Source organism: Scyliorhinus canicula, chromosome 3 (genome assembly GCF_902713615.1).
Source record: "Scyliorhinus canicula chromosome 3, sScyCan1.1, whole genome shotgun sequence".
In the NCBI taxonomy this organism is placed as follows: domain Eukaryota; kingdom Metazoa; phylum Chordata; class Chondrichthyes; order Carcharhiniformes; family Scyliorhinidae; genus Scyliorhinus; species Scyliorhinus canicula.
This window is the reverse complement of record NC_052148.1, coordinates 21,143,935-21,432,292: the sequence shown is the minus strand read 5'-3', so window position 1 is coordinate 21,432,292 and position 288,358 is coordinate 21,143,935. Positions and strand designations below refer to the sequence as shown.

At 49.4% G+C, this 288,358-nt stretch overlaps 2 protein-coding genes across 2 annotated transcripts; one reads left to right on the top strand and one right to left on the bottom strand.

The window, feature by feature from the left end:
• Positions 1 to 74,117: 74,117 nt before the first annotated feature.
• LOC119963851 (disintegrin and metalloproteinase domain-containing protein 12-like) lies at positions 74,118 to 121,321 on the bottom strand. The gene is made up of 14 exons (XM_038793205.1): positions 121,251 to 121,321; positions 116,863 to 116,978; positions 104,295 to 104,383; positions 100,771 to 100,849; positions 99,443 to 99,519; positions 98,738 to 98,870; positions 96,490 to 96,543; positions 93,853 to 93,924; positions 90,650 to 90,822; positions 89,072 to 89,153; positions 86,252 to 86,388; positions 83,884 to 83,989; positions 74,957 to 75,008; positions 74,118 to 74,434 (listed from the first exon to the last, which is right to left on the bottom strand). Exons 1-14 carry the CDS (start codon positions 121,303 to 121,305, stop codon positions 74,187 to 74,189), a joined length of 1,473 nt encoding a protein of 490 aa, XP_038649133.1. The 5' UTR covers positions 121,306 to 121,321; the 3' UTR covers positions 74,118 to 74,186.
• An 11,450-nt stretch (positions 121,322 to 132,771) lies between these two features.
• On the top strand, positions 132,772 to 256,940 carry LOC119963850 (sperm flagellar protein 1-like). Its single transcript, XM_038793204.1, has 7 exons — positions 132,772 to 133,041; positions 137,658 to 137,769; positions 196,521 to 196,680; positions 238,087 to 238,126; positions 240,256 to 240,343; positions 252,363 to 252,474; positions 255,775 to 256,940. The coding sequence occupies exons 1-7, from the start codon at positions 132,933 to 132,935 to the stop codon at positions 255,874 to 255,876; spliced, it is 723 nt and encodes a 240-aa protein (XP_038649132.1). The 5' UTR covers positions 132,772 to 132,932; the 3' UTR covers positions 255,877 to 256,940.
• Positions 256,941 to 288,358: the final 31,418 nt, after the last annotated feature.

Sequence of the window (288,358 nt, the reverse complement as noted above, 5' to 3'; positions counted from 1 at the left end):
CAGCGGGGAGAGAGGAGCGGCAGCGGGGAGAGAGGAGCAGCAGCGGGGGGAGAGGAGCAGCAGCGGGGAGAGAGGAGACGCAGGGGGAGAGAGGAGCAGCAGCGGGGAGAGAGGAGCAGCAGCGGGGGAGAGGAGCAGCAGCGGGGGGAGAGGAGCAGCAGGGGGGGAGATGAGCAGCAGCGGGGAGAGGGAGCAGCAGCGGGGGGAGAGGAGCAGCAGCGGGGGGGAGAGGAGCAGCAGCGAGGGGAGAGAGGAGCAGCAGCGGGGGGAGAGGAGCAGCAGCGGGGTGAGAGGAACAGCAGACGGGGAGAGAGTAGCACAGCAGCGGAGGGAGAGGAGCAGCAGCGGGGTGAGAGGAACAGCAGCGGGGAGAGAGGGAGCAGCAGTTGGGGTGAGAGGAACAGCACGCGGGAGAGAGGAGGCAGCAGCGAGGGAGAGAGCAGCAGCGGAGAGAGGAGCAGCAGTGGGGTGAGAGGAACAGCAGCGGGGAGAGAGGAGCAGCAGCGGAGGGAGAGGAGCAGCAGGGGTGAGAGGAGCAGCAGCGGGGTGAGAGGAACAGCAGCGGGGAGAGAGGAGCAGCAGCGGAGGGAGAGGAGCAGCAGCGGGGAGAGGAGCAGCAGCGGGGAGAGAGGAGCAGCAGCGGGGAGGAGAGCCGCAGGGGGAGAGGAGCAGCAGCGGGGGAGGAGAGAGGAAGCAGCAGCGGGGAGAGAGGAGCAGCAGGGGGGGAGAGGAGCAGCAGCGGGGAGAGAGGGGCAGCATCGGGTGGAGAGGAGCAGCAGCAGAGGGAGAGGATCAGCAGCGGGGAGAGAGGAGCAGCAGCGGGGAGAGAGGAGCAGGCGCGGGGAGAGAGGAGCAGCAGCTGGGAGAGAGGAGCAGCAGCGGGGAGAGAGGAGCAGTAGCCGAGGGAGAGGAGCAACAGTGGGGAGAGAGGAGCAGGAGCGGGGCGAGCGGAGCAGCAGCGGGGAGAGAGGAGCAGCAGCGGGGGAGGGGAGCAGCAGCGGGGGGAGAGGAGCAGCGGGGGGAGAGGAGCAGCTGCGGGGAGAGAGGAGCAGTAGCCGAGGGAGAGGAGCAACAGTGGGGAGAGAGGAGCAGTAGCGGGGCGAGTGGAGCAGCAGCGGGGAGAGAGGAGCAGCAGTGGGGAGAGAGGAGCAGAAGCGGGGGGAGAGGAGCAGCGGGGAGAGAGGAGCAGCAGTGGGGGGAGAGGAGCAGCAGCGGAGGGAGAGGAGCAGCAGCGGAGGGAGAGGAGCAGCAGTGGGGAGAGAGGAGCAGTAGCGGGGCGAGCGGAGCAGCAGTGGGGGGAGAGGAGCAGCAGCGGAGGGAGAGGAGCAGTAGCGGGGAGAGAGGAGCAGCAGCGGAGGGAGAGGAGCAGCAGCAGGAGGAGAGGAGCAGCAGCGGGGAGAGAGGAGCAGCAGCGGGGGGAGAGGAGCAGCAGCGGGGGGAGAGGAGCAGCAGCGGCGGGAGAGGAGCAGCAGCGGGGTGAGAGGAGCAGCAGCGGGGAGAGAGGAGCAGCAGTGGGGGAGAGGAGCAGCAGCGGGGGGAGAGGAGCAGCAGCGGGGGGAGAGGAGCAGCAGCGGGGGAGAGAGGAGCAGCAGCGGGGGGAGAGGAGCAGCAGCGGGGTGAGTGGAGCAGCAGCGGGGAGAGAGGAGCAGCAGCGGGGGGAGAGGAGCAGCGGGGGGAGAGGAGCAGCAGCGAGGGGAGAGGAGCAGCAGCGGGGGGAGAAGAGCAGCAGCGGGGGGAGTGGAGCCGCAGGGGGAGAGAGGAGCAGCAGCGTGGAGAGAGGAGCAGCAGCAGGGGGAGAGGAGCAGCGGGGGGAGAGGAGTAGCAGCGGGGGGAGAGGAGCAGCGGGGGGAGATGGGCAGCAGCGGGGTTAGAGGAGCAGCGGGTGGAGAGGAGCAGCAGCGGGGGGAGAGGAGAAGCAGCGGGGGAGAGGAGCAGCAGGGGGAGAGAAGAGCAGCAGCGGGGGAGAGGAGCCGCAGGGGGAGAGAGGAGCAGCAGCGGGGGGAGGGGAGCAGCAGCTTGGCGAGCGGAGCAGCAGTGGGGGGAGAGGAGCAGCAGCGGAGGGAGAGGAGCAGCAGCGGGGAGAGAGGAGCAGCAGCGGGGAGAGAGGGGCAGCAGCGGGTGGAGAGGAGCAGCAGCAGAGGGAGAGGAGCAGCAGCGGGGAGAGAGGAGCAGCAGCGGGGAGAGAGGAGCAGGCGCGGGGAGAGAGGAGCAGCAGCGGGGAGAGAGGAGCAGCAGCGGGGAGAGAGGAGCAGCAGCGGGGGGAGAGGAGCTGCAGCGGGGGGAGGGGAGCAGCAGCGGGGGAGAGGAGCAGCGGGGGGAGAGGAGCAGCAGCGGGGAGAGAGGAGCAGTAGCGGAGGGAGAGGAGCAGCAGTGGGGGGAGAGGAGCAGCAGCGGAGGGAGAGGAGCAGTAGCGGGGAGAGAGGAGCAGCAGCGGAGGGAGAGGAGCAGCAGCAGGAGGAGAGGAGCAGCAGCGGGGAGAGAGGAGCAGCAGCGGGGGGAGAGGAGCAGCAGCGGGGGGAGAGGAGCAGCAGCGGGGAGAGAGGAGCAGCAGCGAGGGGAGAGGAGCAGCAGCGGAGGGAGAGGAGCAGCAGCGGGGGGAGAGGAGCAGCAGCGGAGGGAGAGGAGCAGCAGCGGGGGGAGAGGAGCAGCAGCGGGGGGAGAGGAGCAGCAGCGGAGGGAGAGGAGCAGCAGCGGGGGGGAGAGGAGCAGCAGCGGGGGAAGAGGAGCAGCAGCGGAGGGAGAGGGGCAGCAGGAAGAGGAGCAGCAGCGGAGGGAGAGGAGCAGCAGCGAGGGGAGAGGAGCAGCAGCGGGGATAGAGGAGCAGCAGCGGGGGGGAGAGGAGCAGCAGCGGAGGGAGAGGAGCAGCAGCGGGGGGGAGAGGAGCAGCAGCGGGGGGGAGAGGAGCAGCAGCGGGGAGAGAGGAGCAGCAGCGGGGGGAGAGGAGCTGCAGCGGGGGGAGGGGAGCAGCAGCGGGGGAGAGGAGCAGCGGGGGGAGAGGAGCAGCAGCGGGGCGAGCGGAGCAGCAGCGGGGAGAGAGGAGCAGCAGCGGAGGGAGAGGAGCAGCAGTGGGGAGAGAGGAGCAGTAGCGGGGCGAGCGGAGCAGCAGCGGGGAGAGAGGAGCAGCAGCGGGGGAGAGGAGCAGCGGGGAGAGAGGAGCAGCAGTGGGGGGAGAGGAGCAGCAGCGGAGGGAGAGGAGCAGTAGCGGGGAGAGAGGAGCAGTAGCGGGGCGAGCGGAGCAGCAGTGGGGGGAGAGGAGCAGCAGCGGAGGGAGAGGAGCAGTAGCGGGGAGAGAGGAGCAGCAGCGGCGGGAGAGGAGCAGCAGCAGGAGGAGAGGAGCAGCACCGGGGAGAGAGGAGCAGCAGCGGGGGGAGAGGAGCAGCAGCGGGGGGAGAGGAGCAGTAGCGGGGGGAGAGGAACAGCAGCGGGGAGAGAGGAGCAGCAGCGAGGGGAGAGGAGCAGCAGCGGAGGGAGAGGAGCAGCAGCGGGGGGAGAGGAGCAGCAGCGGAGGGAGAGGAGCAGCAGCGGGGGGAGAGGAGCAGCAGCGGGGGAGAGGAGCAGCAGCGGGGAGAGAGGAGCAGCAGCGGGGGGAGAGGGGCAGCAGGAAGAGGAGCAGCAGCGGAGGGAGAGGAGCAGCAGCGAGGGGAGAGGAGCAGCAGCGGGGAGAGAGGAGCAGCAGCGGGGGGAGAGGAGCAGCAGCGGAGGGAGAGGAGCAGCAGCGGGGGGGAGAGGAGCTGCAGCGGGGGGGAGAGGAGCAGCAGCGGGGGAAGAGGAGCAGCAGCGGAGGGAGAGGGGCAGCAGGAAGAGGAGCAGCAGCGGAGGGAGAGGAGCAGCAGCGAGGGGAGAGGAGCAGCAGCGGGGAGAGAGGAGCAGCAGCGGGGGGGAGAGGAGCAGCAGCGGAGGGAGAGGAGCAGCAGCGGGGGGGAGAGCAGCAGCAGCGGGGGGGAGAGGAGCAGCAGCGGGGGAAGAGGAGCAGCAGCGGAGGGAGAGGAGCAGCAGCGGGGTGAGGAGCAGCAGCGGGGGAGAGGAGCAGCAGCGGGGGTAGAGGAGCAGCAGTGGGGGGAGAGGAGCAGCAGCGGGGAGAGAGGAGCAGCAGCGGGGGGAGAGGAGCAGTAGCGGGGAGAGAGGAGCAGCAGCGGGGTGAGAGGAGCAGCAGCGGAGGGAGAGGAGCAGCAGCGGGGGAAGAGGAGCAGCAGCGGGGGGAGAGGAGCAGCAGCGGGGAGAGAGGAGCAGCAGCGGGGGGAGTGGAGCAGCAGCGGGGGGAGAGGAGCAGCAGCGGGGAGAGAGGAGCAGCAGCGGGGGGAGAGGAGCAGCAGCTTTAACTTATATTTAACTTATGGTAGCATAATGTAAGTTAAAGTAAGAAAGTAGCACTTCTAAATTTATTTAAAAATCTATGCATGCGCTTCCCATTGTGAGTCTACGGGGGACGAAGGGAGAGATCAGACCCCCGTAGACTCACAATGGGAAGCGCATGCATAGATTTTTAAATAAATTTAGAAGTGCTACTTTCTTACTTTAACTTATATTTAACTTATGGTAGCATAATGTAATAATTCTGCAGTCAACTAAAGTAAGTTAGAACATAGAACATAGAACAGTACAGCACAGAACAGGCCCTTCGGCCCTCAATGTTGTGCCGAGCCATGATCACCCCACTTAAACCCACGTAACCCCGTAACCCAACAATCCCCCCATTAACCTTACACTACGGGCAATTTAGCATGGCCAATCCACCTAACCCGCACATCTTTGGACTGTGGGAGGAAACCGGAGCACCCGGAGGAAACCCACGCACACACGGGGAGGACGTGCAGACTCCACACAGACAGTGACCCAGCCGGGAATCGAACCTGGGACCCTGGAGCTGTGAAGCATTGATGCTAACCACCACTTATCAGAACTCTGATCGAAGGTTTTATCCAATGCTTCCGGTCCAAAAAAGAATTTGCAGAGCCAATATGCAGCAGTGGCTGCAGGTTTGATTGCTATAATAAACTGACAGCATCAATTTCTCCTGGTCCTTGAAACTATATGAATAGAATCTGCATAACCCACCACCTAGTTCCCTTAGTTCATATTAGGAAACCCACAGAAACTTACCAGGAACGCTGCTCCTCTCTCACTGAATCTCCCTCCAATCAGCCGGCAGTGTCAATTTCAGCAGCCGGCTCACTTTGATCCGGAGAGGGAAGCTGACAGTTGGGGTCCATAAGCCCCCCCGCTGTATATCGCGAACCGCGGTATTGCGGAGCGCGGTATAATGGGGGACTACTGTCTATACATAGACAAACAGGAAGTGGACTCTTCACAGCAATGGCAGCTGGTGAGCAGGATACAGACAGGCAGCTCAGATGTAACATAGTATAAGAACTGGAGAGAGAACAAACTCACAATAAAGCATCTACTTCAACTGTAAGACTACGAGCTTTATTCAGACACAAGGAATAATACAGCGAGGAGCTGCTCGAGCTCGTGACCAGGAAGCTCCAAGACTGGTTCGACGAGAACAATCAGGAGATCCAGGATCTACTTGATCACAAGCGCATGGCGTTCCTGATCTGCCAGCTCCATCAAAGCCCGAGTGAGAGGAAACAAGCCAACAGGCAATTGAAGGCCGAGGTGCAAAAACAAACTCGTAACCTGAAGAACAGATGGTGGGTGGAAAGAGTGTAGGAGACTCAGTAACTCGCCGACACCCACAATGTCACCCACAATTAAAACCATCTACGGCCTGAGCACCCAGGGACCTCCCGACTGACAACCAGAAATGGAGAGATGCTCATCACAGACAGAGAGGCAGTCAACACCCGCTGGAGAAAATACTTCAGAGTTAGATTTATTGTCACATGGACCGAGGTGCAGTGAAAGGTATTGTTCTATGTACAGTCCAGGCAGATTGTACCATAAATGAAAACAAAATGAGACCTATGATAAATACGCAATGTAAATATATAGACATCGGGTGAAGCATACAGAGTATGGTGGCATACTCGAGGACCTCCTCAGCAAAGACACAGCCTTCTCGTACCATCCCGTAACACGCTACCCGCCATCATCTCAGCGCCACCTAGCTCGCTGTGAGGTCGAAAAAAAACATCCAACAGCTGAAGAACAACAAGACCTCCAGCACAGATGGAATCCCTGCAGAGGTATTAAAATGCAGCGGAGGGACACTTATACAAGAATCCACAACCTCATCATTCGTCTGGAAGGAAGAGATTATGCTGGATAATCTCAGTGATGCCTTAATTGTGATCATCTTGAAGAAAGGAGACAGGTCCTGTGGCATTATGCACGTGCACACCAATGTATATAGTAATCTATCAGCGTATATAGTTAGCTATCAATGTATATAGTTATCAGTACGACTTCCGATCAGCAGGTGGCGATAGAGATCCACCATGTGACTTGAGAGATTCGGCAGTTGGTGGTAAGTCATACAAGAGGCCGAGCTACAAACCATCGTCTCGCATTCACTGAGATATATGAGAGAATGGGCCTCAGAATAAACATTCGATAAACAAAGATTCTCTACCAGTCCGCTCCACCACACAACCCCCCCCCCCCCCCCCCCCCCCCCCATCAGATTATCAAGATCATGTTGAGCCATTGGCTCATGTGGACCATTTTCCATATCTCGGGAGCCTCCTCTCAGTGGGAGCAGACATTGACAATGAAATACATCACCGACTCCAATGCACCAGTGCAGTCTTCGGATGTCTGAGGGACAGAGTATTCGAAGACCAAGATCAAATCCAGCACCAAGCTCATGGTCTATAGAGCAGCCATGGTCCCCCTCCCTCCTGTATGCATCAGAAACATGGACAATGTACAGCAGACACCTCAAATCCTTAGAGAGATATCACCAATGATACCTCTGAAAAATCCTGATATTCACTGACAGGATAGGTGTACCAATGTGAGTGTCCTGTCCCAGGTCAATATCCCCAGTATCGAGGCACTGGTCACGCTCGACTAGCTGCGATGGACGGCCCGTGTTATCCACTTGCCCGACACAAGACCCCCGAAACAAGTCCTCTACTCCGAGTTCCACAGTGGCAAGCGATCGCTAGGAGGGCAGAGGAAAGGCTACACGGACACTCTGAAAGCCTCCCTAAATAAATAATAACAATCTTTACTGAATCATAGAATTTACAGTGCAGAAGGAGGCCATTCGGCCCATCGAGTCTGCACCGGCTCTTGGAAAGAGCACCCTACCCAAGCCCACACCTCCACCCTATCCCCATAACCCAGTAACCCCACCCAACACTAAGGGTAATTTTGGACACTAAGGGCAATTTAGCAATCCACCTAACCTGCACATCTTTGGACTGTGGGAGGAAACCGGAGCACCCGGAGGAAACCCACTCACACACACAGGGAGAACGTGCAGTGACCCAAGCCGGGAATCGAACCTGGGACCCTGGAACTGTGAAGCAATTGTGCTAACCACTATGCTACCGTGCAGCCTATTGGTGCCACAACTAGCCTTACATTAACACTGCAATGAAGTTACTGTGAAAATCCCCGAGTCGCCACACTCCCCCGCCTGTAAATGCAACATCCCCATCAACACGTGGGAATCTCTTGCCTTCGAACGCACAAACTGAGAAAAACCATCTGCAAAGGCCCCAATCACCTCAGGTGTTGTAGGGTGGAGCATGCGGAGGCCAAGCATAAACAGCGGAAAGAGAATGGAGTACCCAGAACGCCCACCCACCTCATTAAAGAGCTCCTGTCAAACCCGTGGCAGAGTCTGCAGATCCAGGATCGGACTATTCAGCCACTACAGACCCCACCTCCCCGGAGTGGAAGCAAATCGTCCTCGACCCTGAGGGACTTCCCCAGGGGAAGCTCGGAGAGAAATATCACAGTGAATGACCCCAGAGTCGTTCAAATGGCACAAGTAACAAACCTCCCGGAAGCAATGCAGCCCTCGCAACACCACAAAGATCTTGAATTCAATAGATGCAAACTAGGCCCGTTTGTGCTGAATCTGTGCTTTGACAGGAATGTCCAGTTCCAATTTGGTTACTCTGCACCTTCCAATGATGAAAACTTGACGCTTCCTAATCAGATCAGCTTTAGAAACTAATCTTAATTGGATCTAAATTCTGTTGTTTCGATGTAACCATGCCACTCCAATGAGCCAGCGTAAAGAGGGATAGAAAATTATCCCCACAGGAACAGAGTTCTTAGCTCAGACGTCCGTGTTTAAATCAAGTGTTGTTGCAGCTGCAGCTTAACACCCTCTGACACACTCTGGAGAGGATATCAATTCATGATGGCCTGTGGTGTTAACGGGAGTCTGGCAACATGGGGAGGAAGTCGGCTAAGTATATATATCAGATTTAAATTTAATGTGAAGAAGTGTGAAGTGATACACTTTGGGACGATGAAAGGATGACACATACAGAAGAATCATGGAATGGTTACAACACAGAGGGAGGCCCTTCAGCCTGTTGAATCCATGCCCGCTCTTTGCAAGAATAATTCTGTTTGCCCCCACTTGCCCATAGCTAGCCCTTGACAAGGGCTCGAAGACAGAGATTCAATGGGTTCTGACTAATAATCTGAAGAGAAGATTTTAAGTATGAAGGAAGAAATAAGAAAGAGAGAAAGAGCGAGAGAGAAAAAGAGAAAGAGGAGAGAGAGAAAGAGAGAAAGAGAACGATCGAGAGAGAGAAAACAAGAGAGAGGAGAGAGAGAGCGAGAGGAGAGGGGAAGGGGAGAGGAGAGAGAGGAGAGAGAGAGCGAGAGAGAGAAAAGGAGAGGAGAGAGAAAGAGAAAGAACGAGAGAGAGAATGAGAAAGAGAGAGAGAAAAAAAGAGAGAGAGAAAGAGAGAAAAAGAGAAAGAGAAAAAGAGAAAGAAAGAGAAAAAAAGAGAGAGAAAAAGAAAAATAGGAGAGAGAGAAAGGAGAGGAGAAGAGGAGAGAGAAAGAGGGGAAGAGACGAAGAGAGAGAGAGAATAGAGAAAGAGAGAGAAAAAAAAAAAAGAAGGAGAAGGAGAGAGAGAGAGAGAGAGAAAGAGAGAGAGAGAAAGAGAGAGGAGAGAGAAAGAGAGAAGAAGGAGAGAGAGAAAGAGAGAGAGAAAAAGAGAGAGGAGAGAGAAAGAGAAAGAGAGAGAGAAAAAAAGAGAGAAAAAGAGAAAGGAAGGAAAGAGGGAAGGAAGGGAGGGAGAGAGGGAGGAAGGAAGGAAGGAAGGGCAGTGGGCCTATTGTGTGCAAGCGCGGAAACACTGACCGATGAGGGATCAGCGCCGGTCCCGAAGTACTGGTGTTTGAGAGTCCAATAGCGAAAAGGGAAACGTTGGAAGTTGAAATCTTTGGCAGGATATTGGCAGCCAAGGGCAGCACGGTAGCACAGTGGTTAGCACTGTAGCTTCACAGCGCCAGGGTATCCAGTTCGATTCCCGGCTGGGTCACTGTCTGTGCGGAGTCTGCACGTTCTCCCCGTGTATCTCCCCTTTCTATAATTAGGGGGACAGATAGCATCCTATGCAAGCCGGATCGGGAGTCTCGCATGGTGTGTTGCCTGCCCGGTGCCAGGGTGCGGGACATCTCTGACTGGCTTGAAAGGATATTGGAGCGGGAGGGGGAGGATCCAGTGGTTGTGGTCCACGTTGGGACTAACAACATAGGTAAAGCTAGGGTGGAGGACCTGTTCGGGGACTATCAAGCACTAGGAAGAAAATTGAAATACAGGTTCTCAAGGGTCATAATCTCCGGATTACTGCCCGAGCCACGTGCCAATTGGCATAGGGACAAGAAAATTAGGGAAGTAAACACGTGGCTAAGGGATTGGTGTGGGAAAGAGGGATTCCACTTCATGGGACATTGGCATCAGTTTTGGAACCAGGGGGATCTGTACCGTTGGGACGGTCTCCACCTGAACCGATCTGGAACCAGTGTTCTAGCGAAGAGGATAAATAGGGTGGTCAGTAGGACTTTAAACTTCTGAGTTGGGGGGAACGGAAAGTGAAAGCGACAGGGAGCATGGAGTTAAATGGCAAGATACGCAGGAGGATAACATGTAGGCAGGTGGATTTAAACTTGAGGCAGACTAGGAATTCAACAAAAAGGAAGGATAACTTTGGACATCTTAGGACTTCCAATATCTGTAATGATAAGAAAGTTAGCATTAAGGCACTTTACCTGAATGCTCGTAGCATTTGTAACAAAGTAGACGAACTAATGGCACAGATCATCGTGAATGATTATGATGTGGTAGGCATCACAGAGACATGGCTGCAGGGGGTTCAGGACTGGCAGTTAAACATCCAAGGATATACAACCTATCGAAAAGACAGGGAGGTGGGCCGAGGGGGTGGGGTTGCCTTGTTAGCTAAGAACAAAATTAAATCTATGGCACTAAACGACATAGGGTCGGATGATGTGGAGTCTGTGTGGGTAGAATTGAGGAACCACAAAGGCAAAAAAACCATAATGGCAGTTATGTACAGACCTCCTAACAGTGGTCAGGACCAGGGGCGCAACATGTACCGGGAAATAGAAAAGGCATGTCAGAAAGGCAAGGTCACGGTGATCATGGGGGACTTCAATATGCAGGTGGATTGGGTAAATAACGTAGCCAGTGGATCCAAAGAAAAGGAATTCATGGAATGCTTACAAGATGGCTTTTTGGAACAGCTTGTCATGGAGCCCACAAGGGAGCAGGCTATTCTGGACCTAGTGCTATGTAATGAACCAGACTTTATAAAAGATCTTAAAGTAAGGGAACACTTAGGAAGCAGCGATCATAATATGGTTGAGTTCAGTCTGCAGTTTGAAAGAGAGAAGGCAAAATCGGATGTAATGGTGTTACAGTTAAATAAAGGTAAAGGGCATGAGAGAGGAACTGGCGAAAATCGACTGGAAGCAGACCCTAGTGGGGAAGACAGCAGAGCAAAAATGGCAGGAGTTTGTATGCATAATTGAGGACACTGTACAGAGGTTCATCCCCAAGAAAAGAAAGATTATCCGGGGGGGGATTAGACAGCCATGGCTGACAAAGGAGGTCAGGAAATGTATCAAAGAAAAAGAGAGATCCTATAAAGTGGCCAAAAGCACTGGGAAATCAGAAGATTGGGAAGGCTACAAAAACAAACAGAGGTTAACAAAGAGACAAATAAGGAAGGAGAGGATCAAATATGAAGGCAGGCTAGCCAGTAATATAAGAAATGATAGTAAAAGTTTCTTTCAATACATAAGAAACAAACGACAGGCCAAAGTAGACATTGGGCCAATTCAAACTGATTCCGGAAGGCTAGTGATGGGAGATGAGGAAATGTCTGGAGAACTTATTAAGTACTTTGCGTCTGTCTTCACAGTGGAAGACATGAGTAATATCCCACAAATTATAGAGGGTCAGGGGTCTGAGTTGAGTATGGTTGCCATTACAAAAGAGATGGTGCTAAAAAAGCTAAAAGGTCTTAAAATTGACAAATCTCCTGGCCCCGATGGGCTACACCCTAGAGTTCTGAGGGAGGTGGCTGAAGAAATAGCGGAAGCGTTGGTTGAGATCTTTCAAAAATCACTGGAGTCAGGGAAAGTCCCGGACGATTGGAAGATTGCTGTTGTAACCCCCTTGTTCAAGAAAGGATCAAGACAAAAGATGGAAAATTATAGGCCAATTAGCCTAACCTCGGTTGTTGGTAAAATTCTAGAATCGATCGTTAAGGATGAGATTTCTAAATTCTTGGAAGAGCAGGGTCGGATTAGAACAAGTCAACATGGATTTAGTAAGGGGAGGTCGTGCCTGACGAACCTGTTAGAATTCTTTGAGGAGGTGACAAGTAGGTTAGACCAGGGAAACCCAGTGGATGTGGTCTATCTGGATTTCCAAAAGGCCTTTGATAAGGTGCCACACAGGAGGCTGCTGAGTAAGGTGAGGGCCCATGGTGTTCGAGGTGAGCTACTGGCATGGGTTGAGGATTGGCTGTCTGACAGAAGGCAGAGAGTTGGGATAAAAGGTTCTTTTTCGGAATGGCAGCCGGTGACCAGCGGTGTCCCACAGGGTTCAGTGTTGGAGCCGCAGCTGTTCACCATATATATTAATGATCTGGATGATGTGACTGGGGGCATTCTAGCAAAGTTTGCCGATGATACGAAGTTAGGTGGTCAGGCAGGTAGTGCTGAGGAAGTGGGGAGGCTGCAGAAGGATCTAGACAGTTTGGGAGAGTGGTGCAGGAAATGGCTGATGCAATTCAACGTGAGAAAATGTGAGGTCTTGCACTTTGGAAAAAAGAATCCAAGCATAGACTACTTTCTAAACGGTGAGAAAATTCATAATGCCAAAGTGCAAAGGGATCTGGGAGTGCTAGTCGAGGATTCCCTAAAGGTAAACATGCAGGTTGAATCTGTAATTAAGAAAGCGAATGCAATGTTGTCATTTATCTCAAGAGGGTTGGAATATAAAAGCAGCGATGTGCTACTGAGCCTTTATAAGGCTCTGGTTAGGCCCCATTTGGAGTACTGTGTCCAGTTTTGGGCCCCACATCTCAGGAAGGACATATTGGCACTGGAGCGTGTCCAGCGGAGATTCACACGGATGATCCCTGGAATGGCGGGTCTAACATATGATGAACGGCTGAGGATCCTGGGATTGTATTCATTGGAGTTTAGAAGGTTAAGGGGAGATCTAATAGAAACTTACAAGATAATACATGGCTTAGAAAGGGTGGACGCAAAGAAACTGTTTCCGTTAGGCGAGGAGACGAGGACCCGTGGGCACAGCCTTAGAATTAGAGGGGGTAAATTCAGAACAGAAATGCAGAGACATTTCTTCAGCCAGAGAGTGGTGGGCCTGTGGAATTCATTGCCGCAGAGTGCAGTGGAGGCCGGGACGCTAAATGGCTTCAAGGCAGAGATAGATAAATTCTTGATGTCGCGAGGAATTAAGGGCTACGGGGAGAATGCTGGTAGGTGGAGTTGAAATGCCCATCAGCCATGATTGAATGGCGGAGTGGACTCGATAGGCCGAATGGCCTTACTTCCACTCCTATGTCTTATGGTCTTATGGTGTCTGTATGGTTTTCCTTCGGGTGCTCCGGTTTCCTCCCACCAGCACTGAAAAACATGCTGTTAGGTAATTTGGACATTCTGAATTCTGCCTCTGTGTACCTAAACAGGAGCGGTTCACACTGCTCCAGCTGCTGATCCTAGCGCCAAATGGGTGCCGCAGGATCCGCGCATGTGCAGTGGCACCGGCAGCAACGCACACATGACGAGTAGAGCAGAGCCCGATCGGCACCGCGCCAACCACACCGACGCCAATGGCGCCAATTTTGCACTCTGCGGAGAATCGCGTGCCGGCGTCGGGCGGCGTGGCGCGATTTGCGCCGGTCACGGGGATTCTCCGGCCCAGGGCTGAGAGAATCCCGCCCTGGGTTCTATAGACTATAAATGTCCCATCTCAACCAAAACCATTCTTATGTTGCTGCGTAACCCAGCAAGCGTGGGAATGCAGGGAACTAAACAATGGGATCATCCATAAGGCCGTAAGACATAGGAGCAGAATTAAGCCACTCAGCCCATCGAGTCTGCTCCGCCATTCAATCATGGCTGATATTTTCTCATCCACATTCTCCTGCCTTCTCCCCATAACCCCTGATCCCCTTATTAATCAAGAACCTATCTATCACTGTCTTAAATACACTTAATGATTTGGCCTCCACAGCCTTCTGCGCAAAGTGTTCCACAGATGCACCACCCTCGGCTGAGGAAATTCCTCCTCACCTCTGTTTTAAAGGATTGTTTCTTTAATCTGAGATGGTGACCTCTGGTTCTAGTTTTTCCGACAAAGGGAAACATCCTCTCCACGTCCACTCTATCCAGGCATCGCAGTATCTTGTAAGTTTCAATAAGATCCCCCCTCATCCTTCTAAACTCCAACGAGTACAGAACAAGATTACTCAATCGTTCCTCAGATGACAAGTTCTTCATTCCAGGGATCATTCTTGTGAACCTCCTCTGGACCCTTTCCAAGGCCAGCACATCCTTCCTTAGATACCGGGCCCAAAACTGCTCACAATACTCCAAATAGGGTCTGATCAGAGAGTTATACAGCCTCAGAAGTACACCCCTGGTCTTGTATTCTAGCCCTCTTGGCATGAATGCTAACATTGCTAACTGCCGACTGAACCTGTACATTAAAGTTAAGAGAATCATGAACAAGGACTCCCAAGTCCTTTTGTGTTTCTGATTTCCTGAGCATTTCCCCATTTCGGAAATAATCTATGCCTAAATTCCTCCTTCCAAAGTGCATAATCTCATACTTTTCCACATTGTATTTCATTTGCCACTTCATTGCCCACTCTCCTAGCTTGTCCAAATCCTTCTGCAGCCCCCTTGCTTCAATACTACCTGTCCCTCTACAGATCTTTGTATCATCTGCAAACTTAGCAACAGTGCCTTCAGTTCCTTCTTCCAGATCATTAATGTATATTGTGAAAAGTTGTCGTCCCAGCACAGACCCCTGAGGCACAGACCACTAGTCAGTGGCTGCCATCTTGAAAAAGACCCCTTCATCCCCACTCTCTTTATTCTGCCAGTAAGCCAATCCTCTATCCATGCCAGGATCTTACCCTTAACACCATGGGCTCTTAACTTATTTCACAGTCTCCGATGCGGCACCTTGTCAAAGGCCTTCTGGAAATCTAAATAAATCACGTCCACTGCTTCTCCTTTGTCTAACTTCCTTGTTATCTCCTCAAAGATCTCTAACAGATTTGTCAGACATGACCTCCTTTTGACAAAGCCGTGCTGGTTCAGTCCTATTTTACCATGCACTTCCAAGCACTTCGCGATCTTATCGTTAATAACAGACTCTAAAATCTTACCAATGACCGAAGTCAGGCTAACCGGCCTATAATTTCCCATCTTCTGCCTTCCTCCCTTCTTAAACTGTGTTGTTACATTAGCCACTTTCCAGGCCTCTGGGAACGTTCCTGCCTCCAGTGATTCCTGAAAGATCACCACCAATGTCTCCATAATTTCCTCAGCTATCTCTTTTAGGACCCTGGAGTGTAGTCCATCCGGTCCAGGTGACTTATTCACCTTCAGACCTTTCAGTTTCCACAGAACCTTCTCCTTTGTGATGGCCACTGCACTCACCTCTGTCCCCTGGTTCTCCTGGAGCTCTGGCATCCCACTGGTGTGTTCCACCGTGAAGACTGATGCAAAGTAACTATTCAGCTCTTCTGCCATTTCTTTGTTTCCTATTATTACTTCTTCAGCCAAGTTTTCCAATGCTCCAATGTTTATTTTTGCCTCTCGCTTACCTTTTATATATTGAAATAAACTCTTCCTATCTTCTTTTATATTACAAGCTAACTTGCATTCCTATTTCATCTTCTCTCCCCTTATTGATTTTTTAGTTGTCCTCTGCTCGCTTTTGAATTATTCCCAATTCTCTAGCTTCCCACTAATCCTTCCCACTTTGTATGTTTTATCTTCTGCATTTATGCTGTCCTTGACTTCCCTCATCAACCATGGATACCTTGTCCTGCCCTTAGCATGTTTCATCCTCCTTGGGATGAATTTCTGTTGTGCCTCTTGAATAACTCCCCAAACCTCCTGCCATTGCTGCTCCACTGTCTTCCCTGCTCGGCTCCTTTTCCAATCAACTCTGGCCAGCTCCTCCCTCATGTCTTTGTAGTTACCCTTATTTAATTGTAATACCGTTACATCTGACTCCATCTTCTCCCTCTCAAACTGCAGAGTAAATTCTATCCTATTGTGGTCACTGCTCCCTAAGGGTTCCTTCACCTTAAGATCCCTAATCAAGTCTGCCTCATTACACATCACCAAATCCAGAATTTCCTGATCCCTAGTGGGCTCTACCACAAGCTGCTCCAAAAATACATCTCTTAAACATTCCATAAATGCTCTGGTTCCCACCCCGCTGCCATATTAGTTTAAATCCTCCCAAGTGACTCTAGTAAACCTCCCAGCCAGGATATTGGTGCCCCTCCAGTTTAGACGCAACCCTTCCTTCTTGTACAGTCCCACCTGCCCCAGAAGAGATCCCAATGGTCCAGAAATTTGAAACCCTCCCTCCTACACCACTGATTTAGCTACGTGGTTAGCCGGACTATCCTCCTATTTCTAGCCTCACTGGCACGTGGCACAGGGAGTAATCCTGTGATTACTAAACTTTTTCAAAAGTGACATGGGCATCGCTGGCAAGGACAGCGTTTTTTCACCAGGAATTTAGTGGCTTGCTAGGAAATTTCAGCGGGCAGTTCCAAGTCAACCACATTACCAGGAGTCTGGAGTCACGTGTAGGCCCAGACAAGATAAAGATGGCAGATTTCCTGCTCGGAAGTATAGTAGTGAACCAGTAGTGAATGGTGGCGATGATTGCTTCATCGCCACCATTACTGGGCCTACCTTAATCGGATTTAAATTCCACCAGCTACCACGGTGGCATTTGAACCCATGTCCCCAGCACATTCGTTCGGCTCTGTGGATTACTAGCCGAGTGACAAAACCGCCATCACCACACACACACATACACAACCCCCCCCCACCCACCCCGCCCTGTTTTTAACTTTCGAAACATTTATTTTGAGATATGACGATGACTTAAAAAAGCCACATTTATTGGGCATCTTTAAGAATCATATGGTGTTGTGTTTGGTCCTTTATACCTTCTGAAGGAATCCACCAAACAGTGCGACTTGTCCAAACCAGAATCTTTTAGTGAGTCTTGTGTGGTGAGATAGCAATCTGATACAGAGCATGTTGCCCTAAAGTCTGCTAACTACTCCTCTGGAACTTGCACCTAGCCCTGACCATTCACATGTATGTCTTATTACCCGCTCAATCTTCTTCTGAAGATGGCTGGATGTGTCTCCCCTTACATCAGAGTCACAGGTCACATGACCTTGGTCTAGAGCCCGCATGGTGTGTCTGTACCACCACCTGCTGGTTGGAGGTCACACACCATCCATCTACGATATAGCCCGCAGGCATCTCACCACATGTGGGTGCCACATAATGTGGGCCTGCAGTCACACGCAAGGCTGGTGCAGTTGGGCTTTCAACAAAAATCCAGTAGCTTTCCATTCTCATTTTATGATGCTTTCATAAGTCTGATCAGAAAACTCAGGGGAAGCCTCTTAACAAGCGAGTGATGAGAAGATCAAATTCAGTACCACAAGGATTAGGGAAGCAGCAGAGATGCACTGAAGGGGACTCCATATAAACAGACACGGGAGAAAGGAATGAGGGGTTATGATGATCGAGTTAGATAAAGAAGGGCAGCACGGTGGCGCAGTGGATTAGCCCTGCTGCCTCATGGCGCCGAGGTCCCAGGTTCGATCCCGGCTCTGGGTCACTGTCTGTGTGGAGTTTGCACATTTTCCCCGTGTTTGCGTGGGTTTCGCCCCCACAACCCAAAGATGTGCAGGTTAGGTGGATTGGCCACGCTAAATTTCCCCTTAATTGGAAAGAATGAATTGGGCACACTAAATTTTAAAAAGAGTTAGATAAAGAGGTGCAGGTAGAGCTGGTTGGTGTGGAGTAAAAAACATTGTAATTGATGCGACCATCAATTCACTCAAAGACACGAGTAGAAGTAAACCGAGGTTTTAATCAGCTTAGAACAGTGCCTGCCTGCGACTGGTACAATACTGTGACCCGCCTACAGGTCAACTGCTCTTTATACTTCCTTTCAAGGGGAGGAGCCATGGGCGGAGCCCGTACATGCCCCAACATATCCGCCTGTGGGTGAAGCCACACAATGGCCCATAGGTGGAGCCCACAAGGTCAACAACATAACACAATGGCAGAACATGATACTGTTGAATTACTAGTACTATACATTCACCACAGTCTTGGCTGTACATCTCAGGTAAAAGTGTGAGCGCTTGTCTCAATTTATACGGATTCACTGAATTGGGTTTCGCAACGATTTCTAAACTCCAGGTTACCAGCCTGGCAGTAGCTCAGCTACTGTACTTTGGGAGTCCTGACCTATTGACCGAGCTGGGGAGCCTGAGCTGAAACAAGCTGAGCTCCAGTTTCTTCTGAATCCTGATACACACAGGCTTCCGTGCATTAACTGAGCAATTAGACTCAAGCCACAGCTCGAAAGGTTTAAAGTCACTCAATAGATCCAGTCAGAGGGCACGGCAGCCATTCAGCACAAAATTAAAAAATCAGCCGTTATCACTGCTAATGAGGGGGTGGAATTTTCTTGTCACCCTGACGACTGAATCTCTTAGTGAGCCGTACAGAGCTTCAGGACACGAAGGAAAAAACAAAACTGTGTCTCATTAATTGTTACTGACAGCGAATTAATCTCCGGTAGTTGCATTTGCACAGTATACTTTAATTCAAATTCAACCTTCGAGCTGTTATTAACCTTTACTGAACTTCTCAGTCATTATCCACTCCAGCAGAATTACTGCACCAGCTTGCCTGGAAGGATTCTGTCGAGACAGCGGAGTGGAAGGGGGAGTGTATGGAAGTGGCCCCGTGCTCTGGCCCTCCAAGTGGGGACATGAGGGTGAACGCACTGGCGGTTATGATGTTGCAGTTCATATACTGACCCACAATTGTGGTTACCGAAAGCATCCATGTGGGGCAGAATTATATAAACTGTGCTAATCTTTTATTCTTTCATGCAATGTGGTTGTCACAGGCAAGGCCAGGATTTGTTACCCAGCCCTAACAACTCTTGAACTAGTGAGTGGCTTGCTCAGCAAACTTGAAGGGCAGTTAAGTGCTGCAGAGGGCGGCACGGTGGCACAGTGGTTAGCACTGCTGCTTCACAGCGCCTGGGCCCCGGGTCAGGTGTCTGTCTATGTGAGGCTTGCACTTTCTCCCCGTGTCCGCGTGGGTTTCCTCCGGGTGCTCCGGTTTCCTCCCACAGTCCAAAGATGTGCAGGTTGGGCGGATTGGCCCTGATCAATTGCCATCGGTGTCCAATGGTTAGGTGGGGCTACGGGGATTGGGTGTGGGATTGGTTCTGGGGAAGGGGCTCTTTCGAAGGGCCGGTACAAACTCGATGGGCCAATTGGCCTCCTTCTGCACAGTAGGGATGCTATGATTCTACGACTACTGTAAGGATGGCAGATTTCCTTCGCTAAAGGACATTAGCAAAGCAGACGGGGTTTGACAAAATATAATGATAATTTTATGGCCCTCATTAAAATAGTTTTGTATTCCAGATTTATTAACTGAATTTTAAATTCCACCAGCTGTCATAATGGGATTCAACCCAATATCCCCAAGGTATAGCCTAGCTTCTAATCTATAGATTAGTGACATTGCCACTGCATCACCATTTACCTCTAATGCAGCCCATCTCAGTCAGGACAGAAGGTTGGGGATTCAGAGTTTTCCTCAGTACTTCTTTTTTTGGAACTAAAAAGAATCAGCCAGGCCTCCCTTTGATTGTCCTGTCCTGTACATCAGAAACTGAACTGGATTAACCATATAAATACCCTGACTACAAGAGCAGGTCAGAAGCGAGGAATCCATTGGCAAGTAACTCACCTGCTGACTCTGCTACGCCTGTCCACCATCTACAAGGCACAAGTCAGGAGTGTGATAGAATACTCTCCACTTGCCTGGATGAGTGCAGTTCCAGCAACACTCAAGAAGCTCCACACCATCCAGGACAAAGCAGCCTGTTTGATTGCTCCCCCTTCCACAAACATTCGCTCCCTCCACCAGCGACATTCAGTGGCAGCCAGGTGCACCAGCGACAAGATGGACTGCAGGAACTCACCAAACGTCCTCAGAAAGCATCTTGTGAACCCATGACCGCTGCCATCGAGAAGGAAAAGAGCAGCCGATACCTGGAAACACCACCACCTGGAAGTTCCCCTCCAAGTCACTCACCACCCTGATTTGGCAAGATATTGCTGTTCCTTCACTGTCACTGGGGCAACCTGGAACTCCCTCCCTAACAGTGGGTCTACCTACACCACATGGACTGCAGCAGTTCAAGAAGAAAGCTCACTGCCACCTTCTAAATGGGCAACTAGAAATGGGCAATAAATGCTGGTCCCACCAGAGATGTCCCCATCCCAAGAGTGCTTTTTAAAAATACGAGCAGAGGAACTGCTGGACCTCTTCATCGAACCCAATTTACTGGAAGACTAAGGTCAATCTATTTAAGCTGCTATCACCTGAGCTGTCAAGTAACAATGGAGTTGTTCGCTCATCGTAGCAATCAAATTCTATTACTTAGTCCAAATAGAACCAGATATGACTTGAAGAAAACCACCAGAAGTGGAGGGAGCTTTGGGACTCAAGGAATATGGGGATAAGGTTGAAATGAAAAATGAAAATCGCTTATTGTCACGAGTAGGCTTCAATGAAGTTACTGTGAAAAGCCCCTAGTTGCCACATTCCGGCGCCTGTTCAGGGAGGCTGTTACGGGAATTGAACCGTGCTGCTGGCCTGCCTTGGTCTGCTTTAAAAGCCAGCGATTTAGCCCAGTGTGCTAAAGAAGAAGTTGAGGCACAAGATCAACCAGGGAGGCACGGTGGCACAGCGGTGAGCACTGCTGCCTTACCGTCCCATTTCTGGTCTCAGGTCTGTGTGGAGTTTGGGCTTTCTCCCCCGTTTCTGCGTGGCTTTCCTCCGGGTTCTCCGGTTTCCTCCCACAGTCCAAAGATGTGTAGGTTAGGTAGATTGGCTATGATGAATTGCCCCTTAGTGTCCAGGGGTGTGCAAGTGAGGCTATGTGGTTACGGGCACAGGGTGGAATGGGTCAGTGCAGCCTCGATGGGCCGAATGGTCTCCTGCAATTTAGGGATTCTATGATTTTATAAAAATAAAACACAGAAATAATACGTGAAGAGATTCGCTGTCTGTATTCCAAAAATCATATTTTATATAAGTCACTTTACAATTGAGTCAGTGACTGGTTTGGTGGTGTAGGTGTAGTGGACAGTTTCTATTGTAGACAGCACATTACTGTTATATTAAATATACATCACCATTCAATCTGGCGAAACCTCCCCCAGTCTTTAAGCATTGCACTACCCAGTACATTTAACAGCGGAGCAATGTTAAATGTCTGAATGGCCTATTTGGCCCCTATTTCTTCTGTTCTTAGCTGCTGATCCAAAGTTACCTGCTCCTTCCAATCATGTTACACTTACCACATGCCATGTCTCTAATAACTCACACACTGTATCGCAAAATGTCACACCATCTGGAATTCCCCAGCCGTTTGCTGCCGGCGGGAATCTCTGGTCATGACGGCCGCGCATCCCCGCATGGGGTTTCCCAGCGACATGCGGTGACTTCAATAGGAATTCCCATTGACAAGTGGCAGGAGCAGGAAATTCTGTCACCAGCCAACAGCGCGCCGCCTCCTGGGGGAGGAATGTTGGTATCTACTCACTCATGCTGCCCGGTGTGGGTCATTGACCTTCTTCTTGCACTGGAGGCCAATCCTCCTGGTCACACTCCCCGCGTTCAGACCTGCCGCCAACTCGCCCCAGGCAGTAATGGCTGCCCTATGGCTAACCCCCCTGGGACCCCCAGGGGAATGGGACATCCTTCCTGGCCTCCAGGACGTCGAGCAGCCTTCCTAGGTCAGCATCCCCAAATCCTGGGGCCGGTCTCCTCAGCGCCATTGTTGCGAGCTGGCTGGGATTGGCTGAGAAAGTGCAGCTGAAGTGCTGCCCGACCATGTTAGCGAGGGGCGGGCGAGCGCGGTCCCGGCGAATCAGCTGGTGAGCCTTCATTGGCGACGAGAAGCCCGTGAGGCCTCGTTAAGTGGACCAATTAACGTTGACTAACGTTGCCGGCCCCGCCGGGCCGAGCGCCAGGAAAAGCGCAGCAATTTCCACTCGCTACAACATTTAGTAATCTTTCCGGAGAGTCGTGCCCAAAGAATTCCCAGTTGAGCGTTTGCCACTTTGATCGAGAACAATGCCGGCATGAACAAGAGGTTCATAAAGAAAGAGAGGCGATGAACAAACAGCAGCGACTCTAATTTCCGGCTGAGAGAGTTGTGTGATGGGCTATCACATCCTCGGGGTGTCTCAGCACACTCACAGCCAATTAATTGCTTTTAAAATGTAGTCACTGTTATTGTGAAGGCAAAGAAAGTAGGCAGCATGTTCCCTCAAAGAACAGCAAGCATTGAGAAATATTCTGCCTCCTGGATTTGGTTAAGGCTAGCCTGTTGGACAAAAGACACCAGGAGAGTTCCCTGCACTTCAGAAAGTGCTGCGGGATCTTTTACACCCAACAAAACGACCAGGCAGATCGTTGGTTCACTGCCTCAAGGCACATCCAACAAAGCAGCACTCTCTGAGAACTACCCAGCTTGGATTATTTGCTCAAGCTCTGAAGTGGAATTTTAAAAAATGAAGAGAGACTTGCATGTAACGCCTTTCAGAACTTCCCAACTTCCCGAAGCACCTTCTAGCCAGTGAAGTATTTCTTGAAGTGTGGTCGCTGCTGTATGAAATGTGGCTTCCAATTATCTAACTGCCACCAACAGCAATGTAATAATGACCAGATAATCTGCTTTAGTGATGCAAGTTGAGGGCTGAATTTTGGGCAGGAGAACAGGAAAATTTCCTGTGCACTTTTTCGAAATGGTGCCGTGGGATTTTCTGTGCACCCGCCTGAGAAGGCAGATGGGGTCTTGGTTTAATGCCTCATCTCAAAGAAACCATCTCAGAACCTCACTTGGAAAACACATTCTCGATGGCGAACCCCTGCCGTGGGTTCCCCGGCGGTGAGGGTTGCATACAACAGGAAACCATTTCGACATTGAGAGGATCAGAAGATCCCACTGCCAGCCAATAGCGGGCCACCACCACCGCATATGGAACACGCCTGAGGTCGAGGGGGGGGGATGCGGGGAAAATCCCACCCTATGTTCTGAAGGGACATGCTGCTAATAAAGCTAAACTGATTGTAGTTTCCTGACAACTGCACTTGTCAGCAAATGTGCCATGCCGATCTAACACCATTTCTAAAACACTCACACCACGGGGACTGAAGCAGTTTAAGGAGAAGGCCCACCAGCACCATTTTCTGGCCAAATACAAAGTCTTGGGTACATGTGGAATTCCTCAGCTTCATTCTCCTCTTGGAGATTCAAGGGTTATGGGAAGAGGACGGGAGTTGAAGACCAAGATCAGCCGTGATCATATTGAATGGTGGAGCAGGTTTAATGGTTTACACATAGAATCCCTACAGTGCAGAGGGAGGTCATTTGGCCCATTGGGACTGCACCAACCCTCTGAAAGAGCACCTCAGTTTGGCCCAACTCCCCCGCCCTATTCCCATAACCCCACCTAACCTGTACATCCTTGGGCTGTCGGAGGAAACCGGAGCACCCGGAGGAAACCCACGCAAACACAGGGAGGAGGCACAAACTCCATACAGACAGTCACTCAAGGCCAAAATTGAACCCGGGTCCCTGGAGCTGTGAGGCAGCAGTGCCTCACAGTGCTGCCCTGTTCTACTTCTTATGTTTTTATTCCTCTTCTTCCTCCAAAGCCAGGCCCTCCATTGCAACTTCCCAAAGCAATTTGTAGCCTGCGGGTGATCTCCAGTTTGTTCAGTTCTGAGAGAATCCCCAGCTGTGTGCAGAAGGAAAGTCACCATTGTCTCCAGATGTGGGCGGCACGGTAGCACAGTGGCTAGCACCGTTGCTTCACAGCTCTAGGGTCCCAGGTTCAATTCCCGGCTCAGGTCACAGTCTGTGTGGAGACTGCATGTTCTCCTCCGGGTGTTGCAGTTTCCTCCCACAAGTCCCAAAAGACGTGCCGTTAGATGAATTGGACATTCTGAATTCTCCCTCTGACTACCCGAACGGGCGCCAGAATGTGGTGATTTTCACAGTAACTTCATTGCAGTGTTAATGTAAGCCTACTTGTGACAATAATAAAGATTATCATTAAGATGACCAGAGGCTGCTTTTCCTCATGCCCCTGCTCTATATCTCTTTAAAGCCTTGCAGAGCAAAAATCTCTCAATCTCAGGTTTAAAATGATTCAACCTCTTTTTGTTGGAGAGAGAGCCACACTTTACAAGCCTTTGTGTGAGGAAGTGTTTCCTAACTGTGTGTTGGGGCCTCACGGTAGCATGGTGGTTAGCATCAATGCTTCACATGCTCCAGGGTCCCAGGTTCGATTCCCGGCTGGGTCACTGTCTGTGTGGAGTCTGCACATCCTCCCCGTGTGTGCGTGGGTTTCCTCCGGGTGCTCCGGTTTCCTCCCACAGTCCAAAGATGTGCGGGTTAGGTGGATTGGCCATGCTAAATTGCCCGTAGTGTAAGGTTAATGGGGGGATTGTTGGGTTACGGGTATACGGGTTACGTGGGTTTAAGTAGGGTGATCATTGCTCGGCACAATATCAAGGGCCTGTTCTGTGCTGTACTGTTCTATGTTCTAACTCCTCTCCTGAATAGCCAGGTCTAACATTAAGGTTATGTTCCCTTATCCTTGGCTCACCACCAGTGTAGATCGTTTTATTCTCTATCTGCTCTATCAATTCCTTTCAAAAGTCAAAGAACCTCAACCAAAGTGCATGACTTCACATATCCTTGTTAATGAATTCCAGGACCCCATATCTCCTTTCTAAGCTGCCCAAAATTACAGTTGTTCTTTGAAGTTGCCAAACATCCCGGCATAAATATTGCTGGTAGAGTCCCCCATTTGGAAAGTGGGAATTCCACGTCCAAATTCCCAATACCTGATCCCAAGGGTGCAAAACTCTCGGCCGACAATGAGAAAAGGCAAAAAGCTTCTCCCAAAGAAGGTCCTCATCGAGGTATTAAAACGCTGAAGAGTTCTGAGAAGCTAGACCGACAAAAGATTACTGAAAAAATAAGTCAGAAAGTGAGGACGGAGGACATCGAGGTAATGGGTGGAACAGAAGGTGGTGACCTAGATCTGTAAAAGAAGCGATCGCAAATCCTGGAACTTTAGATGAAGAAAAGTAATAGGAAACACTGGAACGTTTGAATAGATCTTGCAGCTTGTGCAGAGAGCAGAACGGTAAATGTTTTAATCAGTGTCAGTCCTGATAAACCAAGGGTGAAAGATGAACAAGCATTTTAATGGAGTTGGGAGGAAGATACGGAGATAAAAAAAATACAGCTCTGCAGTCACAGGGGATGATTATTGCCTTGTTCGGGGATTTTTGATTTTATTTCCTTCTAATCTGTTGTAAAAAGCAACTCACTGAATTTGAAATGCGTTCGAATTCACCAATGGAAGGGTAGCAAATAAGGAAAATCTTACATTTCCTGACAGAGGAATTCTCAAAGTGTCTGATAGCAAATGAAGCACCTTCGAAGAGAGGTCACTGGTGTAGAATGGGAAGCATGGTAGGGCTCCCACAATTGGTGATGTGACAATGACGGGATAATCGGAGGGGCGGGGGGGGGGGGGGGGGATTGATTCTTGAAGTTGCCGCTGGTTGAGTTCAGTCTTGTTTCAGTCTGGTAGCTGTCCCTTTAAATCAGACAGACTACCAAAGCTTTTAAAAAGACACCTGTGCGTTGTTAGAGATGTTGTGATGTGTTTCTTTTTGTTAAATCTCCCCTGGCAACAGTCTTGAGAGTCAGCACAACACATCATTTGCATGATTAACTAGGCTGATTTAGTGAATTGATCAGATTGTGCATGACTGGCAGTTACATTTTTTCGAAGTTTGGTCGGTTGATTAGCATGACATGCAAAAGGTCGTTTTTTCTCTGTGTTGCAAATGACTATCCTGGAAAAAAATCCAGAAGACAGCTGACATATTCCATAGGCAACGCAGAATCGCCGGGCGGAAACTTATAGCCAAGTTCCGCACACATGACTACGGTCTCAACCAGGACCTGGGATTCTTGTCGCATTACATTCACCCCCCACCATCTGGCCTCGGCTGGCGAAGTCCCACCAACTGTCATGGCTTGAGCCAATTAACATCTCTTTAACCTGGGGTTACCCCTCTCTCTGGCTCATGGTGGTGATGCGGGCGCCGACTTGGTCATCTGTGACTGCGGGAGCGTGTTGTCCTCGCCTTCATCGCTCCCGAGTGGAACCAGTTGGAGGACGGATCCTCCTGGGGCGGGGGCTGTGGTGAGGTGCGCTGGGGGGGGCGGGTGAGTGGAGCCGGGGCAAACGGAGGGTGGGCTGTCGGGTGGTGCGCCCCGTGGGTGGGGATCCAGCTGGTGCAGGTTCTGGGGGGAGACTGTGTCTTGGCATCCGTCGGGGTGCACCACGTCGGCGTTCTGCGGGTTCGTGTGCAGTAGTTGTACTCTTTCGACCAACAGGTCCGCCTTGTGGGTTCACACGTGTTTGTGGAGGAGGACGGGTCCAGGAGCTGCCAGCCATGTTGGGAGCGAAACCCCGGAGGTGGACTTCCTGGGGAAGGCAAGGAGACGTTCATGGGGGGTTTCGTTAGTTGCAGTGCAGAGTAGTGACTGGATGGAGTGGAGCGCATCGGGGAGGACATCCTGCCAGCGGGAGACCGGGAGATTTTTAGACCGGAGGGCAGCAGGACGGCCTTCCAGATCATCCCATTCTCCCTCTCCACCTGCCCGTTTCCCCGGGGGTTGTAGCTGGTCGTCCTACTTGAGGCAATGCCCTTGCTGAGCAGGAACTGACGCAACTCATCGCTCAAAAAGGAGGATCCCCAGTCGCTGTGGACGTAAGCGGGGAAACCGAACAGGGCGAAGATGCTGTTGCGCGCATTAATGACCGTGGCCGAAGTCACATCAGGGAATGGGATGGCGAAGGGAAATCAGGAGTACTCATCGACCACGTTCAGGAAGTGCGTGTTTTGGTCAGTGGAAGGGAGGGGCCCTTTGAAGTCCATGCTGAGGCGTTTAAAGGAGCGGGAGGCCTTCACCAGGTGTACTCGATCTGGCCGGTAGAAGTGCGGTTTGCATTCCGCGCAGACCTGGCAGTCTCTGGTCACAGCCTTGACCTCGTCAATGGAGTCGGGCAGGTTGCAGGCCTTTAAGAAGTGGAAGAACTGGATGACCCCCGGGTGACAGAGACCATTGTGTAGGGCCCGGAGTCGGTCCACTTGTGCACTTGTGTGGAATAGGGCACTGGGGAGCTCATTGAGCTTCCTGGGGCAATACAAAATCTCGTAATTGTAGGTGGAGAGCTCGATCCTCCACCTCAAGATTTTAGCGTTTTTGATCTTGCCCCGCTGTGTATTATTGAACATGAAGGCAATCAACCATTGGTCAGTGAGGACAGTGAATCTCCTACCGGCCAGGTAATGACTCCAATGCCGCACAGCTTCAACAATTGCTTGGGCCTCCTTTACGACAGAGGAGTACTGAATTCCGGAGGCATGGAGGGTGAGGGAAAAGAATGCCACGGGCCTGCCTGCCTGGTTAAGGGTGGCGGCCAGAGCTACGTCCGATGCATCGCTCCCTACCTGGAAAGGAGGGACCCGTCGACCGCGTGCATCGTGGCCTTGGCGATGTCTGCCTTGATGCAGTTGAAGGCCTGGCGGGCCTCAGCCGTCAGGGGAAAAACTGTGGAGTGAATGAGTGGGCGGGCCTTGTCCGCATAATTAGGGACCTGCTGGGCATAATAGGAGAAAAACCTCAGGCATCGTTTCAGGGCCTTGGGGCAGTGGGGGAGAGGGAGTTCCATGAGGGGGCGTATGCAGTCGGGGTCGGGCCCCAGAACTCCGTTTTCCACAACATAGCCAAGGATTGCTAAGCGGTTGGTGCGAAACACGCACTTCTCCTTATTGTACGTGAGATTAAGGAGTTTGGCGGTGTGGAGAAATTTGCGAAGGTTAGCGTCGTGGTCCTGCTGATCGTGGCCGCAGATGGTGACGGTATCTAGGTACGGGAAGGTGGCCCGCAGTCCGTACCAGTCAACCATTCAGTCCATCTCACGCTGGAAGACCGAGAACCCGTTAGAACCGAGAAGACTTACCTATGTACCTCCACTACAGGAGCCTTACCGTACTACATCTAATATACAGTTAGTGGTGACTACCACACTCTCCGTTTTAAATGGTTGGGGTAGAGTTTCTGCTTTGATCACAATTGGAAATTCCAAAGATGTACAGGTGAGGTGGATTGGCCATGTTAAAAATTGCCCCTTACTGTCCAAAGGTTAGGTGGGGTTACAGGGATAAGGCTGTTGATTGGGCCTTGGTAGTGTACCCTGTTGGAGGGCCAGTGCAGACTCGATGGGCCAAATGGCCTCTTTCTGCAGGGATTCTATGGTGGGAATCCAGCCAGGTCCTGGAATTGGACTCAAAGGTTACACCCCCCCCCCCCCACCTCCCCCCCCCCCCACCCCATTTATTCCCCAAAAGGGTGCGAAGATGCGCTTTTTTAAAAAAACTTTCTCCGAGTTCTGCTCAACTCGCATATCACCGTGTGATTGCAACTTATCGAATTTCATGGAATGCGAAATGTGCCATGCATCTTAAAGTGCAATCTTACCACTAAATCTGGTTTAAAAGGTATTTGATAAATGTGGTAATTACCTGCAGTTTTATCTGCTAAAAATGGGTTCATCACAAAAAGAAATCACAGGTTCAACCCAACACCTATGAGTCACCCGATTTTAACTTGCTGAAAATGGCATTTGAAAATTGCAGAGACTCGCTCATTAGCTATATTGGGCTCATATCTATCACTGTCCTTGCACCCAGAAAAACAGGTTTAAATTCCTTAGCCTCATCCAAGGCCCAAAAATGCAAGCAATTAGTAGAAATTCACCGTTGCCATGGCAATCAAGTCATTCGGTCAATTAGGGCGGCATGGTAGCACAGTGGTTAGCCCTGTTGCTTCACGGCTCCAGGGTCCCGGGTTAGATTCCCGGCTTGGGTCACTGTCTGTGCGGAGTCTGCACGTTCTCCCCGTGTCTGTGTGGGTTTCCTCCGGGTGCTCCGGTTTCCTCACACAGTCGAAAGATGTTCAGTTTAGGTGGATTGGCCATGATTTACATAGATTTACATAGAATTTATAGTGCAGAAGGAGGCCATTCGGCCCATCGAGTCTGCACCAGCTCTTGGAAAGAGCACCCTACCCCCTACCCAAGGTCAACACCTCCACCCTATCCCCATAACTCAGTAACCCCACCCAACACTAAGGGCAATTTTGGACACTAAGGGCCATTTATCATGGCCAATCCACCTAACCCGCACATCATTGGACTGTGGGAGGAAACCGGAGCACCCGGAGGAAACCCATGCACACACGGGAGGATGTGAAGACTCCGCACAGACAGTGACCCAAGCTGGAATCGAACCTGGGACCCTGGAGCTGTGAAGCGATTGTGCTATCCACAATGCTACCGTGCTGCCCTTAGTGTACAAAAAGGTTAGGTGGGATTACTTGGTTACGGGGATAGGGTGGAGGTGTGGGCTTAAGTAGAGTACTCTTTACAAGGGCCGGTGCAGGCTCGATGGGCCGAATGGCCTCCTTCTGCGCCGTAAATTCTATAATTCTATGATTCTATGATCATTGCTATTTCTTCTAAATTACAGCAAAATGTTCTGAACTCAATTTTTTTTCCATAGTTTAGGTCAATTTCAGGTGAACTGCTGTGAAAAAATTCAGCACGCCAACTGAAACTCTACTCCATTAGCAGGGTTTCTAAAAATGTATAAATTCAGAGGATGTGGGTTGTCATAACTTAGGCCCTGCCGAAACCCGTGGCATTGGGGACCTGGTCTTCCCAGAATCCCGTGGGGAATATGCGCTAAAGGGGCATAGCTAAGAGTGGGGGGGGGGGGGGGGGGGGGGGGGATGGGTGTCTCCTCCTGGATTGTGTGTTCCCATTCCGTGGTCAATCCCAGCCCCTGCCTATCTGCGCTACGACCAGTGACCTCTGGCTGAGCGGTGGAAGGTGATTACATAATACATACAGTGCAGAAGGAGGCCATTCGGCCCATCGAGTCTGCACCGACCCACTTAAGCCCGCACTTCCACCCTGTCCCCATAACCCAATAACCCCTCCTAGCCTTTTTGGACACTAAGGGCAATTCAGCATGGCCAATCCATCTAACCGGCACGTCTTTGGACTGTGGGAGGAAACCGGAGCACCCGGAAGAAACCCACGCAGCCACGGGGAGAACGTGCAGACTCCGCACAGACAGTGACCCAGCCGGGAATCGAACCTGAGACCCTGGCACTGTGAAGCCACAGTGCTAGCCACGTGTGCTACCGTTCGGCTAATAGGCAATTGATAATCGTAGTTAAGTGAGCAGTTCACTGCTCCCAAGTGGGTTATTGCCTAGCATCCCAATCAGACTGTGATGCCTAGACGCTGTGCCTGAACATTGCGGGAGGCAACACCATGGATGCAGCAACCAACATCTGAACACCCTGGGGCTGGGCCCCTGCACCGGGGCCATCTCGAGGACCAGAGAGTGGGTATGTGCACTGGGGAGAGTAACCTTGCATGCGGGTGGCTGGGGTACAGGGTCTGAGGCCCGGTGACCAAGGACCCCTGCTGCGGCCAGGTCAAATGGCAGGGGATGGGGAATTGGGGTAATGGAGGGTCCCGGGGTGGGAGACCCCGCTGGTTGTCAGTCTCACACCCTCTCCTAATCCTTACAGGTCTAACATGGAATGGCTGATATCTTTGACCCTGCAGAGGCTGCTCTCGCGATGCTGCTAGCAGAGCAGGCGGCCAGATGCTGGAGAAGGAGGTAACTGCAGCGTTGACAAAGGTGCACAGCAGCAGCCCATATGCAGGGCCCCACCCAACACTGAGGGCTCGGCCGCCCCTCAGGCCAGGGAGGGAACCAGAGAGAAGGCCGGTGACAGCTCAAGGTGTTCAGGCATTGTGGTCTTTCAAACAGATGATACATACATATTCACAGAAGGTGGGAGCAGGAGGAGGCCTTTCAGCCCTTCGAACCTGCTCTGCCATTCATCACGATCATGGCTGATCATCCAACTCAATAGCCTAATCCTGCTTTCTCCCTTTGATCCCATTCTCCCCAAGTGCTATATCCAGCCGCCTCTTGAATATATTCAAAGTTTTAGCATCAACTGCTTCCTGTGGTAATGAATTCCACTCTTTGTGTGAAGAAATGTCTCCTTATCTCTGTCCGAAATGGTTTACCCTGAATCCTCAGGCTGTGACCCCTGGTTCTGGACACACTCATCATTGGTAACAACTTTCCTGCATCTACCCTGTCTCGTCCTGTTAGAATTTTATAAGTCTCGATGAGATCCCCCCTCATTCTTCTGAACTCCAGCGAGAACAATCCCAACCTAGTCAATCGCTCCTCATATGACAGTTCCGCCATCCCTGGAATCAGTCTGGTAAATCGTCGCTGGACTCCCTCGAGAGCAAGAACATCCTCCCTCAGAGAAGGAGACCAAAACTGGACACAATACTCCAAGTGTGGCCTCACCAAGGCCCTGGACAATTGCAACAAGACATCACTGCTTCTGTACTCGAAACCTCTCGCAATGAAGGCCAACATTAGCCTTCATTACCGCCTGCTTCAATGAATGGCGCGCAAGGACACCGAGGTCCCGCTGCACACTCCCCTCTCCCAATTTACAACCAGTGGCAAGATCGGACTCCAAGGAGGTGATCGCTATGGTCAGACAATGCAGTCTCCATGTCCTTGATTGCGGTTCCTTGTGCTTCGACAGTCTGGCTGGTGATCTGAAGAACTGGATGAATATGTGTGAAGACTCCTCGATTAATCTTTTAAAGTCTGAAGTCAAGCTTTGCCGATATTTTTCGAGTTCAACCAGCAAAACGTCTCTGAGCACTTCGGCCATTAGTGGAGTGGCTGGAGAAAAAGCTGATGTCGCCATCTTACCTCCAGATGAACCTTGAGAGGCTTCAGAGTTTGAGATTTTCCTCGCAATTTGGGCTGATTTTTTTCTGGCTTTGCCTCTCCTGGGCACCACTAAGCTGAGGGAACTCTATCCAGATAATTCCAAGGTTTTGTCGCTAAGTGAACAACCCCTGGCACTGGAAAATGGAGAGAAAGGTCAGATTTCCAGCGGGAGCTTCCTCGTGCGCGTTTTCCCATGCCACCGGAAGACCATTATTGGGAAACTTTAATATACCCTAATGGTGAATTATCAAATGAAGGGCATTGGATAAATTAGCTGAAACATTTGTGAATGCAATAAATTACTTTTTATAACTCGGCTTGTTTGTGGTTTGACTTGCAGCTGTCACATTGTTGACCTAGTTTTTAAATGTGTCTCAAATAAACAAAGCTACTCTGGGAGCCAAGTGCAGAATTCCACATTGTCACAAGTAGGCTTCAAATGAAGTTACTGTGAAAAGCCCCTAGTTGCCACATTCCGGCGCCTGTTCAGGGAGGCTGGTACGGGAATTGAACCTTGCTGCTGGCCTGCCTGAGTCAGCTTTCAAAGTCAGCGATTTAGCCCGGTGCTAAACGAGCCCCATTACCCCCAACTCCTAAATAACTTACTTATAAATAAATCTGTCTATTAATTTAGCCTGAATGCATTGGCCTGTGTAATGTTGGCCATCTTCTTCGGAGTGGACCAGAGATTGTGATGGTCACCAGGGTGTAGTGCTCTGTTGCATCAAAGACCCTTCCCACCTGGCTTATTCACTCTTCCAACTTCTTCCATCAGGCAGGAGATACAAAAGTCTGAGAACACGCACGAACAGATTCAAAAACATTTTGTTCCCCGCTGTTACCAGACTCCTAAATTACCCTCTTATGGACTGACCTGACTCTTCACGTATCTTCTCTACTGAGTAGTTCTGCACTCCTGTATTCTTCACCCGATGCCTGTGTCTATGTATTTACATTGTGTATTTTATGTTTGCCCTATTATGTATTTTCTTTTCATGTACGGATTGATCACTCTGGACTGTACACAGAACAATACTTTGCACTGTACCCCGGTACACGTCACAATAAAACAGTCCAATCCAATGTGTAAATGCAGTTCAGCGACCCACCCTTCCAGGTTTCACTTGGTGAGGGGCTTGTTCAACTTTTGGAAACTTTCCTTTTTGCTTTGGGTGCAAATTAAGAATGCAGAGAGACATCATGTCAATGTTTTCACAGTTAAGGTGGTGTAAGTACTGCTCTGAGAAAAATCAGGCACTCTAAAGGTTAAATTTGAATAAAGCACTGAAGCAAACAACAAAGGCATTGAGGATCAGAGCTAAGAATAAATAAACATTAACAACTGCCAATCTGGCAGCAGTCCAGGATCATCCCATCCATATGCAACAAGGACACATACACACAGCATATTCACCTTTTACACTGACCCACCTCACCTGTTACACACATCTCCTTCAGTGTGATTTGATCGAGTGGGCAAATGAATGGCTGATGCAGTATAATTTGGATAAATGCGAGGTTATCTACTTTGGTAGCAAAAACAAGAAGGCAGACTATTATCTGAATGGCCATAAATTAGGAGAGGGGAATGTGCAATGAGACCTGGGTGCCCTCTTACACCAGTCACTGAAGGTAAGCAGGCAGGTACAGCAGGCGGTAACGAAGGCAAATGGTATGTTGGCCTCCATAACGAGAGGATACAACTACAGTAGTAGGGATGTCTTGCTGCAATTGTAGGGCCTTGGTGAGGCCGCACCTGGAATATTGAGTACAGTTTTGGTCTCCTTATCGTAGGCAGGATGTTCTTGCTCCAGAGGGAGTGCAGTGAAAGTTGACCAGACTGATTCCTGGGATGGCAGGATGGATGTATGACGAGCGATTGAGTCGGTTCAGATTGTATTTGCTGGAGTTCAGAAGAATGAGGGGGGGATCTCATAGAAACCTATAAAACCCTAACAGGACTGGAGAGGGTAGATGCAGGAAGGATGTTCCCGATGGCGAGTGCATCCAGAACCAGGAGTCACATGTTTACACTGACCCACCTCACCTTTTACACACACCATATTCACCTTTTATACTAACCCATCTCACCTCTTACACGCACCATCTCAGGTACAGCTTTGCATTCTCGGAAGATAATTGGGAATTAATGCCTTACTTCTCCTTGACGCAGAGAACATTTTATATAACATTAATGTGAGTTGACACATCCTCGGTCCTGGTGGGTAGAAGTGATTAGCAAATTGTTTGTAACATTATATAAATTAAAGTAAATTGGGTATGCTGCTGGATAGCTAATGTGTAATTCATTGATACTTAAACTTTATAGGTTGATGGATCCCTTTTCAAACCAATTAGGAATCACAGACAACCCATTTAATTATAACTTATAATAGACACAGGTCGTAATTTCTGTAGAATGGTAATCAGAGTCGGATTGCCACTCACTCTTAATAACTTACACATCAATGAAGCTGACCCTTTCTCCCCCCAAACCATCTGACTTAGACTGGGCGAGAACAGCATTGTGCAGTGGCTTCCCAAGGCTGTTATGTATCCATGTTTTTCCTAATTGAAACAGGGTCACTTTAAGAGTTCAGTCACATGATGTTCTGGTGACATTGTGGCAGTTTGGACGGGCTAGCAATTCGGCTACACTAGCAGCCTGTGTGAAAACACCTTCCCATTAAAGCTCTTGTTTATTATGCAAATTCATGGTCTGCAAGCATCTCTTTTAAAAATACAGCAAAGAAAACAGGCGACGGTTGGAATCCATGCTGCAAACACCTGAAAAAGAGTTACTGAAATCCAGTGAGTAAAAAAAATATAATCGAGCCACGTTGCAGTCCAAAGACAATAAAAACATTGTTACAGCAAAGCTGTCAACAGAGGGGTGCCGAATAATAGCAGAAACTGATGTGTTATCTGTGTTGGTCTAACATCGACTGCAACTGGATGCAGTAAAACGAGAAATAGGCTTCCGACACAGGAGATGGTCCAACACTGTTTTATTGAACCTGTTGATTGCTGTACATAATCTGCTGTGGGTTGACACTCTATTAACCTAACTGATAACCTCCTACTGGCTTGACCAGACTAGCTCTCTATCACATGGTGATGATGTTCATTGGCCTGTACACTGCGACTATCTCCCTAGCCGTGTCCTGTGAGAGAGGGAGAGCCTTAATGCCCTGTGGGCTTTACAGTGGTGGTGTCCTGTCTGGTGATTGGTTGTTCTGTGCCGTGTGTGTTCATTGGTTATCCTGTGTGTCAATCACTGCCTGTCTGCATCGCATTATATACATGAGTGGATATTATGACAGAAACCATCGAAGAAACCGAAGTTTAAACAAAGATTTCAGAAGAAACAGCATCAAAAAAAGGATCTGCCACGTGCTCTGCTCAGAACACTCTGGAGTGCTGCTCAAGTGCTCCTCCTACTGTGAATAACAAGTAAAGTAACAAATTAATTGAGAGCTGGAGGAAAGAAACAGGCTGCGCGCAGGGTTACCTTGTTTGAAAAAAAAGTGAGGTAGTGCTAAAAGCAGTGTGACACATTTGTGTCGACGTAAGCCTTCCCATAGTAAAATGGTGGGAGTTTTTGGCACCATGGGACCGAACAATGAAAGCACGAATGCTTGAGCTCATACACTGAAAGATTTGAATACTTAGTCCAGCCAACAAAATTGAGGCAGATCGTGTACTCCCAACATTCCTGAGTACAATTGGGGAAAATCTTCAACCTTCTGCCAAGTCTGGTGCAGCCAGAAAAACCAGGCTCGAAAACCTATGATGAAATTGTGGAGATATTGCTGGGCCACTTCTCACCTTAACCTTTGGTCATTGGTGGGCGGCACGGCAGCACAGTGGTTAGCACGGCTGCTTCGCAGCTCCAGGGTCCCAGGTTCGATTCCCGACTTGGGTCACTGTCTGTGCGGAGTTCTCCATGTGTCTGCGTGGGTTTCTTCCGGGGGCTCAGGTTTCCTACCTCAGTCCAAAGATGTGCAGGTTAGGTGGATCGGTCATGCTAAATTGTCCAAAAGGGTTGGGGAGGGGGTTACTGGATTACGGAGTTAGGGTAGAAATGTGGGCTTGGGTGGGGTGCTCTTGCCGGGGGCTTGAGCAAACTCGATAGGCCGGCTGGCCTCCTTCTGCACTGGAAGTTCTATGATTCTATTCGATGATTCTATCACTGAGAGGTTCAGATTCTATATGCATAACCAACAATTAAGCGCGCGCATTAAAATCCATAAGGGGCTGTTTAGCTCACTGGGCTAAATCGCTGGCTTTGAAAGCAGACCAAGCAGGCCAGCAGCACGGTTCGATTCCCGTAACAGCCTCCCCGAACAGGCGCCGGAATGTGGCGACTAGGGGCTTTTCACAGTAACTTCATTGAAGCCTACTCGTGACAATAAGTGATTTTCATTTCATTTCATTTCATTTCATTTTCATAAGGCATCGGCTGAAACCCGAACACTGATACAGGTTTGAAATTGCCATCAATGTGCAAAACCTGGGCACACAGCGACTGATTGCAGGAGTAAAGATGGAAAATGCAGGAATTGTGGTGAAAAAGGGCACATCAAACATGCGTGTTGGGGAAAGAAACAACAAGCTTCCAACAAGAATTATAATAAGCCAAGAATCAAATGCATCAAGCGAAAAATCAAATAGAGGGATTAGCATCCACGTGATACAAAAAGGGCGCAGAAAAGGACCAGAGTCACAGCCAGGTGACGAACTGCCATTGAATGTACTGGCCGCCGGCGGTTCAACCAAACGTTACTGGGTCACTCCTGGGTCACTGGATGGACAACTGGTGAACTAGAGGTGGACGCTGGTGCAGCTGTTTCCTTGGTCCCAGCAAGTGTTTACCAAGAGAAACAATGGCATATCACCTTGAAGCCCTCAAAGATAACACTCAAAACCTACACCAGAGAAATGGTTTTGTTAAGCGGCCGTATCGATGTAGATGTACAGCTAAACGGACAGACCGCAGACTTGTCCCTGCACATTGTTAAAGGTAACTATCCAGCCTGAATGAGGAGAACCTGGCTGGACCCAGCTAAACTCGGCTGAGGTAAATCTCATATCAGATGACAAAGTAGGCCCAACCAAAAGCCTCAAAGAACAGAAAGTAGCAGCTGCTGAAAAAGCTCTAAAAGCCTAGACTTAGGCCAGCAGTGCTGGGAGTGAGACGACAAAGGCTCAGCGCACTGTAACAAATGTGGTTCAGGAACGAGAAACAAAGGGTGAAATACCTACGCAGATTTATATGAATGCTTTGACGAAAATAAAGGTCAAAAGTAGACTGAAAAATCTGGCGAGGATGGCTGGAATGCATTTACATCCTCCCTTTGTAATGTCTGAACCGAGGAGGAACAGCAAATTGAGTCACATCTCAAAACAGGGGCAACAGGGTACCACAGTGGGTAGCACTGTTGCTTCACAGCTCCCATGTCTCAAGTTCGTTTCCCGGCTTGGGTCACTGTCTGTGTGGAGTCTGTAAGTTATCCCCGTGTCTGCGAGGGTTTCCTCCGGGTGCTCCGGTTTCCTCCCACAAGTCCCGAAAGAAGTGCTATTAGGTCATTTGGACATTCTGAATTCTCCCTCTGTGTACCTGAACAGGCGGCAAAATGTGGGGCGCAATTCTCCAAAAGCGAGACAAACAGACGATGCCGGAGTGAAACCCAGAGTGAGGCCGCTCCTCGCTCCCTATTCTCCCCCCCAGGGGGGGGGGGGGGGTTGGGGGGGGGGCTAGGAGCGGCGGCACATGAATTTCACGCACGCCGTGTCGTAGTCAATATTTTCCCCGCTTCTGGACTGTGATAGAAAGATTCAAACAACGTTCATTAGGTAAGCAAAACTAAACTTTATTTACGAATTACAACTGCTAGCAGTACGGCTGAGACTTGAAGTCGGAAGGCAGTCAAGTACAAACTGCTGGTTCCCTTCCAAGTCTGCAATATCACAAAAGAATAAGACGATTTTTATACATTATAGGATCAAGATAACATGAATACAGCTTGGTCAGGAATTTGATCAAAAGTAAAACATAAGTAATAATCATTACAATGGCATCACCTTGCTGACCTTTAGAGGACTCTGGGTCTCATATCATTATCTTGTCTTTCGGTACATGTTTTAAGAGATGGAGCAAATTTGTTTAAGTACGGAAAGAGACAATTTTTTAGCTTATCGTATGTATTTAGACTGCTCTGGTCTTATGACGAACGCGCTTTATCCGAGTTTAGAGTCAGCCAGTTCTCAGGTCAAGTTGACCTTGGCTGCTTGTATTTGTGCCTTAGGTTATGCGAAGTCAGTTTAAATTTAATTGTACCAAGAAAACTTGACTAGTTTTCCCATCATGCCATTATTTGCTTCGCACAATACCACAGCCGGGCCTTGACACTTGCGTTAAAGCGGTGCGCCCGGAATAACGCGGCCGGCGGCGCCTAAGTGACGTCACCCGCGCATGTGCGGTTGCTGTCTTCCCCTCCACTGCCCCGCAAGACATGGCGGCTTAATCTTGCGGGGCGGCGGAGGGAAAAGAGTGCGTCTTTTAGAGACGCCGGCCCGACGATCAGTGGGCACCGATCGCGGGCCAGACACCTCCTGAGCATGCCCGTGGTGCTTGATCCTCCCTCCGCCCCCACAGGCCCCACATGCAGCGGTCGCGCGATGTTCACGCCGGCAGCGACCAGGTGTGGTTGGTGCTGGAGTGAACCGGTCAGGTTCGGCAGGCCGCTTGGCCCATCCGGGCCAGAGAATCGCTGGTCGGCGTTAGAAACGGCGAGCGGCGATTCTCCGAGCGGCCTGTCACAAAACACGACATGCCATTTTGCTGGGAGAATCACGTGGGGGTGCCAGGGTGGCGTGGCGTGATTCGCCGGGCACTCCCGCGATTCTCCCACCCAGCGTGGGGGTCGGAGAATCGCGCCCGTGGTGTCTGGGGGCTTTTCACAGTAACTTCATTGCCGTGTTAATAACATAAGAACATAAGAACTAGGAGCAGGAGTAGGCCATCTGGCCCCTCGAGCCTGCTCCGCCATTCAATGAGATCATGGCTGATCTTTTGTAGACTCAGCTCCACTTTCCAGCCCGAACACCATTACCCTTAATCCCTTTATTCTTCAAAAAACTATCTATCTTTACCTTAAAAACATGTAATGAAGGAACCTCAACTGCTTCACTGGGCAAGGAATTCCATAGATTCACAACCCTTTGGGTGAAGAAGTTCCTCCTAAACTCAGTCCTAAATCTACTTCCCCTTATTTTGAGGCTATGCCCCCTAGTTCTGCTGTCACCCGCCAGTGGAAACAACCTGCCGCATCTATCCTATCTATTCCGTTCATAATTTTAAATGTTTCTATAAGATCCCCCCTCATCCTTCTAAATTCCAACGAGTACAGTCCCAGTCTACTCAACCTCTCCTCATAATCCAACCCCTTCAGCTCTGGGATTAACCTAGTGAATCTCCTCTGCACACCCTCCAGCGCCAGTACAATGTAAGTCTACTTGTGACAATAAAGATTATAAAATGATTAAATTAAACATCCGATCATGAGGAATCTCACGGGTTCATTGGAAAGAACATTCAGTTTGAGATAAGAGCTGCTGACTCCCTTCCTGCATCTCTGGTCTCCAAGAATAAAAGATTGCCGATCGTAAACAACGGCAACAAGAGGAGCAAAAGGAACCAGCAGGGGCTGGTTTAGCACAGGGCTAAATCGCTGGCTTTGAAAGCAGACCAGGGCAGACCAGCAGCACGGTTCGATTCCCGTACCAGCCTCCCCGAACAGGCGGCGGAATGTGGCGACTAGGGGCTTTTCACAGTAACTTCATTTGAAGCCTACTTGTGACAATAAGCGATTTTCATTTCATTTCATTTCAGAGAAACTCAAGAAGAATGTTTGGACGGGAGTTTCTTCAGATTACCAAATTAAAAGAGTTAGAGGTGCTCAGAGTGCAGTCTGCAACACCAATGTTCCTTTCCTAATTCACTCTGCACAGCAGCGTCTGACGGTTCAATGAACACACCAACAGTAAGAAGAAATACCATAACATGGCTCTGTTAAACAAACCAACCCTAGAGGCTAAATCTGATATGTTCTCAGAGGTTGAGAACCGTTTTGCGAATCTTCAGGACCAACAGCTTCAGATGGGAAAGTTAGAAGTTGCATTCCGGAAACGAGACCTAAAACGTGAGAGTGAACACAGCAAGAATGAAACCTTGAGGAGAAAGATGTGGGATGTGTCGGAGGCATGCCACAATCTGGAGAAGGCACAGAGGCTGTGCCATGAGATTCAGGTAAAGGAGGCCTTACTATACAGCCTGGAGGGGCAGCAGTTGGCAACTAAAAGACAGATTGACATCTCGGGGCAAGAACTAAATAATTAGCCTCTGAAGTGAATGCTCTCAAAAAGTAGCAAAGTCAGGTTTTGCGATGTGAAAACAGGGCTAAACGCCATGTTTTTCAAAAGGTCTGGAAGTATTGGCAAGGAACCACACAACCGGTGAGAAGTGGATACCTGTCTTCGTCCTGGCCCAGGCCGGACCGATCTCCTACACCGTTCAAACTGAGGACGATGTAGTGAGGAGAAGACACACTGATCAACTTTTAGCAACTGGAGCTAGTTTGACAGAGACAATCGAGATTCCGCAACAAACTGGCAAGTGAAAACTTAGACAGTCCCGAGAACCTGACAATACTTGAAACAACTGGGAACGACAGTACCTCTGTTGAGGAGATCACAACACTCAGTCACCCTGCAAACATGAGACAACAACGGATGACTTACAAATGTAACCAAAAATACCAGAGCTCACAGTCGATACAAAAAAGCAAATGCCTGAGGTTCGCCAACAAACACACAGGAATTGATGTCCTCCGAAAGGTCAATGTCTTGACTATTGTGTTTGTTAATTGTACATATTGGAAATTTGATTGTTAATGTTATGCTGTGTTTCATTGCAGGAACCTCTGATGTAAAGGATGAGGAAGGTGTTGTGTATTCATGTTTGTCCCTAGTTGGAACAAGGACACTTGAAGAGTTCGGTCACACGATGTACCAATGGCATCACATGCAGTTTGGGTGGCCTAACAGTCAGTCTACAATAGCAGCCTCTGTGACAACACCTTCCCAATAAAGCTCTTATTTGTTTTGTACCTTCATGGTACAATGAAAATTCCCTTTTAAAATACCACCGAGGCTTGTGTGGGGGCATTTGAATCGGTGGTAAGAAATCCACACCCATTTTTTATTGCACTATCTGTGGTCAAGCAGTTAAGATTAAAGTTCCAGTGACTTTGAGAAACCAGGGAGAAGGTACGTTTGTCAGGCAAATGGGTAGGATTGTGGAGTTCTGGGGAATTGGGCTGGTGGGGGAGGTTGGGCGGTCAGTTCAGGAATCTGGTAGTTATGGGATGGGGTCAGGTAGTCTGAGGCGGAGTTGGGTCATTGAGCGGAGAGTAGTCAGCAAGCAGGCCAGGTAGTCAGCGAGGTGGTCAGAGTGGAGGAGTGTGGTGGGCAGTTGTGGGGGCCCATAGGGAGTGGGGGACGTACGGGAAGCTCCATGGGGGTTTGGGGTGGTAGGTGGAAGATTGGGAGAAGGAGGTAGAAGTATTGGAGAGACCCAGAAGCTAGGAATGGTTTTAATTCTTCTAAACTTTTCTGGGTAACTATTATTGTAAGATAGTTGGAACCCCTGAAGTTAGCTATTTATATTATAGTTTTGGATAGTTCCCAGTGCAGGAAAATTGCCCGATAAAGTTTGAACTTCTGGGCAATTGCTGGGTAATTCTTACATGTGGAATTTGCTCGGGGCACCTTTGGGTACCCAGCACTTCCGCCGCCCCAGAACTCAGAAGCCATGTGCCAATATAATATAATAATAATAATAATCTTTATTGTCACAAGGAGGCTTACATTAACACTGCAATGAGGTTACTGTGAAAAGCCCTTAGTCGCCACATTCCGGCGTCTGTTCAGGTACACAGAGGGAGAGTTCAGAATGTCCAAATTATCTAACAGCACGTCTTACGAAACCAGAGCGCCCAGAGTAAACCCACCCAGACACAGGGAGAACCTGCAAACCACACAGACAGTGACCCAAGCTGCGAATCGAACCTGGGACCCTGGCGCTGTGAAGCGACAGTGCTAACCACTGTGCTACCGTGCCGCCCAATAACTGGGCGAATTTGTAGTATGGTGCTATTTCTCTGAGATTAAGTAGTACACGTTTCCCATTGGATCACGTGACAGGTCAGGTCTGACAACAGGCATAATGCCATAAGACCAGAGGATGCGGGAGAAGAATTAGGCCATTCAGCCCATCACGTCCACTCTGCCATTCAATGAGATCATGACTGATCTGAAATGGTAATTCTCAACTCCATTTTCCTGCCTTATCCCCATAATCCTTGATTCCCTTACTGATTAAACATCTAGCTATCTCAGTCTTGTACATATGTAACGACCCAGCCACGACAGCCATCTGCAGTGGAGAATTACACAGATTCACTGCTCTCTGAAAGAAGAAATTCCTCCTTCGGCAGGATTTCTGGATCAATACATTGATGAACCAACGAGAGAATAGCTCACCCTAGACTGGGTACTGTGTAATGAGAATGGAATCATTGGCAATCTAGTTGTGTGAGACCCCTTGGGGATGAGCGACCATAATATGTTGGAAATTTTCATCAAGATGGGGAGTGAAGTTGTTGGCTCTGAGACTAGGGTCCTGAATCTAAGTAAAGGAAATTCTGATGGTGTGAGGCGCGAGTTGACTATGATGGATGGAGAACATTTCTAAAAGAGATGACAGGGGATAGGCAATGGCAAACATTCAAAGAGTGCCTGGGGGAACTGCAACAATTGTTTATTCCTGTCGGTCACAAAACTAAAACAGGAAAGGTGGCCAAACCATGGCTTAAAGGGAAATTGGAGGTGGTGTTAGATCCAAGGAAGAGAAATTCAAATTGGTCAGAAAAAACAGCAAATCTGAAGATTGGGAGCCATTTAGAATTCAGCAAAGGAGGTTAAAGGGATTGATAGAGTACAAGGGTAAGCTTGCGGGGAACATAAAAACTGATTTTAAAATTTCTTTTCGGTATATATATAAAGACATTGATGAAGACAAGCATAGGCCCCATACAGTTAGAAACAGGGGAAATTATAATGAGGAACAAAGAAATGGCTAAGCACCTAATTACATACTTTGGTTCTGTCTTCACAAACGAAGACAGAAATAAGATACCAGAAATGTTGGGGAAAGTAGGGTTTAGTGAGAGGGAGGAACTGAAGGAGATCAATATTAGTAGGGAAATGGTGTATGGGGAATTGGTGGGACTGGAGGCTGGTAAATCTAGCTGGTAAATCTCCAGGGCCTGATAATCTACATCCTAGAGTACTTAAAGAAGTGACTCTAGAAATAGTGGAAACATGGTTCAGCTTCCAAGATTCTACAGACCCTGGATCAGTTCCTATTGTTTGGTGGTTTTTTTGTGGGTGGCACAGTGGGTGGCACGTTGGCACAGTGGGATGCACGGTGGCACAGTTGGCGGCACAGTGGCACAATGGATGGCACGGTGGGACGCACGGTGGGACAGTGGGTGGCACGGTGGCACTGTGGTTCGCACTGCTGCCTCACAGCTCCAGAGACGCGGGTTCAATTCCGGCCTGGGGTGACTATCTTTGTGGAGTTTGCACTTTGTCCCCGTGTTTGCGTGGGTTTCCTCCGGGTGCTCCGGTTTCCTCCCACAATCCAAAGATGTGCAGTTTAGGTGGATTGGCCATGCTAAATTGCCCCTTAGTGTCCAAAAGGCTAGGTGGGGTTATTGAGTTATGGGGATAGGTTGGAGGCTGTAAGCTTAAGTAGGGTGCTCTTTCCAAGGCCTGATGCAGACTCGATGGGCCGAATGGCCTCCTTCTGTACTGTAAAGTCTATGATTGTAATGTAACCCCACTATTTAAAAAGGGATGCAGCGAGAAACAGAGAGTGACACACATTCTTTCAAACCAAACCCTTTCGCCACGGTTTCATGGAGACATCCAAGATCATGCCAGTGGCACCAGCTCGACCTCATTATCACCAGGAGAGCCTTTATAATCAATGTTCTAAACACACACAGCTTCCACAGCACGGACTGTGACACCGACCATTCTCTGGTGTGCAACAAAGTTAGACTCCAGCCAATTCATTTCATTTCATTTCAAGAAGATGCATCATTCCAAACAAAATGGCCGCCCGCACATCAATACTCCCAGAATTTCTCACCCACAGCTGTTACAGGAGTTTCTCAATTCCCTTGAACAAACCCTTCAAAACACTCCTGTCGGGAATGGAGAAACCAGGTAGGTCCACATTAGAGACGTCATCTCTAACTCAGCAATGACCACCTTTGGCAAATGCGAGAAGCAGAATGTAGATTGGTTTGTTGCTCACTTTGAAGGATGGACCCAGTCACAGTCACCAAAGTTGCTGCACTGCCGAGTTACAAGCAATCCCCCAGCGAGAAAACACCTTAAAGCTGCTGAAACACCCTGTGAAGATCAGCTGGGGCACTGTGCAAATGACCACTGGCAATGTCGATGCAGTCCTATTCAGCTGACCTCTGGCACCAGAAACACCAGAGAAATGTCTGACGATATCAAGAAAGCTTTTGGTCCAACCATCATAGATCTTACCAAAGCCTTTGACCTCATCAGCAGGCATGGCCCCTTCAATTTATTAGCAAAGGTTGATGTTTACCAAAGCTATTAAGCATCATCACTTCATTCCATGACAATATGAACAGCACAGTCCAGGACAATGGTGCCTCATCAACCCCCTCACCATCTTGAGCGGCGTGAAACAGGACTGTGTCCTCGCACCCATACTATTTGGGATTTTCTTCTCACTGATGCTCTCTCATGCATTTCAGTCTCTAGAAGAAGGAATTTTCCTTCACACAAGATCAGATAGCAGCCTGTTCAACCTCGCCCGTCTTAGAGCAAAGACAAATTACAGAAAGTTCTCATCAGGAAACTCCATTATGCTGACAGCGCTGCACTGGCAGCTCGCACAAAAGAGTATTTGCAGAGACAGGCTTGCAGCTGCTTGTAACAAATTCGGCTCAACGAAGAAACGCATATCATGGGACAGGACTTTAGAAATGCTCCATCCATCCACATTGATGACCAGACCATTGGACCAGTGGTCCAAGAGTTTAACTACTTGGGCTCAACCATTACCTGGAACCTGTCTATTGATGCAGAAGTCAACAGCTACATTGGAAAGATGTCTGCTGCCTTGTGCAGACTGATCAAGATTCAGGCCTGCGTCCTCAGTATCCTGCTTTACGGCGGTGAAGCCTGGACAATGTGTACCAACCAAGAATGACGCCTCAACGTATTCCATCTTCACTGTCTCTGATGGATCTCCAGCATCAGGTGGCAGGACCACATCTCCAACATAGAAGTCCTCGAGGTAGCTAACATCTCCAGCAGAGATGCCACACTGAGTCAGCAGTGCTCGAGATGTCTTGGGTATGTAAGCCACATGGAGGATGGCAGGATCCTGAAAAATGAAAACCCAGCACCAGACCCACTCGCTGCCCATCCCTTCGCTTCAAAGACATCTCTAAATGTGACATGAAGTCCTGTGACATGAATCTCAAGCGTTGGGAGCAAGCTGCCAGCGTTTGCCCAAAGCTGGTGGACAGCAGTGAAGAAGGCAGTGAAAAGAGGCAAAGAGAACAGACACAGTAGCTGGCAAAACATGAGACAACACCACAAAGAGAGGGCCAGATGCTGCCAAACCTATCAGTGACCATCAGCAGGCACTCATTGTCTCACAAGACAGAGAGGCCAAGAAGAAGAAGATAGACCAGTCACCCTGACATCGGTCATGGGCAAATGCTAGAGTCCATTATGAAAGATTTTATAGCAGAGCACTTGGAAAGCAGTGGCAGGATGAGACAGAATCAGCTTTGATTTATGACAGAGAAATCATGCTTGACAAATTCACAATTGAGATTAATGTATACAATTACAGAGCGTGGGATTAGGTGTATTGAGATGGAGAGAAAACTGGTTGGGAGACAGGAAACAAATAGTAGGAATAAACGGGTCTTTTTGAAATGGCAGGCAGTGATTAGTGGGAACCGGAGTGATCAATGCTTGGACCTCAGGTATTCACAATTTATATTAATGATTTTAGATGTGGGAACTGTGACACTATGTGAAATGTTCAGAATACAATGGGTTAATGTCATATCATAATTAACCACCAGATGGAGCTAGATGCAGAACTAGATAAAGCACTGACTCACGCTTCTGGGTTAAGGCTGGAGAAGAGCAGTGAGAGAGTGTAGAGTACAGTTATAGATAGAGTGTAGAGCCTAGTGTTAGTAGAGTGTGGATTGTAGATTACTAGATTATTGTTTACTATAGGAGTAAGTGGTCGAGTTTTAATAAGTAGTATAAATAAAAGTTAATTTTGTTAATGAACTTAGCTTTTTTGTGGTCTTTGTGAACACTACAGCATCCATCCTGATAACAGAACCACAAAGAACACCACAGGAACTAAATGTAATATCTCCAAATTTGCAGATGACACAAAGTTGTGTGGGAGGGTAAGCTGTAAAGAGAGTTCAGAGATGCTTCAGTGTGATTTGAACAAGTTGAGTGAGTGGGCAAATACATGACAGATGCAGTATAAGGTAGACAAATGTGAGCTTTTCCAATTTGGTAGAAAAAAGAGGAAGGCAGGTTATTACTGAATGGCCACAGATTGAGAAAAGGGAATGTGCAATGAGACCTGGGTGTCCTCGTACACCAGTCGCTGAAAGTAAGCATGTAGGTGCAGCAGGTGGTAAAGAAGGCAAATGGTATGCTGGCCTTCAAAGCTCGAGGATTCAAGCACAGGAGCAGGGATGTCTTGCTGCAATTATACAGGGCCTTGGTGAGGTCACACCTGGAATATTGTGTGCAGTTTTTCTCTCCTTATCTGAGGAAGGCTGTTCTTGCGAGAGGGATTTCAGAGAAGGTGCACCAGACTATTTCCTGGGATGGCGGGACTGACGTGTGAGGTGAGATTGAGTCAGTAAGGATTATATTCACTGGAGTTTAGAAGAATGAGGGGAATAAGGTAGAATCTTGCACAAATAGACTGGGAACAGCTACTTCTGCGTAAATCTACAGCAGAAAATGGGGTGTGTTCAAAATAGAATTAACGAGAGTCTGTAGCCACCTGGGTTGGCCACTTCCCCACACAAAATGGAAGAACGCAAAGATTTCAGGGTAAAATGGACCAGCAGTCTGCAGAATCCCCTGTATTCTAGCTGCCACAGAAACCCGACAGAATTGTAACTAACAAGCTGCGCATATTAATGAAGCGATTTACGGTGATCCCCAGGCACAATGGACACAACAGTTAAACATTCTATGGAAGGCCAGACATTCCGGCGCCAGTAGAGTCTAAGATAAAGGGCACCAATAAGGTGTAAGGAACCGCCCGGTCATCGAGGAACGGCCCCGTTATTGGGGAAATTCAAATCAATTGATTGGGAAGAGACCCAATCGATTGCAAGTTTATAGAGGGTCCGCCCAGAAGGATGCGAAGCCCCTGGGACCTATAAAAGTCAGGTCCCAGGACTGATTCGCCCTCTTGACCAGCTCCTCTTAGCCGGCCCTCCCAGCAGAACATCTTAGCAGCTCTCGAAGAACCTTGAGAAGGAGAGGCCTGGCCAACAGCAGCCGCCATCAAGTAAGTGTCATACAACGCACGCTACGAGAGTAGACACTCCTGACCCTTTAGTCCACACCGACTGGAAGCCTGCGGATCCAGGACAAAGCAAGAGGCCATTGTTCCCTGATCCGGCAGTTCCCTTATTCCAGATAAGTATTGGCCTGTTAGTGGTAGGATTAGCCTAGTCTTGTAGTTGTATATGCATAAGTAGTAGATAACTGTATTATAATAAATGTGTCGTGTTTGAACTTACTAACTGCTGTGTCGAGTTATTGGTCTGAACTTGAACTTGAAACTTGTGGCGGTATCTTAACGATACCTGGCGACTCTAGAGCAAAGCAATAAAACAGAGCCAAATTGAGTGTAAAGCACACCCACCCAGAACGAGCAACAAGTCCAGGTACAAAATGTTCCCTTTCGGGTGAAATGTAGGAGCAACAAGTCCAGCGAACCCTGGAAATCTAGGAATATTCAGGACTGGATAGGAAGTCAAAGTAAGGCTTTTAACAGGTGCAAAGGGAGCAAATCTACAGAGGTCCCAGTGCAGTATAGAAACTGCAGGAGGAACTCAAATAAGCAATTAGGAGGGCAAAGAGAGCCCCTGAAAAAGCACTGGCAGGTATGACTAGGGAAAATCCCAAGATATTCCATAAGTATATCAAGAGGAAGAGGATAACCAAGGGAAGAATGCGACCCATTAGGGATCAATGGGGTAATCAGTGTGTCGAGCTGGATGACATTGGTAAGGTGTGAAATAAATACTTCACATCTAACTTCACTTTGGAGAAGGAGGATGTAGGCGCAGAATTCAGAAAGAGGGACTGTGAGGTTCTTGAGCAGTTTGACAGAGGGAGATACTGGAGGTTTTGGCAGGCTAAAAAGTGGACTAATCCTCAGGTCTGGATGAGTTGTATCCCAGGATGCTGTCCGGAGGCAAGAGAGGAAATGACAGGGAATGTGATCCAATTCTTAATTCCTCTATGGTCACGTCGGGGGGGGGGGGGGGGAGAACAGCTAATGTGGTTCCACTTTTCAAGAAGGGTGGTAGAGATTAACTACGTAATTACAGACCAGTGAATCTCACATCAGAGATAGGGATACTATTGGAGAAAAGTCTGAAGGACGGGATCAATCTACACTTGGAGAGGCAAGGTTTGGTTAGGGACAGTCAGTGTGGCTTTGTGAGGGGGAGGTCATGCCAAACCAACATGACTGAATTTTTTGAGCAAGTGACCAGGTGTGTAGATCATAGAACCTAGAACATACAGTGCAGAAGGAGGCCATTCGGCCTATCGAGTCTGCACTGACCCACTTAAGCCCTCACTTCCACACTATCCCCGTAACCCATAACCCCTCCTGTCCTTTTTGATCACAAAGAGCAATTTTTCATGGCCAATCCACCTAACCTGCACATCTTTGGACTGTGGGAGGAAACCAGAGCACCCGGAGGAAACCCATGCAGACACAGGGAGAACGTGCAGACTCCACACAGTGACCCAGCGGGGAATTGAACCTGGGATCCTGGCGCTGTGAAGCCACAGTGCTATTCACTTGTGCTGCCATGCTGCCAATACGGGGTGGGCAGTGTAGTTTATATGGATTTCAGCAAAGCCTTTGACAAGGTCCCACATGGGAGATTGATAAAGAGGGTAAAAGCACATGGGATTCAGAGTAATGTGGCAAATTGGACCCAAAATTGGCATAGCTATAGGAGACAGGGTGGTGGTTGATGGCGGTTTGTGTGACTGACGGCCGGTATCCAGTGGCATGCCACAGGGCTCAGTGCTGGGTCCCTTATTGTTTGTGATATATATAAACAATAAGTACAAAATGTGGGGGAGATGATAAGTAAGTTTGCAGGTGACGCTCGCCAGGTGGTTGATAGTGAAGTCCAAGGTGTTAGGTTACAGGAGGATGTAGACGGATTGGTCAGACGTGTAGATCAGTAGCAGATGGAATTTAACCCTGAACAGTGTGCGGTGATGCACTATGGAAGGAGCAACACGACTCAATCAATGGCAGGACATTAGGAAGGCAGAGGAACAGAGGGACTTTGGAGTGGTTGTCCACCAATCCCTGAAGGCTACAAATCGAAGGCAAAAGAACCAGAATTGGGATAAAGATTTTGACGTTGTGAGTTGCTGAAGTCTGTAATGCGCTGTTTGAAAGGGTAATTCAACAGTAGCTTTGAAAAGTGGATTGTGCAATTGCTTGAGGGGGATGAATTTGCAGATCGAGGAGGAACGTCTGATTCCCAGGAACCCTAAAGTGGGCCTTTTCGTGCTTTGTGGTTCGATTATTTCATTTGAAAGGCACTACAGTTGAGATCTTTCAGGGTAGCTTGACCAGTTTTATTTCTAAAGCCCCCAGATGTTTAAGTTGGGACTTATATGCTGGCAAAGCGTGAGCATCAGACATTATAGCAACTTTATTTTCTGTGCGTGTTTCTATCTCTTTAGCTGCTGTGATATCAAGCCTGATAGTTTGGTTCATTGAAGGAACTGAGGACAAGTGTTATTACTGAGTCGCATTGGCTCTGCTGCATGGAAATGTCACAAGGGAGGATAAACAATGCCAGCAGGCTGAACACAAGGACAGGTGGCTGCTCAATGTGACGCACAGAGACTGCATAACCCGACTACGCTCCTCAAAACAGCTGAATGCGTCACAAAGCGCTTTAATTTCTACAGCATCTGGTTATCGAGAAATGGGTGGAATAGGCATCCATGTGTTTGACCCACATTCTAACACGGTACCTTATCAGCCATCCAACAGGCCAGAGTTAGGATATGGAGTCCGGATGCATAAGTTATTGAAAGCAGCAGCACAGGTCATTAAAATAACAGACACTGGGGTTCATTTAGCAAGGCATAAAATTAAAAAGCAGCGGGGTTGCTGTGCAGAACTTGTGTTTGATCGCCCTTCGAGCACTGTGAATAGTTCTGGTCTCCATATTATAAAAGGGATATAGAGAGGCGGGAGGAGGTGCAAAAATATGTGAACAAGGATGACAGGGGAACTGAAAGGTTATACCTGTCAGTAAATATTGAACAGGAACAGTATCATCACAACTCTCTGATCTAGAAAAAAGACTGAAGGAATTCTTTATCGCTGTACCTGGAATATGGTTCGAAGGTGGAAATGACGACCACAAGGAATGGTTGCGGTGAACAACACAGATACATTCAAGGCAAGGGTGGGCAATCACATGACTGGGTTGGATGAAGAAGAATGGGAGGAGGCTCATGTGAAGCAGAGACACCAGCAAGGAACTGTTTCTGCATTGCACATTTTGCAAATTTGCGTGCCCCATTATGGAAAAGATATTGACATCATGGTGTTACCGGACTGGTAATCCAGAGAATTGTAGGTGAAATCCCACAGTTTGAAACATCTAGCCTTGAAAAGCTTTCAGACAATTTACAGTAAAGGAGGCTATTCGGCCCATCGGGTCTGCACCAGCCCTTGGAAAGAGCACCCCACCCAGGCCCACATCGCCACCCTATCCCCATAACCCAGTAACACCACCCAACACTAAGGGCAATTTTGGACACTAAGGGCAATTTAGCATGGCCAATCCACCTAACCTGCACATCTTTGGGCTGTGGGAGGAAACCGGAGCACCCGGAGGAAACCCACACACACACAGGGAGAACGTGCAGAATCCGCACAGACAGTGACCCAAGCCGGGAATCGAACCTGGGACCCTGGAGCTGTGAAGCAATTTCAGACAATCAATAAAAAGACAATGAGTTCAAAAGCTGCCATTCTCATCAGACTGACCGAAGTGAAGTCGGAGTAAGGGAGAAAGTAATGACGTCTAACTGAGAGTTACTGAGTACATATGTGAATGCACAGAGTGTAGCAAATAAGATCGGGGTGTTACAGGCGCAGATTGCACTGAGGAAATATGATGTTGTGGTGATAACAGAGACCTGGCTCAAGGAAGGGCAGGACTGGCTGTTAAATATTCCTGGGTGTTCAGAAATGATAGGAAAGGAAGGAAATGGGGAGAGGCGGTGGTATTGGTGAAGGAGAGCATAGCAGTACTGGAAATAGAGGATGGATTAAGGATTCAAGGACAGGATCAATTTGGCTAGAACTAAGGAACAAAAAGGGAGCAACTGCATTGCTCAGTATATTCTATAGACCGCCAATTAGTGAGAAGGATGTAGAATAACAAATCTGCAGGCAAATTATAGAGAGTAATGTTAATGGGGGACTTTAATTTCCCGAATGTAGATGGGGACAGTGGAAAGTGTAAAGGGTCAAGCTGGGCAACAGTTCCTAGACTGTGTTCAGGAGAATTTCATACAGCCGTCTGTCCAGTTCAACAAGAAAGGATGCACTGTTGGACCTGGTTCGTGGAAATGAGGTGAGCCAAGTCGATCAAATGTCAGTGGGGGAACATTTAAGAGACGATGATCATTGTATCATAAGATTTAGAATAATGATTAATAAAGCAAGATAGGCAATCTGTCATGGGAATGTCCCTTTAAGAAATGTTTTTGGCTTATCACATGGCTTCAGTGATGTCATTGTGTGGGTGGAGCTGGGCTGTGGCTCTGGGGTTTTACTTTCGCTTTGAGTTTGAACTGGTTTGTGCAGCACAGTTGAAAAAAGAAGTGCCTCTCTATTTTTATTTTAAAAGCTGTTTCCAGGCTGTTTGATAACTTGAAAAGGAATAACTGTTTTCTGGAAGGAGTTCAAACCTGCTGTTTTGGAAAGGACACAAGATCATCCATACCAGGTCTTGAGTGCTGTGTGCTGGGCCACACCTTTGAAAAGGGGGTACAGGTTTATGGGATCTTGTTATTAAATTGGAACAGTTAAAGGGGGGAATGTATTAAGGGTTATACATAGATTACTGTAGCTGTGTGGGGTATTTATGTTTGTAGTTAATAAAAATACTTACTGTGTGTGTTTATAAAAATGTTAACTAAATTCGTAGAATAAACTTTGTTTTTGATTAACAGTGCTTAAGGCCTCTGTTGAATAACACCTGAAAGTCATCGTAACCAAAATCAATAAACAGTTGTAGATCAGATGAATTCCAGTATATACTTTGGAGTTTCTAAACCCTGGTCCATAACAAATCCAAAGTAAAATTTATTAATTGGAGAATGCCAAATTCAATGGAGTAAGAACAGAGCTGGGCTGGTTAAAATAGAATGAAAGGTTCATGGGGGAAACTTAAAGTGAACAATGGGCTACCTCCAAAACACAAATGACACAGGCAAGGCATATTCTCCCGACATACAAGCAGAACCTTAAGCAGAAGAATCCGAAGAATTCCAGCATCGAAAGTGACGGGTCCTGACGGGCTCCCTGGTCATGCATTCAGACCTGCGCAGACCAGCTGGCAGATGTGTTTGCGGATATTTTCAACCTCTCCCTACTCCGTTCCGAGGTTCCCACCTGCTTCAAGAAGACCACTATCATACGAGTGCCAAAGAAGATCCAGGCCATGTGCCTCAATGACTATCATCTGATGGCCTTGACATCGATCACAATGAAGTGCTTCGAGAGATTGGTCATGAGGCACATCAATTCCAATTTCCCAGAATGCCTAGATCCACTGCAATTCGCATACCGGCACAACCGGTCACTGCAGACACCATCTTCTTGGTCCTACACTCATCCCTGGGGCATCTCAACAACAAGGACTCCTACTTCAAGTTCCTATTCATTGACTACAGCTCGGCCTTCAACACCATAATCCCAGCCAAGTTCATATCAAAACTCTAAACCCAGGATTGGCTCCCCCCTCTCTAACTGGATCCTCGACTTTCTGACCCATTACCACAATCAGTAAGGCTAAACAATAAACCTTCTCCAGGATAGACCTCAATACCAGGATCCTACAATGCATATTCCCTATACACACACGAATGCGTGGCAAAATTTGGCTCCAACCTCATGAACAAGTTTCCTGATGACACAACCGTAGTGGGTCGGATCTCACAATGATGAGTCAGAATACAGGAGGGAGATAGAAAACCTAGTGGAGTGGTATCATGACAACAATCTCTCCCACAATATCAGCAAAACTAAAGAGCTGATCATTGACTTCAGTAAGCCAAGTATCGTACACACCCCTGTCTGCATCAATGGGACCGAGGTGGAGATGGTTGACAGCTTCAAATTCCGAAGTATGCACATCACCAACAATATGTCCTGGTCCACCCACGTTGATGCTACAACCAAGAGAGCAAAACAGCGCCTATACTTCCTCAGGAAACTAAGGAAATTTGGCATGTCAACATTGACCCTTACCACTTGTACAGATGCATCATAGAAAGCATTCTTTATGGGTGCATCACATCCTGGTATGGTAACTGCTCGGCCCAAGACTCTAAGAAACTATAGAGAGTCGTGAACATAGCTCAGTCCATTACGCAAACCCACCTCCCATCCATTGACTCTATCTAAGCCTGGGGAAAGCTGACAGCTTAACCAAAGACCCCTCCCATCCGGCTTACTCACTGTTCCAACATCTTCCATCAGGCAGGAGATACAAAATCTGAGAACACGCACAAACGGATTCACAAGCAGCTTCTTCCTCGCTGTTATCAGACTGATCTGATCTCTTCGCACATCTTCACTACTGAGTAGTATTGCACTCCTCTCTGCTTCACCTGCTGTCTGTGTCTCTGCATTTACATTGTGTATTTATGTATGTCCTATATTCTTTTTGTATGGGATGATCTGTCTACTGTAAACAGGAAAATACTTTTCACTGTACCTCTGTACACATGACTTGGACAGGCTAGGAGAGTGGACAAAGAAGTGGCAGATGAACTACAATGTGAAAAAGTGTGAGGTTAGGCATTTTGGAAGGAGGAATTTAGGCGTAGATTATTTTCTAGATGGGGAGATGCTTCGGAAATCAGAAGCACAAAGGGACTTGGGAGTCTTAGACTTAGAACAGTACAGCACAGAACAGGCCCTTCGGCCCTCAATGTTGTGCCGAGCAATGATCACCCTACTCAAACCCACGTATCCACCCTATACCCGTAACCCAACAACCCCTCCCCCTTAACCTTACTTTTTAGGACACTACGGTCAATTTAGCATGGCCAATCCACCTAACCCGCACATCTTTGGACTGTGGGAGGAAACCGGAGCACCCGGAGGAAACCCACGCACACATGGGGAGGACGTGCAGACTCCACACAGTCAGTGACCCAGCCGGGAATCGAACCTGGGACCCTGGAGCTGTGAAGCATTTATGCTAACCACCATGTTCACAAGTCCTTGTTCACAATTCTCTTAAGGTTAACGTGCAGGTTCAGTCGGCAGTTACGGCTTGAATACAAGACCAGGGATGTTTCTGAGGCTATATAAGGCTCTGTTCAGACCCCACTTGGAGTATTATGATCAGTTTTGGGCCCCCTATGTAAGGAAGCACGTGCTTGCTGTTATGGGCCAGGGTTTTGCGAACCCCAAAATGTATCATGGAGTTCACCTAACCCACAACTTGTAATAGATTGTGGTATAGGGAGAACACGGCCCACACTACAGGTGTGGTACAGCAGAAATGGAAAAGTATTTTTTAAAGCAAAACAATGTTTATTCTATGAACTCAAGTTAACCTTTTTGAAACATACAGTGAACATCTTAGCAACCATCAATTCAAATATAATCCCCAAAAGATATAACACTAAGTAATGTTTATGCTGTGCTTTTAACATCCAGAAGACTTACAAAAGAAACACCTTTTAACAGAAGCACATCAGGTTAAAGTCACTACGGAAAACATTTATAATTCTGAATTCACCAAATGATTGAGAGATAGTCTTTTCATGCCAGAGAGATCAACAGTACACCTGCTCTGTCTGGCTTCAGCTCCAACACTGAAAATGAAACTAAAACACACCCTGCAGCAAACAGACCAAAACAAAAGTAAAAAGCGAACAGACAGCCCAGCTCCACCCACTCTCTGACATCACTGCAGTAGTAAACACCCATTTCTTAAAGGTACTCTCACTACAGATATTTATATACATACCCATTTATAAGCAGTAATTTCTTAAAGGTACTCTCACATGGCATTGCTTTGAAGGGGTCCAGAGGAGGTTCACAAGAATGATCACTGTAATGAAGGGCTTGTCATATGAGGAACTGTTGAGGACTCTGGGTCTGTACTCGTTGGAGTTTAAGATGAGGGGGGTTATTGAAACTTACAGGATACTGCGAGGCCTGGATAGAGTGGACGTGGAGAGGATGTTTCCACATGTAGGAAAAACTAGAAGTAGAGGACTCAATCTCAGCCTAATGGGACGATCCTTTAAAACAGAGATGAGGAGGAATTTCTTTAGCCAGAGGGTGGTGAATCTGTGGAACTCTTTGCCGCAGAAGGCTGTGGAGGCCAAATCACTGAGTGTCTTTAAGACAGATAGATAGGTTCTCGATTAATAAGGGGATCAGAGGTTATAGGGAGAAGGCAGGAGAATGGGCTTGAGAAAAATATCAGCCATGATTGAATGGCGGAGCAGACTCGATGGGCCGAGTGGCCTAATTCTGTTCCTATGTCTTATGGCCTTATGACAATAAATCAAATCCAAAAGGTAGTGCAAAAAAATCCAGCAATTACTGGAAAGCCAGCTTAACATTAAAAATTCCCTGGATGGAAATGAATAGAAATTAAAATAAGGTGTCAGGTAGAAAATACAGCTGAGAAACAAGAGGAATGCAGAAGGTTGAGAGGGAAGGTGAAAAAGCACATCGGAAAAGCGGAGAGGGATTATGAGAAAAGACGAGCAGCCAACATGAAGGGGAATCCCAAAGTCCAGCATTTACAGAAGGAATAAGGCCGATTAGGGACCTGGGAGGGAATTTAGACATGGAGGCTGAGTGATGGCTGAGGTATCAAATGAATACTTTGTATCTGACTTCATCAAGGAGATAAATTCTACCCAGGATATGATTACAGGCCGGGGAGCTCTCTCATCAGAAAGCTTCAAAATTGAGAAGGATGAAGTTTTGAATACACCGTGGGGACTGAAAGTTTTTATTTATTTAGAGTATCTAATTATTTTGTTTTCCAATTAAGGGGCAATTTTAGCGTGGCCAATCCACCTACCTTGCACATCTTTGGGTTGTGGGGGTGAAACCCACGCAGACATGGGAAAAATGTGCAAACTCCATGGAAAGTGACCCAGGGCGGGATTCGAACCAGGGTCCTCAGCGGCGGTGGGTACTGAAAGTTGACAAGTCACCGGGACCGGATGAGATGCATCCAAGGATAGAAAGTCCAGTCTTCTCCCGACTCAGGAAAGGTGTCAGGTGAATGGAGAATTTCAAATGTTCCGCCCATTTTCAGAAATGGTTGTACGGATAGTCCCAGCTATTCCAGGCTAGTCAGTTTAACATCAGGAATGGGGAAGCCTAGGGTGGCACAGCGGCGCAGTGGCTGGCACTGCTGCCTCATGACGCTGAGGACCTGGGTTCGATCAGGCCCTGAGTCGCTGTCCGTGTGGAGTTCACACGTTCTCCCTGTGTTGTGTGGGTCTCGTCACAACAGGTCGGAATTAGGAGTCACGTGGAAAAATGTGGGTTTATTAGAAAGAGCGAGCATGGATTTCCCAAGGGGAAATCGTGTTTACCGAACTTGCTAGAAATTTTTTGAGGCGGAACAGAAAGGGGTGATGAGGGTAATGCAGTTGATGTGGTGCACATGGACTTTCAGAAGGCAGAAAAGTTATAGCTCATGGAATAAAAAGGACGGTAGCAATACGCATACAAAATTGGCTGAATAATAGGAAGCAGAGCATAATTACATAATTACAGCAGGAGGAAAGTTTATAGTGGAGTTCCCCAAGGGTTGGTATTGGGCCCTTCCTTTTCCTGATATATATATATATAATAATGATTTAGATTTCTGCCGTCTTTCTGCATTTAAATAATATTCAGCTACTTTATTCTTCCCACCAAAGTGCATAACTTCACATTTTCCTACATTATATTGCCATCTGCCAAGAGACTTCGGCCAGTAACTTCAGATCATCGGCAGAAAGCCATGGCTTGCCGATACTGGAAGAGAAAACTGTACACATACCTGCGTTCTGAAATCCCGGTGAACCTTTCTGTTCCAGCTGCAGCCTCGGGCCTCTAGTGCGACAGTTGCGCAAGGTCCAGCATGGAGCAGTCTCGATGTAACCTCGCCCCCTTGTGACGCAGCAGCTACGGGAACATCCATTGAGGGCAGGCATTCAAACTGCAGATTTATATTGAAGACAACAAACAACAAGTTTAACACGTGTTTGCACAGAAATTTTTTCACAGGTTTCCTTTGCTGTTTCTTTTGCCTGTCTGTTCACTCATAGGGTGGGTAATTGATCCACCTCTTCACCAGGTAGTTGACTCTTCTACACCCACATCGAGGCCAAAAAAGAACTTCAAGGATTTTAAGAAGCCAAGCTATAAGTTTGATGCTCTATCAGACGTGAAGCATGACTAAGATTTTGAATCTGCACTGGACTCTGTAATACCTGTCAGAGAGATAGTTCACATTAGCTTACTGGAGGCTTGCATAAATCAACTAGGGCATGAAGCTTTGAAGTCATCACTGAGGCTTGTAAGGATGAATATTACATTAGGGAGACTCTTAAACAACACATCTTAAAATACATTGCAAAGTTAGGTGGCATTGTAGACAGCCTATATGATAGCATAAAATTGCAGGGAGTTAGTGACAGATTAAGTGAATGGGCAAAATTGGGGCAGATAGAATTCAATATAAGCAAGTGTGAGGTTATCCATTTTGGACCAAAAAAAGATAGATCAGAGTACTGGAAAGAGGTTAGGTACAGTAGATGTCCAAAGAGACTTGGGGTTTCAGGTGTAAAGATCCTTAAAATGCTGAAAAACACTTGCAGAGAGTAATCAAAAAGGCTAATGGAATGCTAGCCTTGATATCTGGAGGATTGGAGTATAAAGACACAGGGATTCTGCTGCAGCTATACAAAACCCTGGGTAGACCTCACTTGGAGTACTGTGAGCAGTTCTGGGCACCACACCTTACAAAAATGATACAGGGGGTTAAGTTACGAGGAGAGATGACACAGATTAAGCCTGTTTTTGTTAGAATTTAGAAGGTTAAGGTGTAATCTAATCTAAGTATTAAAGATATTAACAGGAAAAGGTAGATGAAGATAAACTATTCCCACTAGTTGGAAATTCTAAAACTAGGGGACTAGACCATTCAGGAGAGATGTTGGGGAGAGCTTCTTCATTCATAGGATGATAGAGGTTTGGAATTCTCTCCCACAAACAGCAGTTGAAGCTGGATCAGTTGTTGATTTTAAATCTGTTATATAGATAGATTTTTGTTAAACAAAGATATTAACGGATATGGGCCAATGGCTAGTATGTTGAGTTAGGTCACAGATTAGCCATAATCTCATTAAGCGGGACAGGCTTGAGGGGCCTATGTTCCTTATCCAATTCATTAATATATATATTGTAAATAATTGTGTCCTCAGCACTGATCCCTGTGCCACACCACTAGTTACAGGTTGCTATCCCAACTCTCTGTCTTCGATCAGTTAGCCAATCCTTTATCCATGCTAATACACTGCCCCCAACACCATGGGCTCTTATCAAGTGGCCTTTCGTGTGGTACCTTATCGAACACTTTTTGGAAACCCAAGTATATTACATCCACTGGTTCCCCTTCATCTATCTTCATCGTTATCACCTCAAAGAAGGTATTAAGGATAGAGAAAGACCTACATACCAAATAGTCCACAGACTCAGCAGAGGCCTATCCACACCCAACACAGCAGGGCTGGAAGAAACTGCTTGGCTTATGGACTTTGAATTCACTAAATATATAAGTAACCAAACAGTGAACAGAAAGGAAGCCAGCCTGACAAGGGAGATGATAAAGAAATGGGGGGAAGTCAAAAAGTAAATGAGAAAGGCAAAGAAGAATTAAGGAAACCATATTATCAAGGAACAGAATAGTAAAATATCTGACAGGCATGTAAATGAAAATAAGAGAAATGTGGGATGAAAGTGGGGCCATTTAGTGCTGGACTCATTAGAACTCACAGACAGTCATAGTGAAACGACAGAAATATTAAATAATTAACTTCTTTCACTTTTTACCAGAGAGACAAATCAGATGGATTCACTCATAGAAGATGTGATTACAAACGGCATTTGAAATTCAGAGAGGAGAAGTATTAAATAAAATAATCAAACTCAAAAAGAATAAAACCTTTGATCCAGACGGATTACATCCCAGCATTTTAAAAGTGCTGAGGGAAAAGATGGCAGAGGCAGTTATAATTCTTTAGAAAAAGTGCAGTGTCAAAGGAATGACGCATCGCTAAAATAATGTCAGTAATCAAGGAGGGAGATAGATCATATCCAGGGGACTATAGAGAGACAGCTGACCATCGGTGATAGGAGAAATATAAGGTACCCCTACAAAAGAAGAAAATAGAAACACATTCAGGAACCAAGACTGTAATAATTTATATTCAGCATGGGTTTCAGAAGGAAATCGCTTGCGTGGTCGAACTCATTGTATCCTTTGAAGAGATGGCTGAGGGAGTCAAATGGAAGATTTCCAAAGCATCTTCGATAAAGTACCACATAATAGCTCACTGAATAAAGTCAAAGCAGGCTGAGCCAAGGGGAAAGGAGTAGGATGATTAACTGTCCGACATCCAGAAAGAAAACTGCAAGTAAAGGTAAATGATACCTCTGGGCAGCACGGTAGCATTGTGGATCGCACAATTGCTTCACAGCTCCAGGGTCCCAGGTTCGATTCATACTTGGGTCACTGTCGGTGCGGATCTGCACATCCTCCCCATGTGAACGTGGGTTTCCTCCGGGTGCTCCGGTTTCCTCCCACAGTCCAAAGATGTGCAGGTTAGGTGGATTGGCCATGATAAATTGCACTTAGTGTACAAAATTGCCCTTAGTGTTGGGTGGGGCTACTGGGTTATGGGATAGGGTGGAGGTGTTGACCTTGGGTAGGGTGCTCTTTCCAAGAGCCTGTGCAGACTCGATGGGCCGAATGGCCTCCTTCTGCACTGTAATTTCTATGATAATCTATGATACCGACTCACCATGGCTGAAGGTGGAATGTCGGGCCCCGAAAGGATCGATGCTGGGCCCACTGTTGTTCACAATTTATACTAACAACTTTGACTTCAGAATCAGACATGGGCGGGGTGAGTTTTCTTCCCCCCGCCCACATGTGACGTGTTCCTTGGTGACGAAAGGTGGCCCGTGATGAGATCTTCTGGTGCCGCCACTGTCAATAGGACTTCCCATTAAATTCATCCCTTTCTGCCAGGAAACCCGAATGCCCCCCACACCCACCCCCCAACCCACCCCACACCCACCCCACACACACCACACACACAACCCACACCCCCCCCACCCACTCGAAACAACCGCCCCCCCCCACACCCACCCCCCAACCCACCCCACACCCAGCCCCCACCGACCCCACAGCCACCGCACACCCACCCCCCAACCCACCCCACACCCACCCCACACACACCCCACACCCACCCCACACCCACCGGACACCCACCCCACACCCACCGCACACCCACCCCCAACCCACCCCACACCCACCCCACACACACCCCACACACCAACCCCCCACCCACCCCACACCCAGCCCCCACCGACCCCACACCCCCGCACACCCACCCCCCACCCCCCCCACACCCACCCCACACACACACCACACACCAACCCCCCACCCACCCCACATCCAGCCCCCACCGACCCCACACCCACCGCACACCCACCCCCCAACCCACCCCACACCCACTCCACACACGCCCCACACACCAACCCCCCACCCACCCCACACCCAGCCCCCACTGACCCCACGCCCACCGCACACCAACCCCCCAACCCACCCCACACCCACCCCTTACACACCCCACACACCACCCACACACCACACACACAACCCACACCCACCCACTCCAAACAACCACCCCCCCATACACACACACCCCACACCCACTGCACACCCACCTCCCACCCACCTCCCACCCACCGCACACCCACCCCACACACACCCCACACCCACCGTAAACCCACCCCCCACCCACCCCACACACACCACACACACAACCCACACCCAACGCCCACCCACTCCAAACAACCGCCCCCCCACACACACCGCACACCCACCTCCCACCCACCTGGCACCTACCCCCCACCCACCCCCCACCCACCTCACACCCACCCCACACCCACCCCACACACACCCCACACCCACCGTACACCCACCTCCCACCCACCCCCCAACCCATCCCACACCCAGCCCACAAACACCCCACACACACCACACACACAACCCACACCCACCCCACACCCACCCCACACACACCACATACACAACCCAAAACCACCCCACACCCACCCCACACACACCCCACACACACCACACACACAACCCACAGCCACCCCACACCCAGCCCACAAACACCCCACACACACCCCACACACAACCCACACCCACCCCACACCCACCCCACACACACCACACACACAACCCACACCCACCCCCCACCCACTCCAAACAACCGCCCCCCCACACCCACCCCCCACACACCCCACACCCACCGCACAGCCTCCCCCCACACCGCACACCCACCCCCCTCCCACCACACACACCCCACGCCCACCCCCCCAACCCACCCCACACCCAGCCCACACACACCCCACACACACCACACACACAACCCACACCCACCCCCCACCCACTCCAAACAACCACCCCCCCACACACACACCCCACACACCCCACACCCACCGCACACCCACCTCACACCCACCTCCCACCCACCTCACACCCACCCCCACCCACCTCACACCCAAGCCACACACACACAGCCCACCCACCCCACACCCACCGCACAGCCTCCCCCACACACCGCACACCCACCCCCCTCCCACCCCACACACCCCACACCCACTCCCCCATTCACCCCACACCCACCCACAGCCACCCCATACCCACCCCCCCCACACACACCCCACCCAGCCCACACACAACCCGCAACCACCCCACCCACACCCACCCCCACACACACTTACATCCCTCACCCACCCCCCAGCCACCTCCCAGCCACCCCCACCCACCCCACACCCAACCCCCCACCCCAAATCCACCCCCCACTCACCCCCCACCCACCCCACACACACACCACACCCAACCCACACCCACCCCCCACCCACCCCACACACACACCACACCCACCCCACACCCAAGCCACACACACCCCACACCCATCCCACACATACACGCACACACACAAAACACATACCTACCACCCACCCCACACACGCACACATACAAACATACCCCCCACCCCCCCACACCCACCCACCCCACACACACACCCCACCCAGCCCACACACGTGCACTCACACACACCCAAACACACACCCCCACCTCCCTCACACACACACACACACCCACACAATTTCTAAATTTGAGAATGACAGCAAATTTAAAGGGCTGGTCAATACTGTGGCGAATTGCAGCAAAATCACAAGGCATTAATAAATACGTTTGTAGAACGGTTATCAAATTGGCAAATAACTGGTAACGGTGAGGTATTACATTTTGGCAGCCTTTTCATCCCCCTATTAAATTTCCCTTCCGCCTTCAGAGTATGGAAAACACGCCAGGGTCCCTTTGTTCCTCGGAACTTCCCAGTGTCAGGCCTTTCATTGAATACTTCCTTGTCAAATTACTCCTTCCAAAATATTCAGGGTTAAGTTCCATCTGCCATTTTTCTGCCCATTTAGAACATAGAACACAGAACAGTACAGCATAGTACAGGCCCTTCGGCCCACAATGTTGTGCCGACCACTTATCCTAATCAAAGATGAACCTAATCTACACCCCTTCAATTTACTGCTGTCCATGTGCCTGTCCAAGAGTGGCTTAAATGTCCCTAATGACTCTGACTCCACCACCTCTGCTGGCAGTGCATTCCACGCACCCACCACTCTCTGTGTAAAGAACCTACCTCTGACATCTCCCCTATACCTTCCTCCAATTACCTTAAAATTATGTCCCCTCGTGACAGCCATTTCCGCCCTGGGGAAAAGTCTCTGACTATCCACTCGAACCATGCCTCTCATCACCTTGTACACCTCTATCAAGTCACCTCTCTTCCTTCTTCGCTCTAGTGAGAAAAGCCCTAGCTCCCTCAACCTTTCTTCATAAGACATGCCCTCCAGTCCAGGCATGGAGGGCAACTCGGGATGGGCAATAAATGTTGAGCTGACCAGCGACAACCACACCCCGTAAATGAATAAACAAAAATATGAGACACTCACACATTATTCAGAACATGAGCATCTAAATCGGGTGCAGGAGAAAGGGAACTTTGGAGTCATAAACGCAGAATGCCTTGGAATTTTCACAGAGGTTATTAAGGCCATTTAAAATAGTAAACCGAGAGCAGCACAGTGGCCAAGTGGTTAATGCAGCTGCCTCATGGCGCTGAGGTCAAAAATGTGTTGAGTAGATGGATTGGCCACACTAAATTGCACCTTAATTGGAAAAAAATAATTGGGTAATCTAAATTTAAAAAACAATAGTAAACCAAACATTAAGTTTTATTTCTGGAGGAACAGAAAATGAACGCAATTTTTATTGAAGCTCAGTTGAACAGTATTGGTCTCCATGTTATAAAAAGGATATTGTGACAATGAAGAAGATGCGAAAATGTTTTAAATAATTGTGCCACGAGTGTGAGGTTACGCCGATCGGATGAGGATGAACAGACTTCATATTTATCTCTTGAAAAGAGGAGTCTGAGGGATGACATAAATGGAGATTTTTTTTTAAGTTATGAGAGGCTTTGATAGAGTCAGCGCAGAGACTGGGCTGGATTCCCCGTTTGAGGGACTAAGGACGCGATTCAATTAAATGGGAACAAAGTCCCATAGCGAGCGTGCTGAGCCGCGTGTTTCCTGGCTCTCGCAGCGCCGAGAAACACCCCGCAATTTAATGGGGTAAGATGTGGGGCCTCAGCGGGGAACGCACGGTCGGGGCCGCACAAAGCCCTGTTTTCTGCACTCAGGAGCTCCTCTCGCAGGAACTCCTCAGTTTAGCAAGAGATCGGGAAGCCATTGTTAAATGGCGTCCCAATCTCTGGAGCCCCCGATGCAACCCACGCCAAGCCCAACTCACTATGAGCAGGACCCTGCCCCCCCCCCCCCCCCAACTCCCAACACCCACGCAGGGCCCCCCAGCCCGATCGGCAGCTTGTACAAAATGCCAGCTTGGCACCTGGGCAGTGCAGGCTGGCACCTGGGTGGCACCTGGCGACTGGATGGCATCCCAGGTGACACAAACAGTGCCAGGGTGCCACTCTGCCCAGAGGGCATGCACATGGGGTCCTCCAATCCCCTGGGAGGCCCCCCACAATTGCGGTTCTGTCTGGTCCCCATTTGTGGAGACGAGTACTGAACGGCACTCGCGTAAAGTCTCCAAGTTGAAGGGGATAGATCCCAACGCCTTGGTTGACTCAGGAAACTGACATGAGACTAGCTGTCTCGCTCTAATATGCAAATGTTTCAAAAAGTGAACACGCCCACAATGGGCAGGATTTACATTGCATCCTGGGTAGATCCCGAGAGCGGGGCCTCCTGGGTTCTGTCAGACATGTTGTGGCATGCTCCTCTAGTCAGGCACAATGTGGCCATTCGCTCGTGCCCATAGTGTTCCGCCGGGACTCAATACCATGAAATTTATATTTCCATAGGGGGTTCCATTCGTTCCACGTGGCAGCACTTTGCCGGTGTGAATTTTGAGCAATTCCCGGTCCAACAAGGGGTGTCAACACTGGGCGCAGCTAGGTCCAGAGTTTTGAAGGCACTCACCACACACTCACTGCAGCCACGAAGATGGCTCAGAGCAGACCTGCGTTCGGGAGTTCAAAGTGGACCCACTACTAATGTAAATGAGGAGCGGAGAAACACCCTCTTCCCCAGGGTGGGCCACAGATTCGAGCCCACCCTCCTGAATATTGCCTGGAAGGAAGTGGCAAAGGCAGTCAGTGCTGCCAGCTTCACCAGGAGGAGACAGCTGGTGATCCTGAGGTGTGGAGGCCTCTGCTCTGAGAGGGGCAAAGTGCCAGGGAAGGTTCCAAAGGCCAAGGTGCAGGTGTCATAGAATCCCTATCGTGCAGAAGGAGGCCATTCAGCCCATTGAGTCCACACTGACCCTCTGAAAGAGCACACCACCTAGACCCAATCCACCACCTATCCCCGTAACTCATCTGGGGCAACTTAGCATGGCCAATCCTCAAAAACCTGCACATCTTTGGACTGTGGGAGGAAACCGGGGCACCCGGAGGAAATCCATACAGACACGGGAAGAAGGTGCAAACTCCATACAGACACAGTGAGCAGTCAGCAGTCTGAACAGCTAGTAGCTTGTAATTAGCTCCAAAGGGATGCGTTTAAATCCACATACTGCAGCAATGGCGGTCTGTACATGGCTGTGCAGATCCCGAAGGGGCACCCCTTTGCACCAAACCATTACTACTCCCCCCAGCCTGGGTAACCACCCCTTCAGCAAGCCTGATCGTTTTTGAGAGTTCTTACAGCCTCCCACTCCCCCTCGACAGCTGTGTCGCCTAAACCTCGCTTGTAAATACTTGTACCAATTCGCGCCCACGTGACGTCCACCGAAGAGGGGCGGAGCATCGTAGAGGAGTGGAGCATGAAGTATCCAACCCACGAATGAGATTTAGATCCATGCGAATGACTGTTTTTCAAGGACCCACCAGCAAATTGCGAGACTGCCACCAATGAGAGGGTTGGATGGCGACGGAATCGGTAACCGGGTGCAAATCACGATTTCCCCATTGCCGCTATTCTCCACACAATCATGATTCTCGCTGCCGGTGGCGGGAAGCAGAGGATTAAGGCCAGTGTTTCCACGTTTTCATATTCGTATTGCAGGATGTGAGCGTCGGTGGCATTTTGTGTCCATCCCTAATTGCTCTGGATCTAAGTGACTGCTGAGGTCATTTCAGAGTCAACCACATTGCTGGCGTCACATTTAGCTTTTATTTATTATTGGGGGAGTGGGGTGATGATTGTAGGTTGATTATTCCTTCATAGTTATTGGACGCAAATCCTTGAACTCTGAACCGAACAGTATTTCACTTTCACCACATGGAATGCGATGGTTCGAAAAGATGAAGAAATCCCAGCACCACCTTCCCAAAGCGACAATGGGTGTATAGTGATCTCTGTATATGTTAATACATGATTAGTCACTACAGTCATATGATCTCCAGGTGGCAACACTAACAGGAACTATATAAGGTGTTTCCCGCTCTTTCTTAGTGTTCGTGTGTGTGTGTTGCAGCTAGAGGGTAGACGTGACCAGCTCAGAGTGTAGTGTATTACGTTAATTGTTAGTTTAATCTATGTGGGGTGAAGTGAGTGAACAAAGAAAAAATAACAAAGAACAATACAGCACAGGGACAGGCCCTTAGGCCCTCCAAGCCTGTACCGGTCATGATACCAACCTTTGCCAAAACCCTCAGCACTTCCTTGTGCCGTATCCCTCTATACCCATTCTATCCATGTGTTTGTGAAGATGCCTTTTTAATGCCATTAATGTATCAACTCCCACAACCTCCTTTGGCAACGCGATCCAGGCACTCACCACCCTTCATAAAAAACCTGCCTCGCACATCTCCTCTAAACCTTGCGCCACAGAGCTTAAATGTATGCCCCCTGGTGACAGACCCCTCCATCCTGGGAAATAGTGTCTGCCCATCCACTCTATCCATGCCTCTCATAATCATAGATCTCTATCAGATCACCCCTCAACCTCCGGCTTTCCAATGCAAACAGTCCGAATCTGTTCAGCCTCTCCACATACCTAACACCCTCCAGACCAGACAAGCTCTTGATAAACCTCCTCTGCACCCTCTCCAAAGCCTCCACATCCTCTGGTAGTGTGCTGACCAGAATTCTGCGCAATATTCCAAGTGCAGCCTTACAAACGTTCTATATAACTTCAACATGACTTGCCAGTTTTTATATTCGATGCCCCATCCAATGATGGCAAGCATTCCGTATGCTTTCTTGACTACCTTGTCCACTTGTGTTGCCACCTTCAAAGATCTGTGGACCTGCAGGCCCAGATCTCTCTGACTTTCATTAAGTGTTTTGCCAATTACGGTATATTTCCCCTCTATGTTAGACCTACCATGAAATGAAAATGAAAATCGCTTATTGTCACGAGTAGGCTTCAATGAAGTTACTGTGAAAAGCCCCGAGTCGCCACATTCTGCCGCCTGTCCGGGGAGGCTGGTACAGGAATCGAACCGTGCTGCTGGCCTGCTTTAAAAGCCAGCAATTTAGCTGAGTGAGCTAAACCAGCCCCATAATGTGTTACTTCACATTTGTCCCGTTTAAATTCCATTTGCTATTTCTCTGCCCACGTCTCCAACCTATCTATATCCTGTTGTATCTTCTGACAATCCTCAGCATTATCTGCCACTCCATCAACCTTGGTGTCATCCGCGAACTTACTAATCAGACCGAGTACATTTTCCTCCAAATCATTTATGTACCCTACAAAGAACAAGAGACCCCAGCAAAGTGGAACATCACTAGCCACAAATTTCCATTCAGAAAAACACTATTCTACTGTTACTCTTTGCCTTCTGTGATTGAGCCAGTTCTGTATTCACCTTACCACTTCATCTGATTTTGTGTGTTCACCTTTTGTGCCAGTCTGCCATGAGGCACCTTGTCAAAGGCTTTACTGAAGTCCATGTAAACAACATCCACTGCCCTCCCCACATCAATCATCTTTGACGAGGTTCACAATATCCCTCATTATCCCTAAACTTCCTATATTTATCCTTTGTTCTCTCAGGAATGTGACATTCCTGAATGCTAATTAACTGTCGCTTGAAAGACTCCCACGTGTCTGATGTTACTATCCAACGGCCACACCCAATCCAAATTCTTCAATTCCTGTCTAATGTTATTGTAATTTGCTTTTCCCCAGTTTACAACCTTAACTCATCCCTGTCAGAATTGTGGTCACTACTCCCAAATGTTCCCCTACTGAAACCTCAACCACCTGTCCAATACCAGATCCAGTGCTGCCCCTTCCCTAGTTGGACTATCTACCGATTGCATCAAAAAGGCTTCTTGGATACAGCTTACAAACTCTGACCCATCCAGGCCCCTAGCACTAAGTGAGTCCCAGTCAATACAGGGAAAATTAAAATCCACAACAACCCTGTTACTTTTGCACCTCCCTAAAATATCTCTACCTGTCTCATAGTCATAGACCATAATCATAGAATTTACAGTGCAGAAGGAGACCATTCGGCCCATCAAGTCTGCACCAGCTCTTAGAAAGAGCACCCTACCCAAGCCCACACCACCCTATCCCCATAACCCAGTAACCCCACTCAACCAACACTAAGGGCAATATTGGTCACTAAGGGCAATTTAGCATGGCCAATCCACCTAACCTGCACATCTTTGGATTGTGGGAGGAAACCGGAGAACCCGGAAGAAACCCACACACACACAGGGAGAACGTGCAGATTCCGCACAGACAGTGACTCAGCCGGGAATCAAACCTGGGACCCTGGTGCTGTGAAGCAATTGTGCTAACCAGTATGCTACCATGCTGCCCGATCTGCACCTCTATCTCTCGCTGGCAGTTGGGGGGCCTGTAATAAACACCCAACATCGTGATTGCCCCCTTCCTGTTCCTGAGCTCCACCCAGATTGCCTCAAACCACCCCTCAATCTCCTAAACTCCCGTGGAAACAATCACAGAATTGTTACGGTGCAGAAGGAGGCCATTTGGCCCATCAAGTCTGCACCAGCTCCCAAACGAGCATCGTGACTTAGTGTTATTCTCCGATATTTTCCCGTAGCCCTGCACATTGTTTTGATTCAAATAATCATCCAATGCCCTCTTGAATGCTTCGATTGAACCTACTCCACCATACTTCCAGGCAGAGCATTCCAAACCCCAAACACTCGCTGTGTGAAAATGTTGTTTTCTCACATCACATTTGCTTCTTTTGCAATTACTTTAAATCTGTGCCCTCTGATTCTCAATCCTTTTACGAGCTGGAACTGTTTCTCCCTATCTATTCTTTCTAGCCCGCTCACGATTTTCAATATCTCTATCAAATCTCGTCTTGGCCTTCTTCTCTTCAAGGAGAACAGTGCCAACCTCTCCAATCTATCCTCATAACTGAAGTCTCTCATCACTGGAACCATTCTTGTGAACCTCTTCTGCATTCTCTCCAAGACGTTCACAAGCCCAGTCTATCTCGCATTGCCTCATGGGACAACCCAATCTTTCCAGGTATCAACCTTGTAAACCTCCTCTGAACGGCCTTCACTGACCTGCTACATGTCACCACCAAGCCTTGTTGAAGTATTAGCCCTCTGCTCAATGACTTATATTAGCTGCCTGTCTGACAACACCTTGGTTTTGAAACTCCTGCTCAATTAGATTGATTTCAACTGCAATTAGAGTTGTCGGAGTGTGTCTTGATCTATGTTGCCAAATTGCCAGCGAGAAGTAGACACTTGCATTTATATAGCACCTTTCAAGATCTCAGACTGCCCCAAAGCGTTTAATAGTCCTTTCGATGCTTTTGAAGTGGAGTCAATGTTGGAACAAAGGAAACATGATAGCCAATTTGTGCACAGCATATTCCCACAAACAGCAAGGTTGAAAATGTTGATTGAGTGATAAATATTGTCCAGGCATAAATAGTGTTACATAGAACATAGAACATTACAGTGCAGTACAGGCCCTTCGGCCCTCGATGTTGCGCCGACCTGTGAAACCCCTCTAAAGCCCATCTGCACTCTTCCATTATTGTCGAATATTTACGTCCACATAAAAAGACAGGCAGGGCCTCAGTTTAATCTCTCAGTCAGAGGGCACCCTCTCAGACAGTGCAGCACTTCCTCACTACCTCACTGGAATTGCAGCATCGGCTTTTATACTCAAGTCTCAAGTAGGATTTGAACCCACAATCTTCGATCTCTTAAAGCAAGAGTATTAGTGGCTGAGTTCTAGCTGCCATCTGAGCAAACCTTTTAGTGATTTATAAGCTGAGAGGTCATAGAACCATGTCGGGTAAACCGCATTAACGGAGTGTGATAGCTTGAGAGCTCTGATGTCTAGCTGTGAAATTATGACGACAGCGAGTTTCTGAAACTAAAACCAGCGGGAGGCACGCGTGTACAATCTTTCTTAAAAGTGGCAATTACATGAGCTGGCAGGGAGGAAAGATGGTGTTGAGGTTTTATTTTCTGGCCTGCCTGTTCCCTGATGGGCTGATGAACACATGGACCTCACTCGAGGTGCAGGAGTAGGCCATTCAGCCCGTCGAGTCCGTTCCACCATTCAATACCATCGCAGCTGATCTCATGTCGGCCTCAATTCCACTTTCCTGCCCGTTCTCCATCACCCCATTACTGCTTAAAAATCTCTCTATCTTCTCATTACCAAAAGCAGAAACCTAGGTTTGGTAATTAAGTTCATACGCAGATAGCCTGGCTGTTTATGTTCTCCCCAACATCGCATTCTATGTCATCTAATGTCAAAGAGGATGACCCAAATATATAGCTCTGCTGCAATGGGCAATACGCCAACCAATATCTCCCTTTATGGGCAGGACTTTCCTCTCCTTCCATGGCGTGTTCTGCAGAGTCGGAGTGCGGCTCACCAGTGGCCGGTGGCGGGGCCTACTGGTCCCGCCATTGTCCCATTGATCTGATCCCTCGCCGCCGGAACCCCGCCAGCGTGGACGGCCAGAAAATCCCACCCGATGTCTTTGATGACGCCTTTGACCACTTGCCCAAAAATCTCCTTATATCTCAGAGGAGGTTTGATAATGTTGCCATGATGTTTTGCTACAATGAAGATGCTATATAAATGGAACTCACTGTTGTTGTTGCAGTGTGACAGAACATTACGGCTGTTTTTATTTCACCGTTTTCTGCCCTGAGCACACATTGTAAGCGGAGGGATCAAAGTGTTAAAAGGTGGGACATGAGGCAGGTCTAACAGCTGACCTCTCTTGTGGTATAGTTCACCTCATAACATCTCTGCACCCCACCTCCAAATGTAAACACGCTGCCAACTCCATTGGCCGCTTTCTACAGCCTGTGGCTACGGGCAATGTTTCGCCATGAGGCCTGGCTTAACAAGAACTGGACTGAAGTCTGTCCAAGCTCAAGAGCAGGACTTTGATCAAAAATCATGGGGAACCCATGTGGGGGAGGGAGATTCTTTTTTTATTAACCCCTTTGTCTGAACCCAAGACTCCCTTCATGTTTCTAATCCACTGCTTTGTTCTGCATTAATCAAAACACTTCAATGTTTTCGGATAAGTTGTTCAAACACCCAGTGTGTCTGTGTTATCATGACGGGCTGTAATCCCCTGCTTGTTAACCATCCATTCAGAGACAGAATGATTGCCAACAATGTATAACCTTGGTCGATTTAACTTAGCACTCGCATTCAGTGCTCTCAAATAGCAATGATATTTTCCTACCCAAGCAATCAGACACTTTAATTTAAATGTATTTCCTCACTTTCAATGTTTGGTGTGTGTTGTTTAACTCATGAGATAGATTTGAAGGGTAATCTGACTTCAATGATCCTGACTATCTTGACTTGCTACGATGGCACCCCTGCAGGTCCTGGAGAAGAAGCAGCACAGTCTGATGTCAATGGGCAATGAATAGCGTAAGAGATGACAAGTGTAGACGCCTTCTGCCCTTCTTTATCAATGACAAGCATGCACTAAGGCACCACAAGGTATGGTATTAATCATGGAGCATCTGTTACCTTGTTCTTCCAAAAGTTAATTCTATTAGGTGTTCATTTGTCAAACATGGAAAGGAATCAATGCTATCGCATGGGCGATAATGAGCAATAGGAGCTCTTGCTCAGCTCTTCCCATGTGATGCCAGGCTTTCCAGTGTCAGGAATTTAAGACATTATGAAAGGTGAATGGAAGTGAGGGGTAGATCTGAAAGGTGAATGGAAGTGAGGGGTAGATATGAATGGTGCCTGTATATTGCTCACTGAACACTAGATGGCCCTGTGTTGGGAGTGTCACGATCCCCTGGGCAGTGCGTTGTCAATTCCAGCCCCACTTGACCCGGTTTCGCAACACAGGTCAAATTAGATTTTGTTTAAAATACCCAAGGTCCTCGGTTGAGCCCAATAAACTGCAGTCACCGGATTTGTAACTTCAAAACACAAACAATATTTTATTATGATAAGTATTATAATTAAACAGGCAGAAAACATAACTGACAGTCAACTACCCCTTTTCCAACCTTCCCTTTCTAACTGACCCCACTCCCTATACACACACACACAGACAAACAATACAGAGGTGAAAGGGTGTTGGAAAGGGATAGAAAAATCTTAATAAAATTAAAAGGATAAGGGTCCTTGATGCACTGGGATGATTTCCAGTCAATGTATTTCTGAAGCTCAGGCTTTCATTTTGGTGCTTCTTTCTTTTAGGTTTGAGATGGTTTTCTCTGGCAAGTTTGTCTACTTTCTCTGCAGACTCAGCATCATTTCAGGTTCACAGCCAAGGATGTGTTGGTCATCCACTGCTTTCAGAAAAATAGAGCAGTTCTTTGTCTTTGGCAAGGCGGAGTGAGAGAGAGAGTTCCCTCCACTTCCAAGATCTAAACACTTCCACTAAGTCCTCTCAGAAAGCAAGGCACAGGAACCAATCACTGACTGTTGTCAGCAGAACGCTGTACCTGGCCAACCCATCAGTTGCCAGTTAACCAATTGCGATTTAACCACTGCCTTAAAACAATGCATGAAGGAATGTCGTTTGAGTGTGTTTATGTATGATAGAAGATCAATACAATGCCGTCCTTCAAACTGCAATACAGTAATAATTCCTGTTTAAAATAAATGTTCACATTTTGGGGGATTATTCAAGCTTCACAGTGACTAAAAGAGAAAACATAGATTGAAATATAACCTCGGTTTCCACTTGAACGCCTTCACTAATGTTAACCAAACAGGTTGGTGTTGAGTTTTCAGTGCAGTCATTCTGGGTTTTAAGATTGCCTCTCTTCAGTTTATTTGGAGGATTCAAAGCAGGAAAGTCTTCATGGAGAAATCTCTCTGGCAAATCTTTAGGCACCTAAGGGCTGGTTTTAATGGTCAGTGGTCACAGATCAGGAGCATGCATCATTTAATATTCTTTCCTATTGGGAAAAATATATACAGAAGATGGTTGCAGAAATATCTTTGTGTCACTTCTGCATGACATCCGATCTTCATTCCATCCTCTTGGCCAAAGCCGGCAAGAATAAAGGGCTGGTCCTGAGAACATGTCTTTCTGGGCACCTTTAGTTAGCTCCCTTGTGTGGTGGTATGATTTGCATAGCTGTCTGCCATTGGTGCAGAACACCGGCTTACCATTGGCCCTGGTCGGACATGTGCCTCTCGACCGATTGGTTGAGACCAGTCATGTGACGGCTCTCCAATTGGTCGAGAGGCTGAGTTAACTACGCCTCCATATCGAGGTATAAATAGCCAGAACGCCCGGCGGTCGTCCATTTACTGTAGTCGACCGCAGGGCTAACCTCTAGCTTATTAAAGCCTAACTTTTGTACAGCAACTCGTTTCGTGTTCGATTGATGGTTCATCACCTTGGAAAGTAGATGTGAAGGCATTCTCTTGATCTCGCAGGCAACCCTGTGATTCGACAGTGCATTGCTGAGGGAGAGATCCGAAAGAGTGGTGGATGCTTGCAGTGCTGAATTCTTGGCCTGACTTCTGGGAACCTACCATCGCAAATCCAGCAATAACGATGAAGAACAATGACACAGAGACAATAGCGCCTATTATTGGAAGCAAATAAAATGGATGTTAGCATCCATACTGCAAAAACTCTTTGATAATTTCCATGTTTTGCCAAAATAAACAAACATATTCTGTACGCTATCTTTTCTGTTTGTTTTACATCAATGCATTCCTGATCATATTGAACAAAAAGAACTTTGGGTATGATTCTCCCGCAGCCCCCCCCCCCCCCCCCCCCCACGTGTTTCTCGGCGGCGTGCCATTCGCTGGCAGCGGGATTCTCTCTTCCCGCTGCTTGTCAATGGGATTTTCCCACTGAAGCCAACCCACCCCACCGGGAAACCCGGGGGTGCACTGCCAGTGGGACATGAGAATCCCAATGGCTGGAGAACTCCAGCCTTTATCCCCCTTCTGGATCTTTTGCGGATTTCCTTATCCTTATATCTATGTTGGTTTCAATCCCTCCTTCAAGTGGAAACAATTCCTCCTTCTGCACCCCAGAGTGATTATTCTCATTCTCTGCCCCCCTGTCACTGAAGATCTTAAGGATACCTACTTACCAATTTTGTAGTGGTTTGAAGTATCATCATTCACTAATGCTGCTGTGATATTCTGAGAAAGCAAAACAGTGAAACCAGTTACCCTCACTACTCCGGTATATACAAGAAATCGAGGTACGACCTCCGCAAAGCCATCCGAAATGCCAAGAGAGAATATCAAACCAAGCTACAGTCACAGACAGACTCTTGGAGGTTGTGGCAAGGACTAAATAACATAACGGGCTACAAAGCGAAGCCGAGCAGTATCTCTGGCAGCAGCGCATCCCTCCCCGATCAACCAAATGCATTCTATGCTCGGTTCGAGCAGGTAACCAACAATCCGCTGTTGAGTGCCCCAGCAGCCCATAATTCTCCCAAACCCACCATCACAGATTCTGAAGTCAGATCGGCCTTCCTGAAAGTGAACCCACGGAAGGCGACGGGCCCGGACGGGACCCCTGGTCGTGCACCCAGAGCCTGGGCGGACCAGCTGGCAGAGGTTTTCACAGACATCTCTAACCTATCCCTACTCCACTCCGAGGTCCCCACCTGCTTCAAGAAGACCACCATCATACCGGTACCAAAGAAGAACCAGGCAACGTGCCTCAATGACTACCGTCTGGTGGCCCTGACTTCAGTCGTAATGAAGTGCTTCGAGAGGTTGATCATGAAGCGCATCACCTCCATACTCCCAGAACGCCTTGATCCAGTGCAATTTGCATATCGTTGCAACCGGTCCACATCAGACGCCATTTCCCTAGCCCTACACTCATCCCTAGAGCATCTCGAAAACAAGGACTCCTACATCAGACTCCTATTTATTGACTAGAGCTCCACCTTCAACACCATAATCCCAGCCAAGCTCATATCAAAGCTCCAAAACCTAGGGGCTGTTTAGCACAACGCTAAATTGCTGGCTTTGAAAACAGACCAAGCAGGCCAGCAGCACGGTTTGATTCCCGTAACAGCCTCCCCGAACAGGCGCCGGAATGTGGCGACTAGGGGCTTTTCACAGTAACTTCATTTGAAGCCTACTCGTGACAATAAGCGATTATTATTATTTTTTTACTTGGCTCTCCACTCTGCAACTGGATCCTCGATTTTCTGACCAACAGACCACAATCAGTAAGAATGAACAACAACACCTCCTCCACAATAGTCCTCAATACCGGGGCCCCGTAACGCTATACTTAGCCCTCTACTCTACTCCCTGTACACACACGACTGCATGGCAAAACTTGGTTCCAACTCCATCTACAAGTTTGCTGACGATACGACCATAATGGGCCGGATCTCGAATAACGACGAGTCATAATACAGGAGGGAGATAGAGAACCTAGTGGAGTGGTGTAATGACAACAATCTCTCCCTCAATGCCAGCAAAACTAAAGAGCTGGCCATCGACTTCAGGAAGCAAAGTACTGTACACACCCCTGTCAGCATCAATGGGACCGAGGTGGAGATGGTTAGCAGTTTCAAGTTCCTAGGGGTGCACATCTCCAAAATTCTGTCCTGGTCCACCCAGGTCGACGCTACCACCAAGAAAGCACAACAGCACCTATACTTTCTCAGGAAACTAAGGAAATTCGGCATGTCCACGTTGACCCTTAACAACTTTTACAGATGCACCATAGAAAGCATCCTATCAGGCTGCATCACAGCCTGGTATGGCAACTGCTCGGCCCAGGACCGCAAAAGACTTCAGAGAGTCGTGAATACAGCCCAGTCCATCACGAACCTGCCTCCCATCCATTGACTCCAGCTACACCTCCCGCTGCCTGGGGAAAGCGGGCAGCATAATCAAAGATCCCTCCTACCCGGCTTACTCACCCTTCCAACTTCTTCCATCGGGCAGGAGGTACAGAAGTCTGAGAACAGGTACGAACAGACTCAAAAATAACTTTTTCCCCACTGTCACCAGACTCCTAAATTACCCTCTTATGGACTGACCTCATTAACACTACACCCTGTATGCTTCATCCGATGCCAGTGCTTATGTAGCTACTTTGTATATCTTGTGTTGCCCTATTATGTATTTTCTTTTCTTCCCTTTTCTTCCCATGTACTTAATGATCTGTTGAGCTGCTCGCAGAAAAATACTTTTCACTGTACCTCGGTACACGTGACAATAAACAAATCCAAATCCAATCCAATCCAATCCGTCACTGTCTGAAAATATCTAGGAATGTTGGTGAGGGAGAACCCAAACACAACGGATCAGAGTGGGTAAGAACATAGCCTGGTGAACTCCTGTGTTAATGAAGAATGAGCATCAACCGTTACATCAAAGCGGCATTTCAGAAGAAATTGGAGCAGCTTTGGTGGGAGGCCATTGAAGGTAACTCATTTTGCCAAATCCTGTTCTGGACCTTGAACATGTGTAAATCAAGGACCGATTGATGTTAAGATCAGAGTTTCAATATCAGACTTCAGGCCACCGGTAAATCAGCAATGCCAGAAAACGTTCTAACCATGATAAGTGCCTGAACTTTAAAGGCGATAGATAATATGTGAGTTAAGGAAATAGTTTCAGCCAGTGGATGTTTTTATGACTGGAAGGCTGTTTCCAGTCGAGTTGCACAGGGCTCAGTACAAAGTTCCACGTTTTAAAGGTGGCGTCAGTGAGCGCTGGTGTGAACCTATGTTTGTTGCAGATGGGGGGTTTTGTCTGACATTTCGGTCAGGCCAAATTGCTGCCGTAGTTGGTTCCAGGTCTGCAGGGTTGTATCAATGATTGAAACTTAAGTGCAGCGGGCATGAATGTGGTTGAAAATGAAGCAGAATCACAGATTTATTTCGGCGCAGAAGGAGGCCATTTGGCCCATCGTATTTGGCCCAGAACGAAAAGTGGTGTGCTGGAAGATATCAATGTCAGGGGGGCAAAACATTGGCAAATGGAATTCAATCCAGAGAAGTATGTTTGTGAATTTGAGGAGGATTTTCTTTAAATCTGGTAAGCAGAAAACTCATTGGAGATACTCAGGAAACAAATTTAATCCAGTCGTAATGATCTGCTAGGCTACGCATTGCGGTCTTTTACTCAGGTCGTGGTAAATAGAGTTTTGGGGATAGAGTTTTCTCTTTGGCAGGTCTATCAACTGCAACGCCAGGGTCGCAAGTCAGGTTCAAAGAAGATAAACACTTTGGAAAGGGACCAAAAGGATCATCTGTTGCCTAGGCCAGGGTTGCAGTTGCTTCTACTGCTGCTTCCATTCAATAAAGTTGCCTTCCTGAAAGCAAATGTTCAGGAAGAGCTGCATTCAGTGCAAGTGTCTGAGCTTTAACAAGGGATAACAAAGGGGAGGACTAGGCCGAAACATGGCATCAGCTGTGAAGAAGGTGGAGAGGTAGTTGGGAAATCTTCCATGCCAATGAGAATAACATGAATTGCTTTACTGGCATTGATGGAGGAGTTGGACAGGGAGACGTTGAACTGCACATGGAACGCTCCACAGATGAATATTCGGTCTGGGAGCGGGACCCCGATGTCAGACAAAACATCAATTATGGCCAGAGGGTGGTCTGACCGTCCAATGAGGACAGCAGGCGGGTTCTCCAAGCTGGAAGGTTGAGGAAGAGGCCCTCCAATAGCGGTGCAGAAACATTGAATGTGTTGATTCTAATCTTGCAAAATTCCCAGATTACGGAAAGGTGCCAGCAGACTAGAAAACCTCATATCATCAAAAGACATGGAGACAGAAAGCAGGAAACTCTCGACCAGTTAGCCTAACATCTATCATGTTAGAATCCACTTTTAAGGCAGTAGCATCAGGCCATTTAGAAAATCATAATACTTTCAGGGAGTTTTGTGGAAAGGAAATCGCGTTTGAAAAATTTATGGAGGTTCTTTGAGGATGCAACAAGCAGGGCGGATAACGGTGAATCAGTGGGTGCAGTGTTTTTGGATTCCCAAAAGGCATTTAATAAGTTGCCACACAGAAGATGATTGCAAAAAATAAGATCTCATGGTGTTGGAGGAAATATATTAACATGGATAGGGGACAGGCGAACGGGAGGAAGAGAGTCGGGGTAAATGGGTAATTTTCAGGTTGACGGGGGCAGCACGGTGGTGCAGTGGGTTAGCACTATTGCCTCACGGCGCCGAGGTCCCAGGTTCGATCCCAGCTCTGGGTCACTGTCCGTGTGGAGTTTGCACATTCTCCCCGTGTTTGTGTGGGTTTCTCCCCCACAACTCAAAGATGTGCAGGCTCGGTGGATTGGCCACGCTAAATTGCCCCTTAATTGGAAAAAAAATGAATTGGGTACTCTAAATTTATTTATTTTTTTAAAATTCCGGTTGACAAACAATTGACAAACGGTTGACAGCAATCAGTGTTGACACCTTAACTATTTATGATCTATATTAGTGATTTAGATGAAGGTAACAGTTATATTGTAGCCACATTTGCTGATGATTCAAAGGTAGGTAGGAAAGGAAGTTGTGAGGGGGTTACAAAGGTCAAATTTATCCGCCAGTCCCTGCCGGTGGAATATTCCGACCCTGTTGACAGTGACCCACTACCACAGGTTTCCCGGCGGCGGAACGTGTGAACAACGGGAAGACTCGTTGACAGCAGCAGGAGTGGATGAGCCCGCCACCAGCCAATGGCAAGCCGCCTCTTCCATCGCAAAACATGCTGGGCGAGGGCAGAAAATCCCACCGATGGGAGCAGTTTTGAGCCTGCACTAGCTGTACGTGGGATCGCTGATGTGGGAGGAAAATCCAGAGAGTATAATTTCCCGATTTTCCATGCCTCTTGCCGGTACTGTCAAGAGGTTCATGCCTACAAAGAGTGAAACCCCATTTTAATGTTTTTGAGTACATTTCAATGTTACCCACCCTTCGCCACGTGATGCCCCTAAGTGAATATTCAAACCTCGCCGACATGACACAACATCAGCGAGATTTACAACAGCTATTTGAAGATGTGAATCAGTTGAGGGCATTTCCCACCCCCACCCACCCTACGGTAGGTGCAATTATAAGTATAGCCCCCGGGAGGGACAGGGACCTGCCCTGGCACTGCCCCTTGGCACAGGTTGGCACATCCAGGTTGGCAGAGTACCAACCCGACAGTGCCAATCTGTACTAAGGGACAGTGCCCCGGGGCAGTGCCGGGATGGGCCTTCTGGGAGCCACATGGGCGGGGGGGGGGGGGGGGGGTTTCCGCTTTGTGTGGTGGAAGAGAGAGCGGCATGGCCATTCAGAACAAAGCTGCAGACACGGGGGTGGGGGTTAGCGGGCACTGAGTTGGGAGCTTTCAGGAATGGAGGCGGAGCAGGTAATGAGCGGGAGAATACTGGCGATACTTCCAGGGTCACGGTGGCAGGGTAGTGAGCCCCTGGTGATTGTGCAGGGGAAGGCGGGGGACTTCGGCATGGTTGGAGTAAGGGGCGGGACAGTAGATTTTCAGTTCTGATCAGTGTGCCCCGTTCTTTGTGGTGCTGGCCTTGCCAGTTCTATCATAGAATCATAGAATTTACAGTGCAGTAGAAGGCCATTTGGCCCATCGAGTCTGCACTGGCCCTTGGAAAGAGCACCCTACCTAAGCCACACCTCCATCTTATCCCTATAACCCAGTAACCCCACCTAACCTTTTTGGACACTAAGGGCAATTTAGCATGGCCAATCTACCTAACCTGCGCATCTTCGGACTGTGGGAGGAAACCGGAGCACCCGGAGGAAACCCACGCAGAGACGGGGAGAACGTGCAGACTCTGCACAGACAGTGACCCAAGCCAGGAATCGAACCTGGGATCCTGGAGCTGTGAAGCAACTATTCTAACAACTGTGCTACTGTGCTGCCCACTATCAGCGCCATCCCCCTCCTCCCACCCGTGGCAACAATCCCGCGCACTAATTTTCTTTACGCAGAGAGACTCAAGATCTGGAGTGAAAACTGACCAGTGCAGCTACAGAGCTGCACAAGATTTCAGTCTGAACCTGACACTTTGAAATGAATTTGGTAAGATTCCGCTCGCTGATTCTGCAAAGGGATAAAAGCTAAGCTGAGGGAATGGTCAAAAACTTAGCAGACGGATTTGGATTTGTTTACTGTCATGTGTACTGAGGTACAGTGGAAAATATTTTTCTGCGAGCAGCTCAAACAGATCATTTAGTACATGAAAAGAAAAGGAAAATACATAATAGGGCAACACAAGGACCACAATGTAAATGCATAGAAAATATGAGGTTGGCCCTTTGTGGAAGGAATAGAAAATCAGAATATTATTTAAATGAAGAGACCATAGAATACTGTTAACGTGGGATCTCGGTGTCCTTGCACATGAATCACAAAGGTCAGCATACAAGGGCATTAAGTAATTGGGAATGTAATTGGAGGGCAGCATGTGGCGTGGTGATTAGCACTGGGACTATGGCACTGAGGACCCGGGTTCCATTCCTAGCCCTGGGTCACTGTCCGTGTGGAGTCTGCACAATCTCCCCCACAACCCAGGTTAGGTGGATTGGCCACGCTAAATTGCCCTTTAATTGGAAAAAAAAAATAATTGAGTACTCTAAATAAAAAAAAAGGAATGTGATTGGAATGTTAGCCTTTATTGCAAGGGGGGTAGAGTATGAAAATAGGGAGTCTTGCTATGACTGTACAGGGTACTGGTGAGATAGCACCTGAAGTACTGTGTACGGTACTGTGGAAAGTGGGGAGGTGGTGGCACAGTGGCATTGTCACTCTAGTAAACCAGAGACCCAGAGTAATGTTCTGGGGACCCAGGTTCAAATCCCGCCACTGCAGATGGTGAAACCTGAATTCAATAACAATCTGGAATTAAAAGTCTAACGACCATGAAACCATTGCCAATTGTCGTAAAAATTCATCTGGTTCACTAATGTCCTTCAGGGAAGAAAATCTGCCGTCCTTACCTGGTCTGGGCTACATGTGACTCCAGATCCACAGCAATGAGGGATGCCTAAGTCCCATGAACGGATAATTTAAAAAAAAGATTCAGATTCTTTGCTTCAGGTGAGACTTTTTGTGACAGAGGGTTCACAAGGCTGATTCCTGGGAGTGTTTCTAATTTCTTCATGTGAGTATCACTGGCTGGGCCAGTACTTATTCCCCATTCTTGATTTGCTCGTGAAATGACCGGCTTGCGAGACCATTTAAGAGTCAACCACATTGCTGTGGATCTGGAGATACTGGAAGATATTTATTTAATTCAAATTTCACCATATGCTGTGGTGGGATTCGAACCCAGGATCCCAGAGCATTATCTTGGGTCTTTGAATGATTAGCCCAGTGACAATACCACTGAGCCACCGGATGAATGGGTTTGCCTTATGAGGAAAGGGTTTCCCATTTAAGACAGAAATGAAGAGGAATTTCTTCTCTCAGAAAATCATTCGGGTTTGGAATTCTTCTCAAACAGTGGAGGGTCAGTGAATGTGTTATAATAATAATCTTTATTGTCACGAGTAGGCTGACATCAACACTGCAATGAAGTTACCATGAAAATCCCCCAGTCGCCACATTCCGGCGCCTGCTCGTGTACACGGAGGGAGAATTCAGAATCTCCAAATTACCTAACAGCACGTCTTTCAGGACTTGTGGAAACCGGAGCATCCACAGGAAACCCAAGCAGACAGGGGGAGAATGTGCAGACTCCGCACAGACAGTGACCCAGCCGGGAATCGAACCTGGGACCCTGGCGCTGTGAAGCTACAGTGCTATCCACTGTGCTACCGTACCAGGTTGAGTTGGACAGAATTTTTGAATTACAAGAGAGTCAAAGGTTATGGGGGCAGGCAGGAAAGTGAGCGAAGGCCTCAATCAGGTTAGCCATGCATCTCGGAGCAGGTTTGAGGGACTGAATGGCTTACTACTCCTATTTCTGAATTATGATCTCTCCAGCACAGTGGCAGGGTGCTGAATGCATAGAACATAGAACATTACAGCGCAGTACAGGCCTTTCGGCCCTCGATGTTGCGCTGTCCTGTGAAACCCCTCTAAAGTCCCTCTACACTATTCTCTTATCGTCCATATGCCTATCCAATGACCATTTGAATGTGTTTAGTGTTGGCGAGTCCACTACTGTTGCAGGCAGTGCATTCCACGCCCTTACTACTCTCTGAGTAAAGAACCTACCTCTGACATCTGTCCTATATCTATCTCCCCTCAATTTAAAGCTATGTCCCCTCGTGCTAGACATCACCATCCGAGGAAAAAGGCTCTCAATGTCCACCCTATCTAATCCTCTGATCATCTTGTATGCCTCAATTAGTCAAATGCAGTCAAAGGAGAAAGATGATGTCTCCACCTTATGGCACATTCAAAAAATGTTTAAAAAGTAAAATCTCCAAACAGGTCAAAGTGGCACTGCGGAGGGGCAACCCCTGCCACTGGCAATCTGTGGTCGCCACCAGGGACCTTTAGAAATTGCAGCTGCGGGGGAAGGGAGAGTTTAAAAGGCATATTGGAGCACTGTCCCACTGATCTGCCACCACAATGTCACCTCCTCTCACTGGCTGTGTTTGATCTCTGCATCGGCTCTGCCTGCCAACTGACACAAGAGAGGGGCCTTATTGGGCCATAAAATAAACCTTTCTTGGCTACCTGCTGTTTGCAGGCTGATAGCCAGATGGCCTTCACTCTGCCTTGGCCTCCTTCTGAATGGATTGGTGAAATGAAATGAAAATCGCTTATTGTCACGAGTAGGCTTCAATGAAGTTACTGTGAAACGCCCCTAGTCGCCACATTCTGGCGCCTGTTCGGGGAGGCTGTTACGGGAATTGAACCATGCTGCTGGCCTGCCTTGGTCTGCTTCAAAAGCCAGCGATTTAGCCCAGTGTGCTAAACCAGCCCCTGGTGCAGGACAATGCAGGCTAACTGGGGACAGCCATTCACAGTCACTGCTCCCCCCCCCCCCCCCACTCCCCCTCCTCTAGGGGCTTCGAAACTCCAGCCCCAGCAACCGATTCCCTCACTCACCATGGAGACATCTGGCTGGTCCAGTAAACAGCTGATGTCATGATGTTTCAAGAACCGCTCGAGGTATGCTTTGCTGCAATTGCTGAATATTGGATTCATCATCCACCTGCACAAAAGAGAGCACATTTTCTAAGGGGAAAAAATTACGTGAGGAAAACTGAGGCATTCACTAAATACGCTTCAATCAATTTTTTTTAAACAATCATTCTTGGAGGGGTTCAAAGCATGGTATCAGAGGTGAGGGGCTCGAGTTATCTGGTCAGATTGGAGAAGCCAAGCTGCTTCTCTTTAGAACAGAGAAGGTTAAAAGGAATTCTTTTCCCCTTTACTCTTTCAGGGATTGTGGGAAAGGTGGCCAGCATTTGTTGTCCATACCTGACTGCCCATGAACTGAGCGGCTTGCTAAGCCATTTCTGAGGGCAGCTGAGAATCAACCACACATTATAACAATAGAACATAGAATATACAGTGCAGAAGGAGGCCATTCGGCCCATCGAGTCTGCACCGACCCACTTAAGCCCTCACTTCCACCTAATCCCCATAACCCAATAACCCCATCTAACCTTTTTTGGTCACCAAGATCAATTTATCATGGCCAATCCACCTAACCTGCACATCTTTGGACTGTGGGAGGAACGGAGCACCCAGAGGAAATCCACGCACACAGTGGGAGAACGTGCAGACGCCGCACAGACAGTGACCCAGCAGGGAATCGAACCTGGGACCCTGCAGCTGTGAAGCCACAGTGCTACTTGTGCTACCGTGCTGCCCAATAGTAACTTATCAAAGGAATAAACTTTCAATAGGGAACGAAAAAAGGGCTAATGTAATCAAGAGATATGAAAATAGGGCAGACAGTGGCGTAGTTGTATTGTCACTGGACTAATAAAACAGAAACCCAGGGGAATTCTCTGGAAACCAGGGTTTGAATCCCACCACGGCAGATGGTGAAATTTGAAATCAAGAAAAATCTGGAATTGAAGTCGAATGATGACCATGAAACCATTGTCAATTGTCGTTAAAAACCCATCTGGTTCACTAGTGTCCTTTACAGAAGGAAATCAACCATCCTTCCCTGATCTGGCCTACATGTGACTCCAGACCCACAGCAATGTGGTTGATTCTGAACTGTCCTCTCAAGGGCAATTAGGGATGAACAAATTTAAAAAAGGAAAGTGGAGTGGCACTGGCTGTGTTGCTCTTGTAGCGATTGGTGGGAACTCAATGGCTGAATTGCCTCCCCCTGTGCTGTAACAATTCTATGATCCTAAGGTATAATTCTTCTTGCATAGTTACATAAACTGTTGGCTGAAGTATTCTTACTGTTTGACTCTGGGTCCCATTGATCATGTTCATTTGGTTTGAATGACAGTCTTCTCATTGGGTGTTATTCCCCCACTCAGACTTCACATTACAGCAGAGGTGACTTCTGCCAGTAATAGGTAACGGTAAAGTCGCCAGAGTCCCAGATGGCCATAGGCTGCTTTCCCCTTTGAGGGGGAGAGCTGACTGGTGATGATTTGACCTGAGGATCACCACACCTCAGATGAGGGTCAAGGTTGAGAAGACGAGACCTTCATGAATAACCTCAACCGCTCCGGTGCTGTCAGATTGCTGGCAAAGCCACATTCTGATGGCGTGTCTGCTGTGTGGAATGGAATCTTAACAGGCTTTACAGGGCTTCCAATGGAGTCACATGCTGGTCCAGCTCAGCTTATTCCCTCATGAGAGTTAAGACGCATAACCCTGGGGAGAGAAGGAATCAATAGCACTACCGTCAACACCAACTTGACGCATGTGATGATAAATATGATGCCTTTTTATTGCAAGAGTCTGGGTCCTCCTACCTCCATTTACAACAGGGCTCTTTACAATTAGTAGTTTCTTTTGCATTCAAATGGAGATAAGCCAAATGTGCTGGGCATCGTGTTCATCATATTGACATTATGTGTCAATGGAATAATGGTCCTGCTAATTGAGCTACTTTCACTATTGCTGAGTGGAGGCACAGTCACTTACATAAAGAACAGCCACTGCGCTTTAAAAGATACCTCACCGTGCAAAGTGATTTGAGGCTTCTCAGCCGATGGATAAGGTACTACCTGAGCGCATGATTTGGCACATGATGGGGGGGTCATTTTAACTTTAGCCGATAATCGGGGCACTCAATGAAGGCGGCGAAAATGAAAACCAGGAGAGGTTTACGAGTAGGCTGCTTATTTGATATTGCAGATCAGCCATTGACCCGGAAAATGACCCAGATTGGTTTGTACATAATTGTTACAAGAAAACAATTTTTAATTATTTCTGATGAATGATCGTCAAAAGTTCATCGAACAGAATGAGGATAAATGTTAATTGTCCTTACATAGCTGATATCGCCAGCAAGCACCTCCCAGAGGTGACAAGGCATTGACAAGTGGATGTGTCATGATGCATTCCCAGATTGTGACCTATCTCATGAGCAATATATTTCGCCACTTCTCTGGTGCTAGCCCGCGTACCCTGCAGATGCAATGAAAAAATGGCATTCATTAGCATGACACATAAAGCAACAGCTCCACCTTGATATCATCTTCACGTACAATGTGAATTCATCGACAGAATCCTGGAGGTTTACGGTACAAAACAACGCATTCCAATCACTCTTTAGTCACGTAATCAAAACAAATTGACGAGTGTGGGCATCAACATAAAGAAGTAAAAAAGAGAAATGGGGTGCATAGAGTGAGAGCGCTGCACAGTAATAGAGAAAGGAGCAGTACCATGTTAGATAGGAGCAGACTAAGGAGGATTACAAGAAATGCAAAGATAGGATTACAATGCACTTGAGGAAAGATATGAAGGACCTTGAGGTTTACCAGGGATGGGGTAGGGTGTGGGGTGGGGGGTGGTTTAATAACAAGGTTAGGTTGGAAAGGCAGGGGCTGTTTTCCTTGGAGCAAAGGAAATTGCGGGGAGATTGAATAGAGGTGTACAAAATTATGACAGGTTTGGACAAGGTCGCCAAGGAAAAGCTCTTCCCATTAATTGACTTTATTAAGATTACGCGATACCGATTTAAGATATCGGGTGGGAAATGCAGGGGGAAATGCAGAAGAACCTTTTTACACAGTGAGTGGTAATGGCCTGGAATTCGCTGCCCACCAGGGTGGATGAGGCAGAAACAGTCAATGACTTCAAAAGGAAATGGGATGGACACTTGAAGGAAATAAGAGTTACAGGGACTGAGTGAGAGAGCGAGACTGACTGACTTGCTCTGGGTGGAGCCGGCATGAAATCGAAGAGCCAAATGACCTCCTTCTGTGCTGTTAATGATTCTATCTTTCCAATGTCACCGTCCCACTCTCCCCCCTTCAACCTCTCTTCCTCTATTTCAAATATCTCTTCAGAGATGTCAATGACGCTGCCTTATTAACTCCCAGTGTTTCAACAGCCCTCTGTGGAAATAAACATTTTGAGAACATTTCTCACTGACAATGTTAAACTGATCTCGTCACAGACTCGCAGAGGAAACACTCGAAGTACCTGTTTAAAACTATTCATTGTTTAGACAAATCGGTATTTCTGTTGTCATACAAGGCAAGCAATGAGCCTGTGTCAAATCGCAGCGGTGATTTATTTAACTAAGAACTTCATATACAGAACAGTACAACTACTCCACAGGCCCAGGCCCTTCGACTCCCAAGCTAACTCTGACCAAATACCAACAGCCAGGTCCGTGCCCAAATGCCTGATGGCTAACATTCACACATTCCGATCTCCATAGGCTCCAGTGGCCCACCACGTGACCCGTGAAGAATCACCCCTTAAAGGGACTACGTTACCACAATTTCTTTTTAGCCTTCTCCTAACCAGTACAATAATCACTTTAGATCTTAATTTTCACCATACTTGACCAATGGTACATATTTCTTTTCTCCCTGATAGCTGTTAAATGAGAAGAGTTTCAATGTCTTAATCCAATTGCAAGTGGGAATATACATTTGGCACAGAACTGGTTGTAATTCTGCTCGATTTGGCAATCCTATAGTGAGAGGAATCACGAGATTAACAGCTGCGAGAATTGTCACACTCTCGTAATGTTAGTGTTTGGAAAGGGGGAAGCTAAGAGAGCTGCAGCTGCATCTGACCCATGCTTAATACAATTCTATATCTAACCATCGTAATAATTGAGCTGTGCTATTTCTGATCCTAGTATATTTAACTTCTGCTACAACTGACCTTTGGATTCATTCTTGGGACGTAAGCATTGCTGGCAAAGGTTATTATTTTTGCCCATCCCTAATTGCCTTTCATTCAGTGATGGTGAGCTGCCATCTATATGCTCTAACTTGCGATACATCTGTAGCTACTATGTACCATCTTCGTCAATGTTTTATCTGACGCATGCTATAGCTCACATTATCTGATCCATGTTATATCTATTTTACACATTAGCTGATTCACGCTCACATCTGATGCCGACTTTATATGATTCTGATTGTACCTGATCCACATTTTATCGATCCACACTTTGGGTATGATTCTCTGGCCCCCCCACAGCTGTGTGTTTCTTGGCGGCAGGAGGCAGCCCACCATTGGCCGCCAGCGGGATCCTCTGGTCCCGGCGCTGTCAATGGGATTCCCATTGAATCCACCCCACGCTGTTGGGAAATCCGCGGCGGGGATTCGCCATCAGCGGGACCGAAAAATTCCACCGGCGTGAACAGCCGGAAGATCTCCTCCTTTGTCTGATTCAGGTTGTATCAGGTCTACACTTTACCCGATTTGTTCTGATGCACACTGTATTATATCCATGAATTCCAGAATTGTTACAGCTTAGAAGGAAGCCATTAGGCCTAATGTGTTTGCACCAGCTCTCTAAACGAGCAGCATGATTTAGTGCCGTTTCCCTGCCTTTTCCCCTTACCCGTGCACATTGTTTCTATCCAGGTAATAACCTAATGCTCTCTTGAATATCTCGGTTGAACCAGCCTCCACCACACTTCCAGGCAGTGCATTCCAGACTCCAACCACTCGCTGTGTGGAAAAGTCTCAATATAAATGGTCCCTGGATTCGGTGTCTCAGACAATGATCACGCCTGTTCTATATCGGACCTTAATGCTGATACAAGGTGCTTCATTCGCCCACATTCACCTCAACATGCACAAAACTTCATCCAAAAGATCTTCCTGTGCAAAATACCTGGACAACTCCTCCGCTCCTCTCCTTTGAGCACATAGCATTCAGGTATGCTTCCCCTAGCGACATTCGAAAAGGCACACCACTGGAGGAAAAATAAATAAAGGGGAGAGTTGTTTAGTGAAAAGGCAAACAAAGTTTGATATAAAGCAGTATTGGCAGCAAGACACCCCCCTTTAAATAGCGTTGGAAATGTTAATATCTCCAAATACTTTTCATTTGGTCAGCAACCACAAGACTGAGGACACAGATCTACTGCGACCAGCCTGTCTTAATACTGTAGAAAATGTAAAGCAACAGCTCCCCTCAGTGGTACATCACTGTAGAGCCCAAAAACATCCCACAACATTTATTACCATCTCAATTCAAAAAGCATGGTAATGGAGATTGACATGCATTCCCCTGCACTGCTCTCCCACAGTAACTTGAGGAGATGGAGAGAAAGGTGTTAAGTGAGGGAAATTATCGAGGTCTGTGGGAGCTGAAGAGAACCAAGGGATATGGGGATGGGGTAAAAAAGTGGAGTTACGAGATCAAAGAGAATGTGGGGAAGGGCATTTCTGGATGCCAGCAATGTAAGATGGTTACCAAGAAATCCAGTCGGGAATTCAAAAGAAACCTCTTTATCCAAAGAGTGGCAAGAATGTGAAACTTGTTACCAACAGGGAGTATAGGTGCATTTAAGGGGAAGCTGGATACGTATATAGAATCATAGAATTTACAGTGCAGGAGGAGGCCATTCAGCCCATCGAGTCTGCACCGGCTCTTGGAAAGAGCACCCTACCCAAGGTCAACACTTCCACCCTATCCCCATAACCCAGTAACCCCACCCAACACTAAGGGCAATTTTGGACGCTAAGGGCAATTTACATGGCTAATCCACCTAACCTGCACATCTTTGGACTGTGGGAGGAAACCGGAGCACCCGGAGGAAACCCACGCACACACAGGGAGGATGTGCAGACTCCGCACAGACAGTGACCCAAGCCGGAATCGAACCTGGGACCCTGGAGCTGTGAAGTGATTGTGCTATCCACAATGCTACCGTACATGAGGGTGAAGGGAATTTAGGGGTAAGGTGACGGATTTAGATGGGTGAATGCTCGAATGAAGCGTGAACACCAGCATGGACTGTGTATCCTAGGTAATCCTATGCATGATCAGTCACGATCTTATTGAATGGTGGAGCAGGTTTGAGGGGGCCACATGGACATAAAGGAATGGGAGGGGGCTCATTTGGAGCATAAACAACAATTGTTTCTGTGCGGCACATATACTATGGCTGGGATGTTCCGACACTGCTATGGTGGGACCCGCCATGGGGAATGCGGCAAGCCGGCCAAAAATCCATTGACTTTCGGCCAGATCTGACGATCCCAGCTGCCAGATGGGCTAGGGAATTCTGCCCTGTGTAATTGAAGAGCGTGGGTAATACTTTGCTGACTTTGGGAGCGGTTTGTGCATTACAATGGGTGCTTTCAGGGCTGTGACATGCCCAGTGACCGTAAAGATTCCTACCCAACGATGCCAGTCTAAACCCAGCAGCCAGGTCATTCTACAATGGCACAGACCCACAATTACCTGATAAGCTGGGCGTTATCATGATGCTTCCTTGGCACAAGCTCTTTGCTTCTCCATTTCATAAAGTTTAGCAGAGCCTTTGAGGTATCCCGGCTGGAGCTAATCTTATTTTCATTTGTCCAGATTTCTATGCCAACAAGAAAAATCTGGATATTTAACTCCTTGTGGTAGATCTGAAAAAGACAGAATTCCAACAGTGGGCTTAAAACCTGCAAATCCCCCTGAGAAATTCTCACTCAGGCTTTCCGTCGCGACTCCCCTTCATCACATCATCAATGTCGCGGCCGTGCCCATTCCTCCATCACGCCCCCTCACTCTTCCACTCGTTTGGAAGCACGGGCAGCACGGTAGCATGGTGGTTAGCATAAATGCTTCACAGCTCCAGGGTCCCAGGTTCGGTTCCCGGCTGGGTCACTGTCTGTGCGGAGTCTGCACTTCCTCCCCGTGTGTGCGTGGGTTTCCTCCGGGTGCTCCGGTTTCCTCCCACAGTCCAAAGATGTGCAGGTTAGGTGGATTGGCCATGATAAATTGCCCTTAGTGTCCTAAAAAAAGTAAGGTTAAGGGGGGTTGTTTGGGTTACGGGTATAGGGTGGATACGTGGGTTTGAGTAGGGCGATCGTTGTTCGGCACAACATCGAGGGCTGAAGGGCCTGTTCTGTGCTGTACTGTTCTATGTTCTATGTTCTATGTTTTCAAACTCTACTTCCTTCACTGAACTCTCCATTTCAGTCCCGTGGTGTTTTCACTGACAAGTGCGCTATCTAAATCCAAATAGTTATGGATAGTATTGCTCTCAAGCACCACCGTGAAAGGCCCCATCACTACAAGGACTCCAGCAGTTCAAGATGAAGGTCCACCCACACCTTAACTGGGTTGGGCAATACATTCTGGAGACAAAATTCCTTTGTTAGAGACACTCGCATCCTGTGATCAAAAACTTTATTGTCTTTGCGGAAAGGGAAGGCTCATTGAGGATTTTTTCACAGCGCAAATTACAGAGGCAACCGGTTGCCATGGTTTTATTGAATGGAAGATTGTTGTGCGAAACTTTAAGTGCCTAGTGACCTACAGTGGTAGCACTTGGTAATTACAGAAAGTGAGGCAGCACTTAGCATGATTCTGAGCAGGAGACATGAGATTGTGAAATGTGCTTGACTGCACTCTTGGTCGATTGCCCTATCGCTGTAGATATGTTCTTCCCAACTCCGTGAAGGATTGCACTGTTTTTTTGCAATGAAAATAAGTGTTTATGGAAAATGTAAAAAAGTTTGCATGGCTTGGTTCTTAATGCCCGGATAACTTTTCTCTCTGCTCGCTCTCGGGAACCCAACATTCACCTTACATTCAAGGCAGTGAAATCAAAACCCAGGACAGTCTCCTACACAAACCCAGGCCCTCAACTCCATAAAACAATTGCTCCTCTCTTCCTCTTTTAAAAATCTTTTAAAACCCAAGTTTTTTTTTAATAAACATTTTATTGAGGTATTTTTGGTATTATAGCAACAGCAAAATAAACAATGTGCATTAAACTATAAACATAGTGCAAAAGCCGTCTCCCTCCCTTACGGGTCCCACCTTTATTAACCCCCTACTCTAAGCTAAACTAACCGCACCACCCCTTCTGCTGACGAACAGTTGCCACCTCCGGACGAACCCTAATATTGACCTAATCTAGCCATGTCCGATAGCCAGGTCTCCGACTTCGGGAGCTTTGAGTCCCTCCAAGCTAATAGTATCCGTCACCGGGCTATCAGGGAAGCAAAGGCCAGAACATCTGCCTCTTTCTCCTCCTGGATTCCTGTGTCTTCCGTCACCCCGAAAATCACCACCTCTGGACTCAGCGCCACCCTTGTTTTTAACACCATGGACATGACATCTGCAAACCCCTGCCAAAATCCCCTAAGCTTCGGACATGCCCAGAACATGTGGACACGGTTCACTGGTCCTCCCGCACATTTTGCAAACCTGTCTTCCACCCCAAAGAATCTGCTCATCCGGGCACCTCATGTGAGCCCGGCGAACGACCTTAAATTGTATCAGGCTGAGCCTGGCACATGTTGCGGACGCGTTGACTATACTCAACGTGTTCACCCATTGACCATCCTCTATCTCTCCTCCTAACTCCTCCTCCCACTTGCGCTTTAGCTCCTCGGTCCGCATCTCCTCTGACCCCATAAGTTCCTTGTAAATGTCAGAGACGCTTCTCCTATCCACCCTCTGGAAACCATCCTGTCCTGAATCCTCCTTAGTGGTAGGAGCGGGAAGGTTGCCACCTGTTTACGTAGGAAGTCCCACACCTGCAGGTACCTGAATTTGTTTCCCCTCGCCAACCCAAACTTCTCCTCCAACGCCCTCATACTCGGAAAGCTCCCCTCGATAAACATATCCCCCATCCTCTCAATCCCTGCTCTCCGCCATATCTGAAACCCCCCATCCATACTTCCTGGGGCAAACCGGTGATTATTACAGATTGGGGGCCAGACCGATGCTCCCTCTGCTCCCACATGTCTCCTCCATTGCCCCCAGACTCTCAGGGCCGCCACCACCATGGGGCTGGTGGAGTACCGTGCAACCCAAGTTTTCTTTTAATAAATTTAGAGTAATTTTTTTTCCATTTAAGGGGCAATTTAGCTTGGCCAATCCACCTACCCTGCACATCTTTGGGTTGTGGGGGTGAGACCCTTGCAGACACGGGGGGAATGTGCAAACTCCACATGGACAGTGACCCAGGGCTGGGATCGAACCCGGATCCTTGCCACCGTGAGGCAGCAGTGCTAAAGACTGTGCCACCGCGCCATCCCTAAAACCCAGGTTTTGTAAGGACGAACAGGTCCACACTGAGTTGGTCGGGAAAAAGAGAACTTACTTTATTTCACAATTGTCTATTGTGTACAGTTTCAGTAGCTCCTTACTGGGCTTTCACTAGGCGGTGCCTTGCTGGCCCACTCTATTTATACCAAGTCAAGTGAACATTGTTAAGGGTCCCCCACCCCATTATCGGGGAGCCCATATTCTGCAAGCTCCGCGGGGTGGTGAAGCACCCCTACCCTGTAAGGCCCTTGCAGGTTATAACACCAAGGTTGGCTGTTTTGAGTTAATTATCTTTTGCCATACCCCTTACTCTTTCCATCCTTAGTGGGGTGCTGTGTGCACTTTGACCTTTCACCTGGACTGCCCAGTAAGGAAGGCATTGTTTCTCTTACCTGATTAACATGATGTGCAAGAGTAATCAATCGCTCCTGAGTCTTTCTGAGGTCCCCTTCATTTTGCATGAACTGTGAAAAGACAAGATGATAGCGAGTGGTTAGGATGTGCTTACGAACAGAATGTCAGTAATGAACTTTTGAAAATTGGTCAAACGGTTTTTGTAATGTTCTCTTTTCTCTTTACCCTCCTCCTCTGAAGGGTTTGTCTCACTATTAGGTTTAAAACTAGACCGTTATTTTTGGGAGGGTGGGCAGGAAATAAGTTCAATAAGCCCAAGGGAAGGCTGGGATTTCCCCACCCCACTCCCCGTGGCAGGTTCTCCCGTGGCCTATGCAGCCTGTCACTGACCACCAGCGGCATCCCGTCAAAGCCTACGTGCTTTTCCCTGGCTCGCCCGCACCACCATTGCTGGGGAACCAGCCACAGGTGGTCAACTTCGACAGGACTGGATGTTGGGCAGCATGATAGCACAGTGGTTAGCACAGTTGCTTCACAGCTCCAGGGTCCCAGGTTCGATTCCCGGCTTGGGTCACTGTCTGTGCGGAGTCTGCACGTTCTCCCTGTGTCTGCGTGGGTTTCCTCCGGGTGCTCCGGTTTCCTCACACAGTCCAAAGATGTGCAGCTTAGGTGGATTGGCCATGCTAAATTGCCCTTAATGACCAAAAAGGTTTGGTGGGGTTACGGGGTAGGGTGGAGGCATGGGCTGAAGTGGGGGCGCTCTTTCCAAGGGCCCGGCAGACTCGATGGGCCGAATGGCCTCCTCCTGCACTGTAAATTCTATGATTCCCACCTGTGGGATGGGTCTGAAAATCCCACCCAAAATCTCCTACATTTCTAATGTATCACCATATTTTGCAATTCTATATCTCTCTGGGATCATATCCAAAGAGCCATTTTGCAGTTGCCCATACAAACTGCAGTCGGAAACGTGCACGACCATTTAATGATTATATTGTTTATATATTGGTATGCTTTCTTTCCCCTCCCTTTGGAGTATGATGGAGATAAGTGTTGGAAAAATTTTAAAGGCTGATCTCAGCTACATGAATGCTCCTTCTGTGGGCAACAAGTCATGGAGTAAGGCTTGAACCCACTGCTTTAAACCCACAGCCCTCGGGCGCAATTTACGGGCCGCATTGCGCTGGAATCGGGACGGGCGCAGCCAGTAGATCCCCAGAGAGGCCTCCCCCGATGGGATTCCCGATGGGCGTTACATCTCGCGAGATCTAACCAGATCTCGCAAGACGTCGCTATCTAGACCCGCCCACAATGGGCCGGACCCAATCTCTCTCGGTTAAGTGTGTTTAGAAAACCACTTCAACTCTACTGACACCGCATCGATCGGCCAGCCGCATCTATCGGACTCACCGAGGAGATCCCAGCTGAGTGTCCATTAGTACTGGTCCCCACAAATGGCGACCAGATGTACTGGCACTACCAAAATGTATAAGTTTGCAAAAACAAAGCTCCCTATCTGTCGTGGAAAATTAGGTCATAGTCTCATAAATCCTGTCCTGAACTAAGTTGCGCTGATTGTTTCATTGTCCTTCCCAATACCTTAGTCCCACAAAACCTCAGCCTGTATTAGCTCTATCTAACCTTGCTTGTTACTTTTAAACTTCTGGTTCTTTAACTATAGCTTCTCTCAGCCACATGAATGGCTTCTTCTCTCATCTGGTGGGAGGGTCCCCAGTGCCCCTTTGACCACACAGTTATGTTTCAGCAGCCGAGCCGCCCAGTCCATCACAGGGGCTGGTTTAGCTCACTCAGCTAAATCGCTGGCTTTTAAAGCAGACCAAGCAGGCCAGCAGCACGGTTCGATTCCCGTACCAGCCTCCCCGGACAGGTGCCGGAATGTGGCGACTAGGGGCTTTTCACATTAACTTCATTGAAGCCTACTCGTGACAATAAGCGATTTACATTTACATTACATTATACACCTCCCGCTGCCTGGGAAAAGCGGGTAGCATAATCAAAGACCCCCCCCCCCACCCAGCTTATTCACTCTTCCAATTTCTTCCATCGGGCAGGAGATACAAAAGTCTGCGAACACGCACGAACAGACTCAAAAACAGCTTCTTCCCCGCTGTTACCAGACTCCTAAATGACCCTCTTATGGGCCTACCTCATTAACACTACACCCTGCATGCTTCATCTAATGCCGGTGCTTATGTTGTATATCTTGTGTTGCCCTATTATGTATTTTCTTTTATTTCCTTTTCTTCCCATGTACTTAATGATCTGTTGAGCTACTCGCAGAAAAATACTTTTCACTGTACCTCGGTACACGTGGCAATAAACAAATCCAATCCAATCTAACTGGGTTGTGATTTGAAACGAGAACTTTTACTGATTTCCCCTCCCTGCATCACCCCAGCAAAGTCTTTCACCGTTGGGTGCGAAAGCCAAATTTAGGGAACTCAGACCAGGAATCAAACCTGGTCCCATCTGTATATTCGGTTACTATAACCAGGCATTGCATTTACCCATTCAGTTATCAGGACAAAGTTCTTTGAAGGTGAAGGGGATGGCTGTTGAGGGACATGGAGTTCAAGCACACATTTCCCATGATCTGATGAATGATAGAGGGGATGAATGGCCTTCTTCTAAGTTCCAATGAAAAAAAAAATTACCTGCTCTCTGTCAGCCACAAGGAAGAGCTCGATGCTGAGATTGGCTTTGCGACTCTGCGAAAGAAGGAAGAGGAGAAAGATGAAGAGAAAGAACACAATAATGAATGCCATGTCCCCATTAATCTCTTACTGACATAAAGGAAGGATAGTCTGCACTGATAAGAAGCTTTATCATGTCTCTCAGACACCCAAAACATGCCACATACAAATATCGGGGCAGGTGGTGATGGCACAGTGGTATTATCGCTGGAACTGTAAACCAGAAATGCAGGTTAGTGCTCTGGGAACACGGATTCAAGTCCCACCATGGCAGATTCAATACAAAATCTGGAATTCAAAGTTTAATGATGACTATGAAACCAGGGTGTAAACCCATCTGATCACTGGCTGGTCTGCCTGTGACTCCAGACCTATAGTAATGGCCTCGCAAGCCACTCAGTTCAAGGCCGATTAGGGATGGGCAATGAATGCTGGCCTAGCCAGCGATGATCACCTCCAATAAATATACAAAACAATACGTACTCTGAAGTGTCTGCTCACATGTAAGTAAGCATGCTGCCATTTTGGAACACCACACAAACAGTAATGTAACATTAACACAAATGTCGATGATGGTGCTGTTTAATGTTCACACTAGTCTCAATTTAATTTCTCGCTTCAAGGAGAGAACTTCCTCGCTATTGCACAGAGTGTCAGCCTCGATTGTGTACTCCAACCCTCAGGTGGATTTTGAATACAAGCATACTGCTATCGGAAGCAAATTAAACACTCCAGTTGAAAGTAGTTACGCCACTTTCAAAAGCTATTTATAAGAGCGTAGGAACAGGCCATTTAGCCCCGTGAGCCTGTTCTGCCATTTAATGAAATTGTGGCTGATCGGTGATCTAACATGCCTTTGCCCGATATCTCTGAATACATTTCTTCACAAAAATCTATTTGCAGGTTTAAAATTAACAATTGATTCTACCATCAGTTGTCCTTTGCTGAGTAATGTTACAAACGTCTACCATTTTTGCCTGGCTCGAATCTTTAGCCAACCATCACCCCCCAGTCCTAGACTCCCAAACTAGCAGAAATAGTTCTTCTCTATTTACTCTATCTGTTCTTAATCACCTTTTAACCTTCTCAATTCCTGGAGACGCAGCTGTTGTGTTATGCTTCTTCATGTAGCATAAGCTGCTTCCTTGATGTATACTCTGACAAAGGAAGGTTCAGACTTGGAGATAGCTTTTACACATTTATTGAACAGTTAGCAATTCTCCTACTTGAGTTCGACTCTCCTGCTAATCTTACTATAGTAACTCAATCTAACTAACCAGTCTGCTCCAATCCGTGTGCTGGGTGTGATGCTTCCTGATCTGCCCCTGTCTCTCTGAGTGTCGCCGATGGAAAGAGAAAGAGCATGTGTGCCCTGTCCTTTTATATGGGTAGCCCTCTTGTGGTAGTGTCACCTCTGGGTGTGTCTTGATTGCCCGTTGGTTGTGTCCTATCTTACTGACCTATTGGTTGAATGTCTGCGTGTCATGATGTCTCTGGTGCTCCCTCTAGTGTTTACCTAGTTGCAGTGTACCTACATTAACCCCTTGTGCATTTACAGTGATGCATATCACCACAGCAGCCATGCTTTGTGTCATCTCTACTTGCAATTAAACTTTGATGGGCTATTATCATTGTGATAAATCTGTACTCTACACTCTCTTCCAAGGCCTTGAGTGTGGTGTCCAAAACTGCTCACAGTACAGTTATCTAACTGGGGCTTTTTTTCACCCTCTCCATTGCCTCCATACCTTTCTTATATTATGGAGATAAAAACTGTTCACTCTCCTGTACAAGTGTAACATCACTTGAGCACTGAAATGTGTTCACCCATTTTCACATTCTATCTTACCTTTATGCCACTTTGTCTCTTCACGCTGCCTTTAACGCGTCCCCTGTTCGATACAAATTTGTTGCAATCTCTTCCAAATCCAACCTATCACCGACCTACTACTTTGCTCCAGCTGCTATCCCGCAATTTATAGAATATAAATTTCTCCCTCCCTTTAACTCTGAAAAAGAGTCACCGGCCTCAAGACGTTAACTCTTGTTTCCCTCTCCGCACCTGCTGCCAGGGCTGCTGGGTTTTTCCAGCATTTCCTGTTCTTATTTCAGGTTTCCAGCATCCGCAGTATATTTTTTTCATGATAACATCGCTTCTCTGCTTTTCATTACCCCCTTCTAAAATGAAAGGTCAACCTTGATTCCTCACCACCAGTTTCTCGGGGGATGGGGAAAGGTGCCTCTTTGTGCGGATGCGCCCCAGCCGGCTCACTTTGTGGTTGTGACTGCTGCCTTGCACAGGATCGATGGCATACTGCTGATCTCCAATCGATAGGTAACCGCTGCAAAAAGAGGCATTCGTAGGTTCTCAAAGAAACAGAAACTTAATTTTGGACAAGGCGAATAGATATTGGGTTGACAGAAGGAAAAGACCAGCATTTATGTAATCACATTTCATCGCCTTTGGATGTCCCATTGATACAGCCTATGAAGCATTTCTGACGTGCAAGCTACCCTTGTTATCGAGGAAACACAGCAGCCAATTTGCTCACAGCAAGCTCCCACAAATAGGCAGCAAAGCGATAGTGAAGCGATCTATTTCAGTGATCTTGGCTGAGGAAGAAATATTGACCAGGACACCGGCGAGAAGTAGCCTGTACTTCTTGGAAACAGTGCCAGATCTTTCAAAGCCACTCGAGAGGGCAGATGGGATCTTGCTTTAACATTTCATTGAAAAAGCAGCACCTCTGGTGCAGCACTCCCTTAACACCTCACTAGAGGGTCAGCCGGGACTGGGGCTAGAACCCTTCAGAACTTATGATTTGGAGGCAAGAGTTCTACCAATCGGCCACAGCGAACCTTTTAATGAATCAGATTGTGTGGTTCACTCATTGATTTAACTATGAGGCTATACCTGAGACCTTGGCAGGTGCAAAGAGACACTGAAGAGTCTTCTACTCCCTCAACGAGACCCGTGTAGCAGCAGTGATTCTGAAACATGAGAAGTGTCTGATTTAATGCTTCGATTGTCCAAGAGCATTTCATAGATTTCATAGAATTTACAGTGCAGAAGGAGGCCGCTCAGCCCATCGAGTCTGCACTGGCCCTTGGAAAGAGCACCCTACTTAAGCCCACACCTCCACCCTATCCCCGTAACCCAGCAACCATACCTACCCTTTTTGGACACTAAAGGCAATTTAATTTCTTACATCTTCTTACATCCCTCACAATGTTGGTGCTTACTTTAATAGATATATGTACTGATAAATTACATTTTTCTTCCATTCGCTTTCCAGATGTTCACACCTCTCCACGGCTTTGCTTCAAAGTTAGGTTACTCTCCAGTTCCTCCTCCAAGCAGCCAGGTGTGAACTCAGCTATTCAGCAACGAGATTCATCACAGAGGAGCACGATCAGATACCACAATCATCAACGCATGTGCAATGAATCATAGAATCCTAGAACTTACAGTGCAGAAGGAGGCCATTCAGCCCACTGGGTCTGCACTGGCCCTTGGACAGAGCACTTAACCCCCTAACTCTACCCTATCCCCGTAACCCAGTAACCCCACCTGACCTTTTACGGACACTAAAGGCAATTTATCTTGGTCAATCCACCTAACCTGCACATCTTTGGACTGTGGGAGGAAACCAGAGCACCTGAAGGAAACCCACGCAGACAAGGGGAGTACGTGCAGACTCTGCACAGACAGTGACCAAGCCAGGAATCGAACCTGGGACTCTGGAGCTGAGAAGCAACAGTGCTAACCACTATGCTACCATGCCGCCCGTAATGCCAACAGGGATTGAACGTAATTAATAGCAGGAGTAGGACTCCTGGAACCCCATCCCCTACATCCTCTCATCACCCCACAAATTGATTGGCAGTGATTAGGTTTGGGATTTACAGGGCGCTTTTCCCACCCTCTTCCCCCATCCCTAGATTAGGGACTCCAGGAACGTTGAGGCCATTTGGCACTTCCCCCTTCACCTCCATGACTAAGTGCCGCACAATCCAGGGAACAGGCCTGACGATCTCCATAATGCACATGACTCCGCTGCTTCTAAAGTTAACCCAGTGAATCATGAGGGCAGCCTTTGGGAAAATATACAAGTATGTTGGCAAGGTGAGGTGAGAGGAAGCTTGTATGGGGCAGTAGCACTGGCACGGGGAAGTTGGGCTGAATGTCTTGTCGGTGTGCTGATAAGTACAAAGTAATTCTGTGCTAATCTCAAGACTCACCAGATGGTGCCGTCCCTCCGTCACCATGGAGCCATCCGCTAAGTAGTGCGATTCGCTGTAGGTCTTGGTTAACAGATCTCTGAGGAAATGAAACAAAGAAAATCTGCGTTATAACACGTCCCACCACCTGCTTGACAAGGAATAACATACAACTCATTATCCTTAAATGTTCAGTGAGGTGATTAAGTTGTTCTATTCGGGCTCAGTAGAGAGCACTCTTCTCTCTAAGTTAATACGTTCTGGTCCCACTCCAGAGACTTGAGCACATTCTAAAACTCCAAGTGTTGTACTGAAGGGATGCTGTGCTGGCAAAGGGGCCAATCTTTGGAGGAGATATTAAGTAATTTTCCCCTTCACGTGGATGTAAAAGATGACATATTTTGAAGATAGGTGGCGGGGGTGGGGGGTGGGGGGGGGGGGGGGGGGGGTTCTGGCCATTATTTTGCCTTTGATGTTCATCCCAGAAAAACAGATTATCTGGATAATCATTAAGATCTTGTAATTTGTTGGACCTTGCTGTTTAGAGCACCGCCGGTGTTAAACGCTAGGGTGTTCCAAATCCTAAAAAGGAAGCTAGGGGACATCTGCCCGCAACTGTATTTTCAATTTGGTATAATGTGAGGAAGGATGTGAAGCCCTGTGACGCATGTCCCCGCAGATTTCCTTCACTTGTGAATCAGAGGGGTTTTTAACGACAATTGACAATAATGGTTATCATTGGGCTTTTATTTCGAGACTTTTTAAAATTAAATTCAATCCACCATCTGCCATGGTGGGATTCAAATTGAGGATTACTAGCCCAGTGACAATATCACTGCGTCACCACCTCCTGTAAAAGTGCAAGCCTTTAAAAGTGAATTAGATAAATACTTGAACGAGAAAGTAGTTTCAAGGCAGAGGAAAGGGTGGGAGGATTGAGATGGGCTGGACTGGCTTTTGAAATGAAATGAAATGAAAATCGCTTATTGTCACAAGTAGGCTTCAAATGAAGTTACTGTGAAAAGCCCCTAGTCGCCACATTCCGGCGCCTGTTCAGGGAGGCTGGTACGGGAATTGCACCCCCCGCTGCTTGGCCTGCTTGGTCTGCTTTAAAAGCCAGCTATTTAGCCCTGTGCTAAACCAGCCCCTAAGATCAGACACAGACTCAATCGGCTAAATGGCTACCTTCTGTGCTGAACTATTCTATGATTCTATGACCGCATTGCCAGGTCGGCTAGTGCCACCTCAGGATCAGGCTATTCCGTCCCATCGAGCCTGTTTCCATCATTCAGTTTGATCAAATAATTCAAATAATAGTTTGGGTAGCACAGAAATTGAGTATTGTCAAAAAAAAGAGACATACTGTCGAAGTTTTTTGTCTTGCACTCATCAGGACAGATGCTAGAATGCCAAATTTCAAAGGGAGCAATAATTTATTCTGCATGCGAAACGGGGTGTTGATTGGTTGGCAAGTCGATCGATTGGTCAAGGCATTGCCTTGAATAATTTAACCGGGAATTATTGCCCCATGCTTTTGGTCTTTTCAAAAAAAGGCACAAAGCCCGGACATATTCTCTCTGCTTCCTGAGGACAGATGCTCCGTATGAAGATGTGTAGCTTCTAACAATTTTATTTTTAAACGTGTAGACTGGCATCCCGGTTCTTTGTGAAGAATATTTTCAAGTTCAGGTGATAAAAATGAGCAAAGCTCTGTGTAGTTTGTTTGTTCACCTGTTCTGTAGAGCTGTGGAAAGCGTCATGAAGCCAGTGGTAAAACTCTGATCTGCCCGAGCCCGTCATTCTAAAGTCACTGCCTGTTTCAAACCTACAGCCGAACTTATCACAAAGTTACTTATTAATTCATATTACCTTGTTTTGTCACAAATAAATGGACATAAAATATCTACAAATCTTCCAATTATATGATGGGTTCATTCTCAATAATTTGTGTGCTCATTATGTGGAAGAAGCTGATTCAGAGAATGGTTATAAAATCCAATCTCGTCTCAAAGTTTAATATGTCATAAACACCAATCATATACTGAGAAATTAATGAGGAACTGTTTCCAGAGATATGAGGGTCAGTAACCAGAAGTGAACATGCATTCAGTAATGCAAGTTGTTATGGTCTGGAATGTGCTGCTTGAAATAGCGATGGAAGTAAATTCAAAGGTAATTCAAACATTTACAGGGGCAGCGGGGTGGCACAGTGGTTCGCACTGCTGTCTCATGGCGCAAGATCCCAGGTTCGATCCTGGCCCTGGGCCACTGTCCATGTGGAGTTTGCACATTCTCCCTGAGTTTGCGTGGGTTTCACCCCCACAACCCAAAGATGTGCATGGTAGGTGGATTGGCCACGATAAATTGTCCCTTAATTGGAAAAAATGAATTGGGTACTCTAAATTTATAAAAAGAAAATTGGTAATTTACTTGGAAGGGAAAATATTACCGTGGCGTGGGATTAGTTAGAAAGCTGCATCAAAGGTCATTCTATAATTTTATATCATTAAAGACACACTTCTGAAGGCCAGAATTACATTCAACTTGCAATTTGCTCCCAGGTATTCTCACATGCATCCACACAAATGCACACATACATGCACATACATTCACACTGATACAAACACGTGCGTGCACACATGTACACGCACCTACATACAAATGCACGCATGTACACACACTGTATGCAGATGCATACACACCCGCACATACACAAACGTGCATGCACACACAAACACGGGCACACACACGCATGCACGCACACCTACATACATACACACACACAAGTGCCACACCTACATGTGCAGACACACACATACACACACACGTGCGTACATACACATGCACGCATGCACACACACAAATACACGGAAGCACACCTGTGCAGACACACACATGTATGTACACATATCTACATACACACATACTCATTCACCTCCAGGATGTCAATAAGAATCGAGCACTGAATGTAGAATCCTCTCTTTGCTGGCTGCAAGGATCCACCATAAAATTGGTTTGGGCATCAATTCCTTATGGGCGTGTATACCCAGCATCTGTTCCAGTTATAGAACGATGGAATCAAGCAGCACCAGAGATGGTTATTCAGTCCATCCTGCCAGTGTTGGCTCTTTAAAAGAGTCATCCAATTAGTGCTTCCACTTCCTTGCTCTTTCCACATCACATTGTATTTCTTTAAATCAGTTCAATTATCTAGCAAATTCACTTTTGAAAGATCTTATTGAATCAACTTCCACTGCATGTCAGGCAGTGTATCCCAGTCCATAATAACTCACTGTGTAACAAACAACGCTCCCTCTGGCTCTTTTGTCAGACTATCATAAATCTTTTGTTTGAATTCTTCTATGGGATGCGGCTGTCATTGGCAAGGCCCATCCCTAAATGCCCTTGAAATGTGTGCTTGCTAGTCCATTTCAGTGGGCAGTTAAGGGTCAACCACTTTGCAGTATGGGATCACAGGCAGGTCAGACTGAGTGTGGATGGCAATCCTTGTGTCACTGTGTCTTTATAATGAGAGATGTGCTTACCGTGCCTTCACCAGGTGCAAGAGGTGGTCCCTCCCTCTGAACCTCAGCAAGTACCGTACTTGATCCTCCTGATCATTGTGCAATCCCCACTGAAAAGCAATGGAACAGGAATGGCCCATCACTGGACAGTACAATCACCGGAAGAGACAAAACGGAACTTTCCTGAAGCAAAAGAGCAACAGGAATATTGGAACCTTATGGGAAGCTAAGAAACATTGCAAGTAAAAACAGACCATATCTGGCAACGTAAAGGGTCGGGAAGACAGATGGAGACACACGCACCCGGATAACTGGCTGGATTTTGGCCCTGACATCAGGACCAATTTTGGATCTCACTCCCCACTCAAGGTCATTGTGTAATGTCCATTTAATTTTCAAGAGTAGACAAAATACTGCTCCTCCTCCATAATATCTGTCCAATTGTAGGCAGCAGGTCCAATCAGGAGGCCAGAGTTAGAAGCAGCAGGCCCCACATAAAGGGTATCAATCAGCCATCCATGTGGCTGCAACCAGGTTTGTCTGATCATGAAGGGATACTGAGGGACTTTCGCAGCAGTCTCTGGTGGAAGGACCGCCCCGCGGTTCAGCAACTCACATGAAATTCATCATACATTCTCCATTTACTATTTCATAATAATCTGGATCCCCTCATCGTCCAATGAGCCTGTTTATGGCTCCATCCCTTTTTCTCTTGTTGAAATGTTCAAAGCCTGTCCCTGAAACATCTCTTCCTTATAGATCGGCCAATGCTCCATTCAGGTTTTTCCTCTCAGTCTCCCATCCCACTTTACCCTGGCGACTTCCCTTGCCATGACGTTGAAATTTCTTCCAATTTCAAAGTTCACTCTTAAATTATTCCTTGTTCTTCTCCTTTACTAATCTAAACCTTATGATGCAATGATCGCCCTTTCCCAAATGTTGCCCCACAGGCACTTGGCCCACCTCATTTTCTCGCACTAGATCCAGCAATGCCTCCTCTCTAATTGGTCTGAGAACATACTGATCGGGTAAGTTCTCCTGAACATAATTCAGAAATTTCTCCTCCTCCCTCCCCTTTATTTTAACATTATTCCTATTGATATTTTGGTAATTCAAGTCCCTCAGTATCACCACTTTATAGTTCTGGAGAGACGAGAAATACAGCAGCACAGAACAGGCCCTTCGGCCCACGATATTGTGTTGAACTTTTGTCCTAGGTTAATCGTAGATTATCATGGAATTTTGGACACTTAGCGCAATATATTCTGCCATATATCTGTGATTTCCCTGTAGATTTGTTCCACTATCCCTCTTTCTCATTAGTTAAAGGTCTATAAAATATCCCAAAGTATTGCGTTCTTGCCCTTTTTGCTTCTCAAATGGACCCTGGCTTTGCCTCCTCAAGGACACCCTTTCTTTCCAATGTCTCAATGTCTTCCCTAATCATTACTGCCAATCCACCTCCCTGTTTTTCCTCTCTCTCTTTTCTGAAGACTATATTGTTGAATATTAAGTGCCCAGCCGTCGCCATTTTTAAGCCATGTTTCTGCTATTGTCAACATATCATATTCCCATATGGTTATTTGTGGTTTAGGTCACCAAGTTACTCACCACAGTTTGTGCATTTAAGCATATGCATTGTGATCCTGTCTTTACATTCCTCAAAGCCCTTCCTATTCCACCCCTATCTAATACGGTATTACATCCTTCCTTAGTATTGTCTAACACTCTTTTTATGCAACTTATTCCTCTTTTCCACTTTTACATGCTGATGCCCACCCTGCTGCCAATTTAGTTTCAACTTTCCCCAACCACATTTGTGAACCTTCCCATGAGCTCCTTGCACTCTTGTGGGTCCACCATCCCCAGGAGTCAAGCGCAGCCTCCACCAGTGCAGCTGCAAGCACCTCTGTGGGGCCTCAAGCGCAGGGTGAGCATCACGCCACACAGGAGGACGCAGCTGCAGCTGTGGGCATTCCCTCGGAGGACAGGTGACAGCTCCATCTATGCTCTACCTGACAGAGATGCTGAGACTCAGGGGCCATAAACAGCAACAGGGGATGTGTGGATATAGGTAAGAGTTTCCTGAGCCAGTGCGGGCCCTTGCAATAAAAATGGGGCAGCACATTCATGACAGGAACACCACAATATCTCAGATGTGTGAGCAAAGGAACTCTTCCATTGAACAAGTGGCCACGCTCATGTGGAGCCATGTGATGAAGTCCATTGAGGCATGCAGTAGGGACAGAATGGCATGAACTGAGTGCATGACACATTTTGCAGTGATGTCTGCTCTGTTGCAATGATAGTGTAGGGATTCATTAATGCTGATTTAGCACAGGGCTCAAGAGTTGGCTTTTAAAGCAGACCAAGGCAGGCCAGCAGCGCGGGTTCAATTCCTGTACCAGCCTCAACGAACAGGTGCCGGAATGTGGCGACTAGGGGCTTTTCACAGTAATTTCATTTGAAGCCTGCTTCTGACAATAAGCAATCATTTCATTTCAACTCCTTTTTAAATCATTTTTACGGGATGTAGCCGTAACTGGTTAAGCCAGCATTTATTGCCCATCCCTAACTGCCCTTCAGAAGGTAACGGTGAGTTGCCTTCTTGAACCATTGCAGTCCTTGAGGTGTAGGTACAGCCACTATGCTGTTAGGGAAGGAGTTCCAAGATGTTGCCCCAGTGACAGTGAAGAGGCGCCGATATATTTCCAAGTCAGGGTTGTGGGTGACTTGGAGGGGAACCTCCAGGTGGTGGGGTTCACAGGTATCTGCTGCTCTTGTCCTAGTTGGCACTGGTCGTGGGTTTAGAAGGTGATGTCTAAGGAACCTTGGTGAGTTACTGCAATGCATCTTGTAAATGGTGCACACAGCTGCCACTGTTCATCGATGGTAGAGGGTTTGAATGTTTGTGGAAGGGGAGCAATCAAGCGGGCTGCTTTTCCCTGGATGGTGTTGAGCTTCTTGAGTGTTGTTGGAGCTGCACTCATACAGGCAAGTGGAGAGTTTTCCATTACAGTCCTGACTTGTGCCTTGTAGATGGTGGACATGCTTTGGAGGGGTCAGGAGGAGTTACTTGCTGTAGGATTCCTAGTCTTTGACCTGCCCTGATAGAAACAGTATTAATGTGGCTAGTCCAGTTCAGTTTCTGATCAATTGTAAGCCCCAGGATGTTGATTGTGGGAGATTAAGCGATGGTAATGCCATTGAATGTCAAAAGGCGGTGGTTTGATCCTCTCTTGTAGGAGATGGTCATTGCCAGGCACTTGTGTGGTGCAAATGTAACTTGCCAATTGTCAGCCAAATCCTGGATATTGTCCGGGTCTTGCTGCATTTGGACATGGGCTGCTTCATTATCTGAGGAGTCACGAATGGTGCTGACCATTGTGCAGTCATCTACAAACACCCCCACTTCTGACCTTATGGTGGAAGGGAGGTCATTGATGAAGCAGCTGAAGATGGTTGGGCCGAGGAACTGAGGAACTCCTGCAGTGATGTCTTGGATTTGAGATGATTGCCCTCCAACCACCACAACCATCTTCCTTTGTGCCCGATATGACTCCAACCAGCAGAGATTTTTCCCCCTGATTTCCATTGACTCCAGTTTAGCTAGGATCCCTTGATGCCATACTCGGTCAAATGCTGTCTCGATGTCAAGGGCAGTTACTCTCACCTTGCCTCTGGCATTCAGCTCTTTTGTCCAGTTTCAACCAAGGCTGTAATGAGGTCAGGAGTTGAGTGACCCTACCGGAACTCAAATTGAGCGTTCATGAGCAAGTTATTGCTGAGTAAGTGCTGCTTGATAGCACGAATGGTGAATTCTTCCATCAGTTTGCTGATGATGGAGAGTAGACTGACAGGGCGGTAATTGGCTGGGTTGGATCAGTCCTGTTTCTTGTGTACAGGACACACCTGGGCAACTTTCCACATTGGAAACGTTCCACCAGGGAAACGTGAATGCCAGGAAAGGACCGAGGGAGACAGGGATGATGTCCATTGTTTCACTACTCAAGAGGCCCATCTTACCCCCTTGGTCCCTCTGACTGAGACACAATACCTCAATCCTGAAATCAATGCAAAATTCTGCCGATTCTGGAGATCTGGAATAAAAACAGAAAGTGCTGGGAAAACTCAGCAGGTTTGACAGCATCTGTGGAGAGAGGAAGGGCAGTAACATTCTGAATCCAATATGACTCTTCGTCACAACTGAAAATCATAGAATCATAGAATTTACAGTGCAGAAGGAGGCCATTCGGCCCATTGGGTCTGCACCGGCCCTTGGAAAGAGCATCCTACCTAAGCTCACACTTCCACCCTATCCCCTTAACCCAACTTAACATTTTTGGACAATTCGGGCCATTTAGCATGGCCAATCCACCTAACCGCACATCTTTGGACGATGGGAGGAAGCCACGCAAACACGTGGAGAAATTGCAGACTCCACACAGACAGTGACCCAAGCCGGGAATCGAACCCTGGAGCTGTGAAGCAATGTGCTAACCACTGTGCTACCGTGCTGTACGAATATGTTGGGCTTTATGTTGTTGAAAAAGTGGGTACAGGTGGAGCAAATAAGAAGGTCAGGGATAGGTGAGATGGCAAGGGAGATTAAATAATGTCAAGGAACGCAAGACAAAGGAACTGGTAGTGACAGTATGAATGACACAGAGCATTGGTCCAGAGTAGGTGTTAGTAGCAGAATAAATGCCTGAAAACAAGAGAACCGGATACATACTGACACTTGACCCCATGATTGAGGACTGTCCCTGCAGGGGTGTAGTGATACAGTCTATGGCAATGTCTTCATGGGCACCATGGCCCTCAGGATGGGCATTACAGTCACCTCAGTTGGCAGGGTACCACATCTGTTTCAGTCACAGGAGCTCTCGAAAGAGGGAAATGGTAGTGCCATCACTTTTTGGTTCACCTGGATGCAAAGCTTATGTTCACTGCACGGACTTTATTGTCATGAAATGGGCTGGGCCTAATTCCTGTCATGAGTTATGTCATGTTTATTGTGAAACGTTCATCTCATCAGAACATCCCGTCTATGTCTCAGCTCTATGAGTGGCAATGTGCCAAGGTATACATGCTGGAGACCTGATGCATCACGAATGCGGAATCCCATGAATAGTGTCTGTGCCGCTGGCATCTTGATAAGTGCCTGAAATAGGTATCCGGGTGGCAAGCACCTCTCGGAGGATCTTTTTAATAATCTTTATTATTGTCACAAGTAGGCTTACATTAACACTGTAGTGTTACCGTGAAAAACCCCAGTCGCCACATTCCGGAGCCTGATCGGGGACACTGAGGGGAAACTCAGAATGTCTAAATTGCCTAACAAGCACGGCTTTCGTGACTTGAGGGAGGAAACCGGAGCACCCAGAGGAAACCCACGCGGACACAGGGAGAACGTCCGCCCAGACAGTGAACGAAGCCGGGATTCGAACCTGGGACCTTGGCGCTGTGAAGAAACAGTGCTAACCGCTGTGCTACCATGCTGCCCGTGAGGAGATGTGGCCCTGCATCTGGACGCCCTGGGCTTCCATGGCAGCCTGGCCGATGTGCTGGCAGCCACTGTAAGCTCTGGATGGTCTTGTAATCTTGCTGGATATTCCTGATGCACAGTCCCCTTCCCCCTCGCCCTACGTCAGCTCCACCTTGAAGAGCCACACTGGAGTTCACCCCTCATGAAGTCAAAGCACCATAACCACATCTTTGAGACCTGCTGAATGGTGGCCGTGAGATGGTGATGGTTTTATCAGCCCTGTACTACCGTTGCAGTGTTGCGCTCAATAGAGAGGAGTCATCTCTTCAAAGCAGATGTCTGATGCCGTGGACAGCAGCAGCTAGGAGTGCCTGAGGATGAATCAATCGGGAAGCCTGGGTGCAGGCCGGAAGGAACTGTTTATAATGGCAACACGCCAGACGCATATTTAATGAGTGGAATCGTTTCCAGTTGATAATTAAATTAAAACCCAGACTGGTGTCTCAGATATAGTTACATGGGTGCAGTTGATCACACCCTGCATTTGCATGAATCTATTCCTCGAGGCGGAGTTCACAGTCCTCTGTTCTCGTCAGGCTGTATCTGTGGTGAAGACGATGAATACAGGACATCCCTCACCTGAGGGATGTTTTTAAAAATTCGTTCAAGGCACTTGGGCATCGCCGGCTGGGTCAGCATTTATTGCCCATCCCTAATTGCCCTTTGAGGGGGCAGTTAAGAGCTAATCACATTGCTGTGGATCTGGAGACCAGGTAAGGAGGGCAGATTTCCTTCACTAAAGGACATTAATGAATCAGATGTTTTTTGTGACAATCAACAATGGTTCCATGGTCATCATTAGACTTTTAATTCCAGATTTTATTGCAATCAAATTTCACCATCTGCAGTGGTGGGATTTGAACCTGGGTACCCAGAGCATTGCTCATTTTGGAGTCAGAGGTGGACCTCTGTGAGGCCTCATGTTGACTGACCACGGGGAGGCGGTGGCATAGAGGTATTGTCAGTGGACTAATAAGCATTGCTCTGGGTCTCTGGTTTATTAGTCCACTGACAATACCTCTATGCCACTGCCTCCCCGTGGGCAGTCAATATGAGGCCTCACAGAGGTCCGCCTCTAACTCCAAAATGAGGCAGACACTTGGACATTCAAGGCCACTGTCAGCAGGAAAGCTGTTGGGAGTGGATGCTCCCCCTACACCTTGAGGCCAAAGATTATCTTCAAGGTGTGTGCACGGATCATTCATCATCCACCCTTAATCAGCATCGCGGCCTGCAGCACTGACACTCGGACAGGCTCAAAAAGCTGATCATTTTGTGGCACACTCGCTGATGTGGTTATCATCTGCTTATCCCTCCTGCCCCCTCATGCAGCTGCCCAACTCCCCCTTTAAATGTGGGGCAGCACGGTGGTGCAGTGGCTAGCACTGCTGCCTCACGGCGCCAAGGACCCGGGTTCGATCCCGGATCTGGGTCACTGTCCGTGTGGAGTTTGCACATTCTCCCCATGTTTGTGTGGGTTTGGCTCCCACAACCCAAAGATGTGCAGGGTAGGTGGATTGGCCACACAAAATTGCCCCTTAAATGGAAAAAAAATGAACTGGATACTCTAAATGTATTTTTTTTAAACACCCCCTTAAATGCAGCCATGCCAGTACTTGCCTCAGCTACTCTTTGAGGTGGTGAGTTCCGCATTCTCACCGCTCTAGGAGTGAAGAGGATTCTCCTGAATTTCATATTGGATTTATCACTGACCACCTGACATAAGAACATAAGAACAAGGAGCAGGAGTAGGCCATCTGGCCCCTCGAGCCTGCTCCGCCAGTCAATGAGATCATGGCTGATCTTTTGTGGACTCAGCTCCACTTTCAGGCCCGAACACCATAACCCTTAATCCCTTTATTCCTCAAAAAATTATCTATCTTTATCTTAAAAACATTTAATGAAGGAGCCTCAACTGCTTCACTGGACAAGGAATTCCACAGATTCACAACCCTTTGGGTGAAGAAGTTCCTCCTAAACTCAGTCCAAAATCTACTTCCCCTTATTTTGAGGCTATGCCCCCTAGTTCTGCTTTCACCCGACAGTTGAAACAACCTGCCCGCATCTATCCTATCTATTCCCTTCATAATTTTATACGTTTCTATAAGACCCTCCCCCCCCCCCCCCCCCCCCCCCCGCATCCTTCTAAATTCCAATGAGTATAGTCCCAGTCTACTCAACCTCTCCTCGTAATCTAACCCCTTCAGTTCTGGGATTAACCTAGTGAATCTCCTTTGCACACCCTCCAGTGCCAGTACGTCCTTTCTCAGGTAAGGAGACCAAAACTGAACACAATACTCCAGGTGTGGCCTCACTAACACCTTATACAATTGCAGCATAACCTCCCTAGTCTTAAACTCCATCCCTCTAGCAATGAAGGACAAAATTCCATTTGCCGCCTTAATCACCTGTTGCACCTGTAAACCAACATTTTGCGACTCATGCACCAGCACAACCAGGTCTCTCTGCATTGTTGACTCTTTTGTTTTGGTCTCATTTATCAGTGGAGATTTCTTCTGTCACTGCCTCTGTCTCCCTTATGTGATTAAAAATTGAAAATATTACTTCATTCAGTTAATGAATTCACTGTTAAATGACTCAGGTGCTGCGATCGGGAAATCGGCCTGATTGTTGTAAACTCTGAGCGATGTGGCAATTTAAAGACAGAAATGTGTTTTTTTTATTCTTTAGTCGCAAGATCCGATCACCTGAGATGAAGAAGGAGCTGGTGCCAACTTGCTGGCAGACGGCTGCGATATGTATTTGCCTCAGATTTACCATAAAAAGACAACACAATGCAAAGTATGTGATTTGCATTTAAGATGAGAATCTCTGCCAGTAAATAGCTTGGGGCCCTGCATGTGTTGATCTGATCATTGGCCTGCTACTGAGAGTGCCTCCCAGAGGGAGATGAGTAGAACCTTTTTCCGCAGTGGGTTGTTACGACCTGGCATAATCATAGGTTTAGATAGAATTTACAGTGCAAAATTTCCACTGCCTGGACACTTTCAAAATGGAAATGGATAAAATATGTGAAAAGGAATTTAAAAAAACACAAGGCCACAGGGAAAGAGCGTGAGAGTGGGACTGAGCTGGGCCCGCCATGGTTCGACTCTGAGCCACAAGGCTTTTGTTCAAGTCCTGCTCCAGTGCTTGAAGATAAATATTGGGGCTGACAGTACTGAGGGAGTACTGCACTGCCTTTTGAACGAGTTGTCAAACCCCGCGCGCCCCCAACGGTTTGCTCGCTTGGAGATAAAAGACTGTTTTGAAGACGAGCAAGGGAATTGTCCCCAGTGTCCTGGCCTCAGTCAACATCACAAAACCAGACGATCTGCTCATTTTCACATTGCTATTTGTGGGAGCTTTCTGTGCGCAAATTAGCTGACACGATTACAACAGTGACTACACTACAAAAGTACTTCTCTGGCTGAAAAGTGCTTTGAGAAAATTATTTGTCAGGAAAGCATTGTGGGCAGCAGGGTAGCACACGTGGGCAGCACGGTAGAACAGTGGTTAGCACAGTTGCTTCACTGCTCCAGGGTCCCAGGTTCGATTCCTGCACTAAAACTACCTCCACCCTATCCCCGTAACCCAGTAACCCCACCTAACCTTTGTTTTGAACAGTTTATCATGGCAAGGGCAATTTATCATGGCCAATCCACCTAACCTGCACATCTTTGGACTGAGGTAGGGTAGGGCGCTCTTTCCAAGGACCGGTGCAGACTCAATGGGCTGAATGGCCTCCTTCTGCACTGTAAATTCTTTGAAAAGTGCAAGTCTTTTAATTGGAAAGTTCTTTCAATAATAATAATAATCTTTATTATTGTCACAAGTAGAATTACATTAACACCGCAATTACTGTGAAAAGCTCCTAGTCGCCACATTCCGGCGCCTGTTAGGGTACACAGAGGGAGAATTCAGAATGTCCAATTCACCTAACAAGCACGTCTTTCGGGACTTGTGGGAGGAAACCGGAGCACCCGGAGGAAACCCACTCAGACACAGGGAGAATGTGCAGGCTCCGCACAGACAGTGACCCAAGCCGGGAATTGAACCCGGGACCCTGGAGCTGTGAAGCAACAGTCCTCCCCACTGTGCTGCCATGCCGCCCAAAGAGCTGGCACGGGCTTGCCGGACTGAATGGTCTCCTCTTGTGCTGGAAGAATATGCTGCAGTACAGTAACGCATCGTTATTAATCACTAACTAAGGTGGCATCATGGCATGGAGAAGGTACAAGGACCTGTACAGTGGAATACCATCAGAGGAAATCTGAATCACGCCATGTTATTTTAACAAGTTGCTTTATTTATTCTTTCACGGGATGTGGGTGTAACTGGCAAGGCCAGCTTTTGTTGCCCGCCCTTAATTGACCTTGAATTGGGTGGCTTACAGGGCCATTTCAGAGGACAGTAAAAGTCAACCTCATTGCTACGGGTCTGGCAGCTAGACCACGTGAGGATGGAAGATTTCCTTCCCTAAAGGGCATGAGTGAACCAAATGGATTTTTGTAACATTCACTCATGGTCGCCATTACTGAAATTCGCTTTCAATTACAGATTTCATTAATACAATTCAAATTTCACCAGCTGGGCCTGGTGGTGTCAGATTCCTTCCTGTTATTTCCTTTGTTCCATTTCTTTTATTTCACCTTAATTATTTTTTGGTCCGCAGATCGACCATTGAGACATACCTTTAAGTCGAGCCCAGCAAGTAGAGTTTCAAACAGCTTGCTGCCTTGGAACACGTTGTTGTCAAGTTTTGTATTTGTGTTTGGGATGCTTTGGTACCCAGCAGACTGGAGGGAATCTGATGTGTTGGGCAAGCTGGGTCTGCGAAGACTGCGTTTACCATAGCAGCGAGAGAGACAGGCTTCCAACACTTGTAGAAATACAACTCTATTTTATGAGCTGTTAAACCTGCTTGAACTGTGCTGAGTTGACTGGAGACCTGAGGCTAACCTGACCAGACTACCTTATTACCACATGGTGGATGTTCGTGTTGCGGCTCACGGGCTCTGGCTGTCTCAGAGGCTGCATCCGAAGAGAGCGGGAAAACTAGTGCCCTCTGGCTTTATAGTGGCTGTGTCCTGTCTCATGATTGGCTGCTGTGTTCTGTGTGTTGATTGGTCCTTCAGTGTGTCAGTCAGTGTCTGTCTGTGCACCATCATATACTTGTGTGTATGTTACGACAGAATCAGTTCAATTGGTTAACTTGGCCAGGGAAAGTGTTCTGCCTGGCTAATAGTCAGTGATTGGTTCCTGTCAGATTTGTTTTTTGGAGAGAAACCTCTCCAATCTCAAAGGAAGAGGCGCCTCCCTCTCTCTCCTGCCAGTTGCCTGCTGTCTTCGTCAGTCTGCAGTGACGATCGTTACAAACTGAAGTAAAAGAAAGTACCCAACTGAAGACCTAACCTTGAGAAAGAAACTAACTGGAAGTCATCCATCTGAATCAAAGATCCTTTATCCTCTTATTTTATTACTATTTATCTTCACTTTCCCCCACCTTTTCCCTTCTGTATTATTTGTGTGTGTACAGAGGATGGGGTGAGTTAGAAAGGGGCGAGTTGGGAATCAGATAGTAGGCAGCCAGTTGTATTTTTTGCCTATTTAATTATAATTACTGTTAATAATGACGGTTTGCTTGGTTTAACTTTACAAAACTGGTGGCTGTATTCACGTTAACACAACCAAAGCCATGAGTATTAATATAAAATGTTATTCCACCTGTGCTGCACCTCCGGGTCAAGTGGGGCTTAATTTGACCACGCATTAGCCCAGGGTGTCGTGACAGCGTGATTTGAATCCGCATCCCAAGGGTTTCAGCCCAGACCTCAGAATTACTAATCCGGTAACATTACCATTACGCCACCCGCGATAAATTACTGGGGAATAGCGTTCAGAGGAAAATATTAGTTTTTAGTGCAGGAAAATCGAAAGATTACATCACATTGTATAATGAACATAAGAACTAGGAGCAGGTGTAGGCCATCTGGCCCCTCGAGCCTGCTCCGCCATTCAATAAGAGCTTTTTGTGGACTCAGCTCCACTTACCCGTCCGCTCACCGTAACCATTTATGCCTTTACTGTTCAAAAGTCTAGCTATCTTTGCCTTAAAAACATTTAACGAAGTAGCCTCAACTGTTTCACTGGACACGGAATTCACAAATTCACGACCCTTTGGGTGAAGAAGTTCCTCCTCAACTCAGTCCCAAGGGGCTCTTTCTCAAGTTGGGCGAAACACAGAGGCGGAGTATTAGGGACTGCATTTTACTTTTTGCTTCTGCTATTCAGAACCACATCTAACTCAACTCCCGAACTAACACAGTGGTTAACACTGCTGCCTCACAATGGCAGGCACTCTGGTTCAATTCCAGCCTTGGGTGACTGTCTGTGTGGAGTTTGCACCTTTTCCTGGTGTCTTCGTGGGTTTCATCCGGGGGCTCCAGTTTCCTCCCACAGTCCAAAGATGTGCAGATTAGGCAAATTGACAATGCTAAGGTGCCCCTTAGTGTCCAAAAATGCGCAGTTTAGGTAGGGTTACGGGATAGAGTGAGGGAGTGGGCTTAAGTAGGGCCCTCTTTCAAAGGGTTGGTGCAGACTTGATGGGCCAAATGGTCTCTTTCTGCACTGTCAGCATTTGATGGTTAACCACATGGACCATAACGGGATAAGAAGTTGGCTTCTTCGGGCAACCAGGATTGCCAATAAATGAAATGAAATGAAAATTGCTTATTGTCACGAGTAGGCTTCAAATGAAGTCACTGTGAAAAGCCCCTAGTCGCCACATTCCGGCACCTGTCTGGGGAGGCTGGTACGGGAATTGAACCGTGCTGCTGGCCTGTTTTCAAAGCCAGCGATTTAGCCCTGTGCTAAACAGCCCCTTATTGTAGCCTTGCCAATGATGCCCAAATCACTTGAATGAATCTACGAAGAAAATCTGCTCACCAACATTAACAAAGATGAGAAGAGCCAGAACATTCAAAACAAAATTTAAATCAGCCGCTTTTTTCTTTGCAAACCCCCGAGAGTCAGCCTTACCTTGGTGATATTCTTCAATAATAAACTCCTGGGTTCAGTCAGCTTTCTTGCTGTGGCTGTTTCATACATTTGGGAATGTATGGAGCGCTTCTTCTGCCTCTGAAAGCAGGATCTTCCTGAAAAAGGGGAAGTCAAGGTTATCAAAGCAGAAAGCAGCCAGCCGGTAAACAGAGACAGTGGGCAAACACACCCAGGTGGTGTCACAGGTCGAAAGGCAAGCCTAATGGATTATTTTTAAAATATATTTTATTGAAGTATTTGTAAAATTTTATAACAATAACAGAAAAGGAACAGTAAACATTAAACATTAACATGGTGAAAAAAATAGACATTTCCCCAATCGGCTCTATCTTCACAAACCACATGAAATAACATAAAAGAACACTTACCCCCACCCCAGAAAGCTGCTACTGCTGACATTTTAAATTTCTCCAAGAAAGACGACGAGCGATTGCCACCTTCGGGAGAGCAAGTTTTTCAGAGTAGAAGACAGATGTGCGAGGTGTGTGAGAAGCCCAGTAAACTATGTCCATATGTTTTAGGCATGCCCGAAGCTTGGAGGGTTCTGGCTGGGGGTTGCCAAGACAATATCCACGGTGCTAGGTACACGGGTGGTGCCGAGTCCAAAGGTGGCGATCTTTGGAGAGCTCAGAGGAGTATTGCGCGAACAGAGCAGACACTCACAGGTTGAACCGCAGGAGCGGTTGAAAAAACTCGGTTTGTTCTCACTGGAACGACGGAGGTTGAGGGGTCTGATAGAGGTCTACAAAATTATGAGGGGCATAGACAGAGTGGATCATCAGAGGCTTTTCCCCAGGGTAGAGGGGCCAATTACTAGGGGGCATAGGTTTAAGGTGCGAGGGGCAAGGTTTAGAGGAGATGTACGAGGCAAGTTTTTTTACACAGAGGGTAGTGGGTGCCTGGAACTCGCTGCCGGAGGAGGTGATGGAAGCAGGGGCAATAGTGACATTTAAGGGGCATCTTGGCAAATACATGAATAGGATGGGAATAGAGGGATACGGACCCAAGAAGTGTAGAAGATTGTAGTTTAGTCGGGCAGCATGGTCGGCACGGGCTTGGAGGGCCGAAGGGCCTGTTCCTGTGCTGTACCTTTCTTTGATGTGCAGCTCCCTCCTGCTTCTATTTTCGTTGTAAGTTTCTATGTATGCAGCACAGCAGGCCATTCGGCCCATTGTGCTTGTGCAAGTTCTTTGAAAGAACTATTCAGCAAGTTCCACTCCCCTGCTCTTTTCCATATATTTCCCTTCAAGTACTTTTTCTATTCCTTTTGCAAGTATTATTGAATCTGCTTCCACCAAAATTTCAGGCAGCACATTCCAGAACGTCACCACAAACTGTCTGAAAAGGTTTGTCCTCATCCCCCCTCTGGATCTTTTGGCAGATTTCTCTGTTGTTGACTTATTTAGTTTTATTTCTGAATTTTGGTGAATGGAATCATTGAATTTCTGGTGAATGGAGCAAGGCCTTTATTAGGCTCATCGTTACGTCAGAGCTCAACCTTGCCTACTCTCCCACTCACTGTGTCTCTCAGTCACCTCTCTTTACAGAAAAACCTATGGAACTACATACCTGTGCTCCTTATAGCAAGTCCGTAACCAATTCCATCTACTAATTGCCCCTTCAATCCATTTGTACAGAAGGCTTCCCTGGCAACATATTCTACAATTCACAAGAATGCTAATAGTACAAGGAACAGCAATATACACTGCAAGAGAAGAGAGTGCTGATTGGAGAATGCACCAGGAAACAGTTAACTGCCAAAGTTTTGTCCAAATTCAAACCAGGCAGGCCAACACTGAAGGATCAAGGCATTGTCATGGGGAATGAACTTGTAAATGGCTGATCCCCAAGCTCCAGCAATTCAGATGTAGGTTTTAATTTATTGTCACATGTACAGTGAAATTTATTGTCACATGTACCGAGATACAGTGAAAAATATTGTTCGGCATACAGTCCCGGCAGAACATTTCAAACATGAAGTAACATAGAACATACAGTATAGAAGGAGGCCATTCGGCCCTTTGAGTCTTAAGCCCTCACTTCCACCCTACCCCCCGTAACCCAATAACCCCTCCTAATCGTTTTGGACACTAAGGGCAATTCAGCATGGCCAATCCACCTAACCTGCCCGTCTTTGGACTGTGGGAGGAAACCAGAGCACCCGGAGGAAACCCATGCAGACACGGGGAGAACGTGCAGACTCCGCACAGACAGTGTGCCAGCAGGGAATCGAACCTGGGACCCTGGCGCTGTGAAGCCACAGTGCTAACCACGTGCTACCGTGCTGCCCTTTAATACACAGTAAATACATAGACATAGACATCGGGTGAAGCAGACAGAGTATATTGCTACAACACGAAAGGAGATGCATAGAGAGATCAGTTCAGTCCATAAGAGGTTCATTCAGGAGTCTGGTACCGGTGTGGGGGGGGGGGGGGGGGGGGGGGGGGGGGGGGAAGAAGTTGTTTTTGAATCTGTTAGTGCATATTCAATTCATGACCTGAAAACATTCCGCCTGATTTCTTAATCACAGTGAGAAACTGAGCAAATGTTTTGGCTCCGTGGCGCTCACAACTTTAAATATTATTTAATGCAAAAGTTCTTACTTAAATATAGATTTAAAAAACGATAGAAGTAAACACGCTGCTTTGAATAATGTCAGGGAGCTTTTGTTGTGTCTTGCATCGGGCGCAACAACAGCAATAATTTTCAGAGCAGCTGTTAAAGACGGCAAATAAATTTGATTTTAATGATTTCCTTTGTGAGTTAACAATTAAAGGTAATTGGAAATTAATAACAGAAACTGGAAGCTTAATGCACAAATGCGAACACACACACAAACCAAAAAATATTGCTTTTCCTGACTACACATCATACCATCATTCAGTTGAAACCAAATTGCCACAGTCTTTCAGTAAATAATTGTTTATGGTGAGTAAGCACGTACATTTAAGGTTATTAAAACTTAGCGGTATATATGTATATATTTGTGTGAGAGTGTGGATATTCAATTGTAGGAAATGTAAGAGGATAGCAAGAACAATTCGGCGAGCCTTGCTTCAGTGACAAAAATATCAAACATTAAAAATCAGTTTCTACAACAGCGTACATTCTGTCAAATGATCACTGTGCATGTATATTGGATATAATAATATCCACGTATATGTAAACATGTAGTTCTCTCAAACACAGCTCAACGTGAATCTACATGTTGCTTTGAAAGTGGGATGGTGGATTATTAAAAAAAACAAAAGTGAAGTTTCTCTGTGCTTAATAGAAATAAAATAAATAGGCTAAAATCTTTGCTAAACTAAGGGTATTAAATATTTTTCACCCAGATGATACACAAATATACACATATATACTGCTAAGTTTTAATAACCTTAATGCACTTCATTGCAATGTTAATGTAAGCCTACTTGTGACAATAAAAATCATTATTATTAAATTTCTAGACATCAGCATTATCGCCATCTTCTTTGAGGCAGTTTCTAATCCAACATTCCAACTCGGTGAAAACACTGAATGAAATCTGAGTGAGTCTGTGAATTATATTTGAGATCTAGAGGGCAGCACGGTGGTATAGTGGATCGCACTGCTGCCTCACGGCACCGAGGTCCCAGGTTCGGTCACTATCCCTGTGTTTGCGTGGGTTTCGCCCCCACAACCCATAGATGTGCAGGGTAGGTGGACTGGCCACGGTAAATTTCCCCTTAATTGGAAAAAAAATGAATTGGACGCTCTAAATTTATTTATTTTTTAAGTTTGAGATCCAGGCCGCAGAAATGTGACCTGCATCGTGTTTGAACTTCGTGAATCATACATTCATAAGGCATTTACAGTTTGCTTCTATCGCATGTTCATTTAAGGTTATTAAAGCTTAATGTTGTGTGTGGGTGTATTCAATTGTAAGAAAAGTAAGGGGATGGCAAATAACAATCCAGCAGTGTCGATATGGTAAAAATAAATCAAAGATTAAAAATTAGTTTCTGCAATAAACAATTAGAGTACAACGAACAAATATCTACTTTGCTTTGAATACTGAATTACACATTCAAAAACACAGCACTGTACATTTAATTTTCTTTCCTCACTATTCTTCCATCTTACATTTTAAAATTACTCCTTAATAACATCAATATTTCCGAATAGCATTTTAAAATGTTGATCAATAGCGAGAGCTGCCCAGAAACAAATGTTGCCCTTTCACACTTTCGTACGACCAGTTAGTGTCCCCTCTGGGAAACATATAAGATACAAAATAAGCCTATGGTTAGTGAGTCTTCACTGTTGTTGTACAGTAAATTCTCTCTGAATCCTCTGTTTATTGATGGCCTGTGTCACTCACTATCTGAATTGTACAGTACCTCTGGGAGCCATGCACAGCAATAAGATGAGGATGAGCAGCTGTAGAGGTTCCATTGCAGCTCCAACTTTAGAGGCCTTCACTCCAGGAGTGATCTGTGTTGACAGTTCGGAATGAACTTGCTCTTTCTGATGGTACCTGCTGGATTGTTTGTATTAACATCAATGCCAATCTCTAGAATTAGGCAATAGATTCCGTGGAGCTTGATCCGCCCTCTCTGAAACCTGATCCGTCTCGAACTCTCTCATTTACTGATTCTTAGAATAGCCTAATGGTCCTGAAAGCATTCAAGCATCGTAAAGTTACAAAGATTACAAATCTTGACTCACCCATTCAGAAATATATAAACAACCACAACCACCACCGCCAACCCCCTCCTCCCCCACAAAATAAATAATTCGCTGTCATTCCAGACTAGATTTATACTGCCCACAATGGAAAATTCAAAGCAGTAATACTACCTCCTGGAGAGAGTCTGTCACCTCAGGACTTCAGTGCTCGTTATGTGTTCTACCATTTGCATTGATCTACCTGTAAAACCAAGGAGACACCAAATCAACATAGCTTTCCACAGAATTCCACCAAATTGTCAACACTTGGCACAGGTTTGTGGCCACAGTGATGATTGCAACGTTCAGCTTACATTTAGATCGCACCTTTCAAACGAACTGAGTTAAAATCAGTTAGACCGATGGCCCATCTCTTTCCGCAGTCCCATAATTGACACCCCTTCACTATTTTGTGTGGGCGGCACAGTAGTGGACGGCATGACAGCACACAATGGTTAGCACTGTGGCTTCACAGCACCAGGGTCCCAGGTTCGATTCCCGGCTTGGGTCACTGTCTGCGCGGAGTCTACACGTTCTCCCCGTGTCTGCGTGGGTTTCCTCCGGGTGCTCCGGTTTCCTCCCACAAGTCCCGAAAGAAGTACTGTTAGGTGAATTGGACATTCTGAATTCTCCCTCTGTGAACCCGAACAGGCCCCGGAGTGTGGCGACTAGGGGCTTTTAACTGTAACTTCATTGCAATGTTAATGTCTGCCTACTTGTGACAATAAAGATTATTATTAAACGTTATTATTATTATTCTATACCATTTGGTAACCCCACACCTCAGCAACTCTAAATGTCATTTCAGGACATGAGCACAAAAATCAAGGCTGTGGGGGTGCTGCACTGTCGGCGGTGCCGTCGTTTTCTGGAGAGGTTAAACCGAGGCCCTGTCTGGCGGATGTAACAGATCCCGTGGCATTATTTCAAAGAAGAGCAGGGGAGTTATTGCTAGAATTGTGGCAGATATTTATCCCTCAATCAATGTCACAGGAACAGATTACCTGATTGTGATCACCTTGTTGTTGACGGGAGTCGGCTGTGTGCAAATTGGTTACAAAGCTTCCGACATTGCAGCAGTGACTACTCTTCAGAAATACTTCATTAGCTGTCAAGCACAATGAGGCGGCATGAGATCGTGAATGGTGCCACACAAATGTAAGTCTTTCTTTCTCTTCCAGACAGAGTATCACAGGAGAACTGTGAAAGATAAAGTAGAGCGGAGGCATGGTGAGAATGATGGAGATAGTTCCAAAGCAAGAGGTAGCAGTGCGGTCCCTTTATGGGGGCAGGCTTGGCGGACCACATGACCGGCTCGGGGCCAATTGTGTGGGAGCATGCGAAACGTGGCCAAAAGCAAGTTTGCGCGAGGCCCTGAGAGCAGGGGCCTGGGCAGTGTGGACTTCGGAGCGCAAGAGACAAGATCCATCCTATTGTGTTCTGTGTCTGTATTGTTGCCAGCTTTGCCTTTTATCAATAAACCCCTTTGTTACAACTGGAAACCCCCAATGTGTTTCTCGAGTCATTAGGGGAGGCGATGTCATAGTGGTATTGTCGCTGGACTCGTAATCCAGAGACCAGGGTAATGCTCTGGGGACCTGGATTCGATCCCACCATGGCAGACGGTGAATTCTGAATTCAATAAAAATCTGGAATTGATTGTCGATTGTTGCAAAATACCCATCTTGTTCACTCATGTCCTTTAGGGAAGGAAATCTGCCATCCTTACCCTGCCTGGCCCACATGTGTCTCCAGATGCACAGTAATGTGGTTGACTCTTAAATGCCCTCTGGAAGGGCCTAGCCAACCACAGTTCAAGGGCAATTATGAATGGGCAATAAATGTTGGCCCAGCCAGTGACATCTACTGCCCATGAATGAATAATGTTTTTTTTTAAGTCACACAATCAGAAGAGAAAAACTGAAGTTGTGGCATCACAAGTAGTGTGTAGGGTGAAGCCCAATGCACTACAGATAAAGCGGGTAAGTATTTCACCATCGAGATTAAGTTATTTATATTATTGGTTAGTATTTTCAAGAGTTAGAGTTGGTTCAGCTTTAAACAGCCTTAAAACAAAATAGTATTAAATAATGTGCCAGAGGAGCTGAAGCACATTGTATACACATCCCTGTACCAAACAGGGGCAGCACGGTAAATGCTGCAATCGCTTCACAGCTCCAGGGTCCCAGGTTCGATTCCGGCTTGGGTCACTGTTTGTGCGGAGTCTGCACATCCTCCCCGTGTGTGCGTGGGTTTCCTCCGGGTACTCCGGTTTCCTCCCAGTCCAAAGATGTGCAGGTTAGGTGGATTGGCCATGATAAATTGCCCTTAGTGTCCAAAATTGTCTTTCGTGTTGGGTGGGGTTACTGGGTTATGGGGATAGGGTGGAGGTGTTGACCTTGGGTAGGATGCTCTTTCCAAGAGCCGGTGCAGACTCGATGGGCCGATTGGCCTCCTTCCGCACTGTAAATTCTAAACCCATCCTAGCCTCAACTCCACAGTCCTGCCCATTCTCCATAACCCTTCAACCCATTCTAACCTGGAGGACAAAGTGTAGAAAGAATAAGAAATAGATGGAATGCATAGGCTGAATTGTGTCTTGTGAAAATTTGAGTGTTTACATCACCCAGCAACGTAATATCCAGTGCGGTGACCTCAGGTCATCATCACAATGTCATCACACCAGTTGGCAATAATACAGCAAGCGGGCGGACTTTGAAATCAGGACTCTGTCCGCCATTTTGAAAGTATCAATTAATAGGCATTTAACTTCATTGGTCAGTGCACAAGATAGCGCCCTCATGGAGCCATCTACAACCCTTTATGTATGGACATCTCCATAACAGTGTCTCACCCACCCTGCCAGATCATAAAAGGTCATTGTGGCACTTCCTGGGCGCGATTCTCCGAAATGGAGATAGACTGTTCGCGCCGTTGTGAACGCCGTCGTGTTTCACGATGACGCGAAACGGGCGCGGGCACTTCCAATTCTGGCCCCCATAGGGGGCCAGCATGGCACTGGAGCGGTTCACGCCTCCCTTCCTGGCGCCAACTGGACGCCGCGCCAACCTGCGAATGCGCGGGAGGCTTCCTCAACGCCCTGGTGCCAACACAACATGGCATGAGGGTTCAGGTGCCGGGGCTGGAGAAGCCGGCCAGCCGATCCGTGGGTGCCGATCGCGGGTCAGACCCCATCGGAGGCCCTCCCCGGGTGAAGGAGCGCTTTTCCCCGCCCCACAAGCCACCCCCTGACCCTACGCGCAGAGTTCCCACCGGCAGCGACCAGGTGTGAACGGCGCCGGCGGGACATTTTCCGCGTGGCCGCTCGGCCCATCAAGGCCGGAGAATCGGCGGCCCAGCCGTGGACAGTGGCCCGTGGCCGGCGTTGGGCCAAATGCGCCGGCGCAAATGCTGCCGATTCTCTGCTCCTCGGAGAATCGCCTGCCGCGTCGGACCGGCGCCGCAGGAAAAAATGGCGTGGATGGTGATTCTCTCATACGGCCCGGCATGGGAGAATCGTGCCCCCTGTATCCAAGTCCTCTCGATGGCCCCAAAGCTATTGACCTCTGCTGCAAACTCTGCCAAGATCAGGCTGGGGTATCTCCAATTACCGTAAGCTGGCATGAGAATCTTCCATCTGGAGGACGGCTCACAGGGTGACATCATGAACCTTGAGGCCATCCTTGTCCTTCCACCAGGTCATCAGCTCACTCACTTCTCTTGTCCAACTGTGTAGAAACAATGAGGTTTGCTGCCTGATGGTCCAGATCTTCCTCTAATCATCATGGTTATGCTTGAAATGCATTTGGCTTCTTCATTCCTGTCTAGGTTTCTACCATCTTCCCATCAGTAACTACATATACATATAAATAAAACTTGGCACTCACCTGCATCCACTGCTTCAAAATATTTGTCAGCAGCATAAAAAATCTTACTTCACGACTACTTTCACCCCTGGTGCCCTGACATAGGCCCATGCCAAGGGTCCCACCCTGCCCATGTAACCGTCTGACTGCTTTTTAAAAGACAAAATCATACCCACCTCTACCACTGCCTCTGGCAGCTACCCCAGATTCTCACCACCCTCTGTGTGAAGACAGTAGAGACATAGATGTTTACAGCATGGAAACAGGCCCTTTGGCCCAGCTGGATATGTTTCAGTGGGAGAGCACCTGGGTAATATTGATCATAATATAATTAAGCTTAAAGTAGATTTGGAAAGGAACAAAGTGCAATTAGAAGTGAAAATACCCAACTCAAGAGAGAATGCAACCCTCTTATTGACCAACACCCCCCCCCCCCCCTTGTCTTCATATCCAGCCCCGAATGGAACACCTGCTCCACCCATCACTTTCTAAGGGTCGTCTGATCCCCCAACTTCATGAGTGCCTCCTGCAGAAAGTCTGCCTTCAACCTCCTCAGATGCGTGAACACACGCGACAGTTTGACCGGCGCAGTCACCCCGTCACGTTCTATGTGCCCAGCCTGGCTCCCCATCCCCTTCCCCAGCCAATCAGCCAAACCCATTTTTGAGCCTGCCTCCAGCCCACGGCACGCGCCCGTCCAGGCCCACCCTCGGATGTCCATAGCCATCAATCTCTTCGCTCGGCTGACACGGTGTCACAGTGGTTAGCACTGTTGCTTCACAGTGGTAGGGACCGGGGTTCGATACTTGGGTCACTGACTGTGTGGAGTCTGCACGTTCTCCCTGTGTCTGGGTGGGTTTCCTCCGGGTGCTCCGGTTGCTTGTTCAATAATTCGGACATTCTGAATTCTCCTGTTGTACCCGAACAGGCGCCGGAGTGTGGCGACTAGGGGCTTTTCAAATTAACTAATGCAGTGTTAATGTAAGCCTACTTGTGACGATAATAAAGGTTATTATTATTAAACTGTGACATACCAATCACACCCATGACAGCAACCCTCCCCCCTCCCCCCCCCCCCCCCCCCCAAACAAAAAAAAACAACCCCAACCCCTCACCTTCCTCCTGGCAACCCCCCACTTCACTCCTGTTAACCTGCCCACCACTGCTCCCCTGCCAAGACCTGCCCTGAAATACCCAACTCCAGACACTTTAAAAGGCACACAAAACCCCTCCTAAGTTCAAAGCCCTCGCATTACTTCCAGTCCCCTGTCCCTCATAAAGTCCTTTGTCTCCTCTGGAGTGTCAACATAAAGCTCCTGTTTCTGGAAAGCCACCCGCAGGCGGGCCGAGTATAATACTCCAAACTTCACCCCCTTCTCAAAGAGGGCAGCCTTAATCTGGTTAAACCCGCCTCTCCTCGTCGCTAACTCCGCACCCAGGTCTTGGTAGACCCGCAGCTCATTACCTCCCCAGGTACACATCTTGGTCTGCCTCGCCAATTGTAGGATCTTTTCTTCATCCAAAAAGCGATGCCGTCGCACCACCACTGCCCACAGCGGCCCGCCCACCTGCAAGTCGTCCTCAACGCCTGTTCGCTCGGTTCATCTCGAGTGGCCAATCAAAGGGCCCCTTCCCCACCAACCTCCCCAGGTTACTCGCCACATACACGCCGGCCTCCGCACCTTCAATACCTTCAGGCATTCAAAAAATCCTCACATTTCGCTTCCTGGAGCAGTTCTCCATGTCCCCTACCTTCTCTCTCAGCCTCTTCTGGCTTTCTTGCATCACTGCCAGCTCCACCGCCAATGAGGCTATCTGCTTCTCATGCTCCGCTCCTTCCTGAATCGACCGGCCCTGGCCGATTGTTTCTATTCATTCATGAAATGTGGGTGTCACTGACTGGGCTGGCATTTATTGGCCATTTAGGAGTCACATGTCGGCCCGATAGCAGATTTCCTTAGTGAAGTAGACATGTTTTTACGATGATCATCAATGGTTTCTGGATCATCATTAGAGTTTTAATTGCAGATTTTTATTACTTCTCCGCACAGCTCCATGTGTCAGGAAAAATATATGGCACTGAAATATCAGGAATATCTAATAAATCGGAATGTTCTCTGCTGGTTATATATTTCCAAAAACTATTGGACAATAGAACGACTTAAAGGCAGGGAACAGTTTGGTTGTGTCAATAAAATTAATGCTTTTAATATGTTGATGTGCCTAACAACACAGCAAACAGATGTTTACTTAAGGCAAATTGGTAACAATGTGGAATAGAACACAAAGGGTTCAAAGGTCAGGACAAGGTGTGAAGTTTGCATTAAAATTCTAAAAGGTAGATTCACAAAATGGAGGTAATAAGATTTGACTTCTGAGGTGGCTAGTTCACAGAAGGGAAGACCAAAAAGGAAAAACTGTATTTCAGAAGCATTCAACTTATGCAAGGGTAGCTGTTCGAAACCTCAGCCAACAACAGGAATAGTTGTTTGAACTCCCACCAAACCATGTCTGTGAAGAAAACCTCCCATGTATAGCCAGGTGTTTTGTCCAATATCAGAAGCAAAAATATATAACTGCCTGGTGTGGTAACTGTTACTGGATTTTGTTTATAGTTCTTAAAGACCTGGAAGATATTGTGGAAGTTTGGGGAAAATTAGCTCTGAATGAAATAAAGGAACTGGATAAAGTTAGTGCTGCCGTCTGTAGCCATTGTTTTAGTTAAGTGTACTTCTAGTTGACTTCATTGTTGTCTATTTTATTTAAAATCATCACTAAACGTCTGGGACATCACTTTCTGGATTTAAAAACTTTCCTCACATTATATATGTTGTGTTATTCACCCTGGGGTAACACGGACTGCAACTGGATGCAGATGAACGATAAAGCAGACACCAAACGTAGGCGTTGGTTCAATACGATTTATTGAACTTCTGTAACAATACACACAGCTGGCTGTGGGTTGACACTCTACTACTCTAAGTGTACAAATTCTAACTTACTAGACCAGGCTAGCTCTGAGCCACGTGTAGAAGGTGCTGACTGATATATACACCCTGACTGTCACTACAGTTGTCACCAATGGAAAGAGGCGGAGTGCTGATGCCTCATGTGTTTTATAGTTGGAAGCCCCCCTCTGGTGTTCTGTCTGGTGATTGGTTGTGTTCATTCCTGTATGTTGAATGGCTCACCTGGGTGTCTGTTACTGCCTATTTTTACCTCATGATGTGCATGGGTGCATAATATGACAATATAAAATTGTAAAATGCAGTTGAGGGCAATTTTTCCCGAGTGTCCTTTCTGGCATTTGGAATAACTGTTGCTCGTTTTGGTGAGTGTGCTTTACACTCAATTGGCTCTGTTTTATTCCCTTGCTCTAGAGTCGCCAGGTATCTTTATGATACCACCACGAGGTTCAAGTTCAAGTGCTGATCAATGACTCAGTACACCAGTTAGTAAGGTTCAAATCAAAACACATTTATTATATACACAGTCAATCGCTACTCATGCATAAATACTACAAAACTAAGCTACTTCTACCACTGCAGGCCAATACTTATCTTCTGGAAAAGGAACCCACTGGGTCAGGGAACAATGGCCTCTTGTTTAACCCTGAGACTGCAGACTTCCAGCTGGTACGGACTAAGGGTCAGGAGCGACTATCTCTTAGCGTGCGTTGACTGGACACTTACTTGTTGGTGCAGCTGCAAGGCAGTTCAGGGTCAAGTGTTGTTTCAGTCTGCTGCGTGACCCTGCCGAGAAGTCTATCGAGAGAAACTGCCAAGAGAGCGAATTGAACTTGCGACCTGTCTTTTATAGGCCCCAGGGGCTTCGCACCCTTTTGGGCGGACCCGTACCTGACTCCAATCGATTGGATCACGTACCAATCGATCGGTTTGAATTCCCCAATACTGGGGCTGTTTCCTGATCGCTGGGTGGTCCTTGGGTGCTCGTTAGCCTTTTTTGTCTTGAACTCCTGCTGGCGCCGAGAAGTCTGGTTTTACCTCAATTATCCTACCTGTTGCTATTGTGCCTGGGAATTGCTCATTAAAATTCAGATTGCTGGTTTCAATGCTGTCTGCTTTCTGCAACTCGAATATACAGAAGACCTCTGCAAACTGCTTGTTTTCTCATACTGTTCAATTTTCCCTGCGTTCTTTGCGAATCTCCATTTTAAGTTGGGAAGTGGCCAACCCAAGTGGCTACATAACCCAGCGTTTACCATCAACCGTGTTCTTCACATATCATAGATCATAGAATTTACAGTGCAGAAGGAGGCCATTTGGCCCATCAAGTCTGCACCGGCTCTTGGAAAGAGCACCCTACCCAAGTTCAACACCTCCACCCTATCCCAATAACCCAGTAACCCCACCCAACATTAAGTGCAATTTTGGACACTAAGGGCAATTTATCATGGCCAATCCACCTAACCTGCACATCTTTGGACTGTGGGAGGAAACCGGAGCACCCGGAGGAAACCCACGCACACACGGGGAGGATGTGCAGACTCCGCACAGACAGTGACCCAAGCCGGAATTGAACCTGAGACCCTGGAGCTGTGAAGCCATTGTGCTATCCACAATGCTACCGTGCTGCCAACTCTGTACTCACCCTTGCCAACTGTAGATCATTGAACTTATTTCAGTGCTGTAGCCACATGCAGTGCTCCACATCATGCCCACTGACCTGGACGGAGGCCGCTGTCCAGGCATTTTTCGTCAGATGGGGCGGCCTTCTCTTGCCATCCCTGTGCATTAGATTTTGCCGCCTGGCACATACCTATTCCACCAGGGCTCCCAGGCACTCATCTGAGAAATGGAGGAGGGAAGTGCGCCCACCTGACTTAGCTTCCTGCAATCCATGGACTTCGAGTGCTGAGGCCACTGCCAGATAACAGGATAGTTATTTTAATGATTGCAGCCAGCTCCCTCAGCCTCCCCCACAACTACTGGGAGCCGCCGCTACAGTTTTCCAACCTTCCGCCGGGTCACCATCGGGCCTAACGTCCGACACATTCCCGCATCCGCAAACTGCAAACCCAACCGATCGGTGCGTTTCCTGCTTTAATTGGTCACCCATCGTAACATCATGTGAACAGCCCCATTTTGGTCGGGAGCAGGTTTGACAGGAGCTCAGCAAAGCTCCTTTGACAGCACCTTCCAAACCCATGACCACTACCATCTCGAAGGACAAGAGTGGCAGATACCTGGGCACCCCACCACCTGGAGGTTCCCCTCCAAGTCACTCACCATCCTGACTTGGAAATATATTGCTGTTCCTTCACTGTCGCTGGGACAACATCCTGGAACTCCCACCCTAACAGCATTGTGGGTGTACCTACCCACATGGACTGCAGCGGTTCAAGAGGAATTTTGGTTGGGCAATGAATGCTACAGCCTGGGGCCAGTGACACCAATATCCAGTGAATGAATAAAAAGAAAAATTCCATCTGCCATGTTCTTGCCCAATCACTTAGTCTGTCCAAATCCTTGTGAATCTTTCCTGGATTCTCCTCACAGCTCATATTGCCAACAGTTTTGTGTCATCAGCAAACTTGGAAACATTACATTTGCTCCTCACATCAAAATCAGTGATGTAGATTGTGTAATGCTGGGACCCAAGAGCTGACCTTCCAGTACCCCACTAGTTACAGCCTGCCAACCTGAGAATGGCACGTTTATTCCTACCCGTTGTTTTTTGCCCATTAACCAATTCTCAAACCATGCCAATATATTACCATGATATATATTATCATGAGCTCTAATTTTGCTTACTAACCTCTTGTGTGGGATCTCCATGAAAGCCTTCTGAAGTTGCGAATCTGTCACATCCACAGCTATTTATTCTGCTAGTTACATCCTGAAGAAACTCCACCGGGCTTGTCAAGCATGATTTCCCTTTCATACATCCACGTTGATTCTGCCTAATCCTACCATTATTTTCTAAGAGTCCTTTTATCACATTTTTAATAATGGATTCCAGCATTTTCCTTACGGCCATCCCCTATTCACCCCCGCTGCCCCCCCCCCCCCCCCCCGCCCCACCACTGGCCCCCGCCCCCCCACCCAGGCCTGGCGGAGGGGCCAGGCCCACCAACCCCCTCCCCTCTGCCAGCCCTGAGGACCGGCAGCCCCTGCGTGTCCTACCTCCTCTCTCTTCCTCATCATCCCCGGCGCCCGTTTCCCGATTATTAAAACCACAAGTGAAACTTGCCGTCGATAATTCTCCCCCCCCCCCCCCCCCGGCGGAGGTGGAGCATCGCGGAGGCCCCAGAGAATACTGTGTCAGGCCTGTTACTGATATGCAAACGCCGTTTACTGTACGTGCCGAGTAGAACGCATTGACACTGCTGCCGAGGCACCTGAGCGTGGCAATCTGGCGTGTGCCTGGCACTCACGATTCTAGACCAATTCTCCGCCTTTATCGCTTTTGAGGTCGGCCCACAGAGAATGCCACCCTATACCTTTAGTAAAAAGTAGCTGGAAATACTCAGCAGAGCAGTTCACGACTGTTTAGAGGAAAGCAGAGCTAAAGGTCAGTGACCTTTAGTCAGAACCATATCATTAAAACAGTGTGCATCAGTGATCTATTGCACTGTGCCCATTTTGGTCAGGTTAGGTGGATTGGCCATGCTAAAGCGTCCAAAAAGGTTAGGTGGGGTAACTGGGTTATGGAGATAGGGTGGAGATATGGCCTTAAGTAGGATGCGCTTTCCAAGGGCTGGTGCAGACTCGATGGGCCGAATGGCCTCCTTATGTACTGTAAATTCTATGAAATTCAATCTGATTGATTAATGTCCTTCAGAAAAGGAAATCTGCTATCCTTCCTTGATTTGGCCTACATATGACTCAAGACTCACAGTATTGTGATTGACATTTAACTGCCCTCTGGAATAGCTGAGCAAGTCTCTCAGTTCAAGGGGCATCAAGGAATGGGCAGCAAATGCCGGCCTTGTCAGCAATGCTTACATATCCCATGGAATAATAAATTTTAAATGTTGTTTACGAGTTGTACCCCTTAAGAAGTGGTTGGGGAAGGGGAGCACGTGTTTGTTTGCTATTTTTGTTGGGTGGGTGGCACTGGGATAACGCAGTTCCTTTTGTCTTCAATCAACCAACACAGGCAGGATGGGCAGAACGGCCTCAAGCTGGCAGCGGCGTCCATTCACTGGAGGCACAAAGCCTGTCGGGGGTTGTAGTTTCCCGCGGCGCCTCCGTCCAGCCTCCCGGGGGGCGGGTTACCCGGGACGGAAACTACAAGTCCCAGGTTGCCGCCCACCGGAAGTGTGGCGAGAAGGTCGGTTACCATGACAATGCGGGAAAAACAACATGGCGTCCCTCCGCAGGTGACCAAGGAAGGGAATCGCCTGCCCGCCCCGTTCTGTGGTCGGTGAAAGTCGGACGGCCAGTTCGTTGTTGTTTTTTTGGGGGGTTTAGCACCGAGAAGTGTTTGTGAATAGTTTGGAGGTGTGTGTGTGGGAGAGCCGGCATGACAGCAGGGATGGATGAGGAGAGCCTGCAGGACCTGTACTCCTGGGTGGACACCATCCACCTGTCCAGAGCCAAGCGCAACATCGCCAGGGATTTCAGTGATGGAGGTGAATGTGGGGCCCACCGAGACCGAGAGAGAGCTAACCAACCAGTCAAATTGGCAACTTCACCCCCATGCCCATCCCACACCATTTCCCCTGTGATTTATTTTTTAAACCGTCACTGGCTTTAACCTGATTGCAAACACAGCAAAGGAAAACGCAAGGGCAGATGTTGGCAATCTGCACACACACACACACAGGTGCAGAAACACATGAAACACACATTGCATGCAACGATAATAATCTTTATTGGTGTCACAAGTAGGCTTACATTAACACTGCAATGAAGTTACTGCCAAAAAGCCCCTAGTCGCCACATTCCGACTCCTGTTCGGGTACACAGAGGGAGAATTCAGAATGTCCAATTCACCGAACAGCACGTCTTTTGGGACTTGTGGGAAGAAACCTGAGCACCCGGAGGAGACCCACGCAGGCTTAACACACACGTGCATGCTGCGCTCAGATGCTGAGTACATGTTCACGTGTACAGGCACACGTTTAGCACACATTATGAAAACAGACATGCTTACATATAGAGACACGATTAACATACTCAGCCATACAGCAACAGGTGTTTGCTCAAACATACCTACATATGCAAATAATAGGCACAGATAAAAACATATAATGGGTCGCAGACACACATGGTAAAGTAAAGTGGCCATAGTCCCTGATGACCATAGGCTGCTTTCCCCTTTGAGAGGGATGGCTGATTTGACCGGAGGATGATAGGCACAAATAAACATATTTGTAGACACACATACACAATCTTACATAGGCACAGACAAAAAAGGAAAATATTGCGGATTTCTAAAAATCAGAAAGAAAAAATGAATAATGCAAGAAACACTCAGCAGGTCTAGCAGCACCTATGGAGATAAAAAACAATTAACATTTCAGGTTTCTTTCATCAGAATTGACACAGATGCATAAATTATGCACACATACTTGTACACACACAGATACAAACTCACATATACACATTAATACAAATATATATGTATCATGTATACATACACAGTGATTGCATATATTTGCACTTATATATTTACACACATATACCACTCAAAATATATAACACAACATAGTAGATTACTTGAAGCATATCTTGCTGTAAGAACTTGCTACAATCACGTAAGTAAATATTGTTACTGAAATTAAGCATATTTTCCCATTCATTAGAAAGTAAAGCAATAATTCTATTATTTTGTAAATGCATTGAGCTTCATTAGGAAAAACATTTCTAGAACCTCACTTTTCATAGTTTAAATCAGTTTGCTTCAAACATTTCTGTGTCGGGGTGCAGGAATTAGGGGCAGCAGGGTAGCATGGTGGTTAGCATAAATGCTTCACAGCTCCAGGGTCCAAGGTTCGATTCCCGGCTGGGTCACTGTCTGTGTGGAGTCTGCACGTCCTCCCCCTGTGTGCGTGGGTTTCCTCCGGGTGCTCCGGTTTCCTCCCACAGTCCAAAGATGTGCGGGTTAGGTGGATTGGCCATACTAAATTGCCCGTAGTGTCCTAATAAAAGTAAGGTTAAGGGGGGGGGGGTTGTTGGGTTACGGGTATAGGGTGGATACGTGGGTTTGAGTAGGGTGATCATGGCTCGGCACAACATTGAGGGCCGAAGGGCCTGTTCTGTGCTGTACTGTTCTATGTTCTATGTTCTATAATGGTTTACCTGAATAGAACAAGGGATGAGGAACTTAGTTTATGGAGAGAGACTAGAGAAGTTAGAAGTGTTCTCTCCAGAAGTTTAAAGGGAGATTTAGTAGTCAGAGAGATATAATGGTGCAAGGAGGTCATTCCGTCCACCAAATCTCTGTAAAGCAATCCAATCAGTTCTTTCCCCCATTCTATCCCCATAATCCACTTTGTTTATTTACCTTAAGTGCCCATCCAATTTCCCTTTGAAATCATTGATTGTTTCTGGTTCCACCACGTTCCTGGGCAGCAAGTTCCAGATTGTTACCACTTACTGGAGAAAAAAATTCTTCCTCACGTTCTCACCCCCTCCCGTATATCTCACATGGTCCTTGTGCCATTATGTGATGGGAACAGCTTCACTTTGTCTACTTTATCTAATTCTGACATAATCTTGTACATGTATCAAATTTAGCCTCCTTTGCTCCAGGCAGAACAATCCCAGTTTCTCCAACCTAATCTTGTAGCTAAAATCCCCCATCCCTGAAATCATTTTGGTAAATCTTTTCGGCATCCTTCACAGAAAGGAGGTGATCACAATTACAATGGGCTTTGATAGAGTAAATAGCGATAAACAGTTTCAACTGGAAAGGAGGTTGTAACAGATGAACACTGATTTAAGGCAATTGGCATAAGAATTTGAAATGAAATGAAAATCGCTTATTGTCACGAGTAGGCTTCAAATGTAGTTACTGTGAAAAGCCCCTAGTCGCCACATTCCGGCGCCTGTTCGGGGAGGCTGTTACGGGAATCGAACCGTGCTGCTGGCCTGCTTGGTCTGCTTGAGGGGACATGAGGAGAAATATATTTATACAGTGAGTTGTTATGATCTAAATTCACTGCCTGAAGCAAATTGAGCAGTAACTTTCAAAAGGACACAAGAAATATACTTGAAAATTAAGACTTTGCAGACAAAGAACAAAGAAAAAAGAAAAGAACAGCACAGGAACAGGCCCTTCAGCCCTCCAAGCCTGCTCCGACCATGCTACCCATCTAAACTAAAATCTTCTACACTTCCGGGGTCCGTATCCCTCTATTCCCATCCTAATCATGTATTTGTCGAGATGCCCCTTAAACGTCTCTATCGTCCCTGCTTCCACCACCTCCTCCGGCAGTGAGTTCCAGGCACCCACTACCCTCTTTGTAAAAAAACTTGCCTTGTACATCTCCTCTAAACCTTGCACCCTAGTATTTGACCTCTCTACCCTGAGAAAAAGTCTCTGACTATCCACTCAGTCTACGTCCCTCATAATTTTGTAGACCTCTATCAGTCACCCTTCAACCTCCGTCGTTTCAGTGAGACCTATGGGGAAAGAGCAAGGGAAGTGAAGCGAATTGGATAGTTCTTTCAAAGAACCAGCACCAGCACGATGGGCCGAATAGTCTCCTCAATGTACTGTTGGATTCTGTCCAAACATGAAAACACCATTAGCTTCCCAAAGCAAAAACTTACTGCAGGGATAAAATGCAAATACATCAGCAACTACAGAAACTTTCAGATGATGCTAAATCTGACATCCTCGAGGACCTGAGAATTTAAATTGATTATCGTCAGGAGGTATCGCAATGTTTTAAGGGCTAAGACCATTCACTGAAATAACAACAAAAATCAACAGCGCGAATTTCATAGAATCAGAAATTGATACAGTGCAGGAGGCCATTTGGCCTATCGAGCCTTTGCTGTTGAATGGCAAATAAACTGCACATTCTGGCAATACTACTGCTGTTACAATAATAGGGGACGATTCTCCGAGCCCTGCCCCGGGCCGGAGAATCGGTGCAACCGTGCCACGATGCCCCGACGCCGGCGCGTGATTCTCCGAGGTGCGTTCACGACGGTGCGAACACCTGGCCGCCATATCGGAGAATCGCCTCCATAATCTTTATTAGTGTCACAAGTAGGCTTTCATTAACACTGCAATGAAGTTACTGTGAAAATCCCCGAGTCGCCACATTCCGGCGCCTGAGGGAGATTCAGAAAGTCCAATTCACCTAACAAGCACGTCATCTGGGGACCTGTGGGAGGAAACCGGAGCACCCGGAGGAAACCCACGCAGGCACGGGGAGGACGTGCAGACTCCACACAGACAGTGACCCAAGACGGGAATCGTATCCGGGTCCCTGGTGCTGTGAAGCAACAGGACTAACCTGTTACAGCATTTTATAATAGAGTTTAACATTTTTTAAAACTACCATGCGGAGTTAATATAAACTCCTTTGATGTAGTGTTTGAATTGTTGGTGAGTTTGGATGAAGAAAGCTCTTCAGCCTCACTCCAGAATACCGACATTACAGTAAATTGTGTTGAGCAATTCCTCCAAAGACTCAAACTATCTGTGTTCCCACTGAATCAGCTGTTTTGTTTTCTGTCTGTTTCCAATGGGGACTTGAAATTTCATGATGTTGATGGACAAATTATTGCTGTCAGCTCCTGTCTTCTATTCAGTTCATTGCTGCACTCCCACGCAGTACATCCTCTCTCATATGTGTGTATTTTCCATCATAAAAAGTGGGCATTGTACAGAATTACATTCTGCTGGATTTGCCGGGGTGAGTGGCATTGAAAGTCATGAAAATCAGCATCTGGAAAGTGTCCAATGGGTACGTTCCTCAGGGAAGGGTCGGTTTGGAGACTGTGGTAACTCCTTATGTTTGTCAGTCTGCCAGAGTATCATACTGTAAACTCATGAACGAGAAGTAATTCATTAGGGTGGGGCTGCCTGCTTCCACAAAACTGCAGCCCAGCAAGGAATAAGTGCCTTCAGGCGAGCAGGAGACAAAAATACATTCCAAATTCCAGTCAATCCCTTCTATATTGTGAATTTAGGAGAATGGGCAGGTTTTGTGCCTGTATTGTGAGTTCAGCGTTACTCCATAGTTTCTGTCTATGCGGTCTGAAATTTACTGTACTTTGATTCCAGTTTTAATCGCTGAAGTGGTGAAGTTTCATTTCCCCAAACTGGTTGAGATGCACAACTACACACCAGCCAATTCAACCCAGCAGAAACTGAACAACTGGACTCACCTGAACAGGTAACAGATTGACACCAACAAATGCACAAAAGAAAGACCATCAACCACCGATGGGCATTATATATTAAAACAGTTGCATGGGCTTTTGTTCAGATGGTCCAATGCAGAGATCTCAGCAGTTCACCAGAATATTGTGCTTGCCTGAGGCCAGGTGTAAGCAGCCGTGGTTTGAAATGAAATGAATGAAAATCGCTTATTGTCACGAGTAGGCTTCAAATGAAGTTACTGTGAAAAGCCCCTAGTCGCCACATTCCGGCGCCTGTTCGGGGAGGCTGTTACGGGAATCGAACCGTGCTGCTGGCTTGCCTTGGTCTGCTTTCAAAGCCAGCGATTTAGCCCAGTGAGCTAAACAGCCGCTTTGAAGGCAGTGTCTCATTAGTGGACATAGTCCAAAAATTAGAGGTTGATGTTTCAGGATTAAAATTTGTGTTATGACCATGTGAGGAGGGGTAAAAGTTACTCCCTTGTTCTATCACTCCCGGCCTGACTGTAACGGTTTCAGTTGTGAATTTAAAGGGGATATGTTTTGCTATCGTCATAGAGTCATAGTCATAGAGTCATACGGCACAGAAAAAGCCATTCGGCCCACTGAGTATGCACTGGTCAAAAACAACCACCTATGCTAATCTCATTTCCCAGCAGTTGGTCCATAGCCTTATATGCCTTGGGATAGCAAGTGCAGATCTAAATACTTCTTAAATAATATGAGGGTCTCTGTCTCCACCACCCTTTCAGGCAGCGAGTTCCACACACCCACCACCTTCTGGGTAAAAAGGTTTTCCCTCACTGTCCCTCTGAACAGCCTGCCCCTCACCTGCCCGAAATCGGTCCCCTCTAGTCATTGATCCTGCCACCAAGGGGAAAAGTTACTTCCTGTCAACTCTGTCTATGCTCCACATAATTTTATACATCGCAATCATGTCCCCCCTCAGCCTCCTCTGCTCCAAAGAAAACAATCCAAGCCTATCTAATCTCTTTTCCTAGCCCAAACTCTCCAGCTCTGGCAACATCCTGGTAAATCTCTGCACCCTTTCCAGTGCTATCTCATCCCTCCTATAAAGTGATTTCCAGAACTGCACACAATACTTTATCTGTGGCCCAACCAACATTTTATACAGTTCCAGCATAGCCTCCCTGCTCTTAAATGGGCGGCACAGTAGCACAGTGGGTAACACTGTTGCTTCACAGCGCCAGGGTCCCAGATTCGATTCCCGGCTTTGGTCACTGTCTGTGCATGTTCTCCCTGTGCCTGCGTGGGTTTCCTCTGGGTGCTCCGGTTTCCTCCCACAAGTCTTGAAAGATGTGCTGTTAGGTAATTTGGATGTTCTGAATTCTCCCTCTGTGTAGCCGATCAGGCGCCTGAATGTGGTGACTAGGGGCTTTTCATAGTAACTTCATTGCATTGTTAATGTAAGCCTACTTGTGACAATAAAGATTATTAAAAACTTTCTGCCTTGGCTAATAAAGGCAAATATAACACGCCTTCTTAACCACTGTATCCACCTCCCCTGTTACCTTAGCGACGGGTGTACATGCACACCAAGGTCTCTCTGATCCTCGGTGCTTTCCAGGGCCCTGCCGTTTATCAAGTATTCCTTTGCCTTGTTTGTCCTGCCCAAGTGCACCACCTCACACTTGTGTGGATTGAATTCCATTTGTCACTGATTACCCATCTGACCAGCCGTCTATGTCCTCCTGTAATCCAAGGCTATCCTCCTCACTATTTACCATCCCACCAATTTTTGTATCATAGAATCATAGAATTTACAGTGCACAAGGAGGCCCATTGAGTCTGCACGGCCCTTGGAAAGAGCACTCGACTTAAGTCTTGTCAGTCAGTGGTGGCCATTGCTGAGCGCCTCGGCAGCATGTCCAAGTCGCTCGAGGATGTGACCCAGTCTCAGGTGGACCTTGATGAGGCACTGCGGGACGTCCCAGTCTTAGGTGGGCATTGCCGAGGCGGTCCAGAGCATGTTCCACACACTAAGGAGCATCGCCAACGGCCTCCCCACCATGCTGGTGACATTGGAGGGCCGCCAGGGCCAGCAGAGCCAGATGATGCAGAGGCAGCCGGGGCTCGATCCAGCTGCCCCTCCATCCCGAGCTGAACCCCAGGGCCCTATGGGCACAGACTGGGAGAAGGGAGTGCTGGGTGCCAACCTGGAGTCACCCTACAGAATGGTGCCGCTGGCCACCGGCTCCCCAAGACCAACTCAGCCCCCAACAATGGCGCATCTCGGTGTCAGCACCTGGAAGTGGGGCAGGCATAGGGCCCCCGGAGGACACCTACCAGGATCCTCGAAGGCCCCGGGATGTGTATCTTGGATACACACCAAAGCACAGCAGTAGAGCATGGAAGGCTCAGCAGGTCAAGGATCATGGAGAGGGCACTGGGGGAAGGGGGTAGAGGGTAGGGTGAGGAGCATGCGATAGGGGGAAGGGGTGCAGGATGAGCACCAATCCCCTGCCAAAGCCCCCCCCCCTAACATGGAGGTATCACCGTCCCCCTGCCAGACACTCCACATGCAGGTGATGGGTATGAGCAAGCACTCAGCAGACCACAGGACTCCAACTATGTCATAGATTAAGGCTCACTGGCGCTCAGCTCACTGCGGGTTATTATCACCCCCCTGCCCTCGACAGTGACCCCTGACAGTGCCGACAGTCCCATCAGTCTGGAGTGATGTTACACAGACCATGGGAGGGTGGGATTGGTTGGGGTGGTGGAGAATGTGGGGGGGGGGGAGGGAAGGTGGAGGGAGAGATATGGGAGAGGGGGAAAGAAGGAAAGGGAGGGAATGGGGAGGGAGGGGAAGGTATGGGGCCGGGGTGGGGTGATAGATGAGGTCACGTCCTATGTGAAGTGGGCAAGGATTAGCGCCTCCCTGGCCCTCCGGGATTACCAGACCCTCGCCGCTGCTGCTTGTCATCCATCCTCCAGCTGGTCCTGCGAGTCCAGCCAAGGCTCATCCTCCAGCCTCTCCTGGTCTGGCGCCTCCTCCTCCTCGGAGGTGGCCACATATTCCTCCCCCATTTCCCCTCCAGCATATTGCCCATTGTTGTACTAGGTTGTGCATGGCTCAGCAGACCACTACAAAAAAGGGGTGACCCTCCAGGGGGTGTGCTCCAGTGCACCACGAGAGCGATTGAGGCATCGGAACCGCAACTTGAGTCCGATATAATGTTCAATGACAGCCTGGTTGGGAGCATGGGCCTCATTCTATTGGGTGTCAGCATCCATCACCGACCTCAGCACTGGCGTCATCAGCCAGGTCCTCAGTGGGCACCCCTTATCCCCCAAGAGCTAAACGGCCATCCTGGGGCGGTCCTCAAAGAGGCCGAGGATGTCCAACTGCCCCAAGATGGAGCTGTTGTGCACACTCCCTGGGTAGCATGCACAAACGTGTATGATCTTCGTGTGGTGGTCGCACATGAGCTGGCTGTTCAGGGAGTGGACCCCCTTCCTGTTGATGACGGGCACTCCCTGCTTGCTTGGTGAATGCAAGGCAACATACATGCATCCCCGCTGTAGCTTTTGACATGCCACACAATTCCCCCTCAAGCCCTGGAATGATCCTGAAGCGTAGACATTCAGGGCTGCGGTGACCTTGATGGCCACCAGAAGCGGATATCTTCCACCTCCACGTAGTTCCAAGTACGCGAGGCCATGTCACAGATGCCGCACCATCCCCTTGTTGAGAACATAGAACATACAGTGCAGAAGGAGGTCATTTGGCCCATCGAGTCTGCACTGATCCACTTAAGCCCTCACTTCCACCCTATCCCCGTAGCCCAATAACCCTTCCCAACCTTTTTTGGACACTAAGGGCAATTTATCATGGCGAATCTACCTAACCTGTGGATTGGCCATGATAAATTGCCCTTAGTGTCCCAAAAGGTTGGGTGGTGTTACCGGGTTACCAGGATAGGGTGGAGGTGTGGGCTTGGGTAGGGTGCTCTTTCCAAGGGCTGGTGCAGACTCGATGGATCGAATGGCCTCCTACTGCACTGTACATTCTAAGATTCTATGCTGCCGCTGCCTTTTCTGGTGTCTGGCTACCTGGTCTGCCAGTAGAACCACCAGGGCAGCCTCCTCAGGGTCCAAGATATCATCCATCTTGTGTGATATCTGTAAGGACTTGGAGAGGGTGTGAGCCTGACAACCAGCTGTGTTTTCCACCCTTGAAACCCTGCATTCCCCCATTGCTTCTCCCCTCCCCCCCACCCACCCCACCACACCTGCCATGCGACACGCCCTGCCCACGCACCCCCAGCCACAGCGGGCGACCCTGATCAGTGGACCCCACAACCTGTACCCCGACACCCGCTGGGTACAGGTACATACCTGTACAGGGCGCTGGTCCCCACACTGATGCACAGACCCACTCCCTGGTTGCGGGAATGTCCCAATTCCTGGGGCCCAGCCCCGTTTCGTTTGAATGTTGTCTGCTGCATCCGTGGTGTTGCTTCCTGCAGTGTTCAGGCACAGTGACCAGGCATTACGGTCTGATTGGGATGCTGGGCAATAACTCCGACATGCTACATGGCATGCCTACCCATGGGAATCCACTTGGGAGATGAGGATTGCCAATTCCCTATTAGCAATAGCCTCCAGCCACGCAGCCCGAAGCCTGCACGTTCAGTGGTAGTTATGGGTGGTCGGTAGTGCAGGCAGACAGGGGCATAACGGGTCCACACGATCCAGGAGGTGGCATGGGCTGAGGCACCCACCCCCACAGCCTACCCCGATTGAGGCTGGCCCCGCTGAGGGCTCCCCACCCTACCGCCAACCCTTGAGTACCGGAAAGAAAGCCCAGTGCCCCCAGACTCATTGCGAAGCTGGCTACTCACGTCCTGGGGTCTCCGCAGCAGCCATTCCACCAAGTCGGCTTACATTAACACTGCAATGAAGTTACTGTGAAAAGCCCCTAGTTGCCACATTCCGGCGCCTGTTCGGATACACTGAGGGAGAATTCAGAATGTCCAATTCACCGAACAAGCACATCTTTCGGGACTTGTGGGAAGAAACCGGAGCACCCGGAGGGAACCCACGCAGACTCGGGGAGAATGTGCAGAATCCGCACAGACAGTGACCCAAGCCGGGGATCGCACCTGGGACCCTAGAGCTGTGAAGGGGTTCTCTCCAAAGGTCTGTGCAGAGAAGCAAGTAGCTCTGATTAATAAATTGCATTTGAACTGTATTGGGTTGCTTAATTGGAATATACAGGCAGGTGTAGAAGGGGAGTTAAAGTTTTTTCCCTTTTATTTAAGAACTGTTTTAACTTTTTTATTTGTTCACGGGATGAGGGCGTTGCTGGCTGGGCCATAATTTATTGCCCATCCCTGGGAGCATTTAAGAGTTAACCACATTGCTGTGGGCCTGGAGTCACATGTAGGCTAGACCAGGTAAGGAAGACAGATTTCCTTCCCTTGGGAAATTAGTGAACAAGATGGCCTTTTCCGACAATCGACAATGGTTTCATGCTTACATTTAGACTTCTAATTCCAAATTTTTATTGAATTCAAATTCCATGGCAGGATTTGAACCCAGGTCCTCAGATCATGGGCAGGATTTTCTGATAATAGAGCTAAGTGCTGACGCCCTCGTACATACCGGGGTCAACGGGCCTCATAGTCCACCGATTCAGCAGCCCACAAGGTGCCAGCACGGGCACCACAAGAAGCGCCCAGGTGAGTGGCCTGCGATTGGCATCCAATACATGGGTCATGTCATTGACGCGACGCCGCAGCGCCTTAAAAAACGCATCCCCCACACAGTCGTCAGTGGGAAGATGCCGCCGTGCAGCGCCAAGGTTCCGGGATGACGATTTGGACACACTCCTGAACGCCGTGGAGCAGAGGAGGGGGCTCTGTACCCCGGACCCAGCCACCGTTCGCCGTCTGTGGAGGGAGGTGGGTGAGGCCTTCAGCAACGTCGGGCCGGTTGCCAGGACAGGCGAACAGTGCCTAAAAAAGCTGCATGACCTCCTCAGGGCAGCCAGAATGAGTATCCAGCACTGTGCCCCTGGCACCAACACCCCTACCCCCTACACATCCCCAGCGGGACAGTCCAACCCCCGCCCTGACTCACATGGCTGCACCTAACCATGCCAGCTGCATTGGCTGGGTGCCCTGTGCACCTATGCCATCATAGACCCGACCACTGGGCTGCATGCATCGGACCGCCTAACACTGTTGATGTTTGTGTACCCCCACCGCCCCAGGAGAAGAACGGCCATAACCACAGGGAGCGAGAGTAAACCGGAGTGGGTGAACCTGAATTGCACCCACTCACCATGCAATAGCAGAGGGCACTGGACCCTGCTGGCGGACCAGAGGACCGGGAGATTGCCGATGCCAAGATCGGAGGCGCGCCACTAAGTGAGACCCCCCTGCCTGGCTGCGTCGCCTCACCCTAGCCCCTCACCCCGTCCCCTCACCCCTGTCCGCCTGTCTAACCATTTATGCTGTCTTGTGTCTTACAGGACCAGCCGGTGATGGTCCCGGCCCAGCCGGTGCCCCCTGCCCCCAAGCAGTGCCAGGGACGCAAGCACCGATGGGAGGGCAGCCGTCTGAGCAGCCCTGCGCCCAACACGAGCCAGGACACAGAAACGCAGAACACAGAAACGCAGAGGGCGGACACACAGAGGGCGGACACACAGAGGGCGGACCCACAGAGGGCGGACACACAGAGGGCGGACACACAGAGGGCGGACACACAGAAGGCGGACGCACAGAGGGCGGACGCACAGAGGGCGGACGCACAGAGGGCGGACGCACAGAGGGCGGACGCACAGAGGGCGGACACACAGAGGGCGGACACACAGGGGACGGACACACAGGGGACGGTGACACAGGGATCAGGAATGCACCACGGAACAACACAGGAGACATCCAGACTTTGGCTCTGATTAGGACATAGATTTTCCGTCACTGCTATCTCCTACACCCTCCACCATCTCAGAGACTAACCTCGGTTGGTCTTGTTAATGATGAGGTTTCTAGGACACTTACTGGTGAGCACCACACAGCTGCTCCCGGTTCAGCAGGTGGTGGTAGGAGGAGCCGAGGGGCCAGACAATCAGAGGGCAGCCCCTCTGTTGCCAAGACGCGTCCTGGGTTTGTGTAATTTCGACACCCACTCAGTCAGAGATCCAGGGATGAGAGAAGGGAATGACGGCCGGCTTCCAGCACCTGCAGACACAGGTGGAGGAGTGCATTTGTGTCCAGGAGCAGGGAGTGGTGCCGCTCATGCTTGCCACCCAGGTCGAAACCGCACGGGTGGCGTCCGTGGTGGAGGCAATGGGGGCAACGGTGTCGGACATGGGTCAGGTTATGCAAGGCCTGGGGCTTTCTTCACAGGCAGCCATGAGCCAGAGCCAGCTGCAGATCGCAGCGGCGCACCTCAATGTGGCCTCGTCTCAGCAGCCCATCATTGAGAGCATCAGCGGCATTGCCCAGATGCTGGCCGGCGTCACACAGACCCAGAGGGTGATGGCGCAGTCCCACACAGGGATGGCCCACTCCCTGAGCACCATGGCCGCTAACGTACAGACCCTGGTCAATACCAGAGCGGGCCTCCAGGACTGGCAGCGCGAGGTGTCGGGGGTGCTATGGGGGATGGCAGCGCTCGTACCCCCGTCCGATGGAGAAGCCCAGGGACCATCAGGCACTTCGAGGGAGGAGGAAGTGCTTGGGTCTGCGCTGGTGACTCCTGCAGGGGAGGTCCTGGAACACCGCGGCACCTCGGACTCCCCCCTACCTTCCCTGGTGCATCTGGTGGGCAGCGGGCAGAACTCAGGGTGGCACCATGCCAGCCGGGACGCCCAAGAGAAGCCTGGCCCATCCAGGCCGGGCCGCCGCAGGAAACGAGTGCCAATGGTGACCCTACTCGCAGCAGTCCACCTGCATTCCTGCTGAGCCGTCTGGGGAACCACCGAGACGTAGTGATAGGGCCCGTAAAGCCAGAAAGGTAGACACCTAGTAAGTTGGCAGGGCTGCAGGGCCCAGCTTAGTGATAGGGGCTAGGGCACATGTACATAACGTTTGTAATTAAACACTCTGTACCACCAATGAAAGCTGCCTCAGTGCTCTGTCCGATGCGTGCGGGAGTGGGACAGGAACTGAGTACCACTGTGGGTGAGGCGTTGAGCCCCGGTGGGTGTGAAATGCGCCCCACGGACGTCCACACCACCCCGACCCCTAGTGGAACAATAGGGCCATGTGATGCAGTGTCCAGCCCGCACACAGGGACCACACAGGTGGAGGCTGTTACTGTGGCAATGAGTCAGACATTGTCTAACGATGTGGAGCTCGGAGCTCATCACAGAGCGGGCTGTAATCATCCTCCATGGCATGGACCACGCCCGCTGTCACGAGCAACTGTGTGAGCCCAGCTCATTGTGCCACAGGTGGATGTGTAATGGAGGGGTGGTGTGCATGCGGGTGATGCGGTGGTGTGGGAGCTAAGGTTGGTCGGTGGTGGGGGAGGTGAGTCTTATTGGTGTTGTGGGAGGTGAGGGCGGTGGGTGGTGAGGTGGTGTGGTGTATGTGCTCCTGCTCAACAAAACCTCCTCTAGTTGGTGAAATGTGCAGCAATTAAACAGTCCCCAGCTCGCTGGCCCTGCCGGGGCATAGTGCAGCCTCCCGTCCATGTCCAGCCCCCATGTCCCATACATTGCCTCCCCGCTCTCCTCCTCCTCATCTGGAGAGACGCGCCCTTCCTTGTGAACCTCCCCCCCCCCCCCCCCCCCCCCATCCTCCAGCACATCGCTCCTCTGCTGGACCATATTTTGGAGGACGCATCAGACCACAACGGTGTGGCCGACCCTATTTGACGGGTACTGGAGGGCCCCTCCAGAGCAGTCCAGGCCCACGAAACGCGTCTTCAGCAGCCCAAAGCTTTTGGTCGCACAATGGGCCTCATTGTAGCAGTTCTCCGCGTCGGTCTGTGGCCTCCGTATAGGCTTCATCAGCCACGACCGCAACGGGTAACCCCTGTCGTCCAGCAAACTGCCCCGTGTGGCGCTAACAATTGCACACAAAGACTCGAGACATGTACAATCGAGGCTTTATTGCTGTGTGATGCTATTCCTCTGGCGGCAGCTGTAGAATAGGATCTCAGTGACTCACACGCATATTTATACACAAGCTCCCTGTGGGCGGAGCTAGCCGGCAGGGGCTTACCGGAGGAACCTGTATTACAGCTACAGCCATACATCCCCCTACTGCAAGTACACATATCTACAGTGGTTATATCACCACATTCACCCCCTGTATAAAAATGAGTCCGGCGGGGGTGACGTGTAACTATAATACAAAGGATGATATATTTACAAAAGGGTTCAAACAAAGAAAACCAAGAGTGCATCCGGTTAGCAGGTTACAGGTTGAGCCGAATCGGCGGTCGAACGTTCCGCTGTGATCGGCGTAGCTGTGGTGGCGACGTCGGCCCAGGCGGTGATGGCAACGATGGTGCAGGTGCTGCCGGTATTGATGCTGGCTGCTGGCGGGATGACTCCGAGAGCGAGCCGAAATCTTTTGTGTCCTCCAGTGTGGGCAGGGGGACGAGGGATGGACCTGGTGGGGACAAATATGGGTGCGCGGGGAAAAGGAGGGTGGCGCGGGGGGGAAAAGGGGCATCGGCATGGGATCAGCACCTGAGGGAGCCAGGTCCCGGAGCGAGACTGTGTCCTGGCGGCCGTCGGGGAACTCCACGTAGGCATACTGAGGGTTGGCGTGGAGTAGGCGTACTTTGTCCACCAGGGATTCCGCCTTGTGGCACCGGACATGCCTACGTCGAAGGACTGGGCCCGGAGTCGTGAGCCAAGTCGGAGCGACACCCCGGATGTAGACTTCCGAGGGAAGACAAAAACACGTTCATGGGGTGTATTGTTAGTTGAGGTGCACAGTAATGACCGAATGGAATGGAGCGCGTCAGGGAGGACCTGCTGCCAGCGAGAGGCTGGGAGGTTCCTGGACCGTAGGGCCAGCTGCACGGCCCTCCATACCGTCCCGTTCTCCCTCTCTACCTGCCCATTTCCCGGGGGTTGTAGCTCGTCCTCCTGCTGGAGGCGATACCCCTGCTGAGCAGGAACTGACGCAGCTCATCACTCATGAACGAGGATCCCCTGTCACTGTGGATGTAGTCGGGGAAACCGAACAGAGCGAAAATGGAATCCAGGGCCTTGATGACGGTGGCAGACGTCATATCTGGGCATGGGATGGCGAAGGGGAACCTAGAAAATTCATCGACCACACTAAGGATGTAGGTGTTGCCGTTGGTGGAGGGAGGCCCTTTGAAATCCACGCTGAGGCGTTCAAAGGGGTGGGACACTTTCACCAGGCGTGCGCGATCTGGCCGGTAGAAGTGCGGCTTGCACTCGACACAGACCTGGCAGTCTCTGGTGACTGTCCGTACTTCCTCGACGGAGTAGGGCAGATTGCGGGCTTTGATCAGATGGTACAAGCGAGTGACCCCCGGATGGCAAAGGCTCGCGTGCAAGGCACGGAGCTGGTTCACTTGTGCGCTGGCACATATACCTCGGGAATGGCAAAGTTCATTGTGTCAACGAAGAGCAAAAGGAAGGTAGCTGATGAAAATAACTGCTCATTCGAGCATTCCAAACCTAGGAAAAGAATACTGATGATGTTAGAAAAGAAGGCTGTGTTCAGTGCGGATTCACACGGTAACGGAAAACAATGAGCCGAAAATTATTTATTTTTCTAATGAGCACCTTCATCCAGCTGATGTTGATTCGTTAAATGCTAGAAAAGCAGTTGCAGAAATAAAGCATGAAGCAGTGGAAAACATAGCAGCAAGTTCGCGTAGCATTCTAGCGGCCAAGTTTACGCAGCTATCAGAAAATACCTGCTCTCAACTCCCTAGGTTGCCCGTCGTCTCAAGGACTATTCAAAGGTGCCGACAAAAAAATTCTGGATTTCCCGCTAATCCAGCGGCTAGACACGGTTTTGAAATACCTGACAAATATTGTAAACTTGACAATGGCGAACAGTTTCTAAGATACGATTCGGTGGCCGAGGATCAACAGCGCTTACTAGTATTCGCATCAGAAAGTGCTCTTCAGGATTTAGCATCATATCGTCATTGGGCATGCGATGGAACATTCAAGATTGTGCCACAACAGTGGTTTCAACTGTTCTGCATTCATGTACAAGTTAAAGGAAGCAGTTTTCCACGGGTCTTTGCATTACTGCCGAATAAAAGAAAGCAGACATACGAATTATTTTTTGACCAATTGAAAATTATGCAACCTAATGCAGATCCGATTGATATCATGGCAGATTTCAAAGTTGCAGATCACAAGGCAATTAATTCATCATTCCTTAATTCATCTGTCGTGACATGTTTGTTTCATTTGAGCCAATCTGTGTTTCGAAAAATTACCGATTTAGGCCTCAAAGAAAAATACAATACAGACTCTGAATTCTGTCTTAAAATTCGATGTTTTTCAGCATTAGCTTTCCTCCCCGTTGAAGATGTCGAAGAGGCTTATGAAGATTTGATAGACGATGAAGAAATACCTGCTGAATTCATCGTTTACTTCGACTTGACTTACATAGGCATTGTGAGAGGACGCGGTGCCAGACGAAGGAGAGAAACACCTACATTCCCGACAGCTATGGACTGTTAATCAGCGTGTTCTACAAGATCTACCAAGAACAAATACTGCTGCTGAGGGGTTTCATTCTGCGATAAAGCGTTCGGCGGGTGGAGCTCATTTGAATATCTGGAGGTTAATCAAAACTCTGAAGGAAGAGGAAGGGTTCGTAATAGGCAAAAAGGCTCAAATTCTTCGGGGAGATCAGTCGACTTCATGTACACAATATAAGAAAATAACTGAACGCCTCAAAAGATTGGTCGTTGAATATGATTCTACAACAAAAATTGATTTCTTGAGGAATGTTGCTTACAATTTACATCAATTTTAAGTAACTTTAAGAATTTTTAAATACATTTTCCAACTGTATTCTCTAAGTGATGTGATATCTTTCGGGAATTTTAAGTAATTAGTAAACTTTTAGATTTTTTAACTGCATTTTTCAACTTTTGCTGTATTTTACTTGCATTTTATCAATTACTTGCATTTTAGCAATTAAATTCTCATAGTAAACTTTTAAATTTACTTGCTGTATTGTACTTGCATTTTATCAATTAAATGGTTTTATAAGGAGTCTATTTGTAATTGGATAATTGGACAAAAAGACGTTGGACCAAAAGACGTGCGGACAAAAAGACGTTTGACCAAAAGACGTGGACGAAGTGTCGTTGGACGAAGTGACGTCGGACGAAAAGAATTCGAATTCTTCGAATTCGGACACGTCGAATTCCACGCCCTATGCAGTAAGTTTAACCAGGCCGAAACCCCGGATCGGGACAGAGTGGGAACTGGAGGTGAGAGAGATCTGCCGGTTGGCGGGATGGACCGCAAGGGAATAGCGCCTTACCGTGTCCGGGTGGACAAAACTCTTGGTGCTCCCAGAGTCGATGAGGCAAGAGGTCACCTGGCCGTTGACCAGCACCGTTGTGTAAGAGAGTGCCAGGTTGCGAGGACGCGACTGGTCGAGCGTAACGGAGGCGAGTAGCGGGTGATTGGCAGTCGAGTCTGATGAGTCCGACGAGTAGCGGTAGCGACCCGTGTCCCGTGGCCCCGTCCCGGGGGAGGACAAAATGGCGGCGTCTGGAGTACCTGTGTGGGAGAAGATGGCGGCGGACAAGATGGCGGCGCCCATGGAGTGCACGTTGTGGGGTCGGGACAAGATGGCGGCGCCCATGGAGCGCACGTTGTGGGGTCGGGACAAGATGGCGGCGCCCATGGAACGCACATGGCGGTGGGGGATGAAGATGGCGGCGCTCATGGAGAGCACGTGGCGGGGGCGGCGAAAGATGACGGCGCCCACTGATCGCACGTGGGGCCGGGGGAAGCGGACGGCAGGGCCCATTGTGCGATTGGCTGAGGTGAGGGGGGGAATGGGGGCAACCGTCCGGGACTGACACATCGCTGCAAAGTGGCCTTTCTTGCCACAAGGTTTGCAGGTTGCGGTGCGGGCCGGGCAGCGTTGCGGAGGTGCTTCTGCTGACCGCAGAAATAGCAGCGGGGACCCCCAGGGAGTGCGGTGCGGCGAGCGGTGCAGGCGTAGTGCGCGGGGGCGGCTGCTGGGGGGGGGGGGCAGTTGCAGGGTCCACGAGGGGTAGGACGGGTGGGCCTGGGGGGCCGTTTGCGGGGTGTAGGATGGGTGGGCCGAGTGGCTAGCGGAGTAAGATCGCGCACTACGGGAGGCGGCCGTAATTGAAAGCGCCAGAGTCTTTGTGGCCGCGAGGTCGAGGGCAGCCCCTTCCAGCAGTCGTTGCCGGATGGGGTCCGATGCAATGCCTGTAACAAAGGCATCGCGCATGAGTAAATCAGAGTGCTCTGTGACTGTGAGGGCCAGGCAGTCGCAGTCTCATACCTGAGGTATAAGGGCCCTCCAGAAGTCCTCAATCGACTCACCCGGCTGCTGGACGCGAGTAGAGAGTAGATGTCTCGCAAACAGGGTGTTCGTCGACTGTGCATTGTTCTCCTTGAGCAGTTCCATAGCTCTGGCGTAGTCAGGCGCATCTCGAATTAGCGGAAAGACACTGGAGCTACGTCTTGAGTACAAAAGTTGTCTTTTTTGAGCCTCCGTCGGGGGAGGGTCCGCTGAAGAGATGTAGGCCTCGAAGGCTGCAAGCCAGTGAACAAAGTCTTTCCTGGCGTGAGGCGACTGCGGATCCAGCTGCAGACGGTCAGGCTTGATCCTGATGTCCATGGTGTAAGGAAAACCACACAGCAATAAATTGTGGTGCTAACAATTGCACACAAAGACTCGAGACATGTACAATCGAGGCTTTATTGCTGTGTGATGCGATTCCTCCGGTGGCAGCTGTAGAATAGGATCTCAGTGACTCACACGCATATTTATACACAAGCTCCCTGTGGGCGGAGCTAGCCGGCAGGGGCTTACCGGAGGAACCTGTATTACAGGTTCAGCCGTACATCCCCCTACTGCAAGTACACATATCTACAGTGGTTATGTCACCACACCCCGCAGTCTGGGGTGGGGTGACCCTCGAATAAGGCGGGGATGAATGATTGTGCCAGGATAAACGAGTCATGTACACTGCCTGGGTACCGGGCACAGACGTGCAGGATCTTCATCTGGTGGTCGCAGACCACCTGAACGTTCATTGAGTAGGATCTCTTCCTGTTTATGAACATCGGCCTGTTATACGATGGTGGCTGCATGGCGATGTGACCCCATCGATTACCCCCTGTAACATGGGTATCCTGGCGATGGCAATGAAGCCCACTGCCCGGGCATCCTGGTGGTCGCGGTCCACAAAGAATTGAATGTACCGGTTCGCAAGGTCATACAGGGCGTCAGGCACTGCACGGATGCACCTGTGCACCGATGCTTGGGAGATGCCGGGAAGGTCCCCATTCCGCGACTGGAACGATCCCGCTGCATAGACATTCAGGGCGGCGACCATCACCTTTATGGCCACTGGGAGAGGGTGTGTGTGTCCCCCCCCCCCACCCTACAGTCCCACGCGGTGCCAGATGTGCTGTCATGTGGCAGATATGGGTGACGGTTTCCTGGATCATCTGGAGTCTCCTCCTGCATGCCCGGTCCGGGAGTTCCTGGAAGGACATGCGGCGCTGGTACACACATGGCCTCATCAGGCTCCTCAGTGCCACCACCTTCTCCTCTCCCCTCTCCTCCTCCTCCTCATCGGCATCCCCGTCCTGTGGCTGCCCCTCCTCTTGGTCCTCCTCCTCCTCCTCTGCCTGTTGGGCGGACGGCCCTCCAGCCTGAGCGGCTGGCATCTGCCCCACTGCAGCCTGCCCCTCTGCTGCAGCCTCCGCCTCCTCTCTGTGACACCCCTGCTCCAGCTCCCATTGGGCTCTATGCAGGCCAGTGGTCCCCGCCACGGTGGCCAACATCACTGGAAGATGCCCAAACATTATGATCTGCAGTGGGTGGGTAGACAACTTTTCATCATGGGGCATACCCCTGCCATAACCAGGCGCCATGGACTACATGGTACCCCAGTTGGCAGCTCGTGCTCCAGCCAAGCATGCCCCCCACCCCCACTCCCGCCAGCCTCTGGCTGACGATGTTTTATAGGTGCTTAGAACCACGCTGTCGGGACTTCGGAACACACCACTGGAACTTCGGCCCATACGGGGCGCAGAATCTTTGGGGGCTGGGAGAATCGCTCATCGGGCCAACTCCCGCTATTCTCCGGGCCGTGCAGTGCCCGCCGCGATCCTGCGAGTTTTGGGGGTGCGGTGATTCGGAAATCGGTGTCGGAGCGGCGTCATGGGCCATTCGACGTAAACGCCTATTCTCCGGCCGAGCACGGCCTCAGAGAATGCCGCCCCATGACTCTGGGGTCTCTGGATTACTTGTCCAGTGACAATACTACTATGCATCTGCCTCCTTGGAAAGCGATTACCTTGGTGTTAATTTGATGGATTCTGTGATTAAATTCAGGTTTGTTTTAACATAAACGATACCTATTGGACAGTGTTATAACTCCTGTGGTTCAGTCATGTTCCCTCGCAGTTTTACAAATTGCTATTTGTTTGGATTCTTGAACGGGAGTCCTAATACTGAGAACTCATGTTTAGAGTGGAAGCAAATCACTCAACTCTGTGGTACTGCCCAAGAAGAAGAAGCCAGCAATGCTCAATTTCCATGGGAAAATGAAAGAAAAGATACACTCTGCCGCACAGAGCGGTGCATGGATGGAAATTCTGGCCAAATTCTCACTACCACCAAATGCCTGGGGATAGCAGTGTCTAACATTGGTTGCACTACAGCTCAGGTAATGATGGCCAACACTATACTAGTCTGAAAATGCCCGATCTCGTCTGATCTCAGAAGCTTTACAGACTCAGGCCTTCTTGGTACTTGGATGGGAGCCTGTCTGGTAACACCAGGTGCAGTAGGCTTTATGGGTGGCACAGTAGCACAGTGGTTAGCATTTTTGCTTCACAGCGCCAGGGCCCGGGTTTGAGTCCCACCTTGGGTCACTATGCGGAGTCTGCACGTTCTCCCCATGTCTGCGTGGGTTTCCTCCTGGTGCTCCGGTTTCCTCCCACATGTCCCGAAAGACATGCTTGTTAGGTGAATTGGACATTCTGTATCTTTTTGGGGGGTTATCAATGTTGGTAGTTGGTAAGATGGTTACTGTGTGTTTATAAAATGTTAACTGGATTCAAAGAATAAACATTGTTTTGTTTTCAAAATGCTTTAGCTCTCTGTTCCATCACATCTGTAAAGTGGGCCTTGTGCTCCCCATAACCAAAATCTATTTAAAGTTGTGGGTCAGGTGAACTCCATGATACACTTTGGTGTTCTCTAAACCCTGGCCCATAACACAGGATCCCATGTGTTTTTACCTTCTTATTCAGTCTCCCATGTGGGACCTTGTCAAAGGTTTGCTGAAATCCATATACACGATTGTTATGGGCCAGGGTTTAGAGAACACCAAAGTGTATTATGGAGTTCACCTGACCCACAACTTTTAATAGAGTGTGGTTATGGGGAGCACATGGGCCACTTTACAGGTGTGGTGGAACAGAGAGCTAAAGTACTTTTAAATTAAAGCCATGTTTATTTATGAAACCAATTAACACTTTATAAACCCACATAAAACATCTTAACAACTATCAACACCAATCGTCCCCACAGATACAATATTCTATAAGTAACCCTTAATCTTTCCTTGCAACATCCATAAGACAAAAGACCCTTTTTAATACAGAGATCAGGTTTAAGTTCAGTACTGAGAGCAGTTATCACTTTGAAATCACCCAAATGATCTGGAGACAATCTTTAGATTGCAGGGAGATTCTTATACAGCTGTTTGCATTTCCTGCAGCTATCCAGCTCTCAAAACAAAACTAAAAACCCTGTAGCTGCCAGCCCAAAGCGAAAGTGAAAGACAGACAGCCCAGCTCCACCCACATTCTGACATCACTGCAGCTGTCATAATATAAACCAATATATCATGGTGCAGGCACAGACTGATGGACACACACAGGGACCAATCAACATGTACAAACACCGCAGCCAATCACCAGTTAGAATACACACACCATAAAGGCAGAGGGCACCACGGTTCCTGCTCATTCTGGGTGCTGCCTCTGAGTGTAACAGGAACTCATCCAGCCCAGCACAGACTTACAACACATGCTGAGAAAATCAACTGGTTCGGACAAGGCTTAGGTCTCTAGTTTAAGTTAGCATCATTTAGACCCACAGTCATCGTGTGTTAGTTAGTTAGAAGTAGTTAATAAAATTGAGTTGAACCTTCATCAGTGTTGGAAGTGTCTGTTCATCTCTCAAGCCTACACTAGCCGGGCAGCACGGTGGCCTAGTGGTTAGCACAACTGCCTCACGGCGCTGAGGTCCCAGGTTCAATCCCTGCTCTGGGTCACTGTCCGTGTGGAGTTTGCACATTCTCCCCGTGTCTGCGTGGGTTTCACCCCCACAACCCAAAAATGTGCAGAGTAGGTGGATTGGCCACGCTGAATTGCCCCTTAATTGGAAAAAATAATTGGGTAATCTAAATTTATTTTTAAAAAGCCTACACTAGCCAACACATCAGCAGCTATCTGACAAACACCCATTTTTTAAAGGTACTTTCACATGACACTATATCTATATAGTTAGCCCACCTTTATCGATACTCCTGGTCACCTCCTTAATAAATTAAATCAAGTTGGTTTGGCATGACCTCCCCCTCACAAAGCCACGCTGACTGTCCCTGATCAAACCTTGCCTCTCCAAGTGTAGATTGATTCTGTCCTTCCTTCAGAATTTTCCCCAACAGTTTCCCTACCACTCATGTGAGACTCACTGGCCTGCAATTTCCTGATTTATCTCTACCACCCTTCTTGAGAAGTGGAACCACATTAGCTGTTCTCCAATCCTCTGGTGCCTCCCAGAAAATTTGGGTCAGAGCTCCTGTAATTTCCTCTATTGCCTCCCACTGCAGTCTGGGAAACAACTGATCTGGACCTTGGGATTTGTCCACTTTTCCATTTGCAAATACAGTGATGGGCATCTTCCAGGATTCTATAGACTGCTGAACTATTTGCAGATTGGAGAGTGGCTAATGTAACTTCACTATTTAAAACAGAAGGTCGAGAGAAAGCAGGGAATCATAGACCAGTAAGCCTGATGTCAATAGTGGGGAAAATTCTAGAATCCATTACCAAAGGTTTTATAGCAGAGCACTTCGAAAACAGTGGGAGGATTGGACAGAGTCAGCTTGGATTTATGAAGGGGAAATAATGCTTGACAAATCTACGAGAATTCTTCCAGGATGTAACTAGTAGAATTGATGAAGGGGAGCCAGTGGATGTGGTGTATTTGGACTTTCAGAAGGCTTTTGACAAAGTCCCGCATAAATGATTAGCATGTAAAAATTAAAGTGCATGAGATTGGAGGTTGTGTATTGAGCTGGATAGAAAACTAGTTGTCAGACATGAAACAAAGAGTAGGAATTAACGGGTTTTTTTTTCAAATTGGCAGGCAATTACTCGTAGGGGATCACAGAGATCTGTGCTAGGGCCCCAGTTGTTTACAATATAAATAATTTAGATGAAGGAACAAAATGTCATGGGCTGGATTCTCTGTTTTTGGGACTCTGTCCCCACGCCGTTGTGAAAACTGTGGTCCTTTACGCCAGGAAAACACCATCAAAAGGCCACAGATTCACAGCCTTGTAGGGGGCTCTCGTGGAGCTCGCAGCTCCAGCTGCCAATATGCTCCCCGTACGTCCGGGTCAGAGGCCGCGCATGCGCACGGTGGTGGCCTCCAGCAGCCGCGCTGTGCTCCATGGTGGACTCAGACCGCAGACCTGGATGGGCAAAGTAGTGTCTCGCATCAGCCGCTCACCCGACCCACACCGCCCGCACAAAAAAAACAGTCCCGAATAAGGCTGCCCCTGCCCTCCGATCGGCCCTCCCCCGACTGTGGCGACCCCGGACTGAGTCTGCAGCCGCCATGTGGGTATCACGGATGGTGGCACCATGAGTGGACCACGTTGTCGGAAAGTCGGCCGGTTGGGGGCGGAGAATAGCCGGGTGGACCTCGGGCAATGGCCTCAGGTGGTGGATAATTGGCGCGGAGTACTCCCTGGGTACGCTGCTTTTCGGGGGCGGAGAATCGCGGAACCGGCACCAGGCCCTATTTCATATGTGAAACTGAATTCTCCGCCCCGTCGCCGAACGCGATTGCGGCTTTGGGGTGCGGAGAATCCAGCCCCAATCTCCAATTTGAAGATGACATCAAGTTGGGTGGGAGGATGAGCTATGAGGAGAATGTAGAGATCCTTCAGTCTGATTTGAACATCTTGAGTGAGTGGGCAAATGAATGGCTGAAGTGGTATAATTTGGATGAATATGAGGTTATCCACTTTGGTAGCAAAAACAAGAAGGCAGACTATTATCTAAATGTCCATAAATTAAGAGAGGAGAATGTGCAACGAGACCTTGGTGTCCTCGTGCACCAGTCACTGAAGGTAAGCATGCAGATACAGCAGGAAGTAAAGAAGGTAAATGGTATGTTGGCCTTCATTGCAAGACGATTCAAGTATAGAAGCAGGGATGTGTTGCTGCAATTATTCAGGGCCTTGTTGAGGCCACACTGGGACATTGTGTGCAGTTTTTGTCTCCTTATCTGAGGAAGGATGTTCTAGCTATAGAGGGAGTGCAGTGAAGGTTTACCAGATTGATTTCTGGGATGGCAAGACTGATGTATGAGGAGAGATTGAATCATTTAGGATTGTGTTCACTGGAGTTCAGAAGAATACGGGGGGATCTCACAGAAACCTGTGGTAGATGTAGGGAGGATGTTTCCGATGATGGGTGTGTACAGAACCAGGGCTCTGAGGATACATGGTAGGACCATTTAGGACAGAGATGAGGAGAAATGTCTTCACCCAGGGAGTGGTGAGCCTGTGGAATTCATTGCCACAGGAAGCAGTTGAGTCCAAAACATATGTTTTCAAGAAGCAGTTAGATATAGCACTTGGGGCAAAAGGGCTCAAAGGATATTGGGGGAAAATGGGATTAGGCTATTGAGTTGGATGATCAGCCATGATCATCATGAATGGTGGAGTTAGCTTGAAGGGTTGAATAGCCTCCTCCTGCTCCTATTTTTTTCTATGTTTCTATTATCCCCTTTGTCTCTAATGGGTTCTAGTCTTTCCCTGGTTATTCTCTTCCCCTTGAAATACTTATGGAATATTTTGCTATTTTCACTAACCTTCCTCGCCAGTGCCCTCAGGAGGGCCGAGTCCAAGTGGGCCCTGGCCTATTTTTGGGTGTCGCTGGTGTTGTAGCATCTCCCTGTTCTGCAGACTATGCCTGAGACAGCCTACTCCTCCTGCTCCTCGTTCTAATGTTCTTATGTCCCGGAGTTCTCCCACCATGCATCTAACCTTGCAAAGTGGCATTATGTGAAGTCAAGGTGATATTCCGAGGGGTGACGGCAATGTGAGAGGTTACAGGGAGCAATCACTGTGGCAGAACTGAGTTGGTTGTTCATTTTATTGCAGCATTGCACATCCGTTCTCTTGCGCAGGCGGCTGGCACTTCACCAACATCTCCAAGGCGGGGAATGTGATCTTGCTGGAGCGTCTCCTGCCAGATCGAGGGCATATTGCTGTCCTTACTCCTCCATGGCATTCAGCATATGGGTAAGGACCCCTCCATGAAGCGGGGATCTGCTTTTTCCGATGCCATCCTCCTGGCTTGAATGAGAGAAAGTGCTGTGGACCTGTTTAAACGCAGTGCCCCATTGATTAAAGTGGTCAGATTACCACCGGGGCGGGCAAATCCAACACTTTGTGCCACAGGCACAGTATTTTTCAGGTGGGAAAAATGATTTTTTTCCTAAGTTCCAAAAAGTTGCAGTCCAGATCGTGCCATCGCTCTGGTCTTCGCGCCGAAAGTGACACTTTGACGTTTTTTTCGGAAAATTGTATGCATGAGTTCCAGTGCGACCAGTTGGCTCACACTGTGACCAGCATCTGGGGAGTTGATCGGAAATCCGTAGAAGTTGCTTTGGGTGGTATCTGTCACTGATTTCAGAGTGCGGTGTCTGATCATAAGTCACCTATTAATTTACTGGACTGTGTACTTGCTGTGACAGAGTATAAAATAGATTTTGTAACTTGCTTTGTCCTTACTAATTTTTTTTTATCTGTAAAGGTATGGTTGTGTGTGAAGGAGTAGTGCATTAAAGTTCATTTTTTCTTGTTTAACAAATGTTTTCTACTTTTGTCAAAAGTTCAGTGGCTGCCCTCCACGTTTCTAAAGAAAAGATAAAAGTTAGGTCCGTGAAGCTGGGTTCCCCCCTAGAATTCAGCTTGTCCGGTGGTAACATCAGCTGAGATCGTAACAAGAGCGAATGATTATCTTCTGGTATCATTAATTAGAAAGCATAAAAGAATAGACGTGCATAACCAGGGATAGATTCCCTACAGACCCAAAACCTCTAGTTACTCAGAAACCTCTTGGGCGCGATTCACCGATGCCGCGCCGCACCGGGAAAGCCGTTGTGAACTTGGTCAAGTTCAACGACGGCACGAAACGGCCCCGATCGATTCTGGCCCTGGGAATGGGCTAGCATCGGGGCCACGCGAAACACGGGGGGTGGGGGGGGGGGGGGTGGCGTCGGAAGCGTGCGACGCCTGAATGACGCCACTCCGCGTTGTAAAAGGGCGCGATCCACGCACAGAAAGGAGGGGGGGAGAAAATGTCGGAGCCACGGAGGACCGCCCCGAGGTTCCGTGATACTGATCTAGAGACCCTCATCGATGAGGTGGAGCAGCGCTGGGGCATCCTCTGCCCAAGACGAGGGCTTCGCCACCCTTCCAGCGTTGTGTGATGGGCCTAGCGTGAGGTGGGCACGGCAGTCAGTGCTGTGGGGCAGACCCCTCGGTCTGGGGAGCAGTGTCGCAAGAAGCTCCACAACCTCACCAGGGCTGCCAGAGTAAGTGCCATGAGGGTGCCCCCGGGTCACAACCATCCCCCTCCCCTCCCCATGTCCCTCATCACCCACCTCCCCCCCTGGGCACGAGAGGAAGGGGAGGGGGGGGGGCGAGAGTGAGTAGAGGGTGGTTAACAAAGTTGTCACAGACCCACATGAGCCCTGCGACCCCCTGGAGAGATGCCATGGTGTAGCTGCAACTTTCCCCCCAACCTGTGCCAATATCTGAACGCCCTGATGATACCCGCCGAATTGTGATGATCTATCTATGCCCCCCCCCAACAGGACAAGACTGCTCACAACAGCCGGAGGCACAACAGAACCGGAGGGGGTTCAACCATTTTGCACCCCCTGACAGTGTTTGAGCAGAGGGCACTGGACCTTGCTGGGGGATCTGCCACCCGGGAGGTCGCAATGCGAGGTTGGAGATGCACAGCCAAGTGAGACAACTCTGCATGACAACCCCGCCCCCCACACTCTACCCACACTCTGTCCCCTCACACTCTACCCACTGGACACCCCATCCTCTGTACCCTCAAACTCTACCCACTGGACCCCCCATGTTCTGTCCCCTCACACTCTACCCACTGGACCCCCCAACCTCTGTCCCCTCACACTCTACCCACTGGACCATCCTACGCCCGGCCGAGCGTGTTTAACTAACCCCGTATTATTCTGTTCCCTAGGGCGTGGTGACGAACGTCCAGGGCCGTCTGCTGCCTCACACAGGCGACCATCCACGACGACCACCGCACCTAGCATCGCACGCCAGAGGGTGGCAGGAGGTCAGCCAGGAGTGCCATCCTCCAAATCCGAGACTCTAGAGCAGGACGTACAGAGGACGGACAGTGACGAATTTCATGGCTGTGCGTTGCCCGAAGGTCAGGCCGTGAGACAGGACAGGATGGGATCAGTGGACCCAGACGCACAGAGGACGGTGACGCAGTCAACGGACTCACCTGACGCTGAACCATACATGGGCTGCGTGCACCCTGCGCTGGGACATGACTGGGACCAGGACACTCCGGACTTTCTGACAGATGAGGACCTAGAGCTTGCGGCACTGCTGACTCCCACGCCATCCACCATCCCAGAGACACTCACCTCGGTTGGGCAATTAAGTGATGAGGCTCCTGGGTCACGGTCTGGTGTGCACCACGCAGCTGAGCCGGTACAGCAGGTGGAGGTCGGAGCAGCCGAGGGGCTGGCAGTCAGAGGGCAGCCAGGCCCAGCATTCAGCTGTCGCCCAGACGTTTCCCGGGTTCCTGGATTTACTCGACCCACCTGGACAGCCGATGCATTTTGAAACCCAGGGACACAATGACGGGATGAGGGCTGTCTTCCAGCAGCTGCAGACGCAGTTAGAGGAGTCAAACCGCGTCCAGGAGCAGGGAGTGGTGCCGCTTATGGCAGCCACCGAGGCCAACACTACACGGGTGGTGTCCGCGGTCGAGGCAATGGGTGAAACGGTTTCGGCCATGGGTCAGGTTCTGCAAGGCGTTGGGCTTCATGTGCACGCGTCATCCACGGCCCTGGAGAGGGCTGCCCTCTCACAGGCAGCAATGCACCGAGTCTCACCAGGCCATGGCCCAGTCCCAACACACCATGGCACAGTTCCAGCACGCCATGGCACAGTCCCAGCAGTCAGTCGTGGAGAGCATCGACCGCCTGACGCACGTGCTGGATGGCGTCGCGCACTCACAGGTTGAGGTCGCACAGTCCCTGGCGGGAATGTCTCACTCCCTGGACTCCGTCTCTGCAAACCTTCGGATCCTGGTGGATACCATTGCAGGCCTCCAGGACTGGCAGCGCCAGGTGTCGGTGAGGCGACGGGGCACCTCCCCGCTCGCACCTCCGTCCCACAGTGAGGCCCGGGGGCCACCGGGCTCCCCGAGGGAGGAGGAGGTTCCGGGGCCCGTCCCATTAACTCCATCACGGGACGAATGCTCGGTCTTCCCCCGTCCCATCCCTGGTGCATTGGGTGGGCAGCAGGCAGAGCAGGGTGGCACCACGTCATCCAAAACGGCCACGGAGCAGCCTGGCCCATCAAGGCCGGGTCGCCCCAGGAAACGAGTGCCGACGGGGAGACATGTCGCGGGGCGTGATTCTCAGCAGTTCACCTCCACTCCTGCTGTACCATCTGGGGATTCACTTAGATGTAGTGGTAGGGCCCGTAAGGCAACGAAGAGGGACACAGAGTAATTTGGCACGGGTGCAGGGCACAATTTAGTTGTAGGGGCTAGGGCATCTGTACTTAATATTTACCATTAAACTCACTGTTGCACCTAACTTGTAAGACTGTGTGATTTTTCCGTTGCCACAGGGATCGTGATGGTGACCAAGTGTCACTGGGGTTGCTGAGCAGTGAAACTTCGGTGCCGGGTGTGCAGTCTCCCCCCCCCACCCTCCCACAGTCGGACACCGTAGTCCTCGGCACTCCGACACCAGCTACCCCACGCGGGCACGTGATGGAGTGTCCCTGACGAACTCAGTGACCACCGAGATGGATGGTTCAGCTATTGCCATGAGTCAGACTTTGTCTAACGATTCTGAGCTCACAGCTCATCGCAGACACAGCCATCAATGTCGTGCCATACCGTTTTGCCGCAGTGGTAAGGGCGATCCCGAAGTGGAGCAGTGTACACGGAGTGAGGTGCGGGGGGGTGGGAGATGTGTGCTGACCGTCTGCACGACTGGCGATGCAGGTGGTAGCGGTAGTTTTCAGCGATGCCGTTGCATGCGACGCGTGAATCTTGCAGCCACCAACGTGTCGTGTGCCCGCTGTCCTCGCCGGTGCTGTCATGCAGCCTCCTGGACATTACCAGCACCGGGTCGTGTGTGTGTGCTGCGCCCAACGCACCACCAACCTCCTCCACCTCCTCCTCCTCCTCCTCCGTGTTGGCACCACTGCCAGTGGCTTCTCCCTCCGACTCCTCCACCAGGGCATCTCCCCTCTGCATTGCAATGTTGTGCAGCGCACAGCATACCGCAACAATGCGAGCGACCCTCTCAGGTTGGTACTGCAGGGCCCCTCCGGAGCGGTCCAGGCACCTGAACCTCATTTTCAGAAGGCCAAAGCAGCGCTCCACCACACCCCTGGTTGCTGCATGGGCCTCATTGTAAAGGGTCTCCGCGTTGGTCTGAGGCGTCTGTATGGGCGTCATCAGCCAAGACCTCAGTGCATAACCCCTGTCGCCCAGCAACCAACCCCTCAGCTGGGGGGGCCATCCCTCAAACATAGCAGGGATGAATGACTGCGCAAGAATGTACGCATCATGCACACTCCCAGGGAACCTTGCGCACACGTGCATGATCTTCATGTGGGGGTCGCATACCACCTGGATGTTCATGGAGTATGTCCCCCTCCTGTTAGTGAACACTTCCCTGTTGCCTGCAGGCGGGCGCATGGGGACATGAACACAATCAATCACTCTCTGGACCATCAGTATCCCGGCGACGTTGGCAAATGCACGGGCTCGTGCTTCTTGATTTGCTCGGTCCTCAGGAAAGGTGATGTAGCGGTCGGCGATGGCAGACAGGGCGTCGGTCACATCCCGGATGCACCTGTGGACCTATGCCTGCGATATCCCGGATAGGTCCCCACTCGGAGACTGGAAGGTGCCGGTAGCATGAAGGTTAAGTGCCACCGTTACCTTGACGGCAACCGGTATCGCGTGTCCTCCTCCCGTTCCACGTGGGGCGAGGTGCGTCACGAGGTGGCAGATATGTGCGACCGTCTCTCTGCTGAACTGGAGTCTCCTCCTGCAGGTGATGTCCGGCAGTGTCTCGAAAGATATCCGGTCACGGTACACCCTAGGCCTCGATCATCGCCTCTGGTGCCCTGGCTCCACCATCAATGTCTCCTCCTCCTCCCCCCCCATGCTGTTCGACATCAGTGCCCGCATCCTGTGCCATCCTCAGCATTTGGGGGTCAATGTTCCCCTCGGCATCCCCCTGGACATGCCGGCCATGAGCGCCTGCGGCCTGTACGGCGACGACGGGCCACTCCGCGGCCATTCCCTCTGCTGCTGCAGCTGCCCCTGCATCCACTGTGGGATGTTGCTGTGGACGCTGCTGGATGTCCAACTGCAGTGCAGCGGCCCCAACCACTGCGCTGAACATAGCCGTTCTGTTCGAACACATTATGGTCACCTACAGAAGGGTGGTGGGGGACAGAGAAACGACATGTTAGACGGAGGTTATTTGACACCTCGGCAGCCGCCTGCCATGGGATACCTGTGTGTCCCGGTGGCCTGGCCGCGCTGCTGACACGCGGCCAGCCTAACCACTGGTCACGTTCTGCGTCCAACGGGCAGTTAACAACACGTCCTCCTCACCGGTACGTCAGTGGCCTGTGCCCATCAGCCACAGGGCAACAAGCAGCCGTGTCTCCCCCCCTCCCACTACTCGCTCTCTCCCCCCCCTCCCACTACTCGCTCTCTCCCCCCTCCTCCCATTACTCGCTCTCTCCCCCCCCCCTCTACTCGCTCTCTTCCTCCCCCCCTCCCACTACTCGCGCTTCCCCCCCCCCCCCCCCCCAACCCACCCCACTGGCCACTGTGTTCTCAGGGATGCCTTCCCCAGTTTTCGAAGACTCCGGGACGGTCCGCTCAGCTCCTCACTGCTCGTCAGCCAGCACGACTGGGTGACGACTTTAAAAAGCAGGTGTGGACCTGGGGTCACGACGTCGGGACTTCGGCCCATCTGGGCATGAGAATAGCGGGGGTCCGTAGAATCGCCATTTTGGGTGCATCGGGCTATTCTCCGGGTTTTGGCACGCGGAACACGACGGAACAGATTTGCCCGTTTGAGAGACTAGCAGGAGCGCGTCGGATCGGCGTCGCATGAAAAATTGGCGCGGCCCACTATTCTGCCAACCGGCGCGGCATCGGAGAATCGTGCCACTCTTATCTTTATGATTTAGCTTGTCACAAACAGATGTGCAGATGTCGAATATTTTTTTGAAAAGATCTTATCAGTATTTCTTTGGAAACCGATTTCTTCACAATGAGGGTTGGTGTTCTGCCAAGCCTTCCTTTTTTGTGTGTTCCGTGCAATCCAGTTCGTAACATGCACCTCATGACCTTCAAATAATGTATTAAATAACATCCTTTTTACCTGTTGCAGTGAATCTTCTGTGGCATTTTTTGAAGAACGGTGGTCACCTGGCCAACATTCCTTCCTCAACTAACATCACCAAAATCAGCTTTACTAATTCTTGCTGGTTGTGTGTTTCTGCTAGAATAGCTTGGCCTACATGGCAATATTTATTGGACTTCAAAGTAACATTATAAATAAAGCAAAGTGATATGATTGCAAATCTGTTCTTCGTTTTCTTTCCTCTCTCTCTCTGTATCTGTTTTGAGTGACTTTTCATTTACTTGCTGATTTATATCTTCCCTTGCTTACTTCTATCGATATCCTTTTCTGAGCCAGTCGCCTAATTTAAAACCTGTCCGAACCAAATACCCATCAACATCAAGGCCATCAACAAGTATCACAATCTGTATTCACAAAGGACCTCTAACATAGTAAAGCTTCACAGAAGTGTCTTCGGACAAAACCTTTACATAAGCCACCTAAGGAGGCAAAAGCTTGGTCAAAGAGCTAGGTCGCGATTCTCCGCTGCCCACGCCGGGTCGGAGAATAGCGGGAGGGCCTTCCCGACATTTTTCCCGACCTCCCGCTATTCTCCCCCCCCCACCCCACAGCCGCCCCACGACACGAATCGCTGCTCGCCATTTTTTTACGGCGAACAGCGATTCTCCCCTAGCCGATGGGCTGAGTTCCCAGGCCTTTACGGCCGTTTTCACGAACGCAAACACACCTGCTCTCACCGTTCGTGAAAACAGCCGCAAAGTTCCGTTTCCAACAACCATGGCACCGATTGGCACGGCCGCACCACGGCAGCGGGTCCGAAACCCGCGCACTCTTTGTTCCGCCGCCGCCCCACAGGATCAGACCGCGGGGCGGCTGAGGGGCATGACGGCCCGCGCATGCGCGGGTTTGACGCATATGCGTGATGACGTCATCTGCGCATGCGCGGGTTGGAGCCGTCCAATCCGCGCATCCGCGGCTGACGTCATCGTGCGCGTCAGCCGCCGTGACCCTTGGCGCGCGGGCTTAGCGACGGTCGCTAAGCCTGCGATGCCGTGCCTCACGGGGCCGCGCTGCTAGCCCCGCCCGGGGGGGGAGAATCGGGTCCCGGGAGGGGGCGCGGAGGCTGCCGTGAAACACGGCCAGTTTCACGGCAGCCTTTACGACTCTCCGCATTTGCGGAGAATCGCGCCCCATGTTTTTAAGGAGTATTCTATATGATTCAGGGAAATATACAACATGGAAATTAGGAGAAGGAGCAGGCCACTCGGTCCCTCGAATCCGCTCCGCCATTCAACAAAATGATGGCGGATCTGATTGTAATCTCAACTCCACATTCTTGCCTTTCCCAATAACCTTGCACCCCCTTGTTTTAGCAAGAATATATCTAGCTCTGTCTTAAAACAATTCTGAGGAAGAGCGTTCCAAAGACTCGCAACCACCTGAGAGAAAACATTTCTCCTCAGGGCTATGGGGAGAGTGTGGGGCAGTGGGATTAGTTTGTGGTATGATACAGGGGTATGGGGAGAGAACGGGGCACTGGGATTAGTTTGGAATTGATATAGGGCTATGGGAAGAGAGCAGGGCAATGCGATTAGTTTGGGGATTGATACAGGGCTATGCAGAGGAAGCGGGGCAGTGGGATTAGTTTCAAGACTGGCACTGGGCTAGGGGGAGAGTGCGCGGCAGTTGGGTTACCTTGGGGATTGATAGAGGGCTATGGAGATAATGCAGGATAATGGAATTAGTTTCGGTATTGATCCAGGGCTATGGGGATCGTGCAGGCAGTAGGATTTGTTCGGGTATTGATACAGGGTGATGGGGAGAGCGTGGGGCAGTGAGATTAGTTTGCAGATTGAAATAGTACTATGGAAGAGAGCAGGACGGTATGAATTGTTCGGTGAGATTATTTCGGGGATTCATACAGGGTTGTGTGGAGTGGACATTGCATTGGGATTAATTTTGCATTGCTACTAGGCTATGGGGAGAGAGCTGTACATTGAGATTTATTTGGGGATTTATAAAGGGCTATGGGGAAAGAGCGAGGCAGTGGCATTATTTTGGAATTACTACAGGGCTATGGGGAGAACGCGGGCAGTGGGATTAGTTTGGTGATTGAATCAGGGCTATGGGGAGAGAGTGAGGAAGTGGAATTAGTTTGAAATGGATACATGGCTACTGGGAGAGAGTGAGGAAGTGGGATGAGTTTGGAGATTGATACATGGCTATGGGGAAAGAGTAATGCAGTCAGATTTGTTTAGGGATTGATCCAGGGCAATGGGCAGCAAGCCTCACAGTGCCAGAGAACCTCGATTCTGACCTCGGGTGACTGACTGTTTACAGTTTCCACATTTTCCCTGGGTCTGCGTGGGTTTCCTGCCGGTACTGTGGTTTTCTCCCAGAGTCCAAAGGTGTGCAGGTTGGGTGGATTGGCCGTGCTAAATTGCCCCTTAGGGTAGCATGGGTAGGCCTGTGGATTGGATTTAGGTACGGTGGTCTTTCAAATGGTCACTGCAGACTCGATGGGCTGAATAGCCTCCTTCTGCGCTGTAGGGATTCTATGAAATCTGTCTTAAATCGGTGACTCTTTATTTTTAGGCAGTGACTACGAGTTTGTGATTCTCCCACAAAAGCAAATATCCTCTCCACATCCACCCTGCCAAGGCCTCTCAGGATCTATGTTTCAATCAAGTTGCCTCTTAATCTTTTAAACTCCTGTGGATACAACCTAGTCTGTCCAATCTTTCCTCATCAGGCAACATACCCATTCCTGGTATTAGTCTAATAAACCTTATTTGAATTGCTTCTCATGCATTCACATCCTTCCTTAAACAAGGAGCCAGTACTGTACACCTTCATCACCCTCTGTGTAAAAGACCTGCCTCGCACATCTCCTCTAAACTTTGCCCCACGGACCTTAAACCTATGCCCCCTAGTGATTGACCCCTCCACCCTGGGAAAGAGTGCCTGCCTATCCACTCTATCCATGCCCCTCATAATCTTGTAGACCTCTATCAGGTCACCCCTCAACCTCCGTCGTTCTAATGAAAACAGTCCGAATCTATTCAGCCTTTCCACATAGGGCAGCACGGTAGCTTGGTGGTTACCACTGTGGCTTCACAGCGCCAGGGTCCCAGGTTCGATTCCCTGCTGGGTCACTGGCTGTGTGGAGTCTGCACGTTCTCCCCCTGTCTGCGTGGGTTTCCTCCGGGTGCTCCGGTTTCCTCCCACAGTCCAAAGACGGACAGGTAAATTGCCCTTAGTGTCCAAAAAAGGTTAGGAGGGGTTATTAGGTTAGGGGGATAGGTACCAGCCTTCCAGTATCAGCTTTCCCAAACAGGCACCGAAATGTGGGGGCGAGGGGCTTTTCACAGTAACTTCATTTGTGACAATAAGCGATTTTCATTTCAAGTGAGGGCTTAAGTGGGTTGGTACAGACTTGATGGGCCGAATGGCCTCCTTCTGCACTGTATGTTCTGTGTTCTATGTTCTATAGCTAACACCCTCCAGACCAGACAACATCCTGGTAAGCCTCCTCTGTACCCTCTCCAAAGCCTCCGCATCCTTCTGGGTAGTGTGGCGACCAGAATTGTGCACAGTATTCTAAGTGCAGACTTACCAAGGTTCTATACAACCTGACTTGCCAGTTTTTATACTCAATGTCTTGGACCAACTCTTCTCTCCTCAAACTGAATGTAGAATTCATTCCTATTATGAAGCCCTCCAGCATATGGAGAGGCAGGATGAGCACGTTGAGTATTGTTGGAGCTGCATTCATCGGGGCAAGGAAGAGTACACCATCACACTGCAGCCTGTGCCTTGTAGACAGCGGATAGGCTATGGAGAGCCTTGAAGTGGGTTACTCGCCGCAAAACTCCCAGCTTCTGACCTGCTCTTTTGGCGACTGTTATATGTTGTTTCAGTTAAGTTTTAGATCAGTTACGACCCTCATGATGTTGATAGTGGAGGATTTGGTGATGGTGGTGTTAATTCCTGATTCTTTGTGGCCAGTCTGGACTCAATAAAATCTGAGATGGATTAGCAGGTATCAATTATTGTTTTATTTCCACCAGCTTGCAAGGCTGACTCACTCGTGGGACATTAGAACACACACAGCTGTCTTCTAGAGTTCCCAAAAGTTAGTGAGAGCTAAGACAAAGAAATCACTGCACATATTGATTGAATCACATCAAGATTCGCATACAAGCTTCCCATAGGCCAATGTATACACCTTCTGACCTGGCCATATATCCTGATTGGCTCACTTCGCATTTTCCCAATCCTGGCCTCTTGTTACCCAGCATCCTTTTCACTATTCTCTCCACGAGGCAAAGCTCCCCTCCCCCTTCCTAGCCATGCTGTGCTCATCCCTTTGTTCTCTGTCTGTGAACTCATTACCCTCAGGGTCCCACTGTCCATCATATTTGTTTGTTCACTTCCTCAGTGGTACCCATGAATGTCAAAGATAAATGGTTAAATTCACTCTTGTTTGTCTTGCGATTGCTGTTCCATTGAGTGAATCGTATTTGCGACTTGGCAGTGTTGGGACTTTTGAATAAGGTTTACTTTGAGTTGATTGCAGCAACTTCATGGAAGCAAGTTCATGGGAAGTCGATACCACTGTTAAGTGTTAAAAAGAAAGTAAAAGGGAAGTTGTTTTGCCAAATCAATTTTTTGTAAATGTGATTCCGAGAAGTCTGAAATTGTTGTGGTAATTGTTAACTCCAAACCACCATATCCAAATGTTTTGCATTGAAAGCCAATTGATACAAAAGCAAAATACTGCCTGAAGAAATAATGAAGCCCTCCAATTGGTCAAAAAACTACTTTTGAATGTAAAGGCTTGCTGTGTTCTCTCTTTTTGTAAACATCAATGTGATGCAGAAATCTAGGGGCAAAAGATTTCTGCTCACAGATTCCTTCCCCAAATGGTTCAGAGCCTTATCTGCCTGTTAGTGTAACACAGATGCTACCACAAAAGCTCTTGTGGAACAAGTTCTTCTCTGTTATGGAATGTTGTTAGTGATCTGTCGTGATAATTGAGGTGCACCATTTGTGGTCCAGCGCATAAAAATCACGTTTAGCAACTGAACAGACAGACATTTTGATGCACCATCAATTGGACTCGAGTCGTGAAGAAGTTCCAGGCTTTAATATACTAGATGTGTGCCCGGCAGTCGACTTACAGAGAAAGGCCGACTGCCAGCTGGTACGCGTTCTTATACCCCGCCTCGTCGGCGGAGCTACCAGCCTCTCGGCCAATCGGTGAGCAGTCACATGACTAGCCTCAGCCAATTGGCAAAGAGGCGCATGACCTGCCTGAGCCAATGGGCAGCGAGTCTTCTGCACCAATGGCAGCACTGCTCTGAGGTACCATAATCACCCTCGTCATACAACCACATTCACCCCTTGTGGAGAAAGAAGCCGGGGGGGGGGGGGGGCCGTAGGACTGGTAGTATGACTAGAGATAGAGCTAGGTGTACCGAGGTATCTGGTGGCTGCCCACTGGCCCGCGACGAATGTGCAAAGGAAAACTACAATACCGCACACAGTGTACATACGAACAATAAAGAACAAAAAAACGAAAAGGAATATGCAAGGAACTGTACAAACACGAAGAGTCCGTAAAGTCCAGTGGAACATCAAATCGACTCGATCAGTCTGATGGGTGCCTTCGATGTCCTGCTGGTCCGTCGCAGCGGTGCCGGTGACGGAGCGGTGGTCATCCGTGACTCCGGGAGCGGCGGTCGTGGTCCTGTGTCCGTAGCCCTGGTCGGTGCTAACGACGCTCTGGCCGGGGGACAGTTTGGAACAGCAGCGACCGATTTGGATTGGCAGACCACTGAGTAGTGGCCCTTTTTGCCACAGCTTTCGCAGACTGCGGTGCGGGCCGGGCAGTGCGGGCGGGGGTGCTTGCCCAGGCCACACAAGTAACAGCGGGGCCCCGTGGGCTTATCAGGGCGTCCCGCAGCGCAGGTCTGGGGGGGGTCAGAATCGGCGGGTGTGAGGGGAGTTGCGTGCCATGGTGCCCAAGGGGCCGCCGCGCGGCCGGGGGCATACGCATGGGCGTTGCGGTCGGCGACCTGCAAGGAGGATGCGATGGTCCGTGCCTCAGCGAGGCTTAAAGTGTCCTTTTCTAGAAGCTGTTGGTGTATCTGAGAGGATTGCATGCCCGCAACGAAGGCATCCCTGATTAGCAGTTCAGTGTGCTCCGCTGCAGTGACTTGCGGGCCGGCGCAATTTCTCCCTAGGACAATGAGGGCCCGATAGAATTTATCGAGGGACTCACTGGGAATTGTTGCCTTGTTGCCAGGAGGTGCCGCGCGCAGACCTGTTTTACTGGCCTGATGAAATGTCTTTTTAGTAGATCCATGGCGGCATCATAGTCCTGTTCGTTCTCTATCATCGAGTACACGGCGGTGCCCACGCACAAGTGGAGGATGTGGGGTTTCTGCTCCTTTGTTGGTTGATTTTCTGTAGTAGAGAGGTAGCTGTTGAAGCACGCCAGCCAATGTTTAAAAGTTGCTGACGCATTTGTAGCATGCGGGCTGATGCGGAGGCAGTCTGGCTTGATCCGTAGCTCCATTTCAAATTCTTGTATATTAAATTGATGCACCATCAATTGGACTCGAGTCGTGAAGAAGTTCCAAACAACAGGCTTGTATACTAGATGTGTGCCCGGCAGTCGACTTACAGAGAAAGGCCGACTGCCAGCTGGCACGGGTTCTTATACCTCGCCTCGTAGGTGGAGCTACCAGCCTCTCGGCTAATCGGTGAGCAGTCACATGACTAGCCTCAGCCAATTGGCAGAGAGGCACATGACCTGCCTGAGCCAATGGGCAGCGGTTCTTCTGCACCAGTGGCAGCACTGCTCTGAGGTACCATAATCACCCTAGTCATACTACCACACATTTCCTATCCCGTGTCACCCATACACAGTTCTCAATGAGTTCTTAATGCATCAAGGACTGAATTATTCAAGGCACAGATTTTCCGCACCGCTAACCTAGCCAAAATGTGAGGTGGTGGTGTGTGTGGGATGGGAGTGGGTGGGGGGTCTTGAGGTGGTCGGGGGGTGGGGGTGAGGCGGTGGGGGGGGGGGGGGGGGGGGGGATGTGCGGAGGGGGGGGGAGAATGGAGCCTGCTGAGGGAAACACCAGTTGCCCAACAGCCATTGAACAGCCAATCGGCCATAAAAGGCTGGATCCTTCCGAATCAGGAAATCCCACCTAAGACAGTTGCTGGTCACTCAGACACTGCATTTTGGAACAGATATGCTGAATCCATGATTTGGGTAAGTATTTGGTGATCTCGCAGGCCCTGGTGAGGGTGTAGAGGGAGGTGGGAAGCTGAGGTTTGAGATGCCATGGAGGGAGGATAATCTGGGAAGGGTATTACCCAGGGGGCCCATTAAGGAGGCACCCCGCCTCCCCAGGTCATCACAGCCCACACAGGGGTAATTGCGGGACTAGTCGCTGAGCATGGGCTCTCTAGCCATTGGTTACTTCCTGGCGGCAGGTTGGGTAAGGCAATTAATTATCCATTTAAGTGCCTCAATCAGCCCATTGACACACAGACCACCTGAAGCTATGGGGAGGCAGTGGTGTAGTGGTATTGTCGTTGCATTGGTAATCCAGAGACCCACGGTAATGCTCTGGGGACCCGGGTTTGAATCCCACCACGTTAGATGGTGAAGTTTGAATTCAATGAAAATATGGAATTAAAAGTTGGACGATGACCATAAAACCAATGATGACCATAAAACCATTGTCGGCTGTTGTAAAAATCCATCTGGTTCTCTAATGTCCTTTAGGGAAGTAAATCTGTCATCCTTACCTGGTCTGGCCTACATGTGACTCCAGATCCACAGCAATGTGGTTGACTCATAATTGCCCTCAGAGGTGAGTAATAAATAATGGCCCAACCACTGACGCACACATCCCATGAGCAAATTTTTAAAAAGCCGCCTCCATCGCTGGTGGTGGTGGTTGGGTTGGGGGGTTGTGGGGGGGGAGGCCGCCTGCTGGATTTAATGTGCTTCTCCCCCGCCGCCCCCTCACCGTCTTCAAACCTGTCAATGCGGGAGCCATAAACCACCTCCAAGCTTTTAAATGCAAGACTGGTTTGTGCTGCTCTTGACTAGTTTTGAACAGAATGTTCTTAAATCAATAGTGAATGTGGCAAACTACCAAGCATATATTACCCTCTCACCTACCCACTTATCTGTTCTAAAAGGATAAATGAAATGGATTTATTGAGGATTTGGGGGGACGTGGATGGGGCAGACAGGAAAGTTGAGTTGAGGCCGCAATCAGATCAGCTTTGATCTTATCGAATGGCGGCGCAGGTCCAAGGGTCCAAACGGCTTACTCCTGCTTCTATTTCTTGTGCTTTTGTGTTCCTGTAGCTGAGGACTATCCAAATAATTTGTGACCTTCCTAAATGTCCTCTGGTGATCTTAAATCTCAATTCCACTTTCCCAACCAATCCTCATATACCTTGATTTCCCCTAAAGTCCAAATGTCTGGGGATTTGTCACTCTTTAGTTCCATTAATTTCCTAGTTAATTTCCTCATTTATCCTTTTAGAACTAGTTAATGATGCTGTACTTACACAAGAGGAGATAAAAGGACAGTAGGAATAAGGTTTGGGTAAGAAGATGCCAGGATAAAGCTGCCTCGAGTTGAGTGGGCTTGAACTCTCTGGATTTCCAGAAAACCTTTGGCAAGGTGCCACACAAAAGGTTGCTGCATAAGATAAAGATGCATGGCATTAAGGATAAAGTAGTAGCATGGATAGAGGATTGGTTAATTAATAGAAAGCAAAGAGTGGGGATTATATTCAGTATTGAATATAATGAATGACTCAGACAAAGCGAATTTTAAAGATTTGCAACACACCATGTGAAGACATTTATCCTCATAAGAACATAAGAACTAGGAGCAGGAGTAGGCCATCTGGCCCCTCGAGCCTGCTCCGCCATTCAATGAGATCATGGCTGATCTTTTGTGGACATCTCAGTGATGAAAGATCCTGATGTTGTTGGAAGCCAGGAAAAGCAACCTGTCAGTTTATACCCTGTCAAACTTCCCCTCAGAATCTTCATAAAAGGTAATTGACCTAAAAACTAACTCTGTTTTATCTTTTCACAGATGCTGCCTTACCTGCTGCGCCTTTCCAACATTTTCTGTTTTTAGCACCCACAACATTTTACTTTTGCTTCCTCATGTGGTCTTATGTTTCATTGAGACCACATCGCAGTCTTCTAAACTCATAAGAACATAAGAAGATAAGAACTAGGAGCAGGAGTAGGCCACCTGGACCCTCGAGCCTGCTCCGCCATTCAATGAGATCATGGCTGATCTTTTGTGGACTCAGCTCCACTTTCTGGCCCGAACAGCATGTTTTAATATTTTATTATTTAAATAATAAACCCTTTTGCTGTTATTCCTACCAAAATGGATAACCTCACATTTGTCAACATTGTATTCCATCTGCCAGACCCTAGCCCATTCACTTAACCTATCCAAATCCCTCTGCAGACTTCCGGTATCCTCTGCACTTTTTGCTTTACCACTCATCTTAGCGTCGTCTGCAAACGTGGACACATTGCCCTTGGTCCCCAACTCCAAATCATCGATGTAAATTGTGAACAATTGTGGGCCCAACATTGATCTCTGAGGGACACCACTAGCTACTGATTGCCAACCAGAGAAACACCCATTAATCCCCACTCTTTGCTTTCTATTAATTAACCAATCCTCTATCCATGCTACTACTTTATCCTTAATGCCATGCATCTTTATCTTATGCAGCAACCTTTTGTGTGGCACCTTGCCAAAGGCTTTCTGGAAATCCAGAGAGTTCAAGCCCACTCAACTCGAGGCAGCTTTATCCTGGCATCTTCTTACCCAAACCTTATTCCTACTGTCCTTTTATCTCCTCTTGTGTAAGTACAGCATCATTAACTAGGAAATTAATGGAACTAAAGAGTGACAAATCCCCAGGACCTGGCTGTTTCCATCCGAGGGTGTTAAAGGAAGTAGGGGAGCACATTCTAGATGCCCTAACTTTAATATTCCACAGTTCCCTAGATTCAGGAATAGTCCATCTGGATTGGAAAATTGCACATGTCACTTCCACTTTTTAAGAAGGTTGAAAGGGAAAAGCAGGGTATTACAGATCGGTTAGCCTAAAATCTGTAGTGGGGAAATTGCTGGAGTTTATTATCAGGGATGGGGTAAGTGAACACGTTGAAAAATTTGGGGCGATCAGGGAGGCTCTGCTTGGATTCATGAAGGGACTAATGCCTGACTAATCTTATTGAATTTTTTGAGGAGGTGACTAACATAGCACACAGGGGAATGTCTATGGATATCATCTATATGGACCTCAGAAAGGCATTTGATAAAGTCCCAAACAAGAGCCTGTTAACTAAGGTGGAAGCCCACGGAGTTGAGGGCAAATTATTGACATGGTTAGGAAATTGGTTGAGTGGCAGGTGACAGAAATTGGGGATAACGGGTAATTACTCAAATTGGCAGGGTCTGACATGGTCTACCACATGGCCACAGTTATTCCCATTCATCATTAATGACTTGAATGATGGTACAGAAAGTCATATATCCAAATTTACGGATGATAAAAAGTTAGGTGGCATTGTGACAACCTAGATGATAGCATAAAATTACAATGTGATATTGACAGACTAGGTGAATGAGTAAAACTAGGTAGCACGGTAGCACAGTGGTTAACTCTGTTGCTTCACAGTGCCAGGAATCCGGGTTCGATTCCCGGCTTGGGTCACTGTCTGTGTGAAGTCTGCACATTCTCCCTGTGTCTGCGTGGGTTTCCTCCCACAAATCCCGAAAGACGTGCTTAGAGGTAAATTAGACATTCTGAATTCTCCCTCCGTTTACCCGAACAGGTGCTGATGTGTGGCGACTAGGGGCTTTTCAGAGTAACTTCATTGCAGTATTAATGTAAGTCTACTTGTGATACTAATAAAGATTATTATTATTAAAATTGTGGCATATGGAACTTAATCCAATCAAGTGTGAGGTTATCCATTTTGGACCAAAAAAGGATAGAGCAGAGTACTTTCTAAATGGAAAGAGGTTAGATGCAGTGGATGTTCAAAAGACTTGGGGGTTCAGGTGCATAGATCTATAAAATGCCAGGAACAAATACAGAAAATAATCAAAAAAGCTAATAGACTGCCAGCCTTTATATCTGGAGGATTGAAATATAAAGACCCAGGCAATATGTTGCAGCTATACAAAACCATGGTTAGACCCCACTAGGAGTATTGTGAGCAGTTCTGGAAGGATATTTTGGCCCAGGAGGGAGTGCAATTTCGGTTTACAAAAATGAAAGCTGCAATACAGGAGTTGAGTTACGAGGAGAGATTACTCAAATTAAACTTCACTAGAATTTAGAAGATTAAGGGATGGTCTGATCAAAGTATTCAGGATATTCACAGGGAAAGACAGGGTAGATAAAGATAAACTATTTCCACTGGTTGAAAATTCTAAAACTAGAGGGCATCGTCTAAAAATTAGGGCTGGAACCATTCAAGAGAGATGTTAGGAAGAACTTCTTCACAAAGGGTAGAGGCTTGGAACTCTCTCCCACAAACAGCAGTTGAAGCTAGACTAGTTAATTTTAAATCGGAGATAGATAGATAGATCTTTGTTAAGCAAAAATATTGAGGCATATGGACCAAAGGTAGGTATATGGAGTTAGGTCACAGATCGACCATCATCTCATTGAAAGGCAGGGTAGGCTCGAGAGGCTGAATGGTCTACTCCTGTTGCTATGTTCTTATGCATCACCTAGTTCCAGATCTTCACTAACAATATCTTATTACCCCTTCCCCCCATTATGAAAGTATTTGGCCCATGTATTTCTGGCATGGTTCAGTTATATAGAGTATAGGCAGTAAAACCATAGGCAAGTTGGCTCGAGTCCAGCTTCAATCGCTGCATGGAATTTTGGTGATAGCAAGGGCCAAATTCTCTTCTGGGCTTACAAAAATCCAACCAGTGCACTTTTGCGGCTGGCAAAATGCACTCAGGACCCATGTGTGACTTTACGAGGGATTCTCATCTTTTCACAGAGGAATTAGGTTAACAGTGAAAGCCTCGATGGAGTATGTGAGGCGTGTACTTGCAGAAGCGGGCCTGTTAGAAAGCCCACCCTTGGTTCTCCAACATAGCAACCCAGCACGCAATGTTGTCTACAGGCCCCCTAAACCTCATTGCTCACCCTCCTCATGCCAGATTCTGCCACTTCACATTCCTCAATGCTGACCTATGTCCCCTCAGATTTTTCACAGGCCACCTCACATTCCTCCATGCCATCCAAGCACCCAGACAACTTCAAAACATTTCTGTTAAATCACGCAGATAACCTGTTATTTCAGGTCTCCCAAAAGTTTCCATAGCTCTTGGATCAATATGACAGCCTGCTGCCCTGAAGCTTTTGAAACCCAGCAAAATATTCACTATGGCGTAGCTACCAAGACAAAAGCTTCCAACTCCACTGATAGAACAGAAATCAGTTTCCATTTCAAAGCAGAATTCCCCAGAATCAATGGAGGGGAGCAGGTGCAGACCATTTATTCTACTTTTAGAAGCAGGGTTTAAAAAGAAAACCGATTTCCCCATCCAGTTAAATCAGAGCACAAAAGTATGACAGCAGAAGACATAATTCTTTTGCATTTTTAAATATATTTTGGTTCTTTCCTCCAATGCATGACAACAAGTACTCAGTCAATGTTAGGACCAATTTACATTTGCTGGACAGATACTGTGCATTAGGGTTGTCCACAATTTTCGCTCAGGGGCTACATCTGCATATTTTTCTCACTCAAGGGGCCGATAAGCATATTTTGGAAATATGAGGTTCGGCACAAAAGTAAACTGAGTTTCAAAACAAAAGATTGAGACTTTAGGGAAAGAAGTGATTGCTGAACAAAAGTAAAGCAATGTCAAAGCGATAAACAGTTGAGTTAGAGAAAGAGTAAGCAATAAAAATGACCGGAATGTTGGAGGGTAAATGTATGTGGGTGTGAGTGTGTATGTGGTTTGGTGTGAGTGAGTGAGAAAACTGAGACTGGGCATAAAGCAGACTCACGCTCACCCCCATACACTCACTCCCATACCCATCCACACAGTCACTCCCACACACACAGCCCCTCACCCCACCACACACACAGTCACTCACTCCCCCGTACACACACAGCCACTGATTGCCCCACACACACAGTCACTCACTCCCCCACACACACACAGCCACTGACTGCCCCCCACACACAGTCACTCACTCCCCCACACACACAGTCACTCACTCCCCCACACACACACAGCCACTGACTGCCCCACACACACAGTCACTCCCCCGTACACACACACAGTCACTCACTCCCCCCACACACACAGCCACTGACTGCCCCACACACACAGTCACTCACTCCCCCACACACACACAGCCCCTCACCCCAGCACACACAGTCCCTCACCCCACCACACACACAGCCACTGACTGCCCCACACACAGTCACTCACTCCCCCGCACACACACAGCCACTGACTGCCCCACACACACAGCCCCTCACCCCACCACACACACAGCCACTGACTGCCCCACACACACACAGCCACTGACTGCCCCACACACACAGCCCCTCACCCCACCACACACACAGCCACTGACTGCCCCACACACACACAACCACTGACTGCCCCACACACACACAACCACTGACTGCCCCACACACACAGTCCCTCACCCCACCACACACACAGCCACTGACTGCCCCACACACACATTCACTCACTGCCCCACACACACAGCCACTGACTGCCCCACACACACAGTCACTCCCCCGTACACACACACAGCCACTGACTGCCCCACACACACAGTCACTCCCCCGTACACACACACAGTCACTCACTCCCCCCACACACACAGCCACTGACTGCCCCACACACACAGTCACTCACTCCCCCACACACACACAGCCCCTCACCCCAGCACACACAGTCCCTCACCCCACCACACACACAGCCACTGACTGCCCCACACACAGTCACTCACTCCCCCGCACACACACAGCCACTGACTGCCCCACACACACAGCCCTTCACCCCACCACACACACAGCCACTGACTGCCCCACACACACACAGCCACTGACTGCCCCACACACACACAGCCACTGACTGCCCCACACACACAGTCACTCCCCCGTACACACACACAGTCACTCACTCCCCCACACACACACAACCACTGACTGCCCCACACACACAGTCCCTCAGCCCACCAAACACACAGCCCCTGACTGCCCCACACACAGTCACTCACTCCCCCACACACACACAGCCACTGACTGCCCCACACACACAGTCACTCACTCCCCCTCACACACACAGCCACTGACTGCCCCACACACACAGTCACTCACTCCCCCCCACACACACAGCTACTGACTGCCCCACACACACAGTCCCTCACCCCACCACACACACAGCCACTGACTGCCCCACACACAGTCACTCACTCCCCCTCACACACACAGCCACTGACTGCCCCACACACACAGTCACTCACCCCACCACACACACAGCCACTGACTGCCCCACACACACAGTCACTCACTCCCCCACACACACACAGCCACTGACTGCCCCACACACAGTCACTCACTCCCCCGCACACACACAGCCACTGACTGCCCCACACACACAGCCACTGACTCCCCCACACACACAGCCACTGACTGCCCCACACACACAGTGACTGCCCCACACACAGTCACTCACTCCCCCGCACACACACAGCCACTGATTGCCCCACACACACAGTCACTCACCCCACCACACACACAGCCACTGACTGCCCCACACACACAGTCACTCACTCCCCCACACACACACAGCCACTGACTGCCCCACACACAGTCACTCCCCCGTACACACACAACCACTGACTGCCCCACACACAGTCACTCACTCTCCCGCACACACACAGCCCCTCACCCCAGCACACACATACACCCACGGACTGCCCCACACACACAGTCACTCAGTCACTCAACATCCCCCCCCCCCACACATAGTCGCTCACTGCCCCACACACACTGTCACTCAGTCACTCTCCACCCCTCCCACACATAGTCGCTCACTGCCCCACACACACAGTCGCTCACTGCCCCACACACACAGTAACTCACCCTTCCCCACACGTACAAGGTAATTCATTCCCCCACACACGCAGTCACTCACTCAGCCAAGTGGCTAACCCACGCTTCTAATAAGGATGTTTGAATGTTCGTAAGTGTTATGCCTAAATCTGAAGCACAGGTTGATTCCTGCCCAGAAAGCAATCTAATTGCTGCAATGTCTATCAGGAATTTAAACCAAAACTCAACAAAGTTTTTTATTCCATAGTTCCATGTGTACTTTGAGCCCAAATTCACAAGTAGTTCTCCAGCTGCCATGGTGCTGCTCTTCACTCACTTGCCTAAAGGTTTAAGAAAACCTGTTCCAGCCGACAGTGTTGCCACTGTTTGCCACTGAGATTCAGGACTGTACGTATTTCTGGATTCCCAGCTTTACTCTGCCTCTGTTCTCGACCCTGGATAGAATTCTGCATTCTCCCGGGCCAAAGTTCCTGCCTGTATGGCTTTTATTTCACCTCCACTGTCGGCCCCACTGAGATTGCATTGTTTGCTTGACCACCTCTACTTGAATACCTGGTCTAACTTCTGCAACCTCAGTTTTCTGTTCTTCAGCTGGAAACTTTCATTGTTCTGTTAAGTTTTGATCTGTTTCTGAATTCTACTCTCTTGTAGCCAAATTATCTCTTTGTTGCCACTTTTTCACGAACTTCCATGCTACTGCCTTCACTCACCCTTCAGAGCTGGATTGGACTGATTCCTGCAAGTCATATTACTGCTCTGGATCCATGCACTCCTCACCTCCCTCCTACTGTTCCTCAGAACAGCTGAAATGAAATGAAAATCGCTTATTGTCACAAGCAGGCTTCAAATGAAGTTACTGTGAAAAGCCCCTAGTCGCCACATTCCGGCGCCTGTTTGGGGAGGCTGGTACGGGAATTGAACCCGCGCTGCTGGCCTTCTTCTGCTTTACAAGCCAGTTGTTTAGCCCACTGTGCTAAACCAGCCCCTCACCTGCAATGATCCCGTGTCTTTAACTTTCACTCTGTGGCCCCCCTGGGCTTCTTGGTCCTTGGGTTTCACTCCCTCTTCATGGCCAGAATCTTCTGTTCTGGAGTCTAATTTTGGTGGTGGGTACGGAAGTGGGAGAGGTTTCCACTGTGGGGTGGGATGGCCGATCAAGCAGAATCAAAGGTCTAGGCGCCATATTTAAAGGGCTCCCGGAAAGCCTGCCCTTTCCCTTCCACATTTATCCTTCCACTTCTCCACCAGTCACTGAGTATATTTATAGTAGAGATTGACAAATTTCTAAACATCAATGACATAAAAGGATATGGGGATAGTATTGGGAAAAAGGCATTGAAGTGGATAATCTGCCATGATTATTTTGAATGGCGGGACAGGCTCGACAGATCAAATATCTCCTCCCTGAGTTCCCATTTTCTTTCTTCACTCACTTGGTCAACCTCCACATAACTTGCACTGCCACCACCCAGTCTCAAGCATCGGCTGGTATTTACAGTGCTCTCCGAAGAGGGTGGTACAGCGGCAACTAACGGTGAAGAATTCTACCTTGGTGCTGATTAGAGAGCAAGTGGATAAGTGATAGCCATTCACTGATTCGTTCCACAGGGCTTTGCCTTGACCAATCAGAGTCATGTTGCCTGCATTAAGATTCAAATAATGCTTGGGAGTTAACTGTCAGTCACCATCAACTGGTGCATTCTCTAAGGCAACACCTCTACCAATCAGAGTCCACTTGTCAACCAATCAGCACCTTCTTCTCATACAGTATAAAGTTGTTGTTGCCCCTGACATTAGTATTCCTGCAAATGTCATAATAACTGCAAGATGAAAAGCTTAGCTAAAATCTCTTTTTTCAGTAATACTCAAGTTCTGTGCTGACAAACAAATATCCAATGATATTATTGATCCTTTGTCTGCACTGCTAAAATGGGAGACACTACGCACCTCTGCTGGATCTCTGACACAATGTCTGGTGGTTCACAGTTGACTTTTCAGTCCTTCACATCCCTTGTTTTCCAATGATCAACTTCTTGCAGTGGCAGACAGGGACACTGCGGCTGCTGTCTTTGAACCTGGATATTAGTTTGTTGATGCTTTAAGCTGATTCCACTATGCCAGTTTAATGCCCCTTTCTGCCTCATTCTGCCTCTGCTATATCCTCTGTTTATGATCATGTCTCTCATAAACTCTGTCGCAGCAACGTAACCTGAGATCGTTTTCTGGCCATTTGAGTCCCACAAACAGTGACCCAAGCCGGGAATCGAACCTAGGACCCTGGCGCTATGAAGAAACAGTGCAAACCACTGTGCTACCATGCCATCCAAGGCCAGACCAGGTAAGGATGGCAGATTCCATTCATCGAGGATGCGGACGATTTTGAGGCCGCAATGGCCCTGTTGAAAGGACATTATATTTGCCCAGTAAACCAGGTCTACGCCCGACATCTTCTAGCGACGAGGCGACAAATCCCAGGGGAATCGCTGGAGGAATTCTACCGTGCGCTCCTGGTGCTAGGTAGGAACTGTGACTGCCCGCAAATTTCAGCCAGCGACCACACAGAACTTTTGATCCGGGACGCATTGGTTGCAGGTATGCTGTCCTCCCAAATCCACCAGCGGCTGCTGGAGAAAGAGACACTAAGCCTCAAGGAGGCACGGGCCCTTGCTAGCTCCCTGGATGTGGCCTCCCGAAACGCCCGCGTGTACGTCCCCGACCGCGCTGTAGCCCCTTGGGCAGCATGGAACCCCCCGCGGCTGACTCCGATGCAAGCCCCCACAAGCTTGTGCTCCACGACTGCCAGGCAACCCCGGGGGGCCCCGCTGCTATTTTTGCGGGCAAGCCAAGCACCACGGCAGCGCTGCCCGGCCCGCTCCTCCACCTGCAAAGGGTGCGGCAAAAAGGGCCATTTTGTGGCGGTATGCCAGGCCCGGGCGGTCAGCACGGTCTCTGGGGTCAATGGGAGCCACGTGCGGCCAGCGGGCGCCGCCATCTTTTTCCAGAGCCACGTGCGGGCCCCGAGCGCTGCCATCTTGTTCCCCAGGGACCACGTGCGACGAATGGGCAATGCCATCTTGAACACCCCCAGCCATGTGTGACCAGTGGGCGTTGCCATCTTGGCTGGAGTCTCAGGACCCTCATTCGGATGACCACACACCGCCCGAGGAAAACCTCCAACTTTTGCCATGAATTGCCTCGGTGACCCTGGACCAATCTCGGCCCCGAATGTTCTCGACCGCGAAGACGCCGTGCTCATCAATGGGCACAAAACATCCTGCCTGATCGACTCCGGGAGCATAGAGAGCTTCATACACCCCAACGTGATAAGGCACTGTTCTCTTCCCATCCACCCAGTTAACCAAAAAATCTCCCTGGCCTCCGGGTCTCACTCTGTAGCGATCAAAGGGTTCTGCGTAGCGAACCTCACGGTCCAGGGAAGGGAATTAAAAAATTTCCGCCTCTATGTCCTCCCTCACCTCTGTACTGCCGCGCTCCTAGGGTTAGACTTCCAAAGTAACCTCCAGAGTTTAACTTTTAATTCGGCGACCCTATACCCCCCCTCACTGTCTGCAGCCTCGCAACCCTCAAGGTCGATCCGCCCTCCCTTTTTGCGAACCTCACCCCGGATTGCAAACCCGTCGCCACCAGGAGCAGACGGTACAGTGCCCAGGACCGGACCTTCATTGGGTCGGAAAGCCAGCGGTTACTGACGGAAGGTATTATTGAGTCCCTGGAGAGCTCAAGTAGTGGTTGTAAAGACCGGGGAGAAGCATAGGTTGGTCATCGATTATAGTCAGACCATCAACAGGTATACGCAGCTCGACGCGTACCCTCTCCCCCCCATATCTGATTTGGTCAATCAGATTGCACAATACAAGGTCTTTTCCACGGTGGATCTAAAATACGCCTACCACCAGCTCCCCATCCGCCCTAGCGACCGCAAATACACTGCATTCAAAGCAGATGGGCGGCTCTACCACTTCCTAAGGGTTCCCTTCGGTGTCACAAATGGAGTCTCGGTCTTCCAACGGGAGATGGACTGAATGGTTGACCGGTACGTTTGCGGGCCACGTTTCCTTACCTCGATAACGGCACCATCTGCGGTCACGACCAGCAGGACCACGACATCAACCTCCGGAAATTCCTCCATACCGCAAAAATCCTTAATCTAATCTACAACAAGGACAAATGCGTGTTCAGCACTGACCGTCTAGCCATCCTCGGCTGCGTCGTGCATGATGGAGTTATAGGCCCAGATCCCGAACGCATGCGCCCCCTCATGGAGTTTCCCCTCCCCCACTGCTCCAAGGCCCTGAAACGCTGCCTGGGATTTTTTTCATATTATGCCCAGCGGGTCCTCAACTATACGTACAAGGCCCGCCCACTAATTCAATCCACGGCCTTTCCCCTGTCGGCAGAGGCCCGCCAGGCCCTCAGCCTCATCAAAGCGGACATTGCAAAGGCCACAATGCACGCAATCGATGAATCACTTCCCTGCCAAGTCGAGAGAGATGCGTCCGACGTAGCTCTGGCGGCCACCCTCAACCAAGCGGGCAGACCCGTGGCCTTCTTCTCACGCCCTCCACGTTTCAGAAATCTGCCATTCCTCCATTGAAAAGGAGGTCCAGGCCATAGTAGGAGCTGTGTGGCACTGGAGGCATTACCTGGCCGGCAGGAGATTCACTCTCCTCACTGACCAATGGTCGGTTGCTTTCATGTTCGATAATGCACAGCGGGGCAAGGTAAAGAACGATAAAATCTTACGGTGGAGGATCGAGCTGTCCACCTCCAACTATGAGATCTTGTATCGTCCCGGGAAGCTAAATGAGCCTCCTGATGCCCTATCCCACGGCACATGTGCCAACGCACAAGTGGACCGACTCCGGGCCCTCCACGAGGACCTCTGCCACCCGGGGGTCACTCGATTCTTCCATTTCATCCATTTCATCAAGACCTGCAACCTGCCCTACTCCATCGAGGAGGTCCGGACCGCCACCAGGACCTACCAAATCTGAGCGGAGTGCAAGCTGCACTTCTACAGGCCAGAGAAAGCGCACCTGATAAATGCTTCCCATCCCTTTGAACGCCTCAGTATTGACTTCAAAGGGCCCCTCCCCTCCTCCAACCACCACTCGTACTTCCTGAACGTGATTGACGAGTACTCCCGGTTCCCATTCGCCATCCCTTGCCCCGACATGACCGCACCCACCGTCATAAAAGCCCTCCACAGTATCTTTACACTGTTCGGTTTATCGCCTACATACACAGCGATAGGGGGTCCTCCTTTATGAGCGACGAACTGCGTCAATTCCTGCTCAGCAAGGGCATTGCCTCGAGCAAGACGACCAGTTACAACCTCCTGGGAAACGGACAGGTAGAGAGGGAGAACGGTACGGTCTGGTAGACTGTCCTACTGGCCCTACGGTCCAGGAATCGCCCAGTCTCCCGTTGGCAGGAGGTCCTTCCGGATGCTCTCCACTCCATCTGACCACTGCTCTGTACCACAACCAACCAAACACCTCACGAACATCTCCTTGTCTTCCCTAGGAAGTCCTCCTCCGGGAACTCGCTCCCAACCTGGCTGGCAGCTCATGGACCCATCCTGCTCCGCAAACACGTGCGGGCGCACAAATCGGACCCATTGGTCGAGAGGGTCCACCTCCTTCACGCTAACCCTCAATACGCCTATGTGGCGTACCCCGACGGCCGACAGGATCTGGTCTCCCTACGGGACCTGGCGCCCGCTGTATCCCCACCCACACCTCCACCGCCAACCCCACTCTCCCTCCCACTGGCGCACCCCACAGCCGCCCCCTTCCCAGGTGGATCGGTCCTCCCACCGGTCCCATCTCGGGGTGATGAAGCTGCCGAAGAAGCCAAAGCCACACTCCCGAGCCGGCGCCTGCATCACCACCGAAACTGCAATGATCGCAGAGGACGACCAGGGCCCCCGATCGACTAATTGCTTTGTTTTGAATGTAAATAAACACTGTAAATAGTTGCGACATAACGAGGTAAAACACCTACTGTATACCGGGTACCACCATAACCTTAACCTCTACCACTGTATAATGCGAGACCCCCACCCCGCCTCTTTTTTTTAACAGGATAACAGGGGGCAAATGTGGTAGTCAGTATTAGGGGTATTACGGTATCCAGATTGAGGCTGTAAGACCATTGGCGTGGGAGGTACCTGAGATAGTTAGAGGTTCAACCGGTCTGGTGCTTTGACATTCCGCTGGGAGCGACGTAACGGTAGTGGCGATGTCGATGCTGGCGACGTCGGTGCCGGCCTGATGTTGGGTGACTCCGGGAGCGTGCCAAAATCCTCTTCATCCTCTTGCGTGGGCAGGGGAAGGAGGGATGGTCCTGGTGGGGTTAATGTTGGAAGCGCGTAGGGAGGGGAGGATGGCGCCTGGCCGAGGAAGTGTGTATGGGTGGAACCTGCTAGTGCCAGGTCCCTGAGGAAGAGGCGGCCGTCGGGGTACGCTACATAGGCATACTGGGGGTTGGCATGGAGCAAGTGTACCCTGTCCACCAACTACTCCGCCTTGTGTAGTCGGACGTGCCTACGGAGCAGAACCGGTCCTGGAGCTGTGAGCCAAGTCGGGAGCGACACCCCAGATGTGGACTTCCCAGGGAATGCAAAAAGACGTTCATGGGATGTGTTATTCGTAGCGGTGCACAGTAGTGACCGGATGGAGTGGAGTACATCAGGGAGGACCTCCTGCCAGCGAGAGGCTGGGAGGTTCCTGGACCGTAGGGCCAGCTGGACAGCCCTCCAAACCGTCCGGTTCTCCCTCTCTACCTGCCCGTTTCCCCGGGGGTTGTAGCTGGTCGTCCTGCTGGAGGCGATACCCCTGCTGAGCAGGAACTGACACAGCTCATCACTCATGAATGAGGATCCCCTATCACTGTGGATGTAGGCGGGGAAACCGAACAGAGGCAGACGTCATATCGGGGCATGGTGTGGCGAAGGGGAACCTGGAGTACTCATCGGTCACACTGAGAATATATGTGTTTCAGTCGGTGATGGGGACGGGCCCTTTGAAATCCACCCTGAGGCGTTCAAAGGGGCGGGGGGCCTTCACTAGGCACGCATGGTCTGACCGGTAGAAGTGCGGCTGGCACTCCGCGCAGACCTGGCAGTCCCTGGTGAGTTCCTCGATGGAGTAGGGCAGATTGCGAGCCTTGACAAGATCTTACAACTATGTGACCCCCGTGTAACAAAGGCTGTCATGTAGGGCCCGGAGTCGGTCTACTTGTGCGCTGGCTCATGTACCTCGGGATAGGGCATCTGGAGGCTCGTTGAGTTTCCCGGGGCGATACAGAATTTCGTAATCATAGGTGGAGAGCTCAATTCTCCACCGCAAGATTTTATCATTCTTGATCTTGCCCCGCTGCGTGTTGTTGAACATGAAGGCTACCGACCATTGGTCAGTGAGGAGAGTGAATCTCCTGCCGGCCAGGTAATGCCTCCAATGCCGCACAGCTTCAACGATAGCAGGGGCCTCCTTTTCGATGGACGAGTGCCGAATTTCTGAGGCATGAAGGGTGCGGGAAAATAATGCCACGGGTCTGCCTGCCTGATTGAGGGTGGCGGCAAGTGCGACGTCTGATGCGTCACTTTCTACTTGGAAGGGCAGCGTCTCGTCTACTGCATGCATCCCGGCCTTGGCTATGTCTGCTCTGATACGGGCGAAGGCCTGTTGCGCCTCGGCCGTAAGGGGAAAATGGGTGGAGTGAATGACTGGGCTGGCCTTGTCCGCGTAGTTTGGGACCCACTGAGTGTAGTACGAAAAGAACCCCAGGGAGCGTTTGAGTGCCTTGGGGCAGTGGGGAAGGGGGAGCTCCATGAGGGGCCACATGCGGTCGGGATCAGGCCCCAGAACTCCGTTCTGGACCACATAGCCGAGGATGGCTAAGCGGGTCGTGCTGAACACAGACTTCTCCTTATTGTAGGTGAGGTTGAGGAGAGTGGCGGTGCAGAGGAATTTAGCACGGTTGGCATCGTGGTCCTTCTGATCATGGCCGCAGATGGTGACGTTGTCTAGGTACGGAAAAGTGGCTCGCAAACCGTACCGGTCGACCATTCGGTCCATCTCCCTTCGGAAGACCGAGACTGACGCCGAAGGGAACCCTGAGGAAGTGATAGAGTCGACCGTCCGCCTCAAAGGCAGTGTATGGATGGTCCAATTTACGAATGGGGAGCTGGTGGTAGGCGGATTTTAGGTCAATCGTCGAGAAGACCCGGTACTGCGCAATCTGATTGACCATATCAGATATGCGTGGGAGGGGGTACGCATTGTGCTGCGTGTACCGATTGATGGTCTGGCTGTAGTCCACGACCATTCTATACTTCTCCCCAGTTTTAACGACTACAATTTGAGCACTCCAGTGGCTGTTGCTGGCCTCGATGATACCCTCCCGCAACAGCCGTTGGATCTCGGACCTGATGAAGGTCTTGTCCTGGGTATTGTACCATCTGCTCCTGGTGGCAACGGGTTTGCAATCCGAAGTTAGATTGGCAAAGAGGGAGGGTAGGTCGACTTTTAGGGTCGCGAGGCCGCACACAGTGAGGGGTGGTAGGGGCCCGCCGAATTTGAGGGTGAGGCTCTGGAGGTTGCCGGGAAATCCAGGCCTAGTAATAGTGCAGCGCAGAGATTAGGAAGGATGTAGAGGCGGAAGCCGCTGAATTCTACGCCCTGGACCGTGAGAGTGACCGTGCAGAACCCGCCGGATCGGGACAGAATGGGATCCGGAGGACAGGGAGATTCTTTGGTTGGCGGGGTGGACCGCGAGGGAGCAGCGCCTTACCGTATCCGGGTGGATGAAGCTTTCGGTGCTCCTGGAGTCCAGCAGGCAAGACGTGACGTCGCCGTTGATTTTCACCGTAGTCGAAGCGGTGGCCAGGTTGTGAGGCCGGGACTGGTCGAGCATCATCGAGGCGAGCTGCAGTTGATCATCACTGGTGTCAGAAGACGGAGAGCGTTGGGGGCCTCAGTCGTGGAATGTCGTCGGCGTCCATGCCCCGTAGAGAAGACAAGATGGCAGCGACTGAAGATCCTGCGGGGGACAAAATGGCAGCACCCATGGGCTGCACGTTGCTGGAGCTGAACAAGATGGCGGTGCCCATGGGCAGCACGTGGACTGAGGGGGGAAGATGGTGGCGCCCACTGGCCGGTCGCGGCCCCGGACAAAGATGGCGCCGCCCATAGTGCCTGTGTCAGGGGTGAGGGGTCGATTACAGCAACTGCACGGGCCTGGCACACTGCTGCGAAGTGGCCCTTTTTGCTGCAAGCCTTACAAATGGCGATGCAAGTCGGGCAGCGTTGGCGAGGGTGCTTCTGCTGGCCGCAGAAGTAACATCGGGGAGCTCCGGGGTGCGCGGATTGCGTGTGGCGCAGGCATATTGGCTGGGTAAGGCCCCGGGGCGGCCGTTTGCGGGGTCCACGAGTGATAGGAGGGGTGGGCTGCGCGGCCGGAGGGGTAGGCCTGAGCGTTACGTGAGGCAACCGTCATGGCGAGCACTAGCTTTTTAGTCTCCATTAGGTCGAGCGTGGCCCGTTCGAGCAGTCTTTGGCCGATGAGATCCGACCCAATCCCCGTTACAAAAGCATCGCGCATGAGGAGATTAGAATGTTCGGTGGTCGTGACGGCCTGACAGTCACAGTCCCGGACGAGTGAGATTAGGGCCCGCCAGAAGTCTTCAATGGACTCACCAGGAAGTTGAGAGTGAGTGGCGTGTACGTGTCTGTCGAAGAGTGAGTTCGCTTTCTGCACGTAGTTCTCTTTGAGGAGCGCCATCACGTCCGCGTAAGTCAGGGCGTCCTGGATCAGCGGAAACATGCTGGAGCTCAATCTTGAGTACAGGATCTGTATCTTCTGAGCCTCCGTCGGTGTGTTGGTCGCTGAGTTTATGTAAGCTTTGAAGCAAGCTAGCCAGTGATTAAAGTCTCTTCTGGCATCAGCCGATTGCAGTACCAGCTGCAGGCGATCTGGTTTGATTCAGAGGTCCATCTTGTAGAAAATCTTACTGCAATAAATTGATGCACGATCAATTATACAAAGACTCAGATTGGGTACAACTGTGGCTTTATTGCAGTAAGATGCGTGGCCTCCTACAGCAGCTGGCGAAATGGCAGCTAAATAAAGGACACGCATATTTATACTCCTCTTCCTGGGCGGAGCCAGCAGGCAGGGGCTACCGGCGAACCTGTAATACAGGTCCTACCTTACATCACCTAATACAGTTGTAACAGTGGTTTACCACACCTCTTGAGTGTTGTTGGAGCTGCACTCATCCAGGCAAGTGGAGAGTATTCCATTACACTCCTGACTTGTGTCTTGTAGATGGTGGACAGGCTTTGGTGGAGCCAGGAGGTGAGTTACTCGCCATATGATTCCTAGCCTTTTACGTGCCCTGGTAGCCACAGTATTATGTGGCTCGTTCAGTTCAGTTTCTGATCAATGGTAACCCCCCAGGATGTTGATTGTGAGGGATTCAGTGATGGTAATGCCATTGAATGTCAAAGGGGGATGGTTAGATCCTCTCTTGTAGGAGATGGTCATTGCCTGGCATTTATGTGGCATGAATGTAACTTGCCACTTGTCAGCCCAAGCCTGGATATTGTCCAAGTCTTGCTACATTTGGACATGGACTACTTCATTGTCTGAGGAATCGTAAATGGTGCTGAACATTGTACACATCTGCGAACATCCCCACTTCTGACCTTATGATGGAAGGGAGGTAATTGATGAAGCAGCTGAAAATGGTTGGGCGTAGGACACTACCCTGAGGAACTCCTGTAGTGATGTCCTGGAACGGAGATGATTGACCTCCAACCATCACAAGCATCTTCCTTTGTGCCGGGGATGACTCAACCAGTGGAGAATTTTCCCTCGGATTCCCATTTACTCCAGTTTAGCTAGGGCTCCGTGATGTCATACTCGGGCAAATGCTGCCTTGGCGACAAGGGCAGTCATTCTCACCTCACCTCTGGCATTCAGCTCTTTTGTCCATATTTTAACCAAGGTCTGGAGCTGAGAGTCCCTGGCGGAACCCAAACTGAGTGCCTGTGACCAGGCTATTGCTGAGTAAGTACCACTAGCTGGCACTGTTGATGACTCCTTCCATCACCTTGCTGATGATGGAGACTGATAGGGCGGTAATTTGCTGGGTTGGATTTGTCCTGTTTCTTGTGAATGAGACACACCTGAACAATTTTCCACATTGCCGGGAAGATGCCAGTGTTCTGGCTGTACTGGAACAGCTTGACTCGATGTGCGGCAAGTTCTGGAGCACAAGTCTTCAGTACTATTGCTGGAATATTGTCAGGGCCCATAGCCTTTGCAGTATCCAGTACCTTCAGCCATTTTTTGATATCACGTGGAGTAAATTGTATTGGCTGAAGACTGACATCTGTGATGCTGGGGACCTCCGTAAGAGACCGAGATGGATCATTCACTCCACACTTCTGACTGAAGATTGTTGCCCACGCTCGAAAATCTTTTGCACATATCTGTTGGGCTCGATACTGCAGCAGATAGGTTGGTGAGGATCAGGTCAAGTATGTTTTTCCCTCTTGTTGGTTCTCTCACCACCTGCTGCAGTCCCAATCCAGCAGCTATGTTCATTAGGACCCGGCCAGCTCGATCTGTGACTACTGAGCCACTCTTGGTGATGGACATTGCAGCACCCCATCCAGAGCATATTCTGCGTCGCTGCCACCCTCAGTGCTTCCTCAAAGTGGTGTTTAACATGGAGGAGTACTGATTCATCAGCTGATGGTGGCCGGTATGTGGTAATCTGCAGGAGGTTTCCTTGCCCATGTGTAATTTGAAGCCATGAGACTTCATGGGGTCCAGAGTCAATGGTGAGGACTCCCAGGCAACTATTGCTGGGTCTGTCCTGCCGGTGAGAAGGACATCCGCAGGAATGGTGTCTGGGACATTGTAAGGTATGATTCTGTGAGTATGACTATGTTAGGCTGTTGCTTGGCTAGTCTGTGAGACAGCTCTCCCAACTTTGGCACAAGCCCCCAGATGTTAATAAGGAGGGCTTTATAGGGTCAACTGGGCTGGGTTTGCCGTTGTTGTTTCCGGTGCCTGGGTTGATGCCAGGTGGTCCGGTTTCATTTCTTTTTTGTGTTTTCAAAGCAGTTGAATACAATTGAATGACTTGCTCGGCCATTTCAGATGGCATTTTTTTCTTAATAAATTTAGAGTACCCAATTCATTTTTCCCAATTAAGTGTCAATTTAGCGTGGCCAATCCACCTACCCTGCACATCTTTTGGGTTGTGGGGGCGAAACCCAGGCAAACACGGGGAGAATGTGCAAACTGCACACAGACAGTGATCCAGAGCAGGGATCGAACCTGGGACCTCAGCGCCGTGAGGCTGCAGTGCTAACCACTGCACCATCGTGCTGCCTCTTCCGATGGCATTTAAGAGTCAACCACATTTCTGTAAGCCTGGAGTCACATGTTGGCCAGATCAGGTAAGGATGGCAGATTTCCTTCCCTAAAGGACATTACTGAACCAGATGAGTTTTTAATGACAATCAACAATGGTTTCATGGTCATCATTAGATTTTTATTCCAGAAATGTTATTGAGTTTAAATTCTACCACCTGCCAAGTGGGATTCGAACCCGGGTCCCCAGATCATTATCCTGAGTCTCTGGATTAGAAATCCAGCAACAATACCTCTACGCCGCTGCCTCTAACGTTCCTACATGACCTTCTGACATTTATATCCCCTTTTAGTTCAGTGGAAGGGTCACATGGACTCAGTTACCTGTGTTTCTCTTCTCTGTGATGAATGTAAGAAATTGATATAAATTGTATTTCATATTTGTGGCAGTAATGTTATTAAAAGCCTGGGTTAAAGTATATATTTGTTGCAGCCATATTGTTAAAGTAGTTAGCTTAAGGTACGCAGACTGTGCGTCTGCTAAAGCTGTAATTAAGGAGTCGTAGAAGGTGAGGTTATGATTGATTCTATCCATTTACTTGTTTACATATAGAGGGCTAATGAGATATTGTTATGATTGCTGGAGATTCCCTGGGGAGTAGATAATTTCTGAGTGGAATGGTGTTTAGCCCGAGTTAAGCAAGTCATGTGACATCTTAGTGGGCTACAGATGATGTAAATGATTGGAGCAGCCAGGTCTGTCTGCAGTTTTGCAGTTTGTCATAGGATTTGATCTGACAAGACAAGGAATTTAAGTTGATCAGCAGTTTTGCTAAATGCTGCTAGGTTGCTCAGAAGTTTACTGGTTCTGCTCTTGAAAGGAACTCTGTCGAAAAGTCTCCATACAGCTAAGAAAGAAGTCTGCTTGTTAACTTTATTTATAGGTGGCATTTGAACTGTATTGGGTTGCTTAATTGGAATTAGTAAGAGGTATAAAGTTTTTCCTTCTGTTGAAGAACCCTTTAACTGATAATTGTAAAGCGATTTCTTTGATGATAATATGGTTAATTTTGTGTTTAAATTAGTTTGTTTTAACACAAAAGATACCTATTGGTCAGACTTATCACTCCTGGGGTGAAGTATCCTTTCCTTACAGTTTTTGAACATTAAAAAATAATTGTTTGGGGTTCTCGTCCGGTATCCGAACAACGGTTGTGATCTGATCCAGTATCTGAACAAAGGTTGGAATCTGGTTCGGTATCCTAACAAAGTTTGGGATCTGGTCCGGTATCTGAACAAAGGTTGGGATCTGGTCCGGTATCCTAACGCTCCACAGATGCTGCCAGATCTGCTGTGTTTATCCAGCAAAATATGCATGTTGTGCAGATGGTGGGAGATGGATGGGGTGGGGTTAACTCTACTTTCAACTACTGATTTTATCCTTCTCAAATTCCAACTCTTCCACGATAGTCCTCAATACCGGTGCCCCGCAAGGCTGTGTACTTAGCCCCCTACTTTACTCCCTGTACACACATGACTATGTGGCAAAATGTGGCTCCAACTCTTTTTACAAGTTTGCTGACGATACGACCGTAGTGGGTCGGATATCGAACAACGACGAGTCAGAATACAGGAGGGAGATAGAGAACCTAGTGGAGTGGTGCAGTGACAACAATCTCTCCCTCAATGCCAGCAAAACTAAAAAGCTAGTCATTGACTTCAGGAAGCAAAGTATTGTGCACACCCCTGTCGACATCAATGGGCCAACATGGAGATAGTTGGCAGTTTCAAATTCCTAGGTGTGCACATCACCAAAAATCTGTCCTGGTCCACTCACGTCGACGCTATCACCAAGAAAGCACAACAGCGCCTATACTTCCTCAGGAAACTAAGGAAGTTCAGCATGGCTTCATGCAAGGGCAGCAGTCTGGGGGCATTGGTAACTGTGTCTCTGCCGTTCCCGCCGGAACGGTACTCCACCAACCTCGTGGTGGTGGCAGCCCTGAGAGTCTGGGGGCAATGGAGGAGACATGTGGGAACAGATGGAGCATCGATCTGGTCCCCAATCTGTAATAATCACTGGTTTGCCCCGGGAAGTATGGATGGGGGGTTTCAGATATGGCGGAGAGCAGGGATTGAGAGGATGGGGGATATGTTTATAGAGGGGAGCTTTCCGAGCATGAGGGTGCTGGAGGAGAAGTTTGGGTTGGCGAGAGGAAACAAATTCAGGTATCTGCAGGTGCAGGACTACCTACGTAAACAGGTGTCAACCTTCCCGCTCCTACCACTAAGAGGGATACAGGACAGGGTAGTTTCCAGAGGGTGGGTAGGAGAAGGGAGCATCTCGGACATTTACAAGGAACTTATGGGGTCAGAGGAGACGCAGACCAAGGAGCTGAAGCACAAGTGGGAGGAGGAGCTGGGAGGAGAGATAGAGGATGGTCAATGGGTGAACACGTTGAGTAGAGTCAACGCGTCCACAACAAGTGCCAGGCTCAGCCTGATACAATTCAAGGTCGTTCACCGGGCTCACATGACAGCGGCGCGGATGAGCAGATTCTTTGGGTGGAAGACAGGTGTGCAAAGTGTGTGGGAGGACCAGCGAACCATGTCCACATGTTCTGGACATGTCCGAAGCTGAGGGGATTTTGGCAGCGGTTTGCAGATGTCATGTCCATGGTGTTAAAAACAAGGGTGGCGATTTTCGGAGTGTCGGAAGATCCGGGAATCCAGGAGGAGAAAGAGGCAGACGTTCTGGCCTTTGCTTTCCTGGTAGTTCGGAGATGGATACAATTAGCTTGAAGGGACTCAATGCCCCCGAAGTCGGAGACCTGGCTATCGGACATGGCTAGCTTTCTCTGTTTGGAGAAAATCAAGTTTGCCTTGAGAGGGTCAATGTTAGGGTTCGCCCGGAGGTGGCAGCCATTCGTCGACTTCTTTGCGGAAAATTCATCGTCAGCAGAAAGGGGGTGGGAGGGGTTAGTTCAGCTTGGAGTACGGGGTTAATAAAGTTGGAACGTGTAAGGGAGGGAGACGGCTTTTGCACTATATTTATAGATTCATGTACATTGTTGATTTTGTTGATGTTGTAATACCAAAAATACCTCAGCAAGATAACTTCCTTGCAGGTCGCGTCGGTGGTAGCCCATGCCTGGACACCGCCCCAGTCCCATTGGGATCACTCCGGCCCCACAGCCCATCTCATGGTTATGCGCACCACCACCACAACCCCCCTAACCCCTCCGGCCCAGCCAGTGTCCAGCCCAACAGCCCATGATCGCGCCTCTCCGTGTCCTACCTCCTTTCTCTCCCTCATCAGCCACGGTGCCTGTTTCTAGATTTTTAAAAGCACAAGCGAACCTCGCCATCGGTAATTCCATCCAGTGGGGGCAGAGAATCGTGGAGGCCCCCGAAGAATGCCGGGTCAGGCTCACTAATGACCTGTCGACGGTGTTTACTGTACTTGCGGAGCGGAACAGATTGACACCACTGTCGAGGCACCAGAGAATTCTGAATTGGAGTGAAACTGGCACCCGCCACAATTTTGGCGTCACAACCGATTCTCCGCCCAATCGCGTTTTTCGACATCAGCCGAAAGAATCCTGCCCCTTATTTCTCAATGTTCATCCCTGACATTATTATTCTTTTCAATTCCCAAACACCTGCACCCAAGCACATCAGTTGTGCACATTTGTGTGGCTGCAGTAGAATCATGTAATGTTACAGCATTAACGAATCCATTCAACCCGTCATGCTCCTGCTGGCTTCTTGCAAAAGCTACCCAATTAATTCCACTCCCTGGCTCCCCACAGCCCTGAAATTTTGCTTTCCTTTTCAAGGATTTTGTCAATCCCTTTTTGAAAGTAATTATTGAATCTGCTTCCGTCCCATCCTTTCAGCCACTCTGTAGTGGAGTTGATTGGTTAGCTGATTGCGTGGTTGAAAGCTTAAAAGTTTCTTTTGATTCTTAATGTAGGAAAGTTTTCAACAGACTCAACTTCTACATCCCCGATGACGTGGTTCGCAAGGTTACCCAGTGTTCTCCCGGAGTTGTGGAGCTTGTGCTGAGCACATTACGACTGAAGATTGGAGAGAAGCTAAAAGAGAGAAAGAATAAGGTGGCGTCATCACCACAGGTATGGAGAAATGCCAGAAACTTCAAGAAAACTGTCAAGGATTTGTTTTTTGGTGGAGCTGTAGCAACTAGCTCATCATGTTGAATGAATGGAAAGGTTTTACATAGAAAATTAACAGTAAGAAGTCTTACAACACCAGGTTAAAGTCCAACATGTTTGTTTCAAACACTAGCTTTCGGAGCACTGCTCCTTCCTCAGGTTCACCTCCAAAAGCTAGTGTTTGAAACAAACATGTTAGACTTTAACCTTGTGTTGTAAGACTTTTTACTGTGCTCACTCCAGTCCAACGCCGGCATCTCCACATCATAGAAAATAGAAGCAGGAGGAAACCATTCTCCAACATACTTTGTTCAAGAGCCATTCCTCATGTTTTGGGGGATGGTTTATCTCTACATACATAAGATTTTTTTTAACACGATTTAGTGCAAATCCTAAGAATTGCAAACACTTTGATTTACGAATAAAGCGCTGTCTAACTTCCCTACATTTTCTGCACAAACTTGCTCATTCCATGACATCTCACTTACCGCTGGAATTCTTTTGATACAGTATTTTGTATTGCTAGACTGGCAGCCCAGTTTTAGAATTTAAATTCCACTGTGACAAGTTGTGGAATTGAACTGGGACCACTGCCTGTGGAAATGGACTGGAGGATGTCCCACTACTAAATTGATGCTTTACATCTTAAGAAGAGGCACAACACATAACAAATTGACACACCCCTTGGTTCTGTATCCCTTGAATACAGAATGTTGATGGGTGATCTGGTGGGGGAGTTCACAAAGTATTCAAGGAATAAGGAAGGCAAATGGAATGTTGACCTTTATTACAAGAGGGTTCACGTATAGGAGTAAGGACGTCTTGCTGCAATTGTATAAAACCTGGGTGAGACTGCACCTCGTCTATTGCATACAGTTTTCCATAGAATATGTACAATCCCTACAGTCAGGATGCCATTTGGCCCATCGAGTCTTCACCGACCCTCCGAAAGAGCACTCACCTATTATGTAGAGAAACAACATTAACCTTTCAGGTCAGAGACTTTAGTGTTATTTATGCTGTTCACTTTTCATCATTTTAAACCACTATCAAATCAGCCCATCATCTCCTCTGTCCTATGGAAAACCGCCTCAATTTTACACATCTGTCTCAGAATTTTTTAAAATAGAATTTACAGTGCAGAAGGAGGCCATTTGGCCCATTGAGCCTGCACCAGCCCTTGGAAAGAGCACGATACCTAAGCCCACACATCCCCTATCCCCGTAACCCAGTAACCTCACCCAACCTATTTGGATACTAAAGGGAATTTAACATGGCCAGTACACCTAACCTGCACATCTTTGGACTGTGGAAGGAAACCGGAGCACCCGGAGGAAACCTACGCAGGCACGGGAAGTATGTGCAGACTTCGCACAGACAGTGACCCAAGCCGGGAATCGAACCCGAGACCCTGGAGCTGTGAAGCAACAGTGCTAACCACTGTACTATCATGCCCTGAGGTTTTATACTTGCCAAAACCAAGCAGAGCATCCTCATAAATCTGCATTGTTCTATTTCCGTTGCCTCAGAATCCTTCTTACATAATGATACACCATCAATTACACATGATACAAGTTGTAGAAGACAAAGTAATGGTTTTAATACTCTAAGATATAGCCTGTCTGCTGCTGAACCCAGACTGGAGACAGGGCTACAGATCAGTCAACTATATACAACACCCAGTGGGGCGGAGCCACAGAAGAACAACAGATATAACACAGTGAGTAACAATGGACCAAACAGTAACAGAGAATATATACAGCGCTGTAAGTAACAGTGGATCAACAGTGGAATGACAATAACAGTGGTTCACCGCATTCACCCCTGTTAAAAAATTAAAGGTCCAGCAGAGGGGAAGCAGACTTAGAGATTAAGTCTATCAGGAGCTTTAACCGTCCGCTGTGATTTCCTCAGTCCCGGCTGTGGTGTGGGCACTGGTGTGGAGACCTGCGACTCCGGGAGCGTGTCGTCCTCTTCTTCTTCTGGAAGCATCGACAGAGAGGGAGACCGTGTAGGCGCAGGGGCGATGGTAATTGAGGTAGACGGTGGAGGGTCGGGTAGGGAACCAGCGGGTGCCAGGTCTCGGAGGGAGACTGTGTCCTGCCACCCGTCTGGGTGTGCCACGTAGGCATATTGTGAGTTAGCATGGAGAAGCACAACCTGCTCGACCATGGGATCAGTTTTGTGGTTCCTCACATGCTTCTGGAGGAGGACAGGCCCTGTGGCTGTCAGCAGGACGGGAGCGAGACCCCGGAGGTGGACTTCCTAGGGAAGGCAAACATACGTTCGTGAGGGGTCTCATTGGTGGCAGTGCACAGGAGTGACCGGATGGAGTGGAGTGCATCGGGAAGGATCTCCTGCCAGCGGAAGACTGGGAGACTTCTAGACCGTAGGGCCAGGAGGTTGGCCTTCCAGACCGTTGCGTTCTCCCTCTCCACCTGTCCATTTCCCCAGGGGTTGTAGCTGGTAGTCCTCCTTGAGACGATGCCCTTGCTGAGCAGGAACTGACGCAACTCATCACTCATGAACGAGGAGCCCCGATCACTGTGTAAGTAGGTGGGGAAACCGAACAAGGTGAAGAGGGTGTGCAGGGCCTTGATGACAGTGGCCGAGGTCATGTCAGGGCATGGGATGGCAAAGGGAAGATGTGAGTACTCATCAAGGATGTTGAGGAAGTGCACATTACGGTCAGTGGAGGGGAGGGGCCCTTTGAAGTCGATGCTAAGGCGCTCAAAGGGGCGGGAAGCCTTCACCAGGTGTGCTCTGTCTGGCCGATAGTAGTGCGGTTTGCACTCTGCGCAGACCTGGCAGTCCCTGGTCATGGTCCTCACCTCCTCGATGGAGTAAGGCAGGTTGCGGGCCTTGACAAAATGGAAAATAAGGGTGACCCCCGGTTGACAGAGGACATTGTGGAGGGCCCGAAGTTGGTCTACTTGTGCGCTGGCACATGTACCGAGGGACAGGGCATCTGGTGGCTCATTGAGCTTCCCAGGACGATACAAGATGTCGTAATTGTAGGTGGAGAGTTTGATCCTCCACCTCAGATCTTGTTGTTCTTGATCTTGCCCTGCTGTGTATTATTGAACATGAAGGCAATCAACTGTTGGTCAGTGAGGAGAGTGAATTGCCTGCCGGCCAGGTAATATCTCCAATGTCGCACAGCTTCCACAATGCTTCTTTCTCGACGGAGTGGGGTGTGATGTGAGGAGTGAAGGACAGTAGTGTAATGCCAGGGAAACAGAGGTGGTGATGCACCCAAGCTACCCTAAGAAGTTTGTTCATCTTTCTTGTGGCACTGCTTGCCAGTGCGCCTGGTGAGGCTCATCATGCTGAGCGCCTCGGCCACCTCTGCCCAGGCCTGGTTAACATAGAAACATAGAAAATAGAAGCAAGAGGAGGCCATTTGGCCCTTCCAGGCATTCATTATGATCGTGGCTGACCATCAAGTTCAATAGCCTGATCCCACCTTCCCCTCCCATATCCATTGATCCCTTTAGCCCCAAGAGCTATATCTAAGGCTTTTTTGAAATTACACAACATTTTGGCCTCAACTACTTTCTGTGGTAGCAAATTCTACAGATTCGCCACTCTCTGGGTGAAGAAATTTCTCCTCACTTCAGTCCTAAAAGGTTTACCCCTTATAGAACATAGAACAATACAGCACAGAACAGGCCCTTCGGCCCTCGATGTTGTGCCGAGCAATGATCACCCTACTCAAATCCACGTATCCACCCTATACCCGTAACCCAACAACCCCCCCTTAACCTTACTTTTTAGGACACTACGGACAATTTAGCATGGCCAATCCACCTAACCCGCACATCTTTGGACTGTGGGAGGAAACCGGAGCACCCGGAGGAAACCCACGCACACACGGGGAGGACGTGCAGACTCCACACAGACAGTGACCCAGCCGGGAATCGAACCTGGGACCCTGGAGCTGTGAAGCATTTATGCTAACCACCATGCTACCGTGCTGCCCCTCAAACTATCCTCAAACTATGACCCCTATTTCTGGACTCCCCATCATCGGACTTTAACTTCAGTCTGTGAATCGCGACATCTGTAATCTCTTTCCTTTACCTTGAGTGCAGCCTCATCAAACCGTATTGACCTAGCTGCTTTAAGTTCCCTTTTCCAAAGTATTTCCCTTTGTGCAATCACTCCTAATATTCTGTACCTTCTTCAGTTCATCTGCATTTTCCCTCATTTGTAAAAATAATACCAAATATTTAATTGTTTGTCATGTCTTCAGATTCTACAATTAAGCATTCTTTCATCTGTTTAACTATTTTATTTTTTTAAATAAATAATTTTCCCCTTTATTTTAACTACTTGTCTTTTCCCCCTTCTAGTCTGAGTATACATTTCTCCACTACATTTCCTGAATTCTTCAGCACTGTTCAACGTAGTGTTATCACGCACCTCAGTTTTAAATTCCAGTTTATCTGTAATCTGTCTATTGACAGACTTCCATTCTTTTTGCCTTATTTAAATTTCACTGAACCGTATAGGTAATTCTTTCTTTAGAATGATTTACAGAGCAGAAGATAAACAAAACCAACCTAATTTTTCACACACTGTCCCCACAAAACGCTGACGTTTTTCCAAAGAAAAACAAGTTTCACTTTCAAAGTAGGTCACCTTTAGGCAGACAAGCACTAAGAATTTGTTGATCTTGTCACGACACCCTGGGTGAGTGCGTGGTCAGTTACAACCCCACAGACTCCGGAGTGCCAACATAATTGATTTGATAAATAATCCGTGTTTTCCTAAGATCTTTAATCCTTTTTTTAAAAATAATTTTTATTGGAATTTTTTGAAAAATATATATCAACAGAACAATAATAATAATAACAATAATAATAAACACCCCCCGGCACCCGTAACAACGTATGTAACAAACCCCCCCACCCCCATCAACTCAATAAACAACAAAATAAATTAACAATAAGCAAATTAACTTAAACAATACCTCCCTGAGACCCCCCCCTTTCCCTCCCCCCCCCCCCCCCCCCCCCCCCCCCGGGTTGCTGCTGCTGCTGACCTCGTTCCTTATCGCTGAGCCAGAAAGTCGAGGAAAGGCTGCCACCTCCTAAAGAACCCTTGTACCGACCCCCTCAGGGCGAATTTGACCCTCTCCAGTTTAATGAATCCCGCCATGTCATTGATCCAGGTCTCCACGCTCGGAGGTCTCGCATCTTTCCACTGCAGCAAGATCCTCCGCCGGGCTACTAGGGACGCAAAGGCCAAAACATCGGCCTCTTTCGCCTCCTGCACTCCCGGCTCCACCCCAACCCCAAATATCGCGAGTCCCCAGCCTGGCTTGACCCTGGACCCTACCACCCTCGTCACCGTCCTCACCACCCCATGCCAGAATTCCCCCAGTGCCGGGCATGCCCAAAACATATGGGCATGGTTCGCTGGGCTCCCCGAACACCTAATGCACCTGTCCTCACCCCCAGAAAACTTGCTCATCCTCGTCCCAGACATATGAGCCCTGTGCAGTACCTTGAACTGGATGAGGCTAAGCCTCGCACATGAAGAGGAGGAGTTCACCCTCTCCAGGGCGTCCGCCCATGTCCCCTCCTCAGTCTGCTCCCCCAGCTCCACTTCCCACTTAGCCTTCAGCTCCTGTACCGACGGCTCCTCCACCTCCTGCATCACCTGGTGGATGTCAGATACCTTCCCATCCCCGGCGCACAGCACACCCCCGAAAGCACACTATCCCTTACCGCCCGCCGGGGCAGCAAAGGGAACCCCTCCACCTGTCGCCGAGCAAACGCCTTGACCTGAAGGTACCTGAACATATTCCCCGAGGCGAGCTCAAACTTGTCCTCCAGTTCACCCAGGCTCGCAAACCTCCCGTCAATGAACAGGTCTCCCAACTTCCTAATGCCTGCCCTATGCCACCCCAGGAACCCGCCATCCATGTTCCCTGGGAAAAACAGGTGGTTCCTCCGCAGCGGGGCCTCCACCGAGCCCCCCACTTCCCCTCTGTGTCGCCTCCACTGCCCCCAAATTTTGAGGGTAGCCGCCACCACCGGGCTCGTGGTGTACCTCGTTGGAGGGAGCGGCAACGGCACCGTTACTAGTGCCTTCAGGCTCGTGCCTCCACAGGACGCCATCTCCATCCGTTTCCATGCTGCCCCCTCCCCATCCATTACCCACTTACGTACCATCGAGACGTTAGCCGCCCAGTAGTACCCAGAGAGGTTGGGCAGCGCCAGCCCCCCTCTAACCCTGCCCCGCTCCAAAAAGACCCTTCTTACCCTCGGAGTCCCGTGCGCCCAAACAAATTCCAGAATGCTGCTGTTCACCCTCCTAAAAAAGACCCTCGGAATGAAAATGGGGAGGCACTGAAACAAAAACAAAAACCTCGGGAGCACCGTCATTTTAACGGACTGTACTCTACCCGCCAACGACAACGGCAGCATGTCCCACCGTTTAAACTCTTCCTCCATCTGCTCCACCAACCTAGTAAAATTAAGCTTGTGCAGAGTCCCCCAGCTCCTAGCCACCTGAACTCCCAGGTACCTTAAACTCCTCACTGTCCTCTTTATCGGGAGCCTACCAATCCCCTCCTCCTGATCTCCCGGGTGTACAACAAACAGCTCACTCTTGCCCAGGTTCAATTTATAACCCGAGAAACTCGCAAACTCAGCAAGAATCTCCATCACCTCCGGCCGTCCCCCCCATCGGGTCTGCTACATACAGCAGCAAGTCATCTGCGTACAGCGACACTCGGTGCTCCTCCCCACCCCGCACCAGACCCCTCCACCTCCCCGACTCCCTGACAGCCATGGCAAGAGGCTCAATTGCCAACGCACAAAGCAAGGGGGACAGGGGGCACCCCTGCTTCGTCCCACGGTGGAGCCTGAAGTACTCGGACCTCCTCCCATTTGTCGCTACACTCGCCATCGGGGCCTCGTACAGCAACCTCACCCATAAACCCCACCCCAAACCCGAACCTCTCTAACACCTCCCACAAGTACCCCCACTCAACCCTATCAAAGGCCTTCTCCGCATCCAATGCCACCACAATCTCCGCCTCTCCTTCTGCCGCCGGCATCATTATCACATTTAGCAGCCTTCGCATGTTAGTGTTCAGCTGCCTCCCCTTCACAAAACCGGTCTGATCTTCATGTATCACCCCCGGTACACAGTCCTCTATTCTAGTGGCCAAGATCTTCGCCAGCAACTTGGCATTCAGCAGTGAAATCGACCTATATGATCCGCACTGCAAGGGGTCCTTATCTCGCTTCAGGATCAGGGAAATCAGCACCCGTGACATCGTCGGGGGCAAAACACCTCCCTCCCATGCCTCGTTAAAGGTCCGGACCAACAGGGGGCCCAACAGGTCCGCGTATTTCTTATAAAATTCCACCGAGAACCCACCCGGTCCTGGCGCCTTCCCCGACTGCATGTGGCCAATCCCTCTGACCAGCTCCTCCAACTCGATCGGCGCCCCCAGTCCCTCCACCCGCTCCTCCTGCACCCTTGGAAATCGCAGCCTGTCCAAAAAGCTCTCCATTCCCCCTCCCACCACCGGCAGCTTCGACCGGTACAGTTCCCTGTAGAAGTCCCTAAAGACCCCATTGACCTCTACCCCCTGCCGCACCACATTTCCATCCCTATCCTTCACTCCGCCAATCTCCCTAGCCGCGTCCCGCTTGCGAAGCTGATGCGCCAGCATCCTGCTCGCCTTCTCTCTATACTCGTAGACCGCTCCCTGCGCCTTCCTCCACTGTGTCTCCGCCTTTCTGGTGGTCAATAAATCAAACTTGCCACTCAAGCCGCTCCCCCAGCAATCCCTCCTCCGGGGCCTCCGCATACCTCCTATCCACACCCACCAGTCTCTCCCTCTCCCCCCTCTCCCTATGGGCTCGGATAGAGATCAGCTCCCCCCTAATCACTGCCTTCAGAGCCTCCCACACCATCCCCACCCGGACCTCCCCAGTATCATTGACCTCGAGGTACCTCTCAATACATCCCCGGACCCTCCTACACACCTCCTCATCGGCCAACAACCCCACGTCCAGACGCCAAAGCGGGCGCTGGTCCCGCACCTCCCCCATCTCCAGATCCACCCAATGCGGAGCATGGTCCGAAATCGCAATAGCCGAATATTCGGCCTCCTCCACCCTCGGGACCAGTCCCCTACTCAGGACAAAGAAATCAATACGGGAATACACCCTGTGCACATGGGAGAAAAAAGAGTACTCCCGAGCCCTCGGCCTCCCAAGCCTCCAGGGATCCACTCCTCCCATCTGGTCCATAAACCCCCTCAACACCTTGGCCTCCTGCCTGTCCTTGAACTAGAACGATCCATTAGGGGATCCAGCACCGTATTGAAGTCCCCCCCATGATCAGGCCCAACGTACGCCTCATGAAACCAGCATCATCCCAATTTGGGGCATATACATTTACTAACACCACCCTCTCCCACTGCAGCTTACCGCTCACCATCACATATCTGCCGCCACTATCAGCCACCACCTCAGACGCCTCAAACGCCACCCTCTTCCCCACCGGGATCGCCACCCCCCGGTTCTTCGAGTCGAGCCCTGAATGGAAAACCTGCCCCACCCACCCCTTCCCCAGACGGACCTGGTCCGCCACCTTCAGGTGGGTCTCCTGGAGCATGGCCACATCCGCCTTCAGCCCCTTCAGATGCGAAAACACCCGGGCCTGCTTAACCGGCCCATTCAACCCCCTCACGTTCCACGTGATCAGCCGGATCAGGGGGCACCCCGCCCCCCTCCCCCTTCGACTAGCCATGGCCCCTTCGACTGCTCGCCCCTGGCCAGCACCAATTCGGCCCGTTTCCCACGGCGATAGAACCTCACCCGACCCCCCCGACCCACACCAGCTCCTCCCTGGCCAATCCAGCAGCAACCCGGTATCCCCCCCCCCCCAGGCTAGGACCCCTCCTAGCCACGCCGCCCCCTCCATAGTACTCCCGTGAGCCAGCTGACTTCTGTGACCCTGGCAGTTCCCGCCGTAACTCCGACCCCTCCCGATATGAGGTCACCCCTCCCCCCCTGCATCAGCTCCTTGGCACCGCTTCAGCGTGGGAAAACTGATTCGATATCCACGCCCCTTGTCACCAGCTCCACCCCCCTCGTCTCGCAGTGCGGGAAACTAGAGGAAAGCCCGCGCTTTCACACTGCCCCACTCCACCGCCCCAACGCAGCTCCCAAACAGCAGTCCCAACCCATCGACCAACCCCGTACAAACAAAAACAGATTAACCACATACCCCAATACCCCCCTTAAGACACACAACCATAACCCACATCATCCGAAAGCGAGAGAAAAAAAAACACAGAATAACCAGCAACAGCATAATCAGTGATGCAAAAAAAAACCTCCCACAGCCCCCAATCTCTAGTTCGAGTCCAACTTTTCAGCCTGCAGAAAGGCCCACGCCTCCTCCGGGGACTCAAAATAGTAATGCCGGTCCTTCTAGGTGACCCACAGGCGCGCAGGCGGCAGCATGCCGAACTTCACCTGCTTGCCGTGGAGCACCGCCTTCATCCGGTTAAACCCGGCTCTCCGCTTGGCCACCTCCGCACTCCAGTCCTGGTAGATACGCACTACCGAATTCTCCCACTTGCTGCTCCTCACCTTCTTGGCCCATCGCAGCACACACTCCCGGACACTGAACCGATGGAACCGCACCAGCACCGCCCGCGGGAGTTCATTCGCCTTAGGCCGCCTGGCCAGTACTCTGTGGGCCTCCTCCAGCTCCAGGGGCAGATGGAAGGATCCTGCCCCCACCCGCGAGTTCAGCATCACGCCCACATAGGCCGGCAGGTCCGACCCCTCCAGCCCCTCCTCGAGGCCCAGGATCCGCAAGTTCTTCCTCCTCGATCGAAACTCCATCTCCTCGAAACGAGCTTGCCATTTTTTGTGGAGCGCCTCGTGCATCTCCACCTTCCCCACGAGGGCCGAAACCTCATCCTTGCGCTCAGAGGCCTGCTGCTGCAACTCAAGTATCGCTGCACCCTGAGTTGTCTGGGTCTCCAGCAGCTTACTTGTCCTTACCTTCAGGGATTCCAGCAACTCCCCTTTCAGCTCCGTAAAATAGTGCAGAAGGGCCGCCTGCTGCTCCTCCGCCCACTGCCTCCACTCCTCAGGGGCTTCACTGGCCGCCATTTTGTCCACCTTCCCCCGCTTTTCCAGGGGAGCTGCTGCCGTTTTTCTCCTCGCCCCATTCTGGGTCCGCACCATAAATCCCGAGGGGTTTTGCTCCAGACCCCTTTATCCACCGGGAATCGTCGAATCAGCGCCGTTTAGGGCCCTTAAAAGAGCCCACAAGTCCTATTAAAGCGGGAGCTGTTGCACGTTTTGCTATGGGTGTAAAACGCGTTTATTGGAGTGTATTAACACGCCTCCGTTTAAAGGCCGTGTGCTTAACACTACTAGGCTCTATGTATGTATTTTCAGCTCAGGAGTCGCCAGATGCCGTATAGACACCTCACAAATATTCCAAGGTCAGGTTCAAAGTAATAAAACGATACACTGATTAGTAAGTTCCAAACGATCAATATTTATTATACAATTATAATAAATACGCATGCACACGCTAAGGGACTAAGCTATGACTAAACTAAGCAATCAGAATACTTAACTAAACAGGAACAGGCAAGGTCAGGGAGCGAGGCCTTCGTTCCGGTCTTGGTCTGCAACCTTCAGAGAGCGTGCTGGTCACTGGGGGTCTAGTGGGCCTGGTTCGCGTAGCGAGCGTCGTATTGGCACTTACGGTTCGGCGGCTGGTGCTCAACGGCTGGAGTCAGGATACAGGTTGGAGTTCTTGGTCAAAGCCGGAGCACGAAACAACAGACAGGACCATGGGTGGGGGTCTATCTTTTATAGGGGTCCCCAATGTCCTTGCCTTTTCCTGGGCGGGCTTTACCTTCAGGTATCGATTGGATCACTCCCAATCGATATCTTTTGAATTCCTCCAATGTGAGGGTCTCTCTTGATGGCGGGGGCGGTTTCTATAGTGGATACTTCTGGTGCCGCTCTGTCTGGACATCCACTTAAAGTATCTTATTCAAACCCAAATGTTGCCATTGTGCGTGCCTAGATCTGGACTGCCTCATTAGTATGTAAAGCGTTTTGCCATTATCACCTTTGGTTTGAGATCTTCCACCTGGCCAGAAACTAGTTTTGCTGCTTGCAAAATGCTAATGAGTGTTTGCAGGCTGCTGCCTTGGCTAAACTGCTTTTCCCTGCAGTCTTAGCGATTCTCCATTTTGTTTAGTTCAGTGTCCATTTTAGGTGGCTACAGTGGCTACATTCCCTCCTTGTGATCCTCACAATCAAAATATTGTAAAGGATCACCTATGCACGTTGCTTCGAGTGCTTCTGGGGTGCCTTCTTTGTGTTCTCTGACCTCGGCAAGCTCCTGAGCGTCTACTCTGTCCTTAACTATGGGAAGAAAAAATTTTACCTGACATCTCTACTTGGCGCTATGTCAAAGGGGACACGCATTACCAAAAACCGGAAACCTCTACCTATCACAACTATCCTTATCTTACCTTAAACATTTCATTACAGACTAAACCTCATCCATTCATACCACATCACATAACATTTCCTGACTCGGCAGTCGAGTTCAGGACAATATAATACATGGGTATATTTTATTTTATTCACACAGTGCTTTATTCATTTATGGGCTGGGGGGATTGGTGGAAACCGAAGATAGGAGATTGAACTCCATAGATGGTTGAGGGGCAGGAACGGGAGGCTCTCCTCTTCCACTTCCTCAACCTGAGTATGCAGGTACAAGTATGCAGAGGATCGCAATCACTAGCAGTGATTCAATCACGTATGACATGGAGTACCATGTCATAAATTTTGTGCACCAGGTCTGAACCTCACTGATCAGAGCTGAGCACAGGGGAGTTGCTGTGAGTGAAACATTTACGGCGGGGGTTGTGGGGGAAACGTGTCTTGCTTGGACATAAACAAATACAACATTTAAGAGCAATAAGTAGGCTTCCATCATCTTCTCTTCGTTCTCCTTTTTCTTCCTCCTGTATGGCCGATCCTTGCTGTGATCCCTGTTTCGTCCTTCGAAAGCTATGGGATCAAGCACAGTATCTGTCAATACAGCTTAATATCCGTACTTGTTAGTGTATCTGTCTTTCAATTCCAATTGACCCATTAAAAATGACTGGCCAAGTCACACCCTGTGACTCCTGTGAAGTATCACTTTTAGGATCTGATTCCAGTTTTGTTTAATTTACGGTTGCCGGTTGTTGGTGAGACATTGCTGAAACTCAGTAGAAATTCAAGTTAAAAACTTGTCAGGTGCAAATAAGAATTGTTTTATTCAAAGTTCATTGGTTACAACTTGGAAATGATTTAAAAGGTAGTTTGTAGACAATTTGATTTTCTTCAAAAATTCACAGGAATTATCTTCTGAAACAATAGCCTGAACACAACTTTAAAAGTCAAAGGCTGAAAATGAAATAGGAATACAGAACTCTTTTCTAATTCTCTCTCTCTCTCTCTCTCTTTCTGTCTTGTTCTCTTTGTCTCTCTGACTTGTCTGTCTTCTTGCCTTTCTGACTTGTCTTTCTGTCGTCTCTCGTCTCTTCACGCCTCACTTCACTTCACCTCACTTCACTAAAAATGGTGGTCAAATCATCCATGGATATACTCTTTGATATCTGTATTAAGCGATCCGATCACACCCCAATATAATCCTAATTGGTTTAAGCTATATTCAAAACACATTTGATTTGATAAAAAGCCGTCCATCATGACAATGTAACGCCACTTCTAATTGTTGCTTATTGGTATGTTTCTCATGGGATATTGTGCTTTATCAAAACCAGCAAAAACTGGTCTAATGCTGACCTACCTATTGCCACCATGGAGACCTCATGTTATCTCATATTGCTAGGCTAGGCATATTTCAGAACATACAACTCAAACTGTCTTTTATAAGATTGTTTCACTGAGAATGTTGGAATCAAATATATACATATATATATTATATTTGAGTCGATGTTTTAACTGTCCATTTATTAAAAACAAGGCAATATAGTTCAAGATATTTTTTTAGCTTGTATAATTTATGGGATATGATTCAACCTAATCTCGAGCGGCGTGAGAACCGAACAATGCTTCATCCTTATCCCTTGTTGCTATGGATTCCGCCCTTGCCCTTGGAAAATGTGATGTTTTTATCAAACTTCTGTGTTTTGCAAACTCATGACTGAGTTTGGAAATTGTATGGTTCTTTCATTTTAAAACTGGGAATTGATATTTCTGTCTTAAACAGTCTTCTTACCTATATTAAGTGTATTTAAAATACCTGACTTCTACAACTCCCCTCATTTTTTTTTTTCAAAAGCGAATTTAATGAACACAATACACCTAACAACTCTCCACCTGCGAGCCGTCTCGCAGGCTTTGCTCATTTACCATCCGAATGTTCCTGGATGTAAATAGCATGTGGGATGGCGGCCTAAGGGCTGCCTAACGAAAAATGAAAACAAATTGGAAACAAAAGGTCGAATGGGTTGCGTATGGGCCGCTACGGGTACGATTTGAATGGGATCCCCGGGTAGGGCGTGCTGTGCCATACCCGAGCTTGGCTGACCAAAGTGGGTTCTCAGACAGGGCGGGTCCTCAGTGCCGTTTGTCCACTGCCTGAGTAACCTGGAGTAAACGGGCAAGAATGTGTTTACTGTGGATTTGCAGCCTCTATTCGCCGAATAGAGGGGCACCTAAAAACCAAGGGAGGAGCCAAGATGCACCTTTTGAAAAATGAGCTGGGCTTCAGACATTTTAGACGATAAGGTGAGCTGCTCACCATAGAAAGTTCTCAGACGTATCTGCGGACAAACTTAACGTGCGTGAGGTGGTCACAATCTTTTCAGCTGAAAAGATCTGCAATCAAACCCTTAACATATTAACAAGAAAAACATAAACTGACAAACAAACATGCGTGCAGGTTCCATCAAAAAGGACATCGCTTCCCTCAAGCGGTTCCTATTTTACATCATCTGGACACCTCACTTTTCCTCTGTCTCTGTGAACAGGGTCACAAAGGGGTTGCCGTATCGGGATTCAGACACCGTGTCGTCCTGCTCTCCCGGATCCCACACCCTTGTGTGGATCAGGCATGATATCTTTGAATTGTGTGACTGGGGGTCACGTTCGTCATTGCGGACAAGTCGGTACGAATTGTCCCTGTGCCAGAGTGTTGGGTCCAAAAGTGAATGGGTATTGTCGGGGTCGGGTGGTGGGTCTGGGTTTTTAATGTAAGTGACTTCCATGGGGTCACTGTAGTCGGGGTCATTGTCGCTGCAATGTGGGCTGTAGTGTGGTGGGCTGTGGCTGTCCTCAGAGTCAGTGTCTGTATCGCTGTCTCTGCTGCGGCAGCTTGTGGGCGTTTCGGGGCGTGGTCTGTCATGGTCAGTGGGCGGAGTCGTGGGCGAGTCCGATGAAGAACTGGTCTGTGAGGGGGATGGTGGAAACGTGTCTCTAGTGGGTGGGGTGAGGTGTTCTGCTGCGTCTAGCAGGACATGGTGTGCATGGTTGGCCTGTGTTCCATATGCCTTTAACTGGTTGATATGGAACCACGCGGTCTTACCATTAGGATATTTTATCCTATAAACTGAGGGGCTAATTTTATCCGAAATTGAGTATGGGCCGGAATATTTTGGTGCCAAAAAACTGCTGGGGTTGTATACAGATAGCATTACCTGTTGCCCAACCTGGAATTCTGTGTGGTGTACGGTCTTGTTAAAGCATGCTGTGCGTTGTCTACGGTGTTTCCCTAGCTGAACTGCGGCTGCGATCTGTGCAGACCTCACAGTCTCAACCAGGTCTTTAACTGTCTTTTCGTGTGTGAGGGCCGTCACTTCGGGGCTAGTCATGTCCAGTCCTAAAAGGAATTCTGTACCTTTCATAGGGCGTCCGGTCATGAGTGTGTGTGGTGTGTATCCTGTGGAAGTTGAAACTGTATTTCTGATGAACATGAGTGCAAATGGGAGCACTGAATCCCATGTTGAGTTGTTCTCTTGAACCATTTTTCTAAGCGTGGATTTTAGGGTCCGATTCATGCGCTCTACAATCCCGCTGGACTGTGGGTGATACGCAATATGAAAATTTTGTTTTATGCCAAATATTGTCAGGACGTTCTTCATGACCCGTCCTGTGAAGTGAGATCCCTGGTCCGAATCAATGCTTCGGGGTAAACCCCATCTCGTGAAGATGTGGTGGGTCAGGATCTTTGCAGCTGTCTTAGCTGTATTCGTTCTAGAGGGGAATGCCTCTACCCATTTGGTAAAGGTATCGATGACCACCAGAACATATTTATAGCCATTCCTACAAGGGGGCAATGGTCCTATAAAGTCGATCTGGAGGTTTGTCCAGGGGCCATTAACTGGTCGAGTATGCCGAAGTTGTGCCTTTTTAGAATACCTCTCCGGGTTATTCTGGGCGCAAATAAGGCAATTCTCGATGTAGTGACTTACATCTGTCCTTAGGTTAGGCCACCAACAGAGCTGCCTGAGGTGCCTCGTGGTTGCGTCGATCCCTTGATGCCCGTGCCCATCATGGAACAAAGCAATCATTTCATTCCTGTCCTGCTGCGGGACCACATAAAGCTGATCCTTTATGATCACACCCTCATGTGTGGTCAGTGCGTGTCTGAATTTGTCATACTGTGGCACAAAGTTGCCTTTGAAAATCTCCCTGAGATCCTCATCCTGCTTTTGTGCCTCTACTAAATCCTTAATATTGGTCTGTGAGACTTGAACTGCGCTCACAGGGGCGCTAGCTGGTGCGCTAGCTGGGGGTGTCCACAAGTGTCCTCGCCTGGAACCTGCCTTAGCCAGTGCGTCGGCTTTTACATTCCCAGGGGGGGATGACCTATGGTGGCTTCTCACTTTGATGATGCCGAAGGTCCTGTCCTTCGCTTTCTCTAAAATGTGTTGGAGTAAAGGGGCTGATGGAAGGGGTTTCCCATCTGCGGAGACAAAACCTCGTGTCCTCCACAGGGGCAGAAAATCCGTTAAACTATTACAGACATATAGACTGTCCGAATATATGTCCGCTGGGCTGGGGAAAGAATCGGGGTGGTCCACTATATAAGCTATGGCCGCGAGCTCTGCTGCCTGCGCGCCTAAGTGTCCTGGTAATTTTAATGCTATCTCTTCGAGAGCGCGCCCCTGCGCGTCCTCGACATAGATGCCGCATCCTGTGATACGCTCACCTTCTAAAACCGTTGATGAACCGTCTACGTATATCCGTAGTGGTCCACACGTGTCTGTGTGTTGGGGGCTTTGTCTGGGGTTCCCTATCTTCCTGGGGGGTGTCTTCGCTATAAAGGGTCCTGTGTTATGTAAGGGGGCTACAATTTCACATTCATGGGGCTGTCCTGGGTATTGGAGGTTGTCGGCTAAAAATGTGTGTGTGCGGGTCCGTTTTACTGTAATGTCCCGTCCTTGTAAGAGTAGTGTCCACCTAGCTGCCCTAATCTGGCTAACTGAACCGTCCTTCAGTCGACCGTCTAGGAGTAACTGTGTGGGGGTGTGCTCGGTCAAAATGGTGGTGGGGTTGAGTCCGGTAATGTACGAAAAATATTGTACTGCCCAGAAGACTGCAAGGAGGTGCCTCTCGCAGGCTGAAAATCCTTGTTCAACTGGGTCTAACAGTCGAGAGGCATAAGCCACTGGTCTTAGCTGCTCGTGCCGTTCCTGAAGTAACACGGCCGAGAGGGTCAGATCTGTGCTCGCTACCTCTATTGCATAGGGGGAAAGTTGGTCTGGGACTTGTAGCGCGGGTGCTGCGCTAAGGGCTTTCTTTAACTCTTCCACAGCCTCTGTATGCTGCGGAAGCCATTCCCAGGGGGCTCCTTTCTTAAGGAGGTCTGAGAGTGGGGCGGCTTTTGTCGCGAATCCGTCGATGTGGTTCCGACAATAACCAACCAGTCCTAAGAACGACCGGAGGGCTGAAACATTCTGGGGAAGGGGCAATTTGACAATCGAATCAATTCTTTTGAATTCGATCTCGCGTTTGCCATGTGTGATGACTGTTCCCAAATACATCACTTTATTTTCCAAAATCTGGGCCTTTCTTGGGTTAACTTTACAGCCAATTGAGGTTAAAAGTTCCAGGAGTTCGGCCAGAAGCGTAATGTGCTCTGCCTTTGTGTCTGTCTGCAGTAGTAGGTCGTCTACATACTGTACCAGACATTCGGGGCGGGAAAATTTTTCTAAACCATTCGCCAGCTGTCGGTGGAAAATGGAGGGGGAATTGTGGAATCCTTGTGGAAGGCATGTCCACGTATACTGTTGAGCTTTGAAAGTGAAGGCAAATTTGTACTGGCACGCCTTTGCCAATGGGATTGACCAGAAGCCATTGCTAATGTCCAAAACCGTGAAATATTTGGAGTTGAGTCCCTGCTTGAGCATGGTCTCGGGACTTGTTGCTACCGTGGGGGCTACTGCTGGGGTTACTTTATTGAGTTCCCGATAATCAATGGTCAGACGCCATGATCCGTCGGGCTTTCTCACTGGCCAAATAGGGGCATTATTGGTCGAGGCTACTGTTCTAAGCACACCTTGCTCCAATAAGCTACCTATTACCTTCTCTATTTCTCCCTCTGCTTCTAGGGGAAATCTATATTGTTTTTGTGGTCTGGGGTCAGGTCCGGTAACGTGAATTTGTCCAGCCATTCTGCCGCAGTCATGCCGGTGACTGGCAAATGCTGTCCTGTGTTTATTTAATACTGCCTTAACTTGTCTGTCCGTGTTTAGTGTAGTCGGGTCAAATGAATAGTCTCCTACTGCACTAATCCTGTTAGCGTACTCTCCTACTGTGAGAGTAGCGGGTGCTCTGTCCGATCTTGCCATTCGCCAGACACATTGGTTCACTGGGTCGAACGACAGGCTATGGGCATTCATAAAATCTATCCCTAGGATGTGTTCTGCTGTCTGGGGAAGATTTACTAGAACAACGGGGTGTTTGGTGGAAATGTTCCCTAGCTGGATTGCTACGGGTGCTGTAATGTGTCCCTGCTGCGAGTGTCCTGTGAACCCGCTAAGTGTGATGGTGGAGGTGGTCGGCCACGTGTCTGTGTGTGCCGTGGTGGTGGAGTTAATTGTGGTGCGGGAGCCTCCTGTGTCCCAAAGTAACTCTATGGGCTTCCCTCTTAACTTTGCCGTGACTACCGGTCTTCCTGATGGATCCCATAGTGTGTCACAGACCCAAGTGGGGGAGCCCGAACACCGTCAGTTCGTTCCGTCCACATTGGTGGGTCCTGACTGTACGCCTATACTGTGAATTGGTTTGGTTTTATTGCGATTCAGAGTGCCTGTCTGCTGGCCTCTCTGTGATCTCTGGGGTCCATTACATTCCTTAGCCCAATGTCCTAACTGGCCACAGTTGTAGCATTCCTGCGACTTCTGTGGAGGGCTGCTCTTTCCTTCATTCACCCACGCGGGGTTTTGGTGCGCTCTCACTGCCTGTATGTCTGCTGCAGCCTGAGCTTCTTCTGGGGATTTTACTTTACCTCTGCCCTGAACTGATTGCTCCCAAGCACGGGACAATCTTTTCAGGACCCACTTCTCATTATGGGCCTCCTCTGAGGGGTCATAGCTGTTGCAAGCGCTCTGTCCTGCTTCTGTTGCATGAGAAATTATGGTGCGCGTCCATTTAACCATGTTTTCACGGTTCAAATGGGCTCTATTTAAATCGCCAAATACTGCGTTAAAATGGATCCACAGCCTTCCGGCGAATGCTGTGGGGTGCTCGGATTTCTTCTGTCGGCACTTATTAAGTCCTTCTACGGGGTCACCTCGATTATACCCTATGGCATCTAAAATGGAGGTGTGCATTTCCTCTAGGGTGCCTCCGCCAACGTTCTGTGGGTCGGGGAGGGCTGCTACAACCGATGGGTCTAAACTCAGAACTGTGAGTTTAACCTGCTCTCTCTCGTCCAGGCCGTACATGGTAGCCTGTTGCTTTACCTTTGCGAAAAACTGGTGGGGGTCTGCGGTGGGGAGAAACGGAGTGATCTTCTCACACGCGTCCCTGAGTTGGGTTACAGTTAAGGGGGTGGTGTAAGTTATATCGGGTGCGCCTTCTGTGGTCGCTTTTCTCTGGGTGGTGACTGGATTCATTGGAACGGTAACTAGCTGATCTGTGGGGGGTTGGGGTGCTTGTCTTTTCTGCTGCGCTGCTGGCGCACATGTTCCCTGAACATAACGCTGCGCTGTCTCACTTAACTCTTTCCAGTCTGGGGCATTCTCCTCATCTAACTGCGTTCCAAAGGTGCTTTGAAACCCATTTTGCACCGAAAGCAGCGATTGCAGCTCTGCAATCTGCTTCCTGCATTTCGCGTGGTCTACAGTACTCTGTCTTTGTTCTGTGGTGGCAGCATGGAGTGCTCTCAAAGCTGCTTTAAGGTCAGAGCATTGCCTCTGCAAAGCCTCTACCTGCTTCTCTGATTCTTCTCTTATCAGGACGGCACGTTGCACGTCCTGATAGGCCTTTTCGTACTGGGTCTGGGAACTGCTGAGATGGGCTAGACAAGACTGATGTGCCCTTTTGGCATCATCCACCTCTCTACCTTTCTCTGCCAACTTCCCTCTAAGATCCATGTTTTCCTTTTCGATGTCCCTGACATCCACTTTACTCATTCTATTTCTTCTAATTCTGCCCGGAGCGTCTGAACGACCTCCTCTGTGCCTCGCAATTGTGCCAAACAGGACACAATCGCCATCGGCTTACGTGCTTTACTCATATTTTTCTTGTGAATTTGAGAGAGGTCCTCCCACCAAGTATGTCCTATACTTCCGGGACCTGTCTCCTCATTCAAACAAAACTCTTTCCAAAGGGGCCATCCCTTTCCTTGCAGATACTTGCGGAGTTCCAGCTCCCACATGGGACACTGACCTACTCGGCTACTGCTGGTCGCTGCGACCACAAACCGTTCTGGATTCATGAGGCGTTCCATTGCCTGCATGGCCATTTTTCTGACTCACTTTAAATTTAGAACAGGGGGTGTTGAGGTTATGTCTCACGAAACGGGTAAGGCTTACGCTATGTTCCGTTCACAAAACTACCGAAAGTTTGTCGCAACAAAAATGCTTTCAGGTTTTCCTTACAACCCTGTTAGTACGCATGCACTAAACACACTTCCGAATTACGTTTATTCCTTTGAACACCTTGAATATTTGTGATTTCTTTCCTTTTTCTTTACCAGATTTCTAATTCAAATTTCAGGGTCCTCGACGGAGTGGGGGTACCACTTGTAACCGTGTCCCGTCAGGATGTCGCCACTAAATGTTGCACGTTTTGCTATGGGTGTAAAACGCGTTTATTGGAGTGTATTAACACGCCTCCGTTTAAAGGCCGTGTGCTTAACACTACTAGGCTCTATGTATGTATTTTCAGCTCAGGAGTCGCCAGATGCCATATAGACACCTCACAAATATTCCAAGGTCAGGTTCAAAGTAATAAAACGATACACCGATTAGTAAGTTCCAAACGATCAATATTTATTATACAATTATAATAAATACGCATGCACACGCTAAGGGACTAAGCTATGACTAAACTAAGCAATCAGAATACTTAACTAAACAGGAACAGGCAAGGTCAGGGAGCGAGGCCTTCGTTCCGGTCTTGGTCTGCAACCTTCAGAGAGCGTGCTGGTCACTGGGGGTCTAGTGGGCCTGGTTCGCGTAGCGAGCATCGTATTGGCACTTACGGTTCGGCGGCTGGTGCTCAACGGCTGGAGTCAGGATACAGGTTGGAGTTCTTGGTCAAAGCCGGAGCACGAAACAACAGACAGGACCATGGGTGGGGGTCTATCTTTTATAGGGGTCCCCAATGTCCTTGCCTTTTCCTGGGCGGGCTTTACCTTCAGGTATCGATTGGATCACTCCCAATCGATATCTTTTGAATTCCTCCAATGTGAGGGTCTCTCTTGATGGCGGGGGCGGTTTCTATAGTGGATACTTCTGGTGCCGCTCTGTCTGGACATCCACTTAAAGTATCTTATTCAAACCCAAATGTTGCCATTGTGCGTGCCTAGATCTGGACTGCCTCATTAGTATGTAAAGCGTTTTGCCATTATCACCTTTGGTTTGAGATCTTCCACCTGGCCAGAAACTAGTTTTGCTGCTTGCAAAATGCTAATGAGTGTTTGCAGGCTGCTGCCTTGGCTAAACTGCTTTTCCCTGCAGTCTTAGCGATTCTCCATTTTGTTTAGTTCAGTGTCCATTTTAGGTGGCTACAGTGGCTACAGAGCTGCCGAACGTGCAGCTTAGCGCCGCATAACCGCAACCGGAAGTCCAGATCTTTAACCCTTGATTGCTCCAATCAGTTCCAGATACAAGATTTATAAGTAAAACATTAGCATCTGTTTATTAATAATAAGAGGAAAAGATTTATATATACATATCAGAACGGAATCATTGGCAATCTAGTTGTGCGAGACCCCTTGGGGATGAGCGACCATAATATGATAGAATTTTTCATCAAGATGGAAAGTAAAGTTGTTGGCTCTGAGACGAGGGTCCTGAATCTTAACAAAGGAAACTACGATAAAATGCCGCGTGAGTTGGTTACAATTGATGGGGAATGTTACTTAAAGGCTTGACAGTGGATAGGCAATGGCAAATATTCAAAAAGCGCATGGAGGAACGGCCACAATTGTTTATTCCTGTCTGGCACAAAAGTAAAATGGGAAAGGTGGCCAATCCATGACTTACAAGGGAAATTAGGGATAGTATTCAATCCAACGTTGTCGCATACAAATTGGCCAAGAAAAATAACAGGTCTGAGGATTGGGAGCTGTTTAGAATTCAGCAAAGAAGGACCAAGGGATTGATTAAGAAGGGGAAAGTAGAGTACAAAAGTAAACTTGCGGGGAACATAAAAACTGACTGTAAAAGTTTCTATAGGTACGTGAAGAGAAAAAGATTGGCGAAGACAAATGTAGGTCCCTTACAGTCAGAAATAGGGAATGTATTATAGGGGACAAAGAAATGGCTGAGCAACGCAATACATACTTTGGATCTGGCTTCACAAATGAGGATACAAATAAGATACCAGAAATGTTGGGGTTAGCAGGGTTTAATGAGAAGGAGGAACTGAACGTGATCAATATCAGCAGAGAAATTGTGTTGGGGAAATTGATGGAATTGAAGGCTGATAAATCCACAGGGCCTGATAATCTACATCCCAGAGTGCTGAAGGAGGTGCCTCTCAAAATAGTGAATGCTCTGTTGATCATTTTCCAGGATTCTATAGACTGTGGAGCAGTTCCTGCGGATTGGAGGGTGGCTAATGTAAACCCACTATTTAATAATGGAGGTATAGGGCAGCATGGTAACATAGTGGTTAGCACTGTTGCTTTACAGCGCCAAGGACCCAGGTTCGATTCCTGGCTCGGATCACAGTGTGCGGAGTCTACACGTTCTCCCCCTGTCTGCGTGGGTTTCCTCCGGGTGCTCCTGTTTCCTCCTATGAGTCCCGAAAGATGTGCTGTTAGGTGAATTGAACATTCTGAATTCTCCCTCAGTGCAACCGAACAGGCGCTGGAGTGTGGCGACTAGGGGATTTTCACAATAACTTTATTGCAGTGTTAATGTAAGCCTACTTGTAACACTAATAAAGATTATTATTAGAGAGAAAGCAGGGAATTATAGACCATAAAGCCTGATGGCAGTAGTGGGGGAAATTCTAGAATCCATTATCAAAGATTTTATAGCAGAGCACTTAGAAAACAGTGGGAGGATTGGACAGAGTCAGCTTGGATTTATGAGGGGGAAATCCGTTTGATAAATCTACTAGAATTCTTCGAGGATGTAACTTGTAGAATTGATGAAGGGGAGCCAGTGGATGTGGTGTATTTGGACTTTCAGAAGGCTTTTGACAAAGTTCCACATAAAAGATTAGCGTGTAAAATTAAAGTGCATGCGATTGGGGGTCGTGTATTGAGCTAGATAGAAAACTGGTTGCAGACAGGCAACAAAGAGTAGGAATTAATGGGTCTTTTTCAAATCGGCAGGCAGTGAGTGACTAGTGGGGTGCACCAGGCATCGATACTAAGACCCCAGCTATTCATAATATATATTAATGATTTAGATTAGGGAACAAAACGTCATATCTCCAAATTTGCAGATGACATCAAGTTGGGTGGGAGGGTGAGCTGTGAGGAGGATGCAGAGATCTCAAGTGTGATTTGGACAAGTTGATCGATTGGGCAAATGAATGGCAGATGCAGTATAATTTGGATAAATGCGAGGTTATCCACTTTGGTCGCAAAAACAACAAGGCAGACTATTATCTGAATGGCCATAAATTTGGAAAGGGGAACGTGCAACGAGACCTGGGTGTCCTCGTACATCAGTCACTGAAGGTAAGCAGGCAGGTACAGCAGGCGGTAAAGAAGGCAAATGGTATGTTGGCCTTCATTGGGAGAGGATTCGAGTACAAGAGCAAGGATATGTTGCTGAAATTATACAGGGCCTTGGTGAGGCCACACCTGGAATAGTGTGTGCAGTTTTGAGGAACTGAGGAACGATGTTCTACCTATAGAGGGAGTGCAATGAAGGTTTACTAGACTGATTCCTGGGACGGCAGGGCTGACGTATATGGGGAAATTGAATCGGTTAGGATTGTATTTGCTGGAGTTCAGAAGAATAAGGAGGATCTCATAGAAACCTATAACATTCAAATAGGACAAGACAAGGTTGATGCAGGAAGGATGTTCCCGATGGTGGGTAGGTCCAGAACCAGGAGTCACAGTCTGAGGATACGGGGTAGGCCATTTAGGGCAGAGGTGAGGAGAACTTTCTTCACCCAGAGAGTGGTGAGTCTCTGGAATTTGTTACGACAGGAAGTAGTTGAGTCCAAAGCATTGTATGGTTTCAAGAAGCAGTTAGATACAGCACTTAGGGCAAAGAGGATTAAAGGATAACGGGGAAAGCGGGATTAGGCTATTGAGTGGGATGATCAGCCATGATCATAATAAATGGCGGAGTGGGCTTGAAGGGCCAAATGGCCTCCTTCTGCTCTTATTTTTTATATGTTTCTATATAAAGAAATGACATCCTCCCGCAATCGGCAGGATGGCCCGACCCTGGAGCCAAGAACGGCGCGAACCACTCCGGCGTTGGGCCACCCGGAAGTTGCGGAATCCTCCGCTCTTCCGGGGGTTAGGCCGGCGCCGATAGGCCGCCGTGGTCCCATGCATGCGCAGAACCGCCGACGTGTTCCTGTGCATGCGTAGGGGGTTTCTTCTCCGCGCCGGCCATGGCGGAGCCTTACAGAGGCCTGTAGGGCTCCGCCATGGCCGGCGCAGAGGGAAAGAGTGCCCCCAAAGCACAGGCCTGCCTGCAGATCGGTGGGCCCCGATCGCAGGCCAGGCCACTGTGGGCCGGGTCCTCCCACGCCCCCCGAGGACTCCGGTAGACGGCCTACCAGCCAGGTCCTGCCGTGATGGACCATATCCATTTCACGCCGTCAGGACTGGCCAAAACGGGCGCCGTTCGTCCCATCCGGGCCCGGAAAATTGCCGGGGGGGGGGGGGGGGGGCGCTGCCAATGGCCCCCGACCAGCGTGGCGTGAACCCCGAAACCACCAAAAAACCGGCACCAGAGAATTCGGCAGCCGCCGTCGGAGCGGAGGGGAGGGTTTCACGCAACCCCCCAGCAGGGGTCAGAGAATCCCGCCCAGGATGTTCAGGCCTGTGCAATTCCAATCGCCGGCTACCAGATGGTGCTGCACACAGGATGTTCAGATCAGTGCAATTCTGCTGTTCTAACACCAGGTGGAGTGTTCGCCTGCCTGTGGGATTACTATTGCTTTAACTCTGGGATTAGCAGGCTTTCCCTTGCCTGATATCTGTACAAAACTCTGGTAATTTGGCTAGGTAATTTGGACATTCTGAATTCTCCCTCTGTGTACCCGAACAGAGGCCGGAATGTGGTGACGAGGGACTTTTCACAATAACTTCATTGCAGTGTTAAGCCTACTTGTGACAGTAAAGATTATTTAATTATATTTTATCACAAGTGCTCTCATCTTACGCTTCAATTTTGAGCTCTTTCCAGCTCCTGAGACACAGAGTTAGATTGATACCGACCTGTAGAAAAGGGCTGGCATCGTTTTCCAAGTTCTGATGGTTGCCTGCGCCCTTTTAACAAGAAAGTCTCCACAGATTTAGCCAGAATGTCACTTGAAATCATCTGGCAAAGAGAGCACGAGATAGAGGGAGATTTTCCACTACCTTCTATCTGAGTATCCTTCACATAACTGAAACAAAAGATGAAACTCTTAAAAAGATCCCCTTCTTTCTGGAAGCCTCTGACTGGCCCCACCAATCACAGGCAACAATAGGATCTGGCTGAGAATCCCACATTCACCGATTGGCTGCTTGCCAATTCTAGCAAGTTGACATCACAGATTCTGCCATTGAGTCTAAAGGGGACCTCTTGGACTGGCCCATCAGGTTAGGAGGTTTCAGGGTCCAAAGACTAGGGACGCGATTCTCCCAAACAGGGAGAAATCGTAAGGCTGGCGTCAAAAACGGGCGGGTTTGACGCCAGCCTCCCCGACCGGGAACCGATTCTGGTCCCCGGTCGGGGCTAGCATGCAGCGGCTGTGAACTCCGGCATCGCGGGCTTAACGAATTTCGTTAAGCCCGCTTGCCAGAGTTTGCGACGGCTGACGCGTCACATGACGTCAGCCGCGCATGCGCGGATTGGAAGACTCCAACCCGCACATGCGCAGATGACGTCATCGCGCATTTGCGCGAAACCTGCGCAGGCCAGGATGCCCCTCAGCCGCCCCGCGAAGTGATACAGCGGGGGGGGCGGGATGGACAAAGAGTGCGCGGGAATCGGACCCGCTGCCCGCGATTGGTGCCCACCGATCGCGGGCCCATGGCACCCTTGGCACGGCCGTGGTACTGCCATGCCAATCGGTGCCATGGTTGCCAAGATCCGAACTTTACGGCCGTTTTTACGAACGGCCAGACCAGGTGTGTTTGCCGTTCGTAAAAACGGCCGTAAAGGGCTTGGACTTCGGCCCATCGGCCAGCTGAGAATCGCTGCTCGCCGTAAAAAAACGGCGGCAGCGATTCGTGTCGGGAGTCGGGCGTGGGGGGGGGGAGAATAGCGGGAGGGCGTCAGACTAGCGTGGCCGTTAAAATTTACGACCCCCGCTATTCTGCGCACCGTCGTGAGTGCGGAGAATTGCGCCCTAGGTCTTGGCCTAGCCAAAGTCTGGGCATAACGGTAGCATAGTGGTTCGCACAATTGCTTCACAGCTCCAGGGTCCCAGGTTCGATTCCCAGCTTGGGTCACTGTCTGTGCGGAGTCTGCACGTTCTCCCCGTGTGTACGTGCGTTTTCTCCGGGTGCTCCGGTTTCCTCCCACAGTCCAAAGATGTGCAGGTTAGGTGGATTGGCCATGATAAATTGCCCTTAGTGTCCAAAATTGCCCTTAGTGTTGGTGGGGTTACTGGGTTATGGGGATAGGGTGGAGATGTGGGCCTGGGTAGGGTGCTCTTTCCAAGAGCCGGTGCAGACTCGATGGGCTGTATGGCCTCCTTCTGTACTGTAAATTCTATGATTCTATGACTGTAATTTAAACAGAAATCCCAAAGGATGCAGCAGTGTTGAAGATGCTAACCTGAAAACTGTAGACGCAAGCAGGCAGCAGGACGGGAATAAAAAGGGAACACAAGACAGAAAAAAGAGTTTTGCAGCAGTATCCTAACAATCTGGAAACCCTACCATGAAATTCTGAGGAATTTATCAAATAGTTAACAATCAGCAGCAGAATTACACCTTCCCGGAAGTAAATAACATTCTTTGTAATCTTGTTGTGGGGTCAGTCGCCGACGGCGATGACAACATAGAGATCTGCAGCAGCACTACAGTTTGTGTTCAGCACACGGTCAATTTTAACTCCTGACACTCGTACACCTGGCTCCACTGGAGTGTTTTAAATAAATAAATATCCCTTGGGGTTTTTGCTGGCAGCCTTGATATAGACAACATGAGATACTACAGAAAAATCAGCTCCACTCAAAGCCAGCCACTATAAAGCAGAAACAGGCAATAGGTTAGTTATTTACAAGTGTAATTGGCTGAATATTCCATCACATGGATCTTTATCTGTACTGGTATGGTGGTGCCTGTATCCTTGCTCAACGTGCTCAACGTCAGAGAGAGAGAAATCATGGGCTGCTTCATCAATTTACAGGCCCCTTGTTCGCCCACCCCATAAACCACCCCCGCTCCCACCTCACACTCCCACTCCCCTTGACATTCTTTGGGTTTGCAATACTGGGAACCATGGGCGAAATTCTCCGCACCCGCGGAAAGTCGGCAAAACGTCGTAAAAATCGGGACCGTTTTACGACGGTCGCGAAGGCTTCATTTCCCAACGGATTCACTTCCTGGAAATGGGCTAGTAGCGCGGCCGCGTCAATTACGTGCGTGATGACGACGGAACGCGACGACGACACGAACCCGCCCATGTGACGCCGCCCGACGCCGTAAAAAGGCGCGGGCGACCACAGAATCTGTCGGGCAGGATGTCGGAGCCGAGGAGAGCTGCTCCTCGCTTTGTAGATGCAGACGTCGAGGCGCTGCTCGATGCCGTGGAGCAGAGGAGGGGCATCATCCGCCCGCGGAGAGGGCATCGCCAACCTGCCAGCACGGTACGCCAGGCCTGGCGTGACGTGGCTGCTGCCGTCAGTGCTGTGGGGCAGACCCCTCGCTCAGCAGAGCAATGTCGGAAGAAGTTACACGACCTCACCAGGTCTGCCAGGGTAAGTGCCATGAGGGTGCCCCCTAGTCACAACCATCCCTCCCCCTTAACTGCCGGGGGGGGGGGGGGGGGGGGGGGGGGGGGGGGGGGGGAGAGGGATTGGGGCAGAGTTATTTGAGGGTGGTTCACAAAGTTGTCACAGACCCAGCGCTCTGGCCCCGAGGAGAGATGCAATCATCTGATGACAACTTGCCCCCCCCAAACTGTGCCAGTATCTGAACGGACTGCTGATACCTACCGTTTTGTAATGATCTACCTATGTTCCCTCCCCCAACAGGCCAAGGCCGGACATAACCACCGTGAGCGGCACAAGACTGGAGGGGGTTCGCCCAACATGCACCCCCTCAGCACCTTTGAACAGAGGGCACTGGACCTTGTTGGGGGGTCTGCCACCCGCAATATCGCGCAATGCGAGGTTGGCGGAACTGCAGCAAGTGAGACAACCCTCCCTGACAAACACCCCCCCCCCCTCCCCCATCCTCTGTCCCTTCACACACCCTGCCCACTGGGACACCTCCCCCATCCTCTGTCCCTTCACACACCCTGCCCACTGGGACACCTCCCCCATCCTCTGTCCCTTCACACACCCTGCCCACTGGGACACCTCCCCCATCCTCTGTCCCTTCACACACCCTGCCCACTGGGACCGTCCAGCGGCCTGCCGAGCAAATCGAAATAACCCGTCTCATTCTCTTCCCTAGGACGTGATGCCGAACGACCAGGGCCGTCTGGCTGCAGACGGAGACAGGAATCTGCCGCCACCTCACCCGGGGCCTCACAACAGAGGGTGCCCGATCAGCGGGCAGCCCTATCCGCCCCAACCCAATCTGCGGACCAGGACGCACAGAGGGTTCGACGTCCACCACCACCACCAGAAATGGCCAGGGACAACCCTCCTGTCGCTGAGCAGCCCCACACCATGGACGAGGACCTAAGCATTGAGAGCGTCGGGCTTGCGGCACTGCTTTCTCCCACCACATCCATCATCCCAGAGATACACACCCCGGCGGGCCTATTTAGTGATGAGTCTCCTGGGGCACAGTCTGGTTGGCACATCACAGATGAGCAGGTACAGCAGGTGGAGGTCAGAGCAACAGAGGGCCCGGACTCGCGGAGGCCAGACCAGGCCCAGGATGCAGCTGGCTCCCAGACGTTTTCGGAGTTCCTGGAGTTTATCAACCCACCCGCACAGCCGATGCCTCAGGAAACCCAGGGAAACAATGACGGGATGAGGGCTTCCTTCCAGACTCTGCAGACGCTGTTAGAGGAGTCGAACCGCGTCCAAGAGCAGGGAGTGGTGCCGCTCATGGCAGAGACCCAGGCCGACACAACGCACGGGTGGCATCCGCGGTGGAGGCAATGGGTCAGGTTATGCAAGACGTTGGGGTTAATGTGCACGCGTCATCCTCGGCCCTGGACAGGGTTGCCCTCTCACAGGCAGCAATGTGCCAGAGCCAAACCGACATTGCCGGCGCCCTGCGGGCCATGGCCGAGTCTCAGCAGGTCATTGGCCAGTCGCAGCACGCCATGGCACAGTCCCAGCAGTCGATAGCACAGTCCCAGCAGTCGCTGGCACAGTCCCAGCTGTCAGCCGCGGAGACCATCAACCGCCTGACACATGTGCTGGATGGCGTCGTGCACACACAGGTTGAGATCGCACAGTCCCTGGCGGGAATGTCTAACTCCCTGGACTCCGTCTCTGCAAACCTTCGGATCCTGGTGGATACCGTTGCAGGCCTCCAGGACTGGCAGCGCCAGGTGTCGGTGGTGCGACGGGGAACCTCCCCGCTCGCACCTCTGTCCCAAAGTGAGCCCCGGGGGCCACCGGGCTCCCCGAGGGAGGAGGAGGTTTCGGGGCCCGTCCCATTAACTCCATCACGGGACGTCCCGGAATTCTCGGCCTCCCCCCGTCCCATCCCTGGTGCATCGGGTGGGCAGCAGGCAGAGCAGGGTGGCACAATGTCACCCGAGACGCCCGCAGAGCAGCCTGGCCCATCAAGGCCGGGTCGCCCCAGGAAACGCTTGGCCAAGGAGAAACGAGTCGAGGGGGGCGATTCGCAGCAATCCTCCTCCACTCCTGCTGTATCATCTGGGGATTCACTTAGACGTAGTGGTAGGGCCCGTAAGGCAACTAAGATAGACACTGAGTAAGTTGGCACGGGTGAAGGGCACAGTTTAGTTGTAGGGGCTAGGGCACCTGTAAATAATTGTTAATATTAAACGCACTGTTCCACCTTACTTGTAATACCGTGTGATTGTTCCACAGCCACAGGAATCGTGATGGTGACCGAGTGTCGCTGGGGGTGACGGGTGGTGAAACCTCGGTGCCGGGTGTGCAGTCCCTGCCCCTACCCCCCTCCCACAGCTAGCCCACGCGGGCACGTGATGGAGTGTCAGTGACGAACTCAGCGGCCACCAAGGTGGATGGTTCAGCTATTGCCATGGGTCAGACTCTCTCTAACGATTCTGAGCTCACAGCTCATCGCAGAGCGGGCTGTCATCATTCCACATGGCACTGATCACACCCGCTGACACAGCCATCAATGTTGTGCCATTCCGTCTGTACCCAGTGATAAGCGTCATGTCGAAGTGGAGCAGTGTACACTGAGGGGGGGGGGGGGGGGGGGGGGGGTTGTGGTGGTGGCAGTTGTGTGGTGACCCTCTGCATGACTAGCGATGCAGGTGGTGGTTTGGTGTTCATCGGGGACGTCACATGCGATGCGTGAACCGTGCTGCCACCATGGCGTCGCGTGCCCGCCGTCCTTGCCGGGTCCGTCGTGCCGCCTCCTGGACATCACCAGCACCTGGGTCGTGTCTGCGTGCTGCGCCCGCCACTCCGCCAGCGTCCTCCTCCTCCTCCTCCTCCTCCTCCTCCTCCTCTCCTCCTCCTCCTCTGTGCTGGCACCACTGCCACTAGCTTCTCCCTCCGCCTCCTGCAACAGGTCATCTCCCCTCTGCATCGCGATGTTGTGCAGCGCACAGCAGACCACTACAATGCGAGCGACCCTTTCGGCCTGGTACTGCAGGGCCCCTCCGGAGCGGGCCAGGCACCTGAATCTCATCTTCAGGAGGCCAAGGCAGCGCTCCACCACACCCCTGGTTGCTGCATGGGCCTCGTTGTATCGTGTTTCCGCATTGGTCTGAGGCCTCCGTATAGGCGTCATCAGCCAAGACCTCAGCGGATAACCCCTGTCACCTAGCAACCAGCCCCTCAGCCGGGGGGGACATCCCTCAAACATCGCAGGGATGAACGACTGCGCTAGTATGTAGGAGTCATGCACACTCCCTGGGAACCTTGCACAGACGTTCATGAACCTCATGTGGGGGTCGCATACCACCTGGACATTAATGGAGTATGTCCCCCTCCTGTTTGTGAACACTTCCTTGTCCACAGCAGGCGGGCGCATGGGGACGTGAACACAGTCGATTGACCCCTGAACCCTCGGTATCCCGGCCACACTGGCAAATCCACGGGCTCGTGAGTCTTGACTTGCTCGGTCCTCGGGAAAGGTGATGTAGCGATCGGCGATGGCATAGAGGGCGTGGGTCACATCCCGGATGCACCTGTGCACCGATGACTGGGAGATCCCAGAGACGTCCCCTCTCGGAGACTGGAAGGAGCCGGTAGCATAGAAGTTCAGAGCGACCGTCACCTTGATGGCTACCGGGATCGCGTGTCCTCCCCCCGTTCCACGTGGGGCGAGGTGCGACAGGAGTTCGCAGATATGTATCACCGTCTGCCTACTCAGCCGGAGTCTCCTCCTGCAGATGATGTCCGGCATTGTTAGGAAAGAGACCCGGACACGGTACACCCTCGGCTTTGGTCGTCGCCTCTGACGCCGTGGCTGCACCCTCACTCTCTCCTCTTCCTCTTCCTCCTCCTCCTCCTCCTCCTCCCCCCCCCCCCCCCATGCTGCTCGACGACTGGCAACTCCTCGGCCCTTCCCTCTGCTGCTGCAGCTGGCCCTGCAGCCACTGCGGGTTGTGGGTGTGGATGCTGCTGCATCTCCAAATCCAGTAGAGCGGCCCCAACCACTGCGCAGAACATAGCCGTTCTGTTCCCATGCATCGTGCTAACCTACAGAAGGGTGGTGGGAGGCAGAGAAACGGGACATGTTAGACGGAGGTTAGTCGACACCTCGGCAGCCGCCAGCCAGGGGATACCAGTGTGTCCCGGTGGCCTGGTCGCGCTGCTGACACGCGGTCAGCCTAACCCCTGGTCACTTTCTGCATCCAACGGCCAGTAAACTATGGCCTCCTCACGGGTGCGTCAGTGGCCTGTGTCCGGAAGCCACAGGGGAACCAGCGGCCGTGTCCTCGTCACCTGCACACCATGGCATGGTGGCAGACATTTTGTTACGGGCTTGGACAGCTCACTCTCTACCTAACCCCCCCCCCTCCGTCGCCCCCCACTGCCCCCTCCGTCGCCCCCCACTGCCTTCCCCCGTCGCCCCCACTGCCTCCCCCGTCGCCCCCACTGCCTCCCCCGTCTCCCCCGTCTCCCCCACTGCCTCCCCCGTCTCCCCCCACTGCCCCCTCCGTCTCCCCCACTGCCTCCCCGTCTCCCCCACTGCCTCCCCCGTCGCCCCCACTGCCTCCCCCGTCGCCCCCACTGCCTCCCCCGTCGCCCCCACTGCCTCCCCCGTCGCCCCCACTGCCTCCCCCGTCGCCCCCACTGCCTCCCCCGTCGCCCCCACTGCCTCCCCCGTCGCCCCCACTGCCTCCCCCGTCTCCCCCCCACTGCCCCCGTTCTGGACCCCCTCCCGTTCCCAGGGATGCCTTCCCCGTTGTGGCCAGACTCGAGCGGTGCGCTGAACGGTGCGCTGAGCGGTGCGCAGAGTGGTGCCCTGACCTCCTCCAAGCAGTCATCAGCCAGGCCGACTGGTTGACGAATTTAAAAAGCAGGTGTGTTTCACGACGTCCAAACAGGGCGCCATGACGTCGGGACTTCGGCCCATCCGGGCCGGTGAATAGCGGGGGGGCTCTCAGTGGCGATTCTGGTCGTGTCAGGGGCGGGAAGGAGGCGTCTGTCGGGAAACGCGACTCCGACAATTTGCGGGGTTCGGAGAATAGCGGGAGGGCGTCGGAACAGCGTCGCCGTAAAAATTTCCGACGCCCGCTATTCTCCGAACCGTCGTGAGTCCGGAGAATCGCGCCCATATGTCACAGAAGGGTCAAACTGTCTTACATAGGTTTAACATTTAGCAACACTCTGATTTGAATGATAAATATAGCAGGTGTCAGGATGGTACAGTGGTTAGCGCTGCTCCCTCAAGGTGCCAGGGACCCGGGTTCAATTCAGGCCTTGGGTGACTGACTGTGCGGGTTTGTACTTTCTCCCCAGGTCTGTGTGGGTTTCCTCCAGATGCTCCGATTGCCTTCCACAGTTTAAAGATATGCAGGTTAGGTGGATCGGTCATGTTAACTTGTCCTTAGTGTCCAAAGATTTGCAGGTTAGATGGGTTGCCTGTTGTAGCTTAACATTCCTGGACATTGACTTCCGGTTGCGGTGATGCGGAGCTAAGCCACACGTTCGGCAGCTCCCGCTATTAAAGGACTTTCGGGCCTGTTTTAAGGTGCCAAACGGCGCTGTTTCGGCGATTCCCGGTGGGGGAAGGTGTTTGGAGGAACATTCCGCGAAATTTATGTTGCGTACCCGGAGTGGGGCAAAGGAAAAGGCTGCAGCAGCTCACCAGAAAATGCGGGGGAAGGAGTAAAAAATGGCAGCCGCGGAGCACCCGAAGACTGGTGGAAGTGGGCGCAGGAGCAGCAAGCTGCTCTTCTGCGCTGTTTTGCGGAGCTGAAGGCTGAGTTGCTGGACTCCCTGAATGCGACTACCAACAAGCTGCTTGAGACCCAGACAGCCCAGGGGGCGGCCATTCAGGAGTTGCAGCGGCAGGCCGCTGAGCGGGAGGAGGAGGCCGTGGTCCTCGTGGGGAAGGTGGAGATGCACGAGGCACCTCACAAAAAGTGGCAAGACCGCTTGGAGGAGCTGGACTTTCGCATGAGGCAAAAGAATTTGAGGATCCTGGGCCTGGCGGAGGGGCTGGAGGGGTCGGATCTTCCGTCCTATGTGGCCATGATGCTGAACTCGTTGATGGGAGCGGGGTCCTTCCATTTGCCCCTGGAGCTTGAGGGAGCCCACAGAATGCTGGCCAGGAGGCCCAAGACGAATGAACCCCCGCGGGCGGTGCTGGTGCGGTTCCATCGATTCAGTGACCGGGAGTGTGTGCTGCGCTGGGCCAAGAAAGAGAGGAGCAGCAAGTGGGAGAATTCGGTAGTGCGAATCTACCAGGACTGGAATGCGGAGGTGGCTAAGCGGCGGGCCGGGTTTAACCGGACGAAGGCGGTGCTGCATGCCAAGCAGGTCAAATTTGGAATGCTGCAGCCTGCGCGTCTGTGGGTGACATATAGAACGTAGAACAGTACAGCACAGAACAGGCCCTTCGGCCCTCAATGTTGTGCCGAGCCATGATCACCCTACTCAAACCCACGTATCCACCCTATACCCGTAACCCAACAACCTTACTTTTATTAGGACACTACGAGCAATTTAGCATGGCCAATCCACCTAACCCGCACATCTTTGGACTGTGGGAGGAAACCGGAGCACCCGGAGGAAACCCACGCACACAGGGGGAGGACGTGCAGACTCCACACAGACAGTGACCCAGCTGGGAATCGAACCTGGGACCCTGGAGCTGTGAAGCATTTATGCTAACCACCATGCTACCCTGCTGCCCCTATATAAGGACCGGCACCACTACTTCGAGATCCCGGAGGAGGCGTGGGCCTTTGTACAGGCGGAGAAGCTGGACTCGAACTTGGGTCTGGGGGCTGCGGGGTCCAGTGTACTACGGTCGTTGCTGTTTTTGCTGTTGCTGTTTTTGTAACTTTGACATGTGTTTTCTATGCTGGTCTTTGCTCTGTTTCCGGGTGGGTCTGTTGGGTATGGTTTTGTGTTATGTGGGGAATGCTGGGGGTTTGTTTTTTTTTCTTCTGTCCGGGGCTGGGGGGTGGGGTGGAGCTGGAATTTGGGAGCTGCATCAGAAGGGTGGGGTGTGGCAGTGTGAAAGCGCGGGCTTTCCTCTGGTTTCCCGCGCTGCGGGGCGGGGGGGTGGAGCTGACGGTGGGGGCGTGGCCTCTACTGGTTTTGTCCGGCGCTGAAGCGGTGCCAAGGAGGTGTGGCAGGAGGGGGGATGACCCCATGTCGGGAGGGGTCGGGTTTTGGTGGGAGTTGCCGGGGTCAGCAGAAGTCAGCTGACTCACGGAAGTACCATGGAGGGTGCGTCGCGGCTAGGAGGGGTCTGAGCCGGGGAGGGGGGGGGGGGGGAGGGGCATACCGGGTTGCTGCTGGAAGGTGGAAGGGCCAGGAGAGAGCTGGTGTGGGCCGGAGGGGTAGCGGGGAGGAGGTATCGTCATGGGGAACAGGTCGGGCGGGGTGTGCTGGCCTGGGACGAGCAGTCGATGAGCTATGGCTAGTCGGCGGGGGAGGGGGGCGGGGTGCCCTCTGATCCAGCTGATCACCTGGAACGTGAGGGGGCTGAATGGGTCGGTTAAGCGGGCTCGGGTATTTTCTCATTTGAAGGGGCTGAAGGCGGACGTGGCTATGCTCCAGGAGACCCACTTGAAGGTGGCGGACCAGGTTCGTCTGAGGAAGGGGTGGGTGGGGCAGGTTTTCCACTCAGGATTAGACGCGAAGAACTGGGGGGGTGGCGATTCTGGTGGGGAAGAGGGTGGCGTTCGAGGCGGCTGAGGTGGTGTCGGACAAAGAGGGCAGATTTATTATGGTGAAGGGTAGGCTGCAGGGAGAGAAGGTGGTGCTGGTAAATGTGTATGCCCCAAATTGGGATGATGCTGGCTTTATGAGGCGCTTGTTGGGCCGCATTCCGGACCTGGAGGCAGGGGGCCTGATCATGGGGGGAGACTTTAACACGGTGCTAGATCCCCTACTGGACCAGTCCAGTTCAAGGACGGGTAGGAGGCCGGCGGCGGCCAAAGTGCTGAGGGGGTTTATGGACCAGATGGGAGGGGTGGATCCCTGGAGGTTTGGGAGGCCGAGGGCGCGGGAGTATTCCTTTTTCTCCCATGTGCATAGGGTTTACTCCCGAATAGATTTTTTCGTCCTGAGCAGGGGATTGATCCCGAAGGTGCAGGATGCCGAGTATTCGGCCATAGCAATTTCAGACCATGCTCCGCACTGGGTCGATCTGGAGATGGGGGAGGCGTGGGACCAGCGCCCGCTGTGGCGTCTGGATGTGGGGATGCTGGCTGATGAGGAGGTGTGTAGGAGGGTCCGGGGAAGTATTGAGGGGTATCTTGAGACCAACGACACGGGGGAGGTCCGGGTGGGGATGGTCTGGGAGGCTGTGAAAGCAGTGATCCGGTGGGAGCTGATTTCCATCCGGGCCCATAGGGAAAGGAGGGAGAGGAGGGAGAGGGAGAGACTGGTGGGGGAGCTCCTGGATGTGGATAGGAGGTACGCGGAGGCCCCGGAGGAGGGGTTGCTGGGAGAACGGCGTAGTTTGCAGACCAAGTTCGACTTGCTGACCACAGTGGAGGAGGGCGCAAGGCGCGGTATATGAGTATGGGGAGAAGGCGAGCAGGATGTTGGCGCATCAGCTCCGCAGGCGAGATGTGGCTAGGGAAATTGGTGGAGTGACGGATAAGGGTGGGAATGTGGTGCAGAAGGGGGCAGAGGTGAACAGGGTCTTTAGGGACTTTTACTAGGAACTGTACCGGTCAGAGCCACCGGTGTGTGGGTGGGGGGGGGGGGGGGGGGGGGGGGGTGGATGGAGAGCTTCATGAACAGGCTACGCTTCCCAAAGGTGCAGGAGGAGCTGGTGGAGGTGCTGGGGGCGCCGATAGAGTTAGAGGAGCTAGTCAGGGGGATTGGTCAAATGCAGTCAGGTAAGGCGCCGTGGCCGGATGGGTTCCCGGTGGAATTTTATAAAAAAGTATGTGGATCTGGTGGGCCCCCTGTTGGTGCGAGCCTTCAATGAGGCATGGGAGGGGGGGGGGGCTTTGCCCCCGACGATGTCACGGGCGCTGATCTCTCTGATCCTGAAGCGTAATAAGGACACCTTGCAGTGTGGATCATACAGGCCAATCTCGCTCCTCAATGTGGATGCTAAGTTGCTGGCGAAGATCCTGGCCACCAGGATAGAGGACTGTGTGCCAGGGGTGATACACGAGGATCAGACAGGATTTGTCAAGGGAAGACAGCTTAACACGAATGTGCGGAGATTGTTAAATGTTATTATGATGCCGGCGGTGGAGGGGGAGGCGGAGATAGTGGTGGCGCTGGATGCAGAGAAGGCGTTTGATAGAGTGGAGTGGGGGGTACCTGTGGGAGGTGCTGGAGCGGTTCGGATTTGGGGAGGGGTTCATCAAATGGGTGAGGTTGCTCTACGAGGCCCCGATGGCGAGTGTAGTTACCAATGGAAGGAGATCAGAGTACTTCAGGCTCTACCGTGGGACCAGGCAGAGGTGCCCCCTGTCCCCCTTGCTTTTTGTACTGGCGATAGAACCTCTGGCTTTGGCGCTGAGCGAGTCGGGGAGGTGGAGGGGGCTGGTGCGGGGTGGGGAGGAACATCGTGTATCGCTGTATGCAGACGACCTGCTGTTGTATGTGGCGGACCCAGAGGGGGGAATGCCGGGAGTGATGGAGCTGTTGGTTGAGTTTGGGAGCTTCTCGGGCTATAAGTTGAATCTGGGCAAGAGCGAGGTATTTGTAGTGCACCTGGGTGATCAGGAGGAGGGAATTGGGAGGCTCCCGTTTCAGAGGGCAGTGAAGAGTTTCAGATACCTGGGGGTGCAGGTGGCCAGGAGTTGGGGGACTCTCCATAAGCTTAATTTTACCAGGTTTGTGGAGCAGATGGAGGAGGAATTCAAAAGGTGGGACATGGTGCCGCTATCGCTGGCGGGTAGAGTGCAGTCCGTCAAAATGACGGTTCTCCCGAGGTTCTTGTTCCTTTTTCAGTGTTTGCCCATCTTTATCCCTAGGGCCTTTTTTAGGAGGGTGACTAGCAGCACATGAGCTTTGTTTGGGTGCACAGGACCCCGAGGGTGAAGAGGGTCTTCTTGGAGCGGGGTAGAGATGGTGGGGGGCTGGCATTACCCAATCTCTCGGGGTATTATTGTGCGGCCAATGTGTCGGTGGTGCGCAAGTGGGTGATGGAGGGGGAGGGGGCAGCATGGAAACGGTTGGAGATGGCGTCCTGTGGGGGCACAAGCCTGGGGGCCCTGGTAACGGCGCCTTGGCCGCTCCTTCCTACGAGGTATATCACGTGTCCGGTGGTGGCGGCTACCCTCAAGATTTGGGGGCAGTGGAGGCGACATAGGGGGGAAGTGGGGGGGCTTTATGGAGGCTCCGTTAAGGGGGAACCATCAGTTCGTCCCGGGGAACATTCATGGGGGGTTCCAGGGTTGGCGCAGAGCGGGCATCAGACAGCTGAGGGACCTGTTCATTGATGGGAGGTTTGCGAGCCTGGGGGAGTTGGAGGAGAAATTTGGGCTCCCCTCGGGGAACATGTTCAGGTATCTGCAGGTAAAGGCGTTTGCTGGGCGGCAGGTGGAAGGATTCCCTTTGCTTCCCGCGAGGGGCGTGAGGGACAGGGTGCTTTCGGGGGTCTGGGTTGGGGATGGGAAGATATCCGATATCTACAAGGTAATGCAGGAGGTGGCGGATGCCCTGGAGAGGGTTATCTCTTCCTCCTCATGTGCGCGGCTTAGCCTCATCCAATTCAAGATGCTGCACCGGGCCCACATGTCCGGGTCTAGGATGAGTAGGTTCTTTGGGGGCGAGTACAGGTGTGTCAGGTGTTCGGGGAGTCCAGCGAACCATGCCCATATGTTCTGGGTATGCCCGGCACTGGAGGAGTTCTGGAAGGGGGTGGCGAGGACGGTGTCGAGGGTGGTAGGATCCAGGGTCAAGCCAGGCTGGGGACTCGCGATTTTTGGGGTTGTGGTGGAGCCGGGAGTGCAGGAGGCGAGAGATGCCGGTGTTTTGGCCTTTGTGTCCCTAGTAGCCCAGCGGAGGATCTTGCTACAGTGGAAGGATGCGAGACCCTCAAGCGTGGAGACCTGGATCAATGACATGCCGGGTTTTATTAAGCTGGAGAAGGTCAAATTCGCCCTGAGAGGATCGGTACAAGGGTTCTTTAGGCGGTGGCAACCTTTCCTCGACTTTCTGGCTCAGCGATAGGGTACTGGGTCAGCAGCAGCAGCAACCCGGGGGGGGGGGGGGGGGGGGGGGTGGGGGGGGGGGGGGGGGGGTTTTGACTATGTTTATTTAATTTTAATTTATTTTTAATTTCTCTTGTTGTTTACTGGATTTGGGGGGTGGGGGGTGAGATACATGCATTGATACGGTCTTGGGGGTGTTACAGTTACTATGGTGTTTTTATTGCTGCTTTTCATTGTTTGTTGTTATATTTTCTGTTAAACAATTTCAATAAAGATTATTTATTAAAAAAAACATTCCTGGACATTCGCCTGGGCTTCAGCAACAAGTAAGAATCTGTTGTCACCCTCTACTGGCTTCAACTGATGAAACTGATAAATCATCGTAATTTGGATTATACTCAATACAAACTTTATTTAATTCAACTTTATCTCACTCAATAAGACTTTAGTTATGTGTATATTTGAACAGTTACATAAGTTTCGAGACTCACAACTTGAATTCAAAATACTATCCGATGGAGAAAACTGGCCAAGCCCGCCAAGGGTTTCATTCTTCTCCAAGAATTTCTTTCTCTGAGAAAAACTCAAGATCTCTTCTCCGTGAATATTGATCCCAGGGTTATCGCTGCTGAAACCTTGGAATTTTCTTTTTAAACAATCCTTCACTACGTCAACTTCAGTTGCCCTTTGAGAGTCTTGTTTTCACTGTTTTAATACAAAGTGTTACCAGTGAAGAGCCGCTGTTCTTCATTTCCCCATGAAACTCATTTTGATGAGCTGCCGTTTTCACACACACACGTCTGTTAGCCAATTTTACCATCATGCCTCACAGCACAATGTTAGCCATTTCCCTGCCTCAACAAACCTTTCTCGTTAGTGGCATTATCTCCACTGCCAGAATTCCACCTCACGTTGTCAAAACCCCAACACCACAGCCCTGACTCGATACAGGATCCGAAATACAGATTTGAGCCCCGAGACCTCATGATCAACAAATTAGGGAATGGCAGGGTGGGCTACCATGGGTCCAGGCCAGAGTGCAGTGAGAATTAACGAGGTCATATAGAAACACTGCACAATCTGATACCCAAACAGTCATTGATGATTTGTCGAGAACCTGCTTCAAGGTATTGATGAGACGGAGCTGAAACCCTTTTTCACAGGCAATATGGTGGAACTTCATGTCATTTCCCAAGCAAACGTGAATAGTGCTAAATGAACATGCAACTGCCATATCTACTGAGAAAACTAAACAAGGGCTGTGAAGTCACAGCATGGGATTGTGCAAACAATTAACATGCCCATCTGGTCTCCTGTGTAGCATTCTCTATGATATGAAATTCTTTCCTCTCCTATTTTAGTGAGGGCATTCTCCACGGTGATGGAGAAAGTAGCTTGAAAATGTTAACATTTTTTTTCTGCCAATCTTCTTAAGCATAGCCTCAAAGCTGAATTAGAATTATCTTCAGTTAAAAGGTGTGGAACTTACAAGTGTAGATCTCCAACAGACTTGGGTTTGCTTGTACAAGCAAGGCAGGAAGCTAACATGCTGGTGCAGCAAGCAATTAGGGAAGCAAATGGCCTTTATTGCAAGGGGATTGGAGTCCCAGAATAAAAATGTGTCGCCAGCCCTTTCGAAAGACTGCCACAGGCAAATCTGTCTCCTCTGCTCCTATTTTATGTTCTTGTATGTAACTTTAAAACAACTTTAAAATAGTCAAACATCCCAAGACATTTCTTGGAGTGTTACCAAGCACATTTGACAACGAACGACATGAGGAAATATTAAGGTAGGTGAACGTGGTGAATGAGGTAGGCTTTAATGAGTCTTAAAGAGAGGTGGAAAGGCTGATTAGTTTCGGGAAGCAATTCCAGAGCTTCGTGGCTGTGCAGTTGAAGATATGGCTGCCAATGGTGGAGCGATTAAACTCCGGAATGTTCAAGAGGCCATTGCTGATTTCAAATTTCAATCTCATCTAGCATAGTGGTTAGCACTGTTGCTTCACAGCTGCAGGGTCCCAGGTTCGATCCCCGGCTTGGGTCACTGTCTGTGCGGACTCTGCACATTCTCCCCGAGTCTGCGTGGTTTACCTCCGGGTGCTCCGGTTTCTTCCCACAAGTCCCGAAAGATGTGCTTGTTCGGTGAATTGGACATTCTGAATTCTCCCTCAATGTACCCGAACAGGCGCCGGAATGTGGCAACTAGGGGCTTTTCACAGTAACTTCATTGCAGTGTTAATGTAAGCCGACCTGTGACAATAATGAAGATTATTTTTATTACTCATTTTGTTGTAACACCGCTGAACAAAGCGTTTCCAATAATCGTTTTGCCTTATTGTTTTTCGTAGGACCTCGAGTATTATAGCACAGCAATGGAACAAGACATGGGTGAGAGTTTATTTAAAACGCAAATTGGTGCTCGGTATCACGTGAATATCTACGTCGGTTTTCCAGTAGGTGCTGTGCTGAGATTGAGGAAATGAATGAACGAACGTCAGGGCATTGTTACACAGAAAACCATTTTCAATGTGAAGTACGTAGCTCCCATGGGAACTGTTCCTCAGACGTGTTTCAATTTTTCAGAGAAATTATTATTAAAGTTCATCAACCTTATAATTAAGATTGGATATGCATTTAATTGCTGTAAGGGGAAGGTTTATACACACGCACTGTTAAGATCCCAACTCTGGGCCTCCTTCCTTCAGTAGTGTGCCTCGTAAGAGGCTATTTGTGTAACTTTTAATTTATGAGGGTGAAGCATGTGCTGGTATCCATGGGAGAAAAGGTAGAATGATCAGCATGTTCATTTGCCTGAGTAAGATCATTGATCTCTTTGGGGAAGTAGCTTGCAGTCCTGTGGGCGAGAGAGGTTGCACTCAACATGGAAATTCCTTTTCTTCAGATGGCACAAGAGACATTTGTTTTTGGAGGCTTTTTCCCAAGGGCACCCAGTAGTCTGTTTCTCCTCTGCTCACTGAAGTGTGTCCCCAGTTGCTTCTTTGGCAGACATTCTTGGACAGCTCCACAACTCCTGAAGCACCCTGTCAAACGACCTGTCAATGAACTGAATAGGGCAAGCACTTTAAGACTTAGCTATTCCTCCTTCACCTTACTGAATTGTAAGTCTGAGCTGGCTTTTAAAGACTACACTCAAATTTCCAAACCTGATTAACCCCATTTCATATGGGGCTTACACCAGTGATTCCTCCAAAGAATATACACATTTACAACTGGATCTGGATCGGCAAGGTGAGTGGGCCAGAATTTGGCAGATGCAGTTTAACGTGGTAAGCATTTGGTTATCCATTTTGGTCGGAGGAATAAAAAAGCAACTTGTTATCTAAATGGAGAGAAACTTCAAAATGCTTTGGTGTAGAGGAATTTGGGTTTCCTTGTGCATGAATCACAGAAAGTTAGTATGCAGGTGCAGCAGGTAAAAAGGAAGGCAAATGAAATTTTGGCATTCATTGATCATGGAATAGAGCATTAAAGTAGGGAAGTGCAGTTGCAACTGTATGGAAAATTAGTGAGACCACGGCCAGAGTTCTTTGGCCGTTTGCTGACCGTGGTTCAGAGAAGGTTCACCAGATTGATTCCAGGGATGAAGGACTTGTCTTATGAAGAAAGTTGGAGAAGTTTAGGCCTATACTCACTGACGTTTGGAATGAGGGGAGGTGTATAAGATACTAAAGGGGATTGGCCGGATAGATGTAGAGCAGATGTTTCCCCTTGTTGAACATTGTAGATAAGAGGCCATAGCTTTAGGCTAAGGGGTGGCAGATTTAAAACAGATATGAGGAGGAATTACCTCACTCAAAGGGTCGTGAATCTGTGGAATTCTCTACCCCAGAGTGCAGTGGACTCCAGAACGCTAAACACATTTAAGGAGGAGATCGCTAGTTTTTTAATTAGTAGAGGGATGGAGGGCTATGGGGAGCGGGCAGGAAGAGTCTGAGATGAGGTCAAGATGAGGTCAGCCGTGATCATATTGAACAGCGGAGCGGGCTCCAGGGGCTGAATTGCCCACTACTGCTCCTAGTTCTTATGTTTTTCTTATGTCTGCCAAGGCTCACACCTCAAGAATGGCTAAGAAATGCCAGAAACTGGCTTGATCATTGGGAGCATGGGACTTTAAACCAAAATGGGATGACAAACTGCTCTACTTATTTAAAATGTAGACCCTCAAGTGAGTTGTCCCCATGCTTTGTGACCAGTCACATGTCCTTGGAATAATCAGGTGAATGAGATGGCAGAAAGCTGCCAACATCACTTACCATAACTCCGTACCTTCAGGAACGGACATTGGAAAAATAAAAGATGTCACCAGATGTGAAAGCATGCAGGTCAGCAGTTTTGGCTATAATTATAGTTTATCTCTCTTTTTCATTGCTTGACTGTAAATCTCGCCCCCGGCGCCTCTTACTCTTCACTTCTGTGTAATTCAAAGGCTACCCGTTTGAAAACTATTCTGGAAACACCTACCACGATATTGACTTTTCTTTTTCTTTTCACACAAGGTCAGTATCCGGTATCACCACGGTCAAAGGGTTATGCAACAGAGGATCATCACTATATTCAACTACGAGCTGACCATCCAGCATTGAGGTACTGCCAATTCATTATTCTGTGACTAGATAATGGACAGCTGTATATACATGTTTGCTGATGGCACCAAGGGAATTTTCAGGGCAGGAGTATTTTGGCTATGCCAGCGGTGTGGAGGGAGGGGCGTGTGTGTTTGGCGGGGTACAATCCGGTTGGGGATGGAAGTCATACCAATGAGGGGGTGGTTGAGGAGTCTCTTGTGATTGGGGGAAATTCAAAGGGGGTCGGCGGAGTGCAGAATACCATGGGGAAGTGATGGTTCGTCAGGTGTTGGGATTGTGGGGAGAATACCATGAGAGTTCTGGGGGGGTTAGGGAATATCGTGGAGGGGGGTGTAGTGAGTAGTTAGTTGAGGGCTGGGAGAGTCCTGTTGGGGAATCGTGTTGTGCCGGGATGTCTCCTGGGGGGAGTTCAGGTTGTTGGGGGCATCCCATGGGGTAGCCAGTCTGTGTCTCTACAACAGTTACCCAGAAGTTAGAAGAGGTTTTAATTCTTTTTTTTCTGAGTAACTATTAGTGTAATCCAGTCAGAACCACCTGAGATTTGTGATTTAAATTGCATTTTTGGATGGTTCACAGCACAGCTCAATTGCCATGCAAATGCTTACTGTGAAATTCTGAGAGGGATTTTCCAGCGCATCTTTGGGTTTCCCCCCAAATCCAACATGGGGAGCTCAGAAGTTACGTCCCAACTCTGTTTTTCTCTCTCTCTACTAATGCTCTCAGAGCTTATATGTGTTTCTAGCATTTTTTGTTTTATCCCATGTTTAAAAATACTTGCTCTCAGCTGTCAAATCGGTACCTCGATGTCCATTCTTCAACATTGCTATGGAGTCTTTTTGAATTCCCCCCCTCATCTTCACTCTCCACCTGCTGGACCACCAGTCATTTTGGATTCTTATTCCTGAAAGCTATCAAAAAAGCCTCCACTTGTTTTTACACCTTTCCCAACCTTCAAAAGCTTGCACCAAAAGATTGTTTTGCCCATGCTCAAGATAACTTCCTCTCGTTTTTCTTTAACTTTTCAAGGTCTATTTTTACCTCTTCGAAATGAGTCGGAGCACGTATTTTGTTGGGGGTGCACATCAATGCAAGTCATTTATGCCTGACGTACTGCCTGGCTGCGTAGAGTCTCTGGTGGCACACATTGCCTGTCTGCAGGTTGACTGGTTGTGTGCATTGCCTGGCTGTGCACATATAAGGAATGGGTTGGGCAGTTTGGCTGTGCTCCTTGTGATTCAGAAAGGTGCAAACCATGAGCACTACCTTGCATGCCATGTTCTGCCCACAAGATATTCAAACCGCTGTGTGGAGGCAAACCTAATTTGGTTGCCAACACTTGCCGGAAAAGTTCGACATACAGTAAGGACAGTCTGAAACACAATTCTTTCTTACACAATTATCAATTTTGGCTTATTCACCATGGATTCCAAGAAAGTAACTTGATTCAGAGCTATGACCAGGCTGCTGCAGTATGAAATTGTTATAGAGTGCTATTATTATACCTCTACTTACTTAAATCCATTGCTGATGCCATGACTAAGTTCTGTCATTCGTTGTTGCTGTTACCTGTGTATATTGGTATTTAATTGTCATTAGTTCTAATTCTATTCTGTTACTGTTATGTCAATGTTTAGCTAGTTGCTCCCGGTTTTGAGTCCATGTTGTATTTTAAACGCGTTACTTTTGTATATTAAAGAAGATTGAACTTTCACCACATTGTTTCAATTACCTTTTTGTGGTCAGGTTACCACACATCTTGGCAATGGGAATAAAAATAAATTGAGTTTCAGCATGTTCAATACAATCGGTTCGATTCCCAGGCCTCATTGCGCTCTTGGTTGAGCGAAACGAGGCCAGTGAACAGCGGGAGAGGCTGAAAATGAGAACTGCACAAGGCGCCAAACAGTTTATTGCAACTGGCCTGCTAGGGATCTCGCTGTAGCATGGCAAAAGCCAAATATCACATCTTAAGCCCTATTTCCATACAATTAAAGGGAGCCACCCCATATCCAATGGCCCCTCCATCATTCAGCAGCTTCCTCAGCAAATGGTCATGCTGGTGTTGATTAGTACTCCTTTTGAAAAACGTGAACCTGGCAGAAGGGCTTCTGTGGCGAGCTGAGGAGGTGGGTAGCCTTCTTTGCTCACAGACAAAGGACCCGGGGGCGCTCGGCAGGGGGTGGCGAACTCTCAACTGGGTGGGAGTTACCTTCCGGAGGAGTGGGCCGCCATGGAAAGAGGGGGAGGGATTATCCGCGGGTGGCACAGAATGCCAACCCATGAATCGTATTCCGGGAGCAAGCCTAGCCCCTGCCCATCTGCCCCACTGATCACCCATAACCCGAACCAACTGCCAAGGCCTCTGGTCATGTGGCAGAAGGCTATTACTATTAGGGAATTGGCAATTGTGGTTAAGTGAGCACTTCACACAACCCATGGATTTCCATGGGTGGGCGGGCCATGTAGCATGTGGGAGTCATTGCCTAGCAACCCAATCACACCTTGATGCCTGGACACTGCGTGAACACTGCGGGAGGCAACACCACAGACGCAGCAGCCAACATCTGAACACTCAGGAGATGGGAGACAGCTCCGGGGACATGCGCACGGTGAAGTTGAGGCATCCTGAGTTTGTGAGGCAGCTAGAGTGAGGTGAAACTTGAGTGAGGTAGTTCATTGCAGAGTGGTAGGAGGTGCTTTTTCCCTATCATTTTGTTTTCCTTCTTCTGGATTGTAACTGTTAATCTGCAGGGAGAGATCCAGAGAGCATCCTGGGAAGGTAAGGCGTTTTAATACCTTTTTTAATTGTTTGTGTGTGGGGGGGTGGGGGGGGGGGGGGGTGGGGGGGGGGGGGGAACTGAAGTGACATCACAGTAAAGCTGTGACCTGGTTGGCTGGTTGGGGATCTGTTAAATGTGAAAAAAAATAATATTGCAAAACAAATCTAATTGATTAACTAGATGGTTTTAGTATTTAGCATGTAATTTTACAGTAAAAATCTAGCATCAGGGCCAGATAGTTATTCGTAACTCAATCTGTCAATAATTCAAGTGTTTATTTCAAATTAATTAACTGGTGCTTAAATGTCATTCAGCGGAGTTCAGTGCTCCAACTGTGAGATGTGCCAGATCTGTGACGCTTCCTGCGTTCCAGTCGACTACATCTGCAGTAAGTGTAACCAATGGCAGTTCCTCACAGACCGCATAGTTCAGTTGGAGCAGCAGTTGAATGCACTTTGGAGCATGCAGGTGGCAGAAAGCATCATAGATAAGAGTTCTAGAGATAAGGTCACACCCAAGGTGCAGGCAGACAGATGGGTGACCGCTAGAAAGAGTAGGCAGTCAGTGCAGGAATCCTCTGTGGCTGTCCCCCTCTCTAACAGGTATACCTTTATGGAAAATAACAGCAGCCAGAACAGTGGCACCACAACTGGCTCTGTTGCTCAGCAGGGGAGGGCAAAGTGCAGGAGGGGGCAAAGTGCAGGAGGGGACTCTATAGTAAGGGGCATAGATAGGCGCTTCCCGTAACAGCCTCCCCGAACAGGCGCTAGAATGTGGTGACTAGGGGCTTTTCACAGTAACTTCATTGAAGCCTACTTGTGACAATAAGCGATTTTCATTTCATTTTCTGTGGAAGTGAAAGAGACTCCAGGATGGTGTGTTGCCTCCCTGGTTCCAGGGTCAAGGATGTCTCTGAATGAACACAGGACATCCTGAAGGGGAACGGTGAACAGCCAGAGCTTGTAATACACATAGGCACTAATGATATAGGCAGGAAGAGTGATAGGTTCCTGCAAAAGCAGTTCAGGGGTTAGGCAGTAAGCCAAGAAGCAAGACTTCCCGGGTAGTAATCTCAGGATAACTCCCTGTGCCACGTGCCAGTGAGGCTAGAAATCGGAGGATAGTGCAGCTCAACACGTGGCTAAACTGGTGGTGCAGGAGGGAGGGTTTCAGATTTCTGAACCAGTGGGATCTCTTCTGGGGCATGTGCGACCTGTACAAGAAGGACGGGTTGAATCTAACTCTTAAGGGCCCCAATATCCTGGCTGGGAGGTTTGCTAGTGTCACTTGGGAGGATTTAAACTAATATGGCAGCGGGGTGGGAACCAGAGCGTAAGCTTAGAAGATGTGATAATTGATGGGGAAATAGAGAACAAAAGTAATAAAACATCACCCTCAGGCAGAACAAAAAAAGTGACAAGTGTGAGAAGGGAGGTGGTCAATGCAAGACTGAGGGTATTTTACCTTAATGCACTCAGTGTAAGGAAGAAGATAACTGAGCTTGTTGCGCACATCGAAATTGGCCGATATGATGTTGAGGGCATCACAGAGACGTGGCTGCAAGGGGATCAGGGCTGAGATATAAATATACAAGGATTATGTGTCCTATCGAAAGGACAGACAGGTAGGCAAAGGGGGCGACGTTGCATTGTTAGTAAGGAATGAAGTCAAATCGATAGCAAGGAACAATATAGAATCAGAAGGCATAGAATCTCTGTGGGTAGAGTTGAGGAATCGCAAATGTAAAAATACTTTGATGGGAGTTATGTACAGGCTCCCTAGCAGTAGTCAGGATGTGGGGCGGAAAATAAATCAGGAGATAGAGAAAGCATGTAAGAAAGGTAATATCACAATAATCATGGGCGACTTCAATATGTACGTGGACTTGGAAAATCAGGTTGGGAGTGGATCCCGAGAAAAGGAATTTGTGAAATATTTAAGAGGTGGTTTTTTTGGAGCAGCTTGTGACAGAGCTTACTAGGGAACAGGCAATTCTGGATTTGATGATGTGTAATGAGGCAGACTTGATTAGGGATCTTAAGGTGAAGGAACCCTTAGGGAGCAGTGACCACAATATGATAGAATTTACTCTGCAGTTTGAGAGGGAGAAGCTGGAGTCAGATGTAACGGTATTACAATTAAATAAGGGTAATGACAAAGACATGAGGGAGGAGCTGGCCAGAATTGAAGGGAAAAGGAGACTAGCAGGGAAGACAGTGGAACAGCAATGGCAGGAGTTTTTGAGGGTTATTCGGGAGGCACCGCAGAAATTCATCCCAAGGAGGAGGAAACAAGTTCAGGGCAGGACAAGGCATCCATGGTTGACGAGGGAAGTCAAGGACAGCATTAAAGCAAAAGAAAAAACATACAGGGCGAAATTCTCCGCCCCCCACAACGGGTGGGAGAATAGCGGGAGGGCCTTCCCGACATTTTTGCCGCCCTCCCGCTATTCTCCCCCCCCCCCCCGCCGAAGTCCCAACCCGAATTGCTGCCGCCGTTTTTTTACGGCCGGCAGCGATTCTCAGCTGTTAGATGGGCCGAAGTCCAAGCCCTTTACACCGTTTTTACGAACGGCAAACACACCTGGTCTTGCCGTTCGTAAAAACGGCGTGACTAACTCGCTATTAATAACCATGGCACCGATTGGCACGGCCGTACCACGGCCGTGCCGAGGGTGCCATGGGCCCGCGATCGGTGGGCACCGATCGCGGGCAGCGGGCCCGATGCCCGCGCACTACTTGTCCTTCCGCCGCCCCTCAGTATCCATTCGCGGGGCGGCTGAGGGGCAACCCGGCCCGCGCATGCGCGGGTTTCGCGCAAAAACGCGATGACGTCACCCGCGCATGCGCGGGTTGGAGTCTTCCAAACTGCACATGCGCGGCTGACGTCATATGACGCGTCAGCCGGCGCTAACTTCGGCAAGCGGGCTTAACGATTTTCGTTAAGCCCGTCTTGCCGGAGCCTACGGCGTCGGGCTGCTAGCCCCGACCGGGGACCAGAATCGGTCCCCGGTCGGGAAGGGGCGCGCTGCCGTAAAACCCGCCCGGGTTTTACGCCAGCTTTACGATTTCTCCCGTTTTGGGAGAATCGCGCCCACAAAGTGGGAAGGATTAGTGGGAAACCAGAGGATTGGGAATCATTTAAAAGTGAGCAGAGGACAACTAAAAAAGCAATAAGCGGAGAGAAGATGAGTGAAATATGAGTGCAAGTTAGCTAGTAATGTAAAAGAAGATAGGAAGAGTTTCTTTCAGTATGTAAAAGGTAAGAGAGAGGCAAAAATAGACATTGGACAACTGGAAAATATGGCTGGAGAAGTAATGATAGGAAACAAAGAAATGGCAGGTGAACCAAATAGTTACTTTGCATCAGTCTTCACGTTGGAAGACACCAGTGGGATCCCAGAGCTCCAGGAGAACCAGGGGACAGAGGTGAGTGCAGTGGCCATCACTAAGGAGAAGGTTCAGGGGGAAACTGAAAGGTCTGAAGGTGGATAAGTCACCTGGACCGGATGGACTACACCCCAGGGTCCTAAAAGGGATAGCTGAGGAAATTGTGGAGGCATTGGTGGTGATCTTTCAGGAATCACTAGAGGCCGGAAGGGTCCCAGAGGACTGGAAAGTGGCTAATGTAACACCACTGTTTAAGGGAAGGAGGCAAATGACAGGAAATTTTTGGCCGGTTAGCCTGACTTTGGTCATTGATAAGATTTTAGAGTCTGTTATTAAAGATGAGATTGCAAAGTACTTGGAAGTGCATGCTGCAATCGGACAGAGTCAGCACGGTTTTGTCAAAGGGAGGTCATGTCTGACAAATCTGTTAGAGTTCTTTGAGGAGGTAACAAGGAAGTTTGACAAAAGAAAACCAGTGGACGTGATTTGTTTAGATTTCCAGAAGGCCTTTGACAAGGTGCCGCATAGGAGACTGTGAAATAAGTTAAGAGCCCATGGTGTTAAGGGTAAGATCCTGGCATGGATAGAGGATTGGCTGACTGGCAGAATAAAGAGAGTGGGGATAAAGGGGTCTTTTTCAGGATGGTAGCCGGTGAGTAATGGAGTGCCTCAGGGGTCTGTGCTGGGATCACAACTTTTCACAATATACATTAATGATCTGGAAGAAGGAACTGAAGGCACTGTTGCTAAGTTTGCAGATGATACAAAGATACAAAGAGGGACAGGTAGTATTGAAGCAAGGGGGCTGCAGAAGGATTTCGACAAGCTAGGAGAGTGGGCAATGAAGTGGCAAATGAAATATAATGTGGAAAAGTGTGAGGTTGTGCACTTTGGAAAGAGGAATTTAGGCATAGACTATTTTCTAAATGGGGAAATGCTTAGGAAATCAGAAACACAAAGGGACTTGGGAGTCCTTATTCACAATTCTCTTCAGGTTAATATGCAGGTTCAGTCGGCAGTTAAGAAGGCAAATGCAATGGGCGAGATTCTCTCATATGGGGAGAAATCGTAAGGCTGGCGTCAAATCCGGGCGGGTTTGACGCCAGCCCCCCCCCCTCCCGACCGGGAACCGATTCTGGTCCCCGGTCGGGGCTAGCAGCCCGACGCCGTAAACTCCGGCATCACGGGCTTAACGAATTTCGTTAAGCCCGCTTGCCAGAGTTAGCGCCGGCTGACGCGTCATATGACGTCAGCCGCGCATGCGCGGATTGGAAGACTCCAACCCGCGCATACGCGGATGACGTCATCGCGTATTTGCGCGAAACCCGCGCATGCGCGGGCCGGGATGCCCCTCAGCCGCCCCACGAATGGATACTGCGGGGCGGCGGAAGGACAAATAGTGCGCGGGCATCGGGCCCGCTGCCCGCGATCGGTGCCCACCGATCACGGGCCCATGGCACCCTTGGCACGGCCGTGGTACTGCCGTGCCAATCGGTGCCATGGTTATAAAAAGCTAGAGTTTACGGCCGTTTTTACGAACGGCCAGACCAGGTGTGTTTGCCGTTCGTAAAGGACTGGGAACTCAGCCCATCCATCAGCTGTGAATCGCTGCCGGCCGTAAAAAAACGGCGGCAGCGATTCGTGTCGGGAGTTGGGCGGGGGGGGGGGGGGGGGGGGGGGGGGGGGGGGGGGGGGAGAATAGCGGGAGGGCGTCGGAACAGCGTGGCCGTAAAATTTTACGAGCCACGCTATTCTCCGCACCGTCGGGAGTGCGGAGAATCTCGCCCAATGTTAGCATTCATGTCAACAGGGCTAGAATACAAGACCAGGGATATACTTCTGAGGTTGTATAAGGCTCTGGTCAGACCCCATTGTGAGCAGTTTTGGGCCCCGTATCTAAGAAAGGACGTGCTGGCCTTGGAAAGGGTCCAGAGGAGGTTCACAAGAATTATCCCTGGAATGAAGAGCTTGCTGAATGAGGAACAGTTGAGGACTCTGGGTCTGTACTTGTTGGAGTTCAGAAGGATGAGGGGGATCTTATTGAAACTTACAGGATACTGCGAGGCCTGGATAGAGTGGACGTGGAGAGGATGTTTCCCCTTGTCGGAAAAACTAGAACCAGAGGACAACATCTCAGACTAAAGGGATGATCCTTTAAAACAGAGATGAGGAGGAATTTCTTCAGCCAGAAGGTGGTGAATCTGTGGAACTCGATGGGCCGAGTGGCCTAATTCTACTCCGATGTCTTGTGCTCTTATGTCCATGGCCAGAGGGTGGGTGAGTGCTATGGGGAGAGGGAGATGCCTGGAGAGATGGGCCAATGGGCTGGTTTAGCACAGGGCTAAATCGCTGGCTTTTAAAGCAGACCAATGCAGGCCAGCAGCACGGTTCAATTCCCGTACCAGCCTCCCTGAACAGGCGCCAGAATGTGGCGATTAGGGGCTTTTCACAGTAACTTCATTTGAAGCCTACTTGTGACAATAAGCGATTTTCATTTCATTTCAGGTTGTCCTTCATGGTGGAAGAAAGTGACAGAGGTGTCATACTGGCTGTGCTCAAGTGTTTTTAATGTGTCACAGGTGTCATACAATTCCCCACTCCCGATGGTGCCACCCTACACTCCCCAAATTTCCCCTCCCCTGTTACCCTCAGTGATCCTGAACCTGTTTCACCTTCCCAGCTCTACTGCTATGTCTAGGTGTCTCCCCAGGATGCACAGTTGAGGTGGAGGCAGCCAGCTGCTTACCTTGTCACATGGCCTTTGATGTCCCTGGTGGGCGTCTTCTGGGGCTCTGGGGCCCGAGGGCCTCGGCACACTTGTTGATGGCATTTGCACAGCCGTTCCCCCCTGTCCCATGTGCTGACCTCGAGACGCAGCCTCATCAGAGGGCTGGAACTCGGGGAATGAGTGGTCACCATCCCCACTCCATGCGATGGGTCCAGATTGGCACCCAGTGCCCCCCTCCTCCTGCCCGGTGCCCATAGCACTCCAAGACCCAACTTGGGAAGGAGAGGCAGCTGATTTGAACCCCGGCTGCCCTGCATCATCTGGCTCTGCCAGCCCTGTCGGTTCCCCGATGCCTGCATCGAGGTGTCGACGCCCCCGGTGATGCTCCTCAGTGACTGGGACATGCTCTCCATCGCCTCGACCATTCCCATCTGAGAGCAGGACACGTCCCACAGAACCTCATCAAGGTCAGCTCAATGGTACTGGATCACATCTCCCAGTGGGTCAGACAGTCTGCCAAGGCACTCAGACATGGCCATCACCAACTGCGCAACGGCTTGGAAACCTTGAGTAATGGTGCCGCGTCGTGCTCCAGGCGTTCCACTGCTGACGCCACCCTAGCAGTGTTGGCTTCAGTGCCACGCGTTGCCACTCAGTTCAAGGGCAATTAGGGATGGACAACAAATTCTGGCCCCGTCAGCGACACCCACATCCCATGAAGGAATAAAGAAGAAAGAACATGGGCGGGATTCTCCAGTGGCCGCGCCAAAATTGGAGCGTGCGATCGGGCGGAGAATAGCTCCCGATATTGAAATCGTGCCGGTTTGTCGCCAGATCGCAATGCTCCGCCCCCTCAAAAACAGCATCATTGCGACGCACACCATGCAAAGTTGCAACCCGTGTTCGCAGAGAATCATAGAATTTACAGTGCATCTCATTAGCAGGCCTACCTGCAGTGCTCCGACTCCAGTGGGCTGTATTCCCAATGGCGCGGTCCAAGTGTGCTCTCAACAGTCTTGTGCTTGGCGTGGTGGCTGCGGAGAGAGAGAAGGGGTGTACGGACAGTGTCCAACACCGCCATACTTCACCAACATTCGTGCTGCTGACTGGGGGACGTCTGCCAGGGTTGGGGGGTGACCTGTAGGTGGGCTGTGGGGTCGGGGTGGACAGAGACGGTTTCCAGCGCAAACGGTGCCATCTTTCAGGTGCGATCGGTGTGTGTGCATAATGTATGCGTGGCTGCAGCTTGTAAACCTGCCGCGTGTCCATCACGGACAAGGTGATTCCTCTACCGATTTTCATGTGTTCTGCGGATGTTCCATGCGGCGTCAGTGCTGGCCCCTCACCGGTAGCGGAATCGATGCGGGTGTGGCGCCCATTTTTCTGATGTTGGCGTCAGCACTTAGACTCAGGAACAGAGAATCCAGCCCCATGTGTTTCTGTAAATGCTTTGCAAACACATTCAGCCAGTGTTGGCAGCCTTACCGATGGTCAATTGTGTAGAAAAGAACCTCTGAGGAGCAATCAAGAGTGGAGAACCTGATTGATTTTCCCAGCCTCACCCCCATGGCACAGGGACAACAAGTCTGTGAATTGAAGCACCCGTATTATTGCAGCTGAGAGCAGTACTTCAGCACTGCCTTGAGATCAGGGGTTGGATTCTCCAATCCCCGATGCCGAAACCGCGTTCGACGAGGAGGCGGAGAATCCCCGGTGATGCCAAAATTGGGGGCGGGGCCGCTTTGGCAATGCTCCACCTCCTGGAAAACGGCATATTCCAGGCGTATGCTGCATACAGTATCCACGGCCGTTGCCTGAGGCCCGTCCCGTGATACTCCGACCATGACCGGCGGAGTTCCCAATGGTGTGGGACTCTCATACTCTCATGGCCTCACCCGTCATGAACTTAGCGTGGCAGCTGCTGACTCAGTCCGGCATCGCCACAGTCGGCGGGGGTGGGGGACAGATTCACGGGCGGGGGGGGGGGGGGGTTCATTCGGGTCTGGGGGCACTATGAGGTGCAGTCCAGCAAGCAGCTGGAGGCTGGTACTATTTTTGTGGTCCGAGGTCCGTGGGCCAATCTGCCATGAAGCACGGCGCAGCGCTGCAGGACGTCGCCGTGCGCAAGGGCGGTCACGGACCTGGCAGTGCTCCGGGCCAGTTTTCCTGCCGTAAAACACCACCATTTTCACGCCAAAATGGGTATATAGTCTCCCAAACGGAGAAACTAGCCTCAGGCCTTTAACTTCTGGTCCGTATGGCCGATGACATACAACTAGTCGCTGGAGGTTCATCCCACTGATGCATGCAGAGCTTTGACTGAACTGAGACTCAGCCAAAAGGAAAGAAAGGGAATCAGATTCAGTTTCAGGGATATCCCAACCACCTTATTTTCTCCAATTCAAGAGAAACCTGTATGGGAATTTCCTTTCACAACTTCAAATCACAGACAGTGATTGTGGAAAACAAGGTATTGTTATGTAGGCAAATGTGACACCCAATTAATGACAGCTAAACCCCACTTATCAATTAAATAAAAGCCAACATAATATTGAACAAAAAGGGCAGCATGGTGGAGCAGTGGGTTAGCACCGCGGCCTCACACGGCGCTGAGGTCCCAGGTTCGATCCCGGCTCTGGGCCACTGTCCATGTGGTGTTTGCACATTCTCCCCGTGTTTGCGTGGGTTTCGCCCCCACAACCCACAAATGTACAACTTAGGAGGTGGATTGGCCATGCTAAATTGCCCCTTAATTGGAAAAAATGCATTAGATACATTTAAAATAAATAAATAAATAAATGTCGAACAACCTGCTTGCATTATTGCTTCTATTTCCTTTGTCCTCTGCTTGGCTCTCCAGCAGCGAAGAATTGAAAAAGGTTTTGATGGAGTGAGAAAGAGAATCTGCCTCCACTGGCAGTGGCCTGGTATCCAGAGGCTATAGAATTTGGTTAATTGGCAAAGAAGCCAGAGGGCAGATGAGTTTTTTCACTGAGCCAGAACAAATAAATTCCCTTTGGTCAATGGACAGGGATCTGTTTGCTGAATCTCATTTAATTTTCTACACAAGTTCTTGGTCCAGTGGCGAATAACATTTTTGGATATTGTCCTTATTTCCAGCCCAATGAAGGCTCAACTCGGATGTGGACAGAAAAGCCAACTGAGCCCAGAGGTACGGATCTTGATGGAGGAGAAAGAACAGGCTCTGCTGGCCTTTCAGGAAACTATCCAGGTAGGAGCAGGAACAAAAACAAAATATGGTGCCGGACAACCTCAGCAGTCCTGACAGCATCCGTGGAAAGAGAAGGGAGCCAACGTTTCGAGTCTGGGTGGCTCTCTGTCAGACAAAGAGTCACCCAGACTCGAAACGTTAGCCCCCTTCTCTCTCCGCAGATGCTGTCAGACCTGCTGAGATGGTCCAGCATTTTGTGTTTTTGTTTCAGATACCAGCATCTGCAGCCATTTGCTTTTAACATCGGAACAGGAGTTAGCCCCTCGAGCTAGTTCTGCAGTTTAATTAGATTATGGCTGTTTGAGTGACAGAGTCATTATTATGACACAGAAGGAGACCATTTGGTCCATTGAGTCCAAGTGTATTTGCCTTTGACAAGCAATGCAGTCAGTCCCATCCTTCCCACTCTATTCCCATAGTCCTGCAAATTTATTTCCCTCAAGTCGCCATCCAGTTTCCCTTTGAAATTATTCTTCGATACCTTGACTCCATCTAACCATCTTGGTTCGTCAACCCTTAACACTCTCGCCCATGATAAATCTCAACGTTGAAATTTTCTGTACACCACCAGCCTCAACAACTATTTTTGATGGTGGCAGTTCCAGATTTCCTGGCAATACCCCCTGGATGGCCAAGCCCCAATTGTAAAGCTAATGCCCACTTATTTTGCCCACCAAAGGAAAATGTTTTTCTCTATCCAGTCCACCAACTCCTTTTTAATCATCTAGAAGATCCATGGATCTTCTAGACGCAAGGGAATTCAAGCGTAGTCTATGCAAAATCAAAATACTGCAGAAGCTGGAGATCTGAAATGACAATAGAAAATGCTGGCAATACTCAGGCAGCATCTGTGGAGAAAGGGATAGAGTTACTGTTTCAGGTTAATAACCTGTTGACAGGATTGTTTTCATGTTCTGATGAAGTGCGACCTGAAACATTACCGCAGTCTGCTTGACCTGCTGAGTGCTTCCAGCAGTTTCTGCTTTTACTCCGAGTCCATTCAACTTGTCCTCATAATTCACCCGACTGAGAATAAATTTAAGCAATACAACTCTTACTTTTATTACTATTGCTTCGGGAAATGTGTAACACTGCTAAGGTAGATGTCATTACCCTACCCTGAAAAAGTCATAGAATCATAGATGTCTACAGCATAGAAAAGGCCCTTCAGCCCAACGCGTCTGTGCTATTCTAATCTCACTTTCCAGAGTGGAAAGCCTTTGGTGGAAAGCTATTTGGTGGATAGCCTTCTATGCCTTGGCATCCATCGCAAGTGCACATCTAAATATTTCTTAAATGTTATGAGGGTCTCTGCCTCCACCACTCTTTCAGGCAGTGAGTTCCAGACTTCCAACACCCTCTGGGTGAAAATGTTTTTCCTCACATCTCCTCTAAACCCTCCTGCCCATTACTTAAATCTATGCCCCCGGTCATTGATCCCTCCACCAAGGAGAAAAGTTACTTCCTGTCTACTCTACCAATGCCCCTCAGAATTTTATACATCTCCATCATCCCCCCCCCCCCCCCCCCCCCCCCCCCCCCCCCCCCCCCCCCCCCCTCCCCCCCCCCCCCCCCCCCCCCCCCCCCCCCCCCCCCCCCCCCCCCCCCCCCCCGTCTTCTCTGCTCCAAGGGAAACAACCCCAGTCTATCCACTCTCTCTTTATAACTAAATCTCTCCAACCCAGGCAACATCCTGGTAAATCTCCTCTGCACACTGTTCAGTGCTATCATATCTCTTCAATAATGTGGATTCCAGAACTGCACACAATAATCTAGCTGTGACCTAAACAACAATTGCCCCTGCTCTTATATTCTATGCCTTGGTTAATAAAGGCACGTATACCATTTGCCTTCCATTTGTCACTGATCAGCCCATCTGACCAGCCTGTCTATATCCACCTGTAATCCAAGGCTATCCTCCTCATTATTTGGCCCCCCACCAATTTTTGTACAATCCGTGAACTTACTGATCAACCATCCTACATTCATGTCTAAATCATTTATATAAACCACAAACAGCAAGGACCCCACTAGACACAGGCTTCCAGTCAGAAAAACACTCCTCAACCATCACACTCTGCTTCCTGCCACTCTGGATCTAATTTTGCCAATTCTGGATCCAATTTGCCAAAGTTCCTTGGATCCCATGGGCTCTTACCTTCGCTATCAGTCTCCTATGTGGGACCTTATTCAGCTTTGCTGAAGTCTAAGTAGACTATGTCTAATGTGTGGCCCTCATTTGCACATCTGATTTTCTTCAAAAATCAAAAATCAAATCAAGTTGGTCAGACATGACCTCCCCTTAACAAAACCATACCTCTCCAAATGCAGATTAATTATGTTTCTCAGAATTGCTTCCAATAGTTTTCCCACCACTGACGTTAGACTGACTAGCCTGTAGTTTCCTGGTTTATCCCTTCTTCCCTTCAAGAATAATGCTACCACATTGGCTATTCTCCAGTCCTCCGGCACCTCTCCTGCGGTGTGGGAAGCCTTCTTGAACTGTTTTAATCCTACTTATTGGTGATTATTCTCAAAATTATTTGTAACTAATTTGCTTACCAGAGGACATTTCTTTTTTTTAAATTTAGAGTACCCAATTTTTTTTCCCATTAGGGGCAATTTAGCATAACCAATCCACCTAATCTGCACATCTTTGGGTTGGGGGGGGTGAAACCCATGCATAGTTAGAGGACATTTCTTAGTTTAATAATAACTGCACTTCAAAAAATTGCACTGTTCGCTGTAAAATGCTTTGGGGTGCCCTGAGATGTGCTCTACAAATACAAGTCTATTTTTTGCTTGACTTCATTAAAATTCAGCCAGATACTAGACCTGTTCATGCCTTTCATTGTTCTGTATCACATCTCCTCTTCAATCTTCTCCAGTGGAAGTAAGGGGTTATTCTGGGTCATTCTTCATCACCTAGAAGGGTTATACGTCTCTCCTTTCATGACCAGGGGAAATCCCAAAGCGCTTTACCGACAATGAAGTACTTTTTTTAAAGTGTGGGGCAGGATTTTCCAACCCTTCTGGCCAGTAGAATCTTCCCATCCTGCCAAAGGTGCCCCACCCCCTGCTGTGGGTTCCCCCAGCCGCGGGACGGGTGAACCATCGGCAGGACCGGAAGATCCCCATTATCGGCCGATGGCAAGCTGCCTCCACTGCCAGCAAACACACCACAGCGGGCTCTGGAAAATCCCACCCATAGTTATTGTTCTAATGTTATAACTGAGGTCCTGAGATCTGGGATGATGTGGATACCGCCGTTTGAAATGTAGCCTGGGTTTTGTGTTTCAGATACTCCAGGTGAAAGTTCGCCGACTTGAACATCTTCTGTACCTGAAAAACGTTCGGATTGATGACCTCACGCGGCGCGTGCAGCAAGCAGAACAAAAATAAAAGTGCCTTCCCTCTCTCTTATTTCAGCCATGACAACCCTGTTGAAGCTTTTACAGATCAGTGCTTAAATGATAACGACAACAAAAATCTCTGATATTTACCAGCCTGCCTGAAAACGTACAGCAGATATTCAATGGGAATTACGAACCTGCCTCAATCGCAGCAGCTAATTTGGGCACTTAGGCATCAGAACCAAGTCCGAGTCTATCCTCATCTGACATCGACACGGATACACCTTGTGGCTTAGTGTACTGGATTGTGACAAGCATTTCCCACTGCCTAATCCAGTGCACTGAAGCTGCTCATAGAACCCTCTTCAGCAATGTAGCTAAGGTCATCAATTTCAGCAAATTTACCATGATGAGTTGGAAGGCCTCCCTCCTGTACATTTTGTTCCACGGTGGAACCTAGGGCAGGATTTCCCACCCGTGCCCATGGCGTTTTTCGCAACAACAAAATCAGCCTGCCATTGGCTATGACGGGATCTTCTGATCCCCCGCTGTCAACTTGGTTTCCCTCTGTAGCTGGGAAACCCACCGGAAAATCCTGCCCCAGCAATTGTGTCACGCTTTCGGCTCTGATCTCAGCTATTATTGTGGTAATAGTGACTCGGATCACAAAAGAGACATAAATGAGAAAGACCTTTTTCGTCACCTTAGCTAATTCCTCCAAAACAGCCCCACAATGTGTCATCCGACCTTCTAAGTATTTATAAAACAATTGCAGTGTTTTGTCTTCAATACCTTATCTGGATGTCGGTTGGAAGACTTGATCACACTTTTAGAAGTAAGAACTGTCTGCCATCTGTCCTCAATTTGTTTTCAGCTAATTTGAGTCTGTGCCACTTGTCCTAGTGCCACCAATAGAGAATCACAAAATCGTTTAGGCACAAAAGCAGCCATTTGGCCCATCGTGTCTGCACCAGCTCTCGAAACAAGCATCATGGCTGAGTGCCATTCTCCTGTCTTGTTTTGTACCCCGACACATTGTTTCTATTCAAATACTCATCTAATGCCCTCTTGGGCGGCATGGTAGCAAAGTGGTTAGCACTGTAACTTCACAGCGTCAGGGTCCCAGGTTCGATTCCCGGCTTGGGTCACTGTCTGTGCGGAGTCTGCACGTTCTCCCTGTGTATGCATGGGTTGCCTCCGGGTGCTCCGGTTTCCTCCCGCAAAATCCCGACAGACGTACTCGTTAGGTGAATTGGACATTCTGAATTCTCCTTCTGTGTACCCGAACAGGGCCGGAATGTGGCGACTGGGGGATTTTCACAGTAACTTCATTGCAGTGTTAATGTAAGCCTACTTGCGACAATAATAAAGATTATTATTATTGTAAATTCCTCAATCAGACATGTCTCCACCACACTTCCAGGCAGCATATTCCAGATCTGTTTTAAATCACCTCCGCAATTGATTTTCCTCCCCACTGCTATGGGGTCAGCAGTTTTGACCACCTCCTTTCAAGGGTAAAAGATCAAGCTTCTCCCAAACTAATATTCCTCCCTCAACCAACGTCACCACGGGGGGAAAAGAATGATAAAATTCATTCATCATGTTACTGTTTGTCAGATCTCAGTATGTACAAAATGGCTGCTGAGTTTGCCCGCAGACACTGAATTTCAAGGACATGCAAAACCCCTTGAGATATTGAGGGGGGGGGGGGGGGAGCTCAGGATGGTAGTCATTAACTTGGATTAGCAATTACTGTGATCAGAATGAATAATTCGAGAAGTTGCCTTTCCTTTGCATATGGTAACCACACCTTGCTTCCTTTATCTCCAAATCCAATTAACAGTTTCAGCGAGCCGCAATGCACTTAGCGCTTTCAGACAAGAGCGTGCTGTGATCCCATTCACAACCACAATAGGTGCTTTCTTCAACAATTTTGTACACCACCAGTAGGTTGAATATTAATTGTAGTAAATTGATTTTCTTGCTGTGAACAACTAACATTATTGGAGGACGTAATCATTAAATGGTTGGTGGGGAGCAGGGAATTCTCCTTGGATTTCTCAGACATCTTTTTAACACAGTAAAACTGACACTTGCATTGCAGTTTCTGTTATCACACTTTCTCTGACGCCTGATCATAAAAGGCAAATATCATGCAGCTAATCAGCACATTTGCCAATTCCAAGTGAGTCTAACCAGATGTTGCCTTTGAGCACAGTCATCACACCTTGTAGTGGCTAGCCTGTAAGGAACATGCAACTACAATTTAGTGAGAAACAGTACACTGTACATTGCTACACTGTACATTGAGATTTTAAAAATCCTGCCCTGACAAAACAGCATTGCAAGTACCTTCAGGAGAGACCCACCAGTAACATCCTTGTCCTGCAAATCCGTGCATCGTTCAACCCTAGCTGAATGTGAGAGCCATGAATCTTGTTGGCTCTCATTACTGCTAAGACACTGTAATGATGTGACGAACAAAGCAGCTCTGTTGATGACAGTAGGAGGGCGATAATTTCAGATCAATCTGCTTCGTTGTTAATCTCCTCAATTTAATTACATCTTTTAAACTTTGGACTCTTGAGCAACCACTAAGAATTTTAACATGGCTCCTTCTTCAGGTGACTGAAGAAGGAGCCGTGCTCCGAAAGCTCGTGTTTGAAACAAACCTGTTGGACTTTAACCTGGTGTTGTAAGACTTCTTACTGTGCTCACCCCAGTCCAACGCCGGCATCTCCACATCAATTTTAACATTGACATTTTTTTTTTCAATTTCCTCCAACCACCCAAACTTCCCATTCTCTGAGTTGAGGCCCCTTGAGGGCTGTATCAGTGAATTGAACACCCTCGCAATCTGTGGCCCAGGGACAAGATGGTATTAATGTATGGTCTTCTACTGTTAAAAGTTGTCAAGACACAAAGGGTTAATAGAATCATGGAAATTACAGGGCAGAAGGAGGCCATTCGGCCTATCGAGTCTGCACCGGCTCTTGGAAAGAGCACCCTATCCCCATAACCCAGTAACCCCACCCAACACTAAGGGCAATTTTTGGACACTAAGGGCAATTTATCATGGCCAATCCACCTAACCTGCACATCTTTGGACTGTGGGAGGAAACCGGAGCACCTGGAGGAAACCCACGCACACACGGGGAGGATGTGCAGACTCCGCACAGACAGTGACCCATATAGAGTATTTACATGACATGAGATGCATTGATTTAATGACTTTGGATTGAAACCTGAGTTGCAATCATCAAAAATAATTTTCTCAGTATCTGACAATTTACTTTCAGAAAATGTAAGATTATATTCCACAAAATGGTACATTAATGGAAAATTATGTTATTGATTTAGAATTGTTTGCCTTGATTTTAACAAGTTTTGGTGTAAAATCATACCCACATTATGATAAAAATCCTTTCAATAAATATGTTCACAAGGAATTGCAAATATTTTTTCAACAATAATTTAGGATTTTCACTTTCAGCAATGTTTGTGATCACCAGGACTGCGAAATGAAATGAGACTTTTCCATTTCCCACTCTCGTCGTCCTGTGAGATTGTTAATTTATTGCTAACGTGGACAGAGATTTGAATTATATATCCTGTTAGGAAGTCAGTTCAAACTGCTTCAAGCCAAATTTATGGAAGACACCATAAGACCATGGGCGGGATTCTCTAATTATGTCCCCACTCCGGTGTCAACGCCCACCCCCCCCCCCCACCCCCCACCCCCGTATTTCCACGCATGCGCGGGGGTTGCCTTCTCCGCGCCGGCCCCCAGGCAATATGGCGGAGCCCTATAGGGGCCCGGCTCGGAGTAAAGAAGGCCCCCATAGAACTAGCCCGCCCACCGATTGGTAGGCCCCGATCGCGGGCCAGGCCCGGGACCCCCCCCTGGTGTCGGATCCAACGCCTCCACCCCCCCCCCCCCCCCCCCTCCAGGATGGCACCTGTACACTTAGCTTCCAGGTCCTGCAGTGTGGGACCTGAGTAATCCACGCTGGTAGGACTGGGCCAAACTCGTCGGCCCATCGGGGCCTGGAGAATCGCCGGGATGACCGCTGTCAACAGCCCCTGAGCGGCGTGGTGGCGAACGTGCCGGCCTCCGAAATGGCGCCAGTGAATGGGGAGGCCGACGGCGGGGCAGCAGGGCGCGATCCTCGCCCGGCGGCGGGTCAGAGAATCCCGGCCCACATGTTCAAAAGGCATTTCGACAAATACAAATAAGTGCCGAGCGTTTTGGCCAAGGGTGGTATCATGACAGGTACAGGCTTGGAGGACCGAAGGGCATGTTCCTGTGCTGTATTGTTCTTTGTCGACAGAGGAGCATAATTATGCCATTCAGCCCATCCATTCTGCTGCGCTATTCAATTGTGGCTAATATGTTTCTATCCCCATTCTCCTGCATTCTCCCCATAACCCCTGACCCCCTTATTAATCAAGAACCTATCTATCTCTGTCTTAAAGACATGGGCCGGGATTCTCCCCTACCCGGCGGGGCGGGGGGTCCCGGCGTGTTGGAGTGGCGTGAACCACTCCGGCGTCGGGACGCCCCAAAGGTGCAGACGTCTCTGCACCTTTAGGGGCCAAGCCCTCACATTGAGGGGCTAGGCCCGCGCCGGAGTGGTTACCACTCCACCGGCTGGCGTGAACAGCCTTTGGGGCCACGCCAGCCGGAGCCGAAAGGATTTCACCGGCCGGCATAAGTCCGCTCATGCGCCGGAGCGTCAGCGGCTGCTGACATCATACCGGCGCATGCGCAGGGGAGGGGGTCTCTTCCGCCTCCGCCATGGTGAACACCATGGCGAAGGTGGAAGAAAAAGAGTGCCCCCACGGCACAGGCCCGCCTGCAGATCGGTGGGCCACGATCGCGGGCCAGGCCACCGTGGGAGCACCCCCCCAGGTCAGATCGGTCCGTGCTCCCCCCCCCCCCCCAGGACGCCTGGCGGGGGGTTCGGAGAATCCCACCCATGATGTGGAAATGCTAGCGCAGGACTGAGGTGGGCACAGTAGGAAGTCTTGGAACACCAAGTTAAAGTCCAACAGGTTTGTTTCAAATCACTAGCTTTCGGAGCACAGTTCCTTCCTCAGGTGAATAGGGAACATACAGCTGAGGCCGCACATAGCCCCATTTTGTACAGTGGGGAGATCCGATTGTCGGAACTCTTCAGTGTAGCGAGAGATCGGGATGCCATTTTTAAATAGTGTCCCGTTCTTCAAGGCCCCTGAAGCAATGCCCAAACGCCTCCCCCGCCTAAACGCACTATGGGATCGATTCAGCAACTTTCAAGGGGGTAGCCACATGGAACACAATCGATTTCAATGGGAAACGGTGCCGGATTCGTCGGATACGCGATTGACACTCAGGAGGCTGACAAGCTGCAGCTGCATATACACACTTCACTCCGCACACACACCATCCCCAGCCAACAAGGTGGCAGCAAGGAGAGCAGCTCCACAATTTATAGATGACGAGCTGTTGACCCTCCTGAACATGGTGGAGGAGAGGCAGGTGACCCTGTAACCCGACCCGGAGAGGAGGCTGCCAGCTGCCGTCATTCGCCATGCCTGGGCACAGGTGACAGAGGCGGAGAGCACCGTGGGCAACACCATCCGGACCAGCCAGTAGTGCCGGATGAAAGTGCACGACCCCCTCAGGGCGGCCAGGTTGAATAGGCAGCACTGTGCCCCTAGCGCTAACCCGCCCCCTCGCATCTGTAAATTATTTCACGCAGGGAGTTTTTTAAAAAAATTAATTCTCAGATGTGGGCTTCACTGGCAAGGTCAGCTTTTAATGCTCTACTCTACTTGTCTTAGAGAAGGTGTTGGCCGAACGGCTATCTAAGATGATGCCCTGTATAGGATGCTGGGAGAATTGGCCAAGTTTAAGGACAAGCAGGCTGCAGTTTAAATAAACATTGATGTGCAGGCTGCGGCCCAGACATCACAATGCACAGGAAAAAGGCCATCTCCAGGACATCCCAGGAACAATAGAGCTATCCTGTCAATCACACATGTTTACCAGACACAGCGGCACTTAAACTCTGTCATGATATGCAAACATGCAAGCAATGAACACTCAGAATAGGACACAACCAATGGGCAGTCAGAGGTGGCATCACCACAAGGGGGCATGACATAAACACTATAAACACCCTGCCTCTTTCCAAGATCAGCAGCATCACACCCCAGCACGTGGCTTAGAGCAAGCTGGTATAGTTAGACTGAGTTACTACAGTTAGATTAGCAGAGAGTCTAACTCATTTGAGAATTGTATTTATGGTTCAATAAACACGTTGAACGCATTTCAGAGTCTGGAGCATCCTTTATTTAAGACTGCATCAACCGCCCCCTCCAGTTAACTGTTTCATTGCCTCCACCAATTGGGTCATTTTGCTCTGCCTATTGCATGCGAGACAAGTGTTATGGGGGCAGACAGGAATGTGGAGTCGAGGCCATAATTGGATCATGACAGGCAGAGCAGGCTTGATGGGCGAAATGGTCCAAATTATGTTTGTTCACGGGATGTGGATATTGCTGGCTCAGCTCTTATCACCCACAATCACTTCGGCAGTCCCTTGTCACCTGTTAGTTTAAAAGTCCCCTTCTCATCATAATCTGCCACCCACCAAGCAAGCCTCCCTATCTCAGCTAATTAACCTGTTCCCCCTCCAATAACCTCTTGCTTCAAACTGCTGTCACAAAAAGATGTTGAACTTTTACCACAATACTCATGTTGATGTTCTCTCTCTCTTACCGGAGAAAGTGAGCCAGATTCACTGGGGAATGGATCCAAACTAATGGGCCTCTGAGCACACGGAAGCTTTGAGACGTACCTTATTGAGGACAAAGATCTTGAGGCTGTTGGGTCCCTGGACGCTTTGTTTCAGGAGGCGGTCACACCCCTTAGGATAGGCTCTCCTGGTTTGGAACGTGGTCAGGGACAGGAAGGTATAACTGCAGTTGAGGCAGGTATGAGGACCCAGAGGGCTGGCATTGTAGCCATCTGGGATGGGCACTTACAACCAGGAACAGGGAAGGTCGCAAAGCATGGCGGGTAAAATGGACAAAGCAAGATTCAGGCAGGCTCAGAGCCTAAAATGTATATTTGCAAAGTGAGGAATCCAGATGGTATCGAAACTCTGACCGATTAGCATTTGATGGCCCATCTCCGCCAAGACAAAGGACTTATACTTGTGCGACCGGTACAGTCCCAGACATTTTGGCGCCACTCCCTGCACTGGTAAAGCGTAAACAACGGGGTCAGTGACCACTTGGGACATGCCCAGCCATCCAGGCACCCGCCCATTTATTGGTTCAAATCGAACATAGTGATCAGGGATCACCCAATTAGTGGGGTCCAAACTGAAGGACCGCCTGAAAGAGTGTGAAACCCCCAAGTATAAGAAGAGAGTCTGCCATGTGTTCAGCCTCTCTTGGACCGGCCGCCCCGGCAACGTCTGCTTCCAAGTGCAGCACCACCAGAAGCAAGTTCAAGTTCAACACTCGCTACCAGATGGATGAGCCGAGCTGAGCAGCAGTTACTTCTCCAGACTCGATACATCCAGAATCGAACAGCAGCCACTGTTCCTCTGACCTAAGCCAGGTGCCTGAAGTTAAGTGCAGGTTGTCATAGTTGATAGGTGTAGTTTAACTAGTAGTGTTTATGTTGCATGACTAATTGTGTGTAAATAAAGTACCCTTGACCTTGAATTAACAAACTGGTGTTTGGCTCTTTGATCGATAGCTGATTGAACCTTGTGGTGGTATCACTTGATACCTGGCGACTCTGAAAGCAATATAGTATCCATATCCAAAGGAAGGAGGGCAACCTCATTGACTGCCATATTTATAGTAGGTAAAAAAAGGCAACAGCATGTCAGCCTCTGCAATTATCCAACAGGTTTGAACTTCGTTCAGCTTGTTTGGATGAGAGTAGAGGCTGCAAGGTCGATGAGCTGACTATTGTACAAGATGTCATTCGTGTAGTGGTAATATGGGTCAGCACTGTTGCTTCACAGCACCAGGGACCCAGATTCGATTCCCAGCTTGGATCACTATCTGTGCGGAGTCTGCACGTTCTCCCCGTGTCTGCATGGATTTCCTCCTGGTGCTCCCGTTTCCTCCCACAAGTCCCGAAAGAAGTGCGTGCTAGGTAAATTGGAGATTCTGAATTCTCCCTCAGTGTACCCGAACAGGCGCTGGAGTGTGGCGACAAGGGGCTTTTCACAGAAACTTCATTGCAGTGTTAATGTAAGACTACTTGTGACAGCTTTTTCACAGATAATGGATGGGAGGCGGGTTTGCATGATGGACTGGGCTGTGTTCACGACTCTCTGTAGTTTCATACAGTATTGGGCCGAGCAGTTGCCATACCAGGCTGTGATGCAGCCAGATAGGATGCTTTCTATGGTGCACCTGTAAAAATTGGTCAGAGTCAATATGGACATGCCAAATTTCCTTAGTTTCCTGAGAAAGTATAGGTGCTGTTGTGCTTTCTTGGTCATAGCATTAATGTGGGTGGACCAGAACAGATTGTTGGAGATGTGCACACCTTGGAATTTGAAGCTGCTGACCATCTCCACCTCGGCCCCGTTGATGCTGACAGGGGTCAGTACGATACATTGCTTCCTGAAGTCAATGACCAGCTCCTTAGTAATGCTGATGTTTAAGGAGAGATTGTTGTTGTTACACCACGCCACTAGGTTCTCTACCTCCTTCCTATTATCTGACTCATCTGCTTTCAGGGTCTCTCACAGAGCTGAGGGCAAGACCGACCCATTCGCATTAAACTCCACATACACATCTATCGCCCTCGATGTCTGACCACAGAACCCCAACTCTGCCAATAACCACACAGCTAGCCTCCACGCTGAACCAAACCTATCTCTAATACCAAATCTACTAGACATGGAGCGTGGTCTGAGATGACTATTGCGAGTACTCAGCTTTTCTCACCCCAGGCAGAAGAGATCTTTCCATCAGGAGAAAATCCATCCTCGAATATACTTTGTGGACTGGGGGGGGGGGGGGGGGGGGGGGGAATGCATGCTCGCCGCCCCCCCCCCCCCCCCAACCCCCCGCAGGCCCTGGTATCAAAGCCTGAGTAAAACTCATGGCTCACCCGACCCTTTCAGAGCCTGGACTCATCCTTCACCTACAGGTGGGTCACCTGCGGAAGCACCGCATCGGCCCTTACATTTTTCAGATGAGGGAAAACTCTCAATCACCCCCAGACCTCTAACGTTCCAAGTGACTAATCTGATCGGGGGTCCATCCCCCCCCCCCCCCCCCCCCTCCATCTCATGTCAGCCATTTCCACCATGGGGAATCATCCGTTCCTAATTCCAAGTTTCTGAGGCCCATCCAAGATGGTAGCCAGCTCCACCTGTAAGGTGGGACAAAGAAAAACTCCTGGTCACTGTCAACATTCTTACCCCCCCCACCCCCCACTCCCCCCGACCAGCACCCCCCCTCACCCGACTCAAGAACCTGCAAACAACCTCCGATTTTTGTTTTCATTCTTGGGATGTGGGCGTTACTGGCTAGGCCAGCATTTGTTGCCCTTGAACTGAGTGGCTTGCTAGGTCATTTTAGTTGGGGCGGTGGCGGGGGGGGGGGCAGTTCAGAGTCAACCACAATGTGGGCCTGGAGTCACATGTCTGCCAGACCAGGTAAGGTTGGCAGATTTCCTTCCCTGAAGGACGTTAGTGAACCAGATGGGTGTTTACGACAATCAACATTGGTTTCATTGTCATCATTTGTCTTTCAATTCCAGTTTTTGATTGAATTCAAATGTCACCACCTGCCGTGGTGGGATTTGAACCTGGGACCACAGAGCATTACCCTGGGTCTCTGGAACACTAGTCCAGTGACAATTCCAGCAGGCCACCGCCTCCCCTGTCCAACCATACTCCCTCCTTACCATCCCCCTCCCCCCACCAAACACGCTTGGCACATCAAAACCTGTTCAAACACGTTCAACAGGCCATAGCCCCATGCCCCCACCTCACTCACGTTCGCGAGTTAAACTGTTGGTGAGGTAGCCCCCCCACCAGGCTCAAACTTAAAGAACAAAGAAAAGAGACAGAAACTCCCCCGCCCATGCCCATTGCAAAAGAATAACCAAAACCAAAGCCTTTACAATCCTCAACATCTGAACTTGGGCCATATAATTGTCCACATTGCTGCCGTAACCAGTACTCCCAACTACTTTGCCCCCCCCCCATCACTCCCCCAACAACATGTACATTCCAATACTGAACCATGAACCCCAGTTAACTAAACATATGTACAAAATATTGATACATCCCAAAAGAATCCATCGGATCAGCTCCCATTAAAAGTCCGATTCAAATCCTTTCAATTCAGTCTAAGTTCTTGTTCCTTAAAGAACGTCTCCTCCACCGTCTAAAAAAAAATGATCTTTTGATATATGCTTGACTCTCAATCTCGCCGGGTAGATCACACCAAAATGCAATCCACTTTTATACAGCGCTGACTTTGCCTTATTAAACGTCACGCGCCTCTTTGCGAGGTCTGCCCTGACTTCTTGATTAATGCGAGTGCTGCTGCCTTCCCACCTGACAGCCTGATTCTTTTCGGTCTATTTCAGGACCCGCCCCTTTTCCTGGTGGTGTGGAAATGGACTATCATCGCCCGTGGTGGTCCATTCGTCCGGGGCCTCTGCCCGAGTGTCCGGTAGGCCCTATCCAGCCCAACAACCTGACAGACATCTGGGCAAAGTACTCGGTTGACCTTGGGCCTTCTACCCGCTCTGGCAACCCCACGATCCAAAGGATCTGTCTCCTCGATCTGTTCTCCAGCTCCTCGACTTTCTCCCTCAGAACCTCATCCCTCTCCTCCGCCACCAGAATCGCGGCTTCCAGTAAGGCTATTTAGTCGCTATGCCGGGACAAGATCTCCTCCACCTCCTTCAGCACCTCTCCTCGTTCTTTCACAGCCTGCGAAGTCCTTTCCAACTTCTCTCTTATCGGAATCAGTGACTCATAGACTTTTTGAGGGTTTCCATCATCTCCCTTCCTCGTCTTTCAAAGTGTTTACTGAATTGTTTTTCAAATTTGTTTGCCATCACCCCAGTCAGCCTTTCTACTGTGATGGAAGCGGCCACACCCTTCGTGGTCGCGTCTGCCATCTTCCCTCCCAGTGGGCTTCGCACTTTCTCTGGCTCCATCGAAGGACTGCCACTCGTACCCTTCTTTCCAACAGTCTTTTTCACAGCCTTTGACATCTTTTCTTCAAATACGATTAAATGGGCCGGGTTTGTCAACCAATTTCACTGGGAACCGGGCAAAAAGGGCCAAAAAACAAGGACTCTGTTGGGAGCTACAGATGGAACCATCAATTCACTAGACATGTGCTTTAAGATATGAACAGTGGTTTTAATCTACTTACAACAGAGCCAGCCTGTTCCGCGTTGAACTCTCGATGAACTGAACGACTGGCTCTGAGCATTGGTATTTATACAGCAGTCCAGGGGGAGGAGTCGTGGGAGGAGCCAAGGGTGGAGCCCTGTACAAACTCCTAAGCATTCCCAGCGCTACTCCCCCTAGTGGTCGGGCAACGCAACTGCGCTTATCAATGCATGGTCTCATGTATATACAATGCAGTGTGAGTTACATTCACCACAGCTACCTTGTGCGCGACCTGCTTCGACATGCTGCCACCGGAAGTCTCGCAAATTAGATAGTTGATGCAATGGTTTTAATTTTCCAAAATGTCCTAGATTCGGGGCTGGTTTAGCACAGTGGGCTAAACAGCTGACTTGTAATGCAGAACAAGGCCAGCAGCGCGGGGTTCAATTCCCGTACCGGCCTCTCCGAACAGGCGCCGGAATGTGGCGACTAGGGGCTTTTCACAGTAACTTCATTGAAGCCTACTTGTGACAATAAGCGATTATTATTATTATTATTATTGTTCCATTAGATTGGAAGATAGCAAATGTAACTCCTTTATCCAAAAACGAGAGAGAGACAGAAAACAGGAAACTGAAGGCCAGCTAGCCTAACATCTGTCATGAAATCAGAGAATCCCTACAGTGCAGAAGGAGGCCATTCGGCCCATCTCTTCCTGAAAATCCCGGCCAAGGTTTTTGTCTCGAAACACAGCAGCTTTTAGTGGTGTAGCTACTCCTGCAGTGCTATTAGGAAAGGAGTTCCAGATTTTTGAGCCAATGATAGGTCATAGGACATAGGAGCAGGAATAGGCCGTTCGGCCCTTCAAGACTGCTCCCCCATTCAACATTATCATGGCCAATTTGGTTGTAGTTTAGATTCCACTTTTCTGCCTGCCAACCCATAACCCTTGACTCCCATGTTTATGGAAACATGAAGGGATTTGCAACAAGCATGTTTGAGCACCTTCAGTAGTCAGAGAGGAACTGTCACAGCGTTCCCCCATTTAATATAATTATTTGAGGGACTTTAAAGAAACAGGTCCAAGGGGTAATTGATCATGGCCAATCCACCTAATCTGCACATCTTTGGGCTGTGGGAGGAAATCAGAGCACCTGGAGGAAACCCATGCAGACACGGGGAGAACATGCAAACTCCACAGAGACAGTGACCCAAGGCTGGAACCTGGATCCCTGGCGCTGTGAGGTAGCAATGCCAACCACTGTGCCGCCGTGCCACCCCGCGCTGGTTCTTTGTAAATGTAATCACCTTAGTCCCACATCCCCACCTTTTAGTCTGCAGGTCTATGTGTTTCGGATCTCTAAGTATCTGTCGAACTAACTCTTGGTGTGAACGTATATAGTAACCATTCACCACTGTACTACATTGTATCACGCTGTTGCCCATGTGGGCTCCACCTATGGACCATTGTACTGTACTACACAATTGTATCATGTTGGTGCCCTTGTGGGCTCCGCCCCTGGCTCCACCCCCCTTGAGGGGAGGTACAGGAGCAGCTGCCCTGTAGGCGGCCTTCATAGCAGAGCAGTCGCAGGCAGGCATTGTTCTAGTTGATTAAAGCCACTGTTCATTTCTATTCTATGTCTCGAGTGAATTGATGGTCGCATCAATTTAATCAACTACAACACCACAATGAAAGCAGCCCTCAAACCTGCCCAACTGGAACTCGACTCACAGGCCGCGGAAGCCAAAGGGATTTTTTCACACTGGCTCCGATGTTTCGAGGCCTACCTCGCCGCCTCCTCCTCGCCCTCCACCACCGACAATCAGAAGCTGAGCCTCCACCACGCCTGGGTGAGCCATCAAATCTCCGTACAACTCGAGGAAGCGACCACATACGCAGACGCCCTCGTGATGCTGAAGCGCCTATACCTGAGCCCGGTGAACGAAGTATACGTGCGGCACCTCCTCACCACTCGCCGCCAACGCCCTGGGGAATCGCTGCAGGAGTACCTACGCGACCTCAAAGTCCTCGCGTGAAGCTGCAACTACAAGGCTGTCATGGCCTCCCAACACATAGAGCTCGCCGTCCGGGACACCTATGCGGCTGGAGTCTGGTCCAACTTCGTCAGATAGCGACTGGTCGTGAAGGGCATTCTCGACCTAGAAGAGACGGTAAAACTAGCCACCTCCCAGAAGTAGCGTTCCAAAGCCTCAACGCTTTCCCATCCAATCACGCGACCCTCTCGTGGACACTCAGCCAGAGAGTACCACAGACCTGTGCCGCGCGGCATCCCACGCAACCCGGAGGGCTACCCTGCTATTTCTGCGCCAGCACCAGCACCCCAGGCAACGCTGCCCAGCCCGAAACACAAACTGCAACAACTTCGGTAAGAAACAACACTTTGCCAAAGTTTGCCTGGCCAGATCCAAGTCCTCCAAATCGCAGGCCCGACTCTCGGACTCACAAGCCCACAGGCCCCGCAGCGCGTCATCTGCCTCGTGTTGTCCGTGGGGGCAGCCATCTTAAACTCCGCACAACAGGTGCGACTCACGGGGGCTGCCATCATGACCACCATCTCCCACACAGCCTGCCATGTGCGACTCATGGGGGCTACCATCTTGGACGCCATCTTGCTCGCCGCCCGACACGTGCGACCGACGGGGGCCGCCATCTTGGGACCACCCCACCACCTCTGACCACGCCTGCTACCCATAACTCGGCGCGGTCACCCTCGACCAGTCATGCCCAAGCACCTCCGGATCTCTATGATGACTGTCCGGGTCAATGGAAACGCCTTGCCTGTTTGACTCCGGGAGCATGGAGAGCTTCATTCAACCAGGCACGGTAAGGCGCTGTTCGGTCCAAATCTCCCCCGCACTTCAAACAATCTCCCTCGCTTCCGGATCACACTCAGTGCAGATCCGGGGGTACACGGTTGTGAACCTCATAATACAGGGCGTCGAATACGCAAACTTTAAACTATATGTACTCCCCGATCTCTACACTCCTCTCCTGTTGGGACTGGACTTCCAGTGCAACCTCAGGAGCCTGACCCTGAAGTTCTGCGGGCCCCTACCCACTCTCACCGTATGTAGCCTCGCGACCCTGAAGGTTGACCCTCCCCCACTCTTCGCAAACCTCACCACCGACTGTAAACCCATCACCACCAGGAGCAGGCGGTACAGTATCCAGGGCAGGACTTTTATCAAGTCCAAGGTCCAGCGACTCTTGCGGGAAGGGATCATCGAGGCCAGTAATAACCCCTGGAGAGCCCAGGTGGTGGTCGTCAGCTCCGGGGAAAAGAACCGGATGGTTGTAGACTGCGGCCAAACCATGAACCGGTACACACACCTCAATGCGTACCTCATTCCCCGGATCGCAGACATGGTTAACCAGATCGCACACTACCGGGTGTTCTCCACGGTGTATCTGAAGTCTGCGTACCAGCAGCTCCCAAGCCGCCTGGAGGACTGCCACTACATGGCCTTTGAGGCAGACGGCCGCCTCTTCCACTTCCTCCGGGTCCCCTTCAGCGTCACCAACGGGATCTCAGTCTTTCAAAGAATGATGGACCGAATGGTGGACCAGTACAGGCTGCGGGCCACATTTCCGTACTTGGACAACGTCACCATCTGCGGCCATGATCAGCAGGACCACGACGCCAACCTCCAGAAGTTTCTTCAAACCACCCAAGCCCTCAACCTCACTTATAATAAGGAGAAATGCGTTTTCTGCACAACCAGACGAGCCATCCTCGGCTATGTCGTGGAAAACAGAGTCCTAGGGCCCGACCCCGACCGTATACACCCCCTCCTGCAACTCCCTCTTCCCCACTGCCCCAAGGCCCTGAAAAGATGCCTCGGGTTCTTTTCCTATTACGCCCAGTGGGTCCCCAACTCTGCGGACAAAGCCCGCCCACTGATCAAAGCCACCATCTTCCCGCTGCCGGCTGAGGCCCGCCAGGCCTTCAGCCGCATCAAGGCCGATATTGCCAAAGCTGCAATGTGCGCGGAGGACAAGTCCGTCCACTTCCAGGTGGAGAGCGATGCGTCAGAGGTCGCCCTCGCCGCCACCCTTAACTAGGCGGGCAGGCGAGTAGCATTTTTCTCCCGTACTCTTAACTCCTCTGAAAGTCGTCTCTCCTCAGTCGAAAAAGCTCAAGCCAGCATGGAAGCTGTACGGCACTGGAGGCACTACCTCGCGGGTAGGAGGTTTACCCTCGTCACCGACCAACGGTCGGTAGCGTTCATGTTCGACAATATGCAGCGGGGCAAGATCAAGCACGATAAGATCTTGAGGTGGAGGATCGAACTCTCCACCTACAATTACGATATAGTGTATCGTCCTGGGAAGCTCAATGAGCCCCCAGATGCCCTGTCCCGCCGCACGTGCGCCAGCACGCAAGATGACTGTCTCCAGGCCATCCATGATGACCTCTGCCACCCGGGGGTCACCCGGCTTCTCCACTACATTAAGGCCCGCAACCTGCAAAATCTGCACTGAGTGTAAGCCGCACTTGTATCGACCGGACAAGGCCCACCTGGTGAAGGCATCCCGGCCCTTTGAGCGCCTCAGTATCAGCTTCAAAGGGCCCCTCCCCTCTTCCAACCGCAACACGTATTTCCTCAACGTCACTGACGAGTTCTCCCACTTGCCCTTTGCAATCCCTTGCCCCGACATGACTGTGGCCACTGTCATTAAGGCCCTACATAGTATCTTCACCTTGTCGGTTTCCCCACTTATGTCCACAGTGACCGGGGCTCCTCGTTTATGAGCGACGAACTGCGTCAGTACTGCTCGGTAATGGCATTGCCTCGAGCAGGACGACCAGTTACAATCCCCAGGGAAACGGACAGGTGGAGAGGGAGAACGCGACGGTATGGAAGGCAGTCCTCCTGGTCCTATAGTCCAGGAATCTCCCAGTCTCCCACTGGCAGGAGGCCCTCCCTGATGCGCTCCACTGCATTGGGTCACTCCTTTGCACAGCCACGAACAAGACCCCTCATGACCGCCTATTTGTTTTACCTAGGAAATCCACCTCTGGAGTCTCGCTTCCATCCTGGCTGAAGACACCGGGGCCTGTCCTACTCCGCAAACACGTGAGGAGCCATAAGTCCAACCCCCTAGTCGAGAGGGTCCAGCAACTTCACACTAACCCCCAGTACGCATACGTAGAGCACGCCGACAGCTGACAGGATACGGTCTCCCTCCGGGACCTGGCACCCACAGGATCTCCTACCATCACCCCAACCTACCCCCCCCCCAACCTACACCGACCAGTGCCCCCGCCCCCTACATGGCCTCTACACCCCCTCCTATACTCCCTGCCCCCTTCAATGCCCTGCAGGAATAAAGCTCCTGAAGACATGCTCTCAGAATCCATGCCTGTGCCCGCTTCGACGAGTTCACCACCCATACCCGCACCAACGGGTTCGACACCCATGCCCGATGCAAAACCAGAGCTCCGGTGATCGCAGCACACGAGCCGGGCGCCGGACAGACTGAACCTGTGAGCCCTTCACCCCCGCCGGACTTCATTTTTTTAACAGGGGGTGAATGTGGTGTACGTATATAGTAACCATTCATCACTGTACTACATTGTATCACACTGTTTCCCATGTGGGCTCCACCTATGGACCATTGTACTGTACTACACGATTGTATCTTGTTGGTGCCCTTAAGGGGAGGTATAAGAGCAGCTGCCCTGTAGGCGGCCCTCATAGCAGAACAGTCGCAGACAGGCACTGTTCTAGTTGATTAAAGTGTCTGTTGACTTCTATTCTCTGTCTCGAGTGAATTGATGGTCGCATCAACTCTTTTGAAATTACTTATGGAATCAACATCCACCACTTTTCAGATAAAACGTTTCAGACTCTGATGGCTCTCTGAGTGAAGAGATTTCTCCTTTTTTCCCCTCTCGATCTTTATTCAATGATTTTACATCCAAAACCTCATTGACCAACTCACCAGAGGATAGTTTTTGTCTATATCTATCAAAATGTCACAGAGCTTGGAAACCTGTTTATCTCATTGCTGTTGATGAGGTCTTGCTGTGTGTAAAATGGCTGCCACATTCCCACCATGCCCCCCCCCCAACCCCTTCCCACATTGTTAAAAATGTGTTCATTGGTTGCAACGACCTTTGAGGCTACCTGAGGTTGCAAAAGTTATACAATTTCAACTGTTTTGCTTTTCCATTCTTGAATGTGAAGCTGTGACAAGTACAGATGTTTGCACCGGATAGTTTGCTGGGACCTCAGCATGCGCAGCGATGGAGGTAAAGGAAGATACCCTGATTGCCCCCAAGGGCATTGACATCTTCCGAAGCTCCGTTCAGCATCCATTATGATTCACCACTGGTGTTGACACTCATTCCGGCTTTAATTGTCGTCGTTTTTGTTTCAGACTGAGTTTCGTATTTGCATTATAAATCTTTCATTCACAAGTTACTATGAATAGCCTCCGGGTTTACTGAGCAGTGTGTCATGGCTTTCTGTGCATCAGTAGACCCACACATTTTGCTTTCCTGTCGATTCGCCACAATCGAACATCATTCTTTCGACTTCAATTATTCCTTTCTGACTGCGCCCACCTCTCCTGAATAGACTATTGTCAGCTGTCCGACACCTCACTCAGATGACCATGTCTCCTTTCTTGCAAATCGAGCGTGGGCTGGCTTTGTGACGTGTGATGACCAGCGTCACAGCTGAGCCTCTCCTACCCTCCCTGCCAAGCTGGCACCATTCAATGGGCCATCCAACCCGCCATGTACGGGGAGGGGGCATGGGGTAGTGTGGAGGTGTTGCGTGATATGTAGTTCTCTGCGGCCCCAATTCTAAGCGAAAGATAAATTGAAATTATTCATTTTGCTGTTGCCCAGCAACAGTGTCTCACAAACTGCAATTATTATGACCCAGTTGCCTGGATTCAAAGAGGATGAAATGCCACTGATTTTCTGTCAGGCTGAGCTGACTTATCTGCAGTCAATGCTTAATCATGGGTATACTGGCCGTCCCTGCTATTGGGATAAATTGCTGATGATCAATGTGGGTGCTCATGGTTCATCTGGTTGACAGATTTCATCCTGCTGGCTGAAATTGCAGCCAGAAGGCCCCACATTTCTTCCTGATGGTGCTGTGTTAGCTAATCTCAGGTGGGACAGTAGAGGGAGCCATACACTGCGCACAGCACTCACTATACTTGATCGAGCAGGAATGATCGTGACCACAAATAATGGGGAATCCACAACTGACAACTCCCGGCAGGTATCAAATGCACGTTTTGGGTCTCAAAAAAATTTGCCACAAGAGAAACACGATTCATCGCCAATACATAAGGTTAACTGTCGATTAAGTTCAAAACTGAGAGTGATTTTTATTAAGCAAGAGTATTAAGGTTTAAGGAATTAAAGCGGGTAGCTGGAGTTAGGACCAGCCATGTTCTAAGTGAATGGTGGAGCAGGTATGAAGGGCCGAGTGGCCTCCCCTTGTTCCTGAAGATCTGATTGGCAGGTAGTGACTGGTGGGGTACCACAGGGATCTGTGCTCAGACCCAACTGTTCACATTTTATATATTAATGATTTGAGGGCAGCACGGTGGCGCAGTGGGTTAGCCCTGCTGCCTCACAGCGCCGAGGTCCCAGGTTCGATCCCGGCTCTGGGTCGCTGTCCGTGTGGAGTTTGCACATTCTCCCCGTCTTTGCATGGGTTTCGCCCCAGAACCCAAAGATGTGCAGGCTAGGTGGATTGGCCACGGTAAATCACCCCTTAATTGGAAAAAATTAATTGGTTACTCTAAATTTATTTTTAAAAATTAATGATTTGGACAAGGGAACTAAATGTATTATCTCTAAATTTGCAGATGATACAAAGTTAGGTGGAAGGGTGAGCTGCGAGGAGGATGCAGAGATTCTTCAGAAGGATTTGGACACCTTCTGACTCGCCAAAGAGTGTTCATCATCTACAAAGCACAACTCAGGAGTGTGATGGAATACTCTCCACTTGCCTGCATGAGAGCAGCTCCATCAACATTCAAGAAGATTGACACCCTCCAGGACAACACAGCGCGCTTGATTGGCACCACCACCAACATTTAGACCCTAATCCATTGCGCACATTGGCAGAAGTTTGTACCATCTACAAGATGCACTGCAGCAACTCATCAAATCACCTTCGACAACAACCTCCAAACCCATGACCACTGCCATCTAGAAGAACAAGAGTAGTAGATGAATGAGAACCCCACCACCTGGAAGTTCTCCTCAAGCCACTCACCACTCTGACCTGGAAATATATCGATGTTCCATCACTGTCAAAGAGCAAAAATCCTGGAACTCATCCCTAACAGCACTGTGGGAGTACCTGCACTGCAGGGACTGCAGCGGCTCAAGAAGGCAACTCACCACCTCCTTCTCAATTAGGGATGGACAATAGAAATGCTGACCTCGCTAGTGATGCCCACTTCCTGGGAAATGAAAAAGAATAAAAACATCTTCGAGGGACTCCGAACATCCCAAATCGTGTTACAGCCAATGAAGTGCAGAATCTGTTGCCATTCAGGAAACACAGCAGCCAATTTGCACACAGCAAGCTCCCACATGGAGCTGCAAAATAAATGGATAAATTATCTCTTTTCAGACGTGGATTGAAAGATAAATGTTGGCCAGGTTGAACGTCTCCTCTCCATGGTGCCATGGAATCATTTTGCACCCTGTGAGGGCAGATGGATCCTCAGGTTAATGTCTGACCCAAAAGATAGCAGTTCTAACATTGCCAACCTCGCTCGGTCTTTCACTGGGGGGGTCAACCTGATTTCTGCACTCAGGCCTCTGGAGTTGGACTTAAAAACTCACAACCTTCTGACATTGAGATGGGCATGCTACCCATGGAGCAAAAAAGTTGGCATCTTTTACCTTTTTTGAAAAAGGTTCTTTTGCTAAAATAACAATGCTAACAGGATACAAAGGGGTCTAGGAGACATTTGGGGCAGCAGGTTTGCTAAGGTTCCCAGTGCTGGTGCAGGTTAGGACCACAGTTGGTCACCAGACCAAAAGGTAATAAATGCTGGCCTAGCCAGCGACGCCCACACCATGTTAATGTATAAAACAAAAGTATTGCTGCCCGATGCATTCACAACATTTTCCTTTGATTGCTCTGTTGGACTTCCCCTACAGATTTAAGGACACCATGTGTCTCTGCTATTCCGTAAGGTGGTTGCAAATATTACATAAATATCACAGCTCTAGGGACCCGGGTTCAATTCCAGCCTCGGGTGACTGTCTGTGTGGAGTTTGCACTTTCCCCCCCGTGTCTGTGTGGGTTTCCTCTCACAGTCCAAAGATGTGCAGGTTAGGTGGATTGGCCGTGCTAAATAGCCCTTAGTGACCAAAAAGGTTAGGTGGGGTGAGTCGGTTACAGAGATAGGGTGGAGGTGTGGGCTTAAATAGGGTGCTCTTTCAAGGGCCAGTGTAGACTCTATGGACCGAATGGCCTCCTTCTGCACTTAAATTTTATGATTCTATGTACTGCTGCAAAGTAATTTCCTCCAGTTGCAGCGAATAGGGTTTGGACGGACCCTAAATGACCACTGACTTGCAACCAAGCTGGGCTGACTGTGAAACATTTCAGTCAGATCCATAGTTTAGCCAAGAAGGCAAATGGTTCCCATGTTCCAGAAAATAAGTTGTGGGGGAAAATCTAAACCTGAAATGTGAATCCAATAGGGCAGCATGGTAGCACGTGGTTAGCACTGTGGCTTCACAGCGCCAGGGTCCCAAGTTCGATTACCCGCTGGGTCATCGTCTGTGCGGAATCTGCATGTTCTCCCCGTTCCTGCGTGGGTTTCCTCCGGGTGCTCCGGTTTCCTCCCACAGTCCAAAGACGTGCAGATTAGGTGGAATGACCATGCTAAATTGCCCTTAGTGACCAAAAAAGGTTAGGAGGGGTTATTGGGTTACATGGATAGGGTGGAAGTGAGGGCTTAAGTTGGTGGGTGTAGACTCGATGGGCCGAATGGCGTTCTTCTGCACTGTATGTTCTATGTTCTGTGTTCTATCTGCTCACACTTCAGATGCCAACAGATCCACTTCCTGTTGCTGGCCTTGGTCCCGTGCATGTGTGTGTTTTTTTAAGATGTATTGCATTTGTGGGGTTCATTTTCATTCCTCACATGCAAGATGTGATGATGACCATTTTCTGTGATCATAGAATCATAGAATTTACAGTGCAGAATGAGGCCTTTCGGCCCATCGAGTCTGTACCGGCTGTTGGAAAGAGCACCCTACTTAGGCCCACACCTCTACCCTACCCCAGTAACATCAGCTAACCTTTTTTGGACACTAAGGGCAATTTATCGTGGCCAATACACCCAACCCGCACATCTCGGGACTGTGGGAGGAAACCGGAGCACCCGGAGGAAACCCACGCAGACACTGGGAGAACGTACAGACTCCGCACAGACCGTGACCCAACCGGGAATCGAACCTGGGGCCCTGGAGCTGTGAAGCAACTGTGCCAATCACTGTGCTACCGTGCTGCCCTTCCAATGTGGTCATTTTTCATGACCCCAGTGGGGCATCTCATGTGAAAGACAATATAGCAGCCCCGTCAGTGCAGTACTGGTGTCAACCTTAATGACTGTGCTGAATTCCTAAAATGGGACTTGAACCCACAGCCTTGCGGCGTAGAAGCAAGAGAGCAGCTAACTGAGCCAAGGCAGATAGGTAGCCACTTTGGATGTTAGCTGAGTTAACTGGGATGGTGTTTTAATTAGCTATCTCTTTTGTCAGCTGAGTTTATTCAAACATTAGTAAATTCCCATCATTTTCAATGTCGGTTTTGTTCGATGGGAACGATTTGGCACAGAATGCAGATTCTACTCCCAACAATGTCCCAGAGTTTGGACAATTCTTCACTTTTTTATGGTTCATCGATTGAGCTCTTGAATTACAACTGACCTACAATTCAACTCCTGAGAAAAATAATTGAAAAGCATCAGGCAGGGTGGAATGGAGATTTTAGTTTTCCCTGACTAAGTGAATCGGACTTGAGATCGGTTGCGATGATTGGAGACCTGACTGACATTGCAAGGGTGAACTATTCTTTTGTGCCAGAGTCTCCATCTCGACATTAATCACCAATTCCTTATTGCAGGGCTTTGATTAACCAAAGAGCAGATGTTTTCCCACGTTTGATGAGAGGAGCAATTTCATCCCAACCCCCAACATATTTTACTCTGTATTGCTGCACAAACATCTCTTCATTATCATTCTCAAGAAGATGCCGTCACTACAGAGACTCTCAGATGTCTATCTAATTTTACATCCTGCGTCAGTCATCTTTGAATGATTGCTTTTTGCCTTCCATTGGATGAATGATTCGGACATTGGAACAAGCTGAATTACAGCCATGATTACTGCAAATAATAAATGAGAGAATATGTCATCTGTGAGGACAGGATTGTCCAATACCCATTCAGTCCAACAACTATTGGATCATTATCTTTGCTTGTTTTATTCAGGGAAGGTTTGGTTTGCAAGAAAAAACTGAATGAATCCATATTTTATTCTGTACTGCTTTGGAAATTAGATTTTATATGTCACATGCATCATCATTGTACATTTTCATGATTTGGTTAGTGAAATATTCACCAGGGGGAAATGCAGATCATTGGCCATCTTTGTTAAAGAGATATCACACCCGTCATTTTTCATTTTGCCATTATCAATTTTATTTGCAGGAACAACCCATATATTTGTTGTCAGGATCAGGCAAAAGCAGAAAGGCCAAATTTATTGCCCATTCGAAACAGATTGATTGTAACATTGGTGTCATATTTGACCTCGAGATGAGATTCAACCAATATTCATTCAACCTATATTCACGCCATCTGAGACAACTTATTTCCGTGACATTGTTTGACCCTGCCTCTACCTCAGCCTATTGGCTACTGAAACCCTCATGCAATGCCTTGATTATAAAATTCTCATCCTTGTTTTCAAACCGCTCCACAGCTCGTCCCTCTCTATCTCAGTCACCTCCTCCAGTCAGACTATTGCCCAAGTTATCTGCACTCCTCTAAGTCTGGCCTCTTCTGTATCCCTGATATTAATTGATTTACCATTGATGCTCACATCTTCAGCTCCCAAGTCTTTGGAGTTTGAAACATATCTTGGGCGGGGGGGGGGGATTTTCCATGTGCCCCCCGCGATGTGTTTCTCTCCGGCAAGAGGCAGCCTGCCATTGGCCTGCAGCAGGATCTTCTCTCACTGCCTTTTCCTCCTTTAACGCACTCCTTTAAACTTCTGTCCTTGATGAAGTAATTGACCAGCTCTCTGAAAATTGCCCCATGTGGCTCAGGTCTAATTTAGCGTTATAGCATTGATATGAGCATTTTATTATGTCAAAGCCAGGCACTATATAAATTCAGTTCTTGTGATCCTGGGCCTCCTTGTCCTTGAGCTGCTGATGTCAGTGCTCCTATAAGGATGCCATAGAATCATAGAATTTACAGTGCAGAAGGAGGCCATTCGGCCCATCGAGTCTGCACCTGCCCCTGGAAAAAGCACTCTACCTAAGCCCACATCTCCGCCCTATCTCTGTAACCCAGTAACCCCACCTAACCTTTTTTAGACACGAAGAGGCAATTTAGCATGGCTAATCCAACTAACCTGCACATCTTTGGACTGTGGGAGGAAACCGGAGCACCCGGAGGAAACCCACGCAGACACGATGAGAACGTGCAGACTCCGCACAGTGACCCAAGCCGGGAATCGCACCTGGGAACCGGGAGCTGTGAAGCAACCGTGCTAGCCATTGTGCTGCCCTTGAATATTGGTCCACAATTTGTGTATTGCAAAAGCTCAGGATTGTCTTTTTCCACTGGTACCTCTTATTTTGCAATGGTACTGTTTAATAATGTATTCAGCTTTGATTTTATATATATATATGAACAAATGCTAATGACATATACATATGCCTGTAAGTGCATACACATATTTATATACATATACGTACACAAACGGATAAGAGTTAATAGAAAACTTTCTGCCCCTCCCACTTCCCAGTTGCATCCAGGAAAGAGTAGACAGTGTGGCGGGGACAGGGCAGGCTTTGGGGGGCGGGCACTTAACCTGCCAATCATGTTGTGACGTAAGGAGATGGAACCTGACCCTGGAAGTCGACCTGGCAATCATCGCGTCACGTGCTTCTGCATTCGGGAGAGGGCGAGGTTTCTGAGTGTGTCAGGCAATAAGCAGTCAGCAAAACAAAACAAAAAACAGCACGGGGAAAACTTGGGCATTTGTTTTGATACTTGCAATGCGAAGTCGGTACAGAAGGTCGGTACAGACACAATCGGCCGAACAGGTCCCTTCTGCATTCTGTGGATTCAGCATGTCTGGCAGCATCTGGAGAGAAAACCAGAGTTCAGGTTTTCAATCCGATATGATTATTCTTCAGAACTCAGAAGTACAATATTGGACACAACATTATCTCTCTCTCCACAGATACTGCTATACCAGCTTTTCCAATACTTAGTTTCATTTCAGATCTGCAGTAGTTTTCCAAAATAGAACATGTTTGTCATGTTTTTGTGACAGATGCACCAGTGTCTGAGGGAGGAAGACAGGTTAACTTTCTGATGAAAGGTCATTGACCTAGGGTTGGCAACTGTCAGAAGTATTCCTGGAGGTTTCACCACATGTCCCATTAATTGGCCAACACAGTTCAGAAACTAAACTGGACTAGCCATATTAATACTGGCTAGGAATCCTATGGTGAGTAACTCACCTCTCCTGACACCCCCCACCCCCTCCCCAGAACCTGTCCACCATCTACAAGGCACAAGTCAGGAGTGTAATGGAATACTCTCCACTTGCCTGGATGAGTGCAGCTCCAACAACACTCAAGAAGCTCAACACCATCCAGGACAAAGCAGCCCGCTTGATTGCCCGTCCTTTCACAAACATTTAATCCTTCCACCATCGACGAACAGTTGCAGCCGTGTGTACCATCTACAAAATACACTGCAGTAGCTCACCAAAGTTCCCAATGGTGGGGGGTCCAGAACTAGGGGAAATAGTCTGAAATTAGGGACTGAGGTGAGGAGAAATTCACCCAGAGAGTAGTAAATCTGTGGAATTCGCTACCACAGGGGCTGGTTTAGCTCACTGAGCTAAATCGCTGGCTTTTAAAGCAGACCAAGCAGGCCAGCCTCCCCGGACAGGCGCCGGAATGTGGCGACTAGGGGCTTTTCACAGTAACTTCATTGAAGCCTACTCGTGACAATAAGCGATTTTCATTTCATTTCACAGAAAGTAGTTAAGGTCAAAACATGTAATTTCAAGAAGGAATTAGATATAGCTCTTGGGGCTAAAGGGATATGGGGGGAAAGAGGAAGGCAGGATCAGGGTATTGAACTTGATGATCAGCCATGATCATAATGATTGGTGGAGCAGGATCGAAGGGCTGAATGGCCTCCTCCTGCTTCTATTTTCTATGTTCCTTCCACAGCACCTTCCAAACCCAAGATGACCATTGCCATCTAGAAGGACAAGAGCAGCAGATACCTGGGAACCCCACCATCTGGAGGTTCCCCTCCAAGCCACACACCACCCTGACTTGGAAATATATTTCCGTTGCTGGGGCAAAATCCTGGAACACCCTAACAGCACTGTGGGTATACCTACAACCCAGGAACTGCTGCGGTTCAAGAAGGCAACTCACCACCACCTTCTGAAGGGCAACTGAGGTTGGGCAATGAATGTAGGCCTAGCCAGTGATGGAACCATCAATTCACCAGACACGTGTTTCCGATGTGAATCTAGGCTTTAATCGACTTACTTCAGAGCCAGCCTGTTACCGTTCGATGAACTCATAGTGACCCAGGCTGACTCTGGAAACGGATACTTATACAGCTGCACTAGGGGGAGGAGTCGTGGGCGGAACCAAGGGTGGAGCCCAGTACAAGTTTCTAAGTGCTCCCAGCGCTACTGCCCCTAGTGGTAGGACAGTGCTACTGTGCTTATAACAACAGTGTGAATTAACATATATAATAGAACATAGAACAGTACAGCACAGAACAGGCCCTTCGGCCCTCGATGTTGTGCCGAGCAATGATCACCCTACTCAAACCCACGTATCCACCCTATACCCGTAACCCAACAACCCCCCCCCCTTAACCTTACTTTTTAGGACACTACGGGTAATTTATCATGGCCAATCCACCTAACCCGCACATCTTTGGACTGTGGGAGGAAACCGGAGCACCCGGAGGAAACCCACGCACACACGGGGAGGACGTGTAGACTCCGCACAGACAGTGACCCAGCCGGGAATAGAACCTGGGACCCTGGAGCTGTGAAGCATTTATGCTAACCACCATGCTACCGTGCTGCCCATAAACATATAAACATATATTACATTCACCACAGCCAGCTAGGCCTGCATTCCGCAAATGAATTTTTAAAAATCCATACTGCTTTCCCATGTCAATTGGAAAGTAAAAAGACTCATTACCTAAGTGGAGGAGGATGTGGAGATGCCGGTGTTGGACTGGGGTGAGCACAGTAAGAAGTCTTACAACCAACTGGGTTGTTCCAAATCACTAGCTTTCGGAGCACTGCTCCTTCCTCAGGTGAATGAAGAGGTGGGTTCCAGAAACATATATATGGACAAAGTCAAAGATGCAAGTCAATGCTTAGAATGCGATCATTTGCAGGTAATTAAATCTTTACAGATCCAGAGATAGGGGTAACCCCAGGTTAAAGAGGTGTGAATTGTCACAAGACAGGATAGTTGGGAGGATTTTGTCTTGCATCTTTGACTTTGTCTATATATATGTTTCTGGAATATACCTCGTCATTCACCTGAGGAAGGAGCAGTGCTCCGAAAGCTAGTGATTTGAAACAAACCTGTTGGACTTTAACCTGGTGTTGTAAGACTTCTTACTAAGTGGAGGATGCCTGTTGTCAGTCAAACTGCCTTCCTCTCCCATTTTCATTTCTTTAATATATGGTCAAGAGAGAAGTTGAAAGAAAATGACAAAAAAAACATTTTTTTTATCGTCCCGATGATTTTTCTCTGGGCTGTGAACTGCAGTGTCCAGGAGATTGATCTTCAATTCCTGGAGGATTGACACCCCTACATTGACCTGAAACATTAACTTTGTTTCTCCACAAATGCTGCCAGACAAGATGAGTGTTTCCAGCGTTTTCTCTTTTTCATGTCAAACTTCCAACATCTGGACTGTCTTACTTAGGAATGGCTTTCGAGCATGGTTCACCGCATCCAAACCTGAAGGAGCCAACTAGTTCTTAAAGGGTCTAAAATGTTTTTGCCTCCATTGACTTACCTGGAGGTCGTTGAGGATCACGGCCGGCATGAAGTGGGGAGACGGTGGTGTAGCAGTAATATCCTGGGGACACAGGTTCAGATCCCAACACGGCAGCAGGTGGAATCCGAATTGGGGAATAAATCTGGGATTGAAGGCTAGTCTCAGTAATGGGGAGACGGTCACCATCATTGATTGTTGTAAAAACCCACCTCGCTCACTAATGCCCTTGAGGGAAAGAAATCTGCCATCTGTACCCAGTATGGCCTACATGTGACTCCAGACCCATAGCAATGTGGTTGACTCTTAACTGCCCTCTGAAATGGGCAATCAGAGATGGGCAACAAATGCCTACTTTGCCAGTGTCACCCACATCCTATGAAATATTGTTTTAAAAACTTTCCTGACAGTGATTATCAGGTCAACTTTCCACAGTTTGAAGCTCTGCCCATTTATTTCACGCTTTCGAGTCGCACGATTCCTTATCAATTACTTGAGAGTCAAACCAGTTGGTCGCTGAGTAATCTGTGTACATTCTGCTCATTTTAAGAAGCAGTTCTATAAACCTTGGCGAGGGAGCAGAGGAGGTTCACTAAATTGGAAGCAGGCTGTAGGACATCAGTTGCGTGGGGCGACTAAAGAACAATGGTTTGCACTGTTACAATGACCTGACAATCAATTGATTGATTTGATTTATTGTCACGTGTACCGTGTTACAGTGAAAAGTAGGGCAGCATGGTAGCACAGTGGGTAGCACTGTTGCTTCACAGCGCCAGGATCCCAGGTTCGGTTCCCAGCTCGGGTCACTGTCCATGCGGAGTCTGCATGTTCTCCCTGTGTCTGTGTGGGTTTCCTCCGGATGCTCCGGTTTCCTCCCACTAGTCCCGAAAGATGTGCTGTCAGGTAATTTGACCATTCTGAATTCTCTCTCTGTGTACCCGAACGGGCACCAGAATGTTGGGACTAGGGGCTTTTCACAGTAACATCATTGGTGTGTTAATGTAGGCCTACTTGTGACAATAATAAAGATTATTGTTACAGAAGATTACAGGGAGAGACATAAAAGGAGTATTCAAAATGATGAGGATAGCGAGATCACTTTGACTTGTGAAGTGGTGTACGTGCAGTGCAATATGAACCTGGAATACATAAAGCTGAATTTTGTGTATAACTGCTGCACATGTTGCAAACAGTGGTCACTGAACTCATTAATTAGTGAAGTCACTTTTCTGCTTATTGAAAACAGCGAAAACTTGCATGATGTAGCAACCTTTATCGTGTCCCAACGCACAATGCAATCAATGAAGTAGATTTGAAGTAGCATTTCTGTTGCAATATAGGAGTCGTGGACAACAAATTTCCACAGGCAGCAATGTGATCATGACCAAATTATTTTTTGAAAAATGATTCTTGTTTTGAAGGATAACTATCAACCAGAGCCAAAGGGAGAACTCCTCCGCTCTCCAAAACAACATCACAAGCTCTTTGGTAATCGCTTAGTGGACAGACAGGTCCTCAGTTTAATGCCTTGTGTGAAAGACTCGGGATGTGCAGCTCTTCCCCAGTACTGAACTGTACGTCCCAGTTTCTGGAGTGGGACTTGAACCCATGACCTTCAGACTCAGAGGCACGAGTGCTACTGACCGAGCCGAGGTTGACTCTCGGTCTCTGTTCTGCTCTCTTAAATCTTCCTCCAAAGCAACACCTGATTTGACCTAAAATAAAAGCGAAATACTGCAGATGTTGGAAAACTGAAATGGAAACGAAAAGAGCTGGAAAATAGTCCGCATGTCTGGCAGTATCAAGAGAGAGAGGCACACAAAGCTGCAGTCAGTACTCTACCTATTGGGCAGCATGGTAGCACGAGTGGTTAGCACAGTTGCTTCACAGTTCCAGGGTCCCCAGGTTCGATTCCCGTGGCGTGTGGAGCCCGCACGTTCTCCCCGTGGTTACGTGGGGTTCCTCCTGGTGCCCTGGTTTCCTCCCACAGTCCAAAGCTGTGCAGGTTAGGCGGATTGGCCATGATAAATTGCCCTTGGTGTCCAAAAAGTCTAAGTGGGGTTATTTGGTTACGATGGTAGGGTGGAGGTGTGGGCTTAAGTGGGGTGCTCTTTCCAAGGGCCGGTACAGACTCGATGGGCCAAATGACCTCCTTCTGCACTGTAAATTCTATGAAATAACCGAAGGGATGTGCTGTTTGATACGATCCAACAGTCGCTGGGATATCTGGCATCACATCGGCATTGAAATTCATGTACCACATTCCTCATTTGTATGGTCGGTAGAACGTCTTTTATGGCATTCTGACCATAACTCAACCGGCCTGTGCTTGCAAAACTCAGAACTTTAGGTGTGATTCTTCAATTGGTATCACTCGCTGAAGAATCCTGAGTACTCTAAGGATACCCTGGCACATTCTACGTTGGCAGTGACTTGACCGAAGTCAAATTGCCAACCAGTCAGCACGCTTTCCTCGGGCAGAATAAATCGTTGTTCCTTTTGAAATTTGGCATTCCTGCAACTGTTATGATGAGTACAAGATGAAAAGCTTCAACAGCATGTCTTTTTTCAGCAATGCTCGAGCTCTGTACGAACGAACGACTATTTGCAGTCCTCGAACAGAGCTAATGTTTTAAATTTAAATATGAGGCTTCTTTCAGACTTGCCAACGCTTTAACCATCTGTTGGTGTCATCAGCATGTTGACAAAGCTGTGCAGAGTTTGAAATTGGGAGTCTGGAGTACGCTGTTTCCTGATTACTTCACACAGAAGTGGCATGTACATTTGCTTTCTAATTGCTGAGGTAAAAGTCTGATACCCAAAGTGCAGTTTCAAAGTTGAATAGGGTCAGGGAGAAGAAGCTTAAGAATGATAATAAGCCTGTAGAATGTGGAAGGAAGTGAGGGAGATGAGTTAGTTGCACAGTTTGGAGACACTGGAAACAGAAGCGAGTTAGACTAAGGGACTGCTGAGTTGTTTCATGTGAGAAATAAATTGTACTTGTATAGTGCCTTTCACTAATTTACAGCCAATGAGGTACTTGTTAGGTTGGCAGTTAATTCACACACCTCATTGTTTCCATTGGTCGGGGAATCTATAACACAGGGGGGCACACTCAGGATTAGGGGCCGATCATGAGGAGAAAGTTCTGCGCTCAAAGGGTTGTGAATCTTTGAAATTCTCCACCCCATGTGTGAGAATGCTCCATCACTGAATAGATTTATCATAGAATCCCTGCAGTGCAGAAGGAGGCCATTCGGCTCATCGAGTCTGCCCCTGCCCTTTGAAAGAGCACTCTACTTAAGCCCACACCTCCACACTATCCCCATAACCCAGTAACCCTACCTACCCTTTTGGACACAAAGGGGCAATTTTGCATAGCCAATCCACTTAACCTGCACATCTTTGGACCTTGGGAGGAAACCGGAGTACCTGGAGGACACGCATTTACGGCGGGGATGGTCAGATTTCCGACCACTAAGGGAATTATGCGACATGGGGAGTGGGTGGGGAAATGGAGTCAAAGACCCAGCTCAGCCATGATCGTACTGAATGACAGAGCAGGCTCGATGGACCATATGGTCTACCCCTGCTCTTATAATTTAAATGATCGCATTACGTGTTTTGATGCTGGCCAGGACATTGAGAGACCTTCCATGACCCTTTCCAAACAGTCTCATTGCATCCAGAGGGCAGCACAGTAGCACAGTGGTTAGCACAGTTGCCTCACAGCTCCAAAGTCCCAGGTTCAATTCCCGGCTTGGATCACTGTCTGTTTGCACGTTCTCCCTGTGGCTGCATGGGTTTTCTCCGGGTGCTCCGGTTTCCTCCCACAGTCCAAAATTGGGCAGGTTAGGTGCATTGGCCATGCTCAAATGCCCTTTAGTGTCCAAAAAGATTGGGTGTAGTTACTAGATTACAGAGATAGGGTGGATGTGTGGGCTTGGCTAGAGTGCTCTTTCCAAGGGACGGTGCAGACTCGATGGGCCGAATGACCTCCTTCTGCACTGTAAAGTGGGCAGCACGGCAGCACAGTGGTTAGCACTATTGCTTCACAATGCCAGGGTCCCAGGTTCGATTCCCCGCTTGGTCACTGTCTGTGCGGAGTCTGCACATTCTCCCCGTGTCTGCGTGGGTTTCCTCCGGGTGCTCCGGTTTCCTCCCACAGTGCAAAGACGTACAGGTTAGGTGGATTGGCCGTGCTAAATTGCCCGTTGTATCCAAAAAGGTTAGGAGGGGCTACTGGGTTTCGGGGGTAGGGTAGAATGATTATATTATTATTAATAAGTAAGGGCTTAAAGTGGGTTGGTGCAGACTCGATGGGCCAAATGGCCTCCTTCTGCACTGTATGTTCTCTGTTCATGAACATCTTAGTAAGCAGATTGGCCTCAGTGCCTTGTGCAGAAGACAAGACTTCCGACAAATCATTACTGCACTGAAGAGGAGCAAGAGCATTAAGGATGGTGCCTTTGGAGCCAAGGATGTGCAAAAGGATTTGAGGAAACACTTTAAACTTAAAAATGCCCTTGAACTTCATCCCACCCTTTCGGTCCCCAGGCTCAGGGGTCTTTGACCTAAGAACAGCCAAGATCTTTGGGAACATAGAAGCACTGTAAGTGACTGTGGTGATTTCTACCACTGTATATATGTGTGTGCTTGCATTAGGGGATGTATGACAGTACCTGTATTACAGGGTTTCCGATAAGCCCCTGCCGGCTAGCTCCGCCCACAGGCAGTAGTATAAATATTCATAAGTTTCCCTGAGATGCCATTCTACAGCTGCAGCCGAAGGAATAGCATCTCACTGTAAT

Bases quoted from the DNA above. Each gene is read 5' to 3' on its own strand.
- LOC119963851 (XM_038793205.1), bottom strand. From the start codon at position 121,305: ATGGAACCTCTACAGCTGCTCATCCTCATCTTATTGCTGTGCATGGCT. The intron at 116,979-121,250 runs GTACTGTACAAT...CCCCTTTTTCAG, and splicing joins GCTGTGCATGGCTCCCAGAG to GAAGATCCTGCTTTCAGAGG. The intron at 90,823-93,852 runs GTAAGAGAAACA...TGTCTTTTTCAG, and splicing joins TTGCACATCATGTTAATCAG to ATCTACCACAAGGAGTTAAA.
- LOC119963850 (XM_038793204.1), top strand. From the start codon at position 132,933: ATGACAGCAGGGATGGATGAGGAGAGCCTGCAGGACCTGTACTCCTGG. The intron at 133,042-137,657 runs GTGAATGTGGGG...CTTTGATTCCAG, and splicing joins CAGGGATTTCAGTGATGGAG to TTTTAATCGCTGAAGTGGTG. The intron at 252,475-255,774 runs GTAGGAGCAGGA...TTTGTGTTTCAG, and splicing joins CCTTTCAGGAAACTATCCAG to ATACTCCAGGTGAAAGTTCG.